Consider the following 288,358-nt stretch of genomic DNA (forward strand, 5'->3'; position numbering starts at 1 on the left):
CACTCTGGCTAACTAAGGTTACACTGAAACGAATCACTGTATCACCGTATCAGAAATGATTTGTGTCCAGACACGTCGTTTCTGTGTCCACAAGCCTTCCCTATCCACACAGCTTTGCACATATTTGTTTACACTTTACAGAAATGAAACCTAAAACTTCATGGCTAATTTGCATAAACTGAACACTCAAAAAACAGCTCGCTATTGTGCACTGATGCGGTTCAGCTTCTGTCAGACTAAAGGACACGACTCAGTGGAATATGAGTGTTCTTTCTGTGACAGAGGGGTGTTCTGATAATGGTGAGTCTGTTCTGTGCTTCTATCATGTTGGAGATGCTTCATGTGAAACTTTTCAGAGATTATACGTCTGCAGGTCATACGCATAGACTGTATATATGAATGGAATTCGTGGGAGTTGGTGGCACCAGATCGTTCCGTCTCTGGAGCCGTTTTCCATGGATTAGTGTGGATGAACACTGCATCCACAATGAAAACGACTCAAATACGTACTAGTGTGGATGGGGCCTAGGAAATGAGGTCCTATGTTCAAAATTCAGGACTGTCCCTTTAAGTTGAGCAGAGAAGGAGCTGGGTGCAGGCAGTTCACGTATAGTCACTGCTGGATTGGTGTTTCAGATTTGAGAGGCACAGTTAGAGAATACAGCCTGTCCAGAGGCACTTGGATTTTCATGGACCATTTGGACTGGACCAAGACTAACTCTGGACTAAAGCAGGTCTGAAATAGGCCTATAGCTGAACTCAATTATCAGTGAAATAAGGTGTAGGGCGGGTAAACAAAACATAATACAGCACTGAATCAATGGAATAAACATAAAACTGCAATTGAAGGACGGTGTGTGGATGTGGTGCATGTGGACACAAAAGAAAGAGAAACAGAAAAAAAGCAGAAGACAGGAAGAAGAGAGAGAGACTGGGGGGGTGAAGGGAGGAAGATTGAGACATTAGATTGATAGAGAGGGTGAGAAAAGGAAGAGATAAAGGAGAAAGAGATGAGACAGAGAGAGAATGAGTGAGAAGAGAGAAGGGAGGACACGAAAGAGATACAGAAAAGCAGAAGGCAGGAAAGAGAGAGATAGAGAGTAGGGAAGACATAAAGAAAGAAAAACTGGGGGGCGAAGGGAGGAGGAGTGAGATTGGATTGATAGAAATAGTCAAAGAAGGGAGAGATAAAGGAGAAAGAAATGAAATAGAGTGGGAGAGAGTGAGTAGGCACGAAAGGAGAGAGTAGAGAAGAGAAGACATGAAGAGAAAATTTGGGGGGCACAGGGAGGAGGAGTGAGACATTGGATGGATAGAGAGAGTCAAAGAAGGGAGAGGTAAAGGAAAAAGAGATGAAATAGAGAGGGTGAGAAGGGAGAAAGCAGGAAAGAAAGAAAGAGCAGAGAAGAGAAGACATAGCGAGAAAATTTGGGGGGCACAGGGAGGAAGAGTGATACATTGGATTGATAGAGAGAGTCAAAGAAGGGAGAGATAAAGAAGAAAGAGATGAAATAGAGAGGGAGAGAGTGAGAAGAGAGGAGGAAGAAATAGTGAAGGAGAGAGACCGAAAATAGAGAGAGGAAGCGAGGGAGGAGAGACACGCATAATCAAGAGAGAGAAGAAAGTGAAAAAAATATATAGAGAGAGAGAACTAGAGGAGAAGATATAGAAGTGGAAGGAAGGAGGGGTAGAGAGAGACATGTATGGAATGAAAAAGAAGAGGGACAGAAATGAAAAAGGGGAGAGAAGGGATCGTGTGGGGTCAGGTTAAGGGGAAAAGCTGGTCGGCTGGAAGAGCACTTGAGGTTAATTTTAATGGACTGTATAAATGCTTTATAATTAGTTTTGCTTCGCTGATTGTTCTACCTATACCTATACCTGATGGCATTTTACTTCACATTTTATAATCAGAGGAAAGGAACTTAAAGCCAACATATATAAATGATCTTAAAGTAAAGGCGAAACACAGGAGAAGACTTGCTGCAAAAAAAAGTGAAGTAGCTGTGGAGCTCTCTGGACAATTAAATCTCCCAAACTGACCATTCTGCACCACACCAGCCCACTGCACACATCCAGAGACAGACCCTGACAGGGCTGAGGAGGGAGACGCACTAAAGTGGGAATATTAATTATGACTGCAGCGGTGGCAGATCTATAAGGCAAACTCCAGTGAAGAGAGCAGCCCGGTCTGACTGTCCTTAGAGACTCATGAGCCACTGACAGCTCCTGCAATCTATGAGCACGGGCCTCTGCGCTCATTTACACATTCTGATACTGCAGAGAAAAAGAACTACTGATGAAGAGGGGTGGAGTCTGAGCTTTGTTTGATGTTGTTGTTGTTTTGAGCAGATGGATGTATTTGTGTATCTTGTTTCATTAGAATACTTGTGGTTTCCTGAAGCGCTAGAGTCAGTCATTATTCATTCACTCCGCGCTCGGTGTTAGTGGTTTGTTGCTTCTGAGACCACAGCTGACTGGAGATGACTTGGGATGTCAAGATTATCTCATTAATTGGTAATTGTAGTTATTCGGGTCACAGTATAATCAAAAGAACTAAACAAAATTTTAGATTGTTAAAATAAAAAGAAGTAAATTCAATAAAATCCCTGACTGATGCTTGAAACTAAAGAGAAATGTATTGAAACCAGCCAGGACGAAATTAGCTAAATAATGGCCTACAAACCTATCCATGTTTCTACTATTTGTTTGTTTGGTTTGTTTTGTTTGTCTTTTTAAGTGAAATTGATGTCTCTTTCTCTGCTGTGCTTCTGATTTCGCCACAACTTGTTCCACCAATGAACTTTAATGAGGACAGCAATCTTTAAAAACAAGCAAAAATCAAATCATCGAAACAAAATGCCAGCACAACTTGAACCAGGAGTCCTTTTGGAAGATGGGGAAGAATGTTACAATAAAAAGAAGTAAATTCAATCAAATCTACTCCAGTAAATTCAACCTAAATGCAGAGTACTCTTTTATCTGCCTGTTTAAGTCACATCAACTGTGTCAGAGACAGTTCTACCATTAGGCAAAAGTAGGTGGCTGCACAGGGCCCCCACACCTTGAGGGGCCCCCAACCATTTGCTTTCAGTGCTGCTAATGGCCAATGCCTCAGAGCAATTTGATTTTCTCTCAATATGACATTAAATGAGAGTAGTTTACTTTTAAACAATAATCAAAAGAAAAATAATAATAATCATATGTAATAAATGTAAAGAACAATGTATCTGGATTAACAAAAAATACAACTATTTTCAATTCCAAGTTTCCAATCCACTATAATTCAAATAAATAGAGATGTGCATGTCTCAAGAACAATGGGAAAAAAACAGTAAATATATTAAAGAAACAAAACAAAACAGAAAAACGGTGTATTATAGTGAGGGCTCCAATCTCATGTTCGCCTAGAGCCCCCAAATTGCTAACTTCGCCACTGTGTCATACAGTATGTAACCCTCTGCAAGACAATAAGAGAACTTTGTCGTTCAGAAAGTTCAAAATCATTAAGCTGATCACAAACTGCAGGAATAGTAACATGTTAAACAATGTGGGTGTAAGCTGGACTGTTTTTAAGATCAAGATGTTTCGGCTCCCGTCCAGAATTTCCTTCATTCAACAAGGGCAGGGCAGTTTCACCCTAAAATGCCTCCCTTTTGTTTTGGACTTTGGTATCCAAAATAGGATACATTTCCGGTGGTTCAAGCCAGTGCCATCAGCTGAAAATGGCTTCTGGATGGGAGCCAAAATGTCTTGATTACAAAAACAGTCCAGATGACCACTGATGAAACCTTCTCTGAATCACTCCTGGAACAAATGAAGGACCACACCTCTATGAAATTCTGATATTTATTCTCACAATATTGCTCACAAACATTTTATATGGTGACATTCTGAGCCCTGACTAGATTTGTGGCGGCCAGTCTTCACCCACTGCTCGTCCATTACCACAGTTTCCTAAAACACCATTTACCATATTACACAAACTCTGTGGGTGAAGTGTCTTGAACAAAGTGGGAGTCAAACTGCCAACTTTACATTTATAAGACAACAACCTGATTCCTTTAGAGAATTACTGTATTTTTGGACTATAAGTCAGACTTTTTTTCATGGTTTGGGTGGTCTTGCGACTTATACTCCACTGCAACTTACATATAAAAATTTTTCCCACTGAAGGCTCTAGGCTCGTGTCTCAGTATCTGCTACTCCTGTTACTCCTGAACCACTGTCATTTCGCGCTCTACTGTGCATGTCTCCTGCAGAAAAAGCCCCTGTCTTGCTGCAAGTAGTGAAATATGCAGCCAAAAAGGGTATTCGAGCAGCAGAAAGAAAGTTTGGAGTGAGCGAGAAACTTGTGATGGACTGGCAACCGGGTGGGGGCACCATGCAACTTTCCTGGAAATCAACAGAGAGGATTGACAAAGCATGGACTTCAGTGACAACCAAAACCATCTTGTGGGGATTCAGAAAGGCCGGAATAACTCTAACTGGAACTGATGCTGAGTCTGACGACAGCTATGCAGAAGAAGAAGCGTTTACCTCATGGATCTATGGTTTATCTCCGGAGGTCATGGAGTTGCTCAGAAATGACACCAAAGATGAAGAATTCAGTGGATTTAGTGATTTGGAGTGAGATGGAGAGTTTGGTATGTTATGTTCTGTTGTGTATGCTTTAGTTATTGGAATAACTGTTCATATGTGATATTTACATACCAGACGCCTATTCAGTCTGTTGTTCTCTGTTCTATTACTACAACTTGCCTTTCAAGATGAAATGTCGGTTCCTGGTCTCTGATTTTATAAAAATGAATTTCCCCCAAAATGTGCGACTTATATATGTTTTTTTGTTCTTCATTACACATTTTTTGGCTGGTGCAACTTATACTCCGGAGTGACTTATATTCCAAAAAATATGGTATGTGAAAAGAATCTTACACACTTAAAACTTTAAAAAAGTTGACTGATGACTTGTAACTAGAGAGAAATAAACTGAAACCAGCTAGGAAGAAATTATCAAAGTAATGGCCTAAAAAGATCTAAAATGGTCCGTATTTCTACAATTTGTTTTAAATCTCAGTCTTCTTAAGTGGAATTGACGTCCCTTTCTCTGCCGTGCTTCTGATTTCGCCACAACTTGTTCCGCCAATGAACTTTAATGAAGACAGCAATCTTTAAAAACAAGCCAAAATCAAACTGTCGAAACAAAACGCCGGCGCAACTTGAACCTGGAGTCCTTTTGGAAGACGGGGAAGAATGGCAATGATTAGCGCTAACTGAGCTAACACAATAAAAATAATCCTACATTGTATTTGTCTCACTCATTTGACTCCCGCAATGCTTCAGGTGCTCTCGACGTGATTGGCTGTGATTAGGAGCCCCATTCGTCGGCGATCAGAAGGAGATGATGCTCTGAACGAGGCTGAAATACCACAGTGAAGGAGCGGGAGGGAATAAAGAGCTGAGTGTGGCTGGTCACTTGAGCGCTGGCCTTTCACTATCACACAGACAGCTGCTGCTCTCTTCTCTGGCTTTTGAGAGACTCTTGACCCCCCAGTGCAGGTCACGGCTCCATGAAAACTGTGTGGCTGGGAGGTTTGGTTACATAATTGGATATGCAAATGTACACTTTTCATCTTTGACTTGAAGGCATTGAGCTGCTGTGTAATTTGGTGGATCTAATTATTTCAGGGATTGTGTTAAAATTCTATTATAGGGGTCTGATTGTTGGAGCAAACATTTACAAACTTACATTTCTTGGACTTAAATCTCTTTTTTAGTGAGACGTGCTTCAGCTTTCACACGGGAATTGTCAAGACCCAACAAATGCTCAGTCTGCCGTCTGTCAGATCATCTCCAGGGACACCTGCTATACCTATTCTTATATTTACCCCAAAGAATTCAAGCAGAACTCTAAATCTGACTTTCCTCTGTGTAGAGTTTGTTCCCACTTAAAATGAGAGTACAAATGTGTTCTGTAACTGTTATTTATCCTTTAAAGCAGGGCTGTCAAACTCAGATTCACAGAGGACCAAAATTAAAAACTGGGACTAAGTCGTGGGCCAAACATTTATTGAAAACTGTGTGTTTTCTTTTCTTTTTAGATATGTAATGTTAAACCTTTTCTGATTAAAATAAATGTTTAATAATAATAAATAATGTTTTGCCTAAACACTGAATCCAGAACAAATATAAACAAATATAATATAAAATAATAGTAATGCCTCTATAGCCTATCTGTGGCTTTTAAACTCCTTTTGAATGTTTTTTTTTTTTTTAACAAGCCAACAACCAGTCAAAATAACTTGCTTCAGTGAAAATCCAGTCTTTCAGCTATGAACAGTCAAAAATCATAAAGAAAACATTCACCAAGCTCAGTTTGCTAGACTTTGATTTACTCTGATGCACATGGGTCCAAAGCAGATACAAATATTTGGCATCTCTTCTTAGATGCAAGTTGATCAAAGTAGTAGTATTTGTAGTAGTAATAGTAGTAGTAGTATTAGCGGTGCATGCACCATACTGGTGCGGCAAGCGGCAAACCAGCTCTAATACAGATTTCATATGAGCTCACAGGCCAAATTTGGCCCCTGAGCCTGAGTCTAAAGTAACTACAGAAAGTTGATGGGGAAAAAAATGTGTTTTGGGCATTGGTCAGTGAATCGTCATATTACGGTACGATATTATCTCAATATGCATCTCACACTATGATATCCATTGCAATATTTTGGAAAGGCTGATATAGTTGTAGATAGGACACATTTCTGCTTTTAAGATACCTTTATAAGATTTTGTGTGAATTATTTCTGTCATAATCCCAAGAATTCAAGTAAAAACATCTCTTCATGTTGTCTGCACTGAAATGAATCATGGGATGTGTAGTTTCCTATGTTCATAAGCTGTTGCTACTATAAAACCGTGCATTAAACAAAGGAAGTTGTAATTCGATATATTGTGATAGCTTACGATATTATTGTGAGACTTCATATCACAATATTTCAGTTATTGTTACATCCCTACCAGTATATACCAGTCATATTGGTGCATCCCTAAACACAAGCTTAATGTCATACTGTGGAACATTCCAGTCAAAGCAATCTTATCCATGGAGACAAGAAGTTAGCAGACTCTCAGCTCTCACTACAAAAGTTACAGAGCTTTTTAACATGTAAAAAGAGTCAAATATAATGTCAGATCTTTGTGATAGGCTGACAGGACACAATATTTCCTTGTGCAAATGAACAGCAGACAAATTAAAGTGAAGATTTAATCAAGCTCTGAGCACTGTTCACTGTCCATCACCGCCTGTTCAAGCACTGCCATCTGAACACTCATCCTGATAACACATTCAATGCATTTCAACAAGGAGGGCACTTAGGATTTCACTGCTAATTGCTCTGACATATAGGACATATAGGAAATACAAGACACTGAGGTTTGCATAGGGCTGCCTGTGTTGATTTAACCAGCCGTAAGTCAGAAAGTCAAAGCATGAAACTGTGATCATTGGTCAATAAGAGACAAATGGAAATAGATAACCCAGAACACCCCATGTCATTAGATCCTCTTTCTCTGCAAGAAAACATATTAATCACTCTAAAAAGTTGAGACTTATCCTATAACTTGTCCTGTTAAAGGTCTGTAGGTCTGTGAATTGTTGCATAGTAGTTTTGTGAGTTAAAATTGTGACAGATACATAAAGACAGAGATTTTGAAAGCTTTTGTCAAACTCTTCAATTCAGAGATGAAAATCTTTAATCTACTACATTCCAGTTCAAGCTCTGAAGATGGGTCTGTGTAGAGGTGGGACCAAGTCATTGTTTTGTAAGTCTCAAGTACGTCTCAAGTCTTTGACCTCAAGTCCGAGTCAAGACCCAAGTCAAATACAGGCAAGTCCAAGTCAAGTCTCGAGTCACTGGCCCATAAGTCCAAGTCAAGTCCAAGTTGTGGGCTTTGAGCTTCAAATCTTTCAAGTCTTTAAACCAAAGAACATAATATAGCTTAGATTTTTGCAATTTGTATGACTTTTAAACTAAATTGTACTAAAATCATATTATAGTTTATATGAGTATTTATAGAGTATGTAAGAGTTGTAGAAATGTTCATTTTTACTTTTAAAATGTCTCATTAAGATCTTAGTGTGAATCATTATGGTCAGAATAGAAAGAATGCAGATTTAAAAGAGCTTCTCAAGTCACAGACCTCAAGTCCGAGTCAAGTCCCAAGTCTTGGTCTACTTTATCAAGTCAACTCTCAAGTCCTAAAAATACTGACTCAAGTCTGACTTGAGTCCAAGTCACGACTTGCAAGTCCTCACCTCTGGATTTATGGGCACTGCTCTATCATTGCATTGCACACTGCTACTGGCAGGTTTCCCCACTGGCATTGAAGGATGGATCAAATGCAAACATATTTTCCTACAAGGATAAATAAAGTTTACCGTGAAGGTCCTTTACACAACATAGATTCTTGTGAGCATTAAGTGTTAAGTTATAAAGGTGCATCAAAATATACAGAGTTGAGTTTTGTTTCATTCACACATATTTGAGTATTCCTTTATTATTAGTCTGTTTACTGTTTATCTCCAAAGCTGAAAATGCTCTCTTCCACCTTGTGATATCATGAAGTGGTAGTTTTTAATTTAACAGCCACATTTTATCTTTTATTCAGTTCAGACATTGGCAATTCCAAGGTTAAAATCATTCAGGTGATTCCAGTGAAGGTGTGTTGAGTTTAAAAACACAACTGAGCACTTTCTGTTTTACCACATGACATCACAAGGTGAAACAGGAGAACAACTCAGCCTAAACATGCAGACTTTATGTGTTAAACATTAATGAAACAAAACACAGGTATGTTTGTGATGAGGAAATCAGCATTATAACATAGAGCCGAAAATAGTGTAAATGGGCCCTTTAACCTAAAAAGAAGTTTTCATCAAATTCAGTGTGATTTGTGCCAGTTTCAAGCCTGGATAAAGGTTCGATTGAGACATCAGGAGTCAAAACTATGATACATTTTTCAAACTTCAAATGAATCTCTGAAAGAACTAGGGACTATTTTGCACGGTTAAACAACATAATGAGCCCCTTACCAATCCTGATCCACTTAACCAGAAATTAACTCAAATCGCATGGCCTAAACACAAGAGGTCAAAGGTCAAGTGGCGGGATAAGTCAAGTAGCTGTCTGAATGAGAGCTCAAGAGGAGAAAACATGATGTGCAGTAAAAGGAGCGCGTCAGGTTAAAATGATTAAGCTATTCCTCTGTAGAAGGCAATTAGAGCTGAATTAATGCCATTTATCTCCAGTAGACAGCGCGGGATTGGCCGAGTGGGGAGAGCATGACTGCAGGCATCTGGAGCACCCCGCAATAAACACTGACACAGGCCCTGGTGAAGGAGGAGGAGGAGAGGAGGGGGACAATATAAACTGATAGAAGCAAAGGAGAAGAAGAGGACATTTTAAACAGATACCAGCAAAAGAGAAGGGGACAAAATGAACTGAAGCAACGGAGAACCAGCATGAACATATAACCCCAGGGGAACCAGAGCTAACTAGACACGTCACAACACACATTTTGAAGTATGATATATTGCTGAAGAAAATATAGACCGTTTATTGTCTATAGAAAATATAGACAATAAACGGTAATATTGAATATATGTTTTTAGGTTCTTTTTTCAGACTAAGAGTTTGTTTTCATACAATTTCAGAAGTTTCGACTGCTCACTAGTGGTCTTCCTCAGACTGGTTACGTGATGTTGCTGTGATGTGTCCTGATTTATATAGGTTTTGGTGCTGTCTTCCTACTGGAGGAGGCAAGATGACAGCGCCATATGCAGTCCAACTTCATCAGGACAGTATCCCAGGTGTGTCAGAGTAAAAAAAAGTCCCCTTGTCCCGGTTTATAGTCCTGTGGGCACATTTTCTTATTTTGATTGCCTCTTTAATCCAGCGGCAATGTTTGTTGTCCTCTGTTCCAATGATGTTTGCTCTGTCCCAGTCCATAATGTGGTTCTCCAGCTCTTGGTGCTCTTGGTACACTCCTATTTGTGTGTTAAATATGTGTGAAGGAAACAACAACAAAAAATCACACAGTATGTAAAACCTGCCCTTGTACCCCCCTCTTCGCAGTGGAAGTAGTGATGGTTCTGGTGTAAGGGCGCTTGTATTAGCTCTACTGGTGTGTGGTGTGATGGTGTATTTGGACGTGCTCTCCTCTCTCTGCTCTCACACTGATTTATGTTCTATGGCTGCTCCTCCCTGTGCTCCACTTGTGCCTTTCATTTTTACAATCATCTCCTCTATCTCCTTCTAAGATCTGCTTCATCGCTTAATGTCCCGCGCTCACTTCCAGGAACCACACAGAATGACTATATTAGGAGAGCCAATGAAGAACTACCCAGGGCTGACTTTGATCATACACAGCAGCTGCAGTGAAAACGCTATACTCCAGTTTATAGGATGTCCCATTAAATGCGCATTATGTACAGTAACTTTTCTGGTGCAGGGTCCATCAGATGCTTTATTGCTTTATCTGGAATGTTTCACAGTATGCCATTAAACCTTTCTATCTTCATGGAGACCATGTTGGAGAGGAGACCTCACTCACTTTCACAATGTTGGTTTTAGTTTGTATTTTTGAGCTTAAAACCACTTGTAATTGAATAAATGTAAGGCAGAGCTGTTTAATATCATACTGTGGAACATTTCAGGCAGAGATGATGGACCCCCAACCAAAAAGTTACACAGTACACCTTTAAAAGAGATCAATTATGCTGCTTAGAAACATTTTAATTAATTAATTAATCATTGCATTTATATAGCACCTTTCAAGATACCCAAAGCTCTTTACAGTTTATTATTCATTCACTCAACACTGAGTGGTGGTAAATTACTACTGTAGCCACAGCTGCCCTGGGGTAGACTGACAGAAGTGCTGCCAATCTGTGCCATCAGCCCCTCTGACCACCACCAACACTCATGCACACACCACTTTCATACTAGGCAATGTGGGTGAAGTGTCTTGCCAAAGGACACAACGACAAGTTTTTACCACTGCTGTCCCACTGTGGCACCTGGAATTGTCAGCGGTCTCCCATCCAAGTACTAACCAGGCCCAGCCTTGCTGAGCGTCTGAGATCTGACGGGATCAGTCTTTGACAAGTCGGTATGACCACGAAACATATGAATATAAGATTAGTGGTAGCTACCCAGTGGCTGTGGCTATAAAAGGAAGTTATACCTCCATTTGTATGAATAAATAATGAAATAAAATGCAATATAATATAATGCTTGGGTGTCTTAAAGATGCTATAAAAAAGTCTATGTATTATTTAAAATGTTGTCAGTGATTCTATTTTTACATTTGCCAAGACTGTTTGGTGAAACAAGCTAAAAGGATACAAGTACAGAAAGCATTACCTCACAAATCTGAGTCAAAAGTTCACCAAGTAGCTTTTCATGTGGTTTGATCACTTGCTTGTCTCCATGGAGATGTTATTTCTGCACCTAGAATGTTCCGCGGTATGGCATTACTGGTCATACGGGCTTGTCAGATCTCAGAAGCAAAGCCGGGCCTGGGTAGTACTTGGATGGGAGACTTTGTCCTTGTGTCCTTAGGCAAGACACATCACCCACATTGCCTTGTAAGAAAGTGGTGTGGTCATAGTATGCATTGGTTTATATAGTGGTAAACTTTTTTTTTTTTTTGCCAAATGCCCTCCGTTACGCAACTCTTCTTATTTACCAAGGTTTAAGGCTGACAAGGAGTAGTACTTAGAGCACTATTGTTTCAGAGAGTAGGAGGATATACAGTATTAGGAGAGGAAATGAAGAACTAGCAGAGCTGTGTTTCAAAGCACAGAGCAGAGAGGAGGAGAGGCCCATACTCTGGTTTGTAGGATGTCCCATTAACAGAGATCAATTATGCTGCTTAGAAACATGTGACCAGCCCGTGAAATGTTGTTTAGGGGGCCATATACCGCTGTCGTCATTAATTAATGTAATATGACAGCAGATGCTATCAGTGAGTAACTACAGAGTAAACATTAGACTAGTCCACAAAGATGCTATGTTCAAATCATCTTTCAACCATTTGTTTTGATGCTGTGATTGACAGGCGGATTAACCAATTGGATTAATGGATGGAGTGTTTGTGTCAAAACAAACATGGCTACTTATGAGGAGAAAACACGTGCTGCCTGAATCTGTTTACAAAGCTGAGGTAAGTTGTTCTGAAACACATATTTTTGGATACACGTGCTACAAATTTTCTCTCTCTCTCTCTCTTTCTCTGTGTGTGTTTCTTTCTCTCAGGCTGACATTTGTGATTCTAATTATTTAGCCAAAACCACACACTTTGACAAAACAATACAAAAACGAGTGGGTTTGGAACCATATCCCGTTTCTCCGATTTCCAGATGAATGACAGGCAGATTAACCAATCAGAGAGAAGCACGGTTTGTTTATCTGTGTAATCCCTCAGTCACATTTGCTACGGTCCATTTATGTCAAAACAAACATGTCGGCTTACAAGGAAAAAAGGGGGAAAAAAAACAACATAAAGGACTGAGAAAGAGCAGATATTTACAGAATCAACAATCACGTGATACATATTAGAAGCTGGGGTTGGACTGTCCCAAGTTAAGACGTTTAAGGTTTGAGGCTGTTACAGTCTGGTTGCATTCATGCAAAATGTAGAAGGGACTGGCTGGTCTGACAAATAACTATAAACTGTACTTTTTTAAACAGACACAATACTGGTCACACACCAGCATAGTATACTCATTTTTTTGGTTCTAACCGTGACTAGTGTTCCATCTGGTAGAGTAATTTCCGGACTATTGAGTGCACCTGAATATAAGCCGCATCAACAAAATTTTAATAACATTTAAAAATTGTACCTTATAGGCCGCTCATGAATATAAGCCGCAAGTGTCCACGTCTTCAAGAACGTTTTCAAGTTCGGGCCGTCTTCTTTTATAGCCTCTGAAAGATTTTGTCGTCTTTTTACATTTAGTCAGTTCGTCACGTTGCCGTCTGCCGAAAATCTCGCCATCGACTCATTGATGTCAAGCTCACGTGCAGCAGCTCTGTTTCCTTCTTCCACAGTCACATCAATTGCCTTTAACTTAAAATCTGCATCATCTGCATTTCTTCATGTGTTTTCCATGAGGAGGGTGTGTGTATGAAGCACAAAATAACTGTTCAAAACACAATCAAATCTTCTTTGGCGCATCACCCTCCGTCTCTCCCTGCTCATGTCTCCTGCACAAAGAGCCGCTGTCCTGTCTGTATGAGACCAAACCAGACCAAGTTACAGGTCAGATCCTTGGAGAGGCGACCCCGTTCACAGTTAGAATGCAATTATTTCTAGGTATTATTGAGCTATAAAACCACCTGTACTTGAATAAATGTAATGTAGGGCTGTTTAATGTCACACTGTGGAACAATTAACCTCACCAGAAAAGATACATAGTGCACCAGCTGATTTACCCACCCAGAAAGTTAAAAAAAATTATGATGAGATGAGAGGTGGATTTGAGTCATTTGATTGATCACATTTTAATAATTCAGCTTTAGTGTGTATACAACTGTGAATATGTTTGAAAATGTGGGCTCTTCTGACATCTGCTTGGTAGCACAGTTTAAATGAATGACACTATAACACATGTACAACAGCTTGAACGCTCAGGCTAAATGACTGGAGCAATAATTTCATTTTCTCTAGTGTCAGTGACGAGTACCAAGCACCCTCCACCACACAGGGGCAGTCTGGAACTCCATCTACTGTGCACAACATCAGAACAGGTTAGTAAAACTGTGGCGGGTGGACAATAACTGAGGGCTAAGTGGTTCAAGTCCCAATTTAGCCAGTTTACTTAAATGGATTCATATTACGCTGTTTTCTGAGCTATGTTGTAATGTTCCTCATCACAAACAGACCTGGAGTTGTGTTTTGTTTCATTCATGTTTAACACACTCAACTCTACATATTCTTCTCTCAAACAGAAAACATTCAGTTCCACCTTGTCAGGTCACGTCATTTACTGTGTTTTTGACTCCTTCACTAGAATCATTTGAATAATTTCAGCCCTGGAATTGTCCATCTCTACTGAACAAAAGCTAAAAGGTAGCTGTTAACTTGAAAACTACCGCGTCATGACATCACAAGATGGAATAGAATATTTTGAGCTTTGGCGATATAGGCCCCGTCCACACTAGAACGTATTCAAATCGTTTTCATTGCAGATGCAGTGTTCATCCACCACAATCCGATTGAAAACGGCTCCAGAGACGGAACGATCTGGTGCCGCCAGCTCCCACGAATTCATTTGAGTACAGATCTGATCCGGCACTGTGTGGACGCCTGAAAATGCTGATACGCTGATGTAGTTCTATGTGCCTCAAAGTAGCTAATTCACCACCAAAACGTTAAGAAGCTAGAATATATGTCCATTCATATAAACGGTCTATGCTTATGATCGTACGTATAGACCGTATAACCTCTGAAAAGTTTAACATGAACCATCTCCAACGCAATAGAAGAACAGAACAGAGTCACCATCAGCAGAACACCTCTCTGTCACAGAAAGAACACATATAATCCATTGAATCCTGTCCATTAGTTCGACAAAAGCTGAACCACATCAGCAGCACAATAACAAACTGTTTTTTGAGTGCTTTGTTTATGCAAATTAGCCACGTGGTTTTAAGTTTCTGTAAAATGTAAACAAATATGCTGAAAGCTGTGTGGATAGGGAAGGCTTGTAGACACAGAAAGAAGTCAGTTCTCACTCTGAGCTGCCATGCTTATCTTAAAATCCAGTGTTTTGCTAAGTAACAACTGAACCTCATCGTCGGTCCACGAAAAGACTGTTTTTACACTTGCCATCTCCCTCGGCTCAAAATCAGCTGCTGCAACTTCAGACTTCCTTGCTTTTACTGCTCACATGACGTCTGGATGTCGTGAAGACGTGACACCAGCCTTATCATGTGACTACCGTTTCAGGCAGTTTTGTGTTTCTGTGTGGACAGGGAACGCTTTGATTGCAGATACAGAAACGTGTGTGGACGCAGATCATTTCCGATACTTTCTAGTGTAAACGGGGTCGGGGTCATAGGCAGACTAATAATAAAGGATTACTTAAACATGTGAGAATGAAACAAAATACAACTCCAGGTATGTTTCTGATGAGGTGTCCACATTATAACAAAAGTAAATTTTACATAATGAGGACCTTTAATGTTTGCTTATCCATTAGAATGCACACATAAATTCGCCACAGTACAAATATATTAACAAGAAAATAAGTTATTTATAGTTTAAATATAAAATAAAACTTCTTTTTGTGTCCTTGGGGAAGACACTTCACTCACCTGCTCGTGAATATGGGATTTGTGGCAGTTATCCAGTGACAGCTCTGGCTATAAAAGTAACTTATGCCTCCATTGGGTTTGACTGAATAAATAATGAAATATAATCCGATATAATATAATGCTTGGTGTCTTAAAGATGCTGTAAAAAGTCTATGTATTATTTAAAATGTTGTCAGTGATTCTACTTTTACATTTACTAAGACAAACAAACTAAAAAGATTCAAGTACAGAAACCATTACTTGACAAATCTAAGTCAAAAGTTCACCAAGCAACTCAAAGTGGTCTGTTCACTTGCTTGTCTCCATGGAATTGTTATTTCAGTGCCTAGAATGTTCCACGTTATGGCATTAGTTCAACTTATTGCGCAGTTATTCGATGACAGGAAATTAAGGCTGAAAAATTATAGAGGGGACGTGTTTAGTAAGTATTCTCTACTTCGTTTTGGCTTTTTTATTACATCATCTATCTCGTAGTATGCTTTGGTTTGCAGATTAGTTTTATATACATTTTATGCCAGGCTGGGGATGACAAAGAAGCTCTATTGTTTCAAAGTATAGGAGCATGTACTGCATTCTCACACAAAATAGTCCCACTTGTATTATTATTATTATATGATTCAATTAACTCATGCCCAACATTTATCTCCTCCGTTTAGTGGCATGTATAATAACAGGAGCTCCACTTTACCTTATTTTATTTTCCTCCGTTCTTACTGTGGTTGAGCTGGGACAATCTCTCACAGTGTAGACAGTATATTTTGGTGCACTTTCATAAAATAAACATTGCTGCTCCTGAGGCTGCGTGGTTACCGCCGACACCAAGGACCGGCTAATTCTGCTTTAGTCCAGAAGTCTGCCTGAAAGCTTTTCATTTTTCATTTTCGGATTAGATGTAAACAACAACCAGAATGAAATACATCAGTTTGTCTATTTCATCAACTGTCCAATAAATTGAGTCAATAAAGGTCTTAGCACTGTACGTTTTCCATTACAGCTGACCATTCTCACCATGAAAACCACTGCATTTCACACGGAGGAAAGCTGAGATCCACTTTATTTAAATGCAATGTTCCACAGTGCGGTATTAAAGTGATCTATCGCTCTGGAGACAAGCAGGTGATGCCTTACCTGTCCAGCCAAAACCACACACTTAGACAAAACTTTACAAAGACCAGTGGATCTGGAGCTGTATTCTGTCTCCCTGATTGCAAAGGACGTGATTGACAGGTGGACTAACCGATCAGAGAGACACGTTCGGTTTGAGTAAAAAAATAAATAAATGAATAAACAGGTCAGGGCTGTGGAGAGGTGTTAGCCTGATTCATCAGCTGGTTTCATTTCGTAGAAACCGTCTGACCTCGCAGCGTTAGAATTTGTTTGCTTTTTTCATTTAACCAATCGCTGCTATTTGATCGTGATGTATGTAATGCGCTGCTAACAGGGCTAACTGGTATATTAAAGGGCCCATCTCATGCAAAATAACTCTTCTCACATTGTATTTTATGCACATATACAAGCACAATTTGGGTTTTGGAACATCCATTACACAATAGTTATGAAATCTTACTGATTTCTTGGAGGCAGTCACAGACAAAGGAACTATGAAAGGCCGACTATTGCTCATCCCCCCGCCCGTCCTGAGAAAGCACAGGCTCCGCCCTCCAAACATGACGTAGGCTCTGAGAGAGCCGCCCTTCCTCCGCCCATCTCAGGGAGGGAGGGGGAGACAGGTGTGCACCCTGATAGCGGTAGGAATAAACTTTTATTCATCATGGCTATACAGCTCATTCAGCCACATGTGTTGGACCCGAAATCGGACGAGGACTTGGAGGTGCACGAAGCGCAAGCACCACGTCAGCATCAGCTGAACATTACTGATTGGTAAAGTATTAATAAACACTAGTAGATAAACGTATTATATCCTGTACACTGCAGTGTAGAAGAATTAGCTCATGCTGTCGCTTTTGTTTAGGTGTTTATGTGGGAATTGTCAGCCAATGCGGGGTGGAAGTGGGGTGGAGGCAGTCATACGCGTCATAGGTGGAGCTGCCGTGTCATTGCTGTAGCAGCTTTAGTTCATTGTCATGTGGGAGGGTGGCAGAAATACGCTGCAATTTGTTTAAAAAACACCAAATCAATCTAAAAACCACTTCAGGGATATGTACAAGGCCCACACATCACTCTTAGAAGGTAGAAAGCTCTGAAAAGTTGATTTTGCATGAGGTGGGCCCTTTAAGCTTTTCCCAAATCCCATAGGAAGAAGGGCAATAACGTCTTTCCCCTTGATAAAATTCACCAAACATTCTCTTTGTTCCAGCCTTAATTCCTCGATCTCGGGAATCATTGGCAACACAGAATGTACGGCTCTTCGCTGATTGCCTGGTGCCTGGACTCGCACTTCTGGGGTTTTTGTGAACTGTGTAGTGTATTTTGGTTCCTGACCTAGTCGCTGGAGAGAAATGAAACTGAGCGGGGGCACTAGGTGGCGCTAGCCTGGCTAGAGAGGTGTGCCCAATCACAGTGAGAATGCCCGATTGTCAGTGTATGCCTGAGCAATAGAAATACTTGTAATTGAATAAATACAAGCTATAATGCCATATTATGGAACATTTGAGGCAAAGCAGTGACAGTTCCATGGAGACAAGCAGGTGCTGGACCCCTGGAAGTTACACTGTGCGCCTGTAACTTGGGAATACTATTGGTGCAATGAAGTCTTGGTAATATAAGAACAGCTTTGCTAATGTTTCTAGTATTATTTAGAGTAGTTTAGGTCCTATGCTATTGAATTTCAAATGTATGAAAAGGTATCAAATGTACTGCAACTGCAAACATTTCACCACTTTCTGTTTTATATTTGTTTTAAAAAAATTATAAAAATATCTGACATTTTACGTTTGTAATTTCCTCCTGGAGTGAATGCTACAACTCACACATACCCTTCTTTCAATCATGAGGCGCCTTAAAATAGCTATCTGTCCATTTCACTTTTCCATAACTGTCCCCTGAGTTACATGACAGGAGCAGGTATCACGTGTGACAGTTCAAACATGCTACAGCCACCGTGTAACTTCATAGAGCTCCTTTTACGCACTCAGCTCCGCACTGCACTGTGGAGAACAGGCTTCACTAAACGAATCAACCCGAACCCAACGCGATCATTTACAAATATGACAAACCATAAATAGTCAATTAGACACACAGACATTTTCCATCTATGTTATCTAATTAAAAGCGTCTACATGCCCCAACACGAGCTGCTTTTAAAATGAGCAACGACGAGCGTGGCGCATCCATGTGACTGAAGCATCAACAGCCGGAGAGGGACCCTGAATTATGAGACACGAGACATAATCTATATTCAAGTCTAAACGCGATGGTCAAACTGTGTTTTATTTTTAAGATCCCATTTGGTTCACTGCATAAAATAAATAATTATACGCACAACGGGGTTTTCTCTTTCATCTGGGACTTGTGGGTCGGTCCGGGCTGGTTCGGGACGCTGGTGCTGTGCCAGTGTGCTGTTTTCTTTGCTCTGCCCCCCTCCACTCGACTTACCCTTTAATTGTAAGCACAGGTCCCGTTTAGCAGTGCGCTTGGCCGTCACTGAAACCCCCACTTCACGCGCGTAACGAAATCACCTGTGCGTGTCCAAATTGTTGCTATATGAAAAGAAGCGTCCCGTATGTTGAACTTACCAGTTTGCTGAGTGGGAATTCCCTTTACATCCTACTGCAGGTGCCAATGCGCCGCGCTATCTCCCGTGCACTGGACGCAGATCCACTTCAGCGCTCTCCAGGACAGCCGGCTGTCAGCCAAAAACGTGACCAGAATAATTTGCGAATGTTTGTCATAAATATTACAGCGGGAGGGGGGAAGCCCTCCAAACGGGCTGCAGACGCAGAGCGGAGCCGCGGCAGAAGCTCCAAGATCAGCTTTACTTCCCAAAATGAGCCGCAGTGATACTCGTTGCTTCTTTGGAAATAATTCCCATTCAACACGGCGCGCTACACTTGTCCACTTTTCCACGCGTGATTCTGCGCTAACCGCTCTGTGATCCAAGCTGCACCGGCGGAGGATGGAGCGAGTGTGGGCAGGAGGAGGAGACAGCGCGGGTACTGCGCGCAGGAGGAGAGGGGAGGGGGAGGGAGCTGCTGCTGGTGTGATGGGTAAAGCCGCCTCACAAGGACGACCTGAGATTCCTCAAGGGTGAACGCTCCTGTGTAGTAATTCAACGAGATTTCCCAATTACGCCCGCCCCTCCACGCGCCCTCCTCATACCAAGCACATTACAACACACTTCACCTGCGCTGCCTCAAAGGACCGAGCCCACGGCCGCTTTTACATTCAATTAGCACGTGTGGCTGGCCCGCTGCTTTGTGTCAACAGATTCTCTCCACAGGGCGCTGCTGCGTTTCACACTTTTCTGCAAATATGGGACAGTCTTTGGATTGACACATCTTTCATTGGCAATACAGACTTACATGCTACAGGGGCTCAGTGGTTAGAGCACTCTCCACCAACCTGAATGTTAGACGTTCTATTCCCGCTCGGACCAAGATCTGTCATTGTGTCCTTAGGCAAGACACTTTACACACCATCCAAGCAGTGATTTGATAGGCTACAGCAGCTATCTTTCCTCCTCTAATATACATTCATGCAGCAATGACGTGCTGTAGTGAAAGGAAAAGGAAAAACAGGCTTTTTGTTCATGATCAAGTTGCCAGTAGCAGAGAGCGTCCCAGTGCACCTGTCTGCACCTGTCTGAATGTGGCAGCTCCGGATCGGCTCTGAATAAACTACAGGCTCCAAAGAATGATTCCATCAGTCACATTTTAAACGTGAGTACAACTCTGTTACAACTCACTGACACTTCCACTTGTATCCATTTGTTTTGATGTCACGCTTTTGCAAGTGGTGCAGACAACTTCACGGCTCTTTGTTGTGTTGACATTTACAGCTGCGTCAGCTCCTCGGTTGACTTGTTTCTTTTATTTAGTTGTTTTAGATCAATGTCACAATGTAAAATGTTCAGATGATAACATATTGATGCTCAGCTGTCACAGATGAGAGCAGACTCACTTCATATGAGAATGTGTTCAGATCAGAGGTGGGACTTGCAAGTCATGACTTGGACTCGAGTCAGACTTGAGTCACCATTTTTAGGACTTGAGACTAGACTTGATAAAATGGACTAAGACTTGGGACTTGACTCAGACTTGAGGCCTGTGACTTGAGAAGACTTGATGCGTCTCCTAAATAAATATATGTTTTTAGAAAATACTTTTCTCTTTACAGTTGATAAATGCAGTGATTAATTTCACAGCAACAAAATGGAACATGTCTATCTCACTTCTGTTTGGTACTGTGGATGTAACTGAAATACTGTGATGTGACTCAAATGTACTACAGTATTATATAGTACATTACAGCAAAAGTAGAGGGAACTACATAGAATGTGATTTTTCCATTTCAGTGCAGATAACATGACAAAATAACTGTTATTAAGCACTCTTTAATCGTCATTCTTTCTATTTTGACCCTAATGATTCGCACTAAGATCTTGTCAAGACATTTAAAAGAAAACATTTGCATTTCTACGACTCTTATATAAATACTCCTATATAAATATACCATGACTTTTTAAGAACAATATAGTTTAAAATTCATATAAATTGCAAAAATCTAAGCTTGGTTGAAATTACTTGAAGCTCAAAGCAGACGACTTGGACTTGGATTTATGAGCTAGTGACTCGAGACTCGACTTGGACTTGCCTCTTTTAGACTTGGGACTTGACTTGGACTTAAGGTCAAAGACTTGAGACTTACTTGAGACTCGCAAAACAACAACTTGGTCCCACCTCTAATTCAGACAGCAGATAGTAAATTCATTTAAAAAAAATTCTCTTTCTAAGGAGTAAAAACAGCACTTACACTACAGGAAATGAGAAAGATCATTTTTTGAACTAATCAATTTAAAACAAACATTCCCCTTTACATACATATATTGTGTTGTACAGAGTATTGGAGTGTATTTCGGTGTAGCCGTGCTCGTGTTGTTGTTCTGTGCAGGAGCTGCTCATGCACAGATTAGACAGTTATGTGGCTGTGGCCCCTGCACAGGTCAAGGTCACTCCTGTTTAAGTGACCTGTGAAGCTCTGAGAGTCTGTCAGCAGCTCTTTAGTGTTTAAATGACCCACAAGAGTCCATGAGATAGAGAGAGAGGAACGAGGGGAGGGAGAGAAAGAGAGGAGGGAGAGGAGAGAGGTAGAGCGGAGGGAGGGAAGAGAGAGGCAGAGAGATAGTGGCTGAACCGGGAGGGAGCGAGGGGTAGGTTTAGAAAGAGTGAAAGAAAGAGCGAGGGTGGGGACAAGGTGAAGAGGGAGTTTAGGGAGCAGAGAGAGAGAGAGACGTCATGGATGAGCGGAGAGAAAGAGAAGGGAGGCGGAGAGAGGGGAGAGAGCGATAAGAGTTGAATGGAGAGAAAGAAGGAAGAGAGAGACAGTGATTGAACCGAGAAGGAGAAGGGAGGAGAAGAGAGGGAGCGAGAGATGGGTTTTGAAAGAGGTGAGAGAGTGAAAGAAAGAGCGAGGGAGGGACAAGGTGAAGAGGGAGATTAGGGGGCAGAGAGAGAGAGAGGGGGTGAATGAGAGAAAAAGAAAGGAGGGGAGAGAGTGATAAGGGTTGAACGGAGAGAAGGAGAAAAGAGGGGAGAGAGAGATAGTTGTTGAATGGAGAGAAAGAGAGGGCAGGGGGAGACAGACAGACAGAGAGAGAGAGAGCGATATTTCTAGAAAGGGGTGAGAGAGTGAACGAGAGAGCGAGGGAGGGGACAAGGTGAAGAGGGAGAATGGGGGCAGGGAGAGAGACATCGTGGATGAGTGGAGAGAAAGAGAAGAGAGGCAGAGAGAGGTTGAATGGAGAGAAAGAGAAGGGAGGGTGAAAGAGAAAGGGAGATAGGGGTTGAATGGGGAGAAAGAGAAAAGGGGGGGGAGAGAGAGAGAAGGGTAGTGGATGACCGGAGAGAAAGAGAAGGAAGGGGGAGACAGAGAGAGAGAGAGATTTGGAGAAAAGGGTGAGAGAGTGAACGAGAGAGGAGGTGAAGGGGAGATAAGAAGAGAGAGAGATAGTGGTTGAACAGAGAGAAAGAAAAGGGAGGGGAGAAAGAGAGAGATGGAGGTTGAAAGAGAGCGTGAAAGAGAGAGGAGGGCGGGAGGAGAGAGATAGGGTGAAGAGGGAGGTGCCGGAGACAGAGCGAAAAAGGAGGAGGAGAGAGGAGTGAGGAGAGAGGGAGCATAAGAAAGAAAAAAGGTAGGGGTAGAATGGGGTGAGAGAGAAGAGGAAGGGGAGGAGAAAGAGGAAAAAGATGGAGAGGGAGAGAGAGAAAAGTGAGAGAGGAGAATAAAGGGATGAGAGAGAGAACGGGGAAGCAAGAGAGGGAGAAGAGAGGAGAGAGACAGGGTGGAGAAGGTGAGAGAGAGATAGAAGAGAAGACAAAGAGAGAGAGAAACAAAGTGATAGGATTGGGGAAGGAGTGGAGGAGAGAGGGAGAGGAGGAGAGAGATGTCTGGGTAGAATTTGAGAGGGTTTAAGAGCGAGGGAGAAAGTAAGAGAAGGTGCGAGAGAGAAGAGGAGAATGAAGAGAGGTGAGAGAAAGGGAAGAGTTGGAGAGACAGAGGGAGGGGGCAGGAAGAGAGAGAGAAAGAGAGAGATAAGAGGGTTAAACAGGGGCAGAGATAGGGATAGAGAGGGTGAGACATAAGGGAATTAAGAGAGAGAGATAAGAGAGGAGGTAATAAATTAGAGGGGATGAAAGGGATGAAGTGAGAAAGAGAGGGAGAGAGAAGTGAAAGAGAGAGATTGGTAAGAAAGGGGTGCGAGAGGAGAGAGAGAGGTGTCAGACAGAGAGAGAGCTGGAAGAGAGAGAGGGAGAGAGAGATAAGGTTCTGTAAACACCCGGGGTTAAAGAGAGGGGTAGTTCATGTCACCGTGACGACAAGAAAACAAACACAAAATAATCACCCTTCCTTCTCACAGAGCAAAAAATAAATAAATAAACAGTTGGACACACCAACTAAAATACTAAAAATAAAGACTAAAATGGCTGTAGTTTTATTTGGACACTACAATACACTTTTAATCATATACAAATACAGATATCATTTACATGTTAAGATCTATTTTACAACATATTTTACACTGGGGGAAAAAAAAAAAAAACATCTGAATAAATTCAGTTAAGAATATTTTACTTTATTTGACTAGATTCAACTTGACAAGTACAATTCAGAGGTGGGACCAAGTTGTTGTTTTGCAAGTCTCAAGAAAGTCTCAAGTCTTTGACCTCAAGTCAGAGTCAAGTCCCAAGTCAAATACAGGCAAGTCCAAGTTGAGTCTCGAGTCACTGGCCCATAAATCCAAATCAAGTCCAAGTCATCTGCTTTGAGCTTCAGGTCATTTCAAGTCTTTAAACCAAAGTACCAAATATATCTTTTTTGCACTTTTTATGATTTTTGAACTAAATTATACCTAAAAAGTCATGGTATATTTATATAGGGATATTTATATAAGAATAAGAGTTGTAGAAAAGCAAATTTTTCCTTTTTAACAAGATCTTAGTGTGAATCATTATGGTCAGAATAGAAAGTAATCAGATTTAAAAGTGCTTAATAACAGTTATTTGGTCATGTGTCTGCACTAAAATGGAAGAATCAAGTATGTAGTTCCCTCTGCATTACTGCATTGTACTGTATATTACTGTAGTACATTTGAGGATATCATATCACAGTACTTCAGTTACATCCAAAGTACCAAACAGAAGTGGGAGGGACATGTTCCAGTTTGTTCCTGTAAAATTCAGCACAGCATTTATCAACTGTAAACGAGAAAAGTATTTTATAAAAACATATTTTTTAGGAGAAGCATCCAGTCTTTTCAAGTCACAAGGCTCAAGTCCAAGTCAAGTCCCAATTCACTGACCTTCAAGTCCAAGTTGAGTCCCAAGTCTTAGTCCATTTTAACAAGTCTAGTCTTAAGTCCTAAAAATAGTGACACAAAGTCTGACTCTAGTCCAAGTCACGACTTGCGAGTCTCCACCTCTGGTAAAAGGTGCCCAAATATATATATTTTTACACTGGAAAAAAAAAATCAAGTTAAATTTAAATAAATTCAATTAAGAACATTTTTCTTTATTTGAGTAGATTCAACTTGGCAAGTAAAATGATCTATCAATGGAATAAGTTTGGTTTTCTTACTTCAAGCAATATTAGACTTTGTTTCTTATTTTAAGTGCAAAAAGTTGTTGCAGCAAGATGTATTTTTATATGAAAGTTATATTCTACTGGCAGACCATTTTACATGTCAAGTGAAATTTAACTGTCCCTTTAAGCTTGTGTGAATGAAACAAAACACAACTCAATGTACTGTGTGTTTGCGCTGAGGAAACAACATTACAACATAGATCAGGAAACACTCTAGTATGAGCCCTGATTGATTGATTGACTGATTGATTGATAATAGTCTGGAATACATTTACTTGAAGCCAAAACATCCATTGACCTCTAATGAAGTACGCTCATCTCATTGTGCCTATTAGTCACTGGGTCCATTTTCTCAATTGAAAAACTGAGATATGAATATGATGAAATAGCTGTGCTTGCACTAACCCTGCAGCTACAACCATCTGACCCTTTTATGCGAATATCCATTTGCTGTTATGATCTCCGATGACAGCGCGTATTAATCAAGCTACATAAGACTCCAGCACTAACACTTATTACATCACACACAAACAGTCTGTGTCCGGGGAGCCGTCCAAACCAGAGGAACATGGCCATTCTGTTTGATTCTCTGAAAAAAACACGTAATAGTTTTCTTTTGCTCGGCCCCAAAGCTTTTATAAGCCCCGTCTCTAAGGAGGCCGCTGCACTCACAGGTCAGAGACAGTCACACTCCCTGCTGTTTTTACAGTCGGATTATTACTGCTGTTTCTCTTCCGCTGAAATGCACCAGTTTGAACAAGTGAGGCTGGATGATTAACCCGAATGATCTGCAAGTATGAACGGGCACAATAAGATAAGGCTGGATTTATTAGGTAGTATAATGCTGTACTCTGCATGTACTATGAGATAAACTGTCCAGTCTCCATGAGGCAATATAATCTGTAAAATATTCTAACCCTCTAACCCCTCTGCAATAACCTCTACAAACTTTTTATTAGTAAAAGAGCGCTGTGCATATTTGGGGGGTTAGAAGGTCCACTACGAAGACTTCATGCAGATGTTATTCCTTTGATCTATCTCCGTAGAAAAGCTGGTGATGACAGTAAGTTAAATCGGAGGTCAGGTCTGTGGAGAGGGGAGAGATGAGACTACATTTACACTGATAGAATCCGTGTTATCACCATATCACCATATTGGAAACTAGCGTCCAGACACTTTGTTTCTGTGTTCGCAAGCCTTCCCTATCCACATAGCACATATTTGTTTATGTTTTACAGAAATGAAACTTAAAACCACATGGCTAATTTGCATAAATTAAGTGTTCAGAAAATTGTGTGCTGACGAGGTTCAGCTTCTGTCGGATTAAAGGACATGACTCAGTGGAATATATGTGTTCTTTTTGTGATACTGTGATAGAGGGGAGTTCTGCTAATGGTGAAACCGTATATATGAATGGACATATATTTTAGCCTCTTAGCCTCTTTTGATGGTGAATTATTTCATGGCACATAGACCTACATCAGGGTATCAGCGTTTTCAGCCATCCACACAGTGCCGATCATTCCATCTTTGGAGCCATTTTCAATCGGATTAGTGTGGACGAACACTGCATCTGCAACAAAAATGACTCAAATACGTACTATTGTGGATGGGCCTGAGTCTGCTTACTGTAAGAATGCATGTTTTTTTGCAATAAAAACTCTTATTCATTAAAAGAAAGGTATAGCTATATATCAGAAATGCGCATTGTACAAGTCTCGGGCCACATACTGCCCTTTGGTTGACTCTGACCAGCCCATTTAAACTCATCTGAAATTACAAAATAAACACATTTTATCATTTTATGTCATGCATAGACTAAAGCTGCATTACTTTTTTTTTACATTTTTTGTAAGGCAACCTCCCTTTTTCATTGCTTAGTCATAACATAAACTCTTACCAGTCTTACCAGCTCGTTAAAACAATGTTATTTACTGTTTTGTTTATTTTTTTAATACAGTAATACAATTAATATTATGCAGAATTGCGTTAAGCATTTTGACCTGGACCTCCGCAATATTTTCTGTATCTCATGTGGCGCCATGAGAAAAAATTAATTGCCCACCCCTGCTATATTTTCAGTCTCAGCTTCTGCATGTGACTATTCTTGTTGTGTCCACAGGCAAGACACCTAAGCTGCCTCTGTGTACACTGGTGTGTGTAAGAGAGAGAGAGTAGGTCCTTGATGTAAAGAGCGTTGAAAGCCATGAATGTAAAAAAAAAAAAAAAAAAAAAAACACTAATATTTGACCATTTACAATTTGACCATATAGTGAAATGAATTTTGAGCTTCAAGTCATGTTACAATGTTGTGACCTCATCAAAAACATACCTGGAGTTGTGTTGTGTTTCATTCACACTTGTTTGAGTAATCTTTTATTATTAGTCTGACTACATTTCCGGAAATTCCTGGGCTGAAATTGTCCAGATGATCAGGGCAGTAGACAGGGCGGACAAAGGGTCTATTGTCTTGGCCTTTATGGTTTTAGAAGATTGGAACTGGACTCTCTTCCTATTAATTTATTTTAGGAGGGGCCCATGTGAGGCTCCTTGCCCCTGGCCCCCGAAGTTTCTGTCGACGGGCCTGCAAATGATTCAAGTGTAGGTGTATGGAGTTTAAAAACACACCGGAGCACTTCCTGTATTAGTGTATTTAGTAAATATGCAGGGTCTGTGTGAATGAAACAAAACGCAACTCCAGGTATTTTGTTTTTTGTTTTTGATATTACAACAGATCAGATAATAGCGCAGTATGGGCCCTTTAAAACTCTGATCTTAAATTTCGTCAGGAAGAATCGCATAGATATTTCTCTAACCCTCTGAGACGAGTGTAACGTAAAGCTGGCTGTGCGATTAGTAGCATCTGCCAACCACCCACACGACCATATGTCTGTGTCAGTCTGCCAGAGGAACCTGCAAAACTCTTCAAAATAGCCTCATTTTTATAAACTGGAAACGCAATTAATGTAATGCGCCAGACACTAGACCCACAACCATAATACAGCATCTCCCCTGTGTGCCTCCCCCCCCCCCCCCGTGTGTACTTCAATGACCTCATCCATTTACTGATTTTCTATACTTCCCAGAATGCTTTGCGGTTCTCTCACGCTCTCATTGGGAGCGTGAACTTGCGGCTCGGGGAGGGTGCTTGAGGAGTGGCACGCAGCGGACCAAGCACTAAGTCCACAGACCAAGTGAGAATCAATAGCAAATCTGGTGCGTCTGGTCTCTGCGGAGTTTTTAAACTTGTTAAAATGTCAAAGCAAAAAACATAAGCGTAAAACGAAACGCTTCCTCTTTTATTTACAAGCTGACATTTAGACGATTCCGACAGGGATAAATGGGTATATTTTGTTACACTTTTAGATAATCCTGAAAAAGAGCATAAATACTGCGAGAAATCAACAGTTGCAACTCTAATATTATCTACAGATCTATATATTTTTAAAGAGCCGATATTACATTATTTTCTGATCTGTTATAATGTTGTTTCCTCATCACAAACAGACCTGGAGTTGTGTTTTGTTTTATTCACTCATGTTCTTTTATTCCATCCAGTCCTTGTATTTGTTCCACCTTATGATGTCATGTGGTGATACAGGATGTGCTGTGTTTTGAAACTCCTTCTTCCTACACCTTCACTAGAATCTAATCATTTCAGCCCTGGAATAGCCAATCTCTACTGAACTAAAGGTAAATAAAAGGTAATTGTTAACTTGAAAACTACCGCTTCATGACATCACAAGGTGGGAGCATTTTGAGCTTTGGAGATGTAGAAAGACTAAAAATAAAGGATTACTCAAACATGTGAATGAAACAAAACACAACTGCAGGTATGTTTTTGATGAGGTAACAACATTATAATAAGGCTAAACACTCACAAGAGTCAATTTTATGTAATATAGAACTTTTAAGACAGGGCTGTCAAACTCAAATTCACAAAGGGCCAAAATTTAAAACTGATACTAAGTCGTGGGCCAGACTAAATATTTATTGAAAAATTTTGGCAATATCTGCAGATTTTCTCTTCTTTCGAGATGTGTAATGTTAAACCTTTACTTATTAAAATAAAAGTTGAATAATAGTTTTGCTTAAACATTGAAACCAGAACAAGCTTAATATAAAATAATAACAACATTTTAAATAAATAATGTCTCTATAGCCTGTAGCTTTTTAACTCCTTTTAAATGTTTGATTTTATTTATTTATTTTTTATTATTATTATTATTTTAACAAGCCAACAGCCAGTCAAAACTAAAAATAACAACTTGCTTCAATGAAAATCCAGTCTTTCAACTATGAACAGTCAAAAATCATAAAGAAAACATTCATCCAAGCTCAGTTTGCTGAAGGCTGACTGATTTACTCTGATGCACATGGGTCCAAAGCAGATGCAAATATTTGGCATCTCTTCTTAGATACAAGTTGATCAATGTAGTAGTATTTGTAGTAGTAGTATTAGCGGTGCATGCGCCATACTGGCACGGCAGACGGCGGGCCAGCTTTAATACATATTAGATATGATCTCGCAGGCCAAATTTGGTCCCCGGGCCTGAGTCTGACATGTCTGCTTTAAGATATATGACAATAAGTTATATCAAGTTGGATTGTGAAATTGTGATTTAGTTTTTTCATTTCTTAGATTGTTTCACTTGTTTCATAATACAGGTTTAAAGAGGTGGTATGATTCAAATTTGGAGCTTTCTCCCATGTTGTAATGTTCTCTTATTGAAAATTTGCCTGAAGGTTTTAGATGGCATCCATGCATGTTTGAGTTCAACACTGTGAACCATCACACGCTACTACAAAAGCTCATTTATTTTAATCTGTTGGTGCCATTTTCTATGTTGCAATTTAGGCTCAGATTCAGTCATAATATAATTTGATTTATATTTAGTGATGCATGTTATAGCATATTTAGGATTACATTACATTTGTATTACTATATTTCATCATTTGTATTTAGTGTAATTTTCATTTAGTTTCACATTAGTGTAGATTAATTTTGTTTAGAATTTGTTTTAGAATTTCTAGACATGTATAGCCAATACGAGGTGGTGCTAATATGACGATTTGAGCTCGCACATTCATAGAAGAGAAAACTGTTTTTCTGTATCTTCTAAGAATTTCAGTAAAGATGAGGCAAACACACTGTTTTCTACCCTTGTTAAAACTTTACATACAACCGTTCGTTCCATCTGAAAGTGGTTAATTGCATGAATATATAATGAAAAGAAGAACTCACTGAACACAAAAAGGGAAATTTAGTTACTTCACAATCTATCAAAAATAACTTGAAACTGGCTAAAATCATATCAGGCTATGAGAACACAATGTGTTTGTGTGCATAATATGAAATCTCCAACATCTCAAAGCAATCTTAGTGTGCCTCAAGGCTCAATACTGGCTCCATTGCTGTTTAGCATGTACATTAATCACCAAATTTGTCCATCTAATGTCATCTGTCAGATGTACGCTGACGATGCAGTTTTGTATGTTCACTCTAAAAACAAACAGCTGGCTGCACACGACCTGTCAGTGGTTGTGTCAGAGGGAGCAAACTGGCTACAACATTCACAACTTCATATCTCAAAGTCAGTTTATATGATTTTCTCAAAAAAAAAAAAAAAAAAAAAAAGACTGGCATGGCTATAGACACAGATTTGTGCTTAGAACAAAACTGAAACTGGTCCATGAAGTGAAATATCTGGGAGTCACATTGGATCCACAACTATTGTTCAAACATCATGTTAAAAGAACAATGAATAAAATCAAATACAATGTATCAAATATCATCATATAAGAAATAATCTAACAACAAACTTGGCAATTATGTATTTAAATTCAATAATTTTGCCGCACCTAAATTACTAGTTGGACTCAGACAAGCAAGAGTACTATTAAATGAGCTCAAACTATTTATATATATTAAAAAAGCACTTAAGGTATTAGACAAAAAGCTCACTAATTATCACTATTGGAGAATACTTGAAAAATACAAATTTCTTAATTGGGACAACAAAATCAAATATGCAGATTTAATTTTGGTATCATTTTGGTTTTTTTATTAATCTTCCTCTGAAGGAGTTTGTGAAAAGAAATTCAAATCTCACAACAAGAGCAGCTCTAGAGGCGACTGCTCTGTGCCGTTTAGGAAAAGTACTTTTGGACAGACTCTTTTGCTTCTGGAGCAGGTTAAACATGGAACACAGAGCAGCTCATATACAAAAACTTTCAACACTGGCAGGATTTTATAAAACTTTACAACAATAATGTTCAATTGGCAAATATGTCCCCACATTTAACCAGATTACATTTTCTTTATATTGAGGAGTTGTTGGTTTAACTCTTAAACTCTTGACTTTGAACTTCAAATGAACTGTGGTACTGAAATGAAATGAATTGTATGTATAGTGAGTGTGTTGTATGTATAGTGAGTGTGTTGTATGTATAGTGAGTGTGTTGTATGTATATAGTGAGTGTGTTGTATGTATAGTGAGTGTGTTGTATGTATAGTGAGTGTGTTGTATGTATAGTGAGTGTGTTGTATGTATAGTGAGTGTGTTGTATGTATAGTGAGTGTGTTGTATGTATAGTGAGTGTGTTGTATGTATAGTGAGTGTGCTGGTGTTATGTGTTATGGAAATTAGCCATACAGTACTGGCTATAATTTTTACATATTTACATTTTAAATGTTCATTAATATGTGCTATCTCTTTACAAATAAATAAATAAGAGTAATTTAGGGATCTTTTCTGGGCCCTATTTGAACCCTCCTTATGGTTAGTTGTAAGGTTCAGTGCAATGCTCTGCCCACAAGCTTACATCATCCATACACCCACGTGACAATAATCCATAAATATACAAAAACATAATACAAAACTGTACAAACTTTACAAAGTAGTGATGTGTGGTAGTTTCGTTAGCAGGATGCACGCTGACTGTGTTATGACAGTGCTCTGAAGGGGGAGTGACTTAGTGTGGGCATTTTCAAAACAATAGAAAGTAACATGGTGATCTAAATATGTTTGTGGATTTATAAATTTAGAATCATCTTAAATCTGAATTTTAAGACAAAATCGTCTAATCCCTAACTTGTAAATAGATTTAAATTTGTATCATTATTATTCCAAGAGATTAAGAAATGTTGTTGTTGCTGTTGTTGTTTTTAGGTCTTAGAAAGCCGATGGAGTATTATCGTTGATTTATGTGTGTGAGGTCTGCTTGGCTGTTGTCATCATCTGCTCATAAATTTCCCAGCATGCCCCAGTACAAATCAATCCAGTGGCCCAAGGTTTCTGTCACGGTGATATGTGGCGTGTTGTTAGTCATCGTCAATACATCATTGGTGGGGTGGGGGGGATTTAAAACTGTTTGGCTAAAAATAAACCTTTAATACACAAATGAGTCTCTAAACATGTCTCTGTATTGGCTCATATTCTTCATATACTCTTCAACAGGGAGAAGCAGGCCAAGCACACATGGGTTTGGTAGTGCCAGTGCAGGGATTGCTCAAGGTCCAAAGGTTTGGTGATATATAGTTACTTTTTTTTAATTTTGCATATCTTCTGAAGATAGAATTCTTGATTTTGACATTCGGTAAAATCATAAAATACAAAATAGACAACCTATTAAAATTACTACAATAAAGACTACTCAATCATTAACACTGAGACACAAACATCTTTCTCCGCTGCAGTATTGATTTTATTTGTGTACTTTCTAACATGTTGTCAGTGATATCAACCCACACCTCCCTGTTCACAGCCTGATCTTTAAATATTGATTTATTTTAGAATAACTCGGCAAAAACCTCATAGATATGCAGTATGCTGTATTCACGCTTACTTCACACACCAGGAAGACGTTTGGAAACATGCGACGACAACTTCCGGTGTAGTTCAAGACACTGGGCTCGCCGACCGACTGTGATAAAACCCATTGAAGTAAATGTGATCAGTAGTAAAATGAAGACTGCGTATGTATGTGCTGTTTGGAATCATTTGAATTCGGTGCCCTCATCTCTTCTAATCACATGTACCCAGTGCGCTCGGACTTGAGTGTCAGTGGGGAAATGATGAAAACTGAGGGATGGTTGTAATTGTGCATTAGCCGAACATAACGGAACACTGCACTGACATAAAGATAAAGAAAACTGGGACATTTTCTCATTTTTCATAAATTTTGTCAGACTTACTACCACGAACAGAGCCCGCAGAAGTTGTCATCGTATGTTTCCACACATCTTCCTGGTTTGTGACATAAGCGTGAATCGAGCCTAACAGGAAGTAGTGACACTAACTGTGAAGGAAATTTACATTGTGGAAAGATTTCTCTCAATCTGTCTTTGTGCAAATGAATGTGATTTCTACCTGAGACCAGGCCAGTCATTAAGATGTGTAAAGGCTCAGCAGACACAGCTGTCTCCACCCACAGGAGACTGTGTGTTGTCTTCTAATGTATGTTGAGTTGATTAACACCAGCCTCTGAAACAAAACTCACTCTGCTTTGATATGTATGTAACTTGTATTTCTGTATAAATACTCAGAGCTCAGAAACTCTGGGGCAGATACTTGGGCAGAGACTCGATGAAATGTGGAAGGGACATCCTGCTGGTTAAGAGAGGCTGTTGGTTTCTGGTCAGGGCATGCCTAGGCCCTGTCCATATCTGCTGTAACAAGAATAAACCTTTGTCTGTATTCCAAAAACTCATCGGGCTTTGTAAATGGATTAATTATTTATCATCAAGAGATATATCTTTTTTTTCCACAGCACTTACAGTGAGGTTGCCTGGCGCTATTGTGCACAGAGCCTGTTAGTAAAATTTTAATCAAGATTGAGATTCAGGCATTTCTAATTGTCAGTGATCAGCATGGGTGTTTTTAATCGAGGGGTCTACGGCCAAACGTCTGTCAGTATAAACATGTGTTTTGGAGCACAGTTCAGACTTTGGAGGATGAAATGTGATTAATTTGTGTCAAGTAAATATAACTGAAATCTGTTTTATATGTTCAAGAAATAAATATAGTTAAGTTTATTTCTTTAATGAGACAGAGACAGTGCACCATATACATTAACTTTAACAGGAGACATGCATTGTATGCAGGGGAGTCTTTAAAGGGACAGTTCAGAATTTTAGACATTAGGCCTCATTTCTTAGTGAGACACATGTAGAGACACTCTTTAAAATATTCCATCCAGTCTTTGTATTTGCAGAGGTTGCTGGTGTTAGGCTAGTACATGTCAATGGCCATAGATAGCCCGTCACTAAAAACAGTCTTACCCACTCCACAAAACACCCAAAACAAAACAATTATAATACCAGACTGTCGATGTAAATGTCTGTGTCAATAGAAAGTAAAACCAACCTAGCATTTGAAGGATTTATGTCTGAGCAGCAGCAGCGAGTTCCTGATAGAAAGCTTGGCAACGGTGGACTGATATATGAGAAAATAGTCCCTCAACATGCGACGATTCATGCGATGAAAGGTTTGTTTTATTTCAAACATTATTCTATCAACACAGACATTTACATGGACAGTCTGTTGTAATAATAGATTTGTCTCGGGTGCTTTGTGGAGTGTTTTTAGTGGCAGGATAACTATGGCCATTGCACTAGCCTAGCACCAGCGACCTCTGCAAATACAAGGACTGGATGGGATATTTTAAAAAGTGTCTCCACACGTCTCCAACACTCCGGCTCACTAGGAAATGAGGTCTTACGTCCAAAATTCTGGACAGTCCCTTTAATGTGCATCAGAATTGTTGTTGCTTGTTTCTATGGAGATGTCATTGCCCTGCCTGAAATGTTCCACAGTATGACATTAAACAGCTCTACCTTACATTTATTCTATTACAGGTGGTTTTATAGCCCAAAAATACCTAGAAAAATAAACATTCTCACTGTGGGCAGGGTCGCCTCCACAGATCTGACTTGTAACTTAGCTTTGGTCTCATAAAGATAGAAAGGTTGAACGCCATCCCGTGAAACATTCCAGACAAAGCAATAACATCTCCACGAAGAAAAGCATTTGACAAAGTTACACAATGCACCTTTAAATTGTGCACATCCAGTATAAGGGTCTACCCATGGGTTTCAGAATGATGAAAAGTTATGACGCTTGCCGTAGCGGTTAACAATTCAATGAAAAATATTATATCTTTTGAATGGTCCTCAAAATGGCGCCATATAACAGGAAGATAAAACCAGTAAATAGAGTAAATCCATTGCAGCAGAGCAGGCTGTGGCCTTGGCTGTGACACAAACACACTGGACACGTACAGTTGACCTTATTACCTCCCTCTACACACGAGCGTCCCACTGAAGTGCACTATAAAAATGAACCAGTGCAAATGAAAACGTCACAGTGGCTAAGCACAGCCCCGTGATGAGTCAGCGACGCTTCCTGTTCACGTGGAGAGGCATACTAAGAAAACATGTGGTTAGTGGGAGGGGAGAAGGCACTGGATTTTTTATTTACGCTGGCTATGGATCTGGTACTTTATATACTGATCTATTTCAAATTGAATGAAAAAAAATTGTACGCATTTTTGTTGGAGGTTGAGTTTGAAAATAATTTGATTTGTGCGTTTACAATAATTGGCAAGAATATGGGAATGACAAGAGTTTTGGTCATCACGAGACATGCATCGCAAATTTCGGACTTCCGGTCATCACGCAAAGCATACTGGGAAGGATCCTCCAAAAAAGTGAGCATCAAACCGTCATGTTTGTTTTCCCAGTGGGATGTGTTTATTGTCAAAGCTGCTCTTTTCAAGTCTTTTGAACCATATCGCTTTTGTTTCTGGTTCTGATATTGTCATATTTTAGTTCTGGGATTCGGACATTGTAATTGTGTGGTTGTTGGATGTCCTAACAGCGGAAAATGGGTTTCGGAAGTTTACGAACTCCATAACTTCAAAAGGGAATCAGAGGTGTGTGACTGCAAACCTCTGTTCAAACTGTTTCCCTTCCCAACGGAACTAAAAGTGACAATATCAGAACCAGAAACAAAAGTGATATGGTTCAAAAGATTTGAAAAGATCAGCTTTGACAATAAACGCATCCAACTGCAAAATCAAACATGGTGGTTTTCTCACATTTTCAGAGGATCCTTCCTAGTATGCATTGCGCGATGACCGGAAGTTCGAAATTTGGGATGCATGTATTTTACTATATATATTTAAAGTCCATATTTTCTGATCTGTTATAATGTTTCCTCATCACAAACATATCTGGAGTTGTGTTGTTTTAGTCACACATCTAACACACAAACTCTACATATTTAGGCTGAGTTCTTCTCTCAGAAAGAAAACACTAAAAATGATCTGTTCCACTTTGTGATGTCATGTGACAATACAGGAAGTGCTTCAGTGTGTCTTAAACTCTATACACCTTCCTTAGAATCATTTGGATAATTTCAGCTGTGGAATTGCCAAACTCTTCTGGACTTAACATAAAAGGCAGCTGTTAACTTGAAAACTACCACTTCATGACATCACAAGGTGGAACAGAGTGCAACAGAGAGTAAAGTTGGCGGCATAGATTCTGTAGTTGTGTCCATGGGTAAGGCACTTCCTTCACCTTACATGTGTTGGTCATACGATTGATGATTGTTGCAGAGTTCTCAGTACAAAAAGAGTCTAAACAAGGTTATTTCCTGATCATTTCTCTTAAGTTGATGAATGTCAGAGCACAGGCAGTATTTTTTAAAACACTGTCATTTTATTTGGTTTGCCATGTTGCCCCTGATAGTGCTGACAAATAAATCAAATGACTTTACATCATCAGTCGTCAAGGGCAACAGAAGCACCAGACACCAACCGACATTTGGAGGAGTTTTTCTTTGGCAGAAAAAATGTATCTGTTAAAATGGATTCACACCAAGAGACAAAACACATTTCTTGGCTCAAATCTCAGCCTTTGTTCAAACCATCTAGTTTAAAACAGAACTTTGCTCTTGTGTTTGATGAGCAGGTTTCAGCACATTCTGGACAGAGACTTAAGGTTCACTTGACCTCTGTGTGACCCCTCGCTCAGCTCCACTCTCTCATCATGCTTGAAGTGCTAAGGATTTTTCTAATTTTCTGATGCTTTAAAGTTGTACTGTTCAATGCAAATGTTATTGCATTGCCTGAAATATTCCACAGTATTATAATGTCAAATGGTATTTTGCATTTATTCAGCTGAAGTTGTTTGTGCTAATATACTGTATATATATTTTTTAAAAATCTCTTCCTCAGCCTCTGCGGGTGGTCTTCTCTCTCATCCTAATCCAGCTCTGGTCCTCTATCAGAGGCCTGGAGCTTGAGGGTTCTGCGTAGTATCTTTGCTGTTCCTAGTACTGCACTTTTCTGGCCTTAGATGTTTGATGTTTTTCCTGGGATTTGTGTAGCCTTTTCTAGTTTGGGGGTTACAGCCCTGGTGTGAGCACTCGGGGCTGTATGTTTTCACCTTCCAGGCCTTCTACAGCTCTCCTTTGAGCCCCTGGTATTTCTCTAGTTTCTTGTGTTCTTTTTTCCTGATGTTCCCGTCACTTAGTATTCCAATGTTTTTTGTTCTGTTGCTTATCCACCACTGTTATATCTGGTTGGTCTGTATCTTGACCTTGGGGTCTCCAGCCCATACTCTGCAGATGTTTCTGTACACTATGCCCTCCCCTTCATTATGTCGCTCCATGTTTGCTTTCCTTGCAGCATCTTACACCCTGCAGTTCTGTGCTGGACTGTCTCAGGAGCCTCTTTGCACAGTCTACATCGTGACTCTTGTCTGCTGTGGTAGATCTGGCCCTCTGTTGCTCGAGTGCCCAGGGCCTGCTCCTGAGCAGCCAGGATGAGTGCCTCTGTGTGTCCTTCAGACCAGCCCTCTCAAGCCATTGGGAAGAGAGGTTTGTCCTGCCATGATGGTCCCTCCAGCACCTCTTCCTCTGCACCCCACTGTCTGAGACATTCTCTGAGCACCTCATCTGTCAGAGCCTTGTCTTTGATGTTCTAATGGACCTTGGATGTTTCATCCTGGACAGTGGTTCCCACTCTCACTAGTCCTCAGCCTTCTTCCTTAGGGGTACAGTCTCAGGGTGCTGGATTTGGGATGGAACCCTCCTCACATGGTGTGGAGCTTTGGTGTCTTAATATCTGTGGTCTGTATTTTCTCCTTTGGTCAGCTTATCATTCCTGCAGGGTATCTGATCACTGGCAGGGCGCAGCTGTAACTTGGCCTGGCGCTCTTGTCTTCATGGAGATAAAAAGTTTGATGCTGTGGAAAAATCCAGGCAAAGCAATTACATCTCCATGGAAACAAGCAGGTGGCAGAAGCTCCACCAGAAATGTTTCCGACTGCACCTTTAATGAAAAGTACAGACTCTCTTTAGTCAGTCATTTGAAAGTTGCTTAATGAAAAAGCAAAAACAACGTTCTTCTAAAAGAGATTTTTGTTTTTCCTAAAGTACATGCTTTATAGAATAAGCTTTTAAAATGAAAGATAAATAAATAAATACTTCAAAATATTTTGTTGCCAGGGTCTAAATTTTATCAATTTGGAAACCAATTTGAAAATCTGTTTTGCAGTACACCACCCAGAGCTCAGAAAAATGTTTGTAAAATAAAAAGCACTATTTATCCCACTATAAGAAAAGCAGACGACAGAAGGATGTGGCTATATTTACACCTCCGACTGTTTGAGTGAATGAAAACAAATCGTCTAGTGTGGTTTATACAATGACCTTGAGCTGTGGGTTTCCAGACGGGGGTAAAATGCTGATCCAGGACTACAGGCCACACAGAGAGGATTATGGGAAGTGCAGAGAGGAGCGGAGAGAGAGAGAAAGGGATGGGACAAAAGAGAGAGAGGGGGGAAACAAAACAACGCAATGCAGCCAATTAGGATGCTGGTATAGTGCTGAATGACTAACCCAAATCTAAAGTAAAACTTGAACACTTCATAATTACCCTGAGGGTTCATTGTTTCACACTCAGAGGTAACAAACCATGCATACAAGCTCACAAACAACTCTGAACAAGGACATCTTTAAAAACATCAAGGTAGAAGATCAGTGGAATGCAGTGGGACGAGGCTGCAGCAGACTGAGATAAGAACAGTGACATTTATATTATAGTTTATTTAAAAGACCAACAATAGTAGGAAAGACATTACACTTGAGTCAAACTTTACAGAAAAGAGGGTGGCTGAGTGGTGAGTGCTCTTGCCCTGCAGCAAGGAGGTTTCATGTTAAATTTCTGGACTTTATGGGACATCCCTGTATATGTGTAGAGTTTGCATGTTCTTCTCATGTTGTTTTGTTTGGGTAAACACATGCATAAGGCACACCTGTAAAGTGAAAACTATTGTAGGAGACTACATCAGAGATCATTGAGAGAAGGCCAGGGGATTGCAGTGCTGTTGATAAATCAAAGAGTGGATACTTTGAGGAAATAATTTAAAGATCCTAAATGACACAAAACACACTCTTGTGATTTTTACACCATGTTACCTCCTCAATAACAGACCTGGAGTTGTGCTGTATGTCATTCACATGTGTTAATTCATTATTACTCTGTCTACATCTCCAAAGTTCAAAATGCTCTGTTACACCTTGTGAGGTTATGAAACTACCTTTGACCTTTAGTTCAGTAGAAAAGGGCTGGTGTATGGAGTTTAAAAACACAGTGCAGCACTTTCTGTATTTCTTTATTACCACATGACATCACAAGGTAGAACAGAGATTTTCTGTTTGAGAGAAGAACTTATCCTAAATATGCACATGCTAAATGTACAAATATAATGTAAATCTAAGGATGTTTATGTAAAAAATTGCATATACATGTTCTCATCTGTGAGGCTGCTGCTTTACCTTTAGTGACATTCTGAACACAGGAGGGTCCTCTCTGTAAATGTCACACTACACTGACTCTGTATGGACGCGGAGCTGCTGCTCCAATGCTTCATTAGCCTCTTGTAGCACAAACAGGAAGTAGCCCCACACAAGCACAGCAGGCTCATCGACCTGTTAGCATGATGGTATGACCTGTCCCAGCAGTGAGCTTACCCATCAACTAACTTAATCAAATATTCAGAAGATTCAAGGTGTACTCTGTGACTTATGTGGAAGAGGGTTTTGCCACTTGCCTGGGTCCATGACAATGCTTGCCTGCTTTGCCTGTGACGTTTCAAAGTAAATCAGTAAACCTATCCTTCATCTATTCCAGTTTTTCATTACTGTTAGGTATTTTGAAAAACATGCATCTCCTCAGATCTGACCTGTAATGTGTTCTGTCGAATATGTCTCTTTTCAGTTGAACGGAAGAAGCAGCTTGAATGAGCTGTGAAATGTATTTGATCAAAACATTTGAATTGATGATTGACACGTATTTTCTTTACAAATGATCTGTGGGTTAAACGCCGATTTCTTCCTTTAAGTGTAAAATAGCCTAAACCCCCGAGCTAAATTGACAGTACACATCTTTTTTTATTCACAATTTAAGTTGTAAGCAATGAAAAAACCTCCTCTTTTTTGCAGTGCTTTTTGCTGTGTCTGTAGAAAGTCTAAACATTTTCCTCGCTCTGTAAAACCCAATGAGAGTCTTTTCAAATCAATGTAATGATGTGTGAAATGAGGAGTGTCTCTAACCGATAAAGCGCTGCATAAGGGACAATAGCTCCTCAGACGGGTTAGAGCACACATATTCACTGTAAATGTCATAGTATTATATAGCAGGGTCCTATGAAAGGTGCAGTCAGTGAGGCATGGGTTCAGCACCACGGACAGCGCAGTTTGGATTTCAGATACTTCTACTCCAAGGTTTACTCACATCTGTGGTTCTCAAACTTTTCACACCGAGTAAGCACAGATAAAGGACTCCTAAAATACTAATGGACCCGGTCTTGCGTTTGGTGAATTTCAGTTGGTTTAAACCTAAAAGGACTCTCTGATCTGAACCCTCTTTAGCTCAACCCCAGCACCTGCAGCCGTCATTAAAAGCCTGATTCTTATGCAACAAATGTGAAGAAACATTCAAGAAAATGTTCAAAAACAAGTCGTTTATCTTAAATGGTTTGAGGTCTCTTACTGGAATAAGTTCATAAGCGCTTTTCAACTCACTCAGAGACCAGGAGAGGGGTCATTCTTAATTGGTTAATTGTTAAGTAGTTAATTTGTTAATTGTTCAGATGATCGTTTTATCAGTTGTTATCAGTTTATAAGGTATTAATCAGTTAATCCTCCATAATAAATAAGTGTAAATAAGAGTAATAAGCGATAAGAGTAAGAGTAAATAAGAGTAAATAAGTGATAAGAGTAAATAAATAAGAGTAAATAAGTGATAAGAGTAAATAAGTGATAAGAGTAAACAAATAAGAGTACATAAATGATAAGAGTAAATAAATAAGAGTAATAAGCGATAAGAGTAAGAGTAAATAAGAGTAAATAAGTGATAAGAGTAAATAAATAAGAGTACATAAATGATAAGAGTAAATAAATAAGAGTAAATGAGTGATAAGAGTAAATAAATAAGAGTAAATAAGTGATAAGAGTAAATAAATAAGAGTAAATAAGTGATAAGAGTAAATAAATAAGAGTAATAAGTGATAAGAGTAAGAGTAAATAAGAGTAAATAAGTGATAAGAGTAAATAAATAAGAGTAAATAAGTGATAAGAGTAAATAAATAAGAGTAATAAGTGATAAGAGTAAGAGTAAATAAGAGTAAATAAGTGATAAGAGTAAATAAATAAGAGTAATAAGTGATAAGAGTAAGAGTAAATAAGAGTAAATAAGTGATAAGCGTAAGAGTAAATAAATAAGAGTACATAAGTGGTAAGAGTAAGATTATATTCACGTGTATAATGAGATTAATTATTGGGAGAATAAACATGAAAAAATAAAAATCGTTTGACTAGATTTGACAAAAAAACAGAGGGGGGATATTTTATATGATTTTTAGCAAGGTCAGTGGAGTTGCATCGCTATGAGGTCCTTGTCCCCACCAAATATTAAAATCATTTAGCAGAATATAGTGGGAATTTAGTGCGTATATCTAAACCAGAAGGAAAAATTCCCACCCTACAAATCACACCCTAAATTTACAAAATACACAACAAATTCTTGAACTACAGCACACACAATCTTATTTAATCACAAACATTTATTTGTGATCAAAATAAAACATTCCGTAGGCAGTGATTATCATCTGTACTTCCTTGTTTATAAAAGTGGAGGTCCTCTTACCCGTACTTCTGCAGCCAGACCCTCTTGGACCAGAGTGGAGTTTTACTGTCATGGTAATGCTAACAACAGCTAGCATGCTAACACACGCTTCCTTATTATCTGACAATACATTTTTTATAGATAGTAGCATACACATTTTGACCTCAAGAGCTGATTATACAATATATCTGCACTAGAGTGAGACACATTTTGCTCAAATCCACAGAAAAGGGAATATGGCCTTAAAGGTGCATTGTGTAACATTCCTGATGGAGGGTCAGATCTGTGGAGAGACAACATCTCTCACAGTCAGAATGTCTGTTTTTTTTTTTTAGCTATTTCTGAGCTACAGAACCACCTGCAATTTAGTATGGAACATTTCAAGCAGAGTAATGACATATCCACAGAGAAAAGCATTTGATGAACCCTTCACCAGAAAAATCATCGAGACTCTGCAGCTCAGTGAGTGAATTGTGAAGGTCCTGAGCTTTCACATGAGACATGCCTATTCACATAATGAGAATAAGTAGAACTTGTTTGTGTCCTCGATCTGAAGGTTAAAGATCTGCTAACCCAGGTGCAGTTGTGATTGTTGTAGCTTTTAAAAAAAGAAAAGCTTTGTTCTCTCTTTGTTCCAATCAGAAAGCAGAATGAGCCTCACAAGAGTCAAGGCTGAGTTCCAGTTGGTTTATGTAAAATGCATCTCTCTGGTCTGAATCCTCACTACCTAAACCCCAGCTCCTGCAGACTGTCATTATTCAGGTGTAGCCATACCATCCCCTTTTGCTAACCACCCTTATACACCTTCTACTGCTCCATTTCTTCCAACTCTCATTCACGATGTTGGCCTTTCCTCCGGCCCACACGTGCTCCTTCGTGCTGCTGTCAGGCTCTTCTCCTTCTCTGCTTGACTTGGCTCCTTGGGTGTCAGCTTCACTCAGCTTCAGTCATATGAGAGCTTTGATGGGGCCTCAGTGGGGCTGTGTGACAGATGAGAGATGAGGCGTTCACTGACCTGTCGCTTCCACCTCACCTCCTGTTCGTCTACCTGAAGACACTGTACCTGACCTCCAGCCAGAAGGGGGCGCCTCTCCGGGGACCCTCTGTGACATCTCAGCCAAGATGTCTCACATCTCACCATGTCACAGACTCTAATCACATGGGAAGTTTCACTGAAGAGAGATTGTTATACTTCTATGGGTGTTCTTAGGCTCTGTGCACAGTAGTATGCTCGCTAGCTCACTGCGTCTCAAACGTATCATATAGAACTGGATACGCCGCTCCAGGTACTGCATTTTTTGTGAAATCAAACTGCCCACGTTCAGTTGACAGGACATCAGCAGATTTCACAAAGGTCTGTTTTTATAGAGATTCTTCTATATTTTTACAATATTACCTTTTTAGATTTTTTAAATCATCAAAGCTGTTAAAAGTTAGCTTTATAAGACTTAGCCTAGCCCGGCTCTGAGCCCAGGCTTCTCTCTAGCAGCTCGTGCTCTGATTGGTCAGATCTGCACCAATGAGCACAGACCATGAAAACAACACACCACCATATTCCTCTGACCCTGCATCTGATTATCTTCTGAGCTTAAAGTGTATTATTATGTTTGGTGTGTCGGACTATGTGGATTATGATTATGACTATTACCTCATCTTATTAAAACTCTGCTACTTTAATTAATTTAATTTTTGAAATTTGCACTTCATTTTATGTTATAATTTCTTTTCCGTTACAACCTTGGGGATGTTAATGTCCATCAAATCAAGTATTTATTCACTACTGACCTCACCACAACACTGACTGCCAAACCCACAGGCAATGATACGGATATTTATTAAAATGGGAAACATTAAAAAAAAAAAGATTTTCAAATGAATTAAAATAAAGGTTACATAATTATTTTGCAATGAAGATGACTTCAGTTTCTGGTGTTGTTTAAATATTTATTATTATTAAATTAGCATTATCATTACCACTGAGACATAAACAACTGTTTGTAAACACAGAAGTGTTCTCCACTGAACTATTCATTTGAGTTGTGTTCTTTTTAGCATGTTGTCAGTCACATCCTGTTCAGGACTCACTATCCAAAGCCTTACATTGACTCACATTTATTTCCTATAGCCTTAACCATCAATACACTTGTCTAAGCCTAACCTAAACTCAAACCTGAACCAGTATGATTTCATATCTGAACATTAAATCCTGTCAATAATGAAAGATTTACATTGTGGCACCTGTTTTTTGTCCCCATAACTGAGGAAAATCATCTTAATGTGAGTGTGTACAGATTTAAGTCCCTCATTATTTGGGGACTAGATCAGGACTATACCAGGACTAGACTTGAACTAGATTAAGATTAGACCAGGTCTAAACCAGAACTGGACTAGGACTAAACCAGAAATAAACCAGAACTAGACCAGGACTAGAGCAGGACTGAACCAGGACTAGATCAGGACTACAGTAGGACCAGGACTAGAGCAGGACTAGAGCAGGACTAGAGCAGGACTAGAGCAGGACTAGATCAGGACTAGAACAGGACTAGAGCAGGACTGGAGCAGGACTAGAGCAGGACTAGTGTGAACACAGGCACAGCTCTTTTCCAGACACTCAAAGTCACTTTAGAAGCGTATGCATTATTCATCCCCTCCACTCTCAGTGATGCTAAAGTACTTCAGTAGCCGCTGGGGATGCAACCAAAGAGTTTTCTTAACGATTTGTTGTATCTAAATACATGAGTCACAATGTTAATAAAACTTTGATGTGTTTGAGGCCTCAGATGAACAAAAACAAATATCCATATTATTTTTCATTATGTTGTACAATGACAGACTTTTAGTGATCATAACTCAGCTCAAGTCATTCCCCAGATCGGAAAATATACAAAAATGAAATATTTTCCACCTTCATAATACTTGAGGACTGACATATGATTATATTGAGCTATACATGAGTGCGTATACATGCACATCAGTATCCCTGTTATTAGCCATATCCCGGTTCTGTCAGTATTCGGGATACTGTGTATACAGGCGCGCTGAGAACCCGGGATACTCATATCCCCATATTCATGATCAAATGGAGTATCCCAGTTTCTTGACATAATCTTACAAATCCACAAATGCAAAAATTAACTTAATATAAATTAATAAACCAGGAAAAATGCAAACCATGAGCTCCTTTAGCAGAGGAAGCTTGGGAGGCTTAACCAGCGGTAAGGAGCTATGAGATATCCCACAATCCACTGCACAGATCAACAGAGTCTTCATTAAAATCTTCTGCATAAATAAACTCAACTCTGCAACATATAAACCATAACCACTATAGAGCTACATCAGCAGGTTTGATAATATTATTCAGCTTTGATCACATTTGTTTACGTTTTACAGAAACGAAACTTAAGACCGCATGGCTAATTAGCATCAACTTTTAGCGGTGATAAAAAAAACAAAACAGCTCTCTCCTTGTGCCTCTGATGTGATCAGCTTCTTTCAGACTAAAGGACACGACTCAGTGGAATATGTGTATTCTTTTTGTGACAGAAGAGGTGATAATGATGGTAAGTCTGTTCTGTGTGTATATCGTGTTGGAGATAGTTCATGTTTAACTTTTCAGCGATCACACGAATGCAGGTCATACGAGTGCAGATTGTATGTGTGCGGGTTTAGCACAGCTCTTTATTTTACAGTCATTTCACTCATGTGTGGTCAATTTATTTATGTTGGTCACATTATTTATGCTGGTCACTTTATTTATGTCGCTACTGTTGAAAAGACGCATGTGCACTTTATGTTGCAGTAACCAGGATACTGCATATACATGCCACAGTATCCCGGGTACTATCTGAATATACCAGCTACAGTAACCCGGTTTCTCATAACCGGGATACTGCCGTAACCGGGATACATGCACCATGACGAAACTGGGATACTCAAAAAACCCGATCATAACCGGGATACTGATGTACATGTATACGCACTCTATCTGTACTTCATTGTAAGTGTAGTATTGAATGGTTCTAAATTATATTGAGTGGTTTTGTATCCTTGTAGCCACAACTGCCCAGGGTTTCACTGCTGGAAATATGGCTGCAACTATGGTCACTTTGACAACCACCAAATGATTAGGTGAGTGAAATGTCTGCTTGCACAGTTCATAGCTTGGATTTAACCATCAATCTTTAGGTTTGTGGAATGGTCTAATCACTGAGCCACTACTGCTTGACAGTATACTTCAAGGGCAAAAAGTACTCATCCAAAAATGTGAGTTCACAAAGTAGGATTGTTGATCCTCCAGAGGAAATACTCCAAAACCTTTCAGTTGAAACAGTTTGAACATTTCATCACCAACCGAGACAACAGAATGAAGTAAGGACGAGGGCTTTCCTGTTGTGTTCACCTGGATTCTGCTGTGATGCTGCAGGACACAGAGGAGGGACACTTTTGGCTCTTCCTCTCTCCAATCTGCCCTAACACAGATCTGCTGAACCTCCCTGACCTGTTAAACTCCACTGAGACCTTTGACTGAGACCCAAAGGCCGTTGAGAAGCGCAGTGTAAATTCCGCTGCTGCTGCAAAACTTGAATTTTCTTTAGGATCAATAAAGTATCTCTTGCTCTCTCTTTCTCTCTCTCTCTCTCTTCTTTTTCATAGTCAAAAGATTTTCATGAGTCCAGCATAGATCTTCTAGGAGTTCTAGAGCAGTCAAAACATTGCAGAAATGGCCAAAACTAAGAAAATATGTCTTTAAAGCTACAAAAAATTTTACTAAATTAAATGTAACATATAGATAACTGATCAACCTCCCTACATTTTTGTGAAGTTTGCTTTGTGTTTCTATCCATCAGCTCCAGAATGATGAAAAATTAGGACCATTGCCATACAGATTAACAATTTGAAGCAAAATATAATATCTTTTTAGTGGGAAAACTGTCAGAGAAACCCATGAATCTTGTGCAGTAGATTCTTGACAGTACATGTTGAGGCCATAACTTCTGACACACATTTGCATGTTGTGGGTGTGTGCGTCTGTCAAAGTCACACTCACAGTGCCCCCACATCCATCATTTACAAACACACGTGTCTCTACTCCTCAGCACCATGTTAGGTTTAAGGGGGCTCGGATTTTTCCCTCTACCTACAAGTATAATGGGTCATGAGAAATTTATGAGCTAGAAGAGCGAGACACATGGTTATGTTCATATGGCCCGTAAAAGTCGGAAAACTAGAATAATCTGATAACACAATACTTAGATCTGATTTTTGTACTTATATTCACAACCTGATCATCAAAATCACTTGTGTTAGTTTAATTAGTCTTTTAGATTTTTAGAGTAACTGTTTGGAAGACAAAGTAGAATGAATTTTAAAACAAAATCTCATCTCATATCAACTGTTAATTATATCTGAGATGATGATCAGATTATCTTTACATCTAGACTAATTTTACTTCAAAGGAATGCTCTAATAGCCAGGCTGGTGCCACCTAGGGCCTCCTCTCAATTTAATTTCTCTCCAGCGACTAGGTCAGGAATCAAAATACACTAGACTGTTTGCAAGAAGTGCGAGTTCGGGCACCAGCCAATCAGCGAAGAGCCGTACATTCTGTGTTGGCAACGATTCCCGAGATCAAGGATTTAAAGCCAGAACAAAGAGAATGTTTGGTGAATTTTATCAAGTGGAAAGACGCTTATTCTTTGTTCTACAGGATTTGAGAAAAGCTTAATATACCAGTTAGCCCCGTTAGTGGCGTGTTACATACGTCATGACCAAAGAGCAGTGATTGGTTAAATTTAAAAAGTACCCGCCTACTGTCGAGCGAACAAATCCTAATGCTGCGAGGTCAGACGATTTCCACGAAGTGAAACCGGCCGATTAATCAGGCTTACACTCTGACAGATCTTGTCACAAATCCCTCTGAAAATAATTTTTTAATTATTTAGACATATTACACAAGTTGAAACTAAAACATTTTGGCCAAAATATTAAAATAAAAGGAGAGTAAATAATTATGTTTTGTTTTGAATCAGAAGCAAAATGAGCCTCACATGAGTCTCTCACTTGGGTTACAGTTTCCTTGCTGAAGTCCAGGCATCTCTCTGATCTGAATGATCACTATAATCTTCCATTATCAATAAGAGAAACTCCAACACTGGTCACTTTCACATCCCACTTGAAACAGGGGCTAAAGCAGGGGTGTCAAACTCATTTTGGTCCGGGGGCTGTATCCAACTTACTTTGATCCCAAAGGGGCCGGATCAGAAAACCTCATGGCATATAAAGCCCAAAAATAACAATAAGTTCAAATATTTGTGCAGAGAAACACAAATCTATTACAGAAATCTTTTTTAATTAATGAACTCTTTCTTTTACAAAATATTGTAATATTATGAACAACCTGAAACTTTAAGAAAAATGCAATTTCAACACAACATTTTAAAAATAACTTGTATGTAAATAGGAATAAGTACATTTTTCTTGGAAAATCCTGCACTTGGCATCCACTTTTCTCATTTTTGACATTTTGTTGATGAGGGTGTCACGGTCAACAGTCAAAACGATCGTCCTTTAAGAGCGTATGGAAAGAGGCAAGTCTTCATTTGTGCTGCTCTGGTGGGAGGGGCCACGCACAGACGCTGGAGATGCTGCTATGCTAAGCACCGCAGAAAATTACCAATATTTTAATAGAAAATAAAATTAAAATATTTTAGTAGAAAATCAGTCGAGGGCCAGATTAAAGGTCTTGGAGGGCCGGGTTTGGCCCCCGGGCCTTATGTTTGACACCTGTGGGCTAAAGGAAAACCAAACTTGTGGACACTTTTAGTTTAGAACTGTCACTTGTTTTTGCTGTTTTCTTTGTTAATTTTGTGGTGTTACCTGCCTGGGGAATACAGATGGAAATTAGCATTCTTGCTATAATTTGTCATATTTACACTGCAGTGTTGTAGATGTTCATTAATATGCACTGTCCCTATTAAATAAATGAATAAACAAAAAAGAAGGAAGTCTGGGAGTCTCTGCTTAGACTGCTGCCCCCGCGACCCGGCCCCTGATAAGTGGAAGAAAATCGATGAATGGATGGAACAAAAAAATAAAAAGTAATTAAAATAAATATATACCTAAACCCCTGTCCCTTCAGCATTCATCAGTGCTAGTGCAGCCTCTGCAGCTCAGTGACTGAATTCTGGAGCTTTCACACAAACCCTGTCCAAAAATTTGTATGTGCCAGTTATGGAGGTTTTAGGCACTGGCGACCAAGGTGCACCTCTTGACAGAAATATCATTGGTAGAGCTCTCAGATCCACTGACCCACAGGCTGGCGGTGCATGGAGTATGCTGCTGTTGTGTCTTTGGGCAAAATACTTCAGCCCTCAGCGTCTGCGTACACTGATGTGTGTGAATGAATGAGTGGTTTTGTAATGTAAAGCGCTTTTGTAATGTGAAGTCTTGAAAGTGTAAAGTGCTGTATCAGATAGTGACCATTTACCATAGTATATTTGTAAAACAATCGGAGCAGAGCCTCCATACTGCATCTTTAATCTTCCAATGAGCTGTAATGCTCTTATGGTGTTTATAATGTGGGATTTTCCAGGTATAAGGCTGCTCCCATCACGTCTCATGCAGTATATTTGTTCAACCTTTTTTTACTGCCCATTTATTTACAACGCTCCGTCTCTGCTTGGTTATAAAAACGTCATCTGCGCTCATGGTCATCATTTCAGAGCTGCCACAACACAGCCCAGTGTTTTATCCCCTCACCACAGCCCAGGGCAACAGTGCATCAGGAAGAGGGGGATTTGAAGACCACTATAGACATAAACTAGAAGAAGACATATGCACACAGCCCCTAGAGCTTTGTCCTGTTAAATAATATGCCTTTTTCACAATTTCCACAACAGATGCACAGGAAGGAAAAGATTGTAATATATCCGGAGTTTGTTGAAAGGCTTTGTAGGCACGTCAGCCCATTTCCTGTTTGTTTCCTGTTTTTTCTCGTGATGAGCGAGAGTGACGTGTGAATGTTCAGGTAACTCATGAAAAGATTTGAGATTCACAGGATGTTCGTGCCATGACGTCAGAACTATCTGTTTAAAGGGGACATATCATGCAAACGGTATTATAATGGTTTTCCCATTAGTTGATAGCTCATTCATGTTAGAGTCATCCTGTGTGGAGCTCAACCCATCGGTCAGGAAGTCGATTTCTCATTAATTTTTCTCATAAACTTTTTGAAATAAATTAATATTAAAAGTTCGAAAGCTTGCTCAGCGCAAATCAGTAATAAGTGGTAACTCATGGCTCTAGACCCATATTTACCTGATCCCCGAAGGGTTGACCAGGTTTTGTATTCACCCTGTGTGTCTGTGTGTGTGTGTGTGTCTGTCCACCCGCGATAATTCCACCATTTATGGACCGATTGTAACCAAATTTGGTACATGGGTCAAACCCCTGTGCCCGATGCCGCAAAGATTTTTTGGTGATGATCCGAGGTCATTTGAGGTCACACGGGTCAATTGAAAGGTCATGCCATTATAAAGGATAAGCAATTTCAACAATTTCTGAACCATCTGCGGGCTCAAATATTCACCCAAACATCCCACAAGTTGTCACACACATGACCGGGGTACACTGGATGTTACAGATTGAAACCAGTCAAGGTCACTTGAAGGTCAAGGTAACCGCAGTCAAATATGCGTTTTTGGTAATAACTGTGGATTGAGCTAGAACAATGGGAGTGGTCTCAAAATCTCAGAAAAATTATTATGTATTTATAATTCTATGCATTTATATAGTAAAATATGAATAGTTTTCAAGATAATCACTAATTATAATAGTTCCTTTCTCTTTCAGTGTATGCCGTTAAAATCTGAATTAAAACAAAAATAATTAAATTTTTTTCTTTTTCTGGTGATACACAACACACTGATCTATAGTCACACAACTAACATATACAGAACTCATGATAAATGACATTTTGGTTACACGCTAGTAAACACAGACATTCTCATGTGTGACCAATATCACACAAATGTTCATGGACACTGTACAGATACACACATTGCATTGTGGATATAATGATCATGTAACATGGGCTGGGCTCCTCATAAACTGCTTCTGTGGTGATGAACTGCCCACACCGATGTCTCATGGGGGACCAGGTTCTTATCTCTGATTGCTCTTGTTACATTTAAAATATGTTTGTGAAACTTTATAAATCACTAAGTTAAAGCATTTTTCTGAATATTGTGTTTTATATGTTCTTTTTGGTTATGGTTATTTTCAGAAATAATAATTTTCTGAATGGAAAATGTACTTCCAGAACTGGAGCAGACTTGGTTGTGGGTGGGACTGTTGAGCTTCATTGTTGGCTTGAGTGCTCTGAAAATGTTTATTTTTACCTACCACCTCTGCAGTGTTCAAATCTTCTCAGAAAAACTCAGGGTCATGAAAATAATATTCAATAGCCCTGCTCCAAAGAGGAAGTGAACACAGGAGCACTTCTGGCTTTTCCGGATTAACCCTCTCTACATGATCCTGGTGTTTTTCTTTAGCTATTTTATCCACATAAATTCCTACTTCTAATATTTTCACAATGCTGCCCCTTTTCCATCTTTCAGCTAAGATCAGAGCAGACTAGAACATCTCACTCATCTGTAAGTTCTGATTGGACCATTCCCTTTAAACACACTGTGATGGGACAAGCGGCTTTTTCATACACAGCAGCAAAAAACTGGAACACGCTTCAGCTGAACTTAAAACTTGCACTAACTACACTTTTGGGCTCAAACTATGACTTCTGAAACATAAGCCATGAGCAGATGTGTCAACATTAAACTTCAGGGAACATTTAAACATTCTGACTGATTGTACTGTAGATATTATGTTTATATGTATTGTGCAGATGTAGATGTGTTTGACTAATGAAATGTGTCTTAATGCTCATGTTGAGGATGGATTGTATTTTAAAGGATAATAATGAATGAACATGAGTATTTTTAGAAGATAATGATGAATCGTTTTATGTGAAATGTTTTATTTATGGAAATTAGAATGAATGAATTTAGTCTGTTTTACTTGTTTAATGATGAATTGGATTGTGGTTATTTTCAAGAGTCTTTGTTATTAATGAAACATTGTTGTTCGAGGTGCTTTAATGTCTCTTTAATGTGTTTTGTACCTGCCCAAGGACTGCAGATGGAAAGGAGCCTGTAGCTAAATCTGGCACAGAGCATCTTTTCTCTTTGAGATGAATGTTTTCTCTGCGCTGTCCTTGTTTTAAATAAATAAATATAATAAAAAATAAGGAACTTGGCCCCAAATTCCTCTCAAACTCCTATCACTCCAAGCCTTGGTGAGCTTCATTTGACTGGTGAACGCTGTGGAAGATGTCACACTTCCTTAGTCCATTTATACAGTGTACGGTGTTGGTGCAGATTGGCAGCCGCATTTCCATCAGCCCCAGGGCAGATCTGGCAGCAGAAATAGTTCATCACAGAGTATGAGGAGTGAATGAATAATGCAATGTAAACTAAAACTCTGGAAACATACCATATAAAAATCCATTTGTTATTATTATTCTTTTGAACGGCATAGATTAGTTTAGGTGCTATTCACAAAGGAAACTGTTCTATGATAAACTTTCAGCGCTGTGCTTCACTGGCTTCACTCCACTGTTTTTAATGAATCAATAGTTAATTAGTGAGAATGCTCTGGCATCAGATGAGGCTGGAGCACAGACATACAAAGCAATTCAGGTAAAGATCCCAGGGGTCCAAACAACACAGTCCACACATTAGCCAAATGAAAGGTTCTGAAGACGTTTAAACCACATACAAGAGCAAATCTGGAAATCAACTTGGGAATTGGAGATTGAATGTGTTTATCTTTTGTTTAATGTTGTTTAATGTTCCATTTCACTATTTTTAGGCATGGTTTAATATGGATTTTTCTTGAGACCAAACCAGGACTTACATTTGTCATGCTGTTGCCAATAACTATTTACATATGTCCATTTGAAATCTCTAGCAAAGCCCAAACAGAAGTAAAACTGTACTGGAGTTGAGCTCTCAAATGAAGTTTTAAGTTTTGTGGAAAGTTATACAAAATGCACATATATTAGAATCTGCACTGTATTTTTATGATGACTGTGTGAATGTCAGAGACTGTTTAGAGAAGTGGATAAGGGACTGTAATGTCACCCACAGCATTCTGCTCCACTCAAATGAAGCTCATGAGACTGGCAGTTACAGGAGCGAATTTGGAGCTGTGCCCTATATTAAGAAAAGGCATTTATTTATGGACAAAATAGTGAAATAAAAACGCCAGGATCATGTGGAGGGGGTTAATATGAATGTTTTAAGACCACAATGACGAGGCGCACTGCTGCAGTTACAGAGAGAGGGGCAACAATATTTCAATGTTAAGTCAATTGGAGCCAGAGTCAATGGAGCCGGACACGCCCCCATGCTCACTTGACATAGTGGTTAGAGGGTTAGCTATGTCAATTTATGTATATAGTCTATGGTGAACATCCTTTCCGGGTGGGTGGAGAGTCCCTGCCTCAAGTGGAGGAGTTCAAGTATCTCGGGGTCACAAATGAGGGAAGGACGGAGCGTGAGATTGACAGATGGATCGGTGCAGTTTCGGCAGTGATGCGGTCGCTGTATCGAACTGTTGTGGTAAAGAGGGAGCTGAGCCAAAAGGTGAAGCTCTCGATTTACCGGTCAATCTGGGTACCTACCCTCACTTATGGTCATGAGCTCTGGGTAATGACCGAAAGAACACAATCGCCAATACAAGCAGTCAAAATTAGTTTCCTCCACAGGGTGGCCGGGCGTTCAATAAGAGATAGAGTGAGGAGCTCAGTCACACGGGAGGAGCTCGGAGTAGAGTCGCTGTTCCAATGTTCCTCCACGTTGAGATGAGCCAGCTGAGGTGGCTCGGACATCTGTTCTGGATGCCTCCTGGGCGCCTCCCTTGGGTGGTGTTCTGGGGAAGACCCTGGACACACTGGAGGGACCACGACCCGGCCCTGGAGAAGAGGAAGAAAATGGATGGATGGTGAACATGCAGCCGCCTCTAGCTTCATTGCACTTTTATTTTCTTTTTAAATCACTAGACTGTTTAAACGGACATTCATTTTGATGCACTGAGAACCTGGCACAACTGGGCACAATAGGGCTGCTGGGGATAATATATTAGGGAATTTTTTTTATCCATGAGTTCGGGAATGGTGAAAAATTCGGACCATGGCCATATACTATTGAACACAAAATATTACATCTTATGAAGGATCAACTGACCTCAAAATGTCAAGAACCCATTATTATCAGACCAAAATCACTAATACCAGCACAGATGTATGGTCCATCCCTATTGTTTTGAATGCTCTTTATGTACTATTAAAAGCACTGTACTTGATACTGTCTTTACTGTCTTAAAAACGTGGGAAAAATAGTTCATTTTAAACGATTTGCAGTGGTCCAAAGTTATTTCTCACTTACTTTAATCAGTTAATTAGTCAGTCTAATTAAATGCAGAAAGAAACAATCAGGTACAAGAGCTTTAAGTGTGAAATGGGCAACTGGACATGCTCTCTCAGGTAAAATTTCTCTTTACTTTTTCATTGTTTCTATTTCCATAACTTTGCTTGAAAAGTTACAGGTCAAAGTAAAGTCGATTTTCTAAAAAACAAGCAGGAAGCATCATTTCTGGACGCCATCTCCACATCTCCCCATAACTTATAATTTGCCTCCCTCTGTTTCCTTGACATCTGCGAAATTACACATTTGCTCCGAAGCCCAGAGTGAGAAGAGGCTGCAGAGGAGCAGAGGCTGGTGCAGCAGGAGAGAGGGAGGCACAACACAGACGGGCAGAGCTATGGAAAACTATGGAAAAAACTCAACGTGGGTACTCTTGAATGACACGAGGGCACAATGAGAAATGGCATATGCAAATGTGAGGAGCAGGAGCAGGAGCAGCGGAGAAGTCCCGGGGGAGAGCTTTAATAATGTCAGGGCACCCAGGCGCTCAGGTGGCCCGCGCTCATCACCACGGCGATAATGAAGAGGATATGCTAATCGTTGAGTCATCGGCAGGCGCCAGGAATCAAACGGAGTAAACAGGAGGAGAGAGGTGGAGAGAGGACAGGAGGAGGAAGGGAGGAGGAGGAAGGGAGGACGAGGAGGAAGGAAGGAGAAGACAGGACGGTCCAAACACAGAAGGAATTTTACTCAACTGAAATACTTTTGTTAATTACACCAAATCTTCAAACACTTCATAGGCAGTTTTGGGAAGAATACACTACTTTGAAATGTATGTAGTTGCATTGTATTATAGTGTAAAAATGTAGCATGGGTTTAAAAACAGCTTTATGTTTGTTGCATTGTTGGTTCTGTAATTATTTAACTCTGAAAGAAAAATGACACGCTATCAGAGAAGTAAAGCTAGTTTGGTTGATTTTGATTTGACACACACACTCACACTTACACCATAAGAGCGCTGTTTGTTCGATTTTCCTCATCAATACTGTACATAATCATAATAATAATAATAATAATAATACTGCCTCAAACCAGCAACATTGACTCACACACACACCACATTCATACTAGGCAATGTGAGTCTTGGCACTTATAATTGTGGCACTTAATAATTCTGTCCACTTTAACTTTCCGTTAAGTACATAACATTAAGAGTTTGAAAGCATACCGGGGGCTAATCCAGTTCGCAGCGACTAATGTGTGTATGAGACATCATTTACCATATGTTTCAGACTATAATTTACTCCGGAGTATAATTCGGGCAAGTCAAAAAATGTTTAATGAAGAAGAAAAAACATATATAAGTCACACCGGACTATAAGTTGCACTTTTTGGGGTTAGGGTTAGACCATCAGAGAAAAAATCAGAGACCAGGAACCAACATTTACCAAAGTTTACCAAACTCTCCATCTCACTCCAGATCACGAAATCCATTGAATTCTTCATCCTCTGTGTCATTTCTGAGCAACTTTGGGACCTCCAGAGGTAAACCATAGATCCATGAGGTAAACGGAGCATCACTTTCTCTTCTGCGTAGCTGTCGTCAGACTCAGCATCAGTTCCAGTTAGAATTATTCCGGCCTTTCTGAATCCGGACAGGATGGTTTCGGTTGTCACTGAAGTCCAGGCTTTGTCAATCCATCCAATGACTTCCAGGAAATTTGCGTGGTGCACCCTCCCGGTTATCGTGAAGTTGTTTTCTCCATCACTGCTTTCCACCAGTCTTTCACAAGCTTCTTGCTCACTCAAAACTTTCTTTCTGCTGCTCGATTACCGTTTTTGGCTGCATATTTCACTACTTGCAGCAGGACTATGGCTTTTTCTGCATGCAGTAGAGGGGGAAGTGACAGTGGTACAGTAGTAGCAGATACTGGCACACAAGCCTAAAGCGTCCTCCCGCAGCTGTCAGTGTGAAAATTTTAATATATAAGTCACAACAGAGTATAAGTCGCAGGAAACACCCAAACCATGAAATAAGTGTGACTTATAGTCCAAAAAATACGGTAATAGGATGTTTACGTCGTCACATTTTTATACAGCGCTTTTCCACCTTCAAAGCTCAAAGCCCTTTACAACAATAAACCACTCACCCATTCACACACACGCACACATTCATACACCAATGTACACAGACACTGGGGGCGAGGTGGGTTAAGTGTCTTGCCCAAGGACACAATGACAGCATTCATCTGTGGGAGCTGGAATTACACCAGCCAAACTGTGGGTCAGTAGATCTGACCACTCAACCAATGGTGTTTATATCGAGAGCAGGATTCGAACCAACCTTCAGATCAGTGGACAAACGCTCTACCAACTCATCTACTGTCACCCTCAGATGGCAGTGTCTTGCCTAAGGACACAACACCAGAACCCAGTCCAAATGGGAATTGATCCTCCAACCTTGGGGTTGAGGGGACCAAGGCTCTGATGACTGAGCCACTGTCGTCCCATGACCAATATTATTGTATTCTTGTGTTAAAGTGGTGCTTAGCTCAGCCTTTTGAAGGCAGCTGCCCCTGCCCTGATAACAGAGCACAGGAGTGGTGCATGCTGGGTAATGCAGTGATCAGAGGGTCTTTGTGTGGAAACACCGGTAGCTGCCAGGGCCCGCGGAGGTTAACCCAAAGGAGCACGATCGATGTGCTGAATAAATGCTTAGACTGGCACATCCAGAGGTCTGAACTGTACACAGGACACATGACAGGGGACAAAGGACAAAGGACACAGGACACAGGACACAAGACACAAGACACAGGACAGAGGATACAGGACACAGGACAGGGGACAAAAGATACAGGACACAGGACAGGGGACACAGGACACAGGACAGAAGATACAGGACACAGGACAGGGGACAGAGGATACAGGACACAGGACAGAGGATACAGGACAGAGGACACAAGACACAAGACACAGGACAGGGGACAGAGGATACAGGACACAGGACAGAGGACACAAGACACAGGACAGTTGACACAGGACAGGGGACAGAGGACACAAGGCAAGGGACACAGGACAGAGGACAGAAGACACAGGAGAGAAGACAGAGGAGAGAGGACAGAAGACAGAGGAGAGAGGACTGAGGACACCAGGACAGGAGGGGATAGAGGCAGAGGCAACAGACACTATAAGAGGAGAAGAGAGGAGAAAGAGCGCGTAAAAGAGGGAGAGATAGAGGAAAGAGAGAAAGAGAGAAAGAGAGAGAGAGTGATCAATGTTCAGTCCGGAGTTGAAACATTGTGAAGAGCCGTGGAGGTGCAAGAATCCATTACATCTGGAGCACCAGTGTTCAGCTCGGCAGAAGTCCAGCTCCTCTCTGCTTTAGTCTGTAAAAGAAACTCTCACTAAACTCACTCTACCCCGCCCAAAGTCTTTCCTCTCCTCTCACAGCCTTGCACATAAATCACTCCGATAAAACGCTCATTTATAACTCGTTTAAGAGTTTTGTTAAAGCCTTTTTAAGTCGTGATGTTCAGTGTGAGTTGGTGCATGAGTCTGACACATGATGGATGATCGTTAATCGTAATAGTTCTGAGTTCTGTAAGTAAAAGTTCCATTTATTTTGAAACTTTTTGGTAAGTACATAACATTAAGAGTTTGAAAATGAAATGACACACTCCCCTCGCCTTTGTTCAGCCTCACATGTGCTTTCTGCTCTTCTTCTTTCAGACAACAGAAACTTAGGCTATGTTCAGACTGCAGCCTCAAGTGACCCAAATCAGATTTTTTCACCTCTATGTGACCTGTATCTGATCTTTTAATGACACTCTGAATGACACAGATCTGATTTTTTCAAATGTGACCCAGGCCATGTGCTCCTAAACCAATACATGTCCAATCTTTTGACATGTGACTTCAAGGGCCCATCTCATGCAAAATAACTCTTTTCACATTGTATCTTCTGCACATATACAAGCACAGTTTGGGTTTTGGAACATCCATTACACAATAGTTGTGAAATCTTACTGATTTCTTTTAGGCAGTCACAGAACAGGAACTATGAAAGACCGGCTATTGCTCATCCCCCCGCCCGTCGTCAGAAAGCACAGACTCCGCTCTGAGTGAGCCGCCCTTCCTCCGCCCATCTCAGGGAGGGAGGGGGAGACAGACGTGCACCCTGATAGCGGCAGGAATAAACTTTTATTCATCATGGTGATACAGCGCGTTCAGCCGCATGTGTTGGACCCGGAATCGGACGAGGACTTGGAGGTGCACGAAGCTCAAGCACCGCGTCGACATCAGCTGAACATTACTGATTGGTAAAGTATTAATAAAAACTAGTAGATCAACTTATTATATCATGTACACTGCAGTGTACACATACAATGAGCTTATGCTGTCGACAAATAATTTCGACTTGCCATAGCAGCCAAATACGTACTTTCTCCACGAGGACATGGCTACAAAAAGTGCAGTCGCAGGACGGTGTGTGAGTAGGTGGAAACGGGGTAGAGGTGGGGTGGAGGCGGTGGAGCGGGGGGGGGGCACTAGCACTTTCTGCTACGTCAGATGCGTCATAGGTGGAGCTGCCCTGTCATCGTTGTAGCAGCTTTAGTTCATTGTCACGTGGAAAGGTGGTAGAAATATGCTGCAATTTGTAAAAAAAAAACAAAAAAAACACCAAATCAATCTAAAAACCACTTCTGCGACAAATACAAGGCCCATACATCACTCTTAGAAGGTAGAAAGCTCTGAAAAGTTGATTTTGCATGAGATGGACCCTTTCAGTGTGAACAGCCAGGTCACAATCATCCCACCTACATGTCAGGCTTGGAGTCTACTCAATGGAGGGAAAGCAAGGTTAGTGAGTTTATTAATATTTGGGGGGATCGCTGTGTTCACGCCAAACTGGAGGAGTCTTATTGGAACCGTGCGTTGTTTTTTTTTAAATGATTACCAAAAAAATGTCCTACAGGTAGTCCTTGCTCCAGTGTCAACAAAAATAAAGAGCTTGCCAGCCAAATTCAAGGAGGCTAAAGCGAGTCTAACGCGAGGCTAAGTGAAGCGGCTGTGGATGTGTAACCTGTCCATTAGGGGTCTGCGTGGGACTGCATTTTCAGTCCTGCACCCACAAAGAATTGTAATTTTCAGTCTTGCTCCCGCCTGCATCTGCAATATTTTGTCCCGCTCCCGCCCGCAAGTTCCACAAGATGGGGACGTTCGCCTTCTTAAGCTCTATCAAACACGGAGGAAATCGGAGAGGAATTGTCTAAAATGTGCCAAGATTAGACCACATACACAAATTTAGGCTGCTTAAAGCCAAATAAAATATCGAGCACAAATGATGCATGACAGGCAAACATTCATCATTTGCATATTTTACTCTCATATTTAGTTTGCGGGACTTAGTTTGCTCGCCCGCACCCACAATGAGCTTTGAGAATGTATCCCGTGCCGCACTGTTTTGGGTCGGGGCTCATGGGTTTTTCATTTTACAAAGAACTGGACTGTATTTTAGGAGACAAGTCCAGCATTTAGGTGACTTCCGTAAACACTGAACACTCTCGCTGCGTGTGACGTCCTCGTACAATGCATATGCAGAACACTTTTGGGGCATTTAAAGTTCACACTGGAGATCACATACAAGTCACATTTAATTAGAAACGTGAACGACCTCACCAAAAAACATCTGATTTCACAAAAAAAACTTTCTTTGTCCTCTAAAGAAAACAGTCTGTCATATCTACAGGCCTGGAGAACTGATTTGGAAACTGACATTTCGGTTGATGAATGGAGTAAATCCTGTTTACCGGCACAAAAACAATCAATCAACATCAGATTCAGGTTGCTGCAGTACAAATGGTTGTTTAGGACTTATATTACACAAGTAGAACTTCACCATTTTAATCCAAATGTTCCTGATGATTGCGTAAAATGTGGTAGGGAAAAGGGGACCCTTGAAGAGCTCCAACTGTTCTAGAAAGAGGTCACTACTGTCATTTCAGACTGAATTGAATGTGAGATGCTACTAGATTGTAAAACTCTACATACGACACATCTTCCCCGACAGCTTTAGAGTCTTGTAATTTTTTGTTTATTTCAGACCAAACATGTTTTTGCTCTTAACTACCCAGAGTAAACCAGTGGATTAAATGAATGTCCAGCAATTTGGCACTGGAGAAGTTGAGCTACATATTTAAAGGAAAACTTGAAGACTTCATAGACATTTGGTTTCCCTTTTTGCACATTGTAAAGAATTTTGACATGTAGAAATCAGAATTCAAATTGAGTGTGTTTTAAGGTCGGGGAGGGTCTTGTGTTTGTGAGTATTTATTTATTTTTTTCTGTATAATGTCATTTTATGTGTCAATATGTAAAATCTTAATAAAAACATTTGTGAAAAAAAAGAAATTGGAACTTTCTTAAACTAGTTGTTTTTTAAGTCTATGGGCAAAATGAATGGGATATTTACTTCTTTGAGCAGTTTTTATTTTAACCTCTTTCATTCACGTCTTTGTATCCTGCTCTTCTTTATATATGATGCATTATACTATGTTTTTACAGCTGTTTTACTTTGCATTATTCATTCATTACACCATACATACCGCTGCCTTGGCACTGACCCAAAGAGATGGAAGTAAGTGAGCCTTTATTTATACAGCACCTTTCACAGATGAAAAATCACAAAGTGCTTTACAGAGCAAACGACATGTACAAGAACAGAGCAATTACATAGTCAACTAAAAGCTTGTCTATAAAGCAATGTCTTGAGCTGCTTTTTAAAGGAGTCTATAGATCAGGGGTCATCAAACTAAGGCCCACGGGCTGATTCTGGCCTCTCCATGCCCCTTTGACTGGCCCCCAGCCCCTCTACCCCCCACCACTTGACCTGGCCCTATGAGGCAATCCTCAAAAATGTAGACATGGCCTATTTTTTTTATTACTTTTTGGCAAATAATAACATGTCTGCATCTTGTATTTTGTAGATTTTTTCAATTATAAATGATATTTATATGAAGTATTTATACTTAAATAATTATATGACATATTTACATTTGCTGCCGAATTTGCTGCCAAATTTTCGTTACCTGATAAGCTTGAGATCAAACAGTGACAGTAAACACATGGGTCCGGTCAAGCGGTAACAGAGGGAAACGGGCAGATTTTTTACATTCAAATAGCTCTTATTCAGAAACTAGAGGGACTATTGAAATAAGTAAAGTATAGTTAACACTCCAACAGGGTAAAGTTAAACCTGTGATATTCTTTCAAGTTGTTGACAAAAAATTAAAAAACTCATGTCGGTAACGGAGGGAATGAAATATGCAGCACTTTTTGGGCAATAAATCCAAACAGTGATAACTAGTGGTTCTCACTTACATATCCTTAACAAACTGGTTTGAATATTTGCTTCATATAGTTTTCTACCATATGGTGCAAGATTAGGTTGAAAAACCGTCTTACTTTTTGAGTAATGAGATTTTTTATTAAGAAAGGTCATGGTAACGGAGGAAAAAGTAACGGAAGGAAAATTGTTCAAGCAAGTAGAAGGTGCAGGATTTTACATAATTTGTCAGCTTTTTTCTTCCGAATACTTTAATATTACTTCAAAATGAAAGGAAACTATTTCTATAAAATATGCTAGTCCTTCCAAGCTAATTTTTATCATTTTAAATACATTAAAAAATGTACATTCATCAACAGTTCAAAGATCAAATAACACAAGATATGATGAAATACATCCATTTATTTACATGATTTGCAGGTCTTTGAAATTTGGGAAATAATTTTTGTTCCATGTTTCATACATGGTCTGTTTAAAATGTATGTAACTTTACAATCAAAAATGGTACAGAAAAAAGGTAAACAGTTTCATAAACTAGAGTACACATACTATCTGTTGAATACATTTTTATATCAGATGCATTAACTTGAATTGCTGTTTACTTCTGCTTGACCGGGTCCACATGCACAGAGTTCTGTAGTGCAATTAAGGACAGCAAAATAGCAAGTGTTAAAGTACAAAAGGTTGACAGAGGGTGCAGACTTTTCAAAGAACAGTGGACAACTGATTATTTTTGGGTTCAGTGTAAGGACTATAGTTTGTCTGATTATGTAAAGAAAATGTGGCGGTTTTCAAAGAATATAATCTGCGTCGTCACTACAAAACCTGACACAAAGAGTATGCTCGCGTGTGAGGGCAAACAAGAGAAGATAGGATTCTGCAGATGAAAGGCTGACTGGCTGCTCAACAGCATCGGCCTTCCCAACCCTGGCCCCCATCACAGTCAGGAGCGATAATGTGGCCCCCAGAGAAAAAAAGTTTGGTGACACGGTTAGGAGCAGGGCATTCCATAATTTGGACACACGTCCCCCTGAGTTTTAAATTGGGTCTTTGGGCCCATCAAGAGCCCCTGATGTGAGGACCAGAAGGTGCGGCCTGAGGAGTAGGGGCGTAAGAAGTCACTGAGGAACTGGTGCGCCTGTCCATTTAAAGCTCTGTAAATTAAAACCAAGATTTTAAACTCTGCACAGAATTTAACAGGAAGCCGGTGCAGTGAAGATAAAATGTGTGTAATGTGTGTTCTCCTGTTCGCTCCTGTTAAAAACCTTACTGCCGTATTTTATACAAGTTGCGGGTGCGTGTAGAAGCGTTAAATCTAAACGAGATGAAATAAAAGAGTGAACAATCGTTTCGAGAAGAGGCTGTTAATCTGCGCAAAAAAACCTCCCAAACTATCACCAATCACTCACTTAATGTCTTGCCTAAGCACTAGTCAGGTCTGGAAGTGAACCACAACTCGAGTCATCCCAAAATGTAAAAAAAAAAAAAAAAAAAAAAAGACTATGAAAAACCACAATTTCCCTAATATCAACAACATAGCTTTACTTTGCAGCCCTCAGAGACACTAGTGATTATCTTGACTGTAAGTTTGAGCATATCTCTGCCATGTTTCATCGCTATAGCAACAGCCTTTGTACTCTGCGAGGAGGGAAGTGGGTGGCACAAGGGAAAAAAAAAAAAATAAAAATCAAAATTATGAAAAAAGAGCAAAGAGCTGGAGTTAGATACATTGAGAGGTGAAGAAGGGAGGGAGAAGAGAGAGTAGAAAGGGGGTGAGATAGAGAGAGGGAAGTAGAGAAGGAGAGAAGAAAGTGAGTGAGAGAAGGGGGCAGGATAGAGAATGAGGGAGGAGAGAGAGAAGAAATGAAAGAAACAGAGAGGAGCGAGAGGGAGGATAGACAGAAAAGGGAAGGAAAAGGAAAAGAGAGGGGGAGAGGAGAGTGAAAGAAAGAAGGTAGAGAGAGTGACAGTGAGAGAGGATGAAAGAGGGAGAAGAGAGGGTGAACGAAGAGCGTGAGGGAGGAGAAAGTGAGAGTTGAAAGGGAGAGAAAGAAAAACGAGCGAGACGGAGAGCGATTGGAGAGAGAGGGAGGAAGGATGGACAGAAATGAAGAGAAAAAAGAGAGATAGAGGAGCAGACTTTGGCTTGTTCCTATACAGCAGCCCTCCTCTCTGTGCCAAACACAGATCCCCGCAGGCATCAAACATTCAAGGTCACCCAAGAGGAAAAACCAACTACTCCCTGCATCATTTTAAGCTCCAACAGTGCAGTCCCAGAGCTCGCAGACAGGGGGCGCCACTACAAAGATCCACTGTTGTCCTCTTTATACCAACCACTCATGCACTCAACACTTCATGGAGGATGCAAACACCCTTGAAAGGTCATGCATACACAAACGGATTTGAATATAAGATCTTATTTGTCATGTGCGTCTGTGAAGAATAATAATGAGTCAGGGTTTTGTCAGTGTTGCAGAGTCAAATGCAGGACTAAAACATGGACAAACTGTGAAGTGGAGCTAAACCAGGACTAAAACCTACTCTAATCTTGAGCTAATCAGGGTTAAACCACGACTCTACTGACTAAAGTATTTATTCTGACTCTACAAATGTTTAGGACGAGAACAACAGAACCAAACCAAGTCTACATCAGGACTAAACTGGGCTCAAACCAGGACCAAACCAAAACAAGTGTGAAAGAGTCTGTGGCTACGGTTAGACTGCAGGGCTTAATGCTCAATTTAGATTTTTTTGTGAAGTATGATTTTTTTGCGAGGTCGTTCACATTTCCAATTAAATGTGACTTGTATGTGATCTCCAGTGTGAACTTTTAAAAGTGTCCCACATGTGCAGTGGAGGACACTACGTTACACAAAGCGAGTGTGCTCAGTGTTTACAGAAGCTGCCAAAACACTTAGCCTAGACATGTCAGACTCAGGCCCAGGAGCCAAATTTGGCCCGCAATATAATTATATTTGGCCCACGAGATCATATGCCAGTATGGTAGGGTGACCAAACGTCCGTTTTTCCCCGAACATGTCCGTATTTTGGGTCATGTCCAGGGCGTCTGGGTTTTTTTTTGTATAAAGTGATGCAAATGCCCGGGTTTTCAGTATCGTTCATTGGGGGCATTAAACTGAGCGTCTCTCGTAGCGTCTGTGACTCAGAAGGAGCGAGACACAAACAGTCGGTCAGTCTGCAACATACCGAAGCACAAATGCACATTTAACAATGACTTGTACAAGAAATTCTCAGTTTTCCGTCCTGGTCGGGACAAGTGTGAGGCCATGTGCACAGGTTGGGAGGTGAGAGTACAGTGTCCCTTGTTTATCGCGGGGTTACTTTCTAAAAATAACCCGCGATAGGTGAAATCCGCGAAGTATCAACTTTATATTTTACAATTATTATATCTGTTTTAAGGCTGTAAAACTCCTCACCACGCACTTGAGACACTTTTTTCAGACAGGACAGTTACAACCCTTTTTACTTCCTTCTTAAAACTTATTGCTGCTGTCGTCCTTGTGTTATTTTCCTCCTTCTTTATGTAACAAACTGAAGATTCATTTATTCCATAATGGAGCCCAACAGCGCAGAGTCCCGCACGGATCCATTTTTGGAGACCCCCAATACAGCACCGCACCCGCCAGTACAGGACCACACCTGCCCGTTAACCCGAGATTATATCAAACTTTTGCCCTGCCTACGCCACGGACTGAACCAAGACTAAACCAGGACTAACCCAGGACTGATTGGGCTCGGAGGTGACTCCCCCCCCCAAGGTGTCCGGGTTTTCACAAACGGAAATATGGTCACCCTACAGTATGGCGCATGCATCTCTAATACTACTGCTACAAATACTACTACTTTGATGAACTTATATCTAAGAATAGATGCCAAATATTGGTATCTGCTTTGGACCCATGTGCATCAGTCAGCCTTCAGCAAACTGAGCTTGGATGAATGTTTTCTTTATGATTTTTGACTGGATTTTCATTGAAGCAAGTTGTTATTTTTAACTGGCTGTTGGCTTGTTAAAAAAAAAAAAAAAAAAAAAAGCATTTAAAAGGAGTTCTAAAGCTACAGGCTATAGAGACATTATTTATTTAAAATGTTATTATTTTCTTTTCTTTTCTGCATGTTCTAGATTCAGTGTGAAAAGGTTTAACATTACATATCTCAAAAGAAGAGAAAACATGCAGATGTTGCCAGAATGTTTCAAGTTTGGCCGAGATGAGACAAGGATGAGAGGGGAGAGGATCAGAGAGATGGGAGAGAAGAAGTGGACTGAGAGGGGAGGAGCAAGGTAGGAGAGAGGGAGGAAGAGAGAGAAGAGGGCGCAGGAAAGAGAAAGAACAAGAGTTACAGGAGAGAGAAAGAAGGAGGAGAGACAAGTGGAGAGAAAAAAGAGGGAGAAGAGAGAGAAAAAGAGGAGGTGAAGAAAAGAGAAAGAGGGGGAGAGAGAGTTGCAGGAGAGGAGGGAAGGAGGAGAGAAGGACAGGATGAGAGGGGAGAGGATAGAAGAGAGGAAATGAGAGAGGGGAGAGAGAGAGAAAGATGAAGAAAAAAGAAAGAGGGAGAGAGAGAGAGGGAGAGTTGCAGGAGAGGAGGGTGGGGGGAGAGAAGAAGAGGATGAGAGAGAATTAATAGGAGAGCAAATGGGGAGAGGAGAAAAGAGAGAAAACAAGAGAGAGGAGAGGAGAGATGGGAGAGAAGAAGTGAACAGAGAGGGGAGGAGAAAGGTAGGAAAGAGAGAGAGGGAGGCCGCAGGAAAAAGAAAGAGGGAGAGTTATAGGAGTGAGAGAGAGAGAGGTTATTCATCGTTTTTGGACATAACAAAACCAAACAAAACAGAATAATAACAATAACATGATTAGAACTGCGCCCCCTAGTGGCCTGTGGTCCACAGTTTGCGACCCCGTGGACCTTTTCCTCTGGGGCGATGGCGGCGGCAGCGGCGAGGACACGAACGACTGAAACCAAACGCAACATCCGCTCATGTGAAATAGACACATCAAGAATCTCGGACTTCCGGTCACTGCACAATGCATACTGGGAAGGATCCTTCAAAAAAGTGAGCATCAACCGTCATGTTTGATTTCCCAATGGGATGCGTCTACTGACAAAGTCAATCTTTTCTAGTCTTTTGAACCATATCACTTTTGTTTCTGGTTCTGATATTGTCATATTTTAGTTATGGAATTTGGACATCGTAATTGTGTGGTTACTGGATGTCCTAACAGCGGAAAATGGGCCTTGGAAGTTTGTGAACTCCACAAATGTAAAAGGGAATTAGATGTGTGTGACTGCAAACCTCCGTTCAAACTGTTTCCCTTCCCAACAGAATTGAAAAATAGTGAAAGGCGAAGGCGATGGGCAGTATTGATACACAGGAAGGACGAAAAAAGTAACCTTTGACTGCCTAAGAAATCATCCCGAGTTTGCAGCAGAACATTTGTATTGCGACATCAAAGCAGGATCCCGTTTGTGAAGCGAGAGATACAGAAGACAAACAGGCCGAGCTCACACTTTCTTGATTCACTGACGTTACAGTAACATCACGTCTTGGTTTCTTTGCAGTGGAAGGTGTTTCTTGGTGAACAGCTGGTGCCTTTCACTTTGGCATTGACTTTTTAAATTCGTAACCAAGGTTGAGCGAGGGATCAGGATTTTGCTTTTAGTGGCGCTCCACAATGTTCGCTGCAAACTCGGGATGATTTAGGCAGTCAAAGGTTTCCTTTTTCGTCCTTCCCGTGGATCAATACTGCCCATTGCCTTCACCTTTCACTATTTTTCAATTCCACTGGGAAGGGAAACAGTTTGAACGGAGGTTTGCAGTCACACACATCTGATTCCCTTTTGCATTTATGGAGTTCGCAAACAAATTTCTAAAGATTAAAAAAAATGTAAATATGACAATATCAGAACCAGAAACAAAAGTGATATGGTTCAAAAAACTTTAAAAGATCGACTTTGACAATAGACGCATCCCACTGGGAAAACAAACATGGCAGTTTGATGCTCAGGTTTTCGGAAAATCCTTCCGAGTTTGCATTGCGCGATGACCAGAAGTCCGAGATTCTTGATGTGTCTATTATAACTCTTTCTTTTTTTTAGAATTTGATGTCGTGAGGGGTGAGAGAGGGATAACCTTGAGAAGGAACGGCAACTGAATAGAGTATTAGTTCGGCTTATTATGCGGCGGACATATTAAAAAGTTGGCGGGCTCGGTGTGTGGAACGAGGGAGAGGAAGAGGGAGAGGAAGAGGGAGAGGAAGAGGAGTGCTGTGGGAATCCTCCGGTGAAAAAATAGCCGGGCGTTAAAAGCTTTGGTGCTCTGAGTAAAAGCTGAGAGTGGAGGAATCGGTGGCGTGGCTATTTTTAGGACGAGTGAAACATATCATGATGAAACTGCAGCGAGGAAGAGGAAGAGCAATACACACGCACACGGAGGAGGAGGACGACGGAGAGGAGGGACAGGAGGGATGACAGGACGGATGGATGGAGAAGAGAAGAGAAGAGAGAGAGAGAGAGAGAGTTCATGGTAGAGAGAGGAGGAAGTGAGACAAAATGAGAAGAGGGGAGAGGAAAGAAAGAGGAGGAGGAAGAGGAGATGACAGGAGTGAGAGGATGGGGAAAGGAGAGAAGAGAGGAAAAAGGAGAGGATCAGAGAGAGGGCAGAGAGGAGGAGGAGAGGAAAATGAGAGAGACAAGGGAAGAAAAGGGGAAGGAGGAGAATAGAAGAGGAGAGAAGAGAGGGAAGGAAAGAGGAGAGCATGAGGGGATAGGAAAGGAAGATAAGAGGAGAGGAGATGACAGAGGGAAGGAAACAGGAAAAAGGAGCGAAAGAAAGCGAGAGAGAAAGAGGAGGTAGGAGAAGAGGAAAGGAGGAGAGAAAAGACGGGAGATGAAAGAGAAGAGGATGAGAGGGAAGAGGATAGAGATGACAGGATAGGAGGAGAGAGGGGGAAATGACAGAGATGGAGAGAGGAGGGAGGAGGAGAGAGAGGAAAAAGGAGAGAGAGTGGAGAGAGGAGAAGAAGAGAGAGAGAAGAAAGGAAAAAGGAGTTAAAGAGAGTGAGGAGGAGAAGAAGGAGAGGATAGGAGAGAGAGGACGGCAAAAGGAGAGAAGAGAGGAAAGAGGAGAGGATCAGAGGAGGAGGAGAGGAAAATGGGAGAGACGAGAGGAGGAGGAGGAAGAAGGAGAGAGAGGAGAGGAGGAGAGAGAGGAAAAAAGGAGAGAGAGAGCTAAGAGAGATGAGTGGAGAGAGGGGAGAAGAAGAGAGACAGGAGAAAGAAAAACAGGAAACAGGAGAAAGAAGGGAGAGAGAGGAGAGGATGAACAGGAAGAGGATAGGAGAGAGAGGATGGGGGAAGGAGAGAAGAGAGGAAAAAGGAGAGGATCAGAGAGAGAGCAGAGAGGAGGAGGAGAGGAAAAGGAGAAAGACGGGAGGAGGAGAGGAAAGAGGAGAGCATGAGGGGATAGGAAAGGAAGATAAAGAGGAGAGGAGATGACAGAGGGAAGGAAACAGGAAAAAGGAGAGAAAGAAAGAGAGAGAGAGAAGAGGAGGTAGGAGAAGAGGAAAGGAGGAGAGAAGAGAGGGGAGGAAAGAGAAGAGTATGAGAGGAAAGAGGATAGGAGAAGAAGAGGGAGAGAGATGACAGGATAGGAGGAGAGAGAGGAAAATGACAGAGATGAAGAGAAGAGGAGAGAAGAGGAGACAGAGGAAAAAGGAGAGAGAGTGTGGAGAGAGAAGAAGAAGAGAGACAGGAGAGAGAAAAGAGGAGAGAAAGAGAGAGAGGAGGAGGAGAGGATGAAAAAGGGAGAGAGGATGGGAGGGGGAAAGGAGAGAAGAGAGAAAAGAGGAGAGGATCAGAGAGGAAGGAAAATGAGAGAGACGAGAGGAGGAGGAGGAAGGAGGAGGAGGGAGAGGACAAGAGGAGAGAAGAGAGGAGAGGAAAGAGGAGAGCATGAGGGGATAGGAAAGAATGATAAAGAGGATGGGAGATGACAGAGGGAAGGAAAAATGAGAGAGAGAGAGAGGAGGTAGGAGAAGAAGAGAAAGGAGGAGAGAAGAGGCGGAGAGTAAAGAGAAGAGTATGAGAAAGAAGAGGATAGGAGAGGAAGAGAGAGATGACAGGATGGGAGGAGAGAGACGAAAAAAGGAGAGAGAGAGTGGAGAGGAGAAGAAGAGAGACAGGAGACAGAAATGGGAACAGGAGAGAGGAAAAAGGAGGGAAAGAGAGAGAGGAGAGGATAGGAGAAAGAGGATGGGGAAAGGAGAGAAGAGAGGATCAGAGAGGGGGCAGAGAGGAAAGGGAGAGAGAGGAAAATGAGAGAAAGGAGAGGAGGAGAGAGAAAGGAGGAGGAGCGAGAGGAAAAATGAGAGAGAGCTAAGAGAGATGAGTGGAGGGAGAGGAGAAGAAGAGAGACAGGAGAAACAAAGGGAAACAGGAGAGAGAGGAGAAAGGAGGGAAAGAGAGAGAGGAGGAGGAGAGGTTGAAAAAGGGAGGAGAGGATAGGAGAGAGAGGGTTTGGAAAGAAGAGAGAAGGAGAGAAGAGAGGAAAGATTAGAGGACTGGAGAGAGGGCAGAGAGAAGCTGAGGAAAAAGGAGAGAGAGCATGGAGAGGGAGAATGAAGAAAGTCAGGAGAGAGGGAAAAGGAGGGAAAGAGAGAAGAGGAGAGGATGAAAAAGGAGGAGAGGGTAGGAGAGAAGAGACGAGGAGAGAGAGGAAAATGAGAGAGAGAAGAGGAGGACTGGGGAAGGAGGAAGATAGAAGAGGAGAGAAGAGAGGGGGAGGAAGAGAAGAGTATGAGAGGGAAGAGGATAAGAGAGGAAGAGAGAGATGACAGGATAGGAGGAGAGAGGGGAAAATGACAGAGAGAGATGAAAAAGGAGAGAGAGAGTTTAGAGAGATAAGTGGAGAGAGGAGGGAGAGGAGGAGAAAAGAGCCAGGAGACAGAAAGGGAAACAGGAGGGAGAGGGGAAAGAAGCGAAAGAGAGGAGGAGGAGAGAAAAGAGGAGAGCATGAGGGGTTAGGAAAGAAAGATACAAGTGGATAGGAGACAACAGAGGGAAGCAAATAGGAAAAAGGAGAGAAAGAGAAGGAGGAAAGGAAAGAGGAGAGCATTGGGGGGATAGGAAAGGAAGATAAAGAAGACAGGAGACGACAGAGGGAAGGAGAGAGAGAAAGAGAGAGTGAGAGAGAGAGGAGAAGAGGAAAGGAGGAGAGAAGAGTAGAAGAGAAGAGAAAAGAGAAGAGTATGAGAGGGAGAGATGACAGGAAGAGAGAGAAGAAAAATGACAGAGATGGAGAGGTGGAGGAAAAGAAGAGAGGGAGAGCTGAGAGATGAGTGGAGAGAGGAGAAGAAGAGAGACAGAAGAGAGTGAAAGAGGAGAGAGAGTATTGAGACATGCAGTGAGTAAAAGCAGCTCTAGGTGCAGACAGCGTGTGATTAAGACCACACACTTTAAGGTTTGTCATTTTATTTTTTATAGAATTTTGTCTGTGAGCTTCTTCGACGGGACCACAGATTGCGTAACATTTGCCCAAGCGCGAGGAGAGCTTCAGCAAACTCCCAAAACGAAGAATCAATGTTTATGAGAGTGTGGCTCAGAAGCACGACCACAAACACACACTTTTACAAAACATTACAAAGAGGTCAGGTCCGGAGCCAGATCTGTCTCCACGTGATTGACAGGCCGAATAACCAGTCAGAGAAAGGCAAAACAAACATGGCACATTACCAGAAAAAAAAAATAAAAAATGGCACAGATTTCTGCAAAGTGTCCGACGTAGAGGATACTGGCGTTTTAAGATTGTAGAATGTGATGATTACGGCTGTGTAAGCATTATGAAATATATATATCGGCACATTTAATTTGATGATACTGTATCGATATATCGTGGGCTACCGTATCGATACATTGCCAAGAGTTTTTTTTTGTTTTTGTTTATTTTACTAAATTGTTTTATGACAACACTACCATTTTCAGTCCATGTGTCAGTCGTTCATTCGTTTTTCTAAATAAAACCAAAAGTAAGAAAATGAAAAAAAACAACAGTTTTGTTCATTACTTGTCTCCAAAACCAAAATGAAAAAACTGATAATGATTCGTTTTTTTTTTTGGTGGTTTTTTTTCAGTTTTTCATTAATTTTGTGTTTAAATGAATGATGGAAAAGACGGATGAAGGCCATTTCTCGTTTCTGTGACTTAAACTGTGACGCCAGACTGAACCAGGACTGAAACAGAGCTAAACCAGAAATTTGGTTTGGTCCACCTTTTGTAGGGGTTGAAAAGGGTGATTTGGCTCCATCAATGCTTATGACCAATTTCTGGTCAAATCGTCTTGGGTCCTCAGCCGTTAGAGTGGATAAATAACCAGGATCAATACCCTTTACATGCTTTCTCACTCCGTCCGTCATGTTGAATTAGTGTTTATTGCCGCCGACCAAAATAATTCCCAGCATGCAACGCGCACTTTTGTCAACAATGAAACTCGCCTATAAATGAGTGAATAATGGTGATTCTACATTGGGAGCAATAATTGATGGCTAAACTGGCCTATGTGCTCCCTTTAGTTGGAGCCATATTTGTGCAGAATACAACTGTCAAAATGAACTATCTACCCATATTCATATAAATAAGTTGAAATTTGACATATTAGTCCGATGAGGTTCATTTGGTCTTCTGATATTTTATGTCATTAGGTTCTTTTTTCAGACCAAGAGTTTGTTTTCATACCTGACAGTTTGGACTGCTCACTAGCGCTCTTCCTCAGAGTGGACATGTGATGTTGCTGTGACGTGTCCAGTCCGCTGATTTGTACAGGTTTTGGCGCTGTCTTCCTACTGGTGGGGACAGGACGACAGCGCCATCTACAGTCCGACTTCCTCAGGACAGTATCCCAGGTGTGTGAGAGTAAAAAAGCCCCTCGTCTCGGTTTATAGTCCTGTGGGCACGTTTCTGTATTTCGATTGCCTTTTTAATCCAGCGACGGTGTTTGTTTTCTTCTGTCCCAATGATATTTGCTCCGTCCCAGTCCATAATGTTGTTCTCTCTTTTACAGTGATCAGAGATGGACGATTTGAGTTGTTCCTGTTCTGCTAATAACATAAACTAATGTATAAAGAACAGCATCAAACCCGTGTCTCAAATCCAAAGAAATATGTTGTTAAACTGAGGAGGATGACTTTATTCTATCTATACAACTGTAAACAGAAAAACGTAAAGTATCTTATTTCGTCGGGGTTGCGTGAATCGATAGACGTCACTGTCAATTTAGGCTGCTGGGAATTAATTTTGACGGGGCAGCGCATTTTGACAGAACACCAGATCTCATTTTTTAGAAGAAACTAATTTTTTTATGTCCAATTTTTATGCATTTTTTTACTGATTGACTCTGAACCAACAGAAGAATCAACACAAAAGCAGAGTGGGCAACACCAGGAAGAGCTTAGAATTTTATAAACGGCACTCCCACTTTAATTTTTAACTAATCTTAACCTTGGTGTCTCTCTCTGTGACTAGTTTGTAGATCAAATGAGTTGTCGCACTGGATCCTGTCATATAAATAAATAAATAAATATGAAAAAGCCAGTTTTGGGAACGGCTCTTTGACATGACTTGATCCGAAAGATTCATATCCCACAGAGGAGATGAAAGTCAAATCTCTTTTAAATATTACTGACCTAGGACCTACATGACCTCGAGTTTTGTAATGTAAGTATAAGTTGTGTTTACTGTAGTAGCAGGAAGCAGTACATTTCAGTTTACTCCTACTTCACGGTAATAATTTTATAGTAACAGACTTTGTGTAGGCCCGTTTTTCACTTCTCGTGACAAATACGTCTGTAAATCAGCAGGTGCTACGGCTGCAGACAGTTTGCGGTTAAGATCTCGTCCTCTTCTTCCTCCTCCTTTCCCTCCTCCCTCTCTTCCTCAGACATCAGTGGGTCAAACCGCACTTTTCTATTTTAAACGTTGAGTCTGTTTTTATTCTCGTACAGACACTTATGTTACCGAGAGTCTAACTATAGTCCCAAACAGAGCGCAAGAAGAAGTCATCGCTCACAGAGAGGAGAGGCGTGAGAGTGATCTGTGAAAAAAAAACAAAAAAAAAACAGACCTTAAAATGTCAAAGAGGCTCATATCAAGGATTTATTTTGGCGTTTGTGAATCGGTCGTGATACATTTCAGACAACTGCAAATGTGTCAGAAAATAAAATCAAATACGAAGCAAAACATCAGTGCAGATTGTTGTTCCTGATCTGAATTGTAATGTCATCCACCTCAAAGGATTTTTAAAGGAGCAGTACATGATTTTTAATGTCACAACCAGTTTACTTTGGTTATTCTACTCTTACTTTGTGCATTCAGAGCAATCTCATTATTCACCACGTTGAATTTATGAGCACTTTTCACAGCTTTCAGAGACCAGAGTGGAGTTACGCCTTGACAGTAACAACAACTATGCAAATGCACTTTTCCTGATTATCAGACATATTTTGACCTCAACAGCAGCTTGGGACAAAACACACTGTGCTCAAATAGAGTATAGAAGATACTTCGTTTCATCAGAATTTTAAATGCCGTTGTATTTCTCACTTTGAATGCTTTAACTCTCACTCTCGCTTGCCTTCCGAGATCAGATGAGATCGGGCATTCTCAAGCTGGTATTGCCGTAAGTAACTCGACATGTCTGGGGTGAAGGAAGTCTTGGAGTCCCTGCTTAGCCCTTGTATTGTGTTAGAAAGCTACACGCGTCTTTAGTGTTACCGGGTCAAATTTGACCCGTGATTTAACTCAGCCTGAAAATACTTAAAAACACTAGATATCATCCAATATTGTTTTTCCCCTCATAACTAACTTAGTATGTGTTCATGTCCATGGAAACATTTTTATTTATTTTTTATTTTTTTGGCTGCACAGACCTTTTATCTTAAAATATACCACTCGTTTTTGATTACAAAAACTGCTTAAATTCACTAATTATATTTCCTATAGTGATAAAATTTGTAATTATATTATATAATTATACTATAATCATAATAATTTTATATATAATACATATAATATAAATCTAATTTATATAAGTATAATTATATTGGGTGTGAAGAGGGCTTGGTGACCATGAACTGTCACTTTTTCTTGACTTGAAGACGTCTCTTTCAGTCTTTGTGACATCTGGGTTCTCCTCACCACATGTGTGCTCTTGTTCAGGGTCATACTGAACCTCATCCTCATCCACAGACGACGTATATATGAATGGACATAACTAACGCTGTAGCCACCGCGTTCCAAATAGGAAGTTCTCCAGGAGGCTCTTCCGGCTCCTTCTGACTCTGGCTCCAATTGACTTATGTTAGGATCTTGTCGTCCTTCTCTCTGTACCTGCTGCTGTGAACCTCCTCATTTTGGTCTTAAAATATACGTATTAACCTGCGACACATGATCCTGATATATATATATATTTTTTGGCTGTTTTGTCCGTCCAAAAAATCCTATTCATAACATATAACCTGGCTCTAGATTCGCTCCTGTAACCGTGAGCTTCATTTGAGCGGCGCCAAACGCTGTGGCTGACGTCACACTCACTTAGTCCACTTCTTTTATTCAGTCTGTGTCCTCATCCTCATCCTCAGACACATCTTCCTCAGCTTCACTTTCCTCTCTGTCTTCAGAATCACTGTCATGACCAAAAATCTGATCCAGCGCCTCATAAACAGTGAACCTGCTCATGTTGACTGAAGCTGCAACAGATACAGCTGATAATATCTCACTAAAACCCTGTTTATATATGACAATGTTTATTTTAGATTCAAAATGTATCAATGTGCTGCAAGAAAGAGAAGAGTTCACATGGGTGAAGATGACCTTTTTGTGTGTGTGTGTGTGTGTGTGTGTGGGTGTGTGGGTGTGTGGGGTGTGCGTGTGTGCGTGTTGTGTGGTGTGTGTGTGTGTGTGGTGTGCGTGTGTGCGTGTGGGTGGGTGTGCGTGTGTGCGTGTGTGTGTGGGTGTGTGTGTGTGTGTGGGTGTGCGTGTGTGTGTGTGGGTGGGTGTGCGTGTGTGCGTGTGTGTGTGGGTGTGTGTGTGTGGGTGTGCGTGTGTGCGTGCGTGTGTGTGTGTGTGTGTGTGTTGTGGGACACACTGAGCCATATTTGGTCCACAGAGCAGCCTACAGCTTGTAAGTGATGCATAAAACAGCCACTATTCTCTGCCGGGTCATTTTTGACCCGTAACACCACAGATGTCACTTTTTTTTTTTCAGACCTTTACAATTTACTAAAATGGTGAAAATTGATTTTGTTGCGTTAGTTAGTTGTGTCTGAGGATTAGATGAAGCCTCATTCCGGTACAAAAAAGCAAATGGCAGTTTTTACATACCTAAACTTGAAAACGGGTCAATTATGACCCTAACACAATATAAGGGTTAGACTGCTGCCCCCACAACCCAACCCTGGATAAGCGGAAGAAAAATGGATGGATGAATTTTTTAACTCTGGAAAAACATGTTTGAATTATTTTTATTCTGAATTTTAGTTGCTGAAATTTTAAGTCTAAATCTTAAACAAAACATAAACATTTCACCTTTTAAATATTTAGCACAAATATTTTCAAGCCTTCAAATTCAACAGTCAAAATTCAGAATGTAAAATTCACAGGAAAGATCCAAGATGCCAAGGTCTAAGGAATTGATCCAAAGTGGTCTGATTTTACTTAGTAACAAGCAGGAAATGGTGTAGTGAGTCAGTCTGATTGGTCAGAATTAGCCTCATCAAAATCTCATCTCTTTTAGTTCTTAAGTGTTAAACTTGACAGATGAGAGCAGCCAGTAGAAAAATAGCCTCCGTACTCATTTATGTTCGATTGCTTCTGCCTTGGCAACTTGGATCTTGTGAATTTAATCCTGCATTCGATTATCCTTCCGAGTCATTTTTCCGAGGAAGTTGCCGAGCGACACGCATGACACGCCCCTTTTCCTGGGACAGCGCAACTCGGACCTTGGTGGTGGAAAAAGTAGACAGAGCAAGAATTCCAAGTCAGACACCAAGATGACTCTGCCCACTGTGACGTGTAAATATGAAGTGTTTTCATACTTTGGTGGTTTAAATGACAGTTTCAGTCACTCATGTAACTGCAATACCTTACCGTATTCCGCATCACTAGGTATGGTAGTCGGTGTTGTGGTGAGGCTACTCGTTACTCTCCAAGTCCGACACACGAAACATAATAATACATTTCAAGCTCGGACGTGACGTCAAATCCAAGGTCCAAGTGGGAGTCGGAAGATAATCAAACTCAGGGTCACACAAATTTTGACTTTCCCATTTGTTGGCTTGAATATATCTGTGCTGAGTATTTAATAGGTGACATTTTTATTTTGAATTTGAAACATATTGCAAAAGTATACTTAAAATTTCAGCAACTAGAGAGAAATAAAACATTCAGTGGTATTTTAAATTCAAAATCTGATGGAACAAATAGAGCCCTTAAGTTTTGGATAAAAATTCAACATGAATAATTAAAGAAATATTTTAAATGTACATATATTTACAGAGGCAGACCAAGAGTAACATTTCTCAGTGTTTTTAATTATTTACTCTTCGTACACACAATTTAAATCACAGTTTTATCTCTCTTCGCGCTTGACTCCTAATTGTTTTGGTAGAGAAAATGGCAGGAATTTTGAGAAAGAATTTCAGAACATCAGTTGTAGAGGTCTTACGTACACACATGCACATCTACAACAAGATCAACCATAAAAAGACTGGATTTTATTATTTCTATTTTCTGTAATATCTAAATAACTGCAGTGTTTTAGTTTTAATTGCAATATACAGAATAAAGCAGCCCTAAACTTCAAGTCAATATGTTTTCTTTGCTTTAAATGTGCACTGTGTATCATTTCTGGTGGAAGGTCAGATATCTTTTCTTCACTGAGATGTACGTGGAATGTTAAAACCCTGCTGCTCCCTCTCCTCTTCTCTCATTACCTTGTTTGGAGTTTCCTGGGCGGATCCATATCACTCCCCTGCTGAGCTCCAATCCTGATCCTCACTCAATCATCTCCTGCCAGAAAAGACCTGCTGACCTTCTCTCCAGTGCCACATCGTTCTGTCATCTGGTGGTGAAGTGGTGAACTTTAAATCAGGCTTTTTTTCTAGGTTTTTTGTGAATGATGAAAATGGATAGACTTACTGTTTTTATTTGTTCGTTCTCCAGTACTTTCGTTTGGAGTCATCCTCATCTCTTTTCCAGCTGTTCTGTAAACTTCTGGTCAGTCCGAGCCGCTACGTCCCTTCTGTCTGCAGCCGATCTGGACCCGTCCTGCCTCCAGAACCTATTCCCCCCAAGACTATTTTTGTTAATAAATACCTTTTTGATTGCATATATGGGTCTGCCAGTAGTCATTCTTAACAATGTGTTCACAGGTTGGCAGGACAATTATACGGAAGCCGAGAGGGGTCACAACAAATGCAAACGTCGCAACAAATACAAATGCGACAGCACAACAAAAAGCCACAACACACCAAAAAAAGCCACAACGGAAATGACCACGTGACTCTATTTTAATGCAAACGCCGCAACAAATACAAATGCCACTACACAAAAGCAAATGCCACAACACATTAAAAAACCACAACACATTAAAAAGCCACAACAGATTAAAAAGCCACAACACATTAAAAAACCACAACACATTAAAAAGCCACAACAGATTAAAAAGCCACAACAGAAGTGACCACGGGACTCTACTATCTGACGGACCGATCAAGAGGTAAGTAAAGGAACGGAGAAGTTGGAAACGTAAGTAAAAGTAATTTATTGTTTTATCATTATTAGTTTCACGTTGTACTTCTTCACTTGCCGCTTGATCGGTCAGTCGGAAAATAGTCCCGCGGTCACGTCCGTTGTGGCTTTTTTTTGTGTTGTCGCATTTGTATTTGTTGCAGCGTTTGCGTTTGTTGTGACCCCTCTCGGCTTCCGTACAATTACAGTTCCCACAGAACTTCCACAGAACTGAACTTTGTTGTGTCCTTCAGCAAGACACTTAACCCACCTCGTCCCTAGCTACGTTTATATGATGACGGTCTGAAGAGAAGACGCAAAAGTGGTGTCGCGTCTTCACTTTTTATTCCACGAGTGTTTTCGGGAAGAAATCTACATGTATACGGTGACGCAAAATTGTGTGGAATTCGATTGGGTATGCTTGTACTTAAAGCAACAAGGGCATCTTTGGACATACAGAAGTTTCACGCCATTTTCATCAGCCCACAAAGTTGTCCCACCGTCGACTGGTTCTTCCAGCCCTCGTACATATCCGTCTGACTCGCCTGCGACCAACTGGTGCATCCAGAATTTGACAGAGGTGATTGCAGATCCTTCTCTGTTCACTAATAGTATCTCTGCAGATTCTGTACATTTGTTGGGATGCCTCCTGGAAGTTTATTAGAGCAGCCAGAGCAGCTTAAAGGTCCAACGCAAGGAAATGATCCGACATGTTTGTTTTTGTGTGCTGCAAGTATGTGACGTAAACACGTACGCGATGTGAGCAGATCTGACCAGAGTTTTGCGTCTTGGGCAGTGTAGACGGAAACGCTATGGTGGAGTGTATTCAACTTTTCCACTCTGAAGGGTGGTTTCAGATTTTTAAGCCCCAAAAATGCCATCACCATCTAAACGAAAGGCACTTCTGATAAAATATTTTGTCCTTTTTACCCGCAAGTGTTCTCGTTAAACAGATCCTAGTGTCCGTGTACACTGGTGTATGAGTGTGTGAATGTGTGAGTGGTTCCTTGATGTAAAACGCTTTGAGTGCCTTGAAGGTGGAAAAGCGCTGAATAAAAATATGACACTTTACTATTGTTACTGGGTCTTCTCTTCATAGACCTGATAACTTGTCTCTGGGGTCACCTCCTTGTTTCCGTATAGACTGACAATTTCAAAACCATACTGTGAGACAATCCAGGCAAAGCAATAACATTTCCATGGAAAGCAGATGACGTCCTCCACCAGAAACATTATATAGTACATCTTTAAATTCTCTAGAACTTCATAAGCATAAGGGCAGAATAGATCTATGCAAAATTCCTCTTCATCTCATTCAAATGTATTACCTATAGCGTTCTTATCTGTTTCTGCAGCGGTTTGACTTTGACCACAGTGTGAAATCCACCTCCCCTGTTGTTTACATTCTTTACATTCACATCAGTGTAGGACCTCACATCTGTCTGCTTTACATATTTGAGATGCGATCAGTTTTCAGACCCCCAGAGCAGATGCAGGGAGCCGTGTGGTGCTCGGGTGACTGAAGATTTGTCTGGGGAAATCACTGAAGGAGCACAGAGCAACAGGAGGCCGAGCTGTGACCAATGAGCAGAAAATTCTCTCGTTAATAAAATCTGCTGATGAGTTCTAACATCATGATCAGGCATTTACGCCGAGACACTTGATTTGTCCCGGTCCACTGGATTAACCCTGTGATAAGGACGTTATGTGTGGGCGATCTGTGTGTTTGATATGCAATTATTTACTGTTGATCATTTAGGACTTCAAGTTTATCTTGAATTAGTTTGATTAAAGGGCCCTGCACTGTATTTTTTCTTCTTTGTCACCGGTTTAGCAAAACACCTGTTATTTAATGTAGGCCATGTCATAATTGTTCTGTACAGTGGTCCCTTGTTTATCGCAACGGTTACGTTCTAAAAATGACCTGCAATAGGCGAAATCCCTGAAGTAGTCAGCTAAATTTTTTACATTTTTTTATATCTGTTTTAAGGTTGTAAAACCCCTCACCACACACTTACAGGACAGGACACTTAAAACCCTTTTTGCATCCTTCTTAAAACGTATTGCTGCTGTCGTCCTTCTGTTATTTTCCTTCTTCTTTATGTAACGAACCAAAGATCAATTTATTCCATAATGGCTCACTACAGCCGCGTAACTTCTCCCTTCCTTCAGCATGTCCAGAAGTCCAACTTTTTCTGCGATGGTTACATCTTCCTCTGCCTTTTGGGTGCGACTGCAGGAGCCTTTGTCGGTGCAGAACGTTTTGTTGACATTGTGGGTTTTGTCAAGGAGAAAACTTGCAAACAAACAGCACTTCAGGATCACACTGCTAAAGATCCAACATTTATGTAACTAACTGAACGCATTCTGTACTGTACAGGAGACATGTGACGGAGGACTTCAAGGTTATGGAAATGTGGAATATTATGGAATATTTTGAGCCCAGTTTAGTCCTGATATAGACCTGGTTTGGTTGTGTTGTAGCAGAGTAGGCATCAGAGCACATCTACTGGAGGGGCAGCAGCAGGGGGCACTGCCATTTGAGAAATATTTTAACGCAGTGAAGTCAAGCACAGCAGAAATGTAATAATACTCTAATACATGTTTGATATGATCTCACGGGCCAACTATAATTATATCGTGGACCAAATTTGGCTCCCGGGCCTGAGTTTGATATGTCTGTGGTAGATGATACATACACAAGACAATAACAAAAAGTTCAGGTTTATTTAAAAAAAAACAATAACGACCTTCCACTGATTGTGAACATTAGACAACAGCCTCACACTCGTCAAAAAGACCCCTAAACAACATCACTGAAAGAAGCACGCAATCGGGCAAGAAGCAGCACCAGGGCTGTAGTGGGTGTGGTATGCGGGGGTACATCATCCACACACTTCTCCCAACGTAAGATATAAAAAAATAACAAATATAAAATAGATACAACTTAAATGTCAAACCGGAGCTATTGGCCAAGGTGAAAACAACCTATATAGATAGGCTCATGATGTCTGAACTACTGTCCTATACTGACCTGAGACATGAGGGACCAGGACTAAACCAGGACTAAAGCAGGACTGAGTGTTGGGAAGGGAGGTGGACCATCGGGTGACTGCAGGCGCCAATGGCCGCTAGAGGGGGACACGGCCCACAAATGCCCCACCTTGCCACCAACACTGTGTAATAGTACTGGTTTTTCCATGTAGCTTTATTGTGATAGTAGCTCCGCTGGCCGAGTGTTCGTACTCCAATTTGAAAGTTAGGGGTTTGAATTCCGCTCTTTATGTAAGCATCATTGGTTGAGCGATCCCAGCTCCCACAGATGAATGCTGTTGTTGTGTCCTTGGGCAAGATGCAAGACACTTGACCCACCTGGCCCCCAGTGTCTACGTACACTGGTGTTTGAATGTGGAAGCAAATGCCCAAAAGATAATGTGTTGCATTTACAGCATTTATAAAGATTGAAACCGGAAAAAAGGGAGAGACCACTTCCTAGCCAAGCAAACATCACTGTAGCCGTTACAAACATTCGAGCAGATTTTAGGTCTGGAGGGACATTTCACCCTGATATGAGAAATGAGTTTTGGAGCTGCTCTGAGATGGAAATGGAAAACATGATGTTGCAAAAACCCTAAACACAAACACTGCCATGGCCTGAGAACACACTTTTACTGGGTCACTATTATTACTGCCTCACTCAAATCCAGCCTGTCAGATTACAAGCTCAATACACCCACTGAAAAGTAATTAAAGGTGCACTGTGGAACTTTTCCTGTGAAGGGTCTGACACCTACACGTCTCCAAGGAGATGTTATTGTATTGCTTAGAATGTTTAACAGTATGGCATTAAACCTCTTTTTATATCCATGGACAAATGTAGATGTCACCACTATGTCAAGTTACAGGTCAAATCTATGGAGAGGCAAGCCTATGCACACTGTCTTAAAGCATTAAATATAAAGAAAGAATGTTTAATCTTGTAAGCCATACTATGCAACATTCCAGCCAAAGTAGAAACAGGCTGTACAATCTACAATGGTCCATATGACATGAACCTTGGAAATCTCCATGACGACAAGCAGGTGGTGGACCTCCTCTGGAAAAGTTACACTGTACACTTTAAAGATACAACAAGGTGGTTTTGTCTTTGTTGTTGTTACCTCCTCAGAAACACACCTGGAGTTGTTTTGTTTCATTCACGTTTGTATAATCCTTTATTATTAGACATACTACATCTAAAGCTCAAAATGCTCTGTTCTAGATCATGTCATGTAGTGATAAAACAGAGTAGTGCACTTCCTGTATTACCACATGACAACACAACATGGAACAGAGTGTTTTCTGTTTGAGAAGAAGCCTAAATATCCATGGTTTGTGTGTTAAACATGTGTCAATGAAACGAAAAACAACTTCAGGCATTTTTTGATGATGAGGAAACAACATTTTGAGACAACATTATGAGAGAGAGATACTTTATTATGATCCTGTGGGAAATTCAATTGTTGCTGCAGCAAACTGTTGCAGTTATTATAACAGATCATAAAATAATATGGGACTTTTAATACAGATGGGGGGCAGCTAAAATTTATATAATTAAAATGTTATTATAGATATAAGGTTCATCATTTGTGAATGGAAACATTTTGACATTTCATGGCAAAGTACAATTTATCAGTTGGAAGTCTTTCCATCTGGGAATGCGACAGGAGCACATTGTAAAAGCACACATGTATTGTCTCAGTGAACAGACACGTCAGGCTCATGTACTCCAACATGTGATTTATTCAAAATGTGTATAAATGCAACATATTACAAGCACACAATGCATTTAACCACAATGTTAAGGCTTCCATTTTCTATTGACAATATCAAATTAGCACCATTGTCTTACAGGGAAACATGCAGCCGTGGTTAGGAAACAAAAACTCCCCTTAAAAATAAAACTTTAATATGTACAAAAAATATTCAGAAATATCAGTGTGGATTCTTCATATACAACAGAAGAGATAGCGCTGTATCCGTCATGATAATGGTCTGTTTGTAATTATAACGTGTCCCGGAGCAGTGACAGAGACAAGCCAGGAATAGACAGAATGGAACTCACTGTTTAGAGCCAAGTGGAAATTTCATGATCATATCCAACTAAACTTAGATTTGCTGAAAGACAAATACACAGTCACCAAGCATCACACTAGGGAGAGGTTTACTAAACACGCATAATAAAAACAAAAAAAAACAACTTTGTGTAAGCTAATGATGAGGGAAAACTATTCTAGCATGTTTAAAAAAAATCTTAAAAAGTTAATTTAACATAATATGTCTCAATTAACATGGAGGTCGCTGGTTCCTATTGGCACTAAAAACTGCCATTGTGTTATTTGGCACGACACATCAATCATCTTGTATGAAATAGATGCATAAATCAATCTCACTTTTTCATTTAGTTTCATAATTGTTTAGCTATCTTTAACAGTAAAATTGTCCATAAGATAAAAGAATACACTGAAAAGGTGCACTGTGTAACTTTTCTGGTAGAGGGTCCACCACTTCAACTCTTGTTTATTTTTCTTGAAATGATCAACAGTGTGGCATTTAATTGAACTATCTCCATGGAGAGAAGCAGGCCACATCAGAGTCCTGGGAACGGGCAAATAGTTGCTGAAACGGGTTTTAACTTTCTGGAATTTTACAGACGGGTATGCGGGCGGGTAGTAATTACACACAGGCAGGTCAGGACTAAATCAGGACTAAACCAGAACTACACAAGGACTAATCTTGGACTTAAGAGAGAGAGAGAGAACCCCAAGCCCGTGGAACAGGGTGCCTGCAAAGCGCGATCGGGAGACGGCCCTTTCACCTGCAGTCACCCGACGATCTGCGCGGGCACACCTCCGGGCCCGTCCCAGCAGTGAGTCCTGGTTCAGTTCTGGTTTAATCCTGTTTTGAGTCCTAGTTCAGACCTGGTATTGACTACCTGGTTCAGTCCAGGAATCAGTCCTAGGTTAGTCCCAGTTTAGTTCTGGTTCAGTCCACGGCGTCTGTGGCGCAAAAGTGCAGCATCTCGATCAGTGTTTCTTTTACCTGTGAAGTGATGATGGTCGAGTCGTGTCTGTGAATTCGTATTCATAATGAAGAAAGCGTAACCGTTTAATTTTATTTCGTCATTGTAATTCTTGAAGTCGTATCTCTTCAATTCGTATTCTGATGGATGCTTCAGTTAGAAAGCTTGTAATTTGTATGTGATTTGTACGTGTTATCACGGGCATGGGCGGGTAACGGGTGGAATGTTAACGGGTCCGGGCGGGTGCGGGTTTAACTTTGATGAACTCAGGGGTTAACGGGCGGGGGTGGTGCTGTACTGCGTGGGTACGGGCAGGTGCGGGTCTCCAAAAATGGACCTAAGCAGGACTCTAGGTCACATCACCAGGCCAAGTTACAGGTCAGATCTGTGGAGAAGTGGACCTGCGTACAATAACAATGCATGTTTTTGAGATGGTTTTGAGAGATAAAAACAGCTGTAAATGAATGCATAGAAGATATTTGTTTAATGCCATACTGTGGAACATCCCAGGAAAAAGCAAGAACATCACTGTGGAGACAAGCAGTTGGTGAACACTCCACCAGAAAAGTTACACAATGCACTTTTAAGATTAACTTTCAGTTTAAGAAAGGGAACAGGGAAAGGTATAGGACCAATTATGTTTTTGGTCTTTGATTTAATAATACATTTGCTGCAGATTAAGTTTGGCAAAGAGTGAATAAAAAGTTTAAAAGGTCCAACTTCTGAACTTCAGTTGCATTGAAACAACTATGGGCTGCCTGCTACATAGTCAAAACATTTTCATCTAAAACCCACAGAGAGGAGAGAAAGCTGGGTCTTGAATTTGAAGTGTATGTTAGGTATGAGCCAGTGTGAGCAACAGTGAGTGAAGCTTGTAGGAATGTAAATTTAAAAAATCCACATGTGCAATTTCATTAAAGCAATAACACTCTTTAGTTTGTTTAAAAGTAACAATAAATAATAAAAAATACCATTGACTCTTAACATATTTCTATTTTCAACATTCATGATAAAGGAGTAGTTGTTCTGGATCATCTTGATCTTCTAAAAGGACTCGGACCTGTGTGACAAAATATATATTAGTCGATATAATACCAACATGTACAGTAACCAGACATGACATAAATCGATCAACAGAAGTGTAACTTATCTGGTTTTCTCCATGGAGATGTTATTGCTTTGTCTGAAATCTCTCACAGTATGGCATTAAACTATCATTTCTATCATCATGGAGAGCAAACCAGGCCATGTTACAGGTCTGATCTGTGGAGAGGCAACCCCTCTCATAGTCAGAATGCTTGTTTTCTAGGTATTTCTGAGCAATAAAATGCGTAACTGAATAAATAAAAGTAGAGCTGGAAGCTGGAGGTGGAAAATTCAAAGCAGAGCAATGACATTTCCATAGAAAAAAGCAGGTGATGGACCCTCACCAAAAAGTTACACAGTGCACCTTTAAAACAAGCCAGTATAGCTGAACATAACTGATCTAACTATGATTCTTGGTCTTAATTTCACGTTGGATCCTGTGTTATAGTACAGACAGAGCACATTCTGTTCTCATTGTGTCTCTCACAGTGTTTCTCTTTGTAATATCTCGATTGATTTTGGTTCATTCATTTCAGTTATTTACAACATTCAAACAAGGAACATCGTGATATTTCAATTTCTACTTGTTATTGTAGGAAAAAATCTTACATTTTCAACACTACTTCAACAAAATGAATTGTAGATTCTTGTTGTTTTGCTGGGTAAATAATACCTTACAAATTTTAAAAGTGCACTGTGCAACTTTTCTGTTGGGGGTCTGCCACTTGATCGTCTCCATGGAGATGTTATTGCAAAGACTTGTTAGAAATATTATTCTTGTCTTCTTAATAGATTATTTTTGTTCATCTATAGCAGACAAAGGTAAAAGATCATGTATTACCTTGTAGTGTTTTTATAGCTAAAAATGGTCCTGGTAACATTAGCTGCTTGGAGCTAGATAGGTTTAATGTCATACTGTGGAACCTTTTGGGCAAACTAATAATATCTCCATGAAGACAAGCAGGTGATGTACCCTGAATATATCCATGGAGACAGAAAAGTTACAAAGTGCACCATTAAAGGGACGATATTACGCTATTTTCGAATCTATGTTATAATGTTTCATTATCAAAAACAGACCTGGAGTTGTGTTTTGTTTCATTCACACGTTTAACACACAAACCTGCATATTTAGTCTGTGTTCTTCTCAAACTGAAAACACTCTGTTCCACCTTGTGATGTGGTAATACAGGAAGTGAACCAGTGTGTTTTAAACTCCATACTACTAGAATTATTTGGATAATTACCTTATTTTTTGGAAAAAATGAAAAAACTTATATAAGTCGCACCGGACTATAAGTCGCGCTTTTTGAGGGAAATTAATTTTATAAAATCAGAGATCAGGAACCGACATTTCATCTTGAAAGCCAAGTTATAGTAATAATAATAGAAGAGAGAACATCAGGTTGTTAACGTCACATATGAACAGTTCTTCAAACAACTATAGCATAAACAACAGAACCAAATCACTAAATCCATTGAATTCTTCATCCTTAGTGTCACTTCTGAGCAACTCCGAAGGTAAACGGAGCGCCGCTTCCTCTTCTGTGTAGCTGTCGTCAGACTCAGCATCAGTTCCAGTTAGAATTATTCCAGCCTTTCTGAATCCTGATAGGATGATTTTGGTTGTCACTGAAGTCCAGCCTTTGTCAGTCCATCCAGTGACTTCCAGGAAAGTTACATGGTGCACCTGCCCGGTTACTGTGAAGCTGTGTTCTCCATCCCCGCTTTCCATCAGTCCCTCACATATATGCATATGCATATTTGCATATTTCACTATATCCAGCAGGATAGCGGCTTTTTCTACAGGAGACCTGAGCAGTAGGGTGCCAAGTGACAGTGGTACAGGTGTAGTAGCACGATACTGACATACAAGCCTAGAGCGCCCTTTTGCAGCTGTCAGTGTGAAAATTTTAATATATAAGTCACACCAAAGTATAAGTCGCAGGAAACACCCAAACCATGAAAAAAGTGCGACTTAATAGTCCAAAAAATATGGTACTAGAATTAGAATTAGAATCATTAGAATTATTTGGATAATTTCAACCCTGGAATTTCCAGTCTCTATTGAACAAAAGGTAAATTTCAAGCTGTTAACTTGAAATCTATTGCTTCATCACAAGATGGTATAGAGCATTTTGAGCTTTGGAAATGTAGACAGACTAATAAACCAGGACACAGGTGTGAATGAAACAAACTCCAAACAACTCCAGGTATGTTTTTAATGAGGTAACAGTCACAAGAGTCAATTTTACGTAATATGAAGAACCCCTGAATCTAAAATGAGACAGAACTTGATTAATCTCACAGCAGAGATCTTGTTTTCTCAGTACCTTTCCCAAGACAGGCCTCCTCACAGTCCTCTAGATGCAGGAAGCGGTTGTCATTGCCCTCACAGCCACTGTAGATGAAGGGTCTGCAGGAGTGGACCACACTGTTAAAGTACCAGCGCAGAGTGTAACGGCCACAGCTGCCCTCCTCCATGGCCAACAGGCAGCGCTCTTCTGGGTCTGTGTAAAGATAAAGAGGACAGGGCAAAACACTGAAGTCTGGAAGGGTCGACCATGTAGTTAATGATAGGCTCAGAGGAAAACAAGAACAAGCAGCAGAGAAGGGAAATGAAAGCGCAGGTGGGTAGAAAAACGAACCAAGAATACATTGCATCAAAATATGGACTAAACCAGGACAAGAATTAGGACCAAAAAGAAAAAAGCCAAATGTTTTCAGCAGCAGTTCTTGATGTGAACAGAGAATTATGGCTCAAGGCTATTTATGGGATTCTGTCACAATACTTTTTTTTTTGCTGTGGGTGCCATTTTGAGGACTTTTCATCATTACAAATTATATATTTTTAGAGCTAGTATAGTGGCAGCAGCTTCCAGTAAGGATAACAAACAGCACTCTTCTGGGTTTGTGCAGAGAAAGCAGGGCAAACCTCTGTGTCAAGTCTGGGAGAGTGGACTATTGACTGTATTTAATGTTAGGCTCAGAGGAATACAGAGAAGGGAACTGAAAGGGCAGGAGAGTAGAAGAAATGTACAAATCTAACCAAGAATGCATCACTTTCAATGTTGGGCGCGTTACTTCAAAACTGTAATGCGTTGTTTAGGACTTGTTACTGTCATTTCAAAGTCATTTGTGACATTACAATATTACTGCATTTATTACTGCATGTAAGACATTACACGACTATTGCAGCACTTTAAGTTACTCTCACCAAAATAAGGTGTGCGAAGATGCTGAACTTCTGCACCGTATATGGACTGAACCAGGACTAAACCAGGATTAAACCAGGACTAAACCAGATCTAAACTAGGTCTAAACAGGAATAAACCAGGTCTATACCAGGTCTAAACCAGAACTAAACCAGGTCTAAACCAGGTCTAACCCGGTCTAGACCAGGCCTATACCAGGTCTAAACCAGAACTAAACCAGGTCTAAACCAGGACTAAACCAGGACTAAACCAGAACTGAACCAGAGCTAAACCAGGACTAAACCAAGACTAAACAAGTCTAAACCAAGACTAAACCAGCACTCTGAACCGTAATGATGGCGTTTCACTGCTGCTGTTATCATGGTGATTTTAGTGAATTTGTATGAAGAAAAATTAAAAACCCACCACTTCAATTCAGGTTAAAAATACAGTGTAACATGAGTTACTGACATTTGTACTGAGTAACATATTACATTTTTTTTCTGTAATGCCTTACATTATTGTGTTACAGCAAAAACCAATGCATTACAGTAATTTGTTACTTTTATAACACATTACTCCCAATGCTGAAAATATGAACTAAACCAGGACAAAACTTCGGACCAAACCACGTATATATCAGAATTAAACCTAGATCAAACCAGGACCAAACTAGGTATTAACAAGACCTTGCTTAAACATGTTAAATCCTGGTTTTGTATTTAGACCAGATCTAGACCTGCTTTAGACCTAGTCCGGGTGGTGCTTGACAAAAAAGCCAAATATTTTCAGCAGTGGTGCTTGATGTGAAAAGAGAATTATGGCTCAAGGCTATCACGGGATTCAGTCACAGTCCTATTTTGCTGTGGGTGCCATTTTGAGGACTTTTCATGATTCAAAAAAAGATAATGCATTTTTTCAAAGCTAGTGTAGCGGCTGCAGCTCCATGGGCAACAGGCAGCACTTTGTTTGTGCAAAGAGAGCAGGGTGAAACACTGTGTCAAGTCTGATAGGGTGGACCATCGACTGTACTTAACATTAGGCTCAGAGGAAAACAAGAACAAGCTGCAGAGAAGGGCAACTGAAAGGGCAGGAGAGAAGAGAATGTACAAAACTGACCAAGAAAGTTAGTTTAATAAGGCATTAAACTGTGATGATGCTGTTATCTCCAAAGTTTGAAATGCTCTTTTTGGTATTTATAATGACTAGGACTGCACAAAATACAAACAAAAAACACAATGCTTGATAACAAAGGAAATTAGTTTAAGGATTTAAATGGTCAAATATACCAATTTGTCACCGTAAAATCATCCAAATTAAAGCACTATGCAGCTTTTCTGGTGGGAGGCACACCATTTGTTTCCACTTGTTTCCATGGAGATGTTAATGCTTTTTATAGAATGTTTCACGGCCTGGCATTAAAACTTCTCATCTCCATTAAGCCAAGCAGACAATTCCACCAGGGCAAGTTACAAGTCAGAGAGAAGAACTCCACTCACAGTAAGAATGCTAAGAATGTTTTTTAAGGTTTTTCAAAGTTCCACAGTCCATCTTTAATCCTTTAATCTTTCATTTTGCCTTATATTGTGCAGCCCTAGTATTACTACGACTTTCCAACAGTGCATATAAAGTGCTTTTCCAGACACGAAGTTGTTGCATTATTCATTCACTACTCAATCAAAGTTGAAACAAGGCTGACATTCTGAGTCAACAGTCTCTCCAGCCCCCATCAATCACAAGGTCACACTAAAGCATTCAAAAAGCCAAGGTGAAAGGAGTGTCTTGCTCCAGGACACAACATTAAAAAATAAAAAAATAATAAAAAATTCACAAGTTTCAATCATTCTCAAAGATTGGGCCCACGAATTGATATGCATTTTATGGACTGAAAGGTGCACTATATAGCTTTTATAATGGAGAGTCCCCACCTATTTGTCTCCACGTATCTGTTATTACTTTGCCTAGATGTTCCGCAGTATGGCATTATCTCCTTAGAGGTCAGATCTGTGGCTATGTGAAAACCCGCTCACAGATAGAACAATGTTTTTCAAGGTATTTGTCAGCAGTAAAACCAGCTGTAATTGAACTAATGCAAGAGAGATATGCCTAATGTAAGCATGCTGTGGAACTCTGGAAATCTCCATGGAGACAAACGGGTTCCTACACCAGAAAAGTTACATAGTGCGCCTTTAAAATGACAACAATTGTGCTTGTATGTGAGTTTGAATAATGAATGATTTGTGCAAAATAGACCGGTATAGTTTTTTTTATTTCATGTGTATACGGCAGGGGTCTCCAACATTTTTCCTCCCATGAGCTCTTTTACAAAATAAAAATACCAGCGAGCTTCTCATTTTAGCGGCTGTAAGAAATTGAGACGATTATAAGAAAGAGTGTGAGCCTTTGGGTGCAGTTAGACACCGATAAAATATAAACCACTGTCCATTTATTAGTGCACAAAGTTAGGCATTAAAATAATACATGTACAATGATAATAGGCACGTAATTATTCAAATTTTTGTTATTCAGCACAATGGTATAATTGAGCAATCCTTTGATGAGCTACTTGGAAGTGGGTGGAGAGCTACAGGTTGGAGACCCCTGGTATACGGCTAGTAATTTCATCTGCATTTCGATGGTTTAAAGGCAAATTCCACCATATATTCATCTGCCCTTCACCTCCATTTGAAACTAGAGGCTTATTAGACTTTGTGATTGTCATTATGGAGGATTGAAACGCATATGTCTCTACCACCAGAGAGACACTGAGTGATTGTGTCTGTGCCTCCTGACACTGACATGGCAGAGACAGGTGGACTGGACAGATTCTGAAAGCTTTCATTAGAACAATATTGTACCTTTCCCTTTGGCCATGCGCTGGGCCCTGACAGGTTTGGGCTTGGGTACTTTCACCGGACGGTCTGATCCCCTTATGTCCTTCTGAACCACAGCCACACTTGCTTTGGGCGCTTTGTCCATCTTATTCTCTGACACCTCTTTGACAACAGCATCTGTCAATCACACAAAGATTAGACACACAAAACACAGGCTGGTACAGCAGGCTGCAGGCAAGGGGAAATGTCTACTTTGACTCTGATTAGATATATCTACTAGTACATAATCATTTTCTTATCTAATGGAACTAATATAATAAGTATTTTTTAATATAAGTTCTGTATCACAGTAGATTTCAAGTTCTACTCCTACTGTGGGGTTGTATTCACTTTATACTGTGACACATACACCACAACTGGAACTGGACTAAACCAGGACTAGAACAAGTCCACATCAGGACCAAACTAGAAGCCCAAGACCAGCCATATTTAATGCTGGTTTTGTCTTTGGTTTAGACCAGATTTAGTCCTGTCTTAGACCAGGTGGTAACTGGAAAACCACATATTTTATGCAACAGTGCTTGATGAGAAAAGAGAATTATGGCTCAAGGGTATTTAAGGGATTAGGCAGTGGCTGTGGGTGCCATTTTGAGCACTTTTCAGGATTTAGATATAATTTTCAAACATAAAAGTTGATATTATATCTATCCAAGTCTCCCAATCCTTTTATCACATCTGTGGTATTCAAATTTTAATATTCCATCAGATGGAGACAGCACAATCTGATTTTGTCACAAAGTGCTGCTTTTACAATAACATCTATCCAAGAAAACTTAAAAGTATTAATTTTCAAAGTCAGGTACCCAGGCTTTAATTGCTATGCCAGTGGTCCCAGATTTTCACATCACTTTGAAACCCATGGAGAGACTAAACGTACCAATTCCAAAGCATTTGTTTTAACCATTATGTCATTGTATAACAGAGGTATTTAACTAAATATACCCCCTCAACTTTGCAGAAGATGTTTTTTTTTTAACAGTGAAACGATCAGACACTGATGGTAGGCGGTTGGTGGGTGGGTGTCTGGTCTGTGGGAAGGTGCCACTTGCTGCACAGGGCAATGACTGTTTAAAAGTGCGTTGCCTCAGCGGGAATCGTACCCTCTGTTCCATTGGCAGATGGGCTGAAGTAGAGCATCTCGTCCATGGGGTCGTCGTACGCCTCGATGGAGTAAATGTGTTCATAGTCTGGGTCGTTTGTGTTCACCACCACCCGCAGCTCACGCCCTTTAGGACACAATCATCAAAAGTTACAATGGTTAAGTTTACAATTGGCCCTTCTGTTTGAAATGATTCCTATGAGGCACGTTAAACACAAACACAAGCCTCCTGTCTGGTGTCAATAGATATAGGACAAAATATAAGGTATAATTTGCAGTAACAGTAGTAGGGATGTAACAATAACCGAAATATTGTGATATTGTTTCGCCAAAGTTCTCACAATAATATCGTGGATCATCACAATATATCGACTAACAAGTCTCTTTGCTTAAATGAAGAGTTGTGGTGCAGCAATAGCTAAAAAAAGACAGAAAGAACTGCATAGACCATGATCCTTTACTCCATTTCAGTATAGACTATAATAGATAATAGAAATAGCAGTTCTAAGTCCTTTTAAATCTTAGTTCTTTGGATTAAGTCTTGTCAAGGCATTTTAAAAGAAAAAAGGAGCATATTCACTGTTTTGTTAGCCTCCACAAAATATTGCAACAAATATTTTACCATCAGATGTATCTCTCGGTATGAAAATATCATACCGAGAGATTTGGATATTGTTGCCTCTCCTCCATATCGTGAGCTTTCCTACGATATCACAATAAATATCATACCGTGAGGTTCATACCGTGACGATATTGTATCGTGAGACCTGGATATCGTTACATCCCTAAACAGTAGTAAAATTCCTAAATAGATCAATGTTAAGTCAGCTATATAACATTTTGAATGAATGAATGTAGGCCAAGAGTTTGTTTGTTGTTTATTTTTTGGAATAATTTTTCTTCAAGTATCTGTTCTATTTGAAGCCTAGTTTGAGCCATTCATTTACTCACATTTTTGTTTCTTGCATCACTTCTTCAGATAAGATTTTCCCACATACTTTCTTTGACCACAACTTTGTTCTTCTAATATTATTCTGAAGTAACTGTACTCTTCTCAAGTAGAAGTTCTGGCTACTTTATTCAGCCCTCTCTAAAAATACACACATAGACAGCTATCTGAGACCTGCCCCACCTCTCCAAATTACTTTGACTGTTTAGCTGTTCTTTTGATTAAAAAAAATGGCTGTTGGTGATCAAATATGTCAACATGTATAGAAAAATACCAGTTTAATATTGAGAGGTTGTTCTTCAAACCTCAAATGTGCTTGGTGTATTACATTTGCCTTTGTGAGATTGTTGCTGGTTTTTTTTCCATGTCCTTTAGATAATTTGAGCGAAGGACTGAAGATGGAAGTGGGTCAAGTTGGCTATAACCTTTCCATATGCGCTGTCCCTTTACAAATAAATAAAATAAGAAATACGAAACACTGAATTCTGTATGCTGATTGTATATAATTGTATTTGTCTGTGATTCCTTTTGTTTTGATGTGTGACATTTACACTTTTAGGCTGCTTTTTCACATCTGACAAAGGGACTACTGATGAAAATGAGCTCAAATCAGCTAACAACACATTTACAGAGTTTGATGATTACTGTGCAATTTTCCTTTTCAAATAGATAAATAAAAAGTTGCTTGACATTGCTCTAGTAGTTTTTTCCACTGCGCAGTTGTTGATTACTTATCTCTGAATATTAATCCTCTAAATAACACAGGATTCACGAAGCGACATTTGGGTCATTATGAACTGTGGATATGGAAAAGAACAAAACTGGAGCCCTTTGTTTTCCTAGCTGGAAAACCACCAAATTTCCAATAAAAGACTCCAAGTATATTCCCACCCATACGAGATATGCAGGCATACAAACCAAACGGACCCCTGGAGGATTCGAACCACTCACCCTCCTCCTCCCCCAGATGGGACACCTGCTCCTCCGGGACTGGCCGAGCTCGGGCCGAGCCGGAACCTGGAACAACCGGTTTGGAAAAGACAAGAGCGAGAGAGAAAAGAATAGAGTGAGGGGAGAGAAAAAGAGGAAAAATACTGTCGTGAAATCACTGACCAGTTAGTAAAGTCATTTCCAAAGGATCATATGGAAGTTTAATAGTGTATCCCAATGCATAATACACTGATCAGGCAAAACATTATGAACCATGGAAAACTGGCTGCCATAATGTTGTTGGTTATGAGCACCTGCATAATATGTGACCATATATTATGCAACATTCAAGCTTTTTAAAAGGTCCTATACTGCACAGAATTGACACTTCTTTTAGCCATGTTATAATGTTGTTACCTCATCAAAAACATACCTGGAGTTGTGTTTTGTTTCATTCACACATGTTTGAGTAATCCTTTATCATTAGTCTGTCTACATCTCCAAAGCTCAAAATGCTCTGTTTGTCTGTTTGTAATGTTGTGAAGAGGTCATTTTTAAGGTAACAGCTCCTTTACCTTTTGTTCAGTTGAGTCTGAAATTATCCAAATGATTCTAGTGAAGGTGTGTGGAGTTTGAAAACACAGCAAAGTGCTTCCTGTATTACCACATGACATCACAAGGTGGAACAGAGTGTTTTTCCGTTTGAGAGAAGAACGTGGTCTAAATATGCAGGGTTTGTGCGTTAAACATGTGTGAATGAAACAAAACTCCAGCTATGTTTTTGATGAGGAAACATTATAACATAGATCAGAAAATAGCATAACACAAGGCCATCTTTTGATATACTTTACCATTGGTTTTTTTTTTTATTGTACTAAGATGTTTTACATTGCATAACTCATTCACTCTGCACTTGATGGTGGTAAGATACTATAACCACAGCAGTTCTGGGGCAGACCGGCAGAACTGAGGCTGTCAATCTGCGCCATCAACACTCACTCACACACCACATTCATAAGCAGGGTGGGTGAAGTGTTTTGCCTAGCCACACAATGACAAGGAATCAATCCACCAACCCTTGGTTTTGCTTTAGTCCAGTCCAGAACTAAACCTGGACTGGATTTACTCCCAGTTGACTCCTAACTTTCTCAACTACCACTAAACAAGTTCTTCAGTAATTTAAGCTACTACATTTCATTAGATGGACAGAAGTGCTCTGACCCAGTCATCACAAATACTAATGTTAATCATAATATAAGACTGAAAGCTTTTTAATTATATGTTACTGCAGATCATTAATAATCTTTGCAATAAGCCCCATGCACTTGTCAGAGAGCCTCGGCTTTGACCAATCAGAGGCAGAGCCTGACTCATCCTTCATTAACCTTTGAGGTGTCATGCATTTATGAAACATGAGGCTTCTCCTGTCACTGTCGCTGCATATTTATCCACACTGGCTCATCACTGTGTTTTGGATTCTACCAAATTCTGTTATGACACATAGTACAAATTGCAGATCATTCAATTATTATAAAACACATGCTGCTTCATTTAGCCAAAACATTTCCAGAGAAGCTCTCACTATTTATCTAAGCTTGGGGCTGGCAAACGACAGACTGGATCAGAAACCCCACAGGCTAGATACACGAAAGAAATATTCTAAACATCCTATCATATTTTAGTAAACCCACTATATAATTTCACGTAAAAAATTTAAATTAATTATGAATAAAAAATAAACTGTTATAACTACACTCATACTTTTAATGAATGAACAAAAACTTCATTCCTAGCTCCTAACCCTTACCCCTCAGCCAAGAATGATTTAGGTTAAGCCTAACTCATGGCCAATAAACTATTTGTTCATTACGAATTAAGTCTTATTAAATTAAGGCTAATTAAAATTTAGTTATAATAAAAAGGTACAAAACCAATCAGTTACATTTCAGAAGACAATATCAGCATATACAGACGTTCTAATCTTAAAACGTGTTGTGAATGAAGAGGCTAGAGTCCATGTAGATTATCTAGCTGTTTTTTGGCGAGTCAGCCCCAAAGCAGCTATAACTATAGAAAAAAACAACAACAAAAAAACGCATCATCACTGAGTAGGGGAAGTGAATGAATAATGGCCTATTATAGTGTAATGTACTATTAAAACTGTGTCAAATCAGTTTCATAATTATAATACAATCACTGGAAGAATAGATTTTGATAGTCACTAGTTTGAAATGCTCATTATCCACTTAACTTTGCTTTGAAATTGAAAGCGTGTGGTAGGAAGGCTGCTATTAAATCATACTTGCAACATGGCTTGGAGTGGTCTTTTATCGTCTTGGGGGTTAACTTCTAAATTATATACTGCATGTACTTTGACTTGATTGTGCAGCAGCTTTGTTCACTCCAAATATGTGAAAAAACATTATGAAGTAGAAATTCTTCCTAATGACCCTTGGACGGCTTGAGTGAGGATTGCGATCTGCACATTTAGCCATGCGTTGGGTTAATGTCACACTCCGGTTGAACACATATGCTAATGGTATGCAATCAGCGGTGCTTTTTCAAATGTTCAGATGTTAGCGTGATTGCTGCTCTGGCTCTTACGCCTGGGCATAAGAAGCATATGTGGAGTATGTGAGTCACGCAACATCTCCGTATGTCCCAGTGCAATGTGCCGGAGACAGACTCACCTCCGCACGCTGCCAGACGCCAGATGGACCGGAAGAGACACAAAGAGGAAAACGTCAGTCATTTAAAGCAGTGTGAGGAGGGTATAATGGAGAGCACAGGTTTTTCAGTGTATATACTCAATATGAATATACAAAAGACTCAAAGACACAGTATGTAACTTTTTTTAGCCGAAAAACAGATTTAAATACAAACAAGTTTTTGTTTTTTTCATTTTGGTTAAATCTCAGAATGTGTCATTACTGTGAGTGGGCTTGCATCTCCACAAACCTGACTCTTATTTGGCTTGCAGGAGCACTATCACCTGCTTGTTTCCACAGAATAGAAATGTCGTTCCTTTGGCCATAATATTCTAGCCTGATTCATCAGCCGGTTTTACTTCGTTTTACTTCGTTTCACTTTGTAGAAACCGTCTGACCTCGCAGCCTTAGATTTCGTTCGCTCGATGGTAGGCGAGTACTTTTTTCATTTAACCAATTGCTGCTATTTGATTGTGACGTATGTAATGCGCTGCTAACAGGACTAACTGGTATATTAAGCTTTTCCCAAACCCCGTAGGAAGAAGGACAATAACGTCTTTCCCCTTGATAAAATTCACCAAACATTCTCTTTGTTCCGGCTTTAAATCCTCAATCTCAGGAATCATTGGCGACACAGAATGTATGGCTCTTTGCTGATTGGCTGCTGCCCGAACTCGCACTTCCGGGGTTTTTGTGAACCGTCTAGTGTATTCTGATTCCTGATCTAGAAGAGAGAAATGAAATTGAGCAGAGGCACTAGGTGGTGTCAGCTACCTAGTGCCGGCTAATAATATTCCACAGTATGGCATAAAAAGTATCTCCCTGAAAAATGTTCCAAAGTATGGTTTTAACTTTCTATTTCCATGGAATCATGCAGGTGACGTGCCACCTCCAGAAAGTTACATAGTGTACTTTAAATACATATTTTTGGGGGGAATTTTATTAAAAGTAATAAAAGAAGTATATATAGAAGTATAACATAAATGCAATCATAGAAACAGATCCAGGTCCTGTTGAAAACTGTAGAACCACCAGTCTTTTATCCAAAAACACTGTTCATCTCAAGCTTTAAACAGATACATTTAATTAACTCCTTAAATTAGTACACTGATTTGCCCAGTAACACAAAAAAGAACTCACAGACTGCAGTAGTTTGTCAGTTATCAGCAAAGCCAGAGGAATTTCAAACTCTTGTATTTACCGACTTAAAGTAAAAAAAAAACTACTAATGTTTCCTGGAAGGATCAGATACAACAAATGACATGCTGTCCGTGTCTGCTGCAGGACCGTTACTAAATGAAAAGTTATCTACGCTGAGGCTGGCTTTGTGACTGGGTCTGTTTCTTCACTTTAATGTTTTGTTTTGATGTTTTATCAGGAGTTCATTTTTGGGGCCTTTCAGTCCTAAATGAAAAACTCAAGGTTAGACTCACCACAGTGCTGGTTCATCTCAGTGCGCACGTACTCGCGGATCTCGTCCTCCTGAGCACAGTATGTCAAAAACGTCAGTCATATATATTCATCAGTTTCAGAATGAGGAATAATTCGGACTGTTGCCATAGATATTAACCATTTAAAACTAAATATTATATCATTTGAATGGGAAAAAATCCTTCAATTATTGCAACAGATGGGCTGAAATCCATGAATACAGCACCCTCAATAGCACAGTTAGGGAAATGTTTGGTAGAATGAATGAAATAAAATGAATAAATTATTCCAAATAAGGCCTTTCAATTACAAGAGAATTATTTATTAACATCTAGAAAACTGTTGATGAGGTGGAACAAAAATCTAATTAAGCAGGTCTAATCATTTAATTAAGAATAACTTAAATACCATAATCCTATCATCTAACCCAATAAACTATTTCTTCATTCATCATTATCAATTAAGTCCTTGTTCATCCATTAAGAAATTAAATGTCTTGTTATTTAACTAGGCTTACTAAAGGCCCTGTACCCATTTGTTTCCCATGTAAGTGAGCAACATTTGTCTTGCTACAGTACAGGTTTATTGTATAAGCAGCTTTTGAGGTCAGTATAAGTCTGCTGTGTACTGTGTATGCATCTGATTAGAAAGCACTTTATTGATGGATAATCAGGAACAGTTATCATGCTGTCTGTTGTTAGCTTTACTGTGACTATAAGGGTCTGTTTACACGAGAATGTTTGTGGGTAAAAACGACAAAATATTTTATCGGAAGTGCCTTTCGTTTAGACGGTGACGGTGTTTTGGGGGCTTAAAAACGAAAAAATCTGAAACCTCCCTCCAGAGTGGAAAAGGTGAATACACTTGGATGTAGTGTTTCCGTCTACACTGCCCAAGATGCAAAACTCTGGTCAGATCTGCTCACATCGCGTACACGTTTACGTCACACGACACCACCTAGCAGTCTGGCATGCATACTCAATCCAATTCCACACACTTTTGCATCACCGTATGCACGCAGGTTTCCTCCCAAACACACTCGTCTAAACGGAGAATAAAAAGTGAAGAGGCGATGCCACTTTTGTGTCTTCTGTGCAGCCTGTCATCATATATACATAGGATAAAACTCTGCTCTGATCTCTGAAAGCACTTATAAACTGAATAATTAGGAATGGAAAATGAACTAGCTGTGTTTATGTTTTTAGGCTGCAAAAATCAGGCACAGCACCTTTAAGATGTGGGCAGTTAGATAATATTGTTTTGCAATTAAAAGTGAATTCTCAAAAAATAAGGAATGTCAAAAGTACCGCACAGAGTAACTTGGTATGACAGAGTGTATGAAGTCATTATAAAGTATAAAGTGCTGGTCAGACTGTCCGCAGCGTGCCCGGAGGTGAGGAGGCGGTACTGACCGTCATGCCTGGCTCTCCTCTGTCTCCCTTGGTTCCATCTGGCCCCAGCTCCCCCTGAAAAAACATGAACAGGATTGAGTTTACATACAACCCACGGAGAGGCTCCCACTGTGGACTAATTTATTAAACCTGGGGCAATGCAGCGTTTGACCTCAAAAAGATAAAAAGGATGTCAAATGGGAAGTGTTAAGTGCATGCGGCTTCACAGTAAATAGACTTTCAACAGCGGTGGGAAAAATTTACAAGCCTTCGTATTTTTTTACTATTCCGATGATAATCAGATGATATTACAGCAATTCATCATAAATGTGGTAAAAAAAAATGAGTGCCTGCAACCGCCATGGTTGAGATTTAAGTATTGTATAAAACATGAATGAACAAAATATAAATAAAACATCAGGAGTGCAGTATTTTTTTTTATTATATTATCTTATTTGTTTACTTTCAGTCAGTAATTTTGCATAGTACTCATTCTTTTTTTTTTTTTTTTTGCAGTGGTGCTGTGGGTTGAGTTTTCCCTCCATAAACCAGTGCGTAGCTGATTTGAACCTTGCTTAAATGGATTACGTTTTTCCGTGTCCTTGGACAAGACATCATTCTGCTGATTACTTAAGTAAGTATTTAGTTTACCTATTAATTCTGAGGAAGATTTAACAATATCAAACAAAAAAATGAACCAAAATACAAATATATTGTTTAGTTCCTACTCACCCGCTCTCCACGCTCTCCTGGGATTCCTGGAATACCTCGTGGACCGACCATGGCTGGACCTAAGGGCCCTCTCTCCCCCTGAACAGGACACAGACAAACAACAGAATTTGTTATTTTAGGATTTGAAGACATGCCAAATGTCATATTCTTTCCAAAATAAATAGCAGAAAGATGAAAACGAAATCACAACAAGATACAGCGCAACACTAAATTTTGTCAACTGATGGACTGCAAATAATCAGCAATAAGATCTAACTGTTTAAAGGTGCATTAAGTAACTTTTCCAGTGGGGAGTTTGCCACCTGTTGAAATGTACCGCAGTATGGCATTAAACTGACCTAGCTTACATTTCTTCAAAGTGCAGATGTGACCTGTATCTTGCTGTAGTGGTGTCACTGGTTTGTCTCCATGGCTAAATAAGTTCAGTGCCATCCTGCGGAACATTTCCCCTCACCAGAAAAGTTACCCAAATGCACTTTTAAATAAACACACACTGTTTTGTATAATACAGGAGTAATACAAAATGATAATACATGTTAAGTTAATCGAAAGTTTAATTAACATTCAGTTTTAATTTGTACCATATACATAAACCACTGCTGAAATGATAGTCTCTTCTGTACTGTATATTCATGTAAAATCTGGTGCTTGCGTCTCTGGCCTATTTTTGGTTGCTTTTACGTCATTACAGCTCTGGCCTCTTTTCAGACTAAATCAAAACATATTAGATTTGGAACATTATGCAAGTAGGCTGGATCAAGAAAGCACCTCTGCCTACAAATGCATTTCAATATTTTATAATGTCTTCTTCTTCCTGTCTAAAATTGTATTTATTCACTTATATCTGAAGGGAGAGAGGACAGGTAACGTTGAAGGTCCATTGGATTGTCAGTCTCCTCAAAAGAGTTGGAAAATCAAACAAGGATCTGTCAGGTGAAAGTGAGGTTGGATTTAAACAGAGGAAGAATACAAATGAAAGGAAACTCTTTCATCCCAGATTGGATTTTGGTTCTCACACGGAGTCGGTCCTCAAGTGGCTCCTCACGACCTCGACTAGTGAGAAGAACCATTGATTTTGGAGTTTGGCTCTGTGTTCTGTTGGTGCATTGAAAAGGTAAAGGTGATGCAAGTTTGTGTAAAAAGAACAGTTATTTATGTGGCAGCTAAAGGGAATTATTTACAGTATAAAGTTTATTGCTATTTGAAGAGAAATGTGTGATATAGGCGATAAATAATAAAGGCATTTTAGTGCAAAGCTCAGGTTGTGTAATCATTTTGTGGCCCATTGGGAGGAGGTCCTTGGGGAACTGATGGAGGAAAGTCTGGGCGAGACTGCCGCTCATGCAATCAGGTCAGGATAAGTGAAAGTTGGTTGTTTTTTTTTTTTTAGATCTGTAGATTCAACAAATGGCTTTGCTCCAAGATTGGTTTGGCAGGACAAGCAGCCATATAATGGAGTTCTATAGCTTCTGTCAAGACACTGAAAACACTTAACAGTCGGTGGTGGTAATCTACTACTGTAGCCACAACTGCCCTTGTGTAGACCAGGGCTTTTCAAATTGGGTGAATGTGAGCCTCCCCTTAGAGTAGCTAAAGACAGCTGAGTCCCCTCTTCCTCAAAATCCCACCTGCCTGCCCTACCGCACTCAGGCCTTTGAAGTAAATGCATCTTTTGTGTTCCTGGCAATGATGAGTTTCAATAACAACTGATCATATATTTTTTAAATATTGTATTTTCATACATATATTTTTTTAAAAGTGTTTTCATAAACAATTTTTTCAACAGCAAATATTTCCAACTTCATGCAGGGCAAATTGTGGCAAGTTTTGAACATCAGTGAACATCAGCAGGCCTATCCAAAGCAACAGAACATGCTTAACATTTTTTGTGCCAAAACTATCACTGATGACACCTGATGGCTGACATCAGCGCGTGTCTGGGCCTTATATTAAGAGCATCGTCTTAAACAAAATAGCAGGGAGTAGCAATGTGTGTCCAATGTTATGGTGGTTACACGCTGCCGTTTCGACATACCGCCCCTCCGACACTGACGTCTAATTTCCCAATCTGCACCAGTGGCCCCTCCGACCACCACAAACACTCACGCATATTCCACATTTATACAAATCAAAATATAATCTTTTCATTTTTTGATTACACAGTTTCTGTAATTGATTGGAGCAATACTTGTAATCACAGTTGAATTTGATTATTGCACAGCCCTAATAAGTAATGCTAAGAGCAAGCTCAGGGAATTAAGAGTTTAAAGCAGTGATGAAAAATACAACACATCAAGTCGGTAAATGCTGCATCATTTTACCAATTTCTTTGAAAGGTTCTGTAGCACAAACAACATAGTAAAATAAGAATTGTTTCTGTCTGGTGATTTAAAATCTGTTTAGCTATGTAATACTTATATATGTATCTGTACCTTCTGTCCCTGAAGTCCCTCTGGTCCAGGAGCTCCAGCAGGTCCCTGGGGTCCAGTCAGACCTGTAGCCCCATCTGATCCTCTGGGTCCTGGAGGACCGGGGACACCCGTTGGGCCCTGTATGGGACAACCATCATCATCATCATCATCATCATCATCATCATCATCATCATAAAAACATTATTCTCTGCATTTGACCCATTATTCAAGAAGACATATAAGGTTTTTGGGGGGTATTTAGTCAAAAGTAGTAAACCAAAACATATGTAGATCACGATTTTACAAAATATTGATCTACAGCAACTTCCTTTTCAAGACTGTAGAAGTGATTGGCCCCGCCTCTTAACAGTGGGACTTCTCTGTAGCAAGCAGCAGATTTTTCTTTCTTACATGTTTTTTTCCTTTCTTACATGAGTTTATTGTTGAAAAAAAAACATTGTATAATGAATTTTTGAATAATCTCAAGTATGTATGGAGCGGTGGGCAGAGACAGGGGTTTTGACATGTCCAAAGCCTCATAAAAGTGGATTTAACATAATATGTCCCCTTTAATCAGAAACAGTGGGCAACAGCAGTGCCCAGGGATCCATCTCACTGTACCTAGTTGGATTATAAAGCAGGATGATTGAGGAACAGATAGAATATCTTAATTTGAATGGTGTGAGCAAAGATTGGATGCAAGGCAAATGCGGCAGCCTGTGATTAGCTGACAAAAAGTAATGGGAGATACGGGAAATACTTATTCCTGGTTTAATTTACAGAATTTATTCATATTCTTGTAAGATCAAAAAGGGCACGTACCCGTTCACCTTTCTCTCCTTGAGCTCCTTTGGGTCCAGTCACTCCGTCAATGCCGCGCTCTCCCTGCACACACACACACACACATACACACACACGTTGGGTTTCCATTATTTTGACTTACATTTACTGATTGTACTTCCCTAAACATTAAAATTAACCCTAATCTTAAAGGCGCTGTACCTAATTGTTACCGTTAAAAACATGAAAAACAGTTCATTTTAAACAGTTTGCAGTGATCCGAAAGTATTCCTCACTTACCTCATGCATTCAAAGCATCCTAATTATTTACTGAGTTTATAAACCTTTCCACAACTTGAGAAACCAGAGTGGAGTTGTGCAATGCTGGTAAAGTTAACAACAACAACTAGTATGCTAATGTAAACTTCCTGAGTATTGGACAATAAAATGCTTTACAGTTAGACGGCTCGCAGTGGCCCTATTTTGAGCTGCTTATACACTATATCTGCACTGTATATCTGTATTGCTAACATTTGCTTAAATATACGGAAAAATCGAATAATAAAGGATTGACGTCATGAAGACCTGTTTTTGTCCCTATGAAGGAGCCAGGTCCCTATGATGTGACTCTGTATACAGATTTTAGTCAGTTTAGTAAATACATACACAATAACAGAGCTCTTCATTCATGACCTTTTCAGACGCTCATGTTGATGTTTTGTTTGTATTATCACACAAACCTTTGGTCCGACAATTCCCTCTTTTCCTGGACTACCGAGAGCACCGGCGGGCCCCACGTCGCCCTGGAGAAAACATCACAGAATCAGAATTTATTTGTCATTTCAGTATAAAAAAAAAAAAATCACAGAAGCAACACTGTACTCAGTTCCAGGTTATCAGCAGCATAAAAACAATAAATAGCTTAAAATTGTGTATGTTAAATGCAGTCTTTAAAAACAACTCTGCACGTCCCCAGAGTTAAAACATAAATAAGACACAAAATGTAAGAACGTAACAGCTTTTATCATACCGGTTCTCCCTTTCTGCCTGGTAGTCCCGAGCGGCCAGGAATACCACCATCTCCCTGAAGAAAATTTGAAAAATAAATCAATCAACCGTGTAACCATCTTGTTTTCATGGAAGTGCTATTGGTTTACCAAGAATGTTGCACAGTATGGCATTAAACTGCTACCTATCTCAAGGGAGACAGTGACGTAAAGGAGGTCACCCTGCTCACAGTAAGAATGCATGTTTTTTCTAGTAATTTCTTTTTACTGATAAAAACACCAATAGTGGGCTACATAACAGATACAGATATTTAAAGGTGCACTTTGAAGATTGATTTAAAACTGGTCATATGAAGCCAGGCTAGCGCCACCTAGTGCCTTTGCTCAATTTCATTTCTCTCCAGCGACTAGTTCAGGAATTGGAATAGACTAGAGGGTTCGTAAAAACCCCGGTAGTGTGAGTTCAGGCACCAGCCAATCAGCGAAGAGCCATATATTCTGTGTTGTCAATGATTCCCGAGATCGAGGATATAAAGCCTGGAACAAAGAGAATGTTTGGTGAATTTTATCAAGGGGAAAGACGTTATTGCCCTTCTTCCTATGGGATTTGGAAAAAGCTTAATATACCAGTTAGCCCCATTAGCTGTGCATTAAATATGTCACAGTTAAATAGCAGCGATTGGTTAAATGAAAAAAGTACCCATCTACTGTCGAGTGAATGAATCCTAAAGAATCCTCCTAGGGTTTCTATGAAGTGAAACCGACAGATGAATCAGGATAACTTAAAGGTTCGATATTGCGCACAATTAACTCTTGTGAGCTTTAAGTCAAGTTATAATATTGTTGCTCATCAAAAACATACCAGAGTTGTGTTTACTTCACAAATGTTGGAGTAACCCATTATTATTCATCTGTCAGAGCTCAGAATGCTCTGTTCCATTTTATGATGTCATGAAGTGGTAGTTTTCAAGTTAACAGATACCATTTAACTTTTGTTTAGTAGATATTGGCAATTCCAGATGTGAAATTATCCAAATGATTCTAGCAAACTTGACATGACATCGCATTATGGTTGTGTGTTAAAAGTGTGTGAATGAATCAAAACACAACTCTAGGTATGTTTGTGATGAGGAAAAATTATAACATAGATCAGATAATAGTGTAATCTGGGCCCTTTATGTCAGCATCATTATAGAAATTGTGATTTATTTGCACAAAGCTAAAATGTTATATTGCAACATCCCTTATTTAAGTCATACCTTGTCTCCTTTGGGTCCCTCTCCTCCGCAGACTCCTTTGGGTCCTCGGTCTCCCTGGGAAGAAAAATTATGAAAGATTTTAAACTCCAATAAACCCAATAAACCCAGACATGTGTGCAGCAGATCACATGGGACAAATGCATAGGCAATTAACACTGGTGACAATGACGCAGGAGAGAGCGCAGATACACTTCTGATTACCGTGATTCTTAGTATAATGGAGGAGCAGGACCAAATGCAGTCTGAAGAGGACCAAACATGCAGAATGTAGCTGAGTGCATTTTATCCTTCCTTTGTGATATTTAATGGGAAATGACGCAAATAAGAAAGTCTGAAGTAGGTTTTCCAGCTAAGAGTTTGATAGCTTATTCATAAAAGCTCATTTGGAGAGGTCTATGTAGAGAAGACTGAACATTTGCTTGATGATAATAACGGCACAGACAAAGGCTTTGTGAATAAAAGTTTGACAAAGAACAGCAAATGTGTGTGTATTTGGTGAAATGGCAGATAATGTGTTAGTTTAAAATCATGAGCAGAGATGGGTAGAGTAGCCAAGTGTACTCAAGTAAGAATAACTTTAATTAAAAATACTCTTACTTTAGTAGTTTTAGAATAAATTTAAGTAGTCCGAGCGTTAGAAGAACAGGAATGAGTTTGAGTTCTAATGCAGTTTGTTTAACATCACCACATAAACCCTTAAGACACTGTGATAGTCTAGTGCAGTCCAGTTGTAGGGTGTATTATACCTCTGATGATGTAGGCCAAGATAGAGAGCAGAGAATGACCCAAAAATAACTAAAGTAAGGAGAAAAAAGTAGCATCTGCTTCTTCTGAAAGTTCACTTCATTGCAAATAAACACATTCACCTGTCATGCACACAGAGCATGACAGAGACTGACCAGTAAGGGGAGTGGAAGGGAAAAAAGTTTTTGGTAGAGCATAACATTTGAAAATGTGAGTTTGGTTACTGGTGAATCTTGTCGAGTTCAGATGGTATGGGTGTGGTTGACATGAATGGTCTGTCCGTATCAAAACAAATATGGCTGCTTAAGAGGAAAAAAAGAAAGGAAAAAAATATCACAAGGGACTAAAAGACATTGCGTATTTCTGCAGAATCAGTGAGCGAAGCACTAACTCTGTTAATCTGAAGTGAGAGAAGTTTAATTTTGTTCAAAATTATAGTGACAAAGAGATCCTTCGTTTCGCATGTGTCACTGAAATATACAGGTGAGTGGTGACTGGACTGATATCACTCTGTATAAAAAATACAGAGAGCAGCATAAAGCTAGAAAGGCTGGCGCCACCTAGTGCCTCCACTCAATGCCATTTCTCTCCAGTGACTAGGTTAGGAATCGGAATACACTAGATGGTTTGCAAGAACCCCAGAAGTGCGAGTTCGGGCACCAGCCAATTAGCGAAGAGCCAAACATTCTGTGTTGGCAACATTTCCAGAGATCAAGGATTTAAAGCCGGAACAAAGAGAATGTTTGATGAATTATATCAAGGGGAAAGACGTTATTGCCCTTCTTCCACGGGATTTGGGGAAAGGTTAATATACCAGTTAGCCCCATTAGAGGCGCATTACATACGTCACAACCAAATAGCAGTGATTGGTTAAATAAAAAAGTACCTGCCTACCGTCAAGCAAACAATTTCTAATGCTGCGAGGTCAGACTGATGAATCAGGCTAGCATAGAGGAGCATTCAGGAGAAAATCCAATTTTTTGCACCATTTTTCTTAAGCCTTAGGGCATGGACAAAGTAGTAAAAAAGGTCTTTCCACTCCTACAGGCTTAGTTTTTATAATGCATGAGAAATCTCAATATACTCTCCATGTATTTGATAATGATCTACATTACCCTCTTATTATGTTCCTACAACCCTGTGATTCCAAATGCGTTTTGCACATGTTTGCTAAAATTGCTGGTATCGTATCATAGCTGTATAAAGACCCAACCGGACCCGGGGCTATGTTTGAAGTGAATTACAGCCTGTCTATTCCTCCACTGCATCCATCATATCGCCACACCTCCACCACCCAAACCAGCTCTCCATTTTGTTCAGCAATTCAGATAAATGAACGGGGGCTATCCAAAAACACCTACACCTGCCTTTGAGCTAAATAGGAGAGAACTGAAAAAGGTTCTCTCCCCCTCTCTTTTGTTTTGCTTTTAATCTCTTGAAAATCATATCAATTTCATGCTATTATCGAGCTGTGGGCGTCATCACTCATGCTTGAAAGATGTGTCAAGGTTGGACTAGGCACTAAATCTATAGGTGAAGTATGTGGAAAATACACAGTAAAATGAAAATACCTTGATGCCTCGTAGCCCAGTAATGCCAAGCTCCCCCTTGTCGCCTTTACGTCCAGGAAGTCCATCTTTACCTGGCAGACCCTAAAATAGATATTACAAATAGGTCATATGCTAATCGGTCTTCTTCATGGCAAGTAAAAGTCTGAGTTTTAGATAGCTAAAATAATCAGATAACCCACTTAGGATCAGATTTTTTGTGTGTGTTTTATGCACAATCTGAGGACTGGGGCATGTGTCAGCTAATCAGTGGATTTTTAGAGTAACTGTTGTATTTGGACAGAGTACAATGAATAACTTTCATTTTTGACTTTGCCAGATGATTTTATTAACATCTGAACTGGTTTTGACATGAAAAAAATGGCACAAAATGAAAAGAAAATCTGAACGAAATCAGATTACTCACATCAGCTGTGAGTAATCTGAAATCAGATAATGCTCAGATTTTTGGTGTGCCAAAGTTTAGCCAGTATTTTATTGTTTTACTGCTTGTAATTTTTTTTTTTGTCAGCGTAACATTTTTGCTAATGCAACTAAACAAAAACAGGAACTAATGACTAGATTTATTAAATGAGAGAGGCAAATCCACTCATAGTAAGAGTGGCTGTTTGTCAAGTGTTTATTTCCAAATAAATATATCTATTGTTGTTAATTAATAAATGTATGATATGTTAGCTTAATATCATACTGTAGATCATTCCAGCCAAACAATAACATCTCTATAGAGTCAAGCAACTGGCAGAAATGTTAAGGGACCTTTAACTCCTATTGGCAAAAACAAGTGACAAGTGTCTGACAATTGTACTACATGTATTTGCCTCTTATAGACATTTCTGCGCTCTTTATTTATAAGGGAAGCCCCTTGAGATGTAGCATCTCGTTTGCAAGGGGGTCCTAAATACATAAACAAAAATAGCATTTACAGAAAAGAAAGAAAAAACAAATCAAAACAGAACAGAGACAAACAGAACACAAAGACAAAATTCACACAACACAAAGACAGCATTCATACTATACAATCCAGGATCCTAAGATATACTACAGCTCTCTGATTTTATCATCACCACACCTATATTTATAAATTAGTGAAAAAAAACAACTCTATGTACAACAGAAAGTACACAAAACAAAAATGTATTTTTATCAAAAATAGGAGCAGGATATTTGTAAGTATCTGAAGACTGACGCCTGAAACTGTTGGATCGATGTAATTGATCGGATTGAGGAGGGCAAGTTGTTCCATTCATTTGGAGCTTTGAACTCTGTGGCCAATTTCTTTTTTTATTATAGGAACATTAAAAAATAGTTGTTCAGTGTGACGTGAATTATATGCTGATCTAAATGGAATTGAAAAAAGGTTAGATGCTGAGGTGTTCTGATAAAATATGTCTGCGTAGTCGAGTATTGATAGAAGTAATTGTGAGGCAATTCTTTAAAGGTGCATTGTGCAATTTTTCTGGTGGAGGGTCAGCCATCTGCTTCTCTCCACAAAGATGTTATTGCTTTGTCTGGAATGTTCCAGGGTATCACTTTAAGCATTTCCATTTAGCATATATTCATTATGGGTTTTCTTTATATTGCTCAAAATGATTATAATTCCTTCTGTGAACAGGGGCGCCTCTCCACAGATCTTAATTGTAATGTAGATAAGTGCTTGCCTCCTCCATGACAGGTAGTGGATAATCTATACTGTGGAACATTCTAGACAAAGCAATAACACTTCCATGGAGACATCAGGTGGCTGACCCTCCACTCATAATGTTACATAGTGGACCTTTAATTATCATCCTATGGCAATATATGAAATGTGTCTTCTTGACATACTGACATCATCACTCAAGGCAATCAAATATATAAGACAGATAGACTGACCATTTCTCCAGGTACCCCCGGCTGGCCTGCTTCTCCCTGTAGTGAGAACACACAATGACAGTAATTATAATGGTAAAAATGGCTCTTTTCTGCACTAGGCTCTCTTTGCGTTTAATGATAGACATCATCTCTGCTCTTACCTTCTGACCGCCTGGGCCCCGAGCTCCAGGGAAACCGGGTGAGCCTCCCTCTCCCGGCTCGCCTCTCAGCCCCTATGGCACAAAGGGTAAGAATTGTACAATAAGTATTACAACTTACTTCAGCGAGAAAGTAAAATAAAGTTAATTAAAATGCCTTAAATACAATTATAAATAAATTTAATTTATTAAATGTGATATAAGGCATATTATTTATTTAGTTTTATGTTCTTCCAATTCCATGAGAAAAATATTCTATTGGCTTTATACAGATATACAAGTTTACACAGATACTAGGAAACTGTATTTTTATTTCAAAAAAATAAAAAATAAAAAATAAAAATTGCTGTTGTGGCCATAGACTGTATAAAGAAGTCGACTGAGTGACTGTGACGTCACCCATAGTGTTCAGCACCACTCAAATGAAGCTCACGATGTTAATGGTTACATGACCAAATTTGGAGCCAGATTCCATGTTATGAATAGTTTTTTTTGACAAACAAAATAGCAAAAAACAAAGAAACAAACAAAAAAAACTAAACAAATGTAAACAGGATAATGTAGAGCGGATTAATACAAACACTTTTAGACCAAAATGACGAGGCTTACTGCAGCAGTTACAGAGAGAAGGGCCACAATATTTCAATGTAATGGGAGCCAGTGTCAGAAGGAGCTGGAAGAGCCTGAATGCAAACGTCCTATTTGAAACATAGTGGCTAGTGTGTTAGTTATGTATATTTATGTATACAGTCTACGACTGTGGCAAATAATTCCTTAGAATTAGTCAACAATTACATCGACTGATTAATCAACAAAAAGACTCAAGGACTAGAGGACTACAGCTCTACAATGTAAATATTCATGCAAATAAGTTATGTATAAATAATTTTAAGCAAACTTGCTGCTACAACAGTCCCTTTTCATGTGTTCTGGTTGCCTTAAAAGTGTGTATCTTCACTTACCGTCACATTCATTTTCTATGGGGAATTACTCGAGTTGCACTAAAACAAATCAATATTTCATTGTTTACTTAAAAATACCTGCTCTCCTGCAGGACCATCTTGGCCTTTCAGACCCTTTTCTCCCTGGATCCCCTTCGGTCCTCTGTCCCCCTAAAAACACAGCAGATATATACATAATGCCGATGACTTTTCCAAAAAAAAAAGCATCTAAAAAATCTACAGGACAGTTACCCTATGTTGTTTATTTTATTTGAGATGTAAAATCTTGTTTGTAGCATTTACAAAAAAATAAAATAAAATAACAGAAGACAGACACAACACACAGGCAACATTCACACTATACAATACAGATCATAAGGGCAAGAGGCATCAACAAAATAACCCATTGACAAAACATTTCACAAAAACAGTCGATTAAAAAACAGGCAATATAAATTATTAGGGAGAGATCAACTCGCCTGTTCTCCTTTGTTGCCCTTTTCTCCCTGAGGTCCTCCCACCAGCACAGTGTCGCCCTGTGGAACCAACATATATTTGAAACAGTCAACTTCCTGCAGTCTAAGTGAAAAACATCAGTTGAATCTAAAACATCTCTTCAAAATTGCACAGTATTACATGATGAGCTAAAGCTCTCATGTCTAAATGGCTAATATTTCTAAAATTCCAGCTCATGTGCTACTCCAGGAGGGAACAGTGGGGAGACCAGTGATGCATGTGAGAATCAAGGTTAGTCTTTGGTTCTTTTGTAGCTTCTTTTGTAGCTCCAGTGATTGAAATGGTGTAGTTCTGTACGCCTGATCGCTGGTTCAGACAGAAAGATGTCAGAATTCACAGTACATCAGATTTTTGCATTAGGCATATTTTAACAGTTTAACTTGTGTCACCAGGAATGATGCAAAAGTGGTGATTTGTTTAGGCTGAATGTTGAATCAATACGCTGTTTATTGCAACTTGTCACTATTTCTTTGCCCGTTGAAGAAAAACTTAGAAAATGTGATTAACTACACAGCAGTTAATCACATTTTAATTGAGACTCATTGAGATTCATCCTCATGAATTGGAAAACCAGGAAATGCATAAATATTACACACTAGAAAAACCTTCTTCCTTCCTGATATTTCGACAGAATCTCTCCAAAACACCACTAATCAAACAATGATAGAAGCCCTCTCTGTCTGGACTCCACTCGGGTCATTCTTACTGAACCATAACCTCTCATTCTCTCTCACATCTTCCTCTTTTTTCCCTGTCAGCTCTCTGTTCTCTCTCTTTTATCTATGCACTGCCGAAACAGTCGCTCACACCATGAGAATACTATTAGAAATGATATTGTCTCATCAAATATATAATTCCATGGGTCTGATGATAATAATATCATGATGATTTATTGCTGTTTCGATCTATTGAGGTTGGAATGAGAAACAATAATAAACTTTGTAAACTATGTGAGGGAAAAAATAATCAAGTTTGGTAAAACAAAGGCCTATCCCTCTTTTCATGAGCCTTTTTTAATGCACCACATTAAGCTTTTACTGCACCACACTGTTTTCAATAGGGCTGCACCGATACTGATACGGGTGTCGAATATTGGTGCTGATTCAGGTAAATCTTGCAATATCGGGTGTTGTTTCCATGACATAATTCCTGTCAATATCCTGGTTAGACTCTTTACTGACTGATATCGGCCCAGGACATTTCATAATGTTTTGACTGTAATTCATGCAAAGCTCTTCAAAAGTTACTTGCAGGATAAATAACGGTTACATAACACAGTCAGATCAATTTGGTATAAATTAAGTGTATTTTGAGAGAAAAAAACAAACACACACCTTAGGTAAGACATTTTGGGTGCATGAATAGATGTGATGCTTTAAACACCAATTTGAAAAACTCATTAAGAAAGATAACTATGTTCCACCATCTCTCCCTCTTCTCATTTGGAACTATATACTGTACATTAATTATTATCATATCACAATGGTAGTAAAAGTATAGTAACAGTATGTAGTTCCTATTAATATATTATTGTTAGTTGATGTTAGTTGATCTATCCAAATCTCTCTACATATAACACACAATATACTGTTGAACCTCTATGCATTACTGTACATTAAATAGTCATCTCCATTTGCTGACGCACAAACCCAATGCTCTTACAATTATACACACACTGTGTCTGCTGTGGCGCTGGATGCATTGTATTGTACTGTATGGATCAGTATTGTATTTATTATATTGTCCTGTGTAATGTCTGTGTGCCTGCTGTATGTTGCAAACTAAATAAATGAAATACAAAAAAAAGTCAGTGGCTTGGGTCTTTTTAATGGAGAGGTCTCCATCTAATCTTCTGTCAGTAAAAGAATGTGGTTTAGAACGACTATAAGTTGCACTTTTTTTCATGGTTTGGCTGTTTCCTGTGACTTATACTTATAGCCTAGAGCACGGCGAGAGGCTGCTCTAGGCTCGTGTATCAGTATCTAGTACTGTTATTACTCCTGTACCACTGTCACTTCGCACTCTACTGCGCATGCCTCCTGTAGAAATAGCCGCTGTCTCACTGCAAATAGTGAAATATTCAGCCGAAGATGGTAATCGAGCAGCAGAAAGAAAGTTTGGAGTGAGCGAGAAACTTGTGAGGGACCGGCGGAAAGTGGGGATGGAGAGTTCAGCTTCAACAACCGGGCAGGTGCGCCATACAACTATAACTTGCCTTTCAAGATGAAATGTCAGTTCCTGGTCTCTGATTTTACAAAATACATTTCCCCAAAAACTGCAATTTATAATCCAGTGCGACTTATATATGTTTTTTTTCTTCTTCATTGCACATTTTTTGGCTGGTGCGACTTATACTCCGGAGCGACTTACAGTCTGGAAAATACAGTATATAAAATATATAATATAAAATAAATACATAGAATGGTAATAATAATAAGAAGATATTTTTGTTCTATCACCCAGCCCTATACTTACAAATGACTGTCAGTTCTGAAGCTGACCACAGTGCTGTGTGTGTAACCCTGAGCTGAACAAGGCTGATTGGATATTAAGATGCACAAACCTTTTCTCCTTTGTCACCTTGTAGCCCGATGTCACCCTGAGGAAAGAAAAATACAGCCACACTTCAACTCCTCATTCAGGCGTGTCAATTTAATTCAGTCATTTACATGGGCAAATCGCTTTGGGCCATGCAGATAACATGACAGTATTAAAATATGAACAGAAAAATGCTTTGGGAGGGTTCACCTTGTCACCTCGAGCGCCACGGAGGCCCGGAGAGCCCTGTTGGACAAATAAGAGCAGTGTTATGTTTCAGAGTAGTAGGAAAAATGACCATTCACACAGGAAATCCCTGAGGCGCTGTGCTTGGTCAGCCACAACAGAAATAAATAATAATGCTAAGATTTCTCCTGGGGCTCTACTGTTGATTAAACAGAGAGAGTAGGGTGACTCAGGAATGGCCATGTTTTGAGTTTGGAACACAACAACAGGATGTGTCACTGTTGTTTATGAGTAAATGACAAATTGGTTTATCAGTACTAGATGAACTGAATATATTTTGTGATATATTTTACTTCTATAATTTATATTTTTAAACAGACACAATGCATTTTTATTAGTTTTAATGAGATTTTTTATTACACTTTTGAGATATTGCGCAAATATTTGTGCAAACTAGATTAATCTGCAGTTTTCTGGTCAAAGAAGTCTAAATGTGTGCTGCCTTCAATGGTGACTGCAATTTCAAGTAGTTGGTGACATTGTGCAAGACTGCCCGTATTAGGGACAGAGTTTGAAGTGTGGATACCTTTTAAAGCAAATACACTGCCCTTTATATCCCTATATACCTCCTTCTTTAGTCCCGAGTTTAGCAGCTCTATTTGAAATGTGGGGTCTGATATAAACTATTAAACTAACTGTAAAGTACAGCTATAAATGTTACTGTGTTTATTGAATCTGTTTGTAAAATCCCTCAGTTGCCCAGGTAGGAATCATTAATAGTAATTGTTTGTTTTAGATGCAAAATAAATGAACAGAATCCAATGTTTTAATACACTTACTGTTGCTCCTCTCTCTCCATCAGCACCGGGACGACCGTCTTCACCCTAAGAAAATTTTAAAATAAAGTTGACGTAATCTCACACTCATCATTACTCATACACAGATGAAGGGCGAGTCTCACTCTTGGTCCTGGGTCTCCTCTCTCTCCTCTGGCACCTGGGACACCCAAGCCCACCTCCCCCTGGACACACAAGAAAATAAATGTAAATGAGAAATGTTTCTATGTAAAAATACATCAACAAATATTTCTCTTCTAACCTTGTCTCCTTTGGACCCATTTGTACCAGGGGCGCCCTTCAACAAATAACAGTGTTTGTCATGTACAGGTTCAGTCCACAATGCAATCACATGTACAGCACTTGGATGTACAGTAGCTGTCAATTAACTTTAAAAGTACATTATAAAACTTTTACAAATACACCATCTCTCTTTGTGATCCTTTCTCAGTCACACATACTGTACATAAAGAAATGTAATACAATAAAATTACTAGGACATAAAATGTGAAAAAAATGCTTAGTTTGACATTAGCATTAAAATAACACTGTTCTGTACTTACTTCGCTCTTTGAATATGTTTGGTTCATAAATGTAATTGCTATGCCATTAAATATTAAATGTAGAGAACTCACCGATTCTCCAGGAGGACCAGCGGGACCTGGACCTCCTGGGTTTCCTGCTCGACCTGGAAAACCTTGAAGACCCTTTTAAAAAAAAAAGTATAATTCACACATTAAAACTATCAATTCACATTTTCAAGCATTGAAATAATATTTGTGTTGATTTATTCAACCTAAAAGAATAAAGAATGGGAGGATCCTTAAAGTTATTATTTAAAAATGTATAAAATTTTCTTAGTCACAGTTTGTAGGCCACTGTCTAAATGTGTAAGAGTTGATTTTTTGTGTGTGTGTGTGTTAAGACAAATGTTTTGTCTTATGCCTGTTTGTATGTAAAAAACTTAATAGACATATGAATTATTATAAAATATATAAATGGCAGCCATTAAAAGTTATTGTTTAGTTTTCGAGGGTGGTGGTGTCTTCTATAGACTATAGCATTTCACTTCTATCCTACCAATGTTTTCATCATACACAGATCACATTTTATTTATTTGACTGTTTCACTTTTTAGTGTTAATAGTGTGATGTATTGTTATGGGTAAAACAGACCCTTTCTCCTGGAGGTCCCGGGGGTCCTGGGGCTCCGTTCTCTCCTCTGACCCCTGGGAGGCCATTGTCTCCGGACTTTCCCTGAAGACCTGGAGGACCTGCTGGGCCCGGTAGTCCTGGGTCTCCCTAAAAAATGCAGGAAAGGAGAATAGCACAGGGCATCATTTGATACGTAACTAAATAAGGAATAAACCAGGACCAAAATAGAACTAGAAAAAAATATAATTAGGATTACATCAGGGCTATACTTGGGAAAAAACAGGCCCATCCAAGAATAAGATGATACACTTTTGACTTTTGCATACTGTTAAATGAAGAAAAACAAATATACAAAATGGGAAATGAAAACTATGCATCCTTTTTGATACTCACTTTTAAACCTGGAGGTCCAGTGCGTCCAGCTGGACCGGCTAATCCTATGCCTTTCTCTCCCTGTAAATATTAATAAAAATACATTAAGTACAAACCATGAATATACAATTTAATAGCTTGCATCATTTTAATATGACATTGTACCTTATCTCCTTTGGGCCCTGGAGATCCTTGTGCTCCCTGAAAGACCCAACAAAATCATTACAAAATCAGACGAAATCATTTAGTTGTTCAAATTCGCGAAAGGACAACAGCACTATCGTCATAATTCAGCTGGAGACTCTCTCATCCGTCCTGCTTAGCATCTTACCATTGTTGTCATCACATGTAAATCTTTCATTAACCTTCAGCATGAAACACAATCACAGCCCCATTATCTCTGAAGATTGGCCTCAAATTCAATGGACGCCTCAAGAAACTGTCTAACTGGGAATGACAATTTGAATATAGATGGATGGCTTCAGACACAGCACACAAATGAACCACGTAACGACAATCTGATCATGTTTTAATCTCTTAATTACATGCAACTTTGGTTCAGTTGTCGCCGTTGTAAAGCGCTACACAAATAAAGTTTGATTGATTGAGTAAAAAGACCTTGTTAAGTGTAGGTAATTAGAGGAGTGATTTTTTATGTAATCAAAGTAATGGTGGCTTTTATTACACAACATGCTTAATTTGTTAGATAGATCTTAATGCTGTTGTGTGTGGTTTATTGATCCAAATTGTAAGATCATTGCATTTCAAGGTTATATGATTAAAAACAAAAGGGGAATACACCATGGAAACTGTTCTATTTATACTAGGTTTCCTGACTCTTTTTTTAAAGTGGGAAAAATCTGTTAACATTGACTAATTGGTTAATGGAATCTTAGCCAAAATTACATTATTATATAGTCACACAATTTTATTATATTGGGATATTATAGACTAGCCAGGCTGGCACCACCTAGTTCTTCTGCTCAATTTCATTTCTTTCCAGCGACTAGGTCAGGAATTGGAATACACTAGACCGGGAGTGTCAAACCCAAATTCACAAAGGGCCAAACTTAAAAACTGGGACTAAGTTGTGGGCCAAACTTCAACATCATCTGCAAGTTTTCTCTTCTTTCGAGATATGTAAATTTAAACCTTTTTTTAATTAAAATAAATGTTTAATAATAGTTTGGCTTAAACATTGAATCCAGAACAAGCATAATATAAAATAATATTTAAAATAAATAAAATTTCTATAGTCTATCTGTAGCCGGCGGGCAGCTCTAATACAGATTTGATATGATCTCACAGGCCAAATATAATTATATTGTATGCCAAATTTGGCTCCCAGGCCTGAGTTTGACAGGTCTGCACTAGACGGTTCGCAAAAATCCCGGAAGTGTGACTTCGGGCACCAACCAATCAGCGAAGAGTCAGACATTCTGTGTTGGCAACAATTCCTGAGATTGAGGATTTAAAGCCGGAACAAAGAGAATGTTTGGTGAATTTTATCAAGGGGAAAGACGTTATTGCCTTTCTTCCTACGGGATTTGAGAAAAGTTTAATATACCAGTTAGTCCCGTTAGCGACGCATTACATACGTCACAACCAAATAGCAGCGATTGGTTAAATGACAAAAAGTACCAGCCTACCGTCGAGCAAACGAATTCTAATGCTACAAGGTCAGACGGTTTCTACGAAGTGAAACCGGCTGATGAATCAGGCTAATTATAGACCAGATGATATTTGGGATTTTTTTGTTTTGTTTTGTTTAATTATGGATTTAACATCATTATTATTTATTTATTTTTACCAACAAATACACAAATGAATATTTTTAAAACCCAGTCTAGAAACTTTTTTAAAACATGGAGTATTACACTTCTGTGGATACTTGATAGTTGTTCATGGTAAGCTACAAAATATAAATCTGATGTCTTATATATTGATACACATTTGACTAAATATAGTGAATGAAATCTAAGCTGTTGGAAAATGAAACTTCTTTCATTTTCCAACATATATTGATATTTCTTCTGAAAAAAGTAATAAAAAATATTATATTATTTGAGATAAATTACTTACATCTTCTCCAGCCTCTCCAGGTTCACCCACCACACCCTAAGAAGGAGAATCATGAGAGCAAAAAGACATTCACAAAATAAGGTCCATTCAAGCTTACATGTGCCATTTTAAAAGCTGCATTAATATTAGATTCCCCTTCATTTGCATGATCTTCTATAGGAGCCATTGGACCCTATATCTATCTGGGGTTATTTATTATTACAAGGGATATTGGAAGAGCAGGAATACTGAAAGATAACGCAGGCTGTGGTGCACTGCATTATTAAATCCTATTTCAGCACAACATAAAAGAAGAATGTGCAATGTTTTCTCAAATCAATGAAAACAAAACATGAATATATGTATTATTTCATGTCCAAGAAAACAGGAATAACATATCTTCTCTGTCAGTTTATGTAAGGTGAAATTATAATTATTCCATAAAAATCAAATATATAGATATCATTTTAACCACAAGATTAATAAGGGGAATTTGTGGACTCTATCCCTGATCTACATTTGGGGAATATGGATGTTTCTTTCAAAAAATAATAAATGACTCATTGAATTATATTGGCTCTCCCATCTGTAATTTTGAAATGATCAAACTGTAACTAATGATGAGCCTTCAGCAATGGTTCTCAAACTTTTCACATCAAGTAGCACTTTACAAAATACTGGCTTTTTGCACACCACCAGATCTAAACCAGGTCTATATACAGACTTAAAGAGTCCAATTACACTATTGTATCATAATGTTGTTTTCTCATCACAAAAATAGTAATAGTAAGTATATTCAGGATGGATTATTCTCTCAAACTGAAAACACTTTGTTTCACATTGTGATGTCATGTGGTAACATAAAAGTGCACCAAAATGTATTTAAACCCCATACACCTACACTAGAATCATTTAGATTTTTTCACCTTGGAATTGCCAATCTCTACTGAACTAAAGGTAAAGGAAGCTTTGACTATTATTTTTGGGTTCTCCCCATATTATGGCAGTACATCAGAAATGGGCGAAACATGCTTGTGAATGTCTGGGTTGAGGTTCAAGTACTGCACAAAAATGGCAAAAACTGTACATTACAGTCTAATTCTGATTTTGTATGTTCTAATTTTGCATGTCTCCAAAAAAGACAATTACGATGATCCATTTTTCAATTCATCTCCCATCTGTAACTAAAGTGCAATGAAGGCTTCATGCTTCCAACCTTGTATGTATTACAAATCATACTGCAGTTTTATTTTCTTGTTGAAAAAAATTACAATGAAGTAGTAATAAATTATACCATGACCTTATCTTAATTAGTGAAATTATTAACTTACTCGCTCTCCTTTAGCACCAGGAGCTCCTCTGTCTCCTCTGTCACCCTAAAACAAATAATTAAAAAAAACATTTTTAATCATTATGTTACACTGTATGTTGCTTATGCCTTAATCTACTGACTCACCTTTTCTCCAGGTGGGCCTGCATCTCCTCTCGGTCCGGCCAGAGGCTGACCAGCGGGACCCTGAATTAACATAAATCCAATATAATGTGCAGTCATTTTACAATAAGTTGCTCTATCAGATTAGCAGAGAGGTAAATGGGTTTAAAAAGTGTTTAATTGCAGCTGAGGAGGAAGTTTCTGGCTGAATGTTAATGCTTTTTGGAGTGACTCACCCGATCTCCCTTGGGTCCTGGGGGTCCTGCTACAGCCTGAGAAACAGACATGAAATGACAGTTAGCTGTCCGATCCATAAACAGAGGTCTATTGAGTTTCTGCTACTAAGAAGTATTACAAATTGTCAGACGAAAGTGCTGATAAGTGTATTATATTTGACATGGACATGTAGTTAATATTAAAATGTAGATATATAATAGCAATATAAATGTAGATAGGACCAGAGATAGGGAAGGGCAACAAATAAATATTATTGTATTGACCTAAATCGATATTCAACACAAATTTTTGTACTGCTCTGTTCTCTGTGTGCCCTTTTTGAACAGACAAAATGGATCAGTTAATGGATGAAGAATATGTGAAACATACAGCCATACAAAACTATTCTTCACCTAAATTATTTTATATCCCAGATGAATACATTTTGTCATTTATTTATTTATTTAAAAAAAAAATAAAAATAAAAATTCTTGGAGAAGTGTACTGTGTAACTTTTTGGAGCAGGGTCCACCACCTGGTTGTCTCCATGATGATGTTACTGCTTTGCTGTAATGTTCAACAGTAGCATTAAACATATAGCTTTTTATTATTTTTTATTTTTTCATTACGGGTGTTTCTATTGGACAAAAATATCTTGAAAACATGCATCTTCACTGTGAATGAGCTTGCTTTCCACAGATCTGACCAATAATAACCTGCCCTGATTACGCCAACCACATAAAATGTTATGTTTTATTCCTGTACTGTAGAGAATTCTGGGCAAAGCAATATCTTGGCGCACTTTCCACCTGAAAATGTATGCAGTGCACCTTTAAGATAAACTTGTAGGTCTTGCTATGGATTCTGAAAGGTAAATATATGAGTAGGTATCTGTAAATATCAGAAATCGGCCACAGCTGCAGGTCAAATATCGGATATCGGTATCGAATCCCTCCCTCCGTCCCTAATAAATATTACAATTTTCTTGGCGCAAAATGTTCTGTTTCGATGTTTTCATGATTCATTCATTAATACCATTAGTATCCTCATCTGCTCCTAATGAAAGTTCACACTTCACTGAAATGGATCAAATCCACCTGTGACTCACTCGGAGCATGAAGGAGGAGAGTCTGTTTCTGTTCAAGGCAAATTTAATAAATCACGAAATTGCAATTTTACCAAAATTGTATGTCGTCATAGGAGTGAGATCAAGATTAGATTTCTATCACCAGGCAACTTCCTCAATAAGGCAATCTGGGACAATTCAGTCACTGTAAAGAGCCGGAAGAGCATTTACCTACAGTAGATAATGATCAGTCCGTTAGTAAATATACACAGACAATTAGCTTTTTACTCCCTTATTCACTCACCACAGGGTCATAGTGATGGAAAGTAACACTAGTACATGTAACAAAAATACATATTCTGAATACACATTTTAGAGTATTCCGATACAGTTACTCTTTCATTTAGTAATATTGTGAAAATTCTGTACACTTTCCAAAGATCAAACTAATACATTGTGTTAATTCATCACACAATTTGATCTTCAAACTGTGATATTGAGAAAAAAAAAGGTTGATACATGTGAATTTTTTCTTCTTAAATTAGTGATAAATAAACGCATAACCAACAGTACAACAAACATAAAGAAGTTTTTATCCTTTGTCATGTTTTTATGCTATACAGTTGCAATGCAACTCAGTGTGAAAGTATTCAGAACACAGTGGTCCATGCATCAGTATATACGTTCCAAAATACATTAGGTATTCACTCCATTCCATAACTAAATATATTTTTTACAATACATTCTTCCCAACATCGTGAGGGTCACTGGGATCTACAAGTTCATCTGACACAAAGTTTTTTGGATATCGGCGATGTGCTATGCATTTTTTCCACTTTTATGTTTTTACACTTTACAATTAATGCAACTCAGTGTATTGAATTAAAAGACACTATTTTTTGATTTCTGTTATATGATGTATCCTCAGCAAAAAACATATCCGGAGCTGTATTTTGTTTCAAACACTACACTGTACATTTAGGCTGAGTTCTTCTCTCAAACGGAAAACACTCAGTTTCACCTTGTGATGTTATGTGATAAAACAGGAAGTGCTCCACTGTGTTTTTAAACTCTATACACCTGCACTAGAATCAATTGGATGATTTTAGTCCTGGAATTCTCTAACAATCGCACAAAGTGGGCCAGAGCATTTAGGTTAGGTTGCTTTATTCGCACCTGTAGGTACATTTGTTCTGCAGATTTGAGAGGCTGGTCCCACGTTTCACATTTCATTCATCCACATGATACATAATAAACACATAAAAACACAATTACAAGTGTTACTATGCTCCATTCCATAAATAATTCATTCATCCATCACACTTTACTACAAATCACAATAAATATAAAATATATAAAAGACATGATTTTCCAAGACAGACTACTAAAATTGATAGATAAATAGATTAAAATGTATTCATAAGTACAACAGAAGCTGGAACGAAGCTCCTTTTCGTTCTAGATCTTGGGACTAAAGCCTCTGACCAGAAGGAAGCAGCAGAAACTCTGAGTTTAGAGGATGCTGCATGTCTTTTAGAATACTCTGGGACATCCAGGGAGTCCAGCCTGTTCTGACGATGGCCAATCACCTTACCTGTCCATTTAATCAGCTGATTAAGGGAGTTCTTGTTTTTTGCAGAGATGCTCCCAAACCATGAGACCAGTGACATTTTATAGAACAGTGTCATCATGGTTCTATCTACACAGTAGAAAGACAGTTTCCTTAGACAATGAGGCACTGGTGTCCTCTTTTATGCATAGCAACACAGTTGTTGTTAAAGCTCTTGAGCTCTCTTGAACTTTGGAGATGTACAGACTAATAATAAAGGCTTACCCAAACATGTGTGAATGAAACAAAACACAACTCCAGGTATGGTGTGTGTGTGATTAGGTAACAGCAGTATAACATGGCTTCAATCTCACAAGAATGTATTGTGTGTAATAAAGGACCTTTAAATTATTCAGAATACTGTAATTTGTCCATGAAACAGAATTTGGAATATGTTCAAAAATACATTCAGTATCCTTTAGTTCACATACAACCAACTGTACTAGAAAATGTGATCTGTCTTTGCCTCTGCCACTGTACACCAGCACATTCACATTTCAACCATTTGTTTTCCATTTTTGTGACAAACACCCTCTTTCCTTCTCCTCCGTGTGAAATATTATAACAGTTGTGGACCTATCATCTGCTGCTGTCACCTGTGTGCGCGTGTGTGTGTGAGTGAGAGAAACCAGGCCCTGTTATGAATCACCCCTCTCCCCCTCCCTGACAGTGTTACCCCGTCCAAGGCATCCTGTCCAACACGCATCGCAATTTGTGTCAATGTTTTTTTTATAACTGTGAGCCCACAATACATAATTCATGACTGGTACTATCAACAAACAAAGGCTGCTGCGATTTCAATTCAGCACTGTGAGGTAGGTTGGCAGCCCATAATAATCAGACCTCAAAGCACTGTTTTGTCCCTGTGGTATTTGCTGGGGGTGCAGGTGTAGAATGAAATACACGCAAGAAGACACAATGATTTGATGTTTAAAGCCACAATGAAACATGCACAACAGATTACATACATACGTAATATGTATGTTAAAAGACAAGGACAGTTGCATGGGCTACACACGAGTGGTTTGCTAATCAGGTACTTTAATAAAAATGTCAAGGAAACACGTGAAAGGACATTTTATTGTCTGGACAGTCAATACTACCCACTTATTTGCCAAAGATGTGCAATCTGCAACAGGGTCTCACAGGATTTCCAGTGGGCAGGATTGACAAATGGATTAACTAATCAGAGAAAAGCATGGTCTGTGAGTGAGTGTCAAAAATACACACACAAACAGATGCTTGTAAACTGAGCTGAAGGAGGTAAAAGATGTCATTCTGTATGATGTGTGGATATTTGAAAGCAAAGGTGGCGAAGGTCTTCTCAGCTGTGATTAGATCATCAACAAACTTATGGGAGACCTGATTTGTATGCGCCTGGTCCCTGACACTTCTGGCGATGAGTATATATAAGAAAGTCAGAACAAACATCGTGAAATGTGTACATTGGTTAAAAGAGTAGATCTCTGGAACAGCCTTGACAGGAAGATGAAGTCTCACGATTTTTGTGAGTTCACAACTCAAGAGAGCCATTTCAGATTGGTATATAGAGCTATTCAGAGGACTGCACATATCAGTCTGAGCCATGTTAGAACAGTTGTATAAATGACATGACTTCTCTCTTCTTCCTCTGTAAAAAAAATAAGTTTCAATGTATAACTCTGCAGATAAATCAGTTCTGACTATGTGCTACATTATACTATGAGTCTATTGTTGTATATATTGTCTATCTATTATTGTCCTTCTGTTTTTTATGAATAATGAATGAACAGTTATACAATCACATGCATACAATCACAGTAAGGTATAAAGGGCAGGCCTAATAATATGGATCAGCCTACACCTTTTCAATCTTTCTACATGACAAATGCTACTGTTATGGAAGATTAAATATACCTGGAACTGAAATAAACTAATCAATCAGTCAAACAGAAAAAGGAGGGGGAGGTAATAACTTTAATAATGTATTCAACAGAGTAATAGTTATTATATGTGCTCAGGAAATGTGAAGAGCAAACACACTGTAGTAGCCTGTAAATGCCACTCAGGAATGCAAATGTAAAACTATCACATGGGAAACAGTTTAATAGTTTATTTAAAAACCCTTTTAAAGAGATGAGGCACTGGGGGCACATGATGCTTTGAAGACAACACAACCATTTTACTCAGTTTTCCTCTACTTTGATGACAAAAGGTCTTTGGCTTATTCTATCAGGCTACAGGTATTTATCTAAAAAATATTCTTTTGAGATCAAAAGGTTATCAAATAAAGAAACATTGGTGATTTTAATGAGATTGACTTTATAACCTTGTATTGTTTGTATTGTGAACTGTATTTAGTTTTCCTTATAATGAAGCATAAATAAAGCATTACTAGTAACATTTAAACAAACATTAGCCAGTGGATCTTATGAGGGATTGTTATATATGTTAATCTTGTAAAACAAATTAAAATTATACCAAATTTTAAATTAAATACAGACAACACTACTATATAATTTCTTATTTTAACCTCTGTTCAAAACACAGCAGTAATCTGTCTCCATTGATATAGCTATAAATATGTATGACCTCGCCTGTCACTTTACCTTCACCTCTCTAAAATTAGACTAAAGTGCGATTCTCATAGACAGAATTGGCACGAGTGTCGTCAATCCAAGCCAATGTCTATTAACACATCAGCAGCGTGTGCACATGCGGTCACCTTTGGGTGTCAAAAACAAGGTGCTCTGTGAGAATGAGTAGAGGGTGGTGGTTAGATTTAAGGGACTGAGGTTAGAGCAGGGTCTAAGGTGAGTCATAGGAGCAGACATTGCACACTACGGTCATCAAAATATAAACTCTAGGGCTGTAGTCAACAGAGGCCCCGTCCACACTAGTACGTATTTGAGTCGTTCTTGTTGCAGATGCAGTGTTTGTCCACACTAATCCATGGAAAACAGCTCCATGGAAAACAGCTCCAGAGATGGAACAATCTGGTGCCGCCAGCTCCCACTAATTCATTTGAGTACAGATCTGATCCAGCACTGTGTGGACACCTGAAAACGCTGATACACTGATGTAGGTCTATGCGCCGCGAAGTAATTCACCGTCAAAACGCTAAGAGGCAAGAATATATGTCCATTCATATATACGGTCTATGTGTACAACTTGCAGACATATAATCTCTGAAAACTTTAACATGAACCATCTCCAACACAATGGACGCACAGAACAGACTCACCATTATCAGAACACCCCTCTGTCACAGAAAAAACACATATATTCCACTTAGTCGTATCCTTTAGTCTGACAGAAGCTGAACCACATCAGCGCACAATAGCGAGCTGTTTTTTTGATCTTAGTTTATGCAAATTAGCCATGCGGTTTTAAGTTTCGTTTCTGTAAAATGTAAACAAATATGCACAAAGCTGTGTGGATAGGGAAGGCTTGAGGACACAGAAATGACGTGTCTGGACACAAATCTTTCCAATATGGTGATACGATGATGCGTTTCAGTATAAACGTAGCCTGAGCCAAACTGCACTTCCTGCATTCATACAAAAACAACCATTAATGCAAAAAAGTACTAGGAAACAACATATACATCTGTCTGTTTACATGTAAATACCAAAAAATATAAAATCTTCTCTCAGCTAACTCACGCACCAACTTCTCGGTTTTGCTGTTGTCCCATATAAATCCTTATAATTTAAAGAAAATGATTGGTCAACTAATACATATTTTTTACGTATTTTCACCATCAACCAATTAATCAACAAAACAATAACAGGGTTGCAGCTCTATTAAATCAGATACTAGTGAATACCTTTCAGAGCATTTTTATTCAGATCCAAACTACTGATTATATTTCAACATACTATCATAGAATTCACAGTGAGCTAATTGCTACCATTCAAATTGCTATTTCAGTGTGTTTGCAAATGCATTGCAGCCCCATTAAATTAACCACACAATTCTTTATCCCAACTGCAAGTATGTGAGGAAACTACTTAATATATTACTGACAAACTGGCAACATATTTGGAAGCAATAATTAAATGATAATAAAAACAGGGATAGGATTTTTTTAAGGTTTGTGGATAACACAAAACTTGCACTACACCAGATATTGCACACACAAAATGGTTGGCTGGACAAAAATAACTAGTGACAAACTAAAAAAAAAAAAGCTCTGTTCCCAGGAGCCTTTGGAGCAGTCAGTTCTTAATAAACTGCGATAAACACTTGAGACAGCTGAAGTTTTTAAATAACCCCTAATCCCTCCTCCAAATATTCACAAAACACTAGAGGACGTTTTCATAATCAGCACCACGACTTTCCACACTCATTTAACAAAGCCCCCTCGTCCTCTCAACTGCTCCCTATGAGAGTCTTCCACCACAGGACACCCTCTGTACCTCTGAGTTTATCCTCTGCCCCTATAAGGCTAACCTCTGCACCTTTCAGTTTATCTTCTATACCTCCTCTAAGTCTATCCTCTGCACCTCCTCTGTGTCATTCCTCTGCATCTATGAGTCTATTCTCTGTGCCTTTTCTGAGTCTATCCTCTGCACCTCTGAGTTGATCCTCATGGTGTCTCTGGGAGTCATTCAGCCCAGAGCTGCCACTGAAAAAAGTACAGAGGGGTGGCTGTGCATAGGGTGTAGGGGAAATATGAATTTTCTGAGCAATGACATCTTGACTTCAGGAGAATAAAGATGACTCAAACATGCATGAATCACTCTAAATACAGCTTTGAGTAGGTAAATAAGAAAGAACAATTTTAACATGTCATAAAGCTCTGAAAAGTTAGTTTGGCATCTTCAAAACAGTACATAACCGAACAGTGGCAAAGCAACACTGAAGGATTGGTAAAATACAGTTTGCCAAGTTTGAATTGACTTCCACTAAAAGCAGCAATGACACCTCCTATTGCCAGGGTCTAAGCGCCAACAGTTATCTTTTTAAAATACTTTTACCTCAGTTTATCCTTATTAAGAAATTATTACAAGCTAGGGCTGGGCAATTAATTGAATTTGAATGGAGATCGAGATTCAATCCTGTTTATTTGATAATGTCAGGAAAAGCATGTGGTGTGGAGCAGAGCTTAGACTTGAGGATTTTTCTTTTTGTATGAAATGGCACTGATCTGGCTTGTTTATGTTCATGAAATCAATTGTGTGTGTGTGTGTCAGCAGTTTAATTTAGTTTTTGAAAAGAATAAACACAATTGAGATTGAGATCAGTCAATATAAGTAAAAAAAAAACATGATTACCGGTATCTATTTTAATTTATTGCCATAGCAGACATTTTTTGTATATCAATCTCTGCTTGTCATTATTATTCCGCTCCCCTCAGAATACTTTTCCATCAGTCTTACCACACAGTACCAGAATGCCTTACAAATATATAGCTTTGGGCACATAGTCACACAGAGCAATATCCAACCACAGCAGTCAGACACAAAACTGCCTGAGGTCCATTTGAATGACCGGGCCCCTGTGGGACTCTTCACATCAGGCCCTCGTTTAGTCCAGTGATGAGTTTGTGAACACTGCTCTGCCCCTGGGCTCAGACTAAATACAACATAATATAATATACGTATGCTGTGTGAGATATTGTGAGGTTGTATGATTGAGGTTGAGCAAATTTGACATAACGGTAATATCACTGTCAACAAGCCTGTGTGAGGTATATTTCAGTGACTCCGGCAAATAGAATAATTATCCACTGCAATCACACTGATACATTAGCGCAGCAATACAAGCCAGGTGGCAGAGGTGTTTTGCCGAAGGAAAAAACAATATGAAATGCTAGTAACAGGAATTGAACCATCAGTCTTCAGATTACGTAGTAATCATGTCTTGCAAAAGATGTTGTAACTAGGAGCAAAGAAGAACTAGACCAGGACTAGAATGAGATCAAGCAAAGTCTACATAATGGCAGAATGTTTAAGAGATCACTGCCAGCTTTTAATCTGTATGGAAAACACAATAATTAGTGCAATAATATAATAAACTGTATGTAAATTTACACAGCTCCAATCATTTTATATATTTTCATTAAATTTGATCTTTATTTATATAGGGAAGGACCAATGCAAGTACAGTACTTTTCATTAGTACAAAAGGAAAAAATAAACAGCACATTATACAGTACATTTACAGTATTTTCATTATTTAAAAAGAAAAATGCAATTATGTTTATGTATATTCGATATTATGGACTTCAAATGTCAAAAGGGACTAATGAGTTCAGTATAGATTGTGACTCAGGGTGTGTAATTTGCTCTTAATCTGGGTTTGAGCCCTGTTTAGTCCTGATGTAGACTTAGTTTGGTCCTGTTCTAGTCTTGGTTTAGTCCTGGTCTAGTCCTGATTTAGACCTGGTTTAATCCTGGTTTAGTCCCACTTTAATCCCAGTTTTGATGCGGTCTCTTTGCAAGTGTGAACCTGTCTACAGTCTAATTAGTAAACAAAAACAAACTGTGGTCAGTGTCCGGTTAGCGCATGCAAATCTCAACAATTCCCCACATTTTCAAAAGTTATTGTGAATATTTTGCTCGTTTTGCTCTGCCCAAGTCTGGAGTGGCAGTGACTTTTGCCAAAATCTAAAGCCAGAATAGTTGGGGAAGCTTTAGAACTGGCAGAACCATAGAAACAACATTTGGTGAGACGTGAGGCATTACAGAAGCAAAACTAAGCTGGCAGTGGATACAAAGGCCACCAAACCCAATCTCACACAAGTCTGCAGAGAGACAGTCCATGAAATTCACATCACAAAAACGTCCTGCTGCCTTTGAAAAGTTAGTCTGTTTCTTTTCTTTAAGCCCTGTCTGGTTTTTCGTTTGCCTTCAATCCAACCAAGATTTACAAGATTCACTAAAATGCCTTTGTAACTCGTATTTTTTGACAGTAGAATAAAATTGCCCAGAGTTTACTTATGATGTTAAGTGGTTTACCTGATTTGTACTGTCTGAAAACCAAAATTCTTCTTTACTTTCATAACTCTAGCAACCAAACTATTTATAAGTATTTTCACAACTTTTAAAAGCTAGAGCACATAGAAGTCTCATTTTGATCGTACAAGCTGCTTTTACAATATACACACAGTACACATTTCTATTTCTATTCAATTCTATTAAAATCCTATATGGCATGACTATAAACATTAACTATTTTGTTATTTTTTTGTATAGTTTGATGAAGAATTTCCTCTAATAAAAGCCAAGATAAACTTTAGCCATTGCAAATCCTTATAAGCAATCAGGTTAGTTTGTTAAACGAATAAGGTGAGTTGTATGGATTTACTGATAAAATGTCAATGTCACAAAGTAATTTCACTGTCCACAGAGTTGTTCCCCTCACCTTCCCAGGAGGACCACTGTCTCCCTGCTCTCCCTTCAGACCAGCCAGTCCCGGGGGTCCTACGATGCCCTGGAGACGAATAACAAAGTAAGGACACACAAAGACTGTAGAAATAGACTTACAATGGACAAAGCAGGTTTATTCTGACACTTATCTATGTTTTCAGAACACATTTTAAAGCAAAAAAAAAAAACAGAGTTGTATATTGTTTCATTCACGTTGTTTTATTAATCTACCAATCCAAAGTCGTCTTTTCTGAGCACTCAAAAATGCATTTTTATAGTGGCTGTTTAGTTGCTTCATAAATAAAACTATGGACTTCCTACACATCTTTTAAGCCAATAAACCATCATTGGATTTTTTTTTTTTTTTTTTTTGATTCAGCCTCAATTTTTACTATCTAAATGTTAATTACTGTTACTAACAGCAAAGAGAGCTCCAGCGCCTACATTAAAAATGCTGAAGTTTATCAATCATCAATCAATCAAAATTTATTCATTTTTCATACAAAAAATGCAACATAAATCTCCCCCCCCACCCCCACCCACATACACACAAAGCTAAGCTAAACAGTTGGGTCTTGAGATTACTATCTGTGACACAATAATAATAAATATTAATAAAATGATAATACTTCTACTTCTACTTCTACTAACTATCGGGAATCTGACATAACTATCTTCTTTACAACTAACTATCTGGAATCTGGAAATTTATACTAACTGTCGGGAATCTGGGACACTAACTATCTGGAATCATAAAGTAGATTTTCATATGCAGACATTATTTTAAGTTAAATAATGTGAAATATGAAGAATGCATAATATATGTTCTGGAATGTAACTGTACCTGTTTTCCGGGGAGCCCTGGGATGCCTTCTTTACCTGGGACCCCATCTCGACCTGGGACCCCTGGTTTACCTGCTTCACCCTGTAACAGACTCAGGTATTACAATACCGTCGATTCAATACAACCAGAAACCAGAGACTATAGTCTGGAGATTTGTTGGAATAAACATCCTGTCCATATGTTCATGGATCAATTTGCTGAGTTGATTTTTTTTATTAGTACATTTTGTTTAATTTTATTTGCTTAATATGTTTGATTTGCTATTTAAGCCATATTAACACTATTCTCTATGCAGCTATATCATTACTATGGAATTATGTTTGGATATTTTTTTCTTTTCTATAATACCCTTGATTACATGTTATCATATACCAAATTAATAACACGTTTATTAATAGCGGCTTATAGCAAATACATGTTACTCAAATGGACTGATTTTGATTTTCAGTCCAGTGTTTGCTCAAGGCCAGAAGCAGTGAGTGAAATAGAAATTACATTTATTTATTCTAATGGATAACCACTCACCAGAAAAAAGCTTGACCAATCACCAACCAGTCTCATAATTTTCCACATTATGAGGTGATAAAAGCACCACTTATTTCCCTAAACACATTTTCTGGACCCTTAATTACTTTGTTTCGAAAATGGCCGAGCTCCAAATCATTTTATTTTTCCGACTCGGTGTTTGGTTTGTGCAGTACTCACCACCTGCCCGGGCAGTCCTGGGGGGCCTTGTGGACCCTACGAAGAGAGAGAGAACGGTAGAATGAGTGGAAGGGAGAGAGAGAGACAGAGCGGGGGAAAGAGTAAAAGAGAAACAGAGGGAGGTAGAGAGAGGGGGCATCAAAAGACACAGAGACAGAGGTGGCGAGAAAGACAATGAAAGGGATAGAGAGAGAGGGAAATAGATTGGTTTGTAATGCATTTCATCAAGAGAAAGAGAAATGTGGATTGAGAGAGAAAAAGAAAAGAGAGAAAAGGGTCAAAGAAAGGAGATAAATACACAGAAAGAGTGTAAAACAGAGAGGGGAGAGTCAGACAGAGAAGAGAAAGAAAGAGAGATAGGTAAGCGAGAGAGAGAATTGTAATGAATTGCATGAAGAGAAAGAGAGAAAGACAGAAAGGCATGGACAGAGAAAGAAAGGAAGAGAGAGAAAGAGAGTGAGAGAAAGGTGGGATGAAGAAAGGAACAGTGTGAAATGGAAAGATGGGTGTACAAAAAAGAAGAGTATAAAAGAGAGAAAGAGAGAGAGCGACAAACAAAAAGAAACAGACAGAAAGAGAGGAAGTAAGGGGGATACAAAGAGAGAATTGTAATGAATTTCATGAGAAAAAATGTTTGTTCAGACAGAGAAGAGCGGTGATTTATGAGGACATTTACCACAGCTCCGGGAGGTCCTGGGGGTCCTGGCAGACCGGTGCTCCCCTGGGCACCTGGGGGACCCTGCACAAAGAGGAATGAATCAGGGACATAGGGTCTATTAGCTGTCAGTACACACATCAACCTACAACACAGCTGGAATAACAATGGTCTACCCCCAGCACTGATAGAAGTTACTGGGGGCATGGGACAAGATCTCATTCCTAAGGATCTAGCAAAATAAAATAAAATAAAATACCATATTTTCAGGACTAATGAGCACACTTCAGTATAAGTCGTATTAACTAAATTTTAACAAATTTTTAAAATTGCACATATATATAGGCCACATCTGAATATAAGCCGCAGGTGTTCACGTCTTCAAGAACGTTTTCAAGTTCAGGCCGTCTGCTTTTATCACCTCTCAAAGTTTCTGCCATCTTTTTGCATTGAGTCAGTCCGTCACGCTGCCATCGTGAACGTCTCACCATCAACTCACTGATGCCGAGCTCACGTGCAGCCGCTCTGGTTCCTTCTTCCAGAGCTACATCTATTGCCTTTAACTTAAAAACTGCATCATCTGCATTTCTTTGTGTGTTTTCCATGAGAATCGCAAAATAACTGTTCAAAACACAATCAAATGATCATCTTCCTCAGCGCATCACCCCCATCTCTCCCCGCGCTCTATGGCACATGACTCCTGCAAGAGCCTCTGTCCTGTCTGGATCATGTCAGTGTCTTGGAGGATTTCAGCAGATTTCAAGCTCTCCGTGGAGCAGGTCTAGTTCTATCAAGTTCTATCAGGTATAAGTGGATGTCTGGCTACTGAAGTTTGAGACGTTTCTTCTCGTCATTTACGCATTCGGGTAAGACGTGTCCCTCACACAGACAGCGGCGCTTTCTGCACTCAGGCTGTGCATCTGCCGTGTTGCCAAACCATAGACTGTATATATGAATAGACAATGTGCCAAACAAAGAATTCGTCCATATATTAGTCACATTGTTTTGTTAGCCGCAGGGTTCAAAGTGTGAGAAAAAAGTAGCGGCTTATAGTCCAGAATTGATGGCAAAATGGTAAATTTGGTTGCGGAGCCATAGTTCCAAAAAGCAGTCCCACAGTGAAAGAAAAATAAAATAACTTTAAAAACTGAAACTGTGGGCTAATTTCTTATAAATTATGCAAAAAAGTGTGCCTTGTCTTGTTCTTGTGGAAATTGTTTTTCATCCCACCCCTAGTTGTGGTAGCAGTAGCAGTTTAGCAAGAAAATCATTTTAAGAAATAGTAGTAATAGAGATCTGGATTAAACTTCTTAAAGGTGCGTTGTGTAACTTTTCTGGTGCAGAGTCCACCACCTGCTTCTCCATGGAGATGTTATTGCTTTGACAGACATGTTTCACAATGTAGCTTTATATCTTTCTATCATAACAGAGACCAAACAAGACCAAGTTACAGGTCAGATCAGTGGAAAGGCAAACCCACTCACACCCAGAATGTTTTTTTTTTTTTTAGAGATAAACCACCCGTAATTGAATAAATGTAAGGTAGAGCTTTTTATTGTCATACTGTGGAACATTCCAGGCAGAGCAATAGCATTTTTTTTTTTATATTAAACCACATTCTTATATTTTTCCCAATCATTTTTCCATTACTAGAATATTTAATTGTACAGTTAAGCTTTTGTAAAATTACATAGCCATAAATTATATTACATTATATTAAGCCACATAGCTCTTATATAAAGCTTCATTTTGCACTATATACTGCATGTAAAAATGTACTGTCATCTCCAAAGAAGCCATGGTTTTAATAATCTGCTTTAGTCAATCAACCGTTTTGCGTGTCTAAGTAAATACGGGAGTTGCATATGGTATACACTTAACCAGCTATGTGTCACATTAATGTTAAAGTCCAACAGCAGGAAGCATCTCTATACAGTATACAACAGCCAAACAAAATATGGGTAAAAACTAACTATGATTCAATTGTTGGGCCAGCTGTACTTGAGTTGTTTACATCTGTATTCTCCATTAGTTTACTATTACTGGTAGGTTGAATACCATTGAATAAGATGTGATAACACGCCAAATCTATGTTAATGTGTAGTAGTAAAAGCCTGATACTTGTGTAAATTTATTTTTAATGGTGCACTTACTTGGCTACTCTACTCTAGCCTGATTCATCAGCCGGTTTATTTTTGTGGAAACCGTCTGACCTGGCAGCATTAGAATTTGTTCACTTGACGGTAGGCGGGTGCTTTTTCATTTAAACAATCGCTACTATTTGGTCGTGACGTATGTAATGTGCCGCTAACAGGGCTAAATGGTATATTACGTTTTTCCCAAATCCCGTAGGAGGAAGGGCAATAACGTCTTTCCCCTTGATAAAATTCGACAAAACGACAAAAAACATTGTAAATCCTCGATCTCGGGAATTGATGCCAACACAGAATGTATGGCTCTTCGCTCATTGACTGGTGCCCGAACTCGCACTTGCAAATCATCTAGTGTATTTTGATTCCTGACCTAGTCGCTGGAAAGAAATTAAATTGAATGGAGGCACTAGGTGGTGCCAGTCTGGCTAACTCTACCCATCCAATGTACTTTTTGTAATACGTGAAAGCAGATGTAATATTGTAACTAATAAGCACTGGTAGCAGTAGCAGCAGTCGTGGTAGTAGTACTAGTACTAGTAGTAACAGTGGATGTAATAACAGAAGGATGTTGTTTTTCTATTTTGAGGATTAGTAATTTTACCTGCACACCGACACCAGGCTCTCCTTGAGTTCCCTGAAAAACAAAACATTTCATAAATCAGCAATACCTCATTTAGTTCAATAAAAAGTATAAAGTCAACATTATCATCATTATCATCCCCATCAGAGGAACTCACCTTCACACCTGGAGCTCCGGGGGGGCCATTGGGACCCATAGGACCCTGGATTAAACATACAAACCATAAACTGTTTAATGAGCAGAGCAATAACAACATCATTCACGGTAATTAAAAGGGATGTATTATGTATAAAACTGACTCTTATTAGCTTTTAACTATGCCATAAATGTTCTAATGGGACTTACTCATCATTAGCTTGCTCAAAGTTGTATTTCGTTTGATTCATGCATGTTGATGTAATTTTGTATTGTCCTCATTCGAGTGCTAAAAAAAACCTGTTTCACCTACTCCCTGTCTTCACCCACAGCTCTGTATTTACCTGCGATTATTCCAAAAAATCACTCTGTGTCATACATGTAGGGATCAAAAGTGTTACATAGCCATTTTTAATAATAGAAACATGTACAAAAAATTTCAGTATGAAGTCTGGACCTATTTTGAAAATGTTTCTGTTATTAAGCCGCTGTAGATCTATTTTACAGTTTAAACAAAATGTAAAATGATCACTAACATGAGCTATAGTTTAATATTAAATACATTGAAAATAACTTCTGTAAGCACTTACAGTTGGTCCTCTGATGCCAGGTTCTCCAGGGTTTCCCTATAACACAAACAGAAATTAGAGAAAAAATAAACTTAATACATGTTGTAAAAATGTATATTTATCTAAAAGATGTGTAAAACATGTAAACACTAAAATACTGACAGAGACAACATATAAAAGGTCATATCTTAGCCCTGTACTAAAAAGCTGGATCAGTTTACCTCAAATGCTCTTTACTATTTGCTTTTAGTGTATTGTACTTATATTTCAGGAACACAAATTACATCATTATTTTTAAGTTACATGTATCTAGTCTATGAAGCAACACTATGTAACTTTCTGGAGGTGGCACGTCACCATCCATGGAAACAGACTCAAATAAGCGTCACAAGCCCACTCACAGGGATGCATGTTTTTCTCAAATTTTCCGTGCAACAACAGCCTCCAAAATAGAGAACAAAATATGTTGTTTATTTCAGACTATTACTGGCTAAAAACTTGCACAGTGGGCCTCTTATTTTAAAGCTTTATTGTAGAAATGTCTTGTCATCTCTTCAGACAGTAACATATGGGGTAGATTTAACCAGCTTCATAGCGCAAGGACAAGCTGACACATAAAAACACAGACAAAACACAACAGACTCTACACAGACGCACAACCCATGTAAATAATGACACAGCACAGACAGACTCACACGGTTAAGCTGCAGAATCAATGTGAGAGTCTGACAGCAAACACACAACAGGAGGCAGCTGCATGCATGATAAGAGTCACAACAACTCGCTACAACTAAACCCAATGTAGTAGGCTATACCCCAACTGTTTTACACTGAAATACAACAAGAAATAAGGCCTGGCACATCTGCTGACATTTCTTGTTGTTTCTGCTTCTTTACAGTAATCATTTAACGGGTGGATGGTATCTTAGTTGATCAAATTTTGTATTATTTGAGTACTTATTTGATCAAGATAATAGGATTTAAAAGGACAACAGCAGTTAGTAAGAGTTATGGGTGTGGCTGAACAATTGAATCTGTCTTTTCATTTGTGAAGATGCTGTCGACAAGCCTGATTCATCAGCCAGTTTTACTTCTTTCACTTTGTAGAAACCGTCTGACCTCGCAACCTTAGATTTCGCTTGCTTGATGGTAGGCAGGTACTTTTTATCATTTAACCAATCTCTGCTATTTGGTCGTGACATATGTAATGCGCCCCTAACGGGGCTAACTGGTATTTTAAGCTTTTCCCATATCCCGTAGAAAGAAGGGCAATAACGTCTTTCCCCTTGATTAAAATCTCCAAACCAATTCTCTTTGTTCCAGCTTTAAATCCTCGATCTCGGGAATCGTTGCCAACACAGAATGTATGGCTCTTCCCTGACTGGGTGCAACTTGCACTTCCGGGGTTTTTGAAAAACGTCTATTGTATTTTGATTCCTGACCTAGTCACTGGAGAGGAATGAAATTGAGTGGAGGGCACTAGGTGGTGCCAGCCTGGCTAGCTGTCTACTAGTACTAATACTAAAATGTCTTTAGCTAACCAACCATGTCTTTAGTCAACAACAGCCTTACCTGTTTAATACCTCTATCCTTGCTTTTTTCACACTTTTTAAAGGGGTACTATGTTACATTTCTGATGGGGGTCTGCCACCTGCTTGTCTCCATGGGTTAATTAATCAATGGATTTTTAAAGAAACTGTTGTTTCTTTTGGAAAACCAAGTACAATGAACTCTAAAATCTTTCAGTCTTTAACATTTTAGTCTTCATAGTTTGCCATTTTTTTGCATAATTTCCCTAGTCAAAACCTGCACAGATATAACTGTTTACATGACATTTCAGCAATCTGATAACTCCAGATTTTTTTTACACTCACTGTGCAACTTTTTGGAGGGGCCTTGTCCCCATGGACATGTTATCACTTTGCCTGGAATGTTCCACAGTAAACATATTCATCCTCAATTAAATAATAAAACATACTTTTTACTGTAAGTGTTTCAGAATGATGAGAATTAAGACTGTTGCCATAGGAATTAACAATTTACAAGTAAATATTAGATTGCCTGAAAGATGGGAAGTTGAAACCCATGAGCTCAAACAAGGACTGCACTTGCTATATACTCTACATGCATCACATCAGCTCTAAGATTTGCTTTGTAACTAGATCTGAATGCACTGTGCTTGTCAAATTAAAAAAAGCTGAAATCTGACCTGTAACTACTTGTCTCCATGTTAAAGTTTAATGTCATACTGTGTAATATTCAAGGCAAGGAAAGAACATTTTCACTGAGACAAACTAGCATCAGACCCTTTATCAACATTTGTACTTAGATTTGACTGCATTTATTTGAGCTTTTGAGTTTAACACATGAGGCACAGGTGGTCTGCATTAATATTTCATGAGGTGGAGATGATCTGGAGTCTATCTGAGGAGCCTGCGAGGATGTTCCCAATACAAATGAATGAAGATTAAAGAGGGGAGTGAGCCTGCAGCTACATGGCACTGGCTAAATCCATATGATGGGCTGTCTGCTGTGGTTCACTGGAGTGTGCTGCCTTCTCTACAGCCCAAGTCTCTCATTTCTGCCCAACAGCAGTGGAAAGGCCAAACACAAACTGAAAATCAAACCCGAGATGTCCTTGCTGTGAGGAAAGAGGACGAACCACTCTGCAACTGTTGTGGAACAAGTTATAGCTTTAATTTCTGAATAAACCGATTAAAGGTCTGTAGCAACTGATAATGTACTGAATCAACTACTTTATTATATTATTGGCTGGTTATTACATTATTGGCTGGGTAAGGGAAAAACATGTCATAATGTAATAACTGCAGACAATAATGTAATTCTAAAATATTACATTTCAACTGATTGCTTGTTCATTTTTATTAGGGAAAGCGGCACTATCCATATCCAGCAGATGTCTTTCTATTACAGCCCCAGCTCTCCAGTTCTTTGACTTGTTTTGTGTGTCTGTTCATTTTTTTCTCGTCCCCATAGATTCCTGCTGTGAGAGTCCTGGTCCCTGATTCATGGGGCACTTCTACACCAGGCCAATACTGCCTCACCTCCAGCCTCCTCCCTCTATTTAAGTTGATTCTCAAACGTGTTCGGGACCGTTGGCCTTTGTGACCAGTCTGCCATTTTGTGTTTGTCTGTGTCTCTTTAGTGTCAATCAGTCAGTTGTTTTTGTACTCGTACGTGTCTGACTTTGTTTGTGTTGAGACACTTGTTTAGTTTAGTTGTTTTGTGAGTTTATGTGGTTTTACTTTGGGGCACTTGTGATTAAGTTTTGTTGTGTGTCCCTTAGTTTAATCACTCGTTTTTGTATAGACCTGCTTGACCCATTTTTTGGCACAAAACTCTATTATCTATACATAGTTTAGCCTGTTTTGTTAAGTTACATTTTTACATTCCGGTTAATTCAACATTACTTAATTTATTCCATTCTCCACCTTTTTTTTTTTGTTTTTTTGTTACTTCCCTGACCCTTATGAGCTGGGTCGTAACACTTCCACTTTGGAACACACATTTTGCATGGACTGCAGAGTTGTTGGAAGTAAACAAAAAAACTAGTAGGCTAGAGGTTGCTTTTACCAAAAAAAAATCTGGCAGTGAAAGCGCTAGTTTGGTTTGACTCAATGACACACTCAAAAGCATAAGCAATGAATAATAATTCTACACTACAACTACTTATTTATTTAATAGCGCTATCGATGTGTTTTGGTATATGTACAAAGTGCTTGATATATGCTTGATTTTACATTTTTGTATTAATTCATCATTTATTTTTTTTACTTATTTATTTATTTCCACTTTTATTTTTTTGTTACATTTATTTATGTTCACATTTATTTTTACATTTATGTATTTCCTCATTTATTCTTTTCCACTGAGAGGGTGTGGCTGACTGTGATTGACAGAATGTTAGACTCTCCTTTCTCCTGCTTATGTGCAACTGCTTCTATCTGATGCACTACTACAACTTTAACCACTGCTACTACTACTACTAGAAATACTACTACTACTTCAACCACTGCTACTTCAACCATTGCAACTACTAAATACTCCTACAACTACTATCACTACAACCACCACGACTACTACTACCAGTACTACTACTACTATTTCAAATACCAGTAATACTATTTCAACTACTACTTAATTATTTAGAGCAGTAGTAGTAGTAGTAGTAGTAGTAGTAGTAGTAGTAGTAGAAGAAGAAGGAGTAGTGGTTGAAGTTGCAGTGAGTTGCAAAGAGTTAATATTTTTGAAGTATTATGTTATTGTAATCTGTAACTTCACTGGTGAGGAAATCATTTTTGCCTTGAGGTTCCACAATGTAATTTCATGTATCTATGTAGCATTTATTGAATAATGTTATTTTAAATCAGTGATATCTTTGGCCTGCTTGTCTTCATGAAGATGGATAGAAAGATATTGTGGAACACTGTGGGCAAAGGCAAAAACATCTCCATGGAGACAAGCAAATGATGCACCCTCCACTAGAAATGTTATGCAGCTTTAATTATTTTCTGGCTCACAACTGGAGAGTGTCTATGGGTTTTCTGTGCCCGTGTTCTCTATTCATATACTGATAAACAATCATGTACAAGCCTTCTACTTCTCATGAGAACTACATGTCTTTGCATGAGGCGAAGAACATGATAAACCCACAACCTCCTTTCACACTAGAGATCGAGCACGTCTGTTATCCCAAACCACATAACACCTCCCATCCCTCAGAGCAGAAGCCCCAGCCAACCTACCGGTCTGCCCAGCACTCCAGGGAACCCAGGCAGCCCCTACAGAAGAGGATAGAGGAGGAGAGAGAGGGACAGTGGGAGGAGAGGGGACAGAGGAAGGGGAGAGAGGGACAGAGTGAACAGAGGAGAGGGGACAGAGAGGCGAAGACGAACAACATAGAAAAGGAAATGGACATAAGATACACAGTTAGCTGCAGTTTGTAATGAATGAAGCTTTGGCTGTAGCGGTGGAGGACAGAGCTCCACAGGCAGAGGGCTGGTGCAGTGTGACTTCTGAGTGACCTCTGTGTGACCTCTGCCACAGGTTACTCACTATTTGGCCTTGAGGACCCGGGGGCCCTTTGAGGCCCTGCTCCAGACACAGGCACAAAGAAACACAAATAAAGCAGTTATCTTCCCTTATGTGTATTTTCATCTGATAAAAATGTATACTTTCACAAAGGCAGCCAGAACTTACTGTATATTCTGAACCCAAAACACTTGGTTAGCTAGCAATAAGATATTTTTATGTACACAAACAGTATTTTTAAATTCACAACCTAATATTGTATGTATATCAATTCAATGTAGCATCGAAAAGTCATAGTAACATTAATTTACAACATAGCTTACTGCTTTCAGTAAAATGGACTAGGTCAAAGATATAATAAGAAATGCTTAAGGTATAAATACAGTACTCACAGGTTTCCCGTCATGACCAGGTTTTCCTTGCTCTCCGGGAATACCCTAAAAAAGCCAAACATAACCTCTTCATTGTAACCTACATATGGTACATTATAAAGGACCCAATCTTACAGACTGAATGTCATTATATCTGTGTGGGCTCACCTGTGAACCATCACGTCCTCTCTCTCCTGCTTCTCCTCTGTCCCCTTTGTTACCTTGAGGTCCAGCAAAACCCTGGAAGATTTATAACACCATATGGTCACAGCTGAACACATGACAAAAATATGACAAAGTTCCTGTACCCGGTCTCCTTTAGGTCCTGGGAGTCCCGCTGCACCTGGCTCTCCTTTCTGTCCCAGGGGTCCGGGAGGGCCTCTGACACCCGGAGCTCCAGCCAGCACTGAATCAGCAGAAGCTCCCTGAAGTGTAAACATGCAAAGATTTTCATGTGCTAAGCAAACTTAAATGTCCTATAAGATGCAAGCATTCTTTAGACTAAAACCTCATAATACAGCATGGGTAAGAGCAGTAGACGCTAAATCAGTTCAAGTGTATTCATTCACTGTGTTGTGACATGTGCAGATTGCGATTAGATTTGCAAATTATGTACAACAAGAAGGATTCTGATAAGAGTGAACATTGTAAACAACCCTAGAAGCATTTGAGACAAGACTGGAATTAACTGCTAAACAATGTTTTCTGAATCTCAATCTGGATTAACATTTGACTAATTGCACAGATAATAATAGTAAGTGTATATAATCAGGGTGTCCCCAGGTTTGACTACCCCAAATGTCTGACTTTTTAAAGATCTTTTAAAGACTGTTTAAATGAAAATTAAGACCAACATCACACCCATTATGCGAGCGAAAAACTCCAGATCCAATTCTAATAATGACCAACCAGCTACGGTACTATATCTAGTATCTAAGAGCAGCTGTGGATTAAACCTGCACTTCCCCATGATCCATCCAACGTCTTCCTCCATTCTACTGATTGTTTACTCATTGCCGCCGATGCCACAAACCAAAGTATTGTTTGCGCATACTCCAAATTAGACGTTCATTCACGTTACATGATTTCACATTGTCGTTTTTTTTTCCCTCCCTCCATTTAACATTACACTGCAGACCGGCTGAGTATACAAAAAAATAGGCTAATGAAATGTAAGACTTTTGTGAAAAAAAAATAAGACTTGGACAACATAATTTAAGACTTTTTAAGGCCTTAATTTAGGAACATGAAATTTAAGACCTTTTTAAGAGTTTTAAGACCTGCAGCTACCCTGATAATAGAAGCATCAGTACCTTTAATGGTTGACTCAAAGAAAAGCGACTCATAGTTTAGTACTGGACTTTTACATACAAGTACATTTATTTAGTACTTAAAGATACTCTGTGCAACTTTTCTCATGGAGATTACACCACCTGTTTGTCTCATTATTACTTGGCTTGGAATGTTCAACTCTATTTAGACAAACAGGCGTTGCCACCTTGCAAAGTCATCTCAGCTCACAGTAAGAATGCATGGTTTCAAGGCAATTTGGGGAAATAAAAATACTTGTAACTAAATAAATGAAAAGGAACATTCAGATCAAAGCAGTAACAAATCCATAAATACAACAAAACACATTTTAATTGCTTGAGTACATCAAATTCTCTGCTACTCAAAGCCATATAGACTGACTTCACCGCTTGCGTGTCCAGCGTTAGATCAAGCCTCTTTCTTATGGATTCTCTGTTATTATTATGGAGGAGAGAGTATTACCTTTTGACCTGGAGGGCCAGCTGGTCCTGTTAACCCGACTTTGCCCTGTTTAACACAAGAAATGTTCATTCCCCTCTTAATTAAACAGCTGAATATATGGATGTGGTTCATGAGGCACTTACCGCGTCACCTTTGTCCCCTTTCTCGCCTCGGTCTCCCTGCACAGAAAATATGCAGCGGGTAAATAAAAACATGACACAAGCATACAAAATCGCTCACAATAATTGGTAAAGAATACATTGCATTTGCATATGAATTAGATGTTGATGACAATTAAATAGAACAATACTACTAATAAAAATGACTGCTCTTATTAACCAGTTTATTTATTAATGGGTTTATAGATGCCATTTTGAGTACTTTTCAACATTCAAAAGATATACTGTGTTTCGAATTGCTAATTGCTGTGGCAACTGTGCTAATTTTTCATTACTCTGAAAACCATTGAGAGCAAATTCAAGCATACTCATTAAGTTCTGACATTTCTGACTAATTCTTGGACTAATTTCAGAGATTTCAAGACTTTTTCTCACAGATTTTATGTAAAAAAAAAAAGAATAAAGAAAGAAAAGGGAAGTTTATCTCAGCAACTTTGACAAGGTACAAGTGCAGCCCAATTTAGTCTTGTATTTCTAAACCATCACATTGCAAACACACATAAGGATCACTACATGGGCCTCATCTCTTGGCAAAATTTCAAAGATGACAATAGAAAACACAAAATTTCTACTGGTCTGAACTTTCTGACTGATTGGATGCAGCAAGAGTCCAAGTAGTAAAAAAAACATCTTAAATCAAGCAACAACCATACCAGGGGAAAAAAAAAAAAAAGTTTTCTAAGCCAGCAAACTCACAGTCTTCTTGATTGGATGCCAGTGCACTAACATCTCTGACTCCAAAAACTTCAATATGTTCAGAACTCTTTCGCCCACCTCCTCACTCACAAACTCACAAGACCATATCACCCACATGCTAAAACAATTCCACTCATTCTAAATCCAACTGCGCATCAACTTCAAGATCCTCCTTACCACCTACAAAGCCCTCCATACCTCACTGACCTCCCCCGGCCCCATCACCCGTTGTGCTGTCAGCTGACTCTCACTCCTCACTCCCACAGTTCAGTCAAGGCAATGGATCTTGGGGGATTGAGTCTTCGCTATTGCTGCCCCCACCCTCTGGAACTCTCCCCCCTTTCACACCAGAAACTCAGACTAACTAAACACCTTCAAAAAACAGCTCAAACTCCACCTTTTCCTCATAGTCTATTGCTGGGTTTCAGATCACAAGTACACAAAAACTCATATGGCGAGTTCTTGGGTCTAGTCATTAAAACAAATGATCACGTTTAGCATTTGTGAATTCACCTTTTGGATATGTCATGGTAATATACAATATAATTAATAGGAAAAACTGTCTCTTGCCCCCAGTTGGTGGTTTTCCAATTCTAGAATATTGATTACATTGTGCTTTACACTGAAATATCCAAAAGGTACATTCACAAATGTTGAACCTGATTATTTCTATTATTGATTAGATACAAGAACTCCCTGCATTTTAACAATATTCATTTTAGGTGCCCTCATCTGTATTAAATAGGAGTGTAGCGATACACAAAAATCACGGTTCAGTATGTACCTCGGTTTTGAGGTCACGGTTCGGTTCATTTTCAGTACAGTATGGGAACTATTTACTTGTTGTTTATTTGTGTGTTTATTAAACCAACAATTTGTTTTTGTTTTGTTTATTTAACATTATATAAATGGGAAAATAAAATAAATGCAAAGTGCAGCTTGGTAATACTATTAAGTTACATGAAATATTCTCAAATAAGCAACAAATGTATGAAATATTATAAAAATAGATAAATAAAAAATCCTTGTAAACAGAAAAGAAAACTTAAAAAAGTAAAGTAAAAATAAAGTGCAGCACTAACAGTCTTCCGTGTAGCTGCACATAATGTAAACACACACAAATTGCGCAGCCCTGCACTGAACCAAACGTCCAGTACCGAAACGGTTTGGTACAGATACATGTACCGTTACACCCCTAGTATTAAATAATATTGGACAATAGAATGCTGTTATGTCATCTGAAACCTTGATGTACTATTATTATTACTTCTTGGGATGTGTGGATGGAGGTAAGTCAAATGAGGGTACTCTGAGTGGAAGTCGACAGTCAGAGCTCTCTCTTAATTGTTGAATAAAATCTGAATACTTTGTCCTCACCTTTTCTCCCGGTCTCCCAGCCTCTCCCAGTTCTCCTGCTCGTCCCGGAACCCCAGGAATGCCGGGTTTTCCTGGCTCTCCGGCAGGTCCTGCGGGTCCCTCTGGTCCTCTCTCCCCGATGGCTCTGCCTGGTGGTCCTGTAGCTCCGGCCGGTCCTCGTTCACCCTGCTCCCCTTTAGATCCTCTGTCTCCAGGGGAACCTCGAGCACCCTGGTACACAAGACAAGAATATATTCTAAAATCTCAAATTGTTTGGTATTGGCTTCTCTACTTTTTTATTGAATTTCTTGTTTCTTGATCGCTAATAGTTATAATTACATCATTACTTATTGTTCTTGGCATCCACTGTGTACACAAACCTTTGTTCAAAATAAATAAAGTCTAGACAAATCAAAGGTACTATGCCCTTGAAATTTTACAGCTTCAAATAATCAACATAAAGGGAAAACATACAAAACACAATGATTGCCACCAAGGGTGTAAGCACAATTGCCCTCTGCATGTACTAAGGAGTGAAGTGGACTAAATAAGGCTAAAACAATAGCTGCTGGCTGCACTGTAAGTGAAAAAAATATACTAGTAGAACTTATCACCAGAATGAGTCTGGTGAGGCTATGTAGACCTAGATTTTTTTTCTTTTTTTCTCCTATATGGACATTTAAAAACATTACGTAGTTCTTCCTGGATTATCACCTGATGATGTCACAATGTAGACCAAAGCACTCCAAATATGTAGAACTACGCAAGTTTACAAAAAAGACTGGATCAGTAACCAATAGTCACCAATAGCGTACCTACTGCTTTAAGATCCTTTTTAGTTACAGCTTGTAGCACTTACATCTTCCCCGGCCGGCCCTCTCGGCCCTGGCTCTCCTCTGTCTCCTTTGTCTCCTCTCTGAGGTTTCACTTCAGGACGAGCAGCCTGGAGGTCCTTTTTGTCAACCACCGTTTTCAGATCAGACACCTGCAGAAACCAACAAAACATTTTATACAATTTGCCCAGTTCACCAAAGTAATTAACTTGGAAAAGAAATAGACTGATACTGTGTGAAAAAGATGTGCCCACTTTCAAAATATGCACAGAAAATTCTGGCAAACTTAGATGCAGCATACTTCATCCAAACAATTTATCAGTCCAAACTGAATTACATGTTTTTCATAGTGTTTTTATATAAACATTTTTACTTGTCATTTAGGCTGGACAATCTTTTTTAATGGGTCCCACAATGTTGCTATTAATATTAATTATGGCAAACCGGCTGGCCAAAAAGATAATGTATGCACGGAAAGAACAGTTTGACATTAGCTAAATTATAGTATTTGGAAAAGGCATGTGTGACGCACTGACTATTGTATAAATCCGAGAAAAGGCCAACACTAATTAGTTAATAAAAAGCTGTGTGAATTAAATGTAGAGCCTGACAAGTTATAGTATAGGTTTAAAGATTATGAATAATAGAGGATTAATCTTTCTTAAAGTCTGTAAAGCCTATTTTAATTGTATTTCACTTTGCCTTTGTCTAGAAATATCTAGTGCTGAACTGTCTAGAGACATTAGTTTGAGTTTTAAATTAAGTAAAAAACACCAGCCAACAGGAACGAAACTCACTGAATGGTTGATATGTTCTATCCAATCTGAACTTTAAGTATAGTCTTCTATCTAAAATATATTCTTGTAATGAATCCATTTGAAGTACAAAACCAATATTGCCCCCAAGACAAATTGGTGATTATAAATGGAATTCTCATTGCACATTACATACCAGGATCCCAAAGCCAGCCAAAGCTTTCTGTAGATCCTGTTCAAAGAAACATCAAACATGCAAAAATGAATATATAAATGAGACTCTGTAGTTTATAATGTGAAATAGTGACATCATACCAATGCAGTCCCTGGTTTGCCTGGTGCTCCGTCCTCTCCCGGGTCTCCCTGTCCATCAAAAAATGTCAGTTTCTTGGAACTCAAATTAGAATGGATCCAGTGTAATGTAAATGCACCAGTTACGACTTACAGCGTCACCTTTCGTGCCGGGGGGTCCTCTCTCCCCCTGTTAGAAACATAATCATGAAAATACAGAGCCAGCCAAGTCCTCTTTCTATCATATGTACATCTATGACATCTGGATTATTTTTGAGGCTGGATACTTTGTGCTGTAACATTTTTTTTACACAAATGTAAACATTGTATTTTTTATTTACTCAAAATATATTAATTTTAAACTTGTTTATATTTGACTGTTTTGCCAGTTTGGATTATTGTTTATATGTTTTTAAGGTTTCCATTTTACTGTACTGCTGCTGTCCTTAAACTTTTCTGTTGCAAAACTGCCATTCCCTCATTTTAGAACAAATTCAGCTTGTCTGATTGTAATCATGAGGAAAAAAACACACACATGCTACTATGGATGGAGCTTTTAGCATAAGATTTGAGTTGATTAACTAATTAAATGTAAGCATACACTGATTGTGTCGGACTACTTGATCACTTGTCAAGATCAACAATCTGAATGCAAAAAAGGAAAATACAGGAAAATGCATAAACTGTTCATGGCCTGTTTCAACCTGACATTGACACTCCAAATGCTAATTGTTTTTTTCATCAATCATGAATATTGATCATTGATCAAAATGATTGTGATCATTCATATTGCCCACAGTAGATCTATACAACCTTTCAGTGTTTGCAAACAGAACAAAGTTCATTAGGGGTAGAGATAGGTTAAGGGGTAGAGCATTTTCTATTTTTATTATTTTGTTAATGTAGAAAATTTATCACCAATCATAGAAACATCACAGCTTGACTCACTGCTGATAAACTAATAAGAAAAGGTGATATGAGGCCCATTCCTCCATGAGAGTAGATGGGTCTGAACATCCAGTCTACAGAAGATAGACGGTTCCTGATCTTTTAAAGCCGAGTAGGATCGATAAAGAGAAAAGGTGGACTCACGCGCTGCCCCGCTGCTCCTGGGATCCCTGGTACCCCCTGAAGGACAGAACAAGGACAGTGATAAAACGTGAGCGATAACAGAGAGGGGAGGGGCCCAGCGGGATGGCCCGGGAGAGCCAGATAAAACACATGTCACTGTGATGCACAAGAGCTGCTCTAGATAACAGACACACAACAGGCTATAGACTAACATTACATCTATATTATACACTGGAAGACATGAGGCAAGCTAGTGGTTTGTGACAGCAGACCTAACTGTGTTTTTGTCATGTTAAAATGAACTTGAAGGTGACACTGGAATATCGTTATCGAAGATTAATCAGATAAAGAGGCTTTTTCTCCTCATGAGATAGGAGAGATTTTCTGCTAAGTGACATGACCAGAGATATTATCCTTCTTAGGTGGTGCTTTACTTTACAACACAGTAACATGGATAGAAATAGCATGGTAATCAGATATGTAATTATGGTAATTTCATGGTTATTACTCATGAAAAGAGAATACATTAATATCAAATTATTTAATTTTTTATTTTTTTTTTATTTTTTTGCATGTACGTATTGTATTTTAGTAGTGATAGTGCATATTACAGAACAACCAGACATCAAGAATCTATCTCTTAATCATTATCATTCTCTCTCACAAACACACACTCCTTCATAGAGGCAAGTTGGGTGAAGTGTCTTGCCAAATGACACAACATTATGCACTGGTCCTAGCAGGCTTTGCCAGCCTTCAATTTTATGAATAAGCGCTCTAACCACTGTGCCACTGTCAATAATTTTTAATTATACTTTTTTCAAGGAAATATGACTAAACCTGAGCCAAACGCTTATCCCTTATCTGGGAAATAGCAGGTGGCCGACTCTCCACATTAAATTACTGTAAATCAATCAGGTAATTACGTAATTAACAAAAAATAGTTGAAATGAGCCAAGAAGAGGACTATTTTCAAGGTATAAGTACAACTATATTGTATATAAGTGAAGTTCTGAGAAGTGAAATCACTTACTGGAGTTCCTGGAGGCCCTTGGGGACCTGGTATAGGCGCCGCTTCAACTCCTTTCACATAGACCACCTGAGACAAAGAGACAGAGTTAGAAACATGCACAAAAAAACAACTTACATATAATCCTTGATGTACTTTTAGACCATCAAGATGTAGTACCATTGATGAACACAAATAGATTGGTTATACAAGTATTTATGATGTTACTGTGGTCTTTTTTATATTTTTATGATTATGATTTACGATTATTTTTATGACTATATATATACAAAACAACAAAACAACAAAGAAAACACCAGGATCATGTAGAGTGGGTTAATACTAACATTTTATGACCAAATGATGAGGTTCACTGCAGCAGTTACAGAGAGAGGAGCCACAATATTCTAGTGTAAGTCAGTGAGAGCCAGGGTCAGAAGCAGCCAGAAGAGCCCACATGCAAACTTCTTATTTGGAACACGACAGTTAGGAGTTAGCTATGTCCATTTATATATACAGTCTATGTCTAAAGCACTTATTTTGGCTCCATGTTTGTAAATAAAACGTCTTCACAGTGGTGTTCTTCAGTCGTACCTGTCCAGGAGGACCCACGGCTCCAGCGGGTCCGGCTGGTCCCGGTGGTCCTGCAGGACCAGGGGGTCCAGCCAGGCCTCTGTCTCCCTTCAGTCCATCTCGTCCCTGGAAAAAAACACAGGTGAACACACGCTACACCAGATATACTACTACAGAGGAGGTTAGTGACATGCTAGATTAACGTGAGTAACTATCTTGTTTTCTCTTTTTAATATACATTATTTAGTCTGATTTTTAGTACAGTACATATAAATTAGATAAGCTGCATCTGTCTACATACAATCAAAATGTATATCATACAACCAGAGCAATGACAATAAGTTTTTTAAAAGAAATTAAGTCTTTCCAACAGTTACTAACCAGTTATTATTTCCTAGCCACAACACACATAACCACAAACAGTCAAATCATCTTTAATAAAATCTAGTTTTACCAAAAGTCGATATTTATCAAAACAAAAATATTAAATGTTAATTTGAACTCAACTAAAAATTATGTTAACATTGGTCATCTTAATTAGATACACTTTCAAGTAAAACAAGTGTGTTATATTATATTTAAATCAAATCTGACCAAAAGGCTAGACAGTTAAAAAGGGCATTTGTCTAGTTGGCTGTTGTTAATATAATATGTGAGCATCCTAATTATTCACCACAATGAGTTTAAAAGCTCTTTTCACAACGTTCAGAAGCCTGATCGTACATTTGCTGATTACTGGACAATAAAGTGCTTTTTAATTAGATGTAGAGAACACACAGCAGACATATTTTGACCTCAAGAGCAGATTATACAGTATATCTGTACTGGGGCAAGACAAATTTTGCTCAAATACACCAGGTACAGGGTCTTTAACTATAAGTACTAATAATTGCATACATTTTGTGGGCGCCCCTTACTCTACATAAGGTGACCTCCTCTTGCACTGTGGGCTATGTAAAGTCTGAACAGTGCAGATGAAAGCAGGTGGTGACTCCTCCTCACTGATAATTAATATGAATTTCCACATGAAAACAGCTCGGTGACATTTGGAGCTCCTCTGGATTCCCTTCAGAAGTGCCTCTGCCTTTAAAGTCTAAGCTGCCTCATTAGCGCCTACTGAATTTATATGGCGTCTTGTTGAGGAGGCTATTGATCTGTGGTGAATGAGTGTATTGTCAATGCGAAAGCGTACACCCCCACAGAAGTGTGTAGTAATGCCTGGAATTTAAACAGCTACATTGAGACTTCATTGCACTTCTGTATGTAGTATTAATTACCACACTATACTTTTGAAATTGTACTTCAACAATATTAGGCTTAAAACAGTTCCCTAATTTGACTAAAAATTTCAAACCACTGTCTGGCTTATGTGGTTGAGTAAGAGATATTCACACTTGCATATGAACCTAATGAAAACTGACTCTGGAATTGTACTTTTGTAGCATTCAGAATTAACATGCCATACTTTTAAAATGATTCTCACAATATGAATAAAAAATATTTCATAAAAGCTGCCAACCACTGACTTTAAAATAAAAGCTTTATGTTGTTGACATATGATACGATACAATGTGGAAGTCTGTTTTTCTTGTGCCTTATCTCAGGAAGTACAATCATTATTACATTATCCAATTAGAACAGAAATGACATGTCATGTCTCAACACTTAGTAGTATTTATGCCTAATACTACTTAACTGAAAAACTGTCACAAGGTCTCACAAAGTTAAGATGCCACAAGATTATCATCTCTCTGGAGCATGAAGAATTCTCTTTGTCACTACTGTATATCACCAATCTGCACTCATTGTAGATTAAGTTACATTAGACAAGAATTCAATAATGATAATAGTTAGGGATGCAGAGATCCAGCTGTTTCAGTTCATAAAGATCTTCTGATACTATAGCTTTGAATATCTGTCTGCCAATCCCCAGTATCAATCTATACCAGTGTAGAGACACAAAACTGCATTCATTTCCTTTAAACTGAAATAAAATAAGAATAAAGACCCAAAGATGTTATGTAGCTGTTATTTATGTCTCAGCTAATCACAGATTAGCTTTGGATAACTAAAGATTCAAACATTATGAGACTTTCTCTGCCAACTATGACCAGTAAATAGTCTTATTACAATGATTTATAAGTCCAACTTGGATATCAGATGATCAGCATTAATATCTGATACCTGAATTGGATCAGCACATCTGTAATAATATTTTTTTCCCATGGAAGCAATGGAAGTAATGCTCAGTAATTATATCTTATTTAGAAAAAGTATGTATATATATATATATATATATATATATATATATATATATATATATATATATATATATATATATATATATATATATATATATATATATATATATATATATATATATATGTCTGGATTTAGTCATGATAATTTTGCAATACAGTTTTAGGTTACTACACTGACCTAGTAACTAATCTAATCATTACTTCTAACCTCTAATTTGTTAATCAATTGAAGGAACCAGTCTAACATGTGTATGTTTTTAAATACTTACCTATAACTAATGATGCATTCACACTCACACAAACACCACATCAAAACTGGAATTAAATCTGGACTAGACCAGGATTAAACCAGGACAAATGTGAAAGCCCTTTAAAATACTCACTCAAGAGATAGAGACAGAAATAGAAATCGAGATAGAAATGAACAGGGGACTCAGACACTGAAGTGACGTGTAATAAAAAATAAAGCAGAGAAAGCCGGATCGATGGAGGAACAGGAGGTTAAACTTGGATGGGCCCAGGACACAGACACACTGACAGCAGCATCTCAAAGATATTACGAGAAAATGAAAGAACTAACATCTCGACCAGCCGCTCCTGAGTCTCCCTTGTCACCCTGCAAAAAAAAAAATAAAAAATGTCAATGCGAGCGAGTAAGCAATGAGTCAGAGTAATACATGGAACAGGAGGACAAGGTAATAAAACTATCAATATTTGGGTAGCACTTTCATTTTAGGACAGCAACAAGATATTGAAGTTAAACAGTGTGGAAAGCTAGCTATGTTGGACAATGTAATAACCATGAATATGATCTATAATACCACCTTATAATGACTACACTTTAATTAGCCTTAATAATGCATGAACAAAAACTTAACTCAGTAAGTGTTAAAGGGATAGAGTCAAGTATTAAAGTGTTGATTAATTATTAATACTGAATCACTGTTAATGAATAACTTCTTAATTGTGAATTATGTCTTTAATTTTTTTTAGCTTTATTAAGGGCAATTAAAGAGTAGTTATTATAAAGTATTACCTTCAGCTTTAAAGGTGCATTGTGCAACTTTTCTGGTGGAGCGTCTGTCAAATGCTTTTATCCATGGAGTTGTTTTTGTCTGATATGTTTCACAGTATGTATTTCACTTTAAACCTTTCTATCTTCATGGAGACCAAACCAGACCAATTTACAACTCAGATCTGTGGAGAGGCGACCCCGCTCACAGTCAGAATGCCTGTTTTACTGTGTATTTTTGAGCTATAAAACCACCAGTAACTGAATAAATGTAAGGTAGAGCTGTTTAATGTTATACTGTTAACATTTCAGGCAGGCTACCTTCCATAGAAACAAGAAGGTGATGGACCCCCAACCAAAAAGTTACATAGTACACCTTTAATTGCTGCAATTGGTATAGAAAATGTGCTATGAAATGAATAAATCACTAAATAATAAAACTCAATACAGGGCTAACACGCCTCCCTTAAACCCCATAATTAAAAACAGTAAAAATAATTTAATGCTAAATTTACTCTTTACATCCAATAACCACAAAATCATGCACAATAGGTAAAACAGGTAAAATTCTCCATCCCAACTCAAGACCTGGATCTCTTCTTTGGTCTTTCTCTAAGCCTCTTGGCAACTTCAACTTCACCATCTTTCTCTCCATATACAGTATTCACTAACCTTCCTCTGCACATGTCTTGACCATCTCAAACGAACCCATCTACTTTATTTCATTCCTGCTTTTATCTGCGTTCGTAATTAAAAAGAGGGACCTCAATATCTGAAGCTTTGGCTCTCACCATATCTGTCCTCTATTTGTACCTCAGTCACTTCAAACCTACTAAAAATAATCATGATTTGAATTTATTTGATACCTTTCTTCCATCTTCCCCAGGCTCACCGTCCTCACCCTGAAAGTACAGATTAAAGCATTACAGGCTAACATGATAAAAGCATATCTCACATTTTATATTGCATGCATTCATATGGTGATGGGAAATTTTAAAAAAGAGTTTTGAATTGGGTTCTCACACCTCATCTAATGTAATGTAATTTTTCAGACATGTTGGTATCCATGGGTTTCACAGTGGAAAATTAGGACTGTTATCATAGCAATTAACAATTAAAAACAAAATCATATATCTTTGCAATTGTGAAACGTCCTCAAAATGTTGCCTGTAAATAGGAAGCTGAAACTCATGAATGAAAGTAGAGTAAACCAATTTATATTTTAAAGGTCCAATATACAAAGTCGACTCTTGTGAGCTTTATGCCTTGTTATAATGTTGTTACCTCATCAATAACATACCCAGAGTTGTGTTCTGTTTCATTCACACATTTTTGAGTAATCCATTATTATTAGTCTAGTCTAGCTATCTCCAAAGCTCAAAGTGTTCTATTTCACCTTGAGATGTCATGTAGTGATATTTTTCAAGGTCGCAGCTCCTTTTACATTTTCTTCAGTGCAAATGCGCAATTCCAGAATTGAAAGTATTCAAATGATTATCGTGAAGGTGTATGAAGTTTAAAAACACAGTGGAGCGCTTCCTGTATTACCACTTGGGCTAGGTATCAATAAGAAGTTGCCGATACAATACATACCTCGATACATGGGCCACGATACAATACATATCTCGATACAGTTCACATTCAATTCGATATGATATATTTCAAAACTATTTGATATGGTTCAATAAAAAATAAAGTCTAAATCATGGCTGTGACACTAAAAGTCTTTGTTAAATAATTTCTTGTGCAAAGTTAATTTGAGAAAAGCCCATTTAACTCATCAAAAAGTGAAAATGTTGCATAAACGAGTTTCCTTTCTCTAAACAAGCAACAAAATTGTAGCACTGTAACTACATAATTTTGTAAATTACACCAAAAATGCTCTTGACGATATATCGATACAGTAGCCCACAATACTGATACTGTATAATCAAATTAAACGATATGATATATTGATATTTTGAAATTTTTGCACACCCCTAATTACCAAGCAACATCAGAAAGTGGAACATAATTGGGAAATAATTCTGCTTAAATATGAATGATTTGTGTATTAAACATGTGTGAATGAAACAAAACACAACTTCCGGAATGTTTTTGATGAGAACATTAACATTATAACAAAGAAACTAGTGTAATATGGGCCTTTTAACTTGTAAAGCAGAGTTAGCAGAGTTGATTGATGGCTGTTTTGTTATTAGAATGTGATTATAAAAGTTTTTGGCTAATGTTAACAATGAAATTTCTTCCAGATAACAAATTTTGCTAATAATATTTGATGTTTTCATGTCCATGGTGTAAAAAGTGCTACTAAATAAACCTACCGCTTTTCCTGGGAGGCCTGGTTTCCCATCTTCACCTGCTTTACCCTGTAATATAAAACAAAGTCCCAAATCAAGACCATAGCATTTTTAAAACAGAGAATAAGGTATATAAATGAGTCCTTACAGGTGCCCCAGCGGCACCTGGTGGACCAATGGGGCCTGGGGGTCCCTGATCTCCTCGAAGTCCTGATAAACCCTGAAATGCAAACATACAGTATATACAGACACATTAGCTGTTTTAAAACGGTAAGATGTGTGCTGATGTCTCTCTATCAAATGAAGAGATAGGGTGAATATCCAAAATATATTTGATATATACACAAATGTTAAAGCTTAGCATTTTTATTAATGAAAAGAGCCTAGAGTCAACCAGGGTAACTAACTACTATTTAAGAATTTATCAGATTTTCAATGCAGTGTTCAACCATGTTCAATGGTCAGAAACTGTGAATTGTACCTTTAAAACACAGACACACAATTAGACCTCTTGTTTTTGAGTAATATTTTTGCATACTCCCATGTCAGTATTACTGTATTTTTTGGACTACAAGTTGCACTTTATATATTAAAATTTTCAGACTGACAGAAGCAAGAGGGCGCTCTAGGCTTGTGTATCAGTTTTCTGCGCATGTCTTCTGCAGCAGCTGCAAGTAGTGAAATATGCAGCAGAAAGAAAGTTTGGAGTAAGCAAGAAACTTCTGAGGGACTGGCACAAAGCGAGAATGGAGAAAACAGCTTCACGGCAACTGGAGGGGTGTGCCATGCAGCTTCCCTGGAAGTCATTGGATGACAAAGCATGGACTCCAGTGACACCCGAAGTTGCACGGAGTTTTTTCAGAAGTGACACAGAGGATGAAGAATTCAATGGACTCAATGGCTTCAGTGATTTGGAGTGAGATCGTGAGTTTGGTATGTTTTATGTTGTTTATGCTATAATTATCTGAATAACTGTTAATAAGTTACGTTAACATACCAGACGCCTATTCAGCCTATTGTTCTTTACTCTATTGTTATTAATTACTATAACTTGCCTTTCAAGATGAAATGTCAGTTCCTGGTCTCTGATTTTATAAAATACATTTCCCCCAAAAAGTATTTTTCATTACCCATTTTTTGGCTTGGTGCCACTTACACTCCGGAGTGACTTATAGTCCAAAAAATACGGTACTAGTAGTGTGTTCTTTTACTTAACATCAACTAACTTCATGGGCTTTCAAAACAAACATTCTTAAATCTTTGGCCTTCCCCTACAGTTTTTGGCAGCTTTTGGCATACTCCCTCATCTCATTTTAACACTGCAGTGCTATAGAGTGATTTCTCCTCAAACTGGCATATACATATTCACATAGATTACACATATAGAGGTAGGAGTTGAATGTTAAAGATGAACCAAGTCTTTTATGACACATCTGACCTTCAGTAGGAAGAGGCAGTTTGCTCACCGTCTTCACTGCTCTGACCAGAGTGTTGTGCTATTATTACTACACATAATAAAGTAAGTCTATGTCTCCAATCATTCACACCTCTAACGCCTCCACACTGCCATCTGCTGCCCAGAGCTACAAACACACCACGGTGACTCACGCCTCACCAACTACTAACAGAAGAGGGTATTTCTATATAAAATGTTAAAGATGACGCCATGACTAAAAGGCTTAAGGTGACAGAATGAAATGGATCGCAGGAAACACATTTATAGTACACTGTTACTGTTAAATAATGTTGAATAGTACGCATCTTCATTCACTAAGTCAATCGCTTTGGAAAAAAATTGCACAAAGTGTAGGATCTTAACCTGGTTGTTTTGGCCTAATACTTATAAAAAATAAGGTATTTAAAGGTTCACTATGTAACTTTTCTGGTGGAGAGTCCGGTCTTTTCTCCTTGTTTCAATACGGATGTTATTGCTTTTCCTGTATGGCATTAAAAATATTGACTGACTGACATGAGTTACAAGTCATATTTGTGGAGAGGCAAGCTCTGTTCTATTGGGGGCTTTTTTGCAATAAACACAACACAACTGAAGAAATGTAAGATAGGTGAGTTGCCATAATGTGGAAAAGCAGAGATCAGACATACTACCGAAAAAGTTACATAATGTCCCTTTAAGACATAGTCAAATTCTAGGAGATGACCATAAAATACTAATGAAATCTCACATCTCTGCCAGGATCTCCTTGTTTCCCCGGATCTCCCTGAAAGACAAACAAACAGAAATGTCATTTGTAACATTTTATACAGATTTTGCCCATTCTAAACATACTCACATCTCAATGACCTACTTCCTGAAGACGTAACTCTTTTATTATTCAAACGACATGATTCAAAGTTCAGATATGGATTGAAAAAGTAGACTAAGGCTAGGATACGAAAGTAGTGTCTATTGCTATATTGTCTGTGCTGTACCAAGGAAAGTGCCAGCACAGTCCTTGCTATAAAGGACTACATCAACAGAGGTATAATACTCCCTACAACAGAATCATACACAGACTGGACTTGTTTTGAGGATTCATGTCTCTGGGTCCTGCACTGATGTTCAATATACTCCTGTAAGAACTCCAGGCTCATAGCTCTTCTTCCAACTCTCAGACTACTTAAAGTTAACTTTAATCAGATTCCAGGAAATTAGTGCAAGTCAGTGTAATATCCCGAAAAATTATAACCCAGCATGTGAGTACCTGTACGTTCCTCTTTGTTAAGTAAAAAAAAATGTATATAATCATAATAATTAAAAAGCTTACCCTCAGTCCTGGAGCTCCCGGGGTTCCTGGTTTACCATCCAGACCTGGCCGACCATCCAACCCAGAAGCACCCCTGTCTCCCTGGTCCACAAGAATAAACATATGCTCATGAAAGAATACTATACTGTCTCCACCAGTGTTTAAAAATGTACTTAGTTTAAAGGGTATTTCTTGTGTGACTTTATTCCAAACCTTATCTCCTGGGGACCCTCTCTCTCCCGCGTCGCCCTAGAAATATCACAAATGCAAATTGTGCTGTTAAAAATCTTAAAAAGACTCTTAAACTTTGTGAAATTATAGAAGTGAAAGTTACTGAGCAGACTCACTCTTGCTCCAGGAAGCCCCCGTTGTCCCTCAGGTCCCTTTGTTCAGAAAGATTCACACAGTTAAAATGTAATAATATAGCAGTATAATATTTGACTTGTATTAACAATTTTATGGCTGAATGTGCTTTATAATTAGACTCCACTCACTCTCAGACCAGCAGGACCCGGAGCTCCAACCTCTCCTTTTTGGCCTTTGCCTCCGTGCTCCCCTGGGTCTCCTGCATCACCCTAATCAATACAAATAAAAACATTTTGGGCAAATAAATAAGATTTCCTATTGTAATACTCACATACACAGCATATTTAGATTAAATATGGAGAATTATAATTGGATATCTATTGGAGTATGAGAAAAAACAATACCTTCTCTCCTCTCTCTCCTTTTAGAGTGCCCTGGATATCAGCCTGTTACAAAAACAAAACAGAACTTTTTTACCATCCAAAGTATGACTGTGAAATTAAGACCTGGAACAAATCTTGTCTTGAAAACAACTATTGGACCACCCGAATTTTGTACTAATAATAATCTGGGGTATCTGAGGCAGCCACAGCAAACCAGTTGCATAGTGATTTAGTAGTGGACTGGAAGTACTGATCTGCAAAGCTCGTTGTATACTGCCCCAATGGGAGGAACTTTAAACATTGTCAAGATAACCACCTGAAAATCTTTGCCTCTGTTATTTTGGTATAGACATAATAGACGATGTGGATGAAGTGTCTTGCCCAGGGATACAACAACAGCCCATGGTGAGGTCAAGTTTGAACCCCTCATCCTTCACTTGGTGAATGAATGCTTAACCCACTGCACCCCTGTTTGTTTATTCACCTTCTTTTGTAATTTCATTGTTTGTTTTCTCATTCACTGACAATGAAGGAATCAATCACATTTTTCTATCCACAACAGTATATAGTTCTATTTTATTACTTCATCGATGCAACAAATTGAAACATACCACTTTTCCTGGTGGTCCGGCAGGTCCTATAGGTCCCTTGAAGGATAAAACATAAATAGTGTAAATCATTTTAGACCACCACTATCTACAGAGGGGGACATTGCAGAGGCACTGACCTGCTCTCCCTTCTCTCCTCTGGGCCCCCCGGGTCCAGGACTGCCCTGAGATCGAACACAGATCAATAAGATGCTCAGCCGCTTCAGTGAAAAAGCGCTCTACAATATTGAAATTCTGTCTGAGAGATGAAACATGAAAGTGTATTACATTTCGACCCTGCTCCCCCGGCTCCCCAGCGTCACCCTTCTCTCCTGGACGTCCTGGCTGTCCGGCCAGACCCTGAAGATCAACAGTATAGAAGTAGTAAGTGAAGTGATGAATGTTTTAAAATGTCATTTCATATGTGTCCTCTTTATAGTGTTTTGCTACTTTCTACTTAACAAGGTAGTAGGTATATTATGTAATCCAATGGTTCTCAAACTGTGACACGGGTATCCCCAGTGTTATGCAGAGTGATTTTAGGAAAATAGAAAATTGCGTATTGTTTTTTAAATGCTTTTTTTTAATAAGTTTAATTTCCTAGTGTAAACATTTTAAATGTGAAGTGCATGCTTAATTAATAATGTAGACTGTTCAAATGTGTTTTCTTTGAAGAGTTATGATGGATAACTCTTATTCAGTTCTCTTTTGATTATGATCTTTTGATTTATAAGCTTATAACAAAAACATGTTTAAAAATGACATTTAATACTTGATATATTTTGGTTTCTTTCTTTTCTGGACTAAAAACAGAAATTTGTACAATGCACTTACCCTCAGTCCTCTTTCTCCATTTTTCCCTGGCAGCCCAGACTCCCCCTGTCCCAGACAAATCAAGTCAGATTCATCATTGAATGTATTTTTCAATGTCAACAAAGAACAGCAATCAGTGTTTCAACAAAAATCCAATCGGTCGCATCGAAAAACAATATAAAAAAGCGCGTTATACTAACAGGGATGCCTTCGTCGCCTTTTTCTCCTTTTTCCCCCTGAAACACACACAATATAAATGATTTACTCGGTCCAATGGAGACAATCATAGAGGTGTATGAAATGTCAACATTACTACATCAACCCAGCAGCAAAGACAGGAATACAAGCAGGGCAAAGGCAGAAGACAGAAGACCCTATTTTACCTTTTACTGGCCTCTAGAATGAGAAGCATGTTGAGAAAGAGGGTAATAGTCTATAGAAATCATTGTGTTATAGGTACAACATATGTTTAAGAGAAAGTTCCGAGTATTTGGCTCACTGGTTTTCCTGGAAGTCCTGGTTTTCCGGGGATTCCAGGTTTGCCACCATCCCCCTTTTCTCCAGTTTCACCTGGTTCACCCTGAAAATAAATCATCACGAAAGTGTTAACAAACCTTTTATATTGGTCTTTGGGATGTAACCTTGCAAAGCAAGATGAATTCTCATGATATTTGTGAATTCACAAACTCATGAAAATCCATCTGGCCAAGCTTTCTCTGTTGTGATTGAACCTGGCCATCAGTGGGCCCGACACTAAACCAGAGGAGCATTGTGGTTTGGCTGGAAGCCAAAATTGAAGCATCCAAACAAACCAAAAGAAACATGGTGATGGCGACGGATGCACAGCACTTCAGCCTGTTTTGATGTATGGACTATTTTGTTTTAGAAAAAACATGTAGAGGGAAGAGCTTTGTGCATCTGTAGACAGGAAATTTGTTTGTGCTTTTCTTTCACTACAAAAAGTTTAATTTTCCAGCTTGTTCCACTGTTTCGACCAATCAGCTGGGAATATTCATTTGTACGTCCCAATCGATTTCAGTGAGAGCCTCTCCAGATTGATAACGTGTAGCACTCAATTCAAAGGTCATTAACCAGGTTATTAGGGGTGTGCTATTACTTGAATTATAACTGAACTGAGATCCATTCATTTGAAAACTGCCAATAATAAGATCCAGTGACGTTAAAGTGAGAGATCACTGTTACATATCTGTATCAAAGATATTAAAATAACAATTTATGTAATTCTTGCTTGCAGACTGAAACAGCCTATATGATAGTTATTCAATCACCCCACACAAGCTTTTTCTATACTGTATGTAATGAACAATCATCCATTCTTGGTTATTTAGAAAACCAAAGCCCATATATGTATAAAGATGTGCTTACCTTTTCTCCTGGTTTTCCACTGAGTCCAGGAGGTCCCTAAAAACACATTCATGTTTAATGTATGTGCGGAGCAGGTTCTTAGGTTTGGACTGGATTTTGCAGACAGGTGGCACAAGAAAATGTCGCATGAATAAAAGATTGTGTTGCTACTGTCAGTGGGATGACTCTGCAGCTGAGAGCCTTGTGTTTTTAAGAGTGAGATGACAGGGCAAAAATAGTAAAAGTCTAGTTTATTTCTATACATGAACTGATAAATAATGAAAGACTTAAACCTATATCACACATTGTCCTCCAAGTTCCAAGCTGGCTCCCAGCTGTCATTAAAACTGTGTTGTTGAGATAGAAACTAAGAGGTAAAATACAGGTATAATGTTGAAGGAAGATAAAACTGTACATACTTCATAAAATAAATATTTCCACCTCTTACTTTGCACAAAGAATACAAAGAATAACTTTATTTAAATTATTGAAACTGGGCCTTGATTATGAGAAATAAACCAAAACAAAATTGGAAGTGAACAATGTAATTAATAATGAATAACAAGTTCAGGTTACATGTTGTTAGAAGCTAGTTTTAAGAGATGAGTCCCATTTGTTTATTTACTGGGATCTCTTCATACTGTATGTAGAAGTGGGCTGAGGGAGTGTGACGTCACTCGTAGTGTTCAGTTGCAGCCAAAAGAAATCAAATGAGGCCAGCAGTAATAGTACCTATATTTGGAGCCATGTTCTATTTTTGAAGACCCAAGCATGGAGCCAATCAGGAGCAAGGTTGTTGAAGATACTCGGCCCTTCCCAAGCAATAATGTCAATCAACCGTGTTGCAACCGCTAGTTTCCCTGTTAGATTATTATTAGATTATTTTTCCGGGGTCCAATGTCTACTACTTACTCGTGCTCCTGGTTCTCCTTTCCCTCCTCCACCACCTGCTCCTCCTGATCCAGGCTCACCCTAAAAGAGGCAGCCATTTTGTAGTTATAAAATACATTTAACATTTATTCATAAAACTTTATTCATAAAGCAACAATACACACTTTCTGTCCAGGTTCTCCTTGCTCTCCCTTCACCCCATCCAGACCAGGTAGCCCCCGAATGCCCTGTGATAAAAAAAAAAAAAAAAATGATGAGAAAATTATAATATTAAAATAAAAATACACAACCCAAAACAAATAGCTATTATTAAGGAAGACCTGTTGTGCTTGTGCTTAAAACGACTTAATAAAAGAAACAAGTTCGCTGACGTTCACTTTAGAAAACAGTGAAGCCTAATGGGAGCTGACGGTGTAAACATCATCACAGCAAAGAGATGTGTAGTTGTTGGCACATCCAATGGATAGCTGCAGATCACGCTAGCAAGTAGCGCATTTTAAAAATTTGTACCAAAAAAAAACAATGCAATGCTGCCAAATCCTGCACGAATCATAATTAAGAAAATAAAATTGGAGGACAAAGCAAGAACAAAGAAATGGTCGTATGGCAGTGAAAACAAGGGTTAAAAATACCACCTTGAAAATAAGTGAGTAAAGATTACTCAAACATTCACAAATCACTCCAAATACAACTTTGAGTGAGTCACTGGTGAGGGGAAACAACTATGGTTAAAAGCTCTGAAAAGTCAATTTTGCATAATAGGTCTGCTTTAATGCTATTTCCACTACAAATGTGACTAAGCATGCACCAAAAACAAACTATTACTAGTTGCAATATTAAGTAAATATTCACCTCATTGCTAAAGCTTACCTGTTCCCCTTTCTTTCCTGGCAAACCTGGAGTCTGCAAATATTAAAGAAAACAAAAGCAGGCGATCACAAATACACTCAGAATAATTATAAAAATGAAAACTACAGGTGAAACATTGTAAACATTCTTTTTCTTTTCTTCTTGGATTAACTCACTCCTCTGCCTGGCTCCCCCGGTGTACCATCATTTCCCTAAAAGCAAAAGAAGACACAAAAGTACTCAATGGTTACAATATGAAGCGTGTGTTGAATGAATTAAAGGGCCTATATTGTGCTATTTTCTGATCCTCATCGAAAGCATACCTGGAGTTGTGTATTGTTTCATGCACATGTTTAACACACAAACCCTTCATATTAAGTTCTTCTCTCAAACACAAAACACTGTGTTCCACTTTGTGATGTCATGTGTCAATACAGAAAGTGCTCCAGTGGTATTTTCAGCCCTGGAATTGCCAATCTCTACTAAACAAAAAGTAAAAGGTAACTGTTAACTGAAACCATCACAAGGTGGAATGGGCCATTTTGAGCTTTGGAGATGTAAACAGACATGCCTGAATGAAACAAACCACAACTCTTGAGAGGGTAATAACATTATAGCATGGTTTAAAGCTTACAAGGATCCATTTTGTGTATAATATAAGACCTTTAAAGGGCTTGTAACCAATTTTGAACCAACTGAACCATGAGTGAGGCTTATGAATTGCTACTTTATAATAGTATATAGTGAACAACAAATGTTAACACATGGGAAATACAATGATACGTGGTCATTTTCCACATGTACGCACAATCTTGTGGCAATTTTATCTCACAATATCTTCTTCCATCACTATAAGTCAGGTACATGTCCTTTAACGCATCTCACCTTTTCCCCGGCTGGTCCGCTGGGTCCCGGTAAGCCCTGGTGAAAAACAGGTAGATTCCTTTATAAGTCATATGAGGTTCTGAATCAAATACAACAGTGGGAAATGTATTATTCAATTTATATTATTCACTCACTCTTAACCCCTGAGCTCCGGCTGGCCCTGGTTTCCCTGGGGGGCCCTAGAATTGCAGCATTGTTAAAACATGTCCACAAAAGCCATAGGAAAAGCAATATATTTCTGCACGCGCATATTCCACTGTGTATGAGAGAGATGGCTGTACTCACTCTCTCACCAGTCTCTCCAGTTGGTCCTCGTTCGCCCTGAAAAAGCCAAGGAAGTGGTTTAATATCTTATAATGCATGGATCCTTGTTGTTTAATCTTTACTATTTTGATACGTAATAGGAATTGTGAGGGTGTGGCATGTTTTGCAGTTATATGCTACTTAGTGTGACAATCAATGTTTTGTTTTTCATATTTTGCTATTATATTATGTTAATTGTATTGTGAGTAAATGTTTTAGATTGAAGTAATGCCAATATCAATCCAAGGTGCATCATGTAATGTTTGTGGCGAAGGGTCTGCTGGTCTCCATGGATACTTTAGATAAGTACAAAGCCATACAGTTTTAGACATTTTAAGCAAAGCAATAACATCTCCATTTACACCAGCAGATCCCTCCTTCTCTCTTCTAGCAAGAGAGAAGACTAAAGTTTGATTTAAAAAGATTGATTTTACTTACCAGCAATATTTTATGGCACTCGAGCTATATTTAGAAGCTGTAATTGGGTATTTCTAAGCAATATATAATAGCATTTGGAGAGTCAGTGTTTTTAGAAAGTAAATCAGATTGGAGCTAGAGACTGTCACATAAATAGAGGTCAGGAAAGGTCAAAATTATAGAAAAAAAACAACATATTTTTAGTAAACAGAAGAAGACAAATGAATCAAAAGGAAATAAAAGAGAGACAGATACATTATTTTGCTAGAATAGTGCTATACCATGATCGAATCCCCCCATATTTAAGACAGATGCCCTCCCTGACACAATTCTTTCTCTCGAGACATTACACTGCACCTACTGCAATAAACAAACCACAAATCTGAAACAATGAAAGTCCCTAGATGCAATATCCATGTTGATCGATCTATCTATCTCTCTGTGTATCCATTGCTATAATAATCCATGGAAGCATAGTTGGATTTGAATGAACAATACTGCTGGTAATAAACGTAAAATAGGTTATACATCCAGAGTCTCCTGCCTCTCTAGTTACTTAAATTATCTGTGCAACATACAAGACAACAGGACTGTGTGTTGCACAAAAAAAGGACTGTATGTTTACTTTTATCACTGTGTCTATCTTCTTTCTTGTCTGGGGGTCATGAAAGCAAGACATCTTTTCTAATCCAGGCACTCGGACAGGTTGAATATTGCTCAGGATTCTTACATTCCATTTCAAGATATCTTTTATAGGTCATTACATCTGCTGCTCTGACCCTGAAATTATATACAATATGTTCCCTGATATTTTAGTCCAGTACAGGGCTGAACATGTAATCAAAATATACTTACACACAAAGGGTTTCTGTGACATGACTAGTATTCACATTTGCCTTTTAAACAGCTTTTTCAAACAGTAAATGAGACAGAGGTGGACAGTCAACGCTCTCTTCCCAAACCATAATATTGCGACACAACATTTATGGTTTTTACTTCCAGGTTTGGGATCTATAAAATGTTGTACATACAGATGAAGATAGCAGCAGCCTAATTTTGTCACAAATTGCTGCTTTTACAACATAGTCTATTGGTGAAACACTATATAAATATGAGTACTTCAGCTTGAATTCTCAAATTTCAAATGCTGTTTTCAGATTATTCATGCGTTTTAGCTTGTGACATTTGTAGGATATTTTTTCCATTCAAAATATATGATTTTCGGTTTTCAATTCTTAATCACTATGGCAACAGTCCTAATTTTTCATAATTCTAAAAGCCATGGATATAATGAGCTGACTGCTATGTTGCATTAGGGAGTATTATCATAATTAAAGCTTTTTTTTTTTTCGCCTGATCATACATATTAGTGTCCATTAATATATTCTGTCCATTAGTGTTCTTTAAACCTCCAAAAAACACAACAAAATCAGCACATTAAAAATAGTTCTTTTATCAGTCCTCATGTGAAATAGCCCTGTAAAATGTTGTGATACCATTTGAAAAGTAAAAGCATTTTCCAAATCCGATCAGCAGCTTGTGATTGCCTATAGTCCTATCCGTCACTCACCCTGTCCCCCTCTGTACCGGGCTCTCCAGGCTGTCCACGGTCTCCCTGTGAACAGAGGACACAGGGGTCACGCTTCCATCAAAATACATCTACAACAAGTGCGTACTCTGAGTGTAGCCAATCATTTTTACCTTACTGCCAATCTCCCCTGGTGGACCACGGGGACCCTGGAAGATAAAAGAAACATCAACATTTGTAGCCCCTCTACTTGAAAGTTTCTGTTTTCAGTGTTTGGACAGAGAATACGAGATATGAGTTTGTGTTGACCTTTGCATCAATAATTTACCATACAATTCAAGAACAAAATAAGAAATAGAACAACAACAGTATTTGTCCAGCAGAGATAACAGGCTCATGTCTTGGTCCTAACTTCACAAAAACATACCTACCAACCTGCTTTAATACTAAACAGATGATGACACGTAATCTCAAATATTCAATGAATTTGAACTTTATTATTGATTCGCAGAGAGGGAAATGTGTTTGGGCCAGGTTATATCAGAGTTTCTAAAAGCTTTGGCTCCCCTAGTACCACTAGACTATATCTGGCACAAAGTAGGCCTAAATAATTATGAAACCATTTTACAACCAGTACAAGCTCTGACCGCAATGTAGAAAACAGAATACTAAAACTAAACAGTTGTGCATTGTAGCTGCGTTGGACCCAAGATACCAGAGAATCGATTAACAGTATTTATTATTAAAGGTCTGATATTATATAAAATGGACTCTTGTGACCTTGTAGCCATATTAGAATGTTACCTCCTCAAAAACGTACCTGGAGATATGTTTTGTTTCATTCACATATGTTTGAGTACCGGATTTTTTGGACTATAAGTCGCACTTTTTTCATGGTTTGGGTGTTTCCTGTGACTTATACTCGGTGCGACTTATATATTAAAATTTTCTGACTGACAGTCGCGAGAAGGCGCTCTAGGCTCGTGTGTCACTATCTAGTACTACTTTTACTCCTGTACCACTGTCACTTCGCATTCTATTGCGCATGTCTCCTGTAGAAATAGCCACTGTCTCGCTGCAATAGTGAAATATTCAGCCGAAAACGGTAATCGAGCAGCAGAAAGAAAGTTTGGAGTGAGCAAGAAACTTGTGATTGACTGTCAAAAAGTGGGGATGGAGAACACAGCTTCACGGCAACGGCGGGTGCACCGTGTAACTTTCCTGGAAGTCACTGTATGAATTCACAAAGCCTGAACTTCAATGACAATCGAAACCATTTTGTTGGGATTCAGAAAGGCCGGAATAATTCCAACTGGAACTGATGCTGAGTCTGACGACAGCTACACAGAAGAGGAAGCGGCGCTCTGTTTATCTCATGGTATGGTTCATCTCCAGAGGTCGCGCAGAAATGACACCGAGGATGAAGAATTCAGTGGATTTAGTGATTTGGAGTGAGATCGTGAGTTTGGTAAACTTATGTTCTGTTGTTTATGCTATAATTATCTGAATAACTGTTAAAATGTTATGTTAACGCCTATTCAGCCTGTTGTTTGCTATTGTGTTGTTATTACTATAACTTGCTTTTCAAGATGAAGTGTTGGTTCCTGGTCTCTGATTTTACAAAATACATTTCCCCAAATAGTGCGACTTATAGTCCAGTACAACTTATATATGTTTTTTTCTTCTTCAGTGCACATTTTTTGGCCGGTGCAATTTATACTCCGAAGCGACTTATAGTCCGGAAAATAATCCTTGATTATTAGTCTATCTACATCTCCAAAGACATGAAAACAAATGCTCTGTTCCACCTTGTGATGTCATATAATATAAAATTCAGTATAGATAGTCAGTTCCAATAGTTTCTGTGCTTAACAGTGTTGGGAGTAACGCGTTATAAAAGTAACGAAACACAACTCTGTATATGTATGAAGTAACAGCATTATAACATGGCTTAAAGCTCATGAGAGTCAATGTTGTGTAATATAATCTTTAACAGTGCTGCAAGTTATTAATTGCTGATATATGTTGAAGCTATTACTTTAAATGCTGACATTTTGGCCATGCTTATCTCTGTTTCTGGACCCTATAGAATGATGGAAGTATTTTCTGTGCATATGTGACACTTACTCTGTCCCCTGGCTCTCCTTGTCTGCCTGGAGGTCCTGGCAGTCCTGCTCCTCCCTCCCCCTAAAAAAAAACAACATACATACAGCAGTTTTACAGAGATAAGGAATGGTGTCCATGCTGCTGCCACTAAGTCCTATGACAAATCTATCCATACCTTGTCACCCTTGGAGCCTGGTGATCCCGCCTGCCCCTTAGCGCCCGGGGACCCTGGTAGTCCTGGACTGCCCTGATAATAAAAATGTAATTAGGAAATGCAACATAAAGCTGACATGCAGTAAACATACAGGAGGTAAACAATTTAAAATAAAGGAACACTAAAGGGCACAGTTTTTGCTCAAGAAATGTCTAACAGCACTGTCTCCAGGAAATATGTCATGGTTAATCTCTCTAAGAAAAAATGAAATGTTAACTATATGTTTCTACTTGTACATATAGATTTGTATAATTATGCCTTATTAGACACCAGTCTCTTGCTATTCTGGCCACTTATTTATCATTACCTCCGCCAAGGAGGTTATGTTTTTGCCGGCGTTTGTCTGTTTGTTTGTTTGTTTGTTTGACTGTTAGCAAAATAACTCAAAAAGTTATGGACCGATTTTGATGAAATTTTCAGGATTTGTTGGAAATGTGAAAAGGAAGAACTGATTTCATTTTGGGGGTGATCCGGAAGAAATCCTGGATTCTGGATCACTTTGAAATTTTAGTTAACATTGTGGTAAATGGGGCCAAAAATTTTGTTTCTCAATATCTCGGTTAATTATTGACCAAACCCCATGAAATTTGACTCAGGGATGGACAATGGGATCCTCTTTCATATTCCAAATTGAAAGATACAAGACAAATATTTATGGAAAACACAATTAATATGAGGGGACTGTAGTCCTTGGCAGAGGTCTGCGCTCTCTGAGTGCTTTTCTAGTTTATTAGTATTTTTTTCTCTTTTTTTATTATATTATACTGTGATGTGTGAGCTAATGTGTCCAATTTCTCACGTAGATCAATAAAGTTTGTCTAAGTCTAACTTAGGTGCACTATATAACTTTTCTATGACTATGAGTCACTTTCAATAATTGGAACACTTGACAGACCTCTGCCCCTTAGGGATCCCATGGAAAAGAGGCTATGAATATGTCATGTCTCCATGGGGGAGTTTAATGTCATACTGCGAAACATTCCAATCAAACAAACTCGATGGAGAAGAGCAGGTGGTGGACCCTTGACCAGAGAAGTTACATAGTGAGCCTTTAAGTAAATGGCCTCTTGTATAGAGCTGAGAGATATTTCTACATTTTTTATTTTTACTTGTATGTAAACATTTATGTAATTATGCCTTATTTGACACCAGTATCTTGTTATTACCTCCGCCAAGGAGGTTATGTTTTTGCCGGCGTTTGTCTGTTTGTTTATTTGTTTGTTTGTTTGTTTGCAACATAACTCAAAAAGTTATGGACCGATTTTGATGAAATTTTAATATGAGGGGGACTGTAGTCCTTGGCAGAGGTCTGTGCTCTCTGAGTGCTTTTCTAGTTTTTGCTATATTTTTGGTCTTTGTTTATAATATTATTAAAAAAAAAAAACATATAGTATATTGTGGCATGTGAGGTACTGTGTCCAAATAATTTCCCTTGTGGATCAATAAAGTTTGTCTATAAGTCTAAGTCTAATAAATATGAAATGTGTGATATATATTCATACTATTTTCTGTTAACTGATCTGTACCTTATTAACTAACTAAAGAAGATGACACAAAGTGGTAAGTGCAGCATTAATAGTAAGTGTGCAAATGTAAGTATGTAATTCTATCTGATTATGTTGGATTATGTGAATCAAAGAGTGTTTTTGAGTGCAATGAGTATCATCTACCTGCAATATACACCATGCTGAGGACTTTTCATGACTGAAATGGACACTTTGTTTTAAAGGTGTACTATGTAACTTTTTGGTTTGGGGTCTCTGATCTGCTAGTTTCTATGGATATGTCATTGCTATGCCTGGAATGTTCCACAGTAAGACATTAAACAGGTACCTTACATTTGTTAAATTAGGGATGGTTTTATAGCCCAAAAATACCTACAAAAACAGGCATTCTGACAGTGAGCGGGGTTGCCTTTAAACAGATCTGACCTGTAACTTGGTCTGGTTTGGGTTCCATGAAGATAGAAAGGTTTAATACCATACATACCAAACACTCCAGGCAAAGCAATAACATTTTAATGAAGAAAAGCATTTGACGGACCCTCTAACAGAAAAGATACACAATGCACCTTTAAATTGTTCATTCCTGTGATTACCGTCCTACTTTTCCATCATTCTGAAATTCGTGTAACTTATGTGAGTAAATATTCAGTTTACGTTGTCTGAATTGTCATAACATAATGCTTTTTGTCGTGATTTCAGTTCATTATTTTTGTACACCCAGCTCTAGATGCGCCCTTGGCCCTATCTCCACATCCACTGTCCCCTCTCTGCCGGAGCACAGAGAGAGGTGTCAGCACATTGTCCCTGATTGACAGAGCTCTTACTGGGGAGCCCTTGTCGCCCTTGATGGCCGAACCGCTGCCCACTCCTGGAGGTCCCTGTCAAAGAGAGAGAGATGGTGAGAAAGAGGAAGGTGAGATGGGGGAAGGGGAGGGTGTAATAGAGAGAAGGGAAGGAAGAGAAAGCACAGGAAAGAGAGGGTGATATGGAGGGAGAGAGAGGTGAGAGACAGAGGACGGGGGAGTTTAGGGAGGAGGAGAGCGAGATGGATAGAAAGAGCAGAGAAAGGAGAGGAGAGAGACAGAGATAGAGAGAGAAAAATGGAGGAAGAGAAAGAAAGAGTAAGAGTAAGGTATCGAGGCAGAGAGGGGAAAGGAGGAGAGAGGGAAAGAACAGAGCTACAAATAAAGAGGAGAGATGGAGTGAAGGAGAGAAAGGAGGGTACTTAGAGCAAATAGAAAGAGAGAGGGGAAGAGAGAGAGAGATTGATGGAGAGAGATAAGGGCTTAGTATCATTATTCCCACACGCTGTCAGGGCTTTTCTGAAGAGACGTGTGACTCACCCTTTCTCCGGGGCTGCCCTTGTCCCCCTGAGCAGACAGAAATACAAGAAAAGACAGAGAAAAAAAAGTTAAGTGTTGATACCTCACACAAAATGCTTCATGATTGCTTCCCATTGAGTCCGATCTGCTCTGTATCTATATGCAAATACCCCACTTCCTCTCTCTTCCCTGTCCATCATACAAATATAAATGGACTAGTAATTCAAAGGCAAAGTATATGACTATAAATAACAATAAGCAAGTCTACAGGAAGGATGTGCTAGCTTTTGAACGTGATTAGAAATAGGAGGCAGACGCTAATCTCCAGAGAAGAACAACTGATGCTGATTAATAATTACCGAGCATCAAGAGTGATTCAGGAGTAACCATAGAAACCGACTTCAAAGGCATGTCCCAGGAAAATCAAAATAAATTTTCTTTAAGCCAAAATCTAATAAAACTGGAATAATATAACTGAAAAATGATATCGTCTCAGTAATATATTGTGAAATCATTAAAACAAATGACTCGGGACAAGGTTTAGTTGTACAGCGCAAGTATGCAAGACTCCATATGGTGGAATACTGCCATCTTGTGTTTCATGGATTGAATTACAACTGGTTGAATTGCAGTCTACTTTCCAAAATGTAGTCAGCCATCAATGTCAAGGTCACTGCAATATAAAATGTATGAACATAAAATAATGCAATGGTTTTCACACCGCGACTTCAATCAAATCAAAATTACGGTACACTATTAAACCTCAGAATATATTCAGCTGTAGTAGCAGTAGTATGCAGTAACAGTTTCAAAACCCAAATATTAAAAATGTAGTCTTAAAATTACAAGTTAAAGAAAACATAATACACTTTTCCCCTAGGTATTTAGTGAAAAAGCTATAACATATGTACACCCTTATTTTACATTTTGTCCATTGTAAACAGCATAATCACATTAAACAGTTTCGTAATATAAACATATACCACCTCTTTCGTCGTAACAAGCAAGTTTCTTTTACATGATTTTATGATTGAAAGATGTAATTTTTTAAACTCTACATGTATAATCTGATTTTCTGTGAGCATCATATGCAGGAAAATACAGAGTTACTTGTGCAAGAGAACATGAAACCAATGAAATTACAACTCAGAGTGAACTAGTGATGAAGGAAAATCATTTTAAAATGGATAAAACATCTCCTCCTTTAGTTTTCTAATTTAATTTCTAATACCTTAATGGAGAGTCCAGGTGTGCCTGGTAACCCGGGCCGACCGTCCTGTCCCGGAGCTCCCTGGGATCCAGACGCTCCTTTGGCCCCATCAGTTCCTGGACGGCCTGGAGTTCCCTTTACAGAGGACACAATTTCATTATGTAGACAGATAAAATAAACTAAAGTGATGACTGATCATTCAAGCGTCAGATTTCTGATAGAAATGTCTGTGGTTTTTAGTCCTGACATATTTTAAACTTCGCCGTTTTTGAAAATATATTTAGAAGAGTATTATTTTTGTGAAATACTGATTTGAATATTGGTTCTTCCTTACTGGTATTCCTGGTTCCCCTTTCCTTCCTGGCAAACCTCCTCCAGACACTGCAGATCCGGGTTCACCCTAAAACATCAACAAAATCACAATGTTTAGAACTTACCTAAACCAAATTTTACAAACATCACATTATTACTATTACTATATTATCTCACCCTCTCTCCCTTGTCTCCCTTTGGCCCAGCAGGTCCAGGTAAACCGTTATCACCCTAAATAATAACAAGAAGTACAATGTATGTATAGGCATTTAAAGCTGTCTCCAAATGAGAGGTATCGCACACATCTGTGAATCTGAAAAGCTTTGGGTACACAAATAAATAAGAACTGGGAGTTAACATAGCTGTACAGACCCTTTCTTCTTTGTCATAGGTATTAAGTTGTACTCACTGGAGTCCCTCTGATGCCTGGAAGTCCCTGTGAACCCTGAACAAAAAAAAAACAATACTTAGACCTTGATATTTATTAGGGTTGACATAATGCTATACATTTCTAGATGCACATTTTTCAAAAACGGTAACAACACCTTTTAAATGCCACAACCTGAATAAGAACACTGTACCTCTTCTGACCTTTGCTAGTTTGCTACATCATTCCTGTACAGATAGAAAACCTGTCAAGTCAAGTTTTGTTTTTCATTTGCTATGTTTACATACACATGAAAAATCGGATCGTTCACTGATTTCTAGATCATATTACTGAAATGTCATGTAAACATTTACATTTCATCTGAGTAATGTGATTTCTTTCTGATTGAAAAAAAAATGCAAAACAGGGCAAACTGAGAAAAAAAGGAGTTATATTCATTCCAAATGCAGTGATTAAATGACACATGTAACCAGCTGATGATCAGAGTTATTTTGTGCATATAAACAGCAAAGACCAAAAAGCAGATCTAATTATAATCTGGTTGTTCTAGTTATCTAATTTTTACTGACAATGACAATGTACCACAGATACCACACAAGAGTATAGGAATCAATTTAAAACATACATAACCAGTTTTGAAGCTTTTCTAATTATTACTGGTTTGGTAGGATAGTCCCTGGCTGTGGAAAATATCTATCATAGTTATAACTGAGTAGTAGTTTCTTACATTTTTACTCTTTATTGGGTAGTTTCTTGGACCATTATTTACTTCTGCTGGAGTCATTCCATTTTGAAGGAGCTACTTTACCTACCTCTTATTATTTTATTATTATATTTAATTGTGTATACATATTACAAATGCATCTGTAATGACATATGTATTGATATAATGGTTCAATAGCCCCATATATTTAAAGTTCACTCACTGGAACGCCTGCATTTCCTGGAGAACCAGGTCGCCCTGGTAACCCTGGGCTTCCATCGATCCCAGGAAATCCCTTAAAGGACAAAAACATTGGCTTTTAACCCTTTTAACACATGTTAAAATTAAACCACCATCATCATTACATGTGCACTCACCCTCTCCCCCTTCTCTCCCTTGAGTCCAGCCGAGGAGTCAAAGGGGACGCTGGGACCAGGTGGACCGGGACGACCCTCAGGACCCCTTACGCCATCTCTCCCGGGAAGACCATCGCGACCCTGAACCATAACACACACTTTCATTTAATTAGCACGTTGTTCAGTCAGTAACAGGCACAAGAAATCGTTAACTTTTAATTCACTAGCTGGTTATTCTGTCAGAACAGCACCCACATAAAGGGTGTTTAATTCTCACCCACTTTTATTCTAATCCTGCTATATGTGGGTCAGGTTTGTCATTATTTTCAAATTTATTTAACAAATAAAATGTAACTGCAGCTGTAGCATCTTTGACTGTCCTGTAGTTTAAACATATTAAAAATATACAGTAAGCCTAATAAAGCTCAAAAAGGTAAAGCAATGTATCGTTTCTGCCTCCTATTGGCAATATCACACCCGTGCACTACCAATATATTACACAAAACACATCTAGAGTGACTCACCGGCTCCCCCTTGCGTCCATCCACACCATCTCTGCCTCTCTCACCCTAAAAAGACAAAAAAATCATTCTAAAATAATGTAATAATGTATAATTACAAGGTATAAAAAATTGATTAAATGAAAATGCTGTACCTTCTCTCCACGGTCTCCCTTTTCACCCTAAGGATAGTTCAAACATTTATTACACATAGTAATATTCATGCATTATCAAAATAGGCACTTGTAGCGCTACTGGTATTTTAAGCATTCAATTTAATTTGTGCTACATTGTACCATTATCAGTTTTAAATACCAGCAATAAACTTTATCTATGCATTTTATACATTCAATTCATTGGGGATTGTGTAGGATAGTATACACCTTCATACTTATTACTGTATTTATGTTGGTGTCTCACCCTTGGACAGTGGATAGCACACTGATCAGTGCCTGGAAACACCTACGAACAAAAGTATGAATGAAAACTAAATCATTATATTACTATTATTATTATTACAGTGATCATGTGAGACATTTAGAGGTCTTACTTCAGGTATGCGAGCGATGCCACAGAGAAGGTCAGACAGTTCGGTGTGGAGGGAGTCAAGTTGTGAAGCATCTGCGGTGTACAGGATGTTCTGAGGGCTGCTGTCGGTCACAGATCTGCGCAGCTCCTCTGTATCTGCCTGCTCCACCCCAACTCCCAGCACAGTCACCCCTGAACACATGATATTAAAATATATGATTCATTTCATTTTGAGTTTCCTCAAAAGTGTAGTCGGGCATTCCTCGGAGTAGAGCTGCTGCCTCCATGTTGAGAGAAGCCCTGGGAAGACCCAGGACACACTAAAGGGACTATGTCTCTCGAATCGTGTGGGAACGTCGATATTCCCCCAGAAGAGCTGGTGCTGACTGCCTCTGCGACCCGAAATGAGTGGCTTATATTAACTGACACATGGTTATTTTATATATTACATTAACTTATCTTAAAGGTCTTCCATCAGAGCGTCTAAAAGTTTTCTAAAAGAGCCAAAAGCTTACCATGTCATGTAGTTACAAACACACAGTAACATATATAATACTTCTGTCAATTGTACCTGCAGCTCTGAGGTAGTTGGCAGCCAGGGTGAGGTTGTCATCAGATCGGCGGTCTGCAATGATCACAACTGTCCCAGGAACCCGAGGCCTGCGCCCAGCCGACGGCGTCAGGAGGTACTGAGTGGTGAAGTTCACGGCCTGGCCTGCAGAGAGAGACAAACACATAGTACTGAGCAATGTACAAGATAATCAATTGCCATCTCAAAGTCCTGATTTCAATGTATTTATCTTATCCCATAAGTCACAAACCCTAGTTGTTTACAGTAAAGAGTATCTTTAGTAACTGTAGTTATTGCTACCCTAAGGTGTGAACTTGTCCAGATGAACTTTTTGTTTATATAGACCTCTTACACATCAAATAGTATTGTAGCACAGGGATCTTCTACTTGAGGCTTTGAAGAGGTGAGTATTTAGCATGAAGTTTACAGACCTATGTTATTTCCTGGGCCCTCGTCGAAGGGTGTGGACTGGATCTCCTGGAGCAGAGAGTCAGATCTGCTGTGACGGTTTAGCAGAAACCAGATTTTAGGCCTGTATCCGTAAACTACAACTCCCATCTGAAACAGAGAGTACATAAACACAATGTTATGACCAAAGGCTTACTCATCACACAGCAGCACACATAGACAAATAAGGACAACTTAAGACCAGTGTTTTGAGAAAGATGGAGACACATTTTGGAGCTGTCTACTTTTTTAATATGAATAACCAAAATAAAGTGTATTCACTGAAGTGAAATTACCCCCCCCTCCCCTATAAGCTCTATTGTCTATCAGAAAAATTGAGACAGCTGCTCTCTCTATCTAACTCATGAGAAAGTATATGACCCTGTGGGAGGAAAGCTGATTGGCTGTGGTTTGGTGGGCCACCCTGCTTTATTTCCTTGTCAGAAAAAGCTGTGAATGTGCCTGGAAAAATTGTTTGTGAGAGCTACAGACTAGTTATAAACAATAAACTGGAAATAAATAGAGATTATACAATGACATCATTTTATTTGAAAAATGACCCTCAGACATTCCGACCGAGTGGCAGTGCAATGTGTAATTTTTGTCTGTAGAGCTTTTTTTTTTTGCCCTACAACTTATATTTCTTCTACACACAGATTCAGGAACATCTTATTTAAGCAAAGAAAGGTTCAGTTCAACTGTGTCTGATCCCAGACTCTGTATCAGTGATAAATCTGTGTAGTCTGCAGTGTGCCTTTTGTTATCTACTACTGTTTGCTTGATTTTCTTGCATTTGTCAGGTACAAACTAAATATTTAGCACCTGTAGCCTTTTATATTTTTTTTTATTAAATTGTAGTAGTTCTTTCACATTGTAGATGTTCTATGAGCTTTTACAGAAGAAAATGTCATTACTGCCATTGACAGTCATATAACTTTTCCATTCACTAATTAAATTCCAAAGGTTGTGATGTCATCTGATATTTTCACAGATTGAAAATTAGGTGACACAGCTTGAATTTATAATAAATGGATGAGAAGAGGGAAATTCACCTGTGAATCTCTCTCCCCAAAGGTGTTGAGGGAGCGAGCTGCACTGGTCAGCAGAGCTCTCATGGGTCTGGCCAGGTTCTGTCTGTCTGTGGAGGCTGGCACCAGGAACACCACGTCCAACCGGCCGCCCGCACACACTGAAGGAGGACAAGAACATGGGTTTTACTAAATGTGTCCAAAACAAATTTAAAATTGTAGTTACTTTTCTATAATTCTACAAGTAAGCCTGTTCTGGTTGGAAGTGAGGCAACAATGTAGTAAAGTAGCAGTAGTGGTTGTAAGGGTAGTAATAGTAGTGGTGGTGGTAGTGGTAGTACAATAGTACTTACTTTTAGTTTATTTAGTTACTTAGTTTACTTACTTTGCTTTATTATATTTAAATGTAACATTGTGGTATTCATCTTGAATAAATCTCTTGGTAGTATCAAGAATAGTAGTGATGGTGGTAAAGGTTGTGGTAGCAGTTATACAATAGTAGTAGTGGTAGTAACAGAGGTACCTGGGTGTTCATCTACATAGGTCTCAGCGCCCAGTCCAGTCTCAAAGGTGGGCTGAAGAGTGAAGCGATACCTCCGTCCCAAACGCAGTCCAGTCACGAGATATGAGGTTGTAGAAGAGGGGAGCGTGACGGACAAACCTGGCCCTGTATCTAACGGAGGGACAAAAACACATGTTTACTACAATGACAATAATAATTTTAAATCTCCATTAAATTTGTGTATTACCTGTCTCATCTCTCCAGCGTAGAAAATACCCAGTGACTCCAGACACAGAACCCCATGCCAAACGCACTGAGTTCTGGGTCACCTCTGAGACCTGGAGCCTGGTGGTGGGCAGAGGGGCGGAAGTGCCAGCTGAAATATATAAAGTATTCCTTATATGTGATATTATTAAAACACAGTGAGATAAATAATATTGGCCAGAACAAAACCAATATATAGTAAATTTTGAAATCTCATGTTAAATCATACTAATAGGTTTCCATTTACTTCACATAGATAAAATGCAACATTAAATCAATTAAAAGGAAAGAGCAGTACATACTGTAGTAAGCATATGCCAGATTAATGGATACTGGGGACACTACAAGTTTAAAATACAGTATTTAATATGTGTAACAAAGCCTAAGCATTGATTCATTACAGTAAAATTGTAAAAGTTAAATTGGTTTGATAAATAAATTTAGTGGTTTACGATGTTTACTTGTAATAATGTGCAAGAAAATACCAGAAATAAAGCATAATATATCTTCTTTATCTTTGGCTGTTTACATTGGTACAGTTTAGACTCACGTGTGGTGACCCTCACAGACACTGGGGTCCCCTCTCTGTTCTGGACCAGAGCCATGACCTGGACCTCGTACTGAGCCCCGGGGTCCAGCTGATCCAAGTCGACTGCCGTCTGGTCCCCGCTCACCACACGACTGCGCTCCTCTCCCCCTGCACGCCAGAGGAAGCAACAGCATCAACATAAACAACAGTTTGAGTGAAACTTCATTTGTGTACAACAAAAATAAATCAATCTTTAATATACATTTTTGTGTCATCTTTTAATTAACTGACCAGACACATCGCAACAAGAATGAACCATATTAAAGTTGCACTACGTAACTTTTTTGTGTGCATCCACCGTCTGCTTGTCACAATTTAGTCTAGTGGTGACATACGTGAGAAAATTGCCATACAGTGACAAGCAACTTCAATTTGGTGGAATTCTTGATATGATGTGTTGTTGTTTGCTAATTGAGGTGCCTTTAATAATATAAAAACACCTAATAAACCTAGTTAGAGTATCAATTTTAATAGTCTAACACTTCTGTCCATGTTTGGTTTGGGTTTGAGCAATAATTAGTCCTGATGTAGCTTTGTTTTGGTGCAGTTCTAGTTCTGGTTTAGTCTTGTCTATTTGCTAGTTTAGCCCCAGTTTAATCCCGTGAGTTAAGGGCAACAGCCGGAAATAGTAATAAAACACAAAACAAACATACCATCTGTTCTCCTCCAGGACACTCTGTAGGATGTTGCTCCCTGAACTCCGACCCATGTGACCCGAACCACCTCTCCTCGGGCCTCTTGAACCTGAAGAGAAGTCACTGTCCCCACCACAGACTGATCCGACTCTGGGATCAAGATTAGAAAATGTGTTTAGACCATTATAATTCTCCAGGGTTATATTACACATATTTTATTGTTGCGAGTAGTGTTGGAGAATATTTTTGTGCTTATCCAGATAACAATAATAATATGATGATTTTATTTTTATAAATCATAAATACTTCAACAGTATTTCTCAAACTATAGTACATGCACAGATTCTACAGACTGAGTATTTGCTTTATTTAAAGACAAATCTCTGCATGTTTTTTTCCTTCTTTGTGTTAATCATAATCTTATCCATGATTTAATTTTAGACCCTTTTAGCCTAAATAAGACCTGATATAGTTTGTGTTTAAATCTGGCAGTACTCGGGAAACCAAATATTATATTAAGTGGTACTTGGAAAAGTTTGAGAAGCATTGTGCTAAAACATGCCTGAAAATGTCTTGATTGAAGTTCAAGTATTGCACAAAACATCAAAGGTCTAAACTGTACTACAAAAGAGTGGAAAGTTCCCCCCGTAAATAGATCATGCAACATAATTAAACTTAAAAACTTTTTTCCATATCTCCATTTTCAAAATCTAAATGAACTCACACACATTGTATTGCCGCTATAAATCAGTTTTATGGTTTGACTGGACTGTACCTGTTCTGACAGTGAGAGTGGCGGGACTCCCCTCTCTGGACCCACTCAGAGCAGACACTAACACACTGTATGCAGAGTCTGACTGCAGACCGTCGATGGTGAAGGACGAGACATTAGTTGCCACTGTACGAGATGCCTCAAAACCTGGAGATAAAAATGAACTTTGATTTACAATATGCCTAACACTCACACAATAATTACTGTATTTTATATTACAATGTAAGTTTGTGAATCTATACAACTTACAAAAAATAAAAAGACAGAGCTCGGAGGGCTGCTCAAGGATAGAACACAACTTTTCACGTTTCAAGTAACATTCTATAGTCCTATAAATGTAATATTTGATGGAGATGTGAAACAAATACAATGAATATTTTTAAAATGCTATTTTTAAAAACAGGGCCTAGTTACCATATTTATGATAAGGTTCTGTGTTTTTTCATTCTTCAGATATATATTTTTTAAATATATGTAACTTATGTAGGAAACTAGCATCAAGAATCATTCAAGAATCTGAAATCCATCCATATATAAACTATTGTAAACTGGTTTGAAGAGCTTCTAAAGATGAATACATGTAATGCACTTTTATAACAACAATAACAGTAGAAGCTCTGACCATCATCCCTCCTCCAAGTGATCTTGTATCCTGTGGCTCTGGATGATGGTGCCCAGCTGATCCTGATCCTCTGTGCTGACACATCGACGATGCGCAGCCCGGACACTGAGCCTGCGTTTGCGGTGGTTCTCGTTGAAAGAGTGACCACCTCTCCAGCCCGGTCCCCAATCAGAGCGGACACACCGATCACCACGGCAATGTCAGGGGACAGCCCATCTATAGTGAAGGAGGTGCTCTCTGATCCCACTGTACGGGACTGCTCCGGACCTGGGACACAACAGGGATCCGAATTATAAATCACAAACTCAGAGAGACCTGTAAGGGTTTAGTGACTTTTCTTTATTATTTAATTATTTATTATTTATTATTTTCATTATTGTAAATTATAAATAAATATTTTTTCTGAAACATTACTTGTATTAGGATAGCAACAAACTTAATTAATTTAATAACAAGGCTGAAAATCAAAAATGTGTTCCAAAAAATGCGAAATGAGAGGTAAAACTTTTAACCATAAATAACTTTTTGTTTTCAAAACTCTTTTTTACACTAACATCTTTTTAAAAGCAGTTTCATACACACTTTTTTTCCCTCTGATTGGTTATTCAGGTCTTCTTATAATGTTGGCATTAGTTTCTTGTTAATAAAGTCAGGTAAAGTAATGTACACTTACAAATGTGTCCTCTGCTTTTGACAGTAATACTTTACCGTTCTTTTTCATTAATTTAGTGTTCATTTAAAGGATTTCTGTGTTTTGTCTTAAGGAGTATAAATAAATAAAAAATATACTTTTCAGACCAGTATTATGTATTTACTTTTTTATCTTTATACCAATACAATGAGCAACAAAGGGTAATTTTTTATGATTGTCTAGAAAAATTGGGATATGGTCCTTAAATAGTCTTGGTTCACTCGGGTTTCTCTCTCACCATTGCCCTGTCTCCAGGTGACTCTGTAGCTCGTGGCTCCACTGACACCAGTCCAGCTGATTCGGATTCTCCTGCTGTTGGAGTTGGTCACTCTGAGGTTGCCCACTCGGCCCACAACTTGCTCTGAAAGAAAAAATCCACCAATTTTTAAAATTAATTTTAACATCCAATCATTGAGGCTGAAAGAAAGACAAAATTTTCTACCTCTTACCTACACCCTCTCTGTCTGTCACTGTCAGCCAATCACTGCCTGCTACTGTTACCTTTCAGCCAATCACCACTCAGTCCTTTAATTTAAATAATTCAAATCTACATATGTTGCACCAGAGCAGTAAAACCAGGAACCTCCTAAGCCTCCTCTTGACCTTCTCCAGTATACACGAAATTTATAATTTTCCCCTTTTGTTGCATTTCTAACAGCCACATGTCAGGGTCTATGAGCCAAAGTTTACTTTTTCAATAAGCTATTTATTGCACCTTGTCATTTAATATGAATCTGCTTCACTTTTCCTTGATGAGTTACCTAAATTGTATGTCCACCACTGATTATCTATAGACAACCCTCTGGGCTTTGGCAGCATCTTAACTTAGTATCAATGAAAGTTACAAATAGTTCAAAGCGTGCCTTAAATGAAACAAACATCTAATAAAAAGTTCCACAATAAAATCTACATGTCCTCAAACTTAGTACAGATGTGACCTATAAAACAAGCTGTTAGATGGTCATTAAAAGAGAAAACAAGACAACAAATGCAATAATAAACAATGTATTATTTCCCATTTAAGTGCTCATTAACTATGCCATACAAATTCCTTTATTTGTTTTTGTGAATGTTCAAAAGCTGATCTCACCTGGTTTGATGTAAACGGTCACAGCATCTCCTTCGTTACCTCCTACCATCGCTGTGACGCTGACAGCATAAGACACGCCCACTATGAGGTCACGCAGGTCAAGGGTCGTTTGGTTTCCAGGAATAATGCGGACTTCATCACTGCTATCTAATTAAAAAGAGTAATAAATTAATTGACAATGTAGAAATTATAGCTACATTTATATTACTGGATGAAATACCATATATATTCTGGCAACATCAAATAAAACAAAAAAACAAAAAAACAAAGCAATATAAAAACTAAAGTGTGAAGTTAAATAAAAAGCAAAATAAAAACTAAGGTGTGAAGTTACATGACAATCATTTCTATGATTATACTTTGAACATGAATTTATTATGTAGAGCAGGACTGTGTGGATTCTGGATTCTAACAACTGGTATCAAAATCAGAAAAAAGAAATATAGTAATAATACAGGCTTTTAATTATTTTGTTCTTTTTGAGTGCCTCAGCTTTTTCAACTTTGTAATTAAATAATAGTATCATGAAACAGGTTAATGTACAGTGTAGGGCTGCAACTAACAGGTATTTAAGTCAACTAGTCATGGTTTTAATCTAACCATTATTTATAGTGTACATTGAGATTTATATAGAGAGAATACAATACTTTACAAATAAAGTGGGATATTGATAAAAAATTTGAAACTGTTCTTTTTTTGCCCTTTTGCTTTAGTGATGCCACAGTCTTTGTTATAAAAAAGGTGTTGTTGTATGTGTTTTAGTGTCTTTATAGTCCACATGTCTATGATTATCTTTTATAGTTGAATAGTTACGATGAATTGTTGCAGGCCTGGAACAGCCACATACATAACCACTACATTTATATGAAACATTCATACCCTCAGTATTCTGGATGATGATCCTGTACTGGGTTGCCCCAGTGACCCCAGTCCAGCCCAGTCTCACGGTGCTGCCCAGAGACTCCACCACACGCAGGTTTGACACTCTGCCCACTGGCTGCTCCTCTGCAACAACAACAAGGGTTCAAAAAGATATGTTTGGGCACTTTACTTGATAATTTACTTTATTTATTTTTTTTACAAGAGATACTTAAGTTGATCAGTTACTTAATAGCTTCCTCTATGAGAGACCCTGCCAATCTTGCAACCAGGACATACCAATGTCCATATACTAGGGATGTAAACATAAACAAAATATCGTGATATCGTATCGTCAAAGTTCTCACAATAATATTGTGGACCATCATGATATATTGAATTATAAGTCTCTTTGCGTAAATGAAGAGTTATGGTGCAGCAATAGCTAAAAAAAGACAGAGGAACTACATAGACCAAGACCTTTACTCCGTTTCAGTGCAGACTACATGAAGAAATAACAATTCTAAGCACTTTTAAGTCTTATTTCTAATCGTGATCCTCCCCTCCATATCATGAGCTTTCCCACAATATCGCGATAAATATCGAACTGTGAGGTTCATACCCTGATGATATCGTATCGTTAAGACTTGGATATCGTTACACCCCTACTATATACCATTTAAAGGTCATTGCCACATATTATAAACATAGTATATTTTAATTAACGTTTGTTTTATGAAGTGTCTGACCTCTAGCTGTAGTGGACACAGGTGTAGCCTCCTCTCTTCCTTCATACAGAGTGTACAGAGTGATGATGTACTCTGTGTTTGGCTGGAGCCCCGTCAGGTCAAAGTTTGTGGTACCTCTGGGAAAGGACTGGCGCTGCACGCGGCCACCTACAGAGTCAATAGGGAAAATATTAAACTGTAAGTAATCCCACAAACACAAGCACAGCTACTTACTTAAAATTTATAATTCTGTATTTTTTGTATCCATAGCTTTACTCTATGATGGTGGCAAACAGCTGGTCACTTCCCAATGTGATTTTGTGTATTCATGGAACATTTTAGTATGCAATGGATAATATCGCACCCTCTCCGGCCCTCCACTCGAGTCGGTACCCTCTGGACGACTGAATGAACCTCCAGTTGAGCCTGATGGTGGAGGGGCCTGTGGTGAGGGCCCTGAGCTGCTGCTGCTCCTGAAGCTCTGAGGAGAAGAGACACAAAATAAAACAGTGACACAGATTCGCAATTTTTCCCAATTCTTGTTTTTGTCTGCGTCAAATCACATGCTTGTGCACACAAAATCTGTGCTCACAATTACATACATACAAATTGGGACTAAATTTTCAGCTGTTAAATGACTTCATGTAACAACTTGTAGCATTTAGAATTTGGTCTAAAAAGCTGTTTACACCTGATGGAGTACATAGCTTCAATTACAACTACCATTTTGCAAATTATAAAAAATAATGTGCAGAATAGTAGATAATACTTTAGTTTATACTTTAATTTCATAGCAATTTGTTTCCTGAAAATAATGTCAAAGAAAAACAGACACAGTAAAGTCTGCTCTATAATCCTTTAAAGTCTATCTCCCTCCTCTTTTCAATTTAGTACAGATGGATATAGGTGCATTCATTTTAGTCCAGAATTGTAGCCTTTATCTGAGCCTAGCTGGGGGACAACCCAAACTCAAAAACCCCTTCTGAATCAAGAGACAAGCTCACACGTCACAAATTACCACATGAAAGATGACTTGTTTTCTCACAGACGCTGATCTGACCCTGTCCAAACAAACCAATGCACAGAAATAAGCACCAGCTAATCCTTACAGCATGTTCACATTCAAAACATCCCTTTTCAATAACTGTGCAGCATCACTCAAACTGATTAAACTAAATAAGTACTTCCTGTAATGTGGTTCTAGTTAATGAATACAACATTTTTCCTCATAACAAATAAATAGACTAAAGTGCAGACTATTCATGTCAAAATTATCTGGTTATTTGATAATGATGATTACTGGTAATGGTTCAAGACCTCGTGCCACAAGACCTCGCGAGACAAAATTGCCATGAGATTGTGCACACATGCTGAAAATGATCTTGTTAGATTTTTTCCCCCATGTTTTTACATTTGGATTTGATACAGAAATGGAGTTGTGGTGAGTTACATTTTTGAGAAGCTGTAGCCCCAAAAAGCACTGCTACAATGACAGCTAAAATATTAAATAAAGTCAATCAAAAATGGTGAGGCCAAAATTGGAACCTGGATTGCAATTTATTTATTATGAAGAATGTCAAAATCTAATTTTGTCTCGTTCTCATATATCCAATCTCATGTCTCGTCTTGAATTGTGGAAATTGTATCTCGTCCCACCCCTAATAATTACTTAGGTCCAAAATTATTGAAAGGACAAAAAATAATAATCATTATAAGTTAAAGGTGCATTATCTAAGTTTAAGTTTTCTGCCACCTTGTCTTTAGGTAAATGTTACGGCTTTTCCTGAAATATTTCACAGTATGGCACCTGTAACTGAAAAAAAAACAAAAACATAGTATATTAGGTTAATGCCATACTGTGTAACATTCCTAACAAAGCAATACCATCTTCATGAGGCAAAAATGTGATCCACCGGAAAAGTTACACAGTGTACCTGGCAGCAGGAGACTATGAACCAGTGGACTCACTCACTCTGCCACTGCATCCAACAGATCAGTGTGTGGATGCAAAACAACCTTCAAATCAGGCAAGAGATCTAGGGTAATAATGGACTTAGACTTGAACTTTAACAGCCTTTTACCATCTAAAAACATAGCAAAAATCAAAGGTATATGTCTAAATCAGACTTGGAGAGACATATCCATGCGTTTGTCTAGTAGGTTAGACTACTGTAATAGTCTGCTCACTGGTCTCTCCAAACAAGCTGTGAGACGCTGCAGAACATCCAGAACACTGCAGCTCAGGTCCTGACTCGAACTAGGAAGTATGAGCACATAAGTCCTGTGCTCAGGTCTCTGCACTGGCTTCCTGCGGCTCAGAGAATAGACTTTAAAGCGGCTCTGCTTATGCACAAGTCTCTCCATGGCTGAGCACCGAAGTACATCTGTGACATGTTAGTGTCATATGAACCATCTCGCACTCTGAGGAGCTCAGAGGCTGGCCTCCTGCTGGTGTCCAGAGTCAGGACTAAACACAGGGAGTCAGTGTTTCAGATTCATGCAGCTAAAACCTGGAACAGTCTTCCTGAAGATGTGAGACAGGCCTCTACTTTGACGCTGTTTAAATCCAGGCTCAAAACAGTTCTGTGTAGCTGCATGTGATTGAAAGGTTTTTCATTCCGCAGCCTTCTCGCTTCTCTCTAATTTATGTAATTAATGTCTCTCTCTCTTTTTAATTGTATGACGATTATTTATGTTTTGATTTGTTTGTATTGTGATTTGAATGTATTTCTTATTCTGTAAAGCACTTTGAATTACTTTGTGTACGAATTGTGATATACAAATAAACTTGCCTTGCCTTAAAAAAAAAAAGTTGAGTGCTTTTATATCTGTATGTTTATGACCTTCACCTCAGCATTTAGAAAGCTGTATTTCATAAAGCTGATCCAATACTAGAAGGCTGATCTATTTGACAACGTGAATGAAATTTTTTTTATAATAAACAGGATTTCGCTGTTATTTGGTCACTGTTGTAAATAATTGTAAAAAGAGGCATGAAACTGGAGTTTTAACACTGGAGAAGTTTATTTACCATCACTGATTGTGGCATTTCCCATTTAGATCTTACAACTTGTTATTCCTTATTCCGGGTCCCCATTAGTTAATATCTCAGCAACAACTATTACACATAAAACAAGACAGGAAGTCACATTTAAAAGTACATTAATCAAACATTAGTTTTACAAAGAATAAAATTTCAAACTTGATTTCGATACGAATGAATTAATTCATTACTTGAATAAATTATTACAATGCCACAATGAAGATAAAAAGATGCTCCATTTTTAGTAATAGTAATGGAGATTTTCAAAATAATTCACAGCAAAAAGGTAATGGTAACAGGCAGTTTTCGTCCAGGCACTCTGGTTTTCCCCATCAACCAAAAAAAAAAACCCTGCACCACAGGTAAAATCCTCTAGCTAATGTAGTTCTGATCTGTTAATGAGATTTATTGCAGTATCAATACTTGTTGAAATGAGTAGGCCTATCTTGTTTCAGAATTAGTTTTAATATCCATGAGTATCTGATTTTTTAAATTTTTTTGACAATCCTAGTAGGATTGTCATATGACAAGAACTTGGGATCCTTGGTCATATTGTCAATAACTGTGAATCATCACATATAATACGTTCTTCTCACAATAATCATTACACTAAAATCGTGAGCTCTGATGCAGACACAAGTGATGTCAAACTGCTTTAAACAGAAATAAACAAAGCAGACTGCAGCAGGCTGGTTGTGGTGTATTATATGGACACATGTGAACGTAAAAAGAAAAGCCTTTGAAATCACATACTGTTCTTGTCTGTAGCTGCTGAATCAGATTTAAATGACACCAGTGGATTTGACTCATAGCAGATGCAAAAAGGACAAGTGTGTAAAAATGTGGAGGAGGAGGATTGGAAATGTTCCTACACCAAACCGGAACATGTCCAGACTCCAAACACTACAGGGACTGTCTGTGGCTTTAAAGATCAACTCAAGTTTTCTCACCGGGATGAGACTAAACAGAAATAAACTGCAAGATGTTCATTTGATATCATATAAACACAAAAGCACTACACAAAGGGTGAATTCAAGCTAAGGATGTCACAGTATAACATTTTAGAGCTAGTGTTATTGTGTGAAGAAGTATCACAATTGAATTTTATGATAATTATCATGGTTATTGACTCCATGACCAAACAAAAATGAAATCCTATCTATTAGCATTGCACGGTTAGCTTTATGAAATCAAACTTTATGACTAATGTGAAAAGAACAGTCGGGTTAAAAAACACATAAGCCCACAGCAGCAAGAGAAAAAAAAAAAAGAAGCATGCCATTTGGGCTCTATTTTCTACTACTTGGTTAGTATTTACACGAATATATTAGGCTCTGGAATGGTATTTATATATACACACACACACACACATACACACACGCAAACACACACACGCACAAAAGAAAATATTGAAATTAAATTTTTCATGAATTTTTTACTTTTAAAGTTTTCTCATTTATTATTTTTCAGTTGTTCGGTTGTGACCTGAATAATCACAATTATCGATCAACAAAAGTCTTGACATCTCTAGTGCAAGCTTGTACACACACACAAACACACTCACTCTTTTCTGTCAGTATAAATACAACCCCTTTAACCCTACTTGAGTAGTATTTTTGTAACAGTACTCTTATTTCAGTCAACATTTTGGTTCCTCTTCCCAGTGAGAGTAAGCCTGCAAGTGACAAAAGCTTTATGGAACAATATGAAATGATTTGAACATTTGTGTTTCTTGCAGTTCTCCTTCAGATATGATTTAGTTTGTCTCATTTTGTTCTATCCCTTTAAAGTACCAGATTTTGTGCCTCTTTTCTTCCATTTACATTAACTTTAAATTATAAATCAGATGTAATATCCCAACAGTTACTCTCTAAGTTACTCTTACTTGAATAGTGCTTTTCCCTAAGACTTTTACTTTTACAGTAATTTGTTAGACCACTACATTGTACTTCTATTAATAATAGTCCAAAGTAACGTTACTCTTACTTGAAGACAATTTTTGCCTACTCTCCCCACCTCCCCACCTCCAACCCCAAAGACGTGCTGGCGTCAGTTGAAAGCATTACACACCAGATGATTAAAGCGCCCGTTAAGCCATTTTCCGATCTCTGTTATAATGTTGTGTAGTCATCATAAACATACCTGGAGTTGGAGCAGTGGGGCTGATATGAGACAGAAAAGTCATATTTGATTACTGTGTTGGATATTGCAATAACACAACTGATTTAAAAAGTAAAACTGCTACTAGTTTTTGGATGAGCACCGGAGAGAGACACAACACGACTCTGAGGCTCTGAGCGAGGAGAATAGAGGTGGGATTATGATCTCACGAGCCAAAATCGTCACTAAATGTAAGAAATCATGTGGGGAAATAAGGTAAATAATGTAAACAAAAAGTATCAATCTGAATACTTCTATATCTATACACTTTCAATTTCATTTTGATATCAATACACCAATATTTAGGATCAATTTGCACAGCCAAACATATAATTTTAGCAGTACAATAAATATTCAAACAGCTGATGAACAATGTTGGTAAATATTGCAGTTTTTTTTTTATTTTGGAAGATCTTTTTGTTTCTAAGCAGCTAACCAAGTTAAGCCTAATCATTGTTTACTTTTAGTGTTATTTACTTTTAAACTGATTTTAAATGTGAATATATGTATATGCAAGGAGCATTTTACAAGCTTTCCTCAACTTTTCACAAATTACCAAGCCTGTTCTACTCGGATACGTGGTAAGTAGACATTATAACCATGAAAAAGCAATAACAAATGAAAAAAAATCACACTGGCCTGCTCTGTCAACATGTTTTGGTTGGTAATGTTGTTTCTGCACTTTCATTCATGAGTTTTAATTGGATATATGTGGGTAGAGAAGCTAAAGTTGTACTTCAGTTACTTCAAAATGATATTACTTAGGTACATGTAAGTATTGTTTCAAGAAGAAGTTACTCAAGTAAGAGTAAAATTATTTTGGCAAACTAGTTGTCAAGTAAAAGTAATTATAGAGTAGCTGTCTGGACACAACATCTGATTTGTAAATTGTAGATTGGAGTGATCAAATATTTAAAAATGCACAACATCTGGTGTATTCAAAGGGCAGATTGTAGACACCATACAACAGTGATGTATGTGTTGTAGTAGTTTAAAGTGCACAGTACATGTTGGCACTAAGTATGTCGAGTTTAAAAGTATGTGTGTGTTTTTATAGATTTCTGTCCACAACACGAAAATGAAATCAGAAGATGAGATTTTGGATGAAATGGCAGCCCAAACTGAAGCCATCCTGGACGTCCATGTCAGTATGGGCACTGACAGCACCACACAGTCACCGGGCTCTTCAGCCACATCAGATTCCTCTACATCAAAGGTAAACTCCCCTCCCACAGACAGTGACACATAGGAGACCGTGATACTAAACTTTTGCTAAGACCTTCTTTATATCAACGTTAAAACAGTTGTTATGATGTGTTGGTAGATGATTTTAATTTTAATTTATTTTTTTAGGATGAGGAGGAGACGGCAGTTAAAACTGAAGCCATGACTAACGGCTTTATCAGTGAGGACACTGGGAGCAGCTCACAGTCACCGGCCTCTCCAGCCAAACAAGCACCCTCTACATTGAATGTAAACTCCCATGCCACACAAACAGTTACACACAGAGACAGTGCTACTAAAACTTGTGCTTTTTCTCTAGAAGTTAGAACAAATTATTACATGTGCACTTTTAAAGCTTATGCAAATAAAAAACAAGAGTATTTGTGTTTTTTTTTACAGATGCAAGAAATGAAAATGCCGTCTGAAGATTGGACAGAGGATGAGGAGGCGATGGCAGCTGAAATTGAAGCCATGATGGACGACTTTATCAGCAAGAACACTGGAAGCAACAACCAAATCACCCTCGGGACCGTCCTTACTAGAACAGAGAGCCTTTGCAGCTGGCAAAACAGGCCAATGGTGTAAGTAAAAAGTCACCCTACGCCAACTACATCAAAGGTAGACTACCATTCCGCACAGACAGTTAACCTCTGTTAGAATTAAATATTTTATTTAATTATGTTCAATTGACAGCTTGCGTAGTCTCAAGGTGCTGGATTTGAGATGGAATCCTCCATGCATGGTCAGGAGCTTTTGTGTCTTAACATCTGTGTTCTGCATCTCCTCCTTTAGCCAGCTTATGTTGATTTGAACTGAATGAAATATTTTACTTAATCATGTTCAAATGAAACTCTCAGTCAGTGACTTTTCAACCCACAGTTTTCGTGCTAAACTGAGGAAGGAGATTCTGTGCATTACAGTGGTACATATGTCTAATTTGCATATTAATATATGTGAAAACTATTTGAGGTTGCTCCAAACATGTCTAACATTTGTTCTGTTCATTTCGCTTTCAGTTACACTTGTGAGGCAAGGACACAAGGAAGCAAAGGAAGCAAGGAGGCAAGGACGGAAGGGCGTGTGGTGGACATGCTGTGAATAAAAGCTTTCTGTCTATCTGTATTTGTGTAAATTAATGTAATTTCTACCTAAGACCCAAACCAGTCAATAACATGTACATTTCAGTAGACACAACTCTCTCCACCCTCCAGGAAAACCTTGTTGTTTTACATGTTTTCAAGTTAGGGTCAGGCCCTGCCCTGTCTATCTGCTGTTACAAAGAATAACCTTTTTTTGTATTTCATAACTCACTAGGCAAAGCAAATGGGTAATATTCATGTTCATCAATACAAGAGATATATCATTTTCCACAACAGACAGAAGGAAGGAAGGCAGCAAGGATACTAGGATGCATGGACACAAAGAGGCAAGGATGCAAAGACACAAGGATTGCACGGAAGGACACAAGGACGAAAGAACACAAGGAAGCAAGGGCGCAAGGAAGGAAGCTAGGAGGCAAGGATGAAAGAACACAAGGAGGTAAGAATGAAGAATGCAATGAGCAAGCAAGTAAGGAAGGATAGAAGCAAGGACACAAGGAAGGACGCAAGGAAGGAAGGAAACAAGGAGGCAAGAATGCAAGGAAGGGAGTAAGCAATGATGCAAGGATGTAAAGGGGCAAAAATGTAAAAAAGGCAAGAACACAAGGATGTAAGGATACAAAGAAGCAAGGAGGCAAGGACACAAGGAAGAAAAGACACAAGCAAGGAAGGAAGGACGCAAAAAATAATTAGCAAGGACACAAGCATGCAAGAACACAAGGAAGGAAGGAGGAGGCAAAGATTCAAGGAAGGAAGGAAGGAAAGAAAGGTGTAAAGGGGTAAGGATACAAAGAGGCAAGAACACAAGGATGTATGGGCACAAAGGACAGATTGACAAACTGATCTGTAAAACTGATCACACAAAGACATTTGTCACAGTGAGGAACAAGAGGACACTGGACAAACTGTTCTCCATCATGGACACTCCTGCTCAGCCACTGCGCCAGACTATAGAGCTCCTAAAGCCACGCAGTCGCAGCATTCACCTCCAAACCCCACACTGGCTGAGAATTCCTATAGAAACTAAACTCTGCCATGCATGGGTTGCAATGAACAAACTTTATAGGAGTTCGAGAGATTATAGATTATTGTTGTAGACAGGAATGAACATATTATCAACGACAGAAGAAAACCTAAGCCTTTTGCAAGATTGACAAAGATCCAGATTGACAGTAGAAGTGGATTTCTGCAGGTAAACAGGCTAAACCAGACATTAATTAAGCTATGAATGCATTTTTACATTGATGTTTTTTTATTTATTTATTTATTTATTTATTTATTTGAGACAGGGACAGCGCACAATTTTCGCATTAACCTTGACAGGAGAGATGCATTGTACATCAGGTTGTAGTATCAGTGCTAATTTCCACCTGTAGTCCCTGGACAGGTTCATTGATTGATTGTATTTAACTGACCTTGACTATCAACTGTTCTGGAGACCTCTTTCTTTGGTTTAATTTGAATGATTAAACTATATCCTCACAAATAAACGATTGAAAAACTGTAAATTTGTGTACTGTTGATTAGCATTATAGTCTATCAGGGAGGCAGAGAGGGAGTAGACTGAATAGAAACGATCCCAAATGCTTTGTGCTTAACACTGTTAATATGTTTAATGTTAACTGACTGCTTAAAAATGTGGATTGTAGAAAATAAAATCACAAACTAAAGTTAAATTAATTATGTTTGTGTGTTTGTTACATTTACATGAGAGTTTTAGGTGCTATGAAGCTACAACATCTGCATATGTTACGTCGTATTTTCTCTATTTGATCAATTTCACATCATTTAAACTGTTAGTATCAGTAAACGTTATATGTACAGGGCTTTACACTAAAGTATATTGTAAAGTCGAATATATAAGACGGTAAAAAGTAAACCAAATGCCCACATATTGCAGAATTAAGGTGAAATCTACGCATTCTATTGTCTTTAAACAAAACTCTTGCCAGGTAACGGTTACTCATGTTTAATCTGGACTTTAAGATACATCATTGTCTAAGATTTCCTTTAACAACTAAAAAACTCCAAAAACAACTCTGTGCCATTCATTACCGCTAATCCACCACTGCCTACGTGGCGTCCTTGCCACATTAGTCACGAGGGTACAGGGGCTGTACTTTCCAGACATCTGCACATACATACACATTAAACTTAAACTCCCTAAACTAAAACTAAACGAGGACCAAAACAAATCTATATCATCTAAACTGGGCTAAGAAACCATGTGAATGTATTTCAAGATTATAGACAAGACCCAAGACCAAATCAAAGAATCATAGTAAATCATAGCCACAATTAAATACATGTCCAGGCAAACTAACCAGCTAGCATCATCACAGCAGCTGTTCTTTTAAACGCTCCGCATGGTAATTGTCTACAACATATCTCTCACATCTTTTTCAGATTATTAAAACTATACTAAAAGACAATTTTACTATGCAGTTACCAATGAATGTTTTCCATGTAGTTTAAATGCAGTTCACTGACAGAAAGAGTGTACTGGTGAAACTGAAATTGACTTGTTTGGATGACTCATCACCAAAACCAAACTGTAGGAAGTGGAAATTAGAACTGACAGACCACATCGGCTAATTACTATACTTTCCATAAGCAGATGTCACCAACCAATCCTTCATTTATGTGTTAAAAGTTAGTGTGAAGCTTGTACTGTTTATAATTATCTGTCTTTGATTCATCCTTCAGTGTCAATGCAATAACAAGCTCGGATTCTGGTAAAGAGTGGAGTATCTAATTGGAGGATTTGTATAGTGCTGTTGGGAAAACATTTAAATGAGCTTCTTCTTTTATACAGTCATTGGATTAAAAGGGCTGTACATAATTTTTCACATAATAAACAAAATTTGGTCTTGCCCCAGTACAGATGAATTTTAAAAGCAGCTCCTAGGGTCAAACTGAGATGTGTGCTGTCTGTATTTAATTATAAAGTGTTTTAACGTCTGAGAATCAGGAAGTGGCACTGTCAGCATGCAGGGTGTTATTAACAACACGATGCCAACTCGCCTCTGAAAGTTAAGAAATCACTTATAAAGTAATTGTGCTGAATAATAAGGATACTTGGAATGTGTTAGAAGTCAAAAAAACTTTGACCCATTGCAAACCATTTAAAAATAATTAGTTCTCTTTTTTATGTTTTTAAGCGTCAGGAACAGTGCCTTTAACAGGGGATTAATAATACTAGCAGAAGTTTGTGACAGACCTATCTTAAAGCGTGCAGTGGCCACGGGTCCCTCGGTGCCGCCCTGGTACAGAGGGATGATGGTGATGATGTATTCTGTGTCCGGCTCCAGTCGAGATAAGACGTAGTAGTTTGTGTCAGCCAACACTTCTGCGGTCTCCACTGACTGACCTGGAAAAACATACCCACATTGTGTAGCAGAAATACAAATGTTCCACAGTATGGTATTAAGCTTAACATGCATTTATTTAATAACACCTCTACACAGATATGGCCTGTAACCTGCTTGATGGTGTCAGTTCCTTATTACTATGGACATATATAAGTGTAATGCCATAATGGAACATTCCAGCCAAAGCAATAAAATCAATAAAGTTGTTTTTGATAATTAACACTGATTAATAAATGTATACATACAATATAAAAAATAAAAAAAAAATACTATATAAATATATATTTTTTAAATTTTGCATAGTTTATAAAGAAACTCCACATGATACAACAATGGTAGAGTTACCTGTGAAGGGACCCCAGACCAGTCGATAGGCCTGAGCTCCACTGACTCCTCCCCACTGCACCCTCACACTGCCCTCGGACTCAGTCTGCACAGACAGCTGCTGCACTGCCTCCAGGGACACTAAGGGAGAAAGCATATTGTTTGTTTATTTACAGATTTCAACATGTACATACAAATGTATGCAGTATTGCTGACAGTTTTGCTATAACCGTTTTGGTCACTAGCCATAGAAGAAAAAACTAAAACTTTAAAACAGATTTGTGCTGTACTGATTTTTATACTCATTATTTCTTGTGTTGCACATTATGCACAAATCATCAACTTTTATTTTCATGTAAACTCTGTACTGTATATGTATGTATGTATGTATGTATGAGATCCTGTTTATTTTATGCATTCAAAAGACAGACAGAAGGAGCTTTGCAGCACAAAACAAAACTCAGATAGATTAAACGTGCAATGCATTTTGGGGCTAATGTTAACGTAAACTAGAGTATAAAGTTGTACTTACATGTGTTGGCGTTGAGCACGGACGGGGAGGCGGAGCTTCGTGGGACCAGAGGATACAGGCTGATCACATACTCTGTCCCGGGCTGAAGAGACTCTAGTGTGATGGAGGTGCTGTCTGCAGACAATGACTGCTCCAAGAGCTCTGCAGCCGGCTGGCCTGGGAACAGAACCGAAAAACTTAATAAAAACATTACAGTTATCAATGGGCCAGAAACCTGAAATCATTTGCGAAATAGATCTGAATTTTAAGTATGCATAGATGTTGTTGTTGTTGTTGTTGTTGTAGTTTCTTTTAATATCCAAAGCCTATATCCACATCCACCCAAATCTACAAGGTTTTCCAGTACTATAAAAGAGGTAGAGTTTGGATCCAGGTCTCACTAGGCATGATTGACAGCTTACAATTAATTAGGAATTACAGTCACTCCCTCGGCTTATATCAGAAACTTGGATTCATCTTCGACCCCACCCTCTCTTTGTCTGTCTCCGAAATTCTCTCCCCCTAGACATCAGAAACTCAGACCTTCAAAAAACAGCTCAAAACCCTTTCCCTTTCCTCATAGCCTATAACCCCCACAAATGACTTGCTTCCTCTTTCCTGTCCCTGTTTTGTGTTACCTCTCCAAACATATTTTCAAATGCATGGAATTCTTGTATTAGTTTATCAGTTTATATATTTTAGTCTTCTCTTAATGTTGCTGCATGACTTGTGTACTTGTAAAAGTATCCTACTTTTTAAGCATACACCACAAATTGAACTGTAATTGCAATACGTGTCCTAATTCAGACACACTACAAATAAGCGGCTCTGAGTAGGTCGACAAAAATACTTGAGGAAATTATTTGATCTTGATCCAAAACCACTTGCATTCAAACAGAAAGTAGGAGGGGCTGGCTATTCAAGCTACAGAATTAACATATTTGGCATTTGGATAGTTCTTTTAAAATATGCTGAGACAATCATATGACTGAAACCCAATGTGCACCCAATAAGACTCACATGATCAACCCCACTCGATGAAACAATCCTGCTTAAACTTGTACTTGTACTTAAACTATGTAAAATAGTGTAAAAATAGAACCAAAGAAGTCCCATGCAGCCCTGGCACTCCTGCCACATGCCTCTATACAGAAACAGTTTATTGGGACCCCCAGGGGCCATTTTCTGAATCAGACAATCACACAGACACACACTTATGATCAGTGCCACACCCAAACGTCTCTAAAACTGCATAGACAACAGCACCTCAAATCCACGTCTAAGTGAGCTGTTCATTTAATCTTGGTGATGACTAAATGTTTTTGATTTTTGAGTTAATGGTTGGTAATAAAACTTCTCACTGACAGTTTGTGCCCAAGGGAACATAATCTCACCAAACCATGGCTGCTTTCGATTCTCAACATGTCTGAAGCCTGACACTAAAAGGTTAACAGTTTTTACTGGGATTACTCTGCTTTCAAATGCAGGGTTTATTCAGTATTTCTCATTTTGTCCAAATCATGCAGAGAAAAACAACTGATTCTGATTCTGAACACAAAATAGAGAAAAGTACAATTTAACATCTACACAATATTTTGCAAAATAAAAAGATTGAGAACATAAAATAACGCATGTACAGTATATATTCTAAAAGCACCCTTAAAGCTACCTTAAAGCTGTTGTAGTCTCATAGAAAACTACTAGATACTATCTATGTTGCTGCAGTGACAGTGTGCCAGCTTTGTCCTGACAGAAGAAAGCCAGAGGGGATAGATGAGACTGAACAATGCCCAGGTGAGAAGAGAGGGAACAAGTTTCATATCTGCCATCTACTGGTAAAAAAGCAAATAAACTTACAGATCAGATCTGTACACTACAGCAGCAATAGCCAAAAGACAAAAGAAAATGTGGCCAGCATGCTAACACAGAAATTTGCAGAGTGAGTCAAGTTAAATTTGGTGAATGTAAAACTGATTTCTGAGCACTCTGATGGAGAAGTCATAGTGTACAAGATTACTGAAAAAAGTAGTAATGCAACTCCAGGCACGTTTTTGCTGAGGAAACAACATTGTAACATGGTTTAATTGTCAAAAAGTCAACTTTGCCTGTAAGCAAATATAAGAAGATAACAGGAGACCTACCCCTGGGTCCATAGGTGAGTCTGTAACCCTGCACTGCAGTGGAGGGTTGGTCCCAGCCCACAGACAGAGAGAAGAAACCTGCCTGGATCAGACGCAGGTTGGACACTCCTGGTATGGACCCTAAGGGAGAGAATTTGTCAGATTTCATTTAAACTGAAAATATTTATCTTATCTTAGGTGTAGATGATGATCAAATAAATGATAACCAGCATTAGCCAATAGATCAGTGCAGAGATTATTGGTTGATAATTATTAACTTAAAAAAAGAAAATGACAAAAAAAAATTCAAATAATTGTTATTTTTTAATGTCTGCAAGAAACTGCAGAAGTTAACAGAATATCATCTGCACACAACAATATATTATGTCTTTTATGTTGAAACAAATGCTAAACCTGTAGTTTAGAATTCAACAAGCAACAGAAGAACTGCAATTTGCATAAATGTTGGAGGTATGGTATCTATACCTCCTTAAATGTGAACTGTTTGTCACTCACGGGTCCTCTGTTTGGCGGAGGTGGACTCTCCCACACTGTTGGGATACTGAGCGATCACAGTGACCAGGTAATCTGTGCCTGAGCGCAGTTCTCGGGCTGTGAAGGAGCGCTGAGAGGCCGGGACTGTCTCCTGAACAGATACACAGGGACAGATACTTCATCAAATATGGTAACGACATTACAAATAGGGTCATCAAAATTGAAAAAGTTTATTTATATAGCACATTTAAAAGAGCTTCAAATGACCAAACATGAAGGTACTAGGTACTAATTTGAGCTATTTCAGAGAAGTCTGATAACCACATGTTAAAATAAAAGACATGTATTATTCTGTGTTGATTAAAATATATTGTAAAGAATTTTGATTAAAAAAATTGAGATTATAAAAGTGAGGAGTTCACTAAAACGTGTTGGTGTTTGGTCATTAAAAAGTGCTGGTGTTTATTCACTGTGATATAAAAAACTGGATCAGGAATCAAACTTTTCACTTGGTATGAAAATTAAGTTTGAAATTGTAATTTAAACTTTCTGTAAACAGTAAAACTTTAAATATGTGTGCAAAGGTTCATGCTTCTCTATATTCATCAGCATCATACCGGTATTTGAACCCACTGAAACATAAAACATGTCCCTGCAAAGCCAATCTGCACTTGATTTCATTTCATTCAAGCAGAAGGATATTTCACCAATGTGAATAAAGAGGTATTTCCTGAACCCAGGGCAGCAGGTGAAGCAGGGTTTATTAATGAGTCAAAAGTGTGTTGCCATCATCTATATTTGAGCCAACACCTGTCTGAGCTATTTTAAATAACAATTAGAGATATATGCACTTTTTAGCAATTCGGCTATCAGCTTTAAATCTCATATAGATAGATATTTGGTTTGACCCAACCAGAGGCTTAAAGAAAATGCATAAAGCTTCATGTGAACACTTTACTATGAAAAGGACACTGCATAAAATGTGACTACACTGTTCTTATCCACTTTGTAGTAAAACAGAGCTGTGCATGAGTTTGTAGTCAATTCAAATGATAGAATTTGGGAAAAATAATAAAAAATAAATAAATCTGGGTTTACAGTTGGTATCAGCCTTGAAATAAAAACATATAACATAGCATAAAACTAAATATGCTGGACTTCATAGAACCAAAAACCATTTTTGTGGATATAGAGAGACATGCTGGGAAAACAAAAATCCACAGTAGATTCACAGAGCATGTTTTGTGTTACCTGTCTGAGTTCAGAGTTGATGGGCTGCCCCAGTCCGGACAGGGGAGCGTATTGAATCAGGTACGCGCTGACCGGACCAGAGGCAGCGTTCCACCTGAACCTGAGAGAGTCTGAGCTCTGTCCTGTGAACTGCAGGTTAGATGGTCCCGAGAACGCCTCTGAGGAAACAGAGAAATGCAAATATTGGCATAATGCTGTACATATATTGTAAAATACTGAATTGACCAATGCATAAACTAGTGTAAGCAGAACGTTAATATCACTTTTTGTAGAAGCAGGCTGTCTGAAGCAGAATATTATATTATGCTAATCAGCACTGGAGTACAAATCCTACATACATTGTACTGTTAGGATTTGTGTTTTTGTTCTCTCCCCCTCCCTTTTCTGTTTCAGAGCTTGAGTGTGGCAGGGGGCGTGGCTGGCTTTTTCCGGAGCAGATGAGACACACCTGCAATCAATCCCTTCATCTACCTCAGTATTTAGTCCTGGTCTTCTCATCACCACTTTGCCAGATAGCGTCACCAGGTTCTTGGATTTATTCCCGTCTTGCTTATTGTTTGCTCTGGATTTACCTACTCCTGTTTTCTCCCAGGTGTCTCCTGGTCGTCTGCCGTTGCCTCCGGAGAAGTTGGCCAGCTCCTTGCCTCCTCAGCCTGCCTTCGTTTGTACAATAAACTGCTTAAACTTGACTGTGTTCTGATTCTGCTTTGGGGTCCCTCTTCCCCCACCTTAACATTGTACATTGTTTTTCAAGTTGAGTAATGTTATACACTTAGTTGGTTGGTGAAGATTTATTTAGTTATTTTGGAAATAATTTGTACAGCTATATTAAACTCCTCCAGCCCATTAATTTTGCATGCAAAGTTGGCTCCTGTACTCAGGTCTTGTGCATCCTATACCTTCATTTTATACGCTTTGAATGACATGTATATTTGTTTATGTTCAGTCCACTTAATATTCGAAAAATTGAATAATATGCTACTTCCAAAAATATACTTTGTTATTTGGTATAATTTTTCACACATTACATTTTTAACTTTTACTTGAGTATATATATGAATGACAATTTTGTACCTCTATAGATCATAAGATTCTAAAGTGGTAATACTATCACTACATGAGTTGATTTGACTACAGAGAAATGCAGGAGAGATTTGATAGTTGACATGTTTTTGTGACTTTGGTACAGTCCTGTCAGGTTGTGGGTGTTGATTTCCCACACATACCATCGCTGGCGTACACTCCTCCGGCTCTTGAACACACTCTGGGGCTGACGATGGGGAGGAGGGTGCTCAGTAATTTAAACTCTCCCACAAAAGAGGTGAAGTCTGCGCTGGGCTCAGAGGAGATCTGGGCCAGTTCACTTCTATCAGCGCTCTTGATACCTGGGAAGAAACACATCATTTATTTAGAATGTTAATAAAAGGGCTGAAAGATTAAACGCAATCAAACCAAAATCCCAATTTCAATGGTCACTACCGGCTGGGTGATATGGTCGTAAAAATTCTAACTCTGATGTAATGGTTAATACGCTATTTTGATTATATCTTCAAATTTTTTGTTTCGAATACAGCTTTTGTCATCCTATTGGCCAGCCTCTTTCATGCTCTGGGTGAGTGATATGTTCTTAAAACCAATCACAGTGAAAGGTGACGTCTCCGAGGCAGCAGATCAAATAGGAAGTGATAGGAAGTGTTGTTTCCAGCTCCATGGCTTCAATAGGTTTTACATTGAAAAACTGTCACCCTTTTCGCCATGAAAGTTAAAGTGAGCCTCGTCATTTGGTGTTTTTATTTTGCCAGTTTGTCCATAAATAAATTGATATTCCTAATAAGAAACTTGACTCCAAATTCCCTACCTCCCTTATTTAAAGTTATGTCGTCTCTGTACATCAAAATATCGAATCATATTATGCAAAACGTGCTACCCCTGTACATTAGACATCTACAAACATGTTTAGAATTGTCATGGTCTTTATCAAAACTATTATAACTAATGAAAATGATATTTTGTTGTCTTTTACCATCATTGCCATGTGCATTAGAGCTAAACATGTGAACAATAACAGCAGAAAGCATGAAGTGGAATAACCCTTCAGGATGATTTAGTTTTAAACATATTTGACACGCACTCTTTCACCACTACAGAGGTTTCGGAACATGGGACAAACATGGAAACACAGAGTTTTTTTTCTCTCCTGTGTTCAGTCTAAACAGTCGTGCCACATGTGCATAAATAATGTAAATCGTACCAACAGCAAAGACGTGCACCCCTTGACTCCTCAGTCTCTGCGCAGGGTCCTGAACATTGTCCTGGGACTTCCCGTCAGTGATCAGGATGGTTATCTGTGAATTCAGACAAAGAAAATAACATTACATCTATTTCTCATGGATTTTAAAGGACGTTGCAACAGTCTAGCAGGTATTAGGACTATTGCTATGTATGTATGTATGTATGTATGCATGTTTTTTATTTGAATTCTAGAAAATACTACATTATCAAAACACAGGAATACTGTCTTCTGTCTACTGTCTTCTGACCCCATCTAAAATAAAATTAAAAGAAGAAAATGTGTATTTATTTTCAGTCTACACCACCTTGTTTGTTTATGTGGCAGTAAATGTACACTATGTAACATTTGCTTGTCTTGAGCAAAAAAAACACCAATAGTTAAAGCGAATGCTTGATAGATCATAATGTGTAATGGAAGTTCTTGATGAAGTAATTAAATCTCCATGAAGCATCTGACCCTCACCAGAAAAGTTCCAAAGTGCATCTTTAACTTTACTTCATCATTTAGAAAGTTGTATGAATGAAAGAAAAAATTGGATTTCCCTGTGTCAATGATTGTACTATTAAAACTTGATTTTTTTTTTTTACATCCCTATTGTTAATCACTGCACGTATTGACAAAGCCTTTCACCTTTGGCACATCCCGGCTGGAGGCAGGATTAAAGAAGTTATCAGACACAAACTTTAGCCCCGCGCCTGTTCGGGTATTTCCTCCTTTATAATTGAGATTCTGTACTGCGTTGACCAGCTCTGTGCCATTCAGGTATGAGGTAAAGGTGAACTCAACCCTGGGGAGAGAGAAAATTATTAGATTATGAATGACATGTAATGAGCCAACATAATGTGATACCAGAGGCTGAGAATCTGAACAGTATAAGTGAGATTCCTTTACAGAACCTATTATTTCACTCATTTTAAAGGTCCAATATATTATTAGTCTGTCTATATCTCCAAAGCTCAAAACGCTGATGTCATAAAGTAGTAGTTTTCAAATTAGTAAGTCCTAGGACTGGGAATCACATGGTCCCTCACGATTTAATATGATATGCTATATTAGGGAAAATAAGTGTAGTCCTAACGAGTCCTAGATTTGTACAGAGAGGCAGAGATTCTGGATGTCTGAGGCAGGAGAAGTTTATTTACCATCAGTCCAGGACCAAGTGAACTTGACTCAACAATGTGCATTACTATTGGCTATTCAAGCCTGACTATGCTTCCACACACACAGGGAGGTTTAAATAAGGACAGCATGGAGACAAGCTGGCCAAGATAAAATGTGTAGAACATAGCGTACCACTTCTGTGAGATGACCAAGGAAAAAGATAATGTTAAAAAAGGACAAATTCTGTAATAGCTGGATGACGCTAGAGCTAACCACAGAGAAATGTAACAATGAACTGGAGATGTCCTTGCTAAGCCTATGCAGGGGATGTAAAATTCCACAACAGGCTATACACGGTTCACGACACGATATTATCATGATTTAATGATACATGTGATAATCGATAGTACATCTGATACTCGCGATATGTTTCTGTTTTATAAGAACCATACACATTTTAGCAACAATATTTCTATTTGTTGTGCAAAGTTAATATGAAATACAACCATTTCAAATGATCAAAACAGTGAATATGTCAAGTGTATTACATAAACAAGTTTCCTTCTACTAAATAAGCAACTAAATTGTAGTGAGGTCACAAAAGAAATTGCTAAAAGATACCAAAAAATACTCAATAAATCAAAACAGCAGCCCACAATAAAGATACGATATCACCAATTTTAATATCTCAATATATCAATATTTAAATATTTTTGAACACCCCTAACAGGTACTTTATGTTTAGTTAAGTAGAGATTGGCAACTCAAGAGATTAAATTATCCAAATGATTCTGGTGAAGGTTTATGAAGTTTAATAACACTTCCTGTATCACTGCATGACATCACAAGGCAGAACAGGGTGTTTTCCATTTGCAGACAAAATTTTCAAGGTTTGTATGTAAAACATGAGTGAATCAAACAAAACACTAATCCGGGTAAGTTTTTGATGAGGAAAGAACATTATAACAAATAAAAAAATAGCCCTTCAAATAAATTCATCCTAAAAGCAAAGAATTTAAAACGTTTATCTTGGTTCTGTTGTTAGTTCAACCTTTTTGAGCCATTTCGCGATTTCACAACTACTTGAATTCTTACAGAGCAGGATCATACAGCAACGCCTTAAATCAATCATCCAACAAGCAACATAGAAATAAAATATTATTATTACCAGAGCCATGGAACAACCTCAATAAAGTCTGGCTCACTGATGGTAACTGCATTTATTGCTCAGAAATACAGGTGGTTGTAAAAGTTCAGGCATGCAAAATTAGTACGAGTATGTCATCTAAGTACATACAATGATATTTCTACACTTTTTTTTTTTAGTTTAACTTTTCATTTACATTAGCATGAAGCTTGAACACCAGCCAAGATATTTATAGGCAGGTTTTAGCACATTTTTGATAGATGGCAAAAATATGATTTAACTGTTGCCACAAGCGACTCAAGTTATGTGAGGATATGCTGCTTTTTTCTTTTTTTTTTTTTAGGCCAATTGGGAGTCTACTGGGATATGACAACATCTATAACACTGTTTGACACTGAAAAAAGATATGAGTTTAGACAGAATATGTAAATATAGAATAAAAGAGAATAGAGAAGAAGTGTTAAAAAAACATACTATGCTTTTTTTCTGGGCATTTATTAGATTACATATATTCATTTACCTCATTTTGTGTTTGTTGTAAAATGCAACATTGGCCTAAAATGGCTTAATAATAGAAATATGTTCATTGTCTTCCTGTTACTGTAAACTGCAGAACTGGGGTCAGAAAGTGGGTGGAGATTAGGTGTGTGCAAAATATCAAAATATCGATATATCATATCACCTAATGATACAGTATCGATATCATGGACTGCTGTATCGATATATTGCCAAGAGAATTTTTTGGTATATTTTATTTAGTTATTTTGTTATAGCACTACAGTTTTGTTGCTTGTTGCTTGTTTAGTGGAAGGAAATTAGTTTATGCAACACATTTGACAATTGACATTTTCACTGTTTTGATGAGTAAAATGTGTGTGTTTCATATGAACTTTGCACAAGAAGTGGTTTAACAAAAACTTTTAGTATCATATTCATTATTTAGCCATTATTTTTACTGAATTAAAATAAGTATATATCAAAATATATATAACGAAATATATCACATTGAATCGAAAGTGTACTGTATCGAGATATGTATCGTATTGTAGCCTGTCTATTGAGGTATGTATCGTATCGGCAACTTTGTAATGATGCCCATCCCTAGTGGAGATAGGAGGTAGTTGAAAACAGACATTTTCTGTGTGCTCAACCTTGAATGCAGGACAATACAGGATTACTCAAAACATGCTTGAATCAACCAACAATGTGATGAGGGAACACTGTAATAACTATATCGACCGGTATGTTTTTGTTTTTTTTTCATGGTCGATGTCGATTCCGTGATACCAATTGTTTAGAATCCAGAGCAACTGATAAGCTCTGATGATATTTTTGGGCTGATATGCAGGGCCAGTTTGGACTATTTTGTTCAAATTATGCAATTTATATTTACTACAAACTCACACAAAGCCCTTTTGTCACCACAAAGCTTTAAGAGAGCAGTGTATTCAAATTTTGTGCAGTTTTCTTTTCGTATTAAAATGTTAATATAAAGCTTTATGTTTATTTTTTATTATTAGACAGCATACATATCGGCCTGTGCGGGTGATTTAAGGTCGATAGCTGATATGCTAAAAAGCCCAAATATGGGTCCAATATATCTGCCATATAAATATATCAGTGTATCTCTAATCGTAACATGGTTAAAAGATCATAAAACTGAACTCATTTGATTTAAAAGCTGTCTTTTCATCCTCAGACCTCATTCATATTATGTGGTCATTCACCTTGAAGTGTCACTGTATTGCACTGCTCCAAACCGTATCCCAGATGGACCCACTGAACTGACGAAGGGTTTCACAATCCCGGTCATAAAACTTTTCACTTGGAGAAAGTTTGCTCGACCGATACTCGATGAGCCATCCACTAAAAATACTATATCTGCCGCTTGGACATTATTGCACCTTCCTGTAATCAAAAAGGCAGTTTAAAGACAGAAAAACATACTATACCATGATAATAACAATTTTTTTTTTTTACCCTGAGCTTCAGATTGCTCCACGCCAAACAGGAGCAGAAGTATGGCTGTGACTAGGCAGCCCCACATCTTTAAAATCTATATAAAAGAAAATAAAAGTTAAAAGTGCAATGTGTCATTTTTCTGGTACAGGGTCTGCTACATGCTTGTCTCCATGGAGATGTAATTTCTTTGCTTGGAATGCTCCCCAGTATGGCATTAAATATAACCTCCTTGGAGACAAGCAGGTGACACCATGATCTCTGGACAGAGATGAGCCCGTTCACATCAAGAATGCAGTTTTAGATGGTACTTCATAAAAAAAAAAAAAACACTTAATTGAATAAATGTATGTTAGATAAGTTAAATTCTATACTTTGGAGCATTACAGATGACGTAATAACATCTCCATAGAGACAAACAGATGGTAGATCCCTCACCAGAAATCTTAAATGACCCTTTAAAGCCAGACATGAAACTGTCTTTTGTTGTTGGAATATTTATTGTCATGACCACTCCCCACCTTGATTTCGTTATGTAGATTCACCATGATCCATAACAGAAGAAAACCTTAATAAATTCTGCATGTAAAAAATACTTACGTGTTTTTATGGTCTTCCCACGGTCTTCTATTAAAGGGACTGATGCATCGTCACTTCGTTCTGTAAGGAAGAAAAAATGACACAAACACGAGTGAACAGAAATCGACAAAGGTCAAATAAAGCCTTGTAAATTTTCACATTCTAATATTTTCAAAACTATTTCAACAATAGATCTTTTTATCAGTACATTTGGCTCACACTTTTTATAACAACGAGGGAAGCAGATACATGATGCAGTTTACATGATGTTTTTTAATTCCGATTCAATTATTCCAAATTAATTAATTTAATTACTCCCCTTCGAGTTTACATGGAAATAATAATACCGAATGAAGGTTTACATGGAAAACACATTAAATCGGCTTTATTTAATTCCGCTCAATGTCTTGTGGTGGGGAAGGGTTCTGATTGGACAGGCACACGAACGTATTTACGTCGACCGGAAAAAACACACACTTCAGCTGCTACGGGCTTTTTTGTCATCTTGGTTTGTTGTTACGCATAGGGATGCGTACCGCTGTTCCCCAGTTTGTATGGGCGGGGTAACAGTCCGAACCCAGCCTTCTGAACCAGCGGGAGCAGCTCCAGTTCAGGTCGAGCCCTGATGAGCTGGACCGGGGAGGGGTGTTAGGTGCCTCAGGCTGAGAAGCACTTTCCCCAGGGAAGAATTAAGAGCACAGAGGACGGACCGCTCAGAACAAGATATAATGAACCAAACATGACTCGCGCCTCTGTCTGGATGTTTTGCACCACATCAGAACCAGCCGCAGCCCTGGAGCACGGAGGACAGGAGCAGCTCGCCCAGACCTGTAGTTCACAGCGCATTCTCACTTTCGCCGCAGGGATCCACTGGTCTTGCTCGCCCCCGTCTGTTACGAGTTATGTTACAATGCTGTTTCTACATCCCAAACATACCTGCTTCATTCCAAACTCTGCGTATTTAGGCTTCTCTCAAACAGAAAACACTCTGTTCCACCTTGTGATGTCATATGGACACAGGAAGCACTCCAAGTGTTTTTAAACTCCATACAACTTCAATAGAATCATTTGGATAATTTCAGCCCTGGAATTTCCAATCTCCATTAAACAAAAAATAAAAGGTAGTTGTTAACTTGAAAACTACCAGTGCATGACATCACAAGGTGCAACAGAGCATTTTGAGCTTTGGAGATGTAGACGGACTAATAATAAAGGGTTACTCACTCGTGTAAATGAAACAAAACACAACTCCAGGTATGTTTTTGATGAGGTAACAACATTTTAACATGGCTAAAACTCACAAGATTGGATAATAAAGGAAATTTAAAGAATATAGCCTGATCTCTAAACGACTTTGACAATCAGAAAAATGCTAGAAACAACATACTCCAAAAATAATGAACCTTGTTTGAATGCTTGTTGTCACCAAAGTAAACTGGGTAATTTGGGATTTCTTCAACGACATATTTGATTTTACATAATACAGTGTCATTATCAACTTACAGAGCAAACACAATGCATATTCAAAAATCTTACTAACAACTTAAACGCTTATTTAAATAGCTAAGTTATTTCTGGGTGACTTTTAGCTATTTACTGTACGTGTGTCATGAAGTCTATGAAAGATCCTAAATTCCATTGACTGCCCTATTGAACATACTAGTAGTGGTGGATGAAGTATTCAGTTTTGTTACTTAAATAAAAGTCCAGATACTGAAGCAAAAAATACTGAAGTAAAAGTATTACATGAAAAAAATGCTTAAGCAAAAGTATTAAAGTATTAAAGCAGGAGTATTTTGCAGAGATTTTTAGGACTATTAAAACATCAAAACAGTGATTTTGAGCTGATTTTAAGTGATTAAATTTATTTTTTAATTTTCTATAGCTGTTTTTATGTTTTTGTGTATTTGGTTTGCTTAAAGTTGGGCGTCAGATTAAATGTGCTAAAAACAAGTCTCAGTCATTTCAGCAGGTTTCACACCATAAAGAAAAGCACTTTTTACTTTTCAGACTGGACCTAAAATGTAGTGGAGTAGAAAGTACAGACACATGCTCTCAAATGGAGTGAAGTAGAAGTAAAAAGTATCCACTGTAAAAATGTCTTAAGTAAAGTACAGATACCTAAAAATTGTACTTCCCGATAAGTATTGTACTTTTACTTTTGTACTTTGCTACTTTGCACCACTGCATACTAGTAAGGGACGGTTGGGGCTGTGGAAATGTTATCTTGTTTCCATAAATAGGGATACATGTGGCTTTGCTAGTTGATAAGTCTAGCTTTTTAGGTTGCATAAGCATAAACTGAATATAAGATTGTGAATATAAGACTATATTTGACTCGGATGTAGCTAAGGTGATGCCGCTGGAGGACATCCTGAGAGTGCATTATTTACAGACATGCTTCCAATTTTCCAGTTTATATTGCTCCATCTACTGCTGCATTTATTAAGAATTTCCACCTAAATGTTTTTCAGAGTCACTATAAACATCTGCTTTGAGCTTGTTAACGCACATGTACGCATATTATGGCGTAGAGAAAGGGTGCACACAGAAGCCCCTCTTACAAACAGTTCACAGATGTAGAGCATAAAGCACAGCCCCTGATTTTGACTGAAGGGGCACAGAAAACAATATCAACAGGAAAATCAGGACAAACTGTTTGGGATAATTAGAGGAAGTCTGAAGTGATTTTCATTGGTCTGTAAAAGAATGCAGAGTGCATCGGTGAACCCTCACTCATCGTCTGATTGGTCTGAGCTCAGATGGATCCTATCTGTAGACCTGAACCATCTGTCAAGGTAAAGATATCTTTATCATCAAAGAGCTCCACTTTAACTGGATAGAACCAACTGAAAATGTATGGCAACTATGAGAAATAAATAATATTACAATAATAAGTATATGGCAATATACTAGTAGATACTGGAAGCCTAATGAGCCAAGCCAAGATTATTCATTTGCCTCAATCAATGGTTTAAAGGAGTCTCTTGGATTGCAACAGCCCAATCAAAAAAACACATTCACATTGTAACACTGTGGTTTCGCGATGCCTACAGGATCCAGGAGGACCCAGTCTAATCATACATATGTTTTTACTCCAACCTACTCCTTTTGGACTTTGTGTAACTTTCATTAATGTGTAACGTAGGGTTGGGCGGTATTACAGTATTACTGTATCCCACCAAAAAGTAATACTGTCTACACAGTATCAGTTTCATTACTGTCATTTAAAAAACCTGCAGCACATAAGGATCTAATATAATATTATATTTTATTGATACCTAAATTTGTATGCTCAGCACAAATGAATATGTGGTTGTATTTTCAATGTAATGCTATCACGATTTAAAACTAACAGTGTCTATAATGTTTCTTTTAACTATGCAGGGAGATGATGTTCAATTAGTTTTGTTTCGTTGTCACATCACAGCTCAGAAGAGAGACTAAGACAAAACAGCAAGTCAGGCCGCAAGCAAGTTGGTCCCCCCCAAAACATACTAGTACTTCTGCAATTGGCAGCATTTTGGCTTCAGGCGCACATTTGTTTATGTTTTACAGGAACAAACCTATTAAGTGCTGATAAGCATTTCCTTGTGCACTGATGCGGTCAGCTTCTGTCAGACTAGAGGACATGACTCAGTAGAATATGTGTTCTTTCTGCGACAAGGGATGTGTGGCTGACAGTGAGTCTGTTCTGTGCATGTATCATGTTGGAGATGGTTCATGTGAAACTTTTCAGAGATTATTGAGTCTGCAGGTCATACGCATAGATAGACCGTATAGCGGTGCAGCTTCCTAGCTGGTTTTGGTAATACAGTAATACCCCAGTAACATCCTGAGAAGCTTTAACAGTATAAAAATATGGATACCGCCTAGGGCTGGGCGATATGGATCAAAAAATATATCTCGATATATTTTGCTATATCTCGATATACGATATATATCTCGATATATGTTCAAGAAAAAATAACCCCCTAAAACTGAAAACTTGCAAAAACAAATCTGCCAAATTCCACAAGGTCCTTTTTTTAGTGTAAGAGGTCGGCAGTTCATATAGGAACATTTAAGATTACAAAAAACCCTAATTACATAAATAATCATTTAACTGTAAAATAAAAGAAATAATACATATTTCCTTCTTTTCATTCATAAATAAACCAACTCAACACAAGCTCATCTTTGTATTAACTCTGTTATCCAAACCAGAACCATAACATTAACCATGAGCTCATTTAGCAGAAGAAGTTCAGGATGTTCCTTATTTCAATAGATCCATGTTATTATCCAGCAGTAAGGAGCTCTGAGGTTTAATCCCACAATCCACTGCAGATCAAACCCAATGTTTCCAAACACTATTGTACAAGTGACACTGCAGCAGATTATTAATTAAAATCTTCTGCATAAATAAACTTTACATTGCTAAACTTTACAATATATAAAGCATAACGACTCTAGAGCCACATCAGCCCGTTTGCGATAATAATGTGTTTAATGCAGTTTTGCGCACGTGTGTTTACATTTTACAGAAACGAAACTTAAGCGCATGGCTCATTTGCATAAACAGCGCACTTCTCCTGCAGCTCTGCTCGTTTAGCTTCTTTCGGGCTAAAGGACGCGACTCAGTGGAATATGAGGATGTGCTGCTGATGCTCTTGTCTGTAAATGGTGAAAAATGTTCGTGGTGCTTGAAGCTTTTCACTCGCACCAACTTTCGGCGTTCACGGCGGTAGTGACGAGTGAAGGAGACACGAGCGAACAAAATCAGTGAGGCGGGGGCGCGCGGGCGACGAGAGAGAAGGTAAACAAGCGAAACGGCAAAATCAGAATTGAATATAAGCATTATATCGATATATACGATATGTCAGAATTCATATCGAGTTTAAAAACTATCTAGATATATTTAAAATATCGATATATCGCCCACCCCTAATACCGCCCAATCCTATTGTAAAGATAATGTCATGTATATAAACTGTATAAAGTGTGTATAAAGTATAATGTCACCCATAGCGTTCGGTTTTAGTCAAATGAAGTTCACAAGACTAGCAGTTACAAGGGCAACTTTGGGGCCAAGCTCCATAATAGGAATCAATTTTATTAACAGACAAAATAGAGAAATAAAAAGAGCAGGATCATGTGGAGCGGGTTAATAAGAACAAAGGACAAGGCTCACTGGAGCAGTTACCGATGTAAATCAGTGTTTCCCCTACCATTATATCTAGTGTTTTCAAATAACTGATTTAATGAACTATTAGGCATATTTGATTGAGTTGACTTTTGGGTTCTTGACATTTGCACAAATAAACTGTAGCCTTTTACTCACATTGCTATGCTAATAAGCAATTCAAATGGATCATATTTTAACCCAGACATAAAAAGAAACCACAAAATCGAGCCAACTCCAACTCGGTGAACTAAAGCTTAATATGTCCCAAATGTAAAAAGACTTTTTCTTTAAGACTTCCGCGGCCATATAAGGAAATGACGTGCACTTCAACTCCCAACGAGCCACACTAGCACACTACAGTTGAAGATATTTTTATTTTGGACTGTACTGGAGGAGTTTATTTCATGGTTTGGGCAGGTGTAGGGCCACAGCCTTCAGCCGCACTCGTTAAACTAATTTCACACACGATCATTACAGTAAATGTTAATTAGAGACATTTGGAAAGCCAGCTGAAGCTAAAACTAGAAGCTCCTGTGAACAGACTAATCCGTTACATATGTAGGGCTTAAATATGTCTGTTTGAAATGGTAACAGGAAATATTTGCAATTACACCAAGGCACAATGCTCTATATGTACAATTCTAGCTTATCTTCAATAAATAATAGATAAGTGCGCATTGACTGTTGATGAGCCTGGGGGTAATGGATTTTTAGATACAAAGATGCTAAGCACAGCAAGAAAGTTGGGCTCGACTCCCAGAGGTGTGTTCTCTTTCTGTGTGTACTAATATTTCAAAGTCATACTTGATAATAATAAGAGACTAATTGAAGCAGTTTACTAATGCAATATTGCCTCCAGAATTCTCCACTGAAGATGTGAGTCTGGTGGATAGGACTGTCACTATAACTACTTATCGTTTAATACATGACAGATGGAACAACAATTTTTGGGTGTCAATATTTATCGTGGGGACTTTTTCTTTGTAATGGGGAGGGAATTTTTTGTTATTTTTCTGTTCTTTGATAAGATTTGAGTTGTAGAGTTGAATAAATAACCTCTATCCCTCATTATAGATACAAACTAACTAATAATTACAAGTGTTTCATTCTGCTGTTTATTTTAGGGATGCAACAATCCAGATTTTTAAGCTCTGATACAAATTCTGAAACTAAAACTTTAAGTATCTGCCAATATCCGATATCAACGGATACTAGATTGGAGAGTGAAACCAGCATTTATTTTCTTTAAACAAAAATAAAATGGGATAAAACTGATCCAAAATATGTTATTTATCTCTCAGGAAATGACAGAACATTTTTGGTTAAATAAAAATTTTAATATCTTGGCCAACTACAACCAGGAAATAATCGTATTACATCAATGTATATGCTCAAATATCGACTGAACCGTTATGTGGAAGCCACTATCTGATCCAGCTTCACCGATCCAATATCCGTATCAGATCAGTGCAAGCCTACTTTACTTATTGCAGTGTTTTTTGAACCATATTGTACATTTAGAATAGTCTTTTGGGGGATAATCCTGTTTTAGGGCAATTGTGTCAGTGGCATTAGTTTCAATATTATTATTTATCCATGGGTGAATGATGAAATGTTATAATATTATATCTTTCGAATGGTCATTCCTCCTAAAATGGCACTATACAACAAGAAGATGAAACTCAAGAATATGTTTTCTAGTTCTAGGCTAAACTACTTCTAAACAATGCAAATATGAGGACCAGAGTAGCTCGCATGCTTTCACAACCACTGGACCATAAGAGTGAACGGAGAGTGAATGGGAAAAACATTTCTTTGGTGCAAAATAAAAGTTGACAGAGAGAGGATGGTGGGAGCTGCTTTGCTGTGCTCGAATGCCTTTCTCCCAGGGGGGCACAGGAGCTGGGCCACTGTAATGGGACAAATCTGAGGACCACTGCAGGTCAGAAGCTACTAATTCTCACACTTCGGCTCATGACCTTAAGGTGCACTGTGGGAAAGTGGAGAAACCATAACTTTGTGTATGCTTATTTGATGGTTATAACGAATTGGGCCTGTAAAGAGCATTACTATTACAAGTTATTGTTCAGTAAATAATAAACAGACAGTATTTTTGGGGGCTTAACGGCCCTTATTATGCTATTTTCTGATCTATGCTATAATGTAGTTTCCTCATCATAAACATACCTGGAGTTGTGTTTTGTCTCATTCACACACGTTTAACACTCAAACCCTATATACCAATAATTAGGTTGTGTGGCTTCTCTCAAAATGAAAACACTCTGTTTCACCTTAAGATGTCATGCGGTAATACAGGAAGTGCTCCACTGTGTTCTTAAACTCTGTACACCTTCTCTAGAATCATTTGGATGAGTTTTGCCCTGGAATTGCCAATCTCCACTGAACTAAAAGTAAAAGGTAGCTGTTAACCTGAAACTACCATTTCATGACATCACAAGGTGGAACAGCACATTTTGAAATTTGGAGATATAGTTAAAAAAACAGAATTAGAACCACATGTGTGTATGAAACAAAACATAACCCTGGGTATGTTTTTGAGGAGGTAACATTCTAACAGAGCTAAAATTCATATTACATTTTACATGATATATGACCTTGAAAATTACTGCATGTACTTTTTCTTTGTGCTATGAGGGAAGCTTTTATTATTTTGCATTTGAGTTGTTGAGGGTTGAAAACTTCAGCATCTGTGACTTATTACAGACACTAACTACTTAAGTGTGTAATAGAGCTATTCATTTATTGCCATTCATAGCACAATAATATACTTATTTTGGACAAGGGTTTTTATGCTTTAAGGTTTTTATGTCAAAACTGAAACATGTCAAAACACATGTATTGATACTGAAAAAGAAGTACATAAACAGAACAAAATATAGTTTTAATGATCTTGATCTTTATCTGAAGCACATGGTAACATTAAAGAACTGTTGGGTGGAAAACATTTTATTGTCTACAAAAGAGTGTTGGTATTATCATTGTGGTATAAATATCTAGTACCAAGAATATTCTTTGATCAAAATTGAGTTTGAAATGTTTGTATTTTACTATTGTGACAACATCAGTCAGTGGCATCAAGTAGTTTATAGTGATATTTCCTGGAGCAATATATCAAAAAGTGTTGTCATGAAAAGTCAAGTTGCACAGATTTTACAATTAGGTGTTAAACTTGCAGGATCCAGATGATGCTCCTGCAAAAACAACCTTGACCTTTGTTGAAAACCCATTACTCTGAATTGTGTGAAGTTCAGTCCTCCAGCTACACTTGACCTTGTTGAGGGTCTGGAGGAGGGCTGTGGTCCTCAACTGCAGTTACACACTGATCCATAAGACAACATTCCTCATGAAAAGCACAACAGAGGGCAGCACAATGTATTTACTGCAACTGACCGAATTAATGAGATGTTAAAGTATTATAAATGTTGGCTTTCAACATAGCTTGTCCAGAATCCAAATCCAGGCCAGTTCTTTATGAGTCAAAACAACGCAAGACTGATGCTATAACCTTTGAATTGCAGCCTCAGGTCATCCTTCATCTTTCATCTGTGATAGCTAATGGCTAATAAGATAACAAACAGCGACTACTTCTGTTTTGAACTTGACTCCTTTGCTCCAAGTTGAACCAGTTCAAACTGATCTTTGTACAGTAACGGGAAAGCACAGCTTTATGAGTCAGGGTTTAATCAAATGCATGAATGAGGAGGATATGCTAGTAACACAAAGTAAAAAAAAATATATTAGAAAAAGATGCGATGTCTGCACAGTGCAGAGACAATTTTAATACTATATCTGAAATGATCTTAAATAGGAACATGAGGAGAAGTATTGTTCTATGGACATAATTGTAACTCTGTGCTAAGGCCAACGAGCCTGCGAAGTCTGTGTGTCCACTTCAACTTAAAATGAGTTATACACATGTGTGTCCTGTATGTTGTGTTGTAACCTGCTGTACTAAATCTCAACAAAAATAACAGTAACAGGTAACCATAAACTATTCAGAAGCAGAGCTGCAACTGATTAGCAATCTGGAAATTATTCTTTTGATTGTTTAAATAGCAGAGAATATGAGAGTTTTAGATGAATCATGCCGCTAAAGAGCATCTTCCTGGAATATACTGACAAGAAAATTGGTTTACACACATTTTACACATACCCTGTGTCATTCTGGGATAAGTACTGCTCTGAGCTGTCTGTCTCTTTTCTAAGCATATGGCATGTTTTGTATAGCTCAGAAAATGATTAATTGATTATTAAATCAGTTGACAAAATGATTAGCTGTGACTAAGTGAATAGCTTGTTTTAGCCCCATTCAGAAGAGATCCAGCTCTGTCCTTTTTATGACTTTTTCAGTATGGTACCTGTTCAGAATCTAGTAGGGCTGCACAATTTTGGAAAAATATCAAATTGTAAATTTTCTGACAAGAATTATGATTAGATTTATGATATTTCTTTTAATAATAGGCTTCTGTTCAAAGTTCACATTTTAATACGTTGGGTTGACTTTTTTAACACATCCAGGAGAGCTAACAAAAAGACTGAAATATGAACTGACAACTAATACAAGAATCACTTTTCAGAACATGTTTGTACAGATCTAAACTAGAGGGTTAGCTGTTTTTATGCAAAATAAGACAGGATATTTTGTTGTTTGTGATAGAAACAATATTATTTAAAAAATGCTGTCTTGGCAATCATTCTGTACATTCAAATTGTGATTCCATTGCAATAAATCGTGCAGCCCTAGTACCTTGTTTCTGCCACTGAAAGAGAGAGCAGTTATCAGTTGTGTGCATGTGGGTGAGTCTGTGAGCAGCACTTTTAGATGGTGTGACAGATATGGGAGACAAGCCAAATCCCAATTGTGTAGTTGTGAGTTCAAAGAAAATGTGACTTAAAGATGCACTATACCTTTTCTATAGGGGACTGTCTCCATGGATATGTTACTGCTTTGCCTTGAGTGTTCCATGCATTAAACCAATTTTCACTGTCATTACCTTCTTCTTGATGTTTTTAAAAGTTCTATATTACACAAAATTGACTCTTGTGGGCTTTAAGCCATGCTATAATGTAACCTCATCAAAAACACACCTGGAGTTGTGTTTTGTTTCATTCACACATATTAGCCCTTCATTATTAGTCTGTCTACATCTCCAAAGCTCAAAATGCTCTGTTCCACCTTGTGATGTCATGTAGTGATTGTTTCAAGTTAATCCAGGGCTGCAATCATACAAATGTATCTGAATGCATGGAGTTTAAAAACACAGTGGTTCACTCTTCATGTATACCCCATGACATCACAAGGTGTTTTCCATTTGAGAGAAGAACTTAATGACCTAAATATGCTTAATAAACTAAATATGCCTTTTTTAATATACCTTAAAATAATAATTAAAATTATTATAATTATAATTAAAATACCTTGAAAACATGCATTCATATTTTGAGCAAGATTTCCTTTCCACAAATATGACATGTATGTAACTTGACCTGGCGGTGTCACTTGCTTGGAGATAGATTAGTTTAATAGCATACTGTCGAACAATCTAGGCAAAAAACAACATCTCAGGGGAGACAAGCAGGCGGCAAACCCTTCACCACCAAAGTTATATAGTGCATGTTTAATTCAGAAATAATGTGGTCATTTGATGGTGGTGATTTCAGACCATATTATCCTCTAATGAATAAAGACAAAATAGTATCAGATTTGTTTTTCCCAACTATTTGAAATATCCAGTGAATGAGACAACACATGGTTAACAGCAGTCAATGTGGTAAATATCTCTTAATTTCCTGCCATTTATATTCCATATACAAAAAGCATGAATGAACAAAATCCAATGGGAACAACAATAATCAACCAGCATTATGGAGAAGAATGCACATATTCATGATTTATATTTTGATTTAGTAGGGTCTAAAACCACAGCAGCAGATTCCCAGATGCTACAGAACAGACAATTGAAAACAGTGCAGACGCTGAGCAGAGGCGTACAGCATCACAATACAGGCGTAATAAGTGCTTATATGGAGTTAATTTAAGGTCACCCTGCCCTAATCATCCGTTGCACCCCATGTTTTACAGTGCAGACTCTGAGGACAAGATGTAGGGCATATAGCATCTTTATATGCGTTTTAATAACTTCAAGGAATGTCTGATCTTGTGCAGAAAGAAGTCATTGCCCTGAGTGTGAAAATTAAGTGGTTTTAGCGGTTATGTTTAGTCTTGCTCAAAGGCTGCAGGCACAGTGTTAGGAGTGGTTTCATATTTGGCCATAAATTTCGGATTATATGCATTTTTATAATCAATGCATATGCAATAAAACATATGTGTTACAGGCTAAGCTACCATGATGTAATAAAACTTTACAACCAATAAGTCCAGTCTTGTTTTGTGCACGCATTTTTGCACAATTCTTGCTTCATTTCAAGTTTATTCTAATGCTAATTCAGAACGACATGCGCTTTGCTCTTGTATCCGAGGATGTGCGCTCTTACCTGGGCACTTGTCTTGGCACCGCCGGTTTCCTAAAGTAGCTTATCCATTTCTCTCTCCACCTGCAGCTTGTAGATAAGTTTCTTCTGCCTCGTTCCCACTCAAATAGCAACTCGCAGGTGTGCCAAGTTCCCAAAATATCCACGTTGTTTAGCTAAAATCCCGCGCTTGAAGTTGCGTCCTCGGAACTCTACAATGAAATGAAATTCTAGCCCGGCTGCGTTACGCGTTGGCTTGGCACAAGCTTTGAGCAGTCCAGACTTGCTCAGATGCCTAAAGGGGAGTCCTAAACTTTCTCTCTCTCTGACTTTTTTTTTTTCGCTTTTGCCTCGTCCCTCCCTGCACACCGCTCCTGCCCTGCCTGGCGCTAAAAGCCATGTGGAGCACGGTGCACACAAACATCCACAGGTAGCATCAGTATTTTTCTAGCTTTGGGCTTATAATAGTTCATGTGGGCGTGTACTGTTACAAAAGATGGGTTAAGTTGGTATAGCTTCGTGCCACGAAAGTGATTAAACCTGTGAGAGGGATCACAGCTGGTATTCAGTCATTAACACTAGACAACTAGTTAAATGCTGTCATATTTTGGTTAATCCATATCCTAATCCTAATACTTTTCTAATGCGTGTCTAAACTAGTATAGAGGGTACGTCACTCCGCGCATGTCTCCTGCAGAAAGAGCCGCTATTTTGTCTGGTACAGCTTACTAAAAAAGTATATCTATGTGTACAGTCTATGGGCTGGTATCATGTCAGTGTCTTTTAGGATTTCTGCAGATTGCAGGCTCTCTCGGTGGGCTAGGCTAGTTGTATCGATCAGGTATGAGTGGATGTCCGGCTACTGAAGTTGGAGATTTCTTCTCGTCTTTGACGCACTCACCTGCATTTAACTCATATGTCTCATTAAGACACTCACTAATGCTCATTTAGCATCATAACTTATTTAATCACACGGCGATAAACTGTTTTAGTGCACTGATAACAACGCTAGCTTTTTTTTTTTTTTTTTTTTTTTTTTTTTTTGCTAGCTAGCATTGCAACCATAGCTGCAACTTCATGTTAACCAAAGACTGACACTTTTTGCACTCAGGCTGCGCGCGCATCCGCTGTGTTAATAAACAAAAAATCCGTTTATAGCATATAGACTGCATATATAATATTTTTTATACAGTCTATGGTCTGTAGACTGTGCTAAAAATCTAAGGTCACTGAGTCTATGCAAACGATCATGGCTTGATATTGACACCAGTCTAGCTAAATACTGTCAAATTTTGGCTGTTATTAATCCATATGTAACTAATAAATTTAAAAGTTTGAAAGTGTAACTTTTCTGATGCTTGTTTACTTGTAGATGTTATTACTTTATCTGAAATATTCCACAGTCAATGTTTAAATGCGTATTGCATTTATGTAAATATGGTGTTTTAATTGCGCAAAACAACACTGAGAAACATGAATTCTTACTGTGAGCGGGGTGCACCCCTCAACAGATCTGACCTGTAACTTGCCTGGTGGCTCACCTGCATGCCTCCTTTGAGATAAATGTGTTTCATTTTACATTGTGGAACATGGAGGCAAAGTCAGCAGGTGACATGTCCTCCTAAGTTATATAGGAGGACATGTCATAGTGCATGGAGTAATGAGCACTTTGATGTGTGCAATATAACTAAAATAATATGTGATATAGTTCTTTTATTTTTGGAATGTAGATTTTTATGAATTGTGCAGAATGTGAATGATGTGTGCATTCTTCGTCTCTCTTTATAGTTGCCCTTTGGCTTGAGGTCAGGCACATAAAGCTGTCAACTGCCAGTTTGTCAGGTGGGGCCCATAAGTGATGTGGACTGGAGAGCTGCAGGTGAGAATCAGACACATTACGTTCACTACACTTTATAATATATACTATTTTTAAACAACAGTTAAAAAAAAAAAAAAAAAAGAGAGAGAGAGAGAGAAGTTGAGAATGGAGGTGGAAGAGTACATTTTGGTAGTGTGCACTCTTATCACATTACAGACAGTTTACAACAACACATTTACCAGTTTATCCCAAAAAGTCACATAGATATATTATAGATCAACAACAGTGTGTTCAATATTTAAATGGAACAGAGTTTGGCTTTGTTTTATAACAGGTGATATCCTTCTCACTGGATGAAGTTCAAGAGCTCACTGAAACATGGGTTAAGAAAATTGTGTAACCAATTTAGCTTCTTTTTTCAGCTGTTACAATATCCAATATTTGACATTCTACTGTGGTCAAAAACCAATATATACTGATAAAGATTTTATCATGAATGACAAGGCCCAAAAATTTAAGTAAAGTAGTAGTAGCATTTTCAAAAAAGATTTGTCGTTATCTGCAATATACAATTTGTTGTATTTTTATTATTCTTATGTGAACATCCAGCCACCTCTTATGCTTCATGGGTCAGTTTAAAAAGACAGATTTGATGAACTGAGAACAAACTGCGAATGACACATGGGCACACTGGAGAGGGTGGAGCAGAGAATATTTGTGTATTTGAGAAAAATACTGCAGCATCACAGATACTCTTATTAGCCTGTGTACACTATAGGCACCCCTAGAATTTGCTATCAGATGCATGTGATAAATCAGTAAGATCTGTCAAATTTCTACACATTTAACTTGATTTTATGCATTTTTTTAATTACAGTTGGTGCACAGAGTTGAAGTAAAAGTACACAGACAGGTGAGGACGAGAAAAGTAGTCCCTTCTTTGCACAGGACCTATAGACACATTCTTGTTTCAGTGATCGATCTATAATAATGACAGAATGCTTGGGCTAAAATTCCTACAGATCTTGTAGAAGGCTCGCTCAAGGCGAATGGTTTATCTGATTCAAAAACTAAAACTATATCCTCACAACTATGGCCCTCACTGGTTGTAGCACGTACAGGTAGTTTATAGATACTTTTCACCTTTGTTTTGTCTTTTGTTGAAGTCAAACATGGGCCAACAGTGTGCAGAGAGGAGCAGTGTGCAGCAGATGTGTCAGGCAGAGGCCAGTGCAAACGAAACCATGACCGAACTCAGCGATCAAAAACACATTTCTACAACAGAGCCTTCTCAGACCCAGACATGCATCTTAAAGAACAAGAAACATGGATACTGGCTTAGCTGAATAGAATTAACAATGGTGGGATAGTTGATTTTCCAACCATGCAAGGAGGAAGTAGGTTTTTTTTGTTTTTTTTTTTTTAAAAAGCTAAGTTGTTCCTAGTTGTCACAAACCCTTTGGCGCATAGTTAGTATTCAAATGCATGTTAATGCAATTGTAAATGTTTTACAATTACATGCTGTCTGTACAGAGAAGTGGGCAGACATTTTCTGAGCACTGAAGCCATATATAGAGCAGTGGTTCCCAACCTTTTTTCACAATGGACCGCTTTAATGTCAGACAGTATGTGGTATTTTGTAAATGTTTCCAAAGATGTCTGTTGTTATTCATTTTGCAGCTTGTGGGTTTAATATTAGCATTAGTGTATCACGTGGCCAAGACAAGCATCTTGACATGCATCAAGAGTGAGTCATAGACAGATGTAACAGAGAGAATTCTGTCATTTTTCAAAATAAAACATTGTTCAATAAAATGGAAATAATGTAAGTAATTTATTTTTTCCGTGCAGCTTGGTACCAAACGACCTACGGACCCAGCCCGGGGCTTGTGGACCCCTGATATAGAGGACAGTACATGCAAATATGCATGAATCAATCGAAAAACAACTTTAAAGGTGCACTGCTCAACTACTTTTCTTTTGGAGGGTCTGCCACCTGCTTGTCTCCATGGAGATGTTATTGCTTTGCCTGGAATGTTTCATGGTATGACATGTAAGCATATCCATCTAGCATTTATTCATCATGGGTGTTTCTATTGCTCAGTACAGTCATTCTTTCTGTGAATAGAGGCAGTTAGTGCTGTAACCTGCTTTCTTCCCTTGTAATAATCTATACCATTGTTTCCCACAGACTGGGTCGCAATCCTTAGGTGGGTCGCAAGAGATTTTTTTGGGGTCGCCTTGTCACGATCTACATGTAGGTCTGCAGTATACAGTTGTATACATGGATCTGTGACATCGTCATTCTCGATAAGCATTTCATCAGAATATCCTGTTCTCAGTAGGGCCAGTATTTCTATGCTTATTCCTTTCACTACTACATATATGTGTGAACTGGGATTGTCTGTGCTCACAAGAAATGAAGACAAAGCACAGAAACAGAATGCTGAAATGCTGAAAAATAAACAATATCCTCATTAATGTTAAATAATGGTCAAATCCATTTTTATTTTGCAATTATAGAATTATTTAGAATAATATTGTCTTTTGACTATTGATTTGGGTTGCGAAAGTTTGTGACATTGCGAAATGTTGGTCCCCAGAAAAAAAGTTTTGGAAACACTGATCTGAACTGTGGAACACTGTAGACAAAGCAGTTACATTTCCATAGAGATAGGTGGTGGACCCATTAGAAATGTTGTGCAGTGCACCTTTAAGTAAACTAGTAAGGAAGTAACACCATTATAATTATATATAAAAACTGATTATTTACATAATATGTCAAGTTGATGGCTAGGAAACATGTACCAAGAGAAGCACTGCTTTTAAATTGAACTGGAGATGTCATGTTATCACCTGAGCATTATTTTTTGCCCTATAATGTTTTATCAGATGCAGGGCTGTTGAAGAGATGAGAAGGATTGGTTTAAAAGGACCATAGCAAAATAGAAAGGAGAAACCTGCTCCAATTTGGCTCACTGGACTAAGTTAGGGCTGAAGTTACATCTGCAGCCAGTTCATGAGTTTCTTCTTTTCCCATAGCCTTTTTTATATTTGTTTTCCCATAGAAAGATGAAAGATTTAAGTAATCTGCTTGCCTGTTTGTATTTCGAAACTCCTTCATAACTCAGAACTGGAATTCCTCAAAGTAAAAAAAAAATCAGATATTTCACCACCTTAAGATTCAATTTATTTTTTCACTTTTACTTACATACTTTAAATAGAATAGTTAGTTACCTAGAAGAGAAAAATATTTGAACCAGACTAGTGCCAATCCACAGGTGTGGGCCTGTCTTTATGAAGAAGAGTTATTGGGTCTGGACTGTAGCATTAACAGAGTATTTGTGATGGTCTCTCAAACTGTTATTTTAGACAAATCAATTAATATTAAATACTCTGTGTAACATGAAGTCAACCATTCGCTTTTGTCAGTCAGAATTGTGAACGATGAGAGGTGACCTGATTTATAGGTGTCTTTGAGGCTGCGTTCACAGTCGCACACAGGGCTCAACAATTTTGGCAAAATATGTAACTGATATTTCATACAAGAATTTCGATTAGATTTATGTTTTAATAGTACATTTTTGTTCAAGTTTAAATTTTGACATGTCCAGGAATAACAGAATTTGAAGTCTGACAAATGAACTGCTACACAAAAAGAATCCCATGCATTTCAGAACATGTTAGAAGAGCTCTAAACAGACAGTTAGCAGCTTCATACAACTACAGACATGTTACTAGGGATGGGATAATAAACAGTAATAGTTTATCAATATAAAAGGTAGACAATAATAGTTTATGGTACATTTTGTATAATCCTGATAATCACCTTTATACCATCAGAATGTGCTAAAAAAAAACAGATAATTATGCGTGATGTTCTCTTCTAGATCAGTGGCATTATCTTTAATCTCAATCTCTATATTGTCCCATACCTACACACTACATCAAAATAAACTGCCGCTAAACCTGCACTAGATCAGAACTGAACCAGAACCAGAACAGGACTAGACCAAGTCTTAAACAGGACAAAACATGGATCAAACATAGACCACACCAGGACAAGTGTGAACGCAACCTTAGTCTTATTTTGGCAGTGGACTAACTGTTGACTGTCTATGAGGATTGTCAAAGATTAACATTTTTCTCCTAAATGGACATGTTTTTTGAGTGACTAGTTGCCACAGTTCCATAAGTGCTCTCACTGACAGACGCGTGTCAAACATTTTGTCCTTTGAAAACCACAGGCTGGTTTGAGTCCAGGATGCTCCACAGGATTCCACAATTAAATACTGACAGCCTGGAGCACTCAGGCTCAGTTCACACTTGTCCAGGTTTGGTCCTAGTTTCACCAGGTTAAGTCCTGATGTAGACTTAGTTTGGTCCTGTTCTTGTCCTGGTTTAGTCTTGGTCAAGTCCAGGTTTAGTCTCAGTTTAATCTCATCTTGTATGTGGTGTGAGAGAGTGCAACTGTGAGCACAGCCTTAAATACTACCTGTCCAAGTGATAAACTGCACCGTGACCTCCCTGTCCAACTCCTCATTGTGACGGTCAATGACATAAAAGAAACACAGTGGAACACAGGATTCTGTTTTAAAACCCTCTACTACATTTGAGTTTATGCAAATACAATTTCTGAATTTAACGCTAGTGCATTATGATGCTGTCACTCAATCCTGGAGCTATGAGGCATTATTACACTTACACAGTCTAGTACACTACTATGGACTACTAGCTAGTCCATGGTTAAAAACAAATCACAAATTTATCAGTTGCAAAACATTGATTTCATTATCAATCCATACACTACTGTACCAAGGACATTTCCATCTCGGTTCTTGTGGACATTTGTTTGCTCTGTCTGACCAAGGCCATCAAAAGTTATAAAGCTCCCTCCAATAGAAGCGTGGTCCCACAGGAATGGATAATACTACCAGAATGTGTTCATGCCCTGCCTCAGTGTATAAATACAGATTAAATAGACTAGAAAAGGTCTACATACCACCAGAAGGAGCATGCTTACCACCAGTGGTGTCTGTACCACAGTTTGACAAGTACTGGGCTGTGGTTTTCTCTCAGATAAACCAAAGACATCTTTTGTTATGGGTCCTGTAAATTTTAGATAGCAAGATATAAATCCTGCCATATGGGTGTGTAATATATAAAAAAAAAGAATCACAAACAATGTGTATAAATTAGAGAGTTTTGTGACCAAAGTGTTCCTAGACTCACACTGTGTGATTCTGACCGTCATGTCTTCCTTTTTTTTCTCCATTATTCCACTCCTTTCTTATAAACTGGCATAGACTCATCCACTCTGTTGTGTCTTGTAGTGTGGAATTAAAATGGATTTCCCCTTTGGATTAACCCCATAACAATCCTGTATATTATACTCTTTATCTCAATGACCAGCCACAGTCTCTGTTTAGGCCCCACCAGAATCCACCGCCAGATCTGACTCATGTATTTCCATTCATGCAGTAAATACAGGCACAAAACAGGAGGAGTAACAGCTGATGTTAATACAGAGTTATTAACAAAGAGACAGAAACAAGTCCAAACCAACCCAACAGTACTAACCCATTGTCTTTGATGACTCAGGTGGTGCTGGGTGGAGGTGTGCAACTACTCATCTGGGCAGCCATTTTGACTCCGACATCTGAAGACTTCAAAGATCTGACAGAAACATGTGAGGTGTGCCTGCAGAAAAGGTTGGACCAAATGCACACACAAAGATTTACATGGTTGTATATTGCGCTGGTAGTAAAGAGTTAAAATACTCAAAGGTTGCAGTCAAGTAAATGTAATATGTACTCAAAGTTTTGAGTATGACATATGTGTGTAGGTAGACTAAGGCTCTTTTAATCGTATTAATTGTGTTGTCTCCATTGTTGTTTTTACTGTTGTTACTGGAATGTTCCGCAGTATGCCATTAATGCCATGCTCACTGCAAGATACTCATTTTTCAAGGTATTTTTAGCTACAAAAACACCTGTATTGGACAGAGGCATGGTAGATATTTTTAATGCCATACTGTGGAACATTCCAGCCAGACAACACAACAGCTTTTCTAAGGTGAGAAATTGGCTGACCACTGGACGCACTAGAGTAAGTGCATAGTGCATCTTTTAGAAGAAACACTGCTACTCATACTATGAATATGATACTACTACTACTGATCCTACTGTTATCCTTATATACTGTTATTACTACTAGCTAGCCTATTAGTTTTACTACTACTATTACTTTGTTACTTTGCCATAGTGCTTGTTTCTACTACCTATACTTTGCATCCTACTAAAAGTACTGCCCATAAAAAGGTTTAAAAGTTGAAAATCAAGTGATGTTGTTAAAGTACTTAGTAAGTCTGAAATATGAAAAAAATAAATAAAAAAAAATATAATATATATATATATATAATATATATATATATATATATATATATATATATATATATATATATATATAGACAGATAGATAGATATAGAGCGATAGAGAGATAGATAGAGCGATAGAGAGAGAGATATAGAGATATATAGATAGATATAGATATATTAGATATCATATATTGTATAGATATAGATATAGATATAGATATAGATATAGATATAGATATATAGCATATTATGGTGGGGGGAGCTGTCGTGGTAGTTGTAAGTAAGTGAGTGGAGCATAAGCAATTCTTTACTATTTAACCTGCCCCCTAACTTTCTGAAATAACAGGGATTTTCTGGGGCTGTTATCTTGCAAATACCTTGATAATAACAACATTTAGAGGGCCGTAAAAACAGCTTTCAGGTCAAACATTATAATAGGTGTGAGTAAAACTCAAGTCTCTCTTGATTTATAGCTGTTCTTGAAGACGATTTGGGAGGTTTCAGACTGAACAGAACAAAAGCATGTGTCTTTAAGCACTTGCATGCAGGGAAGGAATATTGTCAGGAAATGTTCAATGGCTTATTTTAGCCTCAGAACAATCAGACACTGAATCACTAAAGCTTGTGTTTAATCTGAACTTGGTCTGCAGCCAGTAGTCTTTTCCATTGACTTTCTAGGGCCAACTAGTGGGGGAAAGTAGAAAAAAATATGTGTTTAATAAATTAAGACTGTCCATAAATTAAATGGACAATTTGTGCTTGTTTGTGACAGGGTTCATATGAGTTGTTAAGAATAGAAAATCGACTTTTACACCATCTAAAATATTTCGCTTACAAAGTACACCCAGGCCTGGATCAAGAACTAAACCTGAATTAAACCCCAAAATGATTCCCTAAACCACTAAATAAACCATTAAATTGGATGTAAAGCACATGCTATAGCAAGCTTTCAATTTTTAGTATGTAAAATACAAAACAGTATGAATTTAAGCTAACATTTTTTCAAAGAGGTCCGCTGAGTACATTGAATTGAGTTTAGATTATACAGGGTGAGCTATTATTGCACCACCAGCAGAGGGAGCCATAGGACAGCCACAGACTGACAGATTTTCTTTTTGCCTCTATCTAATTATATCAAACCACAGCAAATGTTGTGATAAAACTACTCAGAGAAATGCGAAAAATTTATCAAAAAAAGTCAATGTAACTTAATAATACTGGTGCCTCTGTTCAAGATTAGACTTAATACAGTGTCCAATATAGAAGGCTTCATCAGTGGGGTAGAGATTCATCATAGACTTGTAGAATACTGTATGAAAGCTTTATTTAATATATCACAACACCTCATAAAACATCAGTTGTTCAATATCAACATAATTATTTCCAGGCAAGTAAATGCAGTGAATGAACCTGCCTCAAGAGGGCGGTAGAGGGTCACCATTGATCTCTAAGTGATGCACAAGCTTATTTTTATAGGCTAATTCAGTCAATGTAATGTTGCCTATGTATTTACCAGTACTCTAAAAACAATGCCTGGATTTAAGCAAATGTCACTGAAAATGTCAAAGTTGACTTGACTCAGAGAGGATTAGCAGAGTATTTTGTTCCCAAAGCAAAAACAAAAACAACAGTTAAATCCCTATGACTTCACTAGTGTAAGACAAACTCAGTGTCCTGTCAGCTGGAGCATTGTTTTCTTGTAAGACACGTTCCATTTGTTCACAGCTTTAGAACTAATGTCATTGCCGTGTCAAGCTGTGGATGTTAACTGTTTGTGTGTTATTTGATGAATATGTTTACATAAGCTGCACTGTGCTCTAAACCTTTATAAGGCCAGATAATTATATGTTGTCAGTCACACCAAATACATACTCCATGGCATTAGTCTGTCTTAATCATATATTTTACATTGTAACAGTACTCTTATTTGAGTAAAACTTGTGGTTACTCCTAAGTCTATAAGTGACAAAAGCTTTATGTTGTTGTGTAATCTTATTTGAGTAGTAATTTCCTCAGTTTTTTTAAAATTACATTTATAATCATGGTCATGGTTTTCTATCAGTACAAGCTTAAAGGGCCTATATTACACTATTTTAAAACACTCTGTTTCACGTTGTGATGTCATGTGTTAATACAGGATGTGCTTCACTGTGTTTTTAAACTCCATACACCTTCACTAGAATCATTTGGATGATTTCAACCCTGGAACTGCCAATCTCTACTGAACTAAAGGTAAAAGGTAAACCTGAAAACTACAACTCCAGAAGGTGTAGTGGATGGAACAGAGCATTTTAAGCTTTGGAGATGTAAACAGACTAACAACATGGGTGAATGAAACAAAACACAATTCCAGGTATGTTTTTGAGGAGGCAATAGCAGTATAACATGACTTAAAACTCACAAGAGTCAATTTTGCATAATATAGCATCTTTAAATTACACTTTATAATCCCCAGTGTATTTGCCCATCCTGCATTCTGAGGAATTTGACGTATTGTGCACGTTGGATTGATAAGAACATTGTCCCATTTCCAGTAAATTAAGTGACGCTTCCATGAATGAAATAGTTATGGGCCAAATTGCTCAATCATTGCATCCGTATGTCTCAAAATTATGATTGCAACATGGCTGACGGCTTATTTATCATTGAACATTCAACAGAATTTGGTGACACTTGTCTAGTAATTAATCTTTACCTTTTACCTACTGCTTTTGACATAAGACATTTTAAAAATATTCATAAACAGCTATGAAAATGAAGCTGATACTGATAACGCTCAAGCAATAACTTTGACAGACAACTTTTTACAAAATGGACCCAAATGTGTGTCTTGCAAGAAACTACTAAACAGTTTTGTATGAACAAAAGTTCAAACATTATGAGCCAGTAAAAAAAATGTATTACATCTAAATAAAGGTCCAACCAGGATATTGCCTGAATCAATACCGATATACGTGATCTTTCCAGTGACTTGAAGACTGACTCAGGAATTCTATTTTTCAAGATAGTTTTATGCAAATAATCTAATAATGATTGACAAGTGTTTAGGTTTCATCAAATTTAAGTAAGTTACATTCTATGGTCTCAGTTTACAGCTCATGTATTTTCTGCTATGCAAATAACTTGCTTTGTGTTTGGCCTGGTTTCTATTTAGTTTGTGTTGATTTTAGGTTTTTCCCATTTCGTGCAGAGACCTGTTCAATGGTGACACTGTCAAAGGTGGAGTAATGAAAGGCAAGGCAGAGGGCGTATTAATCTATCTATAGTCTAGCCTTTAATACAGTTTGTCTTAATGGTTTGTAATATTGTCTAAAAATGAATCTCTCTGTGGTCCAGATACTATCGATACCAAAAAAAAAAAAAAAAAAAAGATTTTGGTATCATATTTTTGTTTAAGCATACAAAGGTTTGCTCAAACAAAAAGTTATTTACAGATTTATAGAAACTGTGTATTCTCTCTAGCTCAAAGAAGATAATAGTTCATATTAGTTCTAGTGTAGTAGTGCGGCATACACTGTCATTGTGTTCTTAGGCAAGACACTTCATGTATCTTGCCTTGAATGAATGTGGTGTGTGAGTGTGTTGTTGATGGTTCAGAGGGGCCATTGACGTAGACTGACAGCCTCGCTTCAGTCAGTGACTTGCAGTCATGAATGAATAATGCAGCGTAATGCACTTTTGCTGTCTTGAAAGGTACTATATAAATCTAATGCATTCTTTTCCTATACTGTACAAGGACAGTTATTAGTTTGGGTGCTGGTCTAGTGTTCTCCCACAGTTCTTATGGGTGTGATTGACAGGTGGATTTGCCAATCAGAGGAACAGACAAAAAAAAACTTTAGTACTGAGGACCAGGACTTGCTAATTTGTACATAATCAATAGGCAAAGCACTAAGCACTGTTAATCTGAGTTGGGAGAAGTTTGGTTTTGTTGCAAATGATGAGACAACTAATGAGCTTGTTTGTTTGCACCACTGAAAAAAAAAAATACCCAATTGCACAATTTAGTTTTGAGTCTGGCCTGAGATAGAGCAGGGGAGGAGGTGACCAGACTGAGAGATCTTCTAGAGGAGGCTAGACAAAACAGACAGGAATAGTCTGGATAAAGATGAATAGCTTTAGAATGATCTTGAGCTGTATCAGAATAAGTATAAGAGCACATAGACTAGTATACACCCATGGACCACCAACCTACCTGGACCACTGAGGGATTACACAGATACAACACCAATTTTCATACATATAATTTTCATCCCCATAGCAACTGAGTGTTGGCTGCTTTTGTGGCTACCTGGCTCACACACTGAGCAGATTTTGAAACTTTTTGTTTTTTGAGCTCAGTTTTTAACATCATATCATGGGATTTTAACCAAGAACTGCAGAATGTGCAATTCAAAGGACACAAGTAAGACTGTTTGATTTTGTGAAATGAGCAGTTTGTTTTTCCTGAATCCATGGAGACCATGCAAAAGGCTAACTCAGGACATATAGACATTTGAGATACTACACTTTGCACTATATGTGGCAGCAAATGTGGCTTCAGAGGAAATACTTGGTGGGAATAAATCATTTTGTCACCAACTGAAGCACCAGAGAGGAGTAAGAGAGAGGCCTTTCCTCTTGTGTTCACCTTGTTCCTCCTGGACATTGCTGTGATGCTGCAGGACACAAAGGAGGGACACTTTTGGCTCGTCCACAGGATCTGCTGACCCTCCCTGACAAGTCCTCCTGTTAAACTGCACTGAGCCCTTTGACTGAGACACAAAGGCCACTGGAAATGTTGTAGGAAAACTGCAACAGATTGATGCAGCAAAACTTGAATTGAAAAAAGAAAGAAAAGAAACATACTATTGGCTAAAGAAAGATTGTGACAACACTAGTACCAAAATAAAAAAATATATATAATTCAGGTCCAAGTATCATACACCAGTTATTGTTCTGAAAGGTACCCAGCCCTCTGTCTAACTAATATGATGCATAGGGCCCAGCTGGTCGCTAAACCTCCACTGAGCTTTCAACTTTCATACATGTTAGGCCATATAATAACACTATACACTATTTTTCTCCCATGCATTCAATAGCTGCTTTTCTGTTGCCTTGATAAATGACTCTTGCTGTAAAAAGCAGGCGACAATAATAAAAAGGGCTTGGGGGATTCCTTGTTGTTGCTGAGAGGTCTTTTCTATCAGTTTCAATGGACTCCAGTCAGGGCTTTATTTCCAGTCACATGATGGGCTATTTAAAAGGACTCAGCCCACTGGACATAGGCACACATGCAGTCATCTTTGAGTCAAGGTCTTTTCTTACATGGAAGAAAAATGGTCAGGGGGCAAAAGAGAAATTAGTCTGTTATATTTCATTCTATAAGAGCCTTTTTAGAATATACCAAGATATTTATAGCTGGTCTATTGGGTTATAACAGTGAGTGCATTGAGGCATTTGAATATTAGCAATGGCTTTTTAAAAACATTTTTGCAATGGACAAATACTATTATGGGATATATAATTGTATCAGGTATTGGTAATATTGTTCCTTTAGAATGAAATGTGTGTAACATTTTACCACACATAATAGGGGTTTAAATGATATATTTTACAATTACAAAACTTCATTTAAATGTTAATGTTGAGGGGTTTGGCTCTGGGTGGGTTGGGGACACAACTCAAACAAAATTTCAAAAATCACTATTTGTGATGAAACTTTTTGTTTTTTGAGCTCAGTTTTTAACATCATATCATGGGATTTTAACAAAGAAGTGCAGAATGTCCAATTCAAAGGACACAAGGAAGAGACTATTGGATTTTGTGAAATGAGCAATTTGTTTTTCCTGAATCCATGGAGACCATGCCAAAGGCTAACTGAGGACATAGCCAAGGAGCTAGCTATAGACATTTGAGAAAAATTTCAAAAATCACTGTTAGTGCAATTCGAGTGAACAGTGTATTTCCTTGTGTATAAAAGACAGAGGTGAGGATGTGCAAGTTGTGACTCAAGGCAATATTTTTAGGACTTGAGACTTGACTTGATAAAATGGAGTAAGACTTGGGACTCGACTTGGACTTGAAGGTCATTGACTTGGTACATGACTCAGACTTGAGGCCTGTGACATGAGACTTGAGAAGCACTTTTAAATCTGAATTCTTTCTATTCTGACTGACAGAATGATTCACTCTAAGATCTTGTCAAGACATTTAAAAAGGTAAAATTTGCATTTCTACAACTCCTATATACTCTATAAATACTCATATATAAATATATTATGACTTTATAAGTACAATTTAATTTAAAATTCATATACATTTCAAAAATCTAAGCTATATTTGGTACTTTGGTTTAAATACTTGAAATGACTTGAAGCTCAAAGCAGACGACTTGGACTTGACTTGGACTTATGAGCTAGTGACTCGAGACCCGACTTGGACTTGCCTGTATTTGACTTGGGACTTGACTCGGACTTGAGGTCAAAGACTTGAGACTTACTTGAGACTTGCAAAACAACAACTTGGTCCCACCTCTATTAATGATAATATCTCATATTCTATGTAAAGTGAAAAATGTAGACTTTGCTCTGTGTATGCTTGTAATAAAAATAATCAGTTAATCAGTATTATTGTGTACTTGGCCTGTACAAGCAGAAAATTCCAGTTTACAAGTCGTGTGTGGGATTACGTCATTTCTTCGTAGCTTCACCAGCTTCCAAAAGCCAATTTCTTTTCCGAGAGCATTCCCAACAATTTCCTCATAATATTCCGGAGATATTAACTTAGTTGGAATAAAGTTGGACTTCCATTTCAGTCACTTACCCAAAGCTTGGTAGTTGAATCTCTTTCACTTTCCACGGTGTTGTAATTGTATTCTTTGGCAAGACATTTCACTTACTTACCTTGAGTGAATGTGTTGTGTGATATGAAGTGATATAGAACAAGAAAGAACACAATCCAACTGACATAATAGTATTAGTGTATTTGTGGGTATTGTTTTTTTTCACATTTGGATGAGTAAAACAATGCATAGATGTAAGTGACCGTGTAATTGGTGGTCATCTGTGAGACTATAAACAGAGGGGCAGCCACACTTGTGTCTGTACGCCCCAGGACAGATGTGGCGTGGATACATATTTACCAGAATGAATGAAAGACTTTGAGAATCTTGATAACTGTGTAATCCATTTTGTTTTGTAATATAACTCATAGGAAGTGTGTCTGTGCTCAGAGCTTATGACGTAGGTTGGAGCATGTGAAGAGCTTGAGGCTTGAGAATGACGACCACATTTGAAACTACATCACTGGTCTGATCTCTGAATGGACCATGTGCTTTGCTCTGTGGAGTTGTTTTCAAGAGAAGCTTTAGAAAGGTGCACTGTGTAACATTTCCGTTGGGGGCCTGTCACCTGCTTGTTTCTATGGATATGTCATTGCCCTGCTTTGAATGTTCTACAATAGGATGTTAAACAGATTACATAAATTCAATTAAAGGTGGTTTTACTGCTCAAACATACATAGAATAACAGGCATTCTGACTGTGAACAGGGTTGCCTCCCTACAGATCTGACTAGTAACTTGGTCTGGTTTAGTCTGCATGATGACACAAAGTTGTAATGCCATACTGTGAAACATCTAACGGACAAAGCAGGTGACAGATAGCCTGATTCATCAGACGGTTTCACTTTGTGGAAACCATTTGACCTCGCAGCATTAGGATTTGTTCACTCGACGGTAGGCAGGTACTTTTTTTTATTTAACCAAACACTGCTATTTGGTTGTGACGTATGTAATGCGCCATATCCCGTAGGAAGAAGGGCAATAACATCTTTCCCCTTGATAAAATTCACTAAACATTCTCTTTGTTCCATCTTTAAATCCTCGATCTTGGGAATCGTTGCCAACACAGAATGTACGGCTTTGTCTACATCCATCTTGACCACTTTGTTTACTGTTGTGCTGTATCACAAAAGGGACCCAGACAGGCTCTTTACTTTGACGTCATGGCTTCACAGCTCTTTGCTGATTGGCCGGTGCACGGTCTACAACTTCCGGGGTTCTTGCAAACCGTTTTTGATGTGAAGACGCTGAGAGCTCTAGAAGGTTGAGGCAGCAGTGGCGAAGGCTCAGTCCCCCAAGGTCCGGTGCTTTGGTTTAGCTGTGGGAGAGAGGAGGTTTGAGTCAGCTGATCAGAGGCGGCGGGAGGGGAGGAGGGCTGGAGGGGCAGTGAGGTATGGAGGCTCCTTGTTATGAAGGACTTTGTAGGTGATGTTATTAATTCACATTAAGTCAGTGCATACTTGGATGAATACAAGGACATTTTGGCAGGAGGTTCAAATGGCTGTGGCAGTGTGTGTTTCAAGCAGATCTGTTACGAAAAATCCACTTTTCATGTTATAGTTGTTTCCTCTCATTATTTACTCACCGAAAGTTGTACGTGGAGTATTTGTACATGTTTGAGCAATCTTTAATCTCTTATTTTAAAGACTCACGTTTTCACTGTCACCAGCATACACCCAATGCTTTGTACTAACTTTAATCAGGTATTAATCAGAGGTGAGACAACTTCACAGCTCTTTGTTGTGATGACTTATGATGACGTCAGCTCTTGAGTTTGCAGACTTGTTTCTTTTATTAGGCAATTATAGATTAACTTTGTGATTTAAAATGTGCAAATTATAACATAATGACCCATGGGTGTCCTAGATTATAATGATATAGCAGACACAAGCACAGTAAGTCTGCTTTAATAACTTTTGTAAACAAATAATAGGATTGTGAATGCAACTGTAATGCATGCATATGGATATATTCAACTTGTTAATTCAAAGCTAAAACTTAGAAAACATTTTACAAGTTGGTTCATGAACAAGTGATTAAGTGATTGTAATTTTATTTATTCTATTAAATTCTATTATTCCAATGCAGTTTCTCTGTGAGCATGCTCAGTTGGTGCGACCACACTTGTGTCAATGCGTCACAGTTTCAGTCAAGTGTCTGGACTTGTCTGAACCACAGCAGCAGATCCAGGCCTGCTCAGCCTCCTCCTCTGTCTCTGCTCCTCCATTGCAGACTTGGCTATGGTCTAAAAATAGAACTCAATGAATTACTTCAAAATAATATTACTCAAGCAAAATGTCTCAACTAGTACAGAAAGCAATCCTGAGCAGACTCAACCCTCCTCACTCCCACAGTCAAATCTAAGCTCTGGACTTAAGGGGACTGAGCTTTCACCATCACTACTGCCGTATTGTACAAATACAACAAAAATATATATTGCGACAAAACAACTCACTCGCAAAATCGACTCCTGGGACCTTGCAGAGTTTGCATGTTCTCTCTCTCTCCCACTTTATGTATCTAGCTCTGTGTGTGTGTGTGTGTGTGTTTGCATGCCTCCTCTCCTCTGTTCAAATACGCTCCTCTGGTCCGGGGGCAGTTGTTTGGTGTAGTTCTCTGTTGTCTATCAAAAGAGGTTCAGGTCTGACCCCCTCACCAGCGGCACATGTCCAAACACCTCATACAAACTCAAACAAGGACTTTTACCGCACTGTGAGGAATTTGACGTGTCTTCAAACTGGCCATACAGTATTCAGTATGTACTTCACACAGTACTAATTCTAGCCTGTTTACTACAGAATAAAACTTTTAAAACTACAGTGTGTTGGGAAAGTAACAGTGTCTGAGGCAAACCAGCTAAATATTTGAGGATTAATTCACATCTTGGCCAAGAATATAAAAAGTAAAATGCAGACAAAAGTGCAAAGAATTTTCCATTTTGTTTTTAGAATCAGTTTACACATTTTTTGTATCAGTTTGAATGATCTAATACAGAATATTTAGTACATTAATTTTTGTAATTTAAACACAAAATTACTGATTTGATTGAACTGTGAAATTATCGTAAATCTTTTTGTCAAAACATAGTCCCAACTTCCGTGCTTTCACAATAGTAAAGGTTTGAGCTGCTGTTTAAAGTGAAACACCAGGTCCTGCAGATTAAACAGTGAAATTGTCAAGGACAGAGAGACAGACTCTTCCCCTCCAGAGCAAACATGTTGTAAACAGTTTGGGAGAGCAGTCTGGGCTGATGATGTGGGCTCCAGCTGAGGGTCTGTCCTCACTTTGGGGGGTCCACAGTTCTTTCGCAGGCTCTTTCTCCTCCATGGGGGATATCATGGACTAAAGCAGAGAAACGTGAGATAGTGAAACAGTGAAGAATATGTTTGGTAGTCAGACAATACCAGTATCCTTCTAAACTGTGGATACATTTTTACATTATGTTTAGTCCTGATTTTGACTTGGTTTGGTCCTGGTTCAGTTTAGTCCAATTTTAGTTCTGGGCTCAGTTTGTGTTTCATCCAGATTTTGATGTCCTGTATTTTGGGGCTGCAACGAACAATCAGAATAATTGTTACTAGTTGACTTTGATAATCATGTAGTGTTAACTAGAGACTCTCAAACATATGGCAAAAGGTATGTAGAACAAAGACATTGTTATATCAAAATGTCTTTAAAAAAATACATCATCTTCTCTATGTAGAAGCCTTGAGTCACTTGCCTGGGATCCAGAATACAAACTTCAATACTTTATGAAGATGTGAGTCTGGTCTAGCCAGGCTGGCGCTATCTAGTGCCTCCGCTCAATTTAATTTCTCTAGGTCAGGAATCAAAATGCACTTCCGGTGTTTTTTGCAAACAGTCTAGTGTAAGTTCAGGCACCACAGCCAATCAGCGAAGAGCCATACATTCAGTGTTGTCAACCATTTCCAAGATTGAGGATTTAAAGCAGGAATAAAGAGAATATTTGGTGAATTTTATCAAGGGGAAAGACGTTATTGCCCTTCTTCTTACGGGATTTGGGAAAAGCTTAATATACCAGTTAGGCCCATTAGCGGCCCATTACATACTTGACTACCAAATAACAGCGATTGGTTAAATGATAAAAAGTACCCACCTATCGTCGAGCGAACAAATTTTAACACTGTAATTTCAGATGGTTCCTACGAAGTGAAACCGGCTGATGAATCAGGCTAAATCTGGTCACCAATGAATCTGGTTTTCAAATGGGTGTGATTGACAGGTAGATTAGCTAATCGGGGACATGCATAGTCCATCTTATTGGAAAAATAAATTTAAAAAACATCTCAGAGGACTGAAAAACATCATGCATATCTGCAGAATCAATAAAGTCCTTTGTTTCACATGTTGCTGAAAAAACCCAAATGTGATTGCACATTCGTGTTTGACCAGGCAGATCCAACAGAGGGCGAGGGGACCAGACTCATATTTATCGCTATTCTTAACCAAATATGTACAATCTGACTAAAATCATTGCATGACTAGATTACTGATTTCAACTAGATTAGTGATTTAAAAATAAATCTCTGAGTAATGGATTAGTAATAAGCAGCTGTAGTCCTTGCGTGTGTGCAAATGTGAACACCCACATCAGACTCTTCTTCAGATGCTGAGCCTGGCTGTTTCATTTATCGGGGGTCACTCTGTGGTCTGGTTTTCTCCGAGTCGGGCTGCTCTGTTCTGGGACACATCACACACAGGAAACAGCCTCTGGCCCCGGGCCCCACATTAAACACAGGGGACGTGGAGCAGGAAACAGAGCTCAAACACTCCCCTTCTCCTCCTCCTCTCCCTCAGCTGGGACCCCTGTGTGTGCTGCCTGTGGGAGACCTCTAGCCTCAGTCCAGATGCAGAGACCAGATCTGCTCCAGTAAATCAAGATAATCCCACTTCATCATGTTTGTAAGAACTACTGCTTTTAGGACCAACAGTGGCTCAGGAGGTTAAGCATGTCACCCACTAACAGAAGGGTTGAAGGTTTGATTCCCACTTTGACCCTACTGTGCTTTTGGGAAAGCCTTTTCTTCTACACAGCATTCTCAGCAGAGCAGGAAGGGCAACCCGAGTAATAAATGCTACTGAGTTGATTAGGAATGTAACAATAACCGAAATATCTTGATAGCGTATCATCAAAGTTCTCACAATGATATCATGGACCATCACAATATATCAAATTACAAGTCTCTGCTTAAATTAAAAGTTATGGTGCAGCAATAGCTAAAAAAAAAGACAGAGGGAACTACATAGACTATGATCCTTTGCTTCATTTCAGTGCAGACTACATGAAGAAATAACAGTTCTAACACTTTTAAGTCTTAGTTCTTTGGATTAAGTCTTGTCAAGGCATTTTAAGAGCAAAAAGGAGCATATTAACAATTTTGTTAGCCTCCACCAAATATAACAATAAATATTGTACCGTGAGATGTATATCGTGAAAATATCATACTGAGAGATTTGGATATTGTTACATCCCTAAACGTGAGCCTCCCCACTGTATTGGGAGCTTTCCCACAATGTCACAAAAAATATCATACCGTGAGGTTTATACCATGACGATATCGTATCGTGAGACTTGGATATCATTACATCCCTAGAGTTGATGCTAAGTTGTTTTGTTACACTTTAAATCTGATCTGAGCTGTGAGAGAGAATTTGGAGTTACACTTTACAGGTTTAGTTAGTATTTGAGCTTTGCCTTCATCCAACTTTTTAGAGTTTAAGAAACAGAAGATGTCTGCTTATGTCCGAGCACTAACTTTGCCAAGCTTTTTCATACCTTTTAGAGATTTTACCAGATTAAACTTTTCAATCTTGACCAAGCCAGGTTACAGGTGACTTCTATGGAGAGACAAGCCCAGAATGAACAGAACAGAATGTATTTTTGAGGTTACGTCTACTCACATGAACATTCCAGGCAGAAACAATCCCCCACCAGAAAAGTTACACAGGGCACCTTCAATAATCTTTCTTTGACTGATTTCCTCAAACAAACAACTGCCCACAAACTGTATAACTTTTTATTATTTTCCTTACCTAGTGTATATACTACCTGTCATCATTATTACTTTTACATAATTTCTTCAAAATCACAGAAACAGCCATTTTGTTTCCGCAGACGATTCCAATTATAACTTATACAAATATGCCATTCAACAGTTTTCCCCCAAGTTCAAGAACAAGTCAATGAGACATCCATATATTCCTGACACATAGTTGTAAAATCTCATATAAAACAACCGACTTGAACAAATTGAATGGGGAGAACTGGAGACGCAAACCACATGGCTCCCAGTGACAAAGCATTTCAGATGTCAGCACTCGCTTTCAATAAAGATATGAGTTTTCTTTGAATCTTTGGAGCTGTAATGGAAAGATGGATTGGTCGAAGCAGTGGAAACCATAGCTGCGTCCGTATATTCTGCTGACACGTGGAGGTAGCAGGAGCCTAATTGAAAACGGACTCCTGTAGTTGCGTTCCTTCTGAGGTGGATGACCCCTGACCCTCGACCTTTCGCGACCTCCGTGCCCAGACTGATACTCACTCACCTTGGTCACATTAATCTATAAATCACAAAGTCATGACAGCAGGTAATGTTACTCCATATGGACTGTTGAATGATACGTGCAGAAATGCAGAAAGAACAGTAGCTAATTCATTTCATAATACTACGACTACTGCTACTGCTTTTCTACAGTACTTTTGGCATCCTACTACTGTAGTCTGATAAACAGTAGCTTTAGCATTTGTTGTTGTTATTTTTGTTTTTTTGTTTTACCTTAGACTGTATAAATGGACTAACTCACACATTCCAAGTAGGAAGTGAGTATTGGAGCATTTCCAGCTCTATTGACTCTGGCTCCAATTGACTTTACAATGAAAAGTTATCACACCTCTCTCTGTAACTGCTGCAGTGAGCCTTGTCATTTTGGTCTTAAAATGTTCGTATTAAACCACTCTACATGATCCTGGGTTTTTTCGTTCATTACTTTGTCCGTAAATAAATTCCTATGCCCAAAATTTGCTCCTTTAACTGCTTCTTTTGACTGGAGCCAAATGTTATAGATGACACACTCCCTTAGTCAATTTATTTATGTAGTCTGTGGTTTTGAAATGTCAAAAAAAAAAAGATTAAGATTAGGTTAGGATTAGGGTTAGGTAGTGTCATAGTACTCGAGACTGGTTTTGGTCTCGATACCGGCCTCGAGTCGTGTTTTTTTGCGGTCTTGGTCTTGTCTTGGACTCGAGCGCATTTGGACTCTGTCTTGTCTCGGTCTTGAAGGCACTTGGATTAGGTCTTGTCTCGCACTCGAGGTTTGAAACTCGACGAATGCGATCATTTAATTACGGCCTCTGTTGTTAGCAATTAGGAAAACAGGTTTAAAAATCCTACCCACTTTCTTCACTTTGAAACAGTTTCTCAGTAAAGTGCCAGTGGAAGTGGAATTAATGAAAACCATGGGTGAGGGTCCACAAAAGGGGTTTAAGTGCAGAACAGTTTGTTTGTGTTATTTTAATCTTAAATGAACATTAATCAGATAGAATGGAGATAGATTTATAAAAACATTGATATATATGTGCCAAAATAACTGTAAAATACAAATAAATCTTGAAAATGACAAAGATGGTCTTGATTTGGTCTCGATGGGCCATGGTCTCTTGACCTTTAAAAGTCTTGGTCTTATCTCGGTCTCTACCCTCAGAAGTCTTGGTCTTGTCCTGGTCTCGGGACATGTCTTGGTCTCGATTAGTGAAGTCTTGACTACAACACAAGGATTAGGTTTAGGAACAGTTAATTTGGTTCAGGTCTGAGTGTAGAGACACATTAGCTAACCAGGTTGGCAGAACTGCATTTATCTTGCATTTATTCCAAAAAGTGTTTTTATTGGAAAAAAAAAAAAAAAAAAACTTTTCATGGAGACGAGCAGGTCACAGACTTTCCACAAGAACAGTTCCATGTACCTTTAAAGTTTTATTTAAAACTGAAAACTTGCACAAAAATCCACACTTTACCTCTGGCTCTGTGTAACCTGATCCAGATGATGTGGTGCCATTTCAGTCCATGTTATTTTGGCTCTATATGTAACAGCCCTCATCTGCCTGTGTATTCAGTTACACAGTCTGCAGAGTCTGTAGCATGTGTCCAAACAGGGTCCAGATGGGGCTGAACATGCATGAACGGACCTGTGCATCTTTATTACCCACAAACACATTCACAAACATGACCCAAGCCAATATCCCAGGATCTGTTTTCCATGGGAGACTTCTACAGGTCCTACACTGTAAAAACAGAAGAACGACATGAGTTAAAAGCGCTTGAATTCAGAACATTAAGTACATTTGAGATTTATTTAGTATAGGACCATCATTTTGGGACTGCTTTCTGGTAGTTCTTCTGCTGGTTACAGCTGTGTCCAGCAAAAGGATCTGCCCATGTAGTTTACTTACTTTGTTAATAATTATAGTGAAAAATCAGCTGATAACATTTTTTATTCTTGAAATTTGAAAAAAAAAAAAAAAAAAAGAAACTCTCAAGATACATTGAAAGAAGTTAAAACACCTAGTAATAAAGTTCAACTGGATTATTATTCTGAATTGAAGCCATTTTATCTGTTTAATTTTGTCTTTTGCAGTGTACAAAGGCCAATCAGAGCACAGGGGAGTGATGTGAATGGAAATCTGGACTTTTAAGCTCCTGATATTGGGCTTAAAGTTATTCAAAAGCAGGTCTCGGTGCTTGGTCCAGTCCAGGTCTGGTCCAGGTCTGGTCTCTGTGAGGTTTAATGATGTGAGAAGGAAAACACCAGTTTCCACACAAATGCCACAGTCAAACAGAACAGGCTCTTCTTGGGTCAGGTGAGTTTAGGAGACATACATTACATTTTCAAAAACATAGTAAAGGCTTTTATTGTTCTCTTGTTTAAAGATGCATTGTGTAACATTTCTAGTAGAGAGTCCACCACCTTCTCGTCTCCATGGAAATGTTTATTGCTTTGTCTAGAATATTCCACAGTAAAGATTATTTAATTTATCACAAAGGAGACAAGCAGGTTACAGCACTATGCTTCATTATGGTTAAGATTCTGTGGAGCGTCTCCATAGCCTGATCCATCAGCTGGTTTCACTTCATAGAAACTGTCTGACCTTGCAGTGTTAGAGTTCATTCGCTTGACGATAGGTGGGTACTTTTTTAAATTTAACCAATCGCTGCTATTTGGTCATGGCATATGTAATGCTTATGGAGGGCCCAACAAATAGTTTTTCACTATGATGTTATTGATTCGTATGGAGTGTTTCATAGTATGGTATTAAACCTATCTTCAGTCCAAACCAGGCCAAGTTAGATTTGTGGAGAGGCGACCCCGCTCACACTCAGAATGCCTGTTTTTCTAGGTATTTTGGAGCTATAAAACTTTGAATTAATGTAAAGTATAGCAGAGCACTGACATGTCCACAGAAACATGCAGGTGAACGACCAAAAGACAAAGTTACATAATGCACATTTAACTAATTTCCAAATGAAATAAATAATGCTTGTCTGTGTGAAGTGAAGTTTGTTGCACAGAGTTGATACATGCTCAAAATAAATAAGCCTGATGATGTTAGCGGTGAAAGAGGAGGCAAAGAATATAAACATTTTTAAACATGCAGTCTCATAAATAACGTTTTTCCAGATTTATGAATGAGAGTATTGTAATTTCCTTCACATCTGTCTGAGCTCTTTGTGGTTTGTTCAGTGGAAGTCTCCTGTTTCTCTCCTGGTTTCGTCATGAGAGTCAGAATCAGGCAAACCAGAATCTGAGGTTCTGAGGACCAGAGGAAGTGGTCAGGAACAGGAGATACTTGTCATATTAGACTGTCATCTAGTTTACTTTGGTTTAGGAGTGGGTGTTATGAAAAAAAAAGTCATATCCCATTTTTCACACCAGATGGTGAATTTGATTTTGACACAGTTTGTGTTTTCTACTTCTGTTTAGAGGAGCTCATTTTCCAACAGGCTCCCAGCAGCTTCACTCAAACAGTGAGAGATACAGGACTACATTCATACCATACTCCATTCAACTGTACATGTCACCCTTATGTAACAGATAATACTCCCTAAAAGGAAAAAGGAAAAAGTAGCATATTAACAGATTTGTTAGCCACCACAAAATATCGCAATAAATATCGTTCCGTGAGATGTATATCGTGAAAGTATTGTACCGAGAGATTTGGATATTGTTACATCGATAATCATAAGCCTCCCCACCATATCATGAGCTTTCACACGATATCGCAATAAATATTGTACTGTGAGGTTCATACCGTGACAATATCGTATCGTGAGACTTGGATATCCTTACACCCCTAGTGGAAAGTGTCTGCTTGAACCAAAAAGCTCCATAAAAAAAGAAGAAAAAAAGAAAGTGGGCATCATGGTATGGCATAAAATACCATATCGTTTTTTTATTGCCTTGCTCTTTTGGTTCATGTGCTTGTGGTTTGATTTTCTAACTTTCTATTTGTTAAATCAACGTTGTGTAAAGCTCTGTGAGACGACTGCTCTATGAAAATAAATTGAATTGATTAAAAATGTATTAATTGTTTCCTCAAACCATGCATATTGCGTTTTAGGAACACTGTTGAGTATACATTTGGAAATGACTTGGCTTTTCAGTTCAAGAAACTTTTGCCAATGAATCAAGCTTACAAACTTACAGAGTTGACTTCAAGCTATCACATGGAAATAATGGAAGTCAAATGGGAACAGAACAGAATGCCTATCTGTAAATCCCATCAAAGGCTAACTTTTCCTTTCAAACATCCTCTACAGTTTGTTCCACTGTATATTTTTCCACATTTAAAAAGCCCATATTTTCTGATCTACAAAATAATGTTTCCTCATCAGAACATACCTCGAGTTGGGGTTGAGTTTTGTTTCATTCACACATGTTTAACACACAAACCCTCTGTGCTCCACTGTGTTTTTAAACTACATACACCTTCACTAGAATCATGTGGATAATCTCAGCCCTGGACATGCCAACCTTTACTGAACAAAAGATAAAAGTTAAGTATTCATTTGAAAACTACTGCTTCATGACATCACAAGGTGGAAGAGAACATTTTAAGCTTTGGAGATGTAGACAGACTAATAATGAAGAGTTACTCAAACGTCTGAATGAAACAAAACGTAACTCCAGGTATGTTTTTGATGATGCAACAATACGGTAACATGGCTTAAAGCTCACAAGTGTCAATTTTGCGTAATATATGACCTTTAATATTCATTATATAAAACACTACATTTACAAATTCAAGCTTGCAAACATATTCAATACTATTAATCTCCACTTTGGTTTTTTGGCTCTTCGTTAAACCTCCTGTTTAATGGCATTTCTAGCATCAGCATCTTTCTATCCATATATCTACTATCACTCCTCTGCACATGCATCTCAAAACCACATGAACCTCTCTGAAAATTCCCATTCAATCCCAAATATTCCATCTCAAATGCAGATTCCATTCCCAGACCAGTGTCCCGCTAGGCCCTGCAGACTGGATGGAGCATGGGGGGAGTGTACAGTAGCCCTCCTCACTTACTCACAGTCCGGCTTTGTCCCAGGACACAGGAAACAGCCCCATATTGGAAACAGATTCTGGTCGTGACAGATGATTTGAACCAAACCGCTTTCAGATGCCCCGCTTAAACCTTTTGGGGGTCTTTGAAACTTCTCATCTGGCAAACCTTTTTCATTATTTTTCTTTTTTTCATCACCGCATACTTGCTGTCGTTGCTGTTTTCGTAGTATGTGAGCTTGGATTTCATTGCTGAGTGGTGGTATGGGTCTTTCAAACGTCAACATTTAGGAGATGGGAGGAGCTTATAGCCACCCAGAGAGACCCCAAAAAGCAAAGTTAGGATTGAAAGTAAATAGTGCAAGTGACGCGACAGGGCTGCCCACTTTAAGGCAGGAAGTCCCATCTGAGTTTTGTCGTGCAGTGAGAAGCAGACTTGGGCTGGTTTAATAAAAGTGTCAGGGGAAAGTGAACTGACCCAGAGCTCAACCCAAACACTGTACAGACACACAGAGCAGAGGGGCACTGAAAGAAAACGGGACCACTGCTTTTGGAAGTGAGTTTTTTAATACAATATTCACATTTCAGTCAGCTGAGGTTATCGGTTCAGTCGCTGTTACTAGCATATTGTCACTGTGTCATATGGCAAGACACTTCATGCACCTTGCCATGGATTCATATAGGCCTGGCATCTTTCAGGATACTCAAAGCACTTCACAATGTATTTTCATTAATTCCCCATGCTCTGTGGTGGTAAGCTATAGCCACAGTTGCCCTGGGGTAGACTGACTGGAGCGTGGCTGCCCATTTGCACCATCGACCACCACTAATCACTCGTCCACACATCACATTCATACACAGGCGTGTCTTGCTGTAGGACACAATGACTGTGAGCTTAAAACCACCAACTTTTGGGAAAGTGGATGAGCTAACCACTGAGCCACTGTAACACCATGCTAGTCTATGAATGTATTATAAGTAAGTAAGTACTGGCTACTAAACCCAATGGTACAGAATGCCACAGTTTTATTAATCTGCCACAGGGCATCTGTGACTATACAAGCATCACAGAGGATGACTGAGGAGGGAATACAACATATGTGTAGTTCCTTGGAAACATATTCTGTACTTCACAAGATATTGACATTTTTAGAGGGAGGAACAACCCTATTATATAACCCATTTGGACAAAGAGTCAATAAAATCTTAGCCAGGCTGGCACCATCTAGTGCCTCTGCTCAATTTCATTTCTCTCCAGCAACTAAGTCAGGAATCGGATACACTAGACGGTTTGCAAGAACCTCAGAAGTTGTAGACGCGCACCAGCCAATCAGCGAAGAGCTGTGAAGCCATGACGTCAAACTCAAGCGCCTGTCTGGGTCCCTTTTGTGGTACAGCGCTTTTGTGATAAAAGCGGTTGAGATGGATGTAGACGAAGACAGACATTCTGTGTTGGCAACACTTCTGGTGATCGAGGATTTATAACCAGAACAAAGAAAATGTTTGGTGAATTTTATCAAGGGGAAAGATGTTATTGCCCTTCTTCTTATGGGATTTGGCGCATTACATACATCACGTCCAAATAGCAGCGATTGGTTATATAAAAAAGTACCCACCTACCATCGAGCAAATGCATCCTAATGCTGCGAGGTCAGACGGTTTCCATAAAGTGAACCCGGCTGATAAATCAGGCTAATAAAAACTTGCACTACCAGTCAAACATTTGGACACACCATCTCATTTATTTATTTATTTATTTTCTTCCTTATTTTTACCACTTTCTACATTTTGTATACATACGGAAGACATCAAATATATGAAGCAAGATGTATGGAATTATGTAGTAAAGAAAAAAATTTAATAACTCAACTAAATATTATTGACAAAGCAAAGGGTCACTAATTTGAGGAATTGAATATAAAATATATATATATATTTTTTTAATTTATTTAACTTTTGTATATATAAATGTATTATATCTGATGTCTTCTGCGTGTATACAAAATGTAGAAAGTAAATAAAGACAAAAGACATTAAATGAGATTGTGTGTCCAAACTTATGACTGGTGGTGTATACTGTGACCCTACTGCAACTGAACTATTGTTGTAAATATCTTAAAAATCTATAAAATTTAAGCAGTATTTTCCTTTATTCAAGACAAACCCAAACAGATGGTAGAAAAGCTCAGTATTGACAGTTTAAACTTAACACTGTGTTAAAAAACCTCTTTGAGTCTGATTGAGTCCTCCTGATGTCTCCTCTAATGCAGCGCACACACTTCAGCTCATGTATATATTGATGTAGGTCCTTTGGGTGCTGTTCACAGTATGTCCAGGTCTGCATTTGCCCCCTGTGTCGTTCCTCGTGGGGGCAGTTTTCCAAGTTACCGTAGAGATAACCCTGGGGTCAGAGGAAGTGTGCCGGGGGCGGGACCTCCCACAATGCACCAGCACACTCGCGGCAGAAGGCACTTTTACCACTTTGGGGCTTTTGTTTACCCCAGGTCTGTTTATGCCGGAGCAGAGCTGAGACGTACAAGTACTAGTCATTTACTATGTCACGCATTATACACAGGGATATTTTACAAGGGCTGGACTCACATATTCATTTTGGAAATCTAGTTTTATTCTTTACTTTTAGCTGTAGATGTAGTGCACACTGGTCTGATTTGGCACTAAGTGCAGCTTTTACAAAATATTCTTTGAGGGAAAACACACAGTTTGTTGATTAAATGTCCTATATTGCACAAAATTTGTGAGCTTTAAGCCATGTTATAATGTTGTTATCTCATCTCTCAAAAACAGACCTGGAGTTGTGTTTTGTGTTATTGTGTTACTTTATTATATCATGAGGATGTCCAAATCTCCAAAACTAAAAATGCTCTGTTCTCCCTTGTGATGTCATGAAGCAGTAGTTTTCAAGTTAACAGCTACCTTTTACCTTTAGTTTTGTAGAGATTGGAAATTCCAGATGACATAATCTAATGATTGTAGTGAAGGTGTACAGAGTTTAAAAACACAGTGGAGCACTTCCTGTATTACCACATGGCATCGCAAGGTGAGCCAGAGAGTTTTCCATTTGAGAGAAGAACATGTGTGAATGAAACAAAACAACTCCACAGATCTCACCTGGGTATATTTCTGGGTGACAGAAATAGCCACAATTTTTTTGTCTCATAAGAAAGAAATCGTTCATTGTATTATTTTATTTGCCTTAATTGATTTTTTAGATGCAATACTGTAGAACATTTCAGGAAAAAACATAAAGTTAAGCAGGTGATGGACCCCCTACTAGAACTCAGTTACACAGTGCACCTTCAAACTACATCTTATTGGCTTGGTCAGGACAACCTTAGCTAGAGGATTTTACTTATTGTGCATGTTTGGGGTTGATGGGGGAAACAGGAGTGGAGAACTGGAGGAAACTCACCAGACACAAACAGAAACATGCAAACTCCCCTAAGAAAGGCCTAGGCTGTGCTGTGTTCCATTGTCTTGAATACTGCAGGACTTACAGTATGTTCCTGAGTTTCTAAACACATGTGCTTGTACCAACAGCTTCAATATTTACAAAATAGAATATACACACCCTCTTAAATTGTAATTCAATCTCTTCTTGTCAGAGCCTTTTTTAATTGAGTGTTGTTTTGCAGTTTTTGGTTTCTTTTCTGGCCTCTCGCCTAATCCCTATTAAATCCTGTTATTTTTGTTTGGGTCCATTTTGGTAACTCCTGCTGTTTTAAAGTGACTCACCTTTTGTGTTTTGTGCTGGTGGTCTGGTCTCATCTTACCTCCAGGTGTCCCAGAGCAGCAGCAGGTTTCCATGGTAACCAGGAGAGATGGGACAAACATGTGGGTGCACTGTACTGTACATCCTCCACATCCAAAACACCACTATTTTCTTTGCAACCACCATTCCCTGATATATGTGCAGGGATACCTTGGAATCTGGCTGTTTGTTTGTTATTGCATTTGTGAGAAAACATGCAAATGCACTTTTGGGATTTCTGGCCCTTCTGTCAGAATGCAAGTGTTTTACTGCCTCTCATTCTTTTTTCTTTTATTAATTTATTTATTGCACTGAAAAACATATGTCCACTCTGAGCAAACTTTCACAAACATGACTTTTACTTGGGCCTCCTCCTGCTTGTTTCCATGAAAATGTTGTTCCTTTGTCTATAATCTTCCACAGTATGGCATAAAAAGTATGGTTTGAACATTGTTTTTCCATGGAATCATGCAGGTGACTTGCCTCTTCCAGAAAGTTACTGTATCTTTAACTAAATACTCAAAAAATTACAGATTCTTTTCTTATTTTTCACTATTGCATGGTTAGTGTGCCATGAAAACAATAGCCATACTATTATTATTATTATCCAAGCCTCATAGTCATTAGATACCTTTTTTATGTAGGAAAATTACTTGACATCCATTCACAGTAAGATATATTTTGTCACCTTTTCATCAGACAAAAAAATTCTTACACGTGACTTATCCCTCGTCCCACTGTATGTATATGTGTCTGATTTGCATTTCTCAGTCCCTTGTCTTGTCTCATGGAGGATCAGAAGCAGCAGCCCGACAGAAGCCTGCAGCTCTGCCCCGGGCCTGAGGGTGTGTGCTCTGGGAAAGAATGCTCCAGTGACACTTCTATATTTGATCCTGGGAGAATGGGAGCTGCGGAGAATGTGGGAGCAGAGTTCAGACCTGTATCCTCTATAGGCCCAGTGCACTCAGTGATTACACAAACCACAGGACCAGATCACTGCAGGAACTTCAAACTCACCCCACTGTGGTTGCATGATGAAGCTATTTACTCACACTGCAATCTGGACAGTAAAAGTATCTCTGTGATGCTTCAATCTGCAGCCTTGAGTCTAGAGTCGTCAGTACAGAGTGACTTTTATAAGAAAGGAAGTGTACAAAATATCATTTATACCAGATGCTGTTGGCTCGGTAAATGAGCTCTCATGAAATATTTGTATATGTGCAGCACTTCTTTTAAAGATAGTGGACACTTTAACCTATTTATTGATTATTAAACTGTGATAGAGTGATGTGATGGTGAACCAAAGACAAATTTCCACTCTGGAAGTTGAGGTTATCCGTAGAATACATAAAATATATTCTGTATTGTTTACTACTACTACTTTCTACCATGTTATGATGTTCACTCATCAAAAACATGCCTGAAGATGTTCTAGATGTCATCCATGCATGTTCGAGTAATTTAGTGATCTTTTCTGTGCCCTGTTCAAACCCTTCTTACAGTTAGCTGCAAGATTCTGTGCAATGTTCCACCCACATGACAGTTTTCCATAAATATAGAAAAACATGATCCAAAACTGTACACAGCAACTTGACAAACCTGATACTATGTGCAGGAATTTTAATAGCAGGATGCACACTGATTGTGTTGTGATAGCACCCAGAAGGGGAGTGACTTAGAATGGGGCGCAAAGGGAGGGGAGACTCTGAGCGTCAAAAATGAAAGGAAATTATAAATCATGGAGTTTGTAGTATCAAGTTTCATTATTCAACCAGAAGTTTTTGGTCTATTAAGCTTTGTTTGTTTGTAATTTGCCAAAACAAGTCCTCAAATTCAAACTAATTACAACATGCCAGTTTTCCAACACATTTTTTTATCGCTATTCCAACACGTCATGCATATGGTTCTCCGCAAATAGACTACATGACGAAATGAATGAAGCACAAAGGGCCCATGCAGCCTCCATTTTAGATTAGATATTTTCACGAAGGCTGGCCTATGCACTTTTTTTAAAATGCATGTTTCCCACGGCAATCAGTTAAGACATTTTCCCACTGTCTGCTGTCCTATGTGGCTGAAGTATTCTCTGATCAAGAGCTTTGCCCAAGCGCTTTTTTGATATATGGGAGCGCAAAGTATAACAGGCTTTCACATTAATATTATTCATGTCTGAAAAGTGTAATGTTTGAAAATAATGTTTATGCCGCGACTCTGACAGTTAGATGTCAATAGAGCTTTATCACAACGGCCAGAAGTAGGGTAAACGTCACTTCGGGTTAATGCTTTTCTATGGCAAGATATTTGTTTTGTGTATTTTCCACCAGCTTTATAAATCTGCCCTATCACCAAACCTTCATCCAACAAGGTCGACAAAGGACATATTCTGTCCATGAAGAATTTATCCATAACTATCAAGTTAAATAAGACTAATGTTGACAGATTACATGTCTAGCATTTAAACTGCACAAATCTCTCTGTCAACATCATGACATCGAGTTTTAGTGTATTTTTGGACTGTAAGTCTCATGGTTTGGGTGGTCCTGCTCTTTATACTCTGGTGCGACTTATACGTTAAAATTTTCACACTGACAGCCTCGAAAGGCTCTAGGCTTGTGTACTCCTGTGCCACTGTCACTTTGCTCTACTGTGCATGTCGATTGCAGAAGAAAGAGAAAGAACCATTGTCCTGTCTGGTATCATGTCAGTCGATTGCAGCATTACTTCTGTACCACTGAAAATTTAACATTTAAACAAACATAAAAACAACCGAAACCATCCTGTCGTGATTGAGAAAGGCCGGAATAATTCTACCTGGAACTGATGCAGAATCTGACGACAGCTACGCAGAAGAGGAAGCAGCACTACGTTTACCTCCGGGGGTCGCAGAGTTGCCCTGAAATGACACAGGATGAAGAATTCAATGGATTTAAGTGATTTGGAGTGAGATTGAGAGTTTGGTAAACTTGTTCTGTTCTCTTGTTTATGCTATAGTTATCTGAAGAACTGTTCATATGTGACGTTAACCGCCTGTTGTTCTCTGTTCTGTTGTAATTACTTTAACTTGACTTGTCGGTTTAAATGTCGGTTCCTGGTCTCTGATACAATTCCCCCAAAAATGTGACTAATACTATATATGTTTTTTTCTTCTTTATTACGCATTTTTTGACTGGTATGACTTATACTCCAGAGCGACTTATAGTCCAAAAAATATGGCAATTTTAATTTTAATTTCAGTCTCAGTTAACAAGTTACTTACGTTTTATTCATGACCATAAGGTTACTAGTCGTTGTTCACCTTTAATTTTTGTCTTTCTTACCTACCTAGCTGTGGATAAATTCTTGATGAACAGAATATGCCTTTTGTCGACCTTGTTGGATGAAGATTTGGTGATGGGGCAGATTTATGAAGCTGGTGGGAAATACGCAAGACATTTCCCCAGATATTTTGCCATAGAAAAGCATTAATGTAAGTGATGTTTACCCTACATCACGGCACTTCCAGTCGTTGTGAAAAAGGTCTATGTCTAAACAGCGTCATGTCGGAATAGCAGCATGTAACCCAAACTACTTGCCCATCTTGATTTCATTGCTCTCACTCTGGTTAGTCTGGCTTCCCCTCATCTGCATTCACACCTGAGCCTCTGGAGACAGGACCAACTGGGGCACCTCCAGTGTCCTGCTCCTATTAGCACCAGAGTGAGGAGCAGATGGAGCTTTTCCAGTGCAATCAGTCAGACCACCATATGATAACTGCTAACCGCTAACAGAATCAGATCAGGTTTCACTCACCTACAGAAAGAGTAACAGGGGAGAGGCCAGGCACAGCTTTACATGGACAGCTAATAACAAATATGTCCTTTCCTGTAGTTAGTTGCTCCATGATTGCAAATACCTACAAAAATACCACACAGGATTCAAAGAAGGTTGGGAAACTAGATGTCTCCAAGGTCTGTTGCAATCCTCTCAAGTAATTGAACAAGTTAAATGGCATACTTACTCTAATTGGAAAAGGATGTTGGTTCATTTTTACTAATGAACCAGTGAAAACATATACACAACTGTGGGGTTGAGGTACACTGCAAATACTTAAAATGCTTTCAGTGCTGTACTCACACTCACAGTTTTAAAGTTTTAGCCTAGTATGTAGCTTTCTAGAGGAGGTGAGTCAACAGCAAGGTTCCACAGAAAAAGAAAGTTAAAACAGTACTTTGGAAAACTTTCTCGATGGAGGTAGACACGCTTTATGCAGTAGTGTAGGAAATTATTAGCCTGATTCATCAGCTGGCTTCATTTCCTAGAAACCGTCTGACCTCGCAGTGTAGAATTTGTTAGTTTGACTGATCCATATTTAATATCTTGTATGACTTCCAATGAGCTTGAAGGACTGCATCCAATGCCTTTCGACAATGATTCATACAATTTGTTGATGAAGTCATCAGGAATAGCAAAGAAAGCGTCTTACATGCCTCCCAGAGTTCATCAAGATTCTTTGGTTTTGCCTTCCATGCTTCCTCTTTCATTCTACCCCAGACATGCTCAGTGATGTTCATGTCTGGTGACTGGACCGGCCAGTCCTGGAGCACCTTGATCTTCTTTGCCTTGAGAAACTTTGATGTAGAGATAGAAGTTATGCGATGGAGCACCATCCTGCTGCAAAATTTGACCCCTTTTATGGTTGGGAATGTAAGAGGAGCTAATACTTCTTGATATTTTAGGCTATTGATATTGCCTTCCACCCTGCAAATGTCTCGCACACTCCCATACTGGATGTAACCCCAGACCATTATTTTTCCGCCACCAAACTTAACTGTTTTCTGGGTGAATTCTTGGATCCATGCGGGCTTCCAGTAGGTCTCCTGCAATATTTGCGGCGGCTGTGATGTAATTCAACCGAGGATTCATCTGAGAAATCCACCTTCTGCCACTTTTCCAGTGTCCATCCTTTTAGCAGGCTGTGGGCCTTGGCAAATGCCACACAGTTTTTTAATTGCCTTTTGTTTAGTGCAGGTTTCTGTGCACTGATTTGACCATGGAGGCCATTTGGAGACAGAATTCTACAAACTGTTCTGGTTGACACAGGGACTTGAGGTGACCAGGCCTGGTGGAGTCTGCTGCAGTGGAAAAGGGGCCTTGGATTTTCGAATCAACAAACGGTCCTCCCGAGCAGTTGTCTTGCGGGGTCTGCCGGACCTGGGCTTGTCAAAAACATCTCCAGTCATTTCAGATCTTTTTTCTTATTCTTTGTACTTGACGCTGAGACACATTGAAGGTGTCAGCCACCTCAGCAGTGGATCTGGTCTTCAGCCTCTTGATAATTAACGCTTTGGTCTCAGGGTGGATCTTAGGCATGTTGCAGTTGATGTGAAGGTCTGGTGTGCTGGGGTTCTTTTATAACACACCCACTAATTGACTAATCAGTAACTGATCACAGGTGAGGCTGTAATCTAGGATTGGGTGCATCATATGACAAGGCGACAAGACTTTTGTCTTGCCAAAATCTGACCTTTCTGTGTTCATTAAATGATCAATCTTTCTTCAGTGAAGCAAATTTATTTTAGTATATTGAGCATAATTTGGGAGGGTTTTAGCTTTCATATGAGACATTTCTAAAACCAATCAATTAATTTAAAGTCAGGTTATAAGCTTTTGTTTCTACAAAATGGATAAGCGACAAGACTTTTGTCAGGGACTGTATATACTCAAAGGAAATTACATGAGGAAAATACTTACTACTAATAATAATTAACCAAAGCCACTACTAATTATTTGACTAAGATTTTAAACAAAGAAAGTAAAAGGTGTAAGTAGATGTAACTGCTTATAACCTGACTTGACCTTCACTAAAAAAGAAATACAATGACACAATAGTGAAACTGCATCAAGACTGCAGCTCTATCACACGGGCCAGTAAAAGCACATCTCCTCACATGAACTCACACTCCTGACTCGCCCACTCACAGGTCAGGAGGAAGTCAGCTGGCAGCTATTGTTTGGCAAAATTTAGGATTTTAAGGTTTTTTGAACTGGCTTTGCTGAAGTCTTGTTTACCCTTGTATGATCACTTTTTGTTCAATTTTTATATTTATTATTTTGTGTAGTTTTTATATGTTAACATTCATATAAAGCACTTTGGTCTTCTCTGTGTTGTTGTGAAGCGCTCTATAAATCAACTTGATTGATTGATTTTTCTGCATTTGCATATCCATATGAAGGTCCTTGTGCCATTTGGCCACCCAAATGGCAGAGAAAAAAGAAATATAGTTCATTTATGGTTTGGTTAACTGGGACATATCTTAGCACTTCAGTGGGTTGGTGACACTCATACTTGCATGCTGCATTTTTTTTTAAATAAGCAAAGACAGTTATGATTAATACTTATTTATTTGACTTCTACACTTTGTGTTTGACTCCTTCATTACCAAACCATTAATATTTGTTTGTTTGTTTATATAGTAGGGACAATACAGATGGACATGCAAAACAAAGCTTGCAGCTAATTTGATGCATGTAAACCAGGGGTGTCCAAACTTTTTTCACTGAGGATGACATATTGAAACATATTAGGTCAGGTTAGGTTGCTTTATCTGTACTTGTAGATAAATTAGTTTTGCATATTTGAGAGGCTGGTCCCACATTTAAAATTTCATTCATCCACATTATGTACAATAAACACATATAAAAACACAATTACAAAATAAAGTGTTACAAGTGTTACAGTGCTCCAGTGCAGAATGGTTTTGTTCCATAAATAATTAATTAATATTTGAAGCATTGAGGTTTCAGTGATATACATGCTTCAATTTGTTGTTAAAACTAATGTCTATGATCAACTGGGCTATTTCAGCAGAAGACTTTAAGGTCAAATAAAATTAATTCGAGGGCTGCATTTGGCCCCTGAGCCACAGTTTGGACACCCCTGATAAAGAGCATATACTCAATGCTCTTTTTTTGGTGTTCGACTCCTTCATTACCAAACCATGATTTATGTACTTATGGGTAATAGTAGCTCTGTTGGTAGAGTGTTTGTCCACTGATCTGAAGGTTGGCAGTTTGAATCCCGCTCTTGATTTAAACATCACTGATATAAAGTATTGCAGCATTGATATAAAGTGAAGGTGAAAAACAGAATATAAAAAGTCATCATTCACCATTTTCAATGCCAGGCACCTGTTTGTCTTTTAATACATTATAATACAAAAATATATATTAAAAAAACATGCTCAGCCATATAACAGTGCAGAAATATACATTCAACACCCATCCCTTCACCCTCACTCATTCACTCTCATGCACTATATATTTACAAATGGGTAAAATGTGGGTTCCTTCTCAGCCAAGACTTGAGCCTGGACAGACTAAACTACCTGTGGTTTTAAAAAAATCTTCTCATTTAAAATAACATTTGCTCTTTGCTGATGCTGCAGACTCATAAAACAGTGATAACCCACAGCTGTCATGATTCCCAAATTTGGTCTTGGATTCACGGGACCCACAGAATCCGTCTCTGCTCCTCCGTACGGCTGGTGTTGCTTTTGTTTAGATAAGTTTGGGCTAAAGGGAGTCGCGCTGGAGCTAGCCACACGTGTCCTTATATAGACTTTAGCCTGACGGGTTTGGCTCGGATCAGCAGACAGTGAACAGTCTACTCAGTCTGCTGGCTCAGATATTTAATAACCAAGGGCAAGGGGCAGAGTGAGTTTTTGGGGTAAAATTAAATAATATATCAAAGAAACACTTATAATGAGCTCTATTCACTGTTAAAAATGTAACTTAAACACCCCAGAGTACATTTCTTCATGTCTATTTTCAGAGCCAAAAGAAATCTATTCATGGGAGTCTGTCACCTGCTTGTCTCTATGGAGATATTATGCTTTGCCTGGAAAGTTCTACAGTATGGTATTGGTACATCTCACATGTCAATTTTGCATTTATTCACTTACTGGTGTTGTTATAGCTCAAAATACCTGGAAAATGTGAATTCTTTTTGTAAGTACGCTCAACTCTCCATAGATCTGACTTAATTGGACTTGTGGCATCTCCTGCTTGTCTCCGTGGAAATAGATGTTTGCTATACTGTGGAACATTCCAATTAAATCAGTCTCAGTGAGTGCGTATACATGTACATCAGTATTCCGGGTATTATCGGGATTTTTGAGTATCCCGGTTTCATCATGGTGCATGTATACGCTGTATCTCGGTTTCAGTATCCTGGTTATGGCAGTATCCCGGTTATGAGAAACTGGGGTACTGTAGCTGGTATATTCCGATAGTAACCAGGATATTGTGGCCGGCCTCAAACTCTGGAACACTCTGCCTCCCCACGTACGAACAGCCCCCACAGTGGAGTGTTTTAAGTCTCGTCTTAAGACCCACTTTTATTTTCTGTCTTTTAATACCGCGTGAGTTGTGTGGTCCTCTGTGTCTTTTATTTTATTTATTTATTTATTTATTTATTCACAGCAAATTCAAAAGTGTTAAAATCACGGTGTTGGTGTTGTTGTGAGTAAAGTGAAGAAATCCAGATATGTTTCAACAGTCAAGAGTTATTTCAACTATGACAGTGTTGTAGAGTAAAATGAGTAGTTGTGGATTCACAGTGTTAATGTCAAACACTTAAAAACTGTCTATTTTGAATATTACACGACATCAGTGTTGGGCTTTTGTAATGTTTCCAGTGGGAGAGCTACAGACTGTAGCCATTTTGAATGTGAGCTGGACTGCGCTGGGAGCAGGACACATGTAAGTTAAAACTTTTGAAATGTCTTGGTAGCATCTTTCTACTTATAATACTGTAAAATGTTAGTTGTAAAATAATTTGGATTTACCAGGACTGTACAGTGCAGTGTACAAATGTCTGACCGTAACATTGTGCTTTATTTTTTAGTGCTGCTTTTATGTATTGATTTTATTATTTTTGTTTGTTGATTTTATTTGTATTATTTTATTTATTTATTCTATTTGTTTCCTTATGGTTAAAACATAATTATGCTGATTTTTTTTTTTTTAAGTAAAATGTTTTATATTGCTTTGTGAAGCACTTTGGAAACTGTTTTGTTTATAAAATGTGCTGTACAAGTAAAATTGGATTGAATTGGATACTGTGTCATGTATACACAGTATCCTGGTTACTGCAACATAAAGTTGAGTGAGCATGCGTTCAAAAGACAAATACTTAACAGTCTTTTCATCACAACAGTAGCCAACATAAATAAAGTGACCAACATATATAAAGTGACCATACATGAGTGAAACGACTGCACTAAACCTGCACAGGATCCTGCATTTGTATGACCTGCACACGTATGATCGCTTAAAAGTTAAACATGAAACATCTCAATCATACCGTCCACCAGAAAAGTTACCTAGTGCATCTTAAAATCCAAGTTATCTCCCTTGCGGATGACACAGATACGTTAACTTTGGCTTTATGTAGTAGAAGTGTTTTTTCCCAAGTCCAATAAATGTTTTGCTTTTCAGACCTTCTTAAAGAAATCAATAGAACATGTGCACCTTTTGGCCTTTCCTTACAACTTCCACTCCCTGCCAGCCCCGCCCTCTGTGCTCTCTGCCCCACACTAACAGCTCTATAGTCTCTGGTCATGTCCGGCTAATTTAGAGTCACACGCTTTGCTTTGTGGTCACTCCAGACTCCTCCCAGTGGCTGTGGTGGTCAGAGGTGTTGTAAAGTGGAACTAATGGGCAGTCTGTCACAAATGACCCTTATTGATCCGAGCAGGGCTGAGGGCATCTGGTCTGTTTAATGGAGTGTGTGGAGTGCCACAACAGGACGGGTGTAAAAGTACTTGTCTGAATGCTGCTAACAAGGAGGTTTGAGATGGAGCTGACAGAAATGAAAGAGAAACGGTGGAATGTAGCAAAGTAAAAGTAATAAAAATAAAAAGTACTGTATTTAAGTATAGGTATAGTATCTATCTCCATGGAGACAAGCAGGAGATGTGACCAGTCCAATGAAATTACAGATCTGTGGAGAGTTGAACTTGCTCACATACACATTTTTCAAGGTATTTTGAGCAATAACAACATCTGTTAGTGAATAAATGTAAGACATGTTTAATGGCATACTGTGGAACATTCTTGCAAAGTATAATATCACCATAGAGACAAGCAGGTTACAGGACCCCCACCAGAAAAATTTACATATCTGTACTTAAGTATATTTTAGATGGATACTTTTTTACTTTTACTTCACTACATTTGAGAGCAGGTACTTTCTACTCTACTACATATTTAAATAGGATTAAAAAGTCAAAGGATTTTTTATTATTGTCAAAACAGCTAAAAAATATGGACAACAGCTCTACATTCTGAAGTTTTATTAGATCTCAAAATAGAGAAGATGTGTATGTATTTTTGAGCAATAAACCCACCTGTAACTGAATAAACGTAAGATAAAGCTGTTTAAAGTTATACTATGGAACATTCTAGGCAGAGCGATGGCATACATATACAAGCAGGTGATGGACCCTCAACCAAAAAGTTACATAGTGCACCTTTAAATAACAAAATGGAGTACATCTTCCACTACTGCAAAGGAGAGAGTAATCAGGGTAAACAAACAGGACTGCACGGTGACAACAGGAGCAAGGAGACCAATTAGTCATATAGGCGTTTCTATGTTTTGAAACAAAGCATTAGATCTTGAATCCAGCCCTTTATTCACTCACACTTCACTTACTCTTTGTCTTTAAGAAAAGCCTGCAGTATAAACTAATACAAGGATCACGCGCAGTACTAAAATAACTTTTGACTGGCTGGTTGCTACCATTGAAAGTTGCAATTTTATTTTATGTGTTTACTCAATTAAACTTTGTGACTGTTTTTCCCAAAAGACAAATTCTAGTTTCTCTTTTGTGGTAAGTGGACTCAGCAGAATAGGCTCCATTCACATGACATCACAACACAGAATCTATATAGTTTAAAATGGAGCTATAGAGGGCAGGTCAGGATTCTATAGTGGAGTGTTTTGTCCTGGTTCATACTTAATATCTCTTTAATTACTGTGTCTATCCACATGAAACTAAAACTGTCTCAAAGTTCAAAGTTTCTGCCAGCACAAATAAACTGAAATGATATGTTTCAGAATAGTAAAAAGTAGTGCCATTATTTAATCACAAAGGCGTGATTGTCGTCAGTTGAAAGAACTTTAGGGCCTATATAACGCTATTTTCTGAACTGTATTATATGTATGATCAAAAACATACTCGGGGTTGTGTTTTGTTTCATTCACACATTTAACTTTGCATATTTAAGCGGAGTTCTTCTCAAATGGAAAATGCTTTGTTCCACTTTGTGATGTGATGTGGTAATACAGGAAGTGCTCCACTGTGTTTTTAAACTCCATACACCTACACAAGAGACAGTTTTCCCTATTAATTAGTAAATGTAGAACTTGATCATTTATATTTTTGACTAGACTCCAGAATTTACTGTATTACAACCATAGACTGTATATATACCGTAAAATCCAGACTATTGAGCGCACCTGAACATAAGCCGCATCAACTAAATTTTAACAAAATTTTTAAATTGTAAATATATAGGACGCACCTGAATATAAATTATAGGTGTCTGCGTCTTCAAGAACATTTTCAAGTTCAGGCCATCTGCTTTTATCGCCTCTGAAAGCTTTTGTCAGCTTTGAATCAGTTCGTCACTCTGCCTTCGCCAAAATCTCACCATCGAATCACTGATGCTGAGCTCACGTGCAGCAGCTCTGTTTACTTCTTCCACAGCCACATCAATCACTGTTAACTTAAAAGCTGCATCTTCTGCATTTCTTCTTGTATTTTCCATGAGGAGGTTGTGTGTATGAAGCGCAAAATAACTGTTTAAAAGACAATCAAACGAGCATCTTCCTCATCCCCTCATCCCGCCTCTCCCCGCGCTCTACTGCACATGTCTCCTGCAGAAAGAGCGGCTGTTCTGTCTGCATCATGTCAGGATTGTAGGATTTCAGCAGATTTCAGACTCTCTTTCGGCTAGTTCTGTCAATCAAAATTCACCGCTGCAACTGCTAGCCTCGATGAGCTTCATTTCCCTTCAGCTCCCTTAGTCCACTTCTTCATACAGTCATGAGAACAACAAAACTCTGCTTTTTATTAATAATAATTTGATCTGACCCCCCATATTTTTTAATATTAATTGTCTACAGAATGTTGTCTTCTGACCTCAGCACATTTGTATTCATTTTACAAATATTTCTGCTCATGTGATCCTTCGACTTTTCACCCAGAGCTTTATAATAGTAACACCCTGACTGTTTGATGCTGTGACAGGCAGATGAAGTGTGCTGGCTCCAATTCGACAGACAGAGCCCCACTACAAAGAGCCGAGCCAGGAGAGTGTCACCTCAGAGGTCAGAGGTCAAGAGGAGACACACTTCCTGTAGAGCTGAGACCGGACCCCTGCTGCTTCTTCAGTGTTCAGATTTATCATCCACACTCTCACTGAGGCCATGAAAGACCAAAGAGCACCACAGCAGACCACATGTTTCAAACACAGCTGTCAGCTCTGGACTACAGACAAGCATGAGGTTAGAGTGATGAGAGCAAACTACTGAATTAGACCTGTACAATAGATCATAAATACTGCAACATCAGCTGGCACTATAATAGCAAATCATATATCATAAACTTAACATATTTAAGAACCAAAATGTTTTCTTCCTAAAATTAACTGAAATAGTACATTTTATGTAGTTTCTTGTATCTGTAAGTATTCATTTTGAGTTTCAAAGTTGCAAAGCACTCTATAGGACGATATTAAATAATACAGAAGGGGTTGCAGCTAAAACTAAAACAGTTAAAATGCAAAATTATGTTGCAATAAAGTGAGTTCTAGGGTTCATGAACTGAAAATGCCAGGTTTAACATTTGTGATTTTTACCTTTTAGATATTTCATGGCAAAGTACAATGTAATCAATAGGGAAATCTGGCCTTCATCTAGTTCTGAATGAGTGTAAAACCCCATGGAACGACTACAGAAAATACCATAATGTTGTGCTCAAAACAACATTTTATTGTACTCAAATTTGTTTGTTTTTTGACATAGTAGTGTTGAAATTTGTATGAAGTATTGATTTGTTCGCATCAAAATCAAGTTGAAATCTAAAATGTGAGTATATAACAACACAATATCAACTTCTTTATCATAGTTGTAGGTAGGGATCTAACAATATCCAAATCTCATGGTACGATATTATCATGATGTCACAGTATGATATGTATTGCAATATTTTGGATAGGCTAGTAGAATTGCACTTTCTTCATTTAAAATACCTTGACAAGACTTTGGTGCAAATCATTATTAATTATCATTATTATTAATTATTGTTAAGTAAAAAACACATTTCTTAATGTTGCCTGTACTGAAATGAATCATGGGATATGTAGTTCCCTATTCTTATTAGCGGTTGGCACTGTAAAACAATGCAATAAAGCAAAGGAAATAATTTGATATATTGTGACAGCTCATTGTGAGACTTTTGATGATGCGATATCGCGATATTTTGGTTATTGTTACATCCCTAGTTATCATTGATCAAATCTTGCATGCTGAAGTGGAATTAGAAACCAGTATTTTATCCTCAACTCAACTCAAGTTTTGTTGTGAGGTCCATTGGGACACTTAGCTGTCCACCCATTTTGGATGAGTATTGATTTAATTAGTGACAACCACTGCCCATAGAAAAGGAATAAAGGCCAGGACTGGAGCACATCTGTGGGGTCCTTTCACATGCGTCCATCTTCTCAAAGCTACATTCTTTCAGTCTGTTGTCCAGTGGAGTGCATTAGTAGATTAACATAACATTGTTCTGTTTTATGAAGTTGAAAACCACCTGTCTCCATTTGTCCATCTCCTCTCCATCCTCTTCTCTCTTCTAAGCTCATTCACTGTTTCCATCAATCTAATGTTTGGGCCTCCTGATCCCTTCTACATGTCCCATTCATCTCAATCAGGAAACTTCATCTCAATCTGGAAACTTCATCTCCAAAACATCTAATATGAGTTGTGCTTCTGATCTTCTCAATCCTACTAAAACAGTCAACATATGTATACACAAAATGGCAGTAAAACTAAATTCATTTTTCAGAGATTCATGGGCAGTATTGACAAAGTAAATCTATTGCACAATAAGGGAAAGAACGTTTCAATTGAATATGCATAAAATGGAATTGAATAATTGCATTTCTTTTTTCTTTTTTTTTAAAGGGCCTATATTACACTATTTCCTGATCTATACTATAATGTTGTTGCCTCATCACAAACTTTCCTGGAGTTGTGTTTTGTTTCATTCACACATGTTTAACACACAAACCCTGCATATTTAGGCTGAGTTCTTCTCTCAAACAGAAAACACTGTGATGTCCTGTGGTGATACAAGAAGTACTTCACTGTGTTTTTAAACTCCATACACGAGAATCATCATTTAAATGATTTCAGCCCTGGAATTGCCCATCTCTACTGAACTAAAGGTAAAAAGGAGCTGTTAATTTGAAAACTATTGCTTCGTGACATCACAAGTTGGAACAGAACATTTTGAGCTTTGGAGACGTAGACAGACTAAGAATGAAGGCTTACTCAAACATGTGTGAATGAAACAAAACACAACTCCAGGTCTGTTTTTAGTGAGGTAAAAACATTCTAACATGACTTAAAGATAACAAGAGTAAATTTTGTGAAATATATCACCTTTAAACTATTAAACAGCTCTTTTTTTGTATATTCCGTCCTTGTTGACAAAGCTTGATATTCTATTTTGCAATATTTTTGAATCATCAGTGTAGAGACATCATATTATCTCATTTTAATCTACAACCTTTATATTCTACATAGTAAAAATCATGTTTGTATCAGCTAATGGTGTACACGTCAGACTGGAGAACTGGAGTAAACATGCCCCCAAGTGGATAATGGTTTTGGGTTTGCCCGTGAAGCTAACACCCAGAAGAGGACAGATATAGTGCCACCGCGTTTGACCCACATCATTTATCTGTCACTGCTCTGCTCACTTCACGGTGGAAGTCTGGAGCAGTTATTTGAGGTCACTGTGGTTCTCTGGAGGCTGTGAGGTCTGAGGATACAGCGAGCAAGAAAAAGACTACTGTTAGACCTACTTATATTTACTCAAGTACGTTTACATGAGTAACTTTTAAGTATAGGTTGTGGTTCCTCTTCCCACAGTGACTAAGTCTACACAGGATAAAAGCTTTATGTTGAAGATTTTAAATGAACATTTACACCACTCCCTCAAATATAATGTAGTTATTTCTAATTCCTGTCATTAACAAATGCCCTATTTTATGCACATTGTAATTTTATGTCCTTCAAATTACAGTTATTTTTATTGGAGTTATAGTTTCCCCAAATAGGCCATGTTTTTTTAATACTTGAGTAATTTTGGACCATTACTTTGAAGTTCTACTCTCTACTAACATAATATCAAGTACTTTTTGGACTCTACCTACCTCTATGAGAAGTTTCTTGCATTTGGACCCTGATTTGAGCCTTTTTTAAATATCTAATACAGTGGCATGTTCCGGGTGGATGCAGAGGTGGTAAGTCAGTGGGCTAATGTGATCAGGCTGATTAGCAGAGTACATGTGGTCTGTGCAGGCAGTGAACACAAAGAGCCTCTGTTCAGCTCACACACACACACACACACACACCGCGCCACACAGCTATGTAATGACATTAAAGAACCACTTCTGCAGCTTTAGACTCAACAGGTCAGGCTTTGGTCAGGGAAAGAACTCTGCTTGGAAATGTGAACCAAAATAACTGTGATTTTCATCTTAAAGTGGATATGATGGGTTTTCATCTTTTTCTATTTATTACTTGGTTTGGTGGAATAGTAATTGTGGTAAACATTTGCTATATTTTTATATCCGTCATGTGCTAGTTTGTGGGAAAAACGTGAAGAAAAGAAACAATTGCTGTGTCCGAATGTCCATCTTAGTCCCTAACCCCTCATTCACCACATAGGCCTGCACCATTTAGCACGCTTTATAGTTCAGAGATTTTGACACGCAGATTACTACTATCATGTCACTTGACTGTGTGAAAAAAAAGTCAGCTAAACTCAGATAAAACTTGATTTCTGTCGTAAATAATGATCAAATCAGACTAATGGGCTAATAATAACATCATCAACATGAAAAATTCCTGTACATTTTGGATATTTTATCTGCAATGAAGGCGTTTTTCTGACAGTTTAAACCTTAATTTAAGAAAATAAAGTTACTTATTTGGTAACTATTGTGCAATTTAGGTTTTGGTGATTGTTAGCATTAGAATTATGTATGACATATCTGTTGCCTACATCCAACACTTCACTAAAATGTTTAAAAATAGCCAAAACTAGGCAAGATTGTTTGTAAAATTGTAATAATACAATTGTTGTAATACGTGTTGTTGTGTTGTTTTAGTGAAATGAGTAGTCATATGTAATTAAATGACAACATCTCCAGCAGGTTGGGGTTGGTCAGGGCAGGAACCTGGGCTGGAAATCTGATCTAGCCCAAAACAACCGTGTGATTTGCACCTGAAAAACAGCTGACAAATCCCAAGATACAACACTGATTATAGTGCAGAACATTTTAATTAACACCGCTAAGTTTCCAAGTTGTTTTCACAGCTGGGTGTCACTGATGAAGCTGGAGCTAACTAACAAAGCATTATCTCCATTACCATGGAGTTTGATACTGATGCTGTGAATTAGAAAAATGTTAGAGACTTTTGTAGTTCAATTCTAAGTAAGACCATTGGATATAGCCTGACTTAATCTGTGGTTTAGAACAGTTTAGTTAATTTAAATCCAGGATTAGTCCAGGTTTAGTCCTAGTTTAACTGGGTTTAGTGCGGGTTAGATATGGTTCAGTCAGATTGGTTCTTCTTTCTTTTCTGATAACATTTTTTATTCCCTAGTTTGCCTGGGATTAATCCAGATTTAGGTTCATTTCACCCAATTAGATTTTAGGAAAGCCACATATTGAATAACAATGAACTTGGTGTGAACAGTTATAATGAAATAGTGATGATCTAACGAGAAATAAATATGTAAGTAATTTTGATGCTTACTATTACAGTCTTGTCCAGTAGAAATCTTAAAGGTGCATTGTGTAACTTTTCTGGTGGAGTTTCTGCCAAATGCTTTGGACATGCCATTGCTTTGTCTAGATTGTGCTGCAGCATGGTATTAAACCTTTCTACTTTCATGGAGACCAAACCAGACCAAGTTACAGGTCAGATCTCTGGAGAGGCGACACTGCTCACAGTCAGAATGTCTGTTTTTCTGCATATTTTTGAGCAATAAAACCACCTGTAATTGAATAAATGTAAGATAGAGGTGTTTAAAGGGACAGTCCAAAATTTTGGACATAGGACCTCATTTCCTTGTTAGCCAGAGTGTTGGAGACGTGTGGAGACACTTTTTTAAATATTCCATTCAGTCCTTGTATTTGCAGAGGTTGCTGATGCTAGGCTAGTGCATGTCAATAACCATAGTTAGCCTGCCACTAAAAACAGTCTTACCCACTCCATGAAACACCCAAAGCAAATCTATTATTACGCCAGACTGTTGATTTAAATTTCTGTGTTGATAGAATAATGTTTGAAATAAAACTAACCTTACATCGCAGGAATAGTCGCATGTTGAGGGACTATTTTCTCATATATCAGTCCGCCACTGCCAAGCTTTCTATCAGGAAGTCCAACTCGCTGCTGCTGCTCAGACTTAAATCCTTCAAATACAAAGTTGGTTTTACTAAACTTATTCTATCAACACAGACATTCACATCGACAGTCTGACGTAATAATAAATTTGCTACAGGTTTTTTGGGTGGTCAGACTGTTTATAGTGGGAGTCTAACTATGGCCATTGACTTGCACTAGCCTAGCACCAGCGACCTCTGCAAATACAAGGATTGGATGAAATATTTTAAAAAGTGTCTCCACACGTCTCCAACTTTCTGGCTCACTAGGAAATGAGGCCCTATGTCCAAAATTCCGGACTGTCCCTTTAATGTTATACTGTGGAATGCATCCTTAGAAACAACAAATATATGCAATCACTTATTTTGGATCAGCCATCTCGATATTGTCAATGGACCAATGCATAAACTGCGCCCGTAATCTGCCAATGAGAAGTTAAATCGTAGACTAAATATCGACTGGCAGTTTGTTTTCCTTCTTTTTTTTGTACCCAACAGGACTTGACCTTAATGGGGGTATATTTCAGCTGAGGCGGGGTACACACTTCAAACGTAAGTGTACACGTCTCTGGGTGTTAGTGCTCAGAGGAATGCAGATACTAATTGCAGCAGTGTATTTGATGTGAGCTAAATGAGCCCTGTGTTCTTATGGAGTAACAGGTGAGCAGCAGCAGTGGACCAGTCTGTGTCAACACTGCTCCGTCTGCTCTGTTTACTCAGGTAAGACTCATGTGGTAAATCTTAAATACACGAGGAGACTGGACTCAAGACAAATGTCAGAGAAATGGACTCCCCGATTCATCTGTGGTAGCGTTTGGACAAATCACGTTATTGTTAAAATTCAAACTGCAATCAGGGCCTGGTAGACGATTTTGAGTAGTATTTTACTATCTATATTTATTGAAACAAGGGCTGAATTTAAAGCTTTGTTAGAATGTTGTTACCTCCTCAAAAACAAACCTGGAATTGTGTTTTGTTTAATTCACCCATGTTTGAGTAGGACCCTTTATTATTATTTAAAACACAGTGGCCCTTCCTGTATCACCACATGACATCACACCTTTGAACAGAATGTTGTCTGTTTGAGAGAAGAAATGAGCCTAAATGTACAAGGTTTGTGTGTTAAATGTGTGTGAATGAAACAAAACACAACTCCAGGTCTGTTTGTGATGAGGAAACAACATTATAGCTGTATGGTTGTATATGAACCAAAAACCTTCTGAAAAGTACTGCTCTGTAAACTGAGGTAGGTTCTGCAGTTGACAGAATCTGTAAACTGGGAATTATTTGGTTTGACATAATTTACCCCCATTTCTTCTGTAATACAGTCATCCCTCGCTATAACGCGGTTGACCTTTCGCGGGCTCGCTGTTTCGCTGATTTTTTTTTTGGTGCACCCGCCTTTTGTGTTTCTCCCCCTGCGTCCTGATTGGCTAAGGGACCGTTGTCAATCAGTCTCCTCCGTGCCATGTCCCATGTACAGTACAGAATGCGTTCAGTTTGCCAAATTTACATAAATGTTCAATCACCAGCAGTGTGATTCTGAAGTGCTGTATGTTAGCAAGTTTTCTCCTTGATAAAACCCACAATGTCGACAAAAAGTTCTGCACCAACAAAGGCTCCTGTGGTCGCACCTAAAAGACAGAGGAAGATGTAACCATGGCACAAAAAGTTGGACTTCTGGACACTCTTGAAGGAAGGTAGATGTTATGTGGCTGTAGGGAATAAATACAGAATTAATATTAATAACAAATATAGCTTAGATTTTTGTAATTTATATGACTTTTAAACTAAACTGTTCTTTAAAAATTATAGTATATTTATATATATATATATATATATATATATATATATTATATATAGAGAGAGAGAGAGAGAGAGAGAGAGTATAAGAGTTGCAGAAATGTACATTTTTCCTTTTTAAATGTCTTGACAAGATCTTAGTATGAATCATTACGGTCAGAATAGAACGAATTTAGATTTAAAAGTGCTTCTCAAATCTTTTCAAGGCACAGGCCTCAAGTCCGAATCAAGTCCCACTGACCTTCAAGTCGACTAAGACTCGAGTCCCAAGTCTTAGTCCATTTTATCAAGTCTCCTAAAAATAGTGACTCAAGTCTGACTTGAGTCCAAGTCATGACTTGCAAGTCCCCACCTCTGCCTTGTCATGGGTTCACACCTCTGCTGAAAAAGAAGACCCCAAGGAGCTAACAAAGCACACAGTCAAAACCACAATTACACTTACACACGAGAACTTAATCAATTAAACTGGTCCTAAAGACTTTGAAAACGTACTAGAAAGCATTTATCTGCACTGCAATGACTGTTTTAAATATCACCACCTAGAACTGTTTTCCTCTGATTATGTGATTTTAGACTGTGAGTTTTATTGTGGCCGACAGTTTGGATTAAGCTCTAAAACAAATTTCTGTTTTCCCTTGAAGGTGACAAATAAAGCTCTGCTCTGAGAGTCTGTAATCAAGTTTGATGATGATGATGATGATGATGATATTCTCTTCTATCCAAAGTAGATGATGAACCATGAGACCACCATTAGTACTAAAACCACAGATTGAAAACACTGCTCTTGTCTCTTGTTGTATTTGGTGATGAAGTAACGTATTTTTTGTTTGAACTGTTCCGTGTCAGCATCACTTTCTCTTCATCAGCAGGAGGTTCTGTTGTACTCTCTCCTTTCTCCCCCCCTCTCTCATTTTGTTTTTTTGTCTCTCTCCCTTTCTGTCCCTCTCTCTTTCTCTCCTTTTTTTCTCTTCCCCCTCTCTCTTTTTCAGTCTCTTTCTCACTCTCCCTTCATTTTTCTGTCCCTCTCTGTCCCTTTCTCTTCTCTTCTTCATTCTCTCTTTCTCTCTCTCCTTCTTTCTCTCTTCTCTGTCTTTCCTTCTCTCGCTCTCATTTTTTTTTACATATCTTGCTCACTCTTTGCACCCCTATCTCTTCCTCTCTCTTTTCATCTTTCTCTTCCTCTGTATATCCTAATCTCTCACTTTCCCTTCTTTATGTTCTCTTTCTTTCTCTCCTTCTCCCTCGCTCTTTCTCTTTTTTTTCTTACATTTACTCTCATCGTTTCTCTCTTCCTCCTTATGTCCCAATCCCTCTCTCTCTCTCTTTTCATTTTTTCTCCCCTTCTCCCTCCCTCTTTCTCTTTTTTCTTACATTTACTCTCATTGTCTCTCTCTCTCGCTCCCTCCCTATGTCCCAATCTCTCTCTCTCTCCTTCCCTCTCCTTCTGTCCCTTCCTCCCCCTCTCAGCAGGAGGTGTCGGAGCCTGCAGTGACGGCGATTAGCAGCACACTGGTCACTCTATTTGGACTGAGGGCCCCTGAGCCTCGGGGCCAAACACACAGGTCACAGGGGCCTCCGCACTCATAAAGCATCACAACAAACCACTGTCTGTGAGGAGTCTGTGTCTGTGAGGAGTCTGTGTCTGTGAGGAGTCTGTGTCTGTGAGGGCTCTGTGCCGCCTGCGTCACTCCACCACACATCACACCGAGCAGGCCACGGCAGGTCACAAACATCAGGGCTGAAAATCAAAGAGAAGAATTGACATTGTGTGGGGTTTGGACTTTGATGTTGAAGGTTTTTTATGCATTTTTAAATCTGAAACTCTTTAATCATGAAGCTACAAACCACTTTTGAATTGAAAACCTAGTGTTGTAGTACTCGAGATCTTTCTTGGTCTCAAGCCCAGCCTCGAGATCATGTTTTTGGACTCGACTGCGTTTGGACTCAGTCTTGTCTCGGTCTTGAAGGCGCTTGGACTCAGTCTTGGCAGGTCTTGGACGCACTTGGACTCAGTCTTGCCTAGGTCTTGAAGGTGCTTGGACTCGTTTTTGTCTCGGTCTCGAGGTTTGACACTCGACAAGTGATAAAATGGAGTTTGATATATAGCAAAGGTGTCAAACTCAAATTCACAGAGGCCAAAATTAAAAACTGGGACTAAGTCGTCGGCCAAACTAAATATTTATTGAAAAATTTTAACAATATCTGCATGTTTTCTTCTTCTTTAGAGATTTGTAATGTCAAACCTTTTCTTATTAAAATAAATGTTTAATAATAGTTTTGCTTAAACACTGAATCCAGAACAAGCATAATATAAAATAATAACAACAAATAAGAACAACATTTTATATAAATAACGTCTCTATAGCCGATATGTAGCCACTGTGATATCTCTAATACATATTTGATATGATCTTGCAGGCCAAATATAATTATATCGCGGGCCAAATTTGACCCCTGGGCCTAAGTCTGACATGTCTGATATAAAGTATGTGCCAAAATAACTGTAAAATACAAGTAAATATCAAAAATTACAAAGATGGTCTTGGTCTTGATGGGCTGTGGTCTCGGTCTTGTCTTCGTATCCGCCTTTAAAAGTCTTGGTCTTGTCTTGTTCTCGACCATCAGAGGTCTTGGTCTTGTCTCGGTCTCGACCCTCAGAGGTCTTGTATCAGTCTCAGCCTTTAAAAGTCTTGGTCTTGTCTCAGTCTCAACCCTGAGAGGTCTTGGTCTCGGTCTCACACACACACGCACGCTACAATACATAAGACTAGGTACAGACAAATGATGCTGAGTACAAAAGAAGCACTTGAGTTAGAATCATCAGAGGAGCCGTTTACACCAGGAGCCAGGCGGGCGGCTCTCAGCTCCTCTGCTGCTAATCAACTATAACAAACATCACAAACACAACACTAGGTGAAAATTGTTGAAACATAAAGATCCATCTGCTAACCATTTCAACTGATTTGATTTAGTTTAGAACATCTCAATGGTTTTTAGATTCTAGAGTTAAATGATGTCAAACTATACCAGATGGGGGCAAGAGACAGTTTGATTGCATGGTTTTATACATTGAAGTATTTTGTGTGTGTCCCTGTAAATGCAGTATCCAGATTGCAGTATTCTAGATAAGCCTGTGTCCCTGTTTCGAGAAACCAGGATGCTCTCACTATTTTGATAGTATTCAGGACATTGTGGCATGTAGATGCAGTATCCTGGTTTCTTAACACTTGTGCTGAGCAAGTGCAAACTAAAGTCACAAAAATTGTAGGAGCAGCAACTTTCCCAGAATGAATCAAAATACTATCAGGACCTTGTCAATAATACTTTATACTTATAAACAGTAAACAGTCTACTCTGCAATACAACCACATTTTATGATAGTTTATTATTGTCCATTCTAGTCTAGTCCAGTTCAGTCTTGCTATGCTTTCTTTGTAGGGAGTATTATACCTCTGATGACGTAGGCAAAGCTAACGACAACTGAGATGGGAGTGTGTGACTGGCAAAGCACCGAGATGCAATTTGTGAATCTGAGAGGTAAATTTTCAAATGTTTAAACTGATTATTTCTGAGTTACTAGACCTAAGAACTCTGTATTAAATATATAACTTTTACAAGCAAATTCTGCATTGTTGTTTTAGCTGCCCTCCATCTGTATATCAGTAAATTAAATATTATGGATCTGCAGAATATTGTGAATCTGAACCCCAGAAATTGAGATGTTGCCACAGTACAGTACAAACAGGGCAGAGGACAATACAGGTTAAAGGGCATATACCTGATTTCAAACATGAGTCACGATCATGTTTTGGTTTGAATTATTAGCCCCGCCCACTTGTTCCTATCAGCCATTGTGATATTGCACCATGACACAGCAACAACTGTCAAGGACACTGTCAGTTGTTTCCTTAAAATTCCCCAATTCCTGCCAACTATTTCCTGTTATGACAGTCCAGAAAATGCAGTGTGGCACAGAATCAAGTATCTGGGATAGTGTCAGGCAGTTGGTTTCCTGTGACTCTTAGTGACAGTGTGTCTGAAAAGCATGACCAGTAGCTTCTATATTATGTAAATAAGTGAATTATATTTTACAGTGTCATTTTGCTTTACACAATGCATGATGTAAGAATCAATTCAAAGCAAATACAGGGACTTTCACTTGCCCATATTACGCTATTTTCTGACCTATATTATAATGTTGGGTCCTCATCACAAACATACAACACCCAAATCCTGCATATTATTTCTCTCAAAATGCAAACACTCACACAGTCCACCTTGTGATGTCATGTATTAATACAGGAAGTGCTCCACTGTGTTTTTAAACTCCATACACCTTCACTTTAATCATTTGGACAATTTCAATCCTGAAATTCCCAATCTCTACTGAACAAATGGTAACTTGAAAACTACCAATTTATGACATCACAACGTAGAACAGAGCATTTTGAGCTTTGGAGATGTAGACAGATTAATAATAAAGGATTACTCAAACATGCGAATGAAAAAAAAAAAACACAACTCCAGATATGTTTTTGATGAGGAAACAACATAATAACATATCTAAAAGCTCACAAGAGTCAGTTTTGTTTAATACAGGTCCTTTAAGTAAGTTTTTAAATCAAGCTCCAAATGCAAATCATGCAAATGCACTTCTATATATGACAGCTGACATGCCTCTACCTGCACGTTTTCACACTCTTATTAACATATTCATTTCTGACACAATACTACACCGGATTCTCATACACATTTTATCCTTTATGAGCTTCCAGGCTGATTTTCCCACATGACGTTGTGATTCCTCGTTACTGGTCGGACCGGTCCAAAGTCGACTTTCGATTCCCACCTGGCTGCGCCCTGGGTCACATCTCCTCGCCGTGTTTCCTGACTCATCATCAGTAGTACAGTTCAGTTATCCTGCCAGGTCTCCTCCAGGATAGGGGCGGGGCTACAACAGCTATTTTAGGAACAATCGAGAAAGTTTACAATCGAATGGGCATGTGACTGTCTCATAACGAGGCAACAAAAATGAATATTGAATGCTATACAATACAGTTAATACTGTGTTAAAATGTATTTATAGTTTTAACTTAGTGACAAAATCATGCGCACATCAGTCTAATTTTTCTAGTTATTCCATTTTGTGATGTAATGTAATGGTTGAGAACGGTTATTGTGATTTTGTCTTGAATGTTCCGCAGTATGGCATTACTTATCTATCTAGCGTTTGTTTAATTACAGGTGTTTTTATCGTTCTTATATATATCTTAGAAAACGTGTATTCTTATTGTGAGTGGATTCACCTCTCCACAGATCTGACCTCTGGTTTGGCCTGGTGGTCTGATCTGGTGATTGATAGTTTAATGACATGCTGTGGAAGAATATTGGCAAAGTAATAGTATCTCCATGGAGACAAGCAGGTGACAGGGCCCACTAGAAAAGTTACATAGTGCACTTTTAAATGTCACTCTGATTAAGAATTGAGCGCTGCAATTTGTATTATAAGGCATTATTATGTTATTCTGACAATACCAAACCAATGCCAAACAAATGTTACTCTATACTTTGCTTGTTCTGCTCTCTGCTCATCTATCTGAAAACACTTGGTGTAATGTACTGTAACAGTAAAATCTCATTACCCAGTAAAGCTGAGCATTAGCACATATAAAGCTGTGTGCTGTCTGTGATTTCATTTAGTCCACAAAGACAGTGCAGTTTCTCAGCCCAACATCAGATGACACCAATAAACTGTATCCATGCTGGACATTTTGAAAAGAGGACTGAAAATTTATACTCAAGGAAAAGTACAGTTACATGGCTAATAATGTCCTCAGTTGCAATACTGAAAAATGGTACTGGTCAGGTGATGCAGTGCTGTTCTGTTTGTAGATACCCAAGGGTTTCCTGTAGTAATTAACAATTTTAACTAAATATTTTATCTTTTCAATGGGAAAGTCCTTAAAAATGCTGCATATACCAGGGATCTGAAACCAAAAAATAGAAAGGAGCAGAGTCAGTGGTGAGACAGCTGTGCATTACAGCAAATGTGACTTGTGCATAACGTAGTAACTTATATTCTTTAAAATGTAAACCAAGATTTGCATGTGAAAACGGTCAGAATCATGGTCCTCAATTCCAAGTAGAAGTACAGGTTTAAAAATTAACCAAAAAGTGCAATCACCCAAAGCATACAGTGGCGTGAGTCTGTGTAATTAGTTAACCTAGTTTTCTATTCATTTTACAGTAAACAGCTGTATTTTTTGGAGAGTGTAACGGCTGGCGCAGCAGATGGACTGGTATAACGTGAATGCATCATTGACTCACTCCCGCTAAAAACTGTCAGGAAATACAGGTTATAACTGTCAAGTTTAGGTGTTGTTTACTTTTGTCTAAGACTGTCTAATCTCGTCACTAATCACTATTATTAAGAGACTGTATTGTGTCTGTGACAACCACAAATGACTTATGTAATCTTTGTCCATTTATGAATGAAATGTAGTATTGTTGTAAACCTATGACATTGTAGCGTGTAGATCCATCATGGGAGGTGTTTTTTGGACACCTTCCATATATATATATATAATCTTTGTCATCAGAGCACAGTAGTTCAAACAGCAGCACCCCAGTCTGCCACACCGAGGTAGGGCCAGCGTGGTAACCTTTGTTAGTGAAGGCCTCGGTGGGAGTGAATTCTTCTGTCCCTGAAAAACAAGGAGAAACACGTAAAAATAAGTCGGAAGGTTGATAGATTGCATAGTGCATCTTTAATGATATTGTATTTTAACTACTACTGCAACTTTTACTGTTACGCTGGTTAGGAATATTACTGTTGTAATCATAGTTGGGCTCTGATTGGATGTTGCAGCCACAGCCAAAGTCTATGATCTGGATCTGAGACCAGCCTCTATGGTCTGGATCAGGAGGTTTTATATTTTAATATCTCTGTGGAAAACCCCTTTAGAGTGAATGTCCACCAGAGCGTCCACAACCTGACACATCAGCACCTGCCAGACAATAAGAAGAACATGGATTAGAAAAGTAACAAAATGTATTGAAAATATAAATGAGGTCTAAACACACAACTTTGAAGAAGTGGCTTGAGAGGAATTTATACAAAAAAGGGCAAATGGATAAAACAAGACAACAATGAAAGAGAAAAGACTGAAATAGTTATTTTAAAATCGATTGTACTTTGTCCTCCAAATACAACAGTTACTCTTAAAAGATATATTGAGCTATATGGTTTTTCTTATTATCTCATTTTTACTGTTGTACTCACTGATTGAGCAGATAGTCATTGCTAAATATTAAGTCTATGTATTTTTTTAATTAAAGTTTTTTGTTGTTTTCTGTTTTGTTTGTTTGTTTCTTTGTTTGGTTGGTTGGTTTTTGGCATATCTTTGCTTGGTCTTCTGTCAGTGGTCCATTCCTCTGACAGTAGCTGAACAGGTCTTCAGATGGGCTGGGCCTCTCCATGACCAGAACTACCTCCTCACCTTGATCCTGGAGGTACCAGTCCAGTCCATGGCGATCTGGAGCTGCTTTGGTCATCAGGACCACCTCAGCGGGGAGAGTATATTCTGCTCTGCACTGTTCATTGCTATGGTAATAGAACACATTTTTCATCACTTTAAAACATATAGGGTTCAAAGCTACCTATTTTACCATCAAGGACAGCCTTAAAAACATGAAAAACAAACTATAGTTCCTTCCCTAAATATTTCGCAGTAGTCAAATTCCTCAATTCCTCACTCATGCATCCTAATTATTTGCCATGATGAGTTTATAAGTGCTTTTCAAAACAGACACTAAAGTAACTGCAGCAGCAACATTTAGACTGTGGACTGGTCAGGTGGGGTCAGCAGATCACTATCAGAACATTTTGAGGAGAAGAAGAGACAAAAGTATCGCTCCTCTTTGTCCTGCAGAATCACAGCAGTGTCCAGAGGGCACCTGTTGGTGATGAAAATGATTTCCTCTGGAAGGTCTCCTGTCACGTTTACAGTGTAAAAAGCCTGAAGCATCTCAAATATCCATAGCGAGGTCCATAGGTGGTCTCCATGGATACAAGAAAAACAAACAGTTCATTTCACACATTAAAACAGTCCCTTGTATTCATTCCCTCAAAGTATTTGCTCTGGAAGGTCTTCTGTCTCATTTGCTGCCACATATGGCATCTCAGACTCTTCCTTTCACACAATGCAACAATCTCTTACTTGTGTCCTTTGAACTGCACATGCTTCACTTCTTAATTGGTTAAAGTTCCATGATTTAATGTTAAAAACTGAGCAATTTTTTTTTTCAAATTAGCATGTTAACTCTGACAATAAAATGCTTTCTAATCAGATGCGGTCAGCTAACTTATTCTGACCTCAAGAGCTGCTTATACAATGTGTAATACAATATATGGGGGTGAATTTTGCTCAAATACATGAGTAAAAGCAGGTACAGGGCCTTTAATTGAGCTCATTTTAGTTCTAATGCAGACTTGGTTTGGTTCTTCTGTAGTTCTGTTTTTGCTTTGGGTTTAGTCCTGGTTTGGTCCAAGTTTTAATGTGGTAAAAGTGCCAGTGTGACCGCACCCTAAGTCTCTTGCCCAAAGACAACAATTATATACACTGGTGGGACCTGGGATTTGAACCACATTTTTTGGGTCAGCTGAGGAAGGCTCTACCAACTGAGCTCCTGTTGGTTTAATATGTGACTCCATGTTTGAATTAAGAGCATTAGGAGTCAGGAGATCGTGGTCTGGGCATCTGCCCTGTGTTTACACAGAGGACACAAACAGCTCACACTAATGAAGCAGAAGTAACAAAATATTCCTGAATGCTTCATTAACCAAAGAACCCTCTCACCCTAAAAGAACATGGCAACCAAATGGATAGCAACAGGGACCACTGACCTAATATCTTAGACTTAGGCATGTTTGAGGGACCTGCCAGGTCCATGAGGCTGACCACGCCTGCAGGAAGTAACGACAGCTCATATACGGCACGTCACAACCAGCACCAGTGACAGTTCTGAAGATGGCTTACAGCCAGCAGCCAAAACATGTCAACAGGGTAAATACATCTCTTACTGTGTTGTCTTAACCAAGGAGAACCCAAGACATGAATTAGACATGTCATCAGATGAGCCAGGCAAAACAAGCTGAATTGAACAACACCCTCTGGAAAGACCCCTAAGTTAAGACCTGACTTGGTTGTGGGGTTTGTACTAACTATGACTTCAACAGTAATTTATATATTTTTTAATTTATATTATTATTTTTTTCTTTTCTTTTTTGATACTTTGATTTAATAATGCCATTGTCTTTGGTATAAAAGGCATGTGTTTTAATGTCTGTATATTCCAGATAAGGATTTTGATGATCAAAATATAATTATGAGTCATCCATCTAACTTCTTCCAATTATCTGGGGCCAGGTCACAGAGGCAAACAGTCGAAACAGGGATTCCCAAACTTCCCTCACCCCAGACACTTCCTCCAGCTCATCCGGAGGGACCCCATGGTGTTCTCAGGCCAGCCGAGAGACATAGGTCCTCCAGTGTGTCAGGGGTCTTCCCCAGGGCCTCCTCCCAGTGAGACGTGCCCCAGAACACCTCTCCCAGGGAGGAGTCCAGGAGGCATCTGGAACAGGTGCCCGAACTTCAGCTGGAGAAAGCTCAGTTTGACCATTTGTATCCATGATCGTGTTCTTTCGGTCATTACCCAAAAGCTCAGGACCACAGATGAGGGTAGGAACGTAGATTTGCTTTTGGACTCAGCTCCTTCTTAACCACAACAATCCGATAAAGCAACCAAACTTTTGCAGATGCCGCACCGATCTGCCTGTCAGTCATACTCCATTCTTCCCTCACTCATGAATAAGAACCCAAGATACTGGAACTCCTCCACTTGAGGCACGTTCAACTCTCTACCACCTGGAGAGGAACAATACTTCACTTATGATATTTTTTAATTAAGCATATCATTTAAAGCAGAATTTAAACTTATACATCTTCTAGATAACACTATTTTTGTGTTTAGTTGGGGAAGTAATTGTTTTCATTTAATTTAAATTAATACAAATTTGCAAAGCAGATCTTTGTATCCTAAGAATGTTATTTGACTTGGTGGTGTATTACACAACAATAGCAAAAAAAAGTCTTACATAAAAGCCTGTCATTTGTCACTAATGTCTTAATGACTTATTTACTTTTCTAACATAAGCCTTTTCTCCATAAATCTGAGCTACATAAACACACACAGTGACGAGTGATGGGGAGTGTAATTTGTGCCGCTGCTGCTCAGTCTGGGGACAGTTACTCCGAGAGATCTGGAAAATATCAAGACTCGGGCAGGACTGAGGACGACTTTAGGAGTTCAAAATACTTCTTAACTATTTGAATCAAAATAGTTGGGAGCCTTGGTTTAAAAATTGCATAGTGTATTTCAGCATCTAAAGTATAAGAAGATGAAATAAACATGTTCAGAAATAATATAGATTTTATAGAGGGTAATTGTAATGTTTTGTCATAATTACAGTAATAGATAGATAGTAGTGAAGATTTTTGTTCTCATATCAAAAAGCTGATCATGCTCCTCTCTGTGGGTTGCCACATCCTCAATGAAGTACTCTTAAAAGGGCTTTCTATGATTTGATGTGTCATCAGATCAGTATACGACAACTCATGGCACCCCTAGTTCAGATTACACTGTGCCTCCATGTGTAAACCAGTGCATTCTACAGCTGTAATATTTAAAGGTTCACTGTGTAACTTCTGGTGGGGGGGTCTGCCGACTACTTGTCTCCATGGAGATAGTTATTGCCGTTATTCAAGCATGTAGCAGATATTCAAGTTATTGTCTTGAATGAATAAATGAATAATGAATAAAACAAAAACAAGTAACTGAATAAAGAATAGATATGTTTAATGCCATATTGTGGAACACTGCAGAGACATCTCCATGGAAACAAGCACATGACTAGAATAGTAGTGCACCATTAAGTAACACTAAGTAAAAATGTGAAATAAGGTTCAAACTGTTTGAGTAGAGCTGATCTCGTCAATGCATAAAGTTGCCATTTATAACACAAAGAAACTTCAAAACAGCAAGTGTCAATTTTGAATGAATAATTTATAATAAAAATGGGAAGCTGACCACCGGAAACTCTGTGACATCATTCTAAAATACAAATAAGTCTGTTCACATGATGGACAAGGGAGCGCAGAGACCGGCAGGAAGTGAAATGCCACAGAGATGGAGGAGGTCCGAGCTCTGGGACCACACAGTGTCCTCTCTCTGTCCCAGGCTCAAACAGACTCTTACTGTTTGGAGCTGATCATATTTGTGAATGAGGCATCAGAGGTGGTGAGCATCACGTGAAGACAGTTCAGCAGAGCTCATCTCATCACAATCCGAGTATGATTAGTTCATTCATTTTTCAATATAAAACCAAAAATTTAAAAGATGAAAAAATAAACATTTTCTTCATTATTTGTCTCCAAAACCAAAATGAAAAAACGGATAACAATTCATTTTTTCAGTTTTCGTGCGATGCCGGACTTTTGCACTGCACACGGACTGAACCAGGACTAAACCAGGACTAAACTAGGTCCAAGACCAGACCAGAACCAGACCAGGACTTAGACCGGAACTGAGACCAGGACCAGACCAGGACTGAGACCGGAACTGAGACCGGGACTGAGACCAGGACTGAGACCGGAACTGAGCCCGGGACCAGACCAGGACTTAGACCGGAACCAGACTGGGACTGAGACTGGGACCAGACTGGGACTGAGACCAGAACTGAGACCAGAACTGAGACCAGAACTGAGACCAGTACTGAGACCGGGACTGAGACCAGGACCAGACCAGGACCAGACTGGGACTGAGACCAGGACTGAGACCGGGACCAGACCGGAACCGAGACCAGGACCGAGACCGGGACTGAAAATGGTTTAGTCCTGGTTTAGTCTTGTTTCAATCCTGATTCAGTCCTGAATTCTGAATCAGTTCAGTGGTAATAAAGGAAGTGCTCCACTGTGTTTTTAAACTCCATACACCTTTACTAGAATCATTTGGATAATATAATTCATTTCTAATCACTGCTAAACAAAAGGTAAAAGGTAGCCATTTACGTAAAAAGTACTGCTTCATGACATTTGAACTTTGGAGATGTAGACAGACTAATGTGGGCAAGACACTCCTGTTGGCTTTTCACAATACTGGGTCGTACAAATACATCATGCAGACATATTATACTGCATGTCTGTTTTCTGTCCATGTCTTGTGTCATTGTTCTCTTAGGATGACTAATGTGGGAATTGTAAAAAAACCAACAAAAAAAATATAGGGCTGAAGTACGTTTAATCCTGGTTTATTTATTTTCATAGTGCGTAATAACTAGTTTTAGCTGATTTATACTTAGTTACTTTATAGTTAGTTGGATGTTGTTTTTTGTGCTGGGCTCCACGGGCAGAAGACACTCCATCACTCACTCTCTGACCCCAGTTTCCTGTTTCTATAATGAGCCCATTCAGAGTCCCGATCTCTTTCCCACTCCATCGTCCCACGCCCACACAGACCTCCTCAACCCACGTCTTCCTCTTTTCTCTCTTCTGCCCTCTTTCTCACTTCTTGCTCTCTCTTCTGCTCTTCTCTTGCCCACTCTCTTACTCTCTTCGGTTCTCTCTCCTCTCTCTTTCTTTATCTCTCCTCCGCCTTCTCTTTCTTGCTTCGATCTTTCTCTTCTTTCTCTACCTTTTCTCTCTCTCCCTCTCTCCTCCTCTTCTATCTTGTACATGTCTTCTGATAGATTTACGTCTTTTCTTATCTTGGTGCTCCACCAGTGGATCTGTGCTCAGACCGGTCCACATCTCTCCCACATCTTTCACGTCTAAAATACATCCTGTCCAGTTAAATCAGCCTCAGTCCACTTCCATAAGCTTTAATTAATTCAAAAAATACTACTACTTCCAAATAAATGTTCTGCATCTGTTTCCGTACTGTCCACACTGAGACGTTAGTAGTTCCAGCTTGACAGTGAGCTAAACTCTGATTCAATGTAGTTTTCAGACTTAATGCTCATCTTTTGAATGCAGAGTGAAACTGCAAGAGAAAATACAAAAATACAATCAGCGAGCTCTTAATAATTTCACATTCCAGTACAGATACATTGAGAGTTCAGTAACCTGTAGTAAAGCAGTTACAGGCAGTTAGTTAACGTGAAAATAAATAAATGAAAAATCACAAATTCATTAGCATATTATCTGAGGATGCGTGATACAAAGAAGATAACAGTTAACATAAATAATAGCTGAGTAATTTAAATAATAAAAACTTACAATTTTAACTTACAATTTCATTTTTAAGTAATTGAAACACCCATAAAATTGCCCAAATTAAATGTACAAATGTATAAATACACTAATTGCTTCTGTAGGAGTTGCACTAAGTTTGATTTTAAGCAATATGAGTCCAATTTGTATTCTCATACCTCTCATGTATTTTCAAACTTCCAGTTCCATGGACTTCAAAATAAACTACATGCATTAAAAAGAACTAAAAGACACAACCGTTTCAGATATTTTTCCAGACCTTTGTTGCTGAAAATCAATCTTCTAAACAGGACCAAAAACGATCATAGACTGTCTCGTAAACTTTTCCATAGTGTTTGCTGAAATGTGCATTGTGCCTTCATGGTCACTGCTGAACATTCCACCATAGAGACACGTGTAGAACACCCCCAGCATGATGTCACTGCAAGTACATCCAGGTTTATTGACAGAATCCCTGTGCCTCTGTTGTACCAGGACAAACTAAAAGTGTTTGTGTATATTTGTTTTTACAGTGAAAGTGTGTCTGACCTCACTGTTAAAACTGCTCCTGTCTTTTCACCGCCCTGACACAGTGAATACATGAAAAACTAAAGAACGCACAGCACCGTTTTGTCCTCCACAGAAAGAGCCAGAGGAATGTCTCACCAGATGTGGCTCTGGTCTAAACTCAGGTCTATTTAAAGGTTTGTTGGTTTGGTTTTTCCGAGTTATGCAGCTCACATGTGACAAACAACAAAGAATGTATTACAATTAAAAGGTGTCCTCAGTGACCTTTCACATGAGAGCTCTGTTCTAAATGGAAATGTTTACTGGATATGCTTCACAGTGTTGTATTAAACATTTCTATCTGGCATTTATTTGATTACATTACACGTTTTTGTTGTTCAGAAACATGCATTCTTTTTGGCAAACTTCCCACCGGAAAAGTTACTGTACACCGTTAAATACCTACAGACTAACTGCACTAACTTCAGTTTTAATATATTTTGTATGCATTTATGCAGAATAAAGAGAAAACGACATTTTAAGTGGGTTTAGGAAGGAGATGGGGGTAGACGTCTATGTTGTGGCAAATATATGTTATAAGAAGCTTAAAGAGTCAATATAACATTATTTATTATTTTCTCTTCTGTGTTATAATGTTATTTCCTCATCGCAAACAGACCTGGAGTTGTGTTTTGTTTCATTCACACGTTTAACACTCAAACCCTGCATATTTAGGGTGAGTTCTTCTCTCAAACAGAAAACACACTGTTTCACTTTGTGATGTCATGTGGTAATACAGGAAATGCCCCACTGTGTGAATTTGGATTCAGCCCTGGAATTGACATTCTCTTCTAAAATCAAAAGTAAAATGTAGCTGTTAATTTGAAATCTACAGCTTCATGACATCACAAGGTGGAACAGATCATTTTGAGCTTTGGAGATGTAGACAGACTAATAAATGCATCCCGAATTTCAGACTTCCGGTCATCGCGAAATGTATACTGGGAAGGATACTCCGAAAAAGTGAGAATCAAACCGTCGTGTTTGTTTTCCAAGTGGGATGCGTCTACTGACAAAGTCGATCTTTTCAAGTCTTTTGAACCATATCTCTTTTGTTTCTGGTTCTGATATTGTCATATTTTAGTTATGGGATTTGGACATTGTAATTGTGTGGTTGTTGGATGTCCTAACAGCAGAAAATGAGCTTCGGAAGTTTGCGAACTCCATAAATGCAAAAGGGAATCAGATCTGTGTGACTGCAAACCTCTGCTAAAACTGTTTCCCTTCCCAAAGGAATAGAAAAAATGTGAAAGGCGAAGGTGATGGGCAGTATTGATACACAGGAGTTTGCAGCGAACATTTTGTATGTGGAGCACCATCAAAGCAAAATCCTGATCCCTCGCTCAACCTTTTTTACAAATTTAAAATGTCAACACCAAAGTGAAAGGCACCAGCTGTTCGCCAAGAAACATCTTCCACTGCAAAGCGACCAAGACGTGATGTTGCTGTAAAGTCAGTGGAACAAGAAAGTGCGAGCTCAGCCTGTTTGTCTTCTGCATCTCTTGCTTAACAAATGGGATTTTGCTTTGATGCCTCTCCACATACAAAATGTACGCTGCAAACCCGGGATGATTTCTTAGGCAGTCAAAGGTTTCCTTTTTCGTCCTTCCTTTGTATCAATACTGCCCATTGCCTTTGCCTTTCACTATTTTTCATTTCTGTTGGGAAGGGAAACAGTTTGAACAAAGGTTTGCAGTCATACAAATCTGATTCCCTTTTGCATTTATGGAGTTCGCAAACTTCCAAAACCCATTTTCCGCTGTTAGGACATCCAATAACCACACAATTACAATGTCCGAATCCCAAAACTAAAATATGACAATATCAGAACCAGAAACAAAAGCTTGAAAAATCAGTTTTGACAATAAATGCACCCCACTGGGAAATCAAACATGCCAGTTTGGTTCTCACTTTTTCAGAGGATCTTTCCCAGTATGCATTGCACAATGACCGGAAGTCCAAGATTCGGGATGTATGTATAAAAAAGGGTTACTCAAACATGTATGAATGAAACAAAACACTGATAAGCGCTGATAAGACTCAGTTTTGGGATACTGTTTGGAAACAAAAACTCAAAAAAGGAAGACGGTAGTTTCGTGATATTCTTGTTACAGACTCTGAGCCTGTCCTGAATGCACCTCTGGCAGAGCTTTCCTCTGTGTTTCCTCTGTGTTTAAGTGCACACACTCCACTTACGGCCACAGCCACTGAACCACACAGTCTCAGGTCAAGGCTCCAGTGCTCACACACACCACCGCACAATGGAATATATGAGCCTGGAAGGACCGACTTTGTCATTTTAAACAAAAGCTATTCTTCCATACAGCCTTTATTCATGCATACCAGAGCTGCGGACAGTGTAGGTGTGAAGTAGTGTGAAGAGTCTTGCTCAAGGACTCAAAGTCAGCGGTGCTTGTAGTAGGAGTTGTTCTAACTTGACTGAAACCGTTATGAATCTGGTTCTTGCTGAAAGTGATTGGGAAACGGTTGAACAATCGAAAGCAGAGGTGGGTGGAGTAGGCACAAATTGTATTCAAGCAAGAATAATGTTACTTAAAAATAATATACTGAAGTAAGTACAAAGTAGTGTTCCAAGAAATTTTTATCAGCTCAAACAACATTATAACATAGATCAGAAAATAGCACAATATGGGCCCTTTAAATAGTAAAAACATAAAATGATGAGAATCTGTAAACAGTTTTCTTCTCATACTTAAGTAAGAATAAAAATGTATTTGGGAAAACTACTACTCAAGGAAAGGAAATTAAAGAGTAGCTGTTGGGAGGCGACACCCAGTTCATAATTTAAAGTTAATGTAATCTGAAGTATCAAACATTAAATAATGAACCAAATCTGTTTTTGTTTTGTTTTTTTCAAACTATAGACACAGAAATGATACAAACTAAATCATATCTGAAGGAGCAGTGCAAGAAACACACATGTTCAAATTATTTCATATTGTCAATGTAAAACTTTTCTCACTTGTAGACTTACTCACAGTGGGAACAGTAACACTTTTACTCAAGTAAGAGTACTGTTAATTCAATCAGGAAAAAGTAAAAGTACGTTGCTAGAAAAGTAGTCTGAAAACTACAATTTCTTTAATAGCTAGTATAACTGAGTAAATTGAGTACTACCCCCTCTGGTTACAACAGAGGAGTAAGTTAATAAATCAAGCTTACTCCATCACAGATATGTTTCCCATCTACAAATGCAGTGCTTCCCTGTGCAGTTTTTTCTGAAATAAATAGTCTCTGTTTCTGCTAAAATAAACCTCCAGCTGTTGGGCGCCAGGTTTATTTGGTCTGGTGAGACAAGATGGATTCTCCTGAGTTTGTGAACTGACAAAGCTCATGAGGATTCATCTAGCAGCACAAGTTAAGTGTTGGCCAAGATACAACCTGTCCAACATCTCTGAAATGTAAAGGAGTAGTGCAATGTTCATTATGTTAGAGTTGTTTTATTTAAAAGTGCATTGTGTAACTTTTCTGTTGGAGGTCTCTCATCTCTTAAAAAAAAAAAAAAACTTTCATGAACTGTCTTTTTCTCTTGTTTGCCTTTGTTTGTCTCCTCATGTAAAGCATCTTTGAGTACTGTATTTTTCAGACTACAAGTTTCACTTTTTAATGGTTTGGGTGGTCCTGCGACTTATATATTAAAAATTTTCACACTGACAGCCGTTAGAGGGCGCTCTAGTCTTGTGTGTCAGTATCTGCTGCTACTATTATTCCTGTATCACTGTCACTTCATCCTTTACTGCACATGTCTCCTGAAGAAACAGCCTTTGTCCTGCTGCAAGTAGTGAACTATTCAGCCGAAAACGGTAAAATCGAGCAATCGGAGTGAGCAAGAAACTGATGAGGGACTGGCGAAAGGCGGGGATGGAGAACACAGATTCACAGCAACTGGGCAGGTGCACCATGCAATTTTCCTGGAAGTCATTGGATGGATCGACAAAGTCTGGATTTCAGTGACAACCGAAACCATCCTGTCAGGATTCAGAAAGGCCCGAATAATTCTAACTGGAACTGATGCTGAGTCTGATGACAGCTACACAGAAGAGGAAGTGGCGCTCTGTTTACCTCCTGAGGTCGCGGAGTTGCTCAGAAGTGACACCAAGGATGAAGTATTCAGTGGATTTAGTGATTTGGAGTGAGATGGAGAGTATGATAAACTTGTTTTGTTCTATTGTCCTTGCTCTAGTTATCTTAAGAACTGTTCATATGTGACATTAACAACCTGTTGTTCTTGCCTTTCAAGATGAAATGTCAGTTCCTGGTCAAAAAGTGTGACTTATAGTATGGTGTGACTTATATATGTTTTTTTCTTTGTCATTACGCATTTTTGGCTTATACTCTGGAGCGACTTATTGAATGAAAAATATGGTATCTTGAAAAGCGCTATACATGTGTTATGTGTTATCATTATTATTTAAACAGCTCTACCTTACGTTTAATAACTTACAGGTGGTTTTATACCACAAAAATAGCTAGAAAAACAAGCATTCTGAGTGTGAGTGGGGTCACCTCTCCACAGATGTGGCCTGTAACTCGGTCTGATTTGGTCTCTGTGAAAATAGAAAGGTTTAATACCATACTATGAAACATTTCAGATAAAGCAATAACATCTCCTTGAAGAAAAGCATTTGACAGACCCTCCACCAGAAAAGTTACACAATGCACCTTTAGTATACTAAACATGTGAAACCTTATTGAATTATTCCTTCCAGTCTGAAATTCTTGGTCTTATAATGATTCAGCGCAGACACAAGCTGAAAAATGCACAGGGCGAAGAGCCAGTTGGAGATTGGCCTATAATGAAATCAAATCATTTCTTTTGTAAACATGTAGCAGATGATATTAGGACCATGGGAGTCTGGTTAGTCTGAGACACACTGCAGGACACAGGAAGTGGGTCTTGACCCGGGGGCCATGTTTGGAGAGAAAGTGCATAGGCTTCTGGGATATTTGGTTAGTCTTGTTATGATTCCCATGGACCATCAGCAGCTGTTTGGGGGCTCCAGCTGTGGGATTTCTAAATACGGTTTGTTAGTGTGTTTTTATTTTGATTAGGACAACTGTGGAGTGTTCA

The 288,358-nt window shown here is 38.5% G+C and overlaps 1 protein-coding gene across 1 annotated transcript; it reads right to left on the minus strand.

Moving 5' to 3' along the window:
* Nucleotides 1-85,192: 85,192 nt before the first annotated feature.
* On the minus strand, nt 85,193-207,341 carry col7a1 (collagen, type VII, alpha 1). Its single transcript, XM_055161022.1, has 118 exons — nt 207,275-207,341; nt 207,022-207,202; nt 203,677-203,833; nt 203,005-203,098; nt 201,980-202,138; nt 200,754-200,911; nt 199,524-199,653; nt 199,029-199,148; nt 196,909-197,064; nt 196,398-196,517; nt 195,902-196,051; nt 185,519-185,635; nt 185,176-185,322; nt 184,448-184,573; nt 183,569-183,715; nt 182,717-182,839; nt 181,788-182,054; nt 181,169-181,312; nt 180,412-180,543; nt 179,720-179,866; nt 179,153-179,281; nt 178,927-179,076; nt 178,428-178,564; nt 177,360-177,486; nt 176,929-177,072; nt 176,380-176,549; nt 176,250-176,291; nt 175,985-176,011; nt 175,854-175,898; nt 175,351-175,470; nt 175,197-175,268; nt 174,292-174,327; nt 174,060-174,113; nt 173,905-173,970; nt 173,592-173,705; nt 172,382-172,408; nt 171,863-171,916; nt 169,495-169,566; nt 169,341-169,400; nt 167,387-167,422; nt 167,256-167,300; nt 165,251-165,286; nt 165,100-165,144; nt 164,966-165,001; nt 164,257-164,292; nt 164,102-164,134; nt 163,396-163,458; nt 163,253-163,312; nt 162,362-162,397; nt 161,475-161,555; nt 161,176-161,211; nt 160,997-161,041; nt 160,451-160,522; nt 160,303-160,347; nt 160,187-160,222; nt 159,597-159,638; nt 159,381-159,461; nt 159,234-159,269; nt 159,100-159,135; nt 158,908-158,988; nt 158,326-158,361; nt 156,291-156,362; nt 156,167-156,211; nt 154,709-154,744; nt 153,411-153,446; nt 150,591-150,695; nt 150,021-150,086; nt 149,009-149,044; nt 148,071-148,106; nt 147,941-147,988; nt 147,822-147,857; nt 146,897-147,022; nt 146,059-146,268; nt 143,950-143,985; nt 143,828-143,872; nt 142,363-142,479; nt 142,223-142,294; nt 142,076-142,120; nt 141,708-141,743; nt 136,653-136,688; nt 136,085-136,129; nt 135,949-135,981; nt 133,216-133,278; nt 132,540-132,575; nt 131,835-131,915; nt 130,986-131,054; nt 120,981-121,016; nt 120,769-120,828; nt 120,644-120,688; nt 119,334-119,369; nt 117,417-117,452; nt 117,273-117,332; nt 116,901-117,026; nt 116,361-116,432; nt 115,988-116,023; nt 115,851-115,910; nt 115,729-115,773; nt 114,914-114,949; nt 114,729-114,764; nt 112,129-112,185; nt 111,749-111,820; nt 110,712-110,783; nt 110,572-110,607; nt 108,703-108,783; nt 106,388-106,441; nt 105,152-105,205; nt 104,862-104,924; nt 104,164-104,226; nt 103,363-103,479; nt 100,931-101,008; nt 100,220-100,273; nt 98,810-98,858; nt 96,279-96,305; nt 94,690-94,755; nt 92,791-92,916; nt 91,655-91,807; nt 87,936-88,112; nt 85,193-85,576 (listed from the first exon to the last, which is right to left on the minus strand). Exons 1-118 carry the CDS (start codon nt 207,339-207,341, stop codon nt 85,548-85,550), a joined length of 9,219 nt encoding a protein of 3,072 aa, XP_055016997.1. The 3' UTR covers nt 85,193-85,547.
* Between the last annotated feature and the right edge of the window lie 81,017 nt (nt 207,342-288,358).

The sequence above is a fragment of the Boleophthalmus pectinirostris genome, unplaced genomic scaffold (genome assembly GCF_026225935.1).
Source record: "Boleophthalmus pectinirostris isolate CB_2022bp ecotype Guang Dong unplaced genomic scaffold, ASM2622593v1 HiC_scaffold_3, whole genome shotgun sequence".
Lineage (NCBI taxonomy): Eukaryota > Metazoa > Chordata > Actinopteri > Gobiiformes > Gobiidae > Boleophthalmus > Boleophthalmus pectinirostris.

Excerpts from the sequence above, each read along its gene's own strand:
- col7a1 (XM_055161022.1), bottom strand. The coding sequence starts at position 207,341 with ATGTGGGGCTGCCTAGTCACAGCCATACTTCTGCTCCTGTTTGGCGTG. Across the intron at positions 167,301-167,386 it reads CAGGGGAGATTGGCAGTAAG|GGAGACCGTGGACAGCCTGG; the intron begins GTAAAAATGATT and ends CTCTGTTCACAG. Across the intron at positions 165,145-165,250 it reads CTGGAGAGACTGGTGAGAGA|GGCCCCCCAGGGAAACCAGG; the intron begins GTGAGTACAGCC and ends CTGCAATTCTAG.